The sequence below is a fragment of the Schistocerca cancellata genome, chromosome 5 (assembly GCF_023864275.1).
Source record: "Schistocerca cancellata isolate TAMUIC-IGC-003103 chromosome 5, iqSchCanc2.1, whole genome shotgun sequence".
In the NCBI taxonomy this organism is placed as follows: domain Eukaryota; kingdom Metazoa; phylum Arthropoda; class Insecta; order Orthoptera; family Acrididae; genus Schistocerca; species Schistocerca cancellata.
The window spans coordinates 661,919,846-662,208,203 of record NC_064630.1 but is presented as its reverse complement, the minus strand read 5'-3'; the positions used below and the strand labels follow the sequence as shown (position 1 = coordinate 662,208,203).

The following is a 288,358-nucleotide window of genomic DNA, read 5'->3' as shown; positions in this document are numbered from 1 at the left end:
TGCTTTATGGGAGGCCAGTGTATACAAGATTCCACAGCAGAATGACAAAACAACTTGCACCATCAAAGACTGATGCTGAGAATACCAGCAGCACACTTGATTAATGTTTCCTAACAAGCCAGCAGTCACAGGACAGATTTGGTCTGAGACCCATAAGACAGAATACAAATGTCGAAATACTGGGAAAGTGTCATTAGAGAATCCACCAAAATATGCACTAAGGACAATCTCATCAACCGTAACTGCAGCTACAATGTTAGTAAGGCTAGGGAGCCTTCTCTTGGTCTAATTAGGAAGATACCCAGCAAACACAATAAGCTGGTGGTAAGAGCAGGTGAGCAGGTGGAGTGCCTATATCTATGCTGTCACAGCAGGGGCACCCCTTGGAGCATCACCAGCCACAGAGGGCCTCTTACGCCACCAATGTGCTCCCTCAGCTGCAGAACACGAATGGAGCAGTCCACGGGGGGAGAGGGTGTAAGTCAACTGTGTGTCCCCAAGAGGACAGTTCACAAGTGCATCTGATAGTGGTGACATGTCTGATCACCAAAATATTATGCCCATTGAACACTATGAACCAAAAGCATGTCTGTGGCCTGTTTGATCAACAAATATGGTGGGACAAACTGAAAAATCACATTTTTTACTGTTGTTTGTATTGTGAAAGTTTGAATAGCTTCACAAGCAAGTTGTCTTATCATGACAACAGCTGAGCATAGACTACAGGGCTTCGAGTTCATAAACATGTAAATGACTAGTGCATCACTTGTATTTAGAGAACCAAAAAATACTTTCACAATTAATACAGTAATGAACCACATTACAGAATATGAGTATATTCACTTCTAGTCCACTATTATGTTAGTCATTAGAATCATTCTAATTTGAACACTTAAAATTTATCCTTGTTCATGCAGCGCCAGGGATCCATCATGCTGGTGATTTAAATTTGCCTGTCTGCTTGGGGGCTCTGATCAGCTACTAGCTTCTTGGCTGTTGAGCGACTGCCCTCTGTGGTGGACCACAGTTCACGGCTGAGACGAAGAACTGGGTGAAGACCCTGTGACTTGGTGCAAGTGGCACCTTCCTGTTAGTGGCAGGATGTTAATGGCCGGTGTCCGTGGTCACATTGCTGACTTGCAGTTTTTTGCACAGTGAATTCTGCATGACTTGTCTGAATTAGCAGTTTGACGGGATGGTATTACAATACTCACATGGTCATTGATGCAAAAAGCAGATATTCAGTCACTGAATGGAGACTGTTCGTTTATGTCGAGTTTGGTTGGTTTGTGCCGTACCTTAGGTTTGCTATTCAGTGTTCGAGTGTCACCGTAGTTGGTGGCCGTCTCATGTGGGTACACTCTGGTTGGCGTGCAGCCTGATTTGATCCATTGTTGTTGCTACTGCGCCTGCTTTGGCTTCACTGTTTTGATGAGGGTTCATCACCAGTTTAGAGAGAATCTCTTATGGTGAAAAGAGGTGCCACTGTGTGTATAAGGACCAGGATTGGAATTCTGAGGAAGCAGCTGGACAACAGACACTAAAAATTAACAGCAGACTTGTGGTGGGTCATGTGCATCATCTATGGGCGCGTAACAAGGCCTGTGTTGTCTCAGTCTAAAGTCACACATTAGCCCAGAGTATGGCCCCCGTTATTTGTTCCAACTTTGTCGCACGATATTGCTATTAGTATTACGTGCCTGTGTTCTCGCGAAATATATCAGAAGTGAATTTCTGTTTACCACATTCATTTTGAACAAAGAACTGATGACTTCATAATGTGTGACACAGCGCAATTGGCGCGGCCTTTTGATACTGATCCCGAGGTTTATACTTAATTTTTTGCGCCCAATAGGACTGCCCCCCAACTCTAAGTTAGATGTGGCACACCGCTCTCCCTTAGCATAATATAGTGATTACCGACATATTGTAAGTGGTACTTACGGATATCTAGCATCGATATGCTGGTCTGATTTACAATAAAGCCATCTTAAGGCACAGTAAGCTGTCAAGATCCGCTGTGTGCGAATTAACTAATTCATGCTGCTGATCCTTTGGATTACACGTTCATTCCTTTTATAACCTGTAAGCTCGCTGCTCTGCGAGAAGTAGGCAAGGCTTCTCTCAGCAGCCAATGTGCCACGAGCTGATCACAAGCTTCCACTCCCAACATCCTCCACTCAGGAGCCAAGTAAAAGTGTGCGGTCAGTAGAGAGCATAGCATGTAGCATCTTACTGTTAAGGTGGTGTGTTGGGCATTGAGAGCCTTGCACTGTGTTTTGTGTTCTGTGATGACGGGTGACGAGAGTTAATTACAGGGCTATTACAAATGATTGAAGCGATTTCATAAATCCACTGTAGCTCCATTCATTGACATATCGTCACGACACACTACAGATACTTAGAAAAACTCATAAAGTTTTGTTTGGCTGAAGCCACACTTCAGGTTTCTGCCGCCAGAGCGCTCGAGAGCGCAGTGAGACAAAATGGCGACAGGAGCCGAGAAAGCGTATGTCGTGCTTGAAATGCACTCACATCAGTCAGTCATAACAGTGCAACGACACTTCAGGACGAAGTTCAACAAAGATCCACCAACTGCTAACTCCATTCGGCGATGGTATGCGCAGTTTAAAGCTTCTGGATGCCTCTGTAAGGGGAAATCAACGGATCGGCCTGCAAACGGTTGAACGCGTGCGGGCAAGTTCCACGCGTAGCCCGCGGAAGTCGACGAATAAAGCAAGCAGGGAGCTAAACGTACCACAGCCGACGGTTTGGAAAATCTTACGGAAAAGGCTAAAGCAGAAGCCTTACCGTTTACAATTGCTACAAGCCCTGACACCCGATGACAAAGTCAAACGCTTTGAATTTTCGGCGCGGTTGCAACAGCTCATGGAAGAGGATGCGTTCAGTGCGAAACTTGTTTTCAGTGATGAAGCAACATTTTTTCTTAATGGTGAAGTGAACAAACACAATGTGCGAATCTGAGCGGTAGAGAATCCTCACGCATTCGTGCAGCAAATTCGCAATTCACCAAAAGTTAATGTGTTTTGTGCAATCTCACGGTTTAAAGTTTACGGCCCCTTTTTCTTCTGCGAAAAAAACGTTGCAGGACACGTGTATCTGGACATGCTGGAAAATTGGCTCATGCCACAACTGGAGACCGACAGCGCCGACTTCATCTTTCAACAGGATGGTGCTCCGCCGCACTTCCATCGTGATGTTCGGCATTTCTTAAACAGGAGATTGGAAAACCGATGGATCAGTCGTGGTGGAGATCATGATCAGCAATTCATGCCATGGCCTCCACGCTCTCCCGACTTAACCCCATGCGATTTCTTTCTGTGGGGTTATGTGAAAGATTCAGTGTTCAAACCTCCTCTACCAAGAAACGTGCCAGAACTGCGAGCTCGCATCAACGATGCTTTCGAATTCATTGATGGGGACATGCTGCGCCGAGTGTGGGAGGAACTTGATTATCGGCTTGATGTCAGCCGAATCACTAAAGGGGCACATATCGAACATTTGTGAATGCCTAAAAAAACTTTTTGAGTTTTTGTATGTGTGTGCAAAGCATTGTGAAAATATCTCAAATAATAAAGTTATTGTAGAGCTGTGAAATCGCTTCAATCATTTGTAATAACCCTGTAGATGTTATATGAACTGCAACCTGTATTGCGGAGTAATTGTCATCGATGAGGATAATGATGAATTCACTTGCATTTTTTAAATGTGCAAATCTGTTAAAAGAAAAACACAAGCATTGATATTTATCATCAAATCTGAGAGCGTATTACACGAGAACAAGGTTTAAACTCTCGAGTAATGTTCTGGCGTAAAGATAAGCAACGGTACGAAGATGGACGACGCAAGAGCAAAGAAGGCTGAGAGACGACGACAGCCAGTTGCCCGCTGACTAGGATCACACCACGACAGGAGCGCCCTCTAGCTGAACTGAATATAAGCGCCGCTTCTGCCAGCCTCTGCCGCACAGTACTAGATGGACATTAGTAGTACAGTACCATATGGGCGACAATAGACCCTGCACTAGCGTAGGCGTTAGAAGAGAGTGATCCATATCTATTGTTTACATGGGCATTGGATATAGCAGAGGACTGACTTATTTGCATGTCGCCCATCGCTTGTGACACGTTCTTATACAGGGTGTTACAAAAAGGTACGGCCAAACTTACAGGAAACATTCCTCACACACAAAGAAAGAAAATATGTCATGTGGACACGTGTCCGGAAACGCTTACTTTCCATGTTAGAGCTCATTTTATTACTTCTCTTCAAATCACATTAATCATGGAATGGAAACACACAGCAACAGAACGTACCAGCGTGACTTCAAACCATTTGTTACAGGAAATGTTCAAAATGTAATCCGTTAGCGAGGATACATGCATCCACCCTCCATCGCATGGAATCCCTGATCCGCTGATGCAGCCCTGGAGAATGGCGTATTGTATCACAGCCGTCCACAATACGGGCACGAAGAGTCTCTACATTCGGTACCGGGGTTGCGTAGACAAGAGCTTTCAAATGCCCCCATAAATGAAAGTCAAGAGGGTTGAGGTCAGGAGAGCGTGGAGGCCATGCAATTGGTCCGCCTCTACCAATCCATCGGTCACCGAATCTGTTGTTGACAAGCGTACGAACACTTCGACTGAAATGTGCAGGAGCTCCATCGTGCATGAACCACATGTTGAGTCGTACTTGTAAAGGCACATGTTCTAGCAGCACTGGTAGTCTATCCCGTATGAAATCATTGCGGTGAATCGAGGAAGTACAGTACATACTGACGAAACTAAAATGAGCTCTAACATGGAAATTAAGCGTTTCCGGACACATGTCCACATAACATCTTTTCTTTATTTGTGTGTGAGGAATGTTTCCTGAAAGTTTGGCCGTACCTTTTTGTAACACTCTGTATACACAAAGTTAAGTATTGTCAGTCTTCTTTCTTGTAATAAAAACTATTAATATGATTTGCTTGAATTGTCGAATAGCTATCTGAGAACGCAGCATCCTTTAGGCCCCTATAAGCGACGAGTGGGCAGGACCCCTCAAGTAATCGTAGCATTTGCAGACAATTTAAAATTTTTTAAAATTTTCAGTATTATATGATAATCTGTGGATTTTCGAGTTTTTAAAGGCTATATTGTTTCCTAATTTTTTATTTTAAACGAAAAATTCCTTCAGAATACCTTTGATACAAAGTTGTCTAACCTTCTAATATTTATCTCAAATATTGTGTTGTCTATCGTGCTTAAAGAGTGTTAATATTGTAAGTGGGCTGTGCTGCTTATATCGATTTCACTTGCAGGAAGCTGTCTGTGGCCTTTACTGGGAGTCGATGGCGCCTGACGTCGTCTTTCAAGTTGGTGGGCCTGCAGCCGAGACAGAAATTCCACTGGAGCCTCCGAGATTACTGTGCCTACCACAAATGAATCTTTCAATAAATGCTACTCAGCGCAACCTCGTCAGTCACTAAAATCCCAGTCCTTCATTTCCAATCACTGAAGACTCGGTTCAACGTCTAACATTCCTGCCTGCTGGATTTAGTTTCATGTTGATATTGTTACTGCACTGATGGGAAAAGACTCAACATCAAGAAGGAGATGTGCTACATAAACGAAAGTTGGTAGGTATGTTTCTACATCTGAAAGATAATGTCCATTCAAATTTCGCTCCAGTCATATAAGAGTGGAGCTAGTAGTGACACTATAAGACAGCAAATCAGGCTTGCTTCAAATAGGCGCTATAAAATTTGTGGGCGTTATTTATCTTCTGAGATTTGAAGTGGTGAGTTGATGTTAGTCAAGAATGCTTTTAAGGTGACAAAGACCTCACCGAATTTGAATGAGATCTTGTAATAGGGCTGTGACAAGCTGGATGTTCCTTCTGCGATATTGCAGAAAGACTTGGCAGGTCTGTAGTCAGTGTACATGATAGCTGGCATCGGCAGTAATGAGAATGTACAGTCACAAGAATACCAGCCTTCACACGGTCACTTGGCACTACCGACAGGAAGATTATCGGGTTCAGCCTACAGCTCTGGAACAATTTACTGCATCTACAGCAGCAATCTGAGCAGCGTTTAGCATCACAGTGACACAATGAACTGTTACAAATCGGTTACTTCAAGGGAAACTCTGAGCCATATGCCCAGTAGCGTGTATTCCATTGACTCCAAACCACCGATGTTTGCGATTCCAATGGTGTCAAGCGAGAAACCTTTGGAGGGTGGGGTGGATGAAGGTGTGTTGTGTTTTGTGATGAATACTGGTTCCAGCTCAGGACCAGTTATGACCGTGTGTTGGTTAGAAAGAGGCCAATTGAGAGTCTGAAACCAACCTGTCTGTGTGCTAGACAAACTGTTCCTACACCTGGAGTTATGATCTTTGGTGCGATTTTGTATGACAGCAGGCACATTCTCGTGGTTATCCCACACACCTTGAATGGAAATTTGTACGTCAGTCTGATGATTCTACCTGATCTGCTGCCATTTTTGAACAGCATTCCATGGGTTGTTTTCCTATAGGATAACGCTCACACACTGCTGTTGTAACCCAACATGCTCTACACACTGTCGACATGTTGTCTTGGTCTGCTCGGTCACTGGGCTGTCTCCAGTCGAGCACATATAGAACATCATCTGACGAACTCCATCGTCATCCAACAGTGTTAACTGTCCCTGGATTGACCAACCAAGAGCAACAGGCATGCAACTCCATCCCGCAAACTGACATCCAGCGCATGTACTATACAATGCATGCACGTTTGCATGCTTTCGTTCAACATTCTGGCAGTTACACTGGTTATTAATATACCAGAATTTCACATTTAGAATGGCTTATCTCGCGCTGACATTAACCGGTGAACTTTCAATGTTAATAAGTTAAATACGTTACCTACACAAATATATTTCCGAAATTTCATTACTTTACATTAATTCAGGTAGTGAAGGGAGACGAAAATTTAATAGTCATGGGGGACTGGAATTCGAGAGTAGGAAAAGGGTGAGAAGGAAACATAGTGGGTGAATATGGATTGGGGCTAAGAAATGAAAGAGGAAGCCGTCTGGTAGAATTCTGTACAGAGCATAACTTAATCATAGCTAACACTTGGTTCAAGAATCATAAAAGAAGGTTGTATACATGGAAGAATCCTGGAGATTCTAGAAGGTATCAGATAGATTATATAATGGTAAGACAGAGATTTAGGAACCAGGTTTTAAATTGTAAGACATTTCCAGGTGCAGATGTGGACTCTGGCCACAATCTATTGGTTATGAACTGTAGATTAAAACTGAAGAAACTGCAAAAAGGTGGGAATTTAAGGAGATGGGACCTGGATAAACTGACTAAACCAGAGGTTGTACAGAGTTTCAGGGAGAGCATAAGGAAACAATTGACAGGAATGGGGGAAAGAAATACAGTAGAAGAAGAATGGGGAGCTCTGAGGGATGAAGTAGTGAAAGCAGCAGAGGATCAAATAGGTAAAAAACGAGGGCTGGTAGAAATTATTGGATAACAGAAGAAATATTGAGCTTAATTGATGAAAGGAGAAAATATAAAAACGCAGTAAATGAAGCAGACAAAAAGGAATACAAACGTCTCAAAAATGAGATCGACAGGAAGTGCAAAATGGCTAAGCAGGCATGCTAGAGGACAAATGTAAGGATGTAGAGGCTTATCTCACTAGGGATAAGAAAGATACTGCCTACAGGAAAATTAAAGAGACCTTTGGAGAAAAGTGAGCCACTTGTATGAATATCAAGAGCTCAGATGGAAACCCAGTCCTAAGCAAAGAAGGGAAAGCATAAAGATGGAAGAAGTATATAGAGGGTCTATACAAGGGCGATGTACTTGAGGACAATATTATGGAAATAGAAGAGGATGTAGATGAAGATGAAATGGGAGATATGATACTGCGTGAAGAGTTTGACAGAGCACTAAAAGACATAAGTCGAAACAAGGCCCCAGGAGTAGACAACATACCATTGGAAATACTGACGGCCTTGGGAGAGCCAGTCCTGACAAAACTCTACCATCTGGTGAGCAACATGTATGAGACAGGCGAAATACCCTCAGACTTCAAGAAGAATATAATAATTCCAATCCCAAAGAAAGCAGGTGTTGACAGATGTGAAAACTACCGAATTATCAATTTAATAAGTCACGGTTGCAAAATACTAACGCGAATTCTTTACAGACGAATGGAAAAGCTGGTAGAAGCCGACCTCGGCGAAGATCAGTTTGGATTCCGCAGAAATGTTGGAACACGTGAGGCAATACTGACCCTACGACTTATCTTAGAAAATAGATGAAGGAAAGACAACCTACATTTCTAGCATTTGTAGACTTAGAGAAAGCTTTTGACAATGTTGACTGGAATACTCTCTTTCAAATTCTAAAGGTGGCAGGGGTAAAATACCCGGAGCGAAAGGCTACTTACAATTTGTACAGAAACCAGATGGCAGTTATAAGAGTTGAGGGGTGTGAAAGGGAAGCAGCGGTTGGGAAGGGAGTGAGACAGGGTTGTAGCCGGTCCCCGATGTTATTTAATCTGTATATTGAGCAAGCAGTAAAGGAAACAAAAGAAAAATTCGGTGTTGGTATTAAAGTCCATGGAAAAGAAATAAAAACGTTGAGATTCGCCGATGACATTGTAATTCTGTCAGAGACAGCTAAGGACTTGGAAGAGCGGAATGGACAGTATCTTGAAAGGAGATGAACATCAACAAAAGCAAAACCAGGATAATGGAATGTAGTCGAATTAAACCACTGGGCAAGTGAAAGTGTGTGCAACATATGAAGAAAGGCGATGTAGAAGAAATACAGACGCACACATGAGTAAAGACAATACGTCAATATGTGCAGAAATTAGATTAGGAAACGAGACACTTGAAGTAGTAAAGGAGTTTTGCTATTTGGGGAGCAAAATAACTGATGATGGTCGAAGTAGAGAGGATATAAAATGCAGACTGTCAATGGCAAGGAAAGCGTTTCTGAAGAAGCGAAATTTGTTAATATCGAGTATAGATTTAAGTGTCAGGAAGTCGTTTCTGGAAGTATTTGTATGGAGTGTAGTATGGAAGTGAAACTTGGACGATAAATAGTTAGGACAAGAAGAGAATAGAAGCTTTCGAAATGTGGTGCTACAGAAGAATGCTGAAGATTAGATGGGTAGATCACATAACTAATGAGGAGGTATTGAATAGAATTGGGGAGAAGAGGAGTTTGTGGCACAACTTGACAAGAAGAAGGGACCGGTTGGTAGGACATGTTCTGAGGCATCAAGGGATCACAAATTTAGGATTGGAGGGCAGCGTGGAGGGTAAAAATCGTAGAGGGAGACCAAGAGATGAATACACTAAGCAGATTCAGAAGGATGTAGGTTGCAGTAAGTACTGGGAGATGAAGAATCTTGCACAGGATAGAGTAGCATGGAGAGCTGCATCAAACCAGTCTCAGGACTGAAGACAACAATAACAACAACATTAATTATTTTTTGTTGTTGCGATTTTTTCCTTCAGTGTAATTAAGTAAGAGCATGACTGGAAAAGTAGGTGAGTAAATGAGAAAACATCTGCCAGATACAGAAAAGTACAGTTAATGAAACAGTGCTCCACAGCAGCTAATCCGAGGGTCTGGCGAACCACTGGGCAAGTGAAAGTGTGTGCAAAATATGAAGAAAGGCGATGTAGAAGAAATACAGACGCACACATGAGTAAAGACGATACGTCAATATGTGCAGAAATTATGTAGATTGAAACTCTGAGCCAGAGCAGCGTAGATATGAAACTTTCTGGCAGATTGAAACTTTTTGCCGGACAGGGACTCGAACCCGGAGCTTCGCAAGAATTCTGGAAACAGTCGCCTAGCCTGTAGCCACACAATTTTTTCTGGAAGATCATTTCTGCCAGACGTGGTAGTCCCACGAGGAATGCAGATGAACTTTTGGGAAGTTTGGAAGGTAGAAGATGAAGTGAACCTGTGAGGACGGCTCTGAGTCGTTCTCTAAGTCGCTCAGTCGGTGAATCAATTGGCCACGAAAGACAATGGTTCTGGGATCGAGTCACAGTCCGGCACGTGGGTTTAATCTGCTATGACGTTTCAAATCGACACGCACTGAGCTGCAGGGTAAAAATCATTCTCACAGCAGAGCGTTTCATTTATTTATCGTGTCAGAAGCAAACAATACGACACATATTTACACAGCTCTACAAAATACACACATCAAAAAAAGTTTTGCATCACCTCGGTTCCGACAGTTCCGGAACCTGAACAGAAAATTCGAATAGAGATCAAAATAAATATCATTTCCGTACTTTTTATTCCTCAGGAAAACCACACATTACATGATGTACCACCATACAGCGAGACCTTCAGAGGTGGTGGTCCAGAGTGTTGTACACACCGGTACCCCTAATACCCAGTAGAACGTTCTCTTGCATTGATGCACGGCTGTATTCGTCGTGGCATACTATCCACAAGTTCATGAAGGCACTGTTGGTCCATAATGTCACACTCCTCAACGGCGATTCGGTGTAGATCCATCAGAGTGGTTGGTGGGTCACGTCGTCCATAAACAGCCCTTTTCAATCTACCCCAGGCATGTTCGATACTGTTCATGTCTGGAGAACATGCTGTTGACTCTAGTCGAGGGATGTCGTTATCCTGAAAAAAGTCTTTCACAAGATGTGCACGATGGGGGCGCGAATTGTCGTCCATGAAGACGGATGCCTCGCCAATATGCTGCAAATATGGTTGCACTGTCATATATGAGGAAGGTGTTCACGTATCTTACAGCCGTCACGGCGCCTTCCACGACCACTTGGGGCGTATGTCGGCCCCACATAATGTCACCCCAAAACAGTAGAGAACCTCCACCTTACTGCACTCGCTGGACGGTGAGTCTAAGGCGTTCAGCCTGACAGGATTGCCTTCAAACACGTCCCCGACTGTCTGGTTAAGTCATATGAGACACTCATCGGTGAAGAGAACGTGACGCTAATCCTGAGAGGTCCATTGAGCATGTTATGTTGCTTGGCCCATCTGTACTGCGCTGCATGGTGTCGTGGTTGCAAAGATGGACCTCTCCATGGACGTCGGGAGTGAAGTTGCGCATCATGCAGCCTATTGTGCACAGTTTGAGTCGTAACACGACGTCCTGGGGCTGCACGAAAATCACTGTTCAACATAATCCGTAGGTAGCGGTTACCCACTGCAGTAGCCCTTGGGCGGCCCGAGTGAGACATGTCATCGACAGTTCCTCTCTCTCTTATCTCCTCCATGCCCGAACAACATTGCTTTGGTTCACTCCGAGACACCTGGGCAACTCCCTTGTTGAGAGCATTTCCTGGCACAAAGCAACAATGCGGGCGCGATCGAACCGTGGTGTTGACCTTCTAGGCATGGCTGAACTACAGACAACACGAGCCGTGTACCTCCTTCCTGGTGGAATGACTGGAACTGATGGGCTGTCCGACCCCCTCCGTCTAAAAGGCGCAGCTCATGCATGGTTGTTTACATCTTTGGGCGGTTTTAGTGACATATCTGATCAGTCAAAGGGACTGTGGCTGTGATACAATATCCACGGCCAACGTCTATTTTCAGGAGTTCTGGGAACCAGGGTGATGCAAAAATTTTTGACGTGTGTATAGATATTACAAATATTGGATGGCTGTAGCCTAGATCTAAGGAATCCCAGGTACATTCATAGCAGCTTTTACATTTTCCTTGGCAGGAAAGACTGGGCGTAGGTACCACTGCAGTAAGTGGTCTGAGATGTGCTCAGTCCGACATTCATTCATAGAATACGACTCCATCTCTGAAGATTAATCCTATCACAAAAACATGCTTACATCGGTTGCTGAATAACTGCGTCAAATCCTGTAAGAAGCCAAAAAATATGAAGGACAGCTAAGGTTAAAGCTGAATTGAAAACCGGCAAAGCTTGAAGTTCAAAAAGCTATCGGCTGATGTCCTTGTTACGCCACATTTACAAGTTGATGGAGGCTCTAATCTAGCAAAGATTCGTGGTAGAGACTGACCTGTACGTTATCTCTGAACAAGCGGGCTGCAGGGCAGGATAGCACAGCACATCTCAAATTCTCAGTCTGACCCAGGCTATCGAAGATCGTAAGGAAAGGAATCGTATTACAGGAGTCGTAATCATACACCTTATAGCAGCTTACGATACTACAGGGTTATTAAAAATGATTGAAGCGATTTCACAGCTCTACAATAACTTTATTATTTGAGATATTTTCAAAATGCTTTGCACACACCTACAAAAACTCAAAACGTTTTTTTAGGCATTCACAAATGTTCGATATGTGCCTCTTTAGTGATTCGGCAGACATCAAGCCGATAATCAAGTTCCTCCCACACTCGGCGCAGCATGTCCCCATCAATGAGTTCGAAAGCATCGTTGATGCGAGCTCGCAGTTCCGGCACGTTTCTTGGTAGAGGAGGTTTAAACACTGAATCTTTCACATAACCCCACAGAAAGAAATCTCATGGGGTTAAGTCGGGAGAGCGTGGAGACCATGACATGAATTGCTGATCATGATCTCCACCACGACCGATCCATCGGTTTTCCAATCTCCTGTTTAAGAAATGCCGAACATCATGATGGAAGTGCGGTGGAGCACCATCCTGTTGAAAGATGAAGTCGGCGCTGTCGGTCTCCAGTTGTGGCATGAGCCAATTTTCCGCGGGCTATGCGTGAAACTTGCCCGCACTCGTTCAACCGTTTCTTCGCTCACTGCAGGCCGTCCCGTTGATTTCCCCTTACAGAGGCATACAGAAGCTTTAAACTGCGCATACCATCGCCGAATGGAGTTAGCAGTTGGTGGATCTTTGTTGAACTTCGTCCTGAAGTGTCGTTGCACTGTTATGATTGACTGATGTGAGTGCATTTCAAGCACGACATACGCTTTCTCGGCTCCTGTCGCCATTTTGTCTCACTGCGCTCTCGAGCGCTCTGACGGCATAAACCTGAAGTGCGGCTTCAGCCGAATAAAACTTTATGAGTTTTTCTACGTATATGTAGTGTGTCGTGACCATATGTCAATGAATGGAGCTACAGTGAATTTATGAAATCGCTTCAATCATTTGTAATAGCCCTGTACTCACCGCCTTACTCTGTACGAAAATGTTTACATATGAAAAGATGTTCTTAGCCTGTATTATCAGCTCTCTCCTTCAGAACCGAATATTTTTTTGGAATTGCAGGCTAGAGATGTAAAAGGAGAATCAGGAGAACGGCATACTTCAAGGAAGTGTGTTAGTAGTATGTTTGTTTATCAGCCACATATTACAGGCACCCGAAGTATTATCTACAGTGACGATTATGTCATCACTGCACGATGTAAGTAATCTGGGACAGTAGAGGAGAAACCGTTCACAGATCTAGACACAAACTTTGTGTGCCACGACAGGAACCACCTGAAATCTAACGCACTGAGGAACGGGTAGACAGAAATCAGTTTCAACCTTCCTTGGCAAGGCAAAAGACTAGAATGCTGTGCAACTGCAAAACATCTAGGTGATACACTGGAAGGCACTTTGTTCTTTAAGCAGCAGTGTCTGTATCCCAGGCTTGTAACTGACAGAAATAATACTGTGTGCAAAATGATAGGAACAAGCTGGAGAGCAGACTCAGAAACTGTGAGGACCTCTGCGCTGGCTTTGTACTAATCTACAAACGAATATGAGTGCCCTGTATCTGGTAGGGAGTGTGTTTAATTCTGCAGTTTTTTCCAATAGGCGACAACTCCATGAGTTGCCATGTTTTAGAACTAAACATGTGGCTGTCTGGAATCATGCTGAACTAATCGGTGATTTTTGTAGTAACTGATTTTTGTAGTAGCTGAAAAAACAAGAAAACCAAAGAAAGGAATAATCCTGATAACTTTTTAGTACGCTATGCGTTTTTAATTTTGAAAAACACAACATGAAAACAGGTATGTTTTATTTTTATCATGAGGGCCAGGGTAAGAACGGTCCTGATGCAGAGTGCACCTGTCTGTACCACTGCATTGAGAACTTAGTCCCCAAAAACATAAGAGAATTTTATGTACACTCCTGGAAATGGAAAAAAAGAACACATTGACACCGGTGTGTCAGACCCACCATACTTGCTCCGGACACTGCGAGAGGGCTGTACAAGCAATGATCACACGCACGGCACAGCGGACACACCAGGAACCGCGGTGTTGGCCGTCGAATGGCGCTAGCTGCGCAGCATTTGTGCACCGCCGCCGTCAGTGTCAGCCAGTTTGCTGTGGCATACGGAGCTCCATCGCAGTCTTTAACACTGGTAGCACGCCGCGACAGCGTGGACGTGAACCGTATGTGCAGTTGACGGACTTTGAGCGAGGGCGTATAGTGGGCATGCGGGAGGCCAGGTGGACGTACCGCCGAATTGCTCAACACGTGGGGCGTGAGGTCTCCACAGTACATCGATGTTGTCGCCAGTGGTCGGCGGAAGGTGCACGTGCCCGTCGACCTGGGACCGGACCGCAGCGACGCACGGATGCACGCCAAGACCGTAGGATCCTACGCAGTGCCGTAGGGGACCGCACCGCCACTTCCCAGCAAATTAGGGACACTGTTGCTCCTGGGGTATCGGCGAGGACCATTCGCAACCGTCTCCATGAAGCTGGGCTACGGTCCCGCACACCGTTAGGCCGTCTTCCGCTCACGCCCCAACATCGTGCAGCCCGCCTCCAGTGGTGTCGCGACAGGCGTGAATGGAGGGACGAATGGAGACGTGTCGTCTTCAGCGATGAGAGTCGCTTCTGCCTTGGTGCCAATGATGGTCGTATGCGTGTTTGGCGCCGTGCAGGTGAGCGCCACAATCAGGACTGCATACGACCGAGGCACACAGGGCCAACACCCGGCATCATGGTGTGGGGAGCGATCTCCTACACTGGCCGTACACCACTGGTGATCGTCGAGGGGACACTGAATAGTGCACGGTACATCCAAACCGTCATCGAACCCATCGTTCTACCATTCCTAGACCGGCAAGGGAACTTGCTGTTCCAACAGGATAATGCACGTCCGCATGTATCCCGTGCCACCCAACGTGCTCTAGAAGGTGTAAGTCAACTACCCTGGCCAGCAAGATCTCCGGATCTGTCCCCCATTGAGCATGTTTGGGACTGGATGAAGGGTCGTCTCACGCGGTCTGCACGTCCAGCACGAACGCTGGTCCAACTGAGGCGCCAGGTGGAAATGGCATGGCAAGCCGTTCCACAGGACTACATCCAGCATCTCTACGATCGTCTCCATGGGAGAATAGCAGCCTGCATTGCTGCGAAAGGTGGATATACACTGTACTAGTGCCGACATTGTGCATGCTCTGTTGCCTGTGTCTATGTGCCTGTGGTTCTGTCAGTGTGATCATGTGATGTATCTGACCCCAGGAATGTGTCAATAAAGTTTCCCCTTCCTGGGACAATGAATTCACGGTGTTCTTATTTCAATTTCCAGGAGTGTATATAGACTGAACGACGAGTGAAAATTTTTACCAAGGCTGGAAATCGAACCCGGGTCTCCTGCTTTCTAGGCAGGCGCGTTAGCCACTAAGCCACCTTGACACAGAAGTTCACACGACTGCACGGATTATGCTGCCTGCCTCCTCGATCCAAATTCTCACTGAGGCCCCAGACTGCTTTAAATTCACCCTTACAAACGAAAAGAATTTTCACACGCCACTTCAGTCTATGTACATATAATCGAATCTATATGAGACCAGTAAAGTCTCCGAAATTATGTCATTGCATTTTTATAAGTACCATTTTTATAAGTAAGTGGATTTCGTGCTGGGTCCCTCATTTACGTTTGATGCTGAGGTGCTGTTCCAGAACATGGAGAGCCTCGGTAATTCTGTTTGTGTGTAAAGGGGAATTTTGTTGTGGACTGACAAGACAGCCAGTCCACATTGACGGGTAACCGAAAGGCACGCGTACACACACGCCGGCTGGCGTGAAGTCTGGAACAGGATACGTAATGAATTCTATAAAGAAAAGTACGCAGCTCCAGGAATACTTAACTTTAATTCATCCTTGTGGTACATCGCTCTTGACGATACAAATGAGACTTTTTAATTACAAGCACTGTTAGGCTAATGGCGCCTTGCTAGGTCGTAGCCATGGACTTAGCTGAAGGCTATTCTAACTGTCTCTCGGCAAATGAGAGAAAGGCTTCGTCAGTGTAGTCGCTAGCAAAGTCGTCGTACAACTGGACGAGTGCTAGTACACCTCTCTAGACCTGGCGTGTGGTGGCGCTCGGTCTGCAATTACTGACAGTGGCGACACGCGGGTCCGACATGTACTAATGGACCGCGGCCGATTTAAAGCTACCACCTAGCAAGTGTGGTGTTTGGCGGTGACACCACAAATTTAAAGTAGAGTGGGGGCGGCAGTGAGAATTTGGATCGAGGAGGGAGGTGTGTCAGGGTAATCCGTGCAGTTGTGTGAACCGCTATGCCAAGGATAATGCACCCGCCTTGTAACCAGGAGACCCGAGTTCGATTCCCGGTGTCGGTAAGTTTTCACTCGCCGCTTCAGTCTGTACACATAAAATCATATCTGTATGACACCAGTAAAGTCTCTGAAACTGTGGCACTTTATAACGTAAGAGAACTCCACTTGTTCAGCGATGCATACGGAGGACAAAATCGCAGTCATACGATTAGGAATGACACTGTTCTTAACAGGCAGTGGCAAATTTGACAAAATCTATCATATCCCATTAGATGGCACTTTTGTCCACCATCAGACCGCGACTTAGGTGCCGTGAAAAGAAAGTTACGACCGTGCGAGAGAATACTTATTAGAGAAAGGTATATATCACTTAGCCCGCCCAGTTAGCCGCGCGGTCTAACATACGGCTTTCCGGGCGGGAGGGAACGCCTGGTCCCCGGCACGAATCCGCTCGGCGGACTTGTGTCGAGATCCGGTGAGCCGGCCAGTCTGTGGATGGTTTTTAGGCGGTTTTCCATCTGCCTCGGCGAATGCGGGCTGGTTCCCCTTATTCCGCCTCAGCTACAATATGTCGCGATTGATGCACAAACAAGTTCTCCACGTACGCGTACAGCACCATTATTCTACCAAGCAAACATAGGGGCTACACTCGTCTGATGTGAGACGTTCCATGAAAGAATGGTTCGGTGTGGGGCAGCGGAGGAGTGAAGTGGACTGCGGTAGTCGTCGTGGGGTTGTGGACCATTGCGGCTGCGGCGGGGATGGAGCTTCTCCGTCGTTCCTGGGCCCCCGGTTAACATACAATACAATACAATATACCACTTATCACTGATTTCAGCTGCCTAGGTCAATTAAATGTTTATGCATCAACAACAATAAAATAATGAATTGTAAAATATGATGGGTCCCACTATAAAAAAATAAAAAGGTCGCTAACTCATCTGAAACAGTGGATAGAGGCATTAGGAAAGAGGACAAAGCATCATTTGCTCTCCAGCAGTATGTGTAACGTGAGTACCGCTGAGAAAAGAAAGAGCAAATTGTTGCTACGACCTATATGGGAGGACACGAAGTCTATATACTCTTACGTTAGTGAAAGCTAGTACATACTTTCGCAACAAGAACACTGGGGTACCTCAAACAAAAGCATGTGATAGGAAAGTTCTCATAAACAAGAAGAAGACAGAGATATTGATAAACTACTGAAGTATGTTGCAGATCCACCGTATCAAGTATTTTATAATCACCTGAAGACTTGGTCCACTACAGAAAATAATTGAACAGTAACTGGAACCACTCGTCTTCTGTAACATATTTTGTATAAACTTAAGACAGTTTTGTGAACAAGTGGCCAATCGTATTTTGTAACAAGACATGTATTGATTTCTGTATGAACTTAGGGGAGATTTTGAGTACTTTGAGTTATAAACACAATATTAAAATATTCAGTGATTTAGGTTCTAAGACTTTGAGAAACAGTAAGTTATTTGGTTATCTTTTAAATTTACTTCATAATATGGTTACATACAGTAATAATGCATTTTTCTGTGTGACACTCCACTCAGGGCAGACCTATTTAATTTATATTATATATTATAGAATATTACACGTTACAGAATATTATACACTATATTATATTTATCCAGTATATTCACTATGTTGAAAATTCTGTGATTCATGTATTATAATTTCTTACCTAAATTCGAATTTAATAAATGCCATAAAGTATATTTAATGCAACATTTTTTGTTCATTCCTCATTACTAGAAGAGCATTCTGTTAGCAAAAAGGTTATATTATACACTATATTATATTTATCCAGTATATTCACTATGTTGAAAATTCTGTGATTCATGTATTATAATTTCTTACCTAAATTCGAATTTAATAAATGCCATAAAGTATATTTAATGCAACATTTTTTGTTCATTCCTCATTACTAGAAGAGCATTCTGTTAGCAAAAAGGTTAATGGCCTTTCAGATCATGATGCGCAAATTTTAACTTTAAAAGATTTTTATGCTGCAACACGTGTTAAATATAGTCATCAGCTGTTCAGGAAAGCTGATCTAGTTGCTGTAGAGACCTTTGTAAACCTTATAAAGGAACAAGAGTGGCAAGATGTTTATAGCGGTGATACAGTAGACGATAAATATAATGCTTTTCTCAATACTTTTCTCATGCTCTTTGAAAGTTGCTTTCCGTTAGAACGTTTAAAACAGGGTACTAGCACAAACGGGCAGCCTGGGTGGCTGACTAGAGGGATAAGAATATCATGTAGAACAAAGTGGCAATTATATCAAAACGTTAGAAACAGTCAAAATCTAAATGCAGCAGCCCATTACAAACAGTATTGTAAGGTGCTTAAAAATGTTATTAGGAAGGCAAAAAGTATGTGGTATGCAGATAGAATAGCTAAGTCTCAGGATAAAATTAAAACCATATGGTCAGTCGTAAAGGAAGTTGCTGGTCTGCAGAGACAGGTCGAGGATATAGAATCAGTGCGTAGTGGGAATGTCCGTGTTACTGATAAGTCGCATATATGTACAGTATTTAATAATCACTTTCTGAATATAGCAGGTGAACTAAATAGAAACCTAGTCCCAACAGGGAACCATATAGCGCTCTTAGAAAAAAGTGTTCCGAGACTGTTACCTGAAATGCTTCTCCATGATACCGACAAGAGGGAGATTGAGTTAATAATTAAATCACTAAAGACCAAGAACTCTCGTGGATATGACGGGGTATCTAGCAGAATACTGAAGTATTGTTCTATGTATGTTAGCCCAGTTCTCAGCCATATCTGTAACCTTTCCTTTAGGAGAGGTCGGTTTCCTGTCCAATTAAAGTACTCGGTAGTGAAGCCACTTTGTAAAAAGGGAGACATTGATAATGTTGACAATTTTAGACTTATTTCTATGCCATCGGTGTTTGCTAAAGTTATCGAGAAGGTTGTATATACAAGGTTACTGGAGCATTTAAATTCACATAATTTGCTGTCAAATGTTCAGTTTGGTTCTAGAAATGGTTTAACAACTGAAAATGCTATATTCTCTTTTCTCTGTGAGGTTTTGGACGGATTAAATAAAAGGTTGCGAACGCTAGGTGTTTTCTTTGATTTAACGAAGGCTTTTGACTGTGTTGACCACAAAATATTACTGCAGAAGTTGGACCATTATGGAGTAAGGGGAGTAGCTTACAATTGGTTCGCCTCTTACTTTAAGAACAGAAAGCAGAGGGTAATTCTCCGCAATATTGAGAGTGGTAGTGATGTTCAGTCCCAATGGGGCACTGTTAAGTGGGGCGTTCCCCAAGGGTCGGTGCTGGGGCCACTGCTGTTTCTTATTTATATAAATGATATGCCTTCTAGTATTACAGGTGATTCAAAAATATTTCTGTTTGCTGATGACACCAGCTTGATAGTGAAGGATCTTGTGTGTAATATTGAAACAGTAACAAATAATGTAGTTCATGAAATAAGTTTGTGGCTTGTGGAAAATAATTTGATGCTAAATCACAGTAAGACTCAGTTTTTACAGTTTCTAACTCACAATTCAACAAGAACCGATATTTTGATCAGACAGAATGGGCATATTATAAACGAGACGGAACAGTTCAAATTCCTAGGCGTTCGGATAGATAGTAAGCTGTTGTGGAAAGCCCATGTCCAGGATCTTGTTCAGAAGCTAAATGCTGCTTTATTTACCATTAGAACAGTATCTGAAATAAGTGACACTTCAACACGAAAAGTAGTCTACTTCGCATATTTTCATACGCTTATGTCGTATGGTATTATTTTTTGGGGTAATTCTTCTGATTCAAAAAGAGTATTTTTGGCTCAAAAACGGGCTGTTCGAGCTATATGTGGTGTAAGTTCGAGAACCTCTTGTCGACCCCTATTCAAAAATCTGGGAATTCTGACATTGCCCTCACAGTATATATTTTCTTTAATGTCGTTTGTTGTTAGCAATATTAGCCTACTCCCAAGAGTTAGCAGCTTTCACTCAGTTAATACTAGGCAGAAATCAAATCTGCATGTAGAATGCACTTCCTTGACTCTTGTGCAGAAAGGAGTGTAGTATTCTGCTGCATCCATTTTCAATAAGCTACCACAAGAACTCAAAAATCTTAGCAGTAGCCCAAACTCTTTTAAGTCTAAACTGAAGAGTTTCCTCATGGCTCACTCCTTCTATTCTGTCGAGGAGCTCCTGGAAGAGCTAAAAAATTAAGCAAATTGCAGTGTTACATTGTTGATTGTCTTCATTTAAACTTAAGACTTGTCACCTGAATATGTTTTTTTATATTTCATTTTATCTGTTTCTAATATCGTGTTATAATTTCATGTATTGACTCGTTCCATGACCATGGAGACTTCTCCTTAATTTGGTCCCACGGAACAATAAATAAATAAATAAATTAAATAAATAAATAAATGCCCCATTTATTGCTTCAGGGAGGAAATTCAAATAATAAAAATCACCATAGCAGCTACGAATATTTTTCAAACTAGGTAATATATGCTTTACGCAGTCCGGAAAATGAATGACTTCACACAGCAGGAAGAAATTTGCCAATATATGATTAAACTCGATTTTGGAATGTTTTTCTTCCTCCTCACTAATTTATCAATGATGAGTTGTACCCTTTTAGGATAAGTGTTTCAGATGTCACGATAACAGAAGCGTCGAAGGACAGTGGAAAGGATGTTTTAGATCGTACAGCCGACGTAAAGAATGTCATACAGCTTGTTCGCACTGACTGATCCGTTACAAGTGGCGTGTACAACAGTCTGGAAGCTGCTTACAAAAGGATGTACGTCAACATTAAGGTCTACATGTCCTTTATTGTCCGTTTCACTTGTTTCACAAGTACCCTCATTACGGTAGGCTATCACGAGATTTGGTAATTCTAATTCTGACAAACTGCCTATTGGCTTTTGTCTATGGTTCTTCGGCCGACGTTCGTCTGATGATTTTACTGACGTTTCGCCAGCACGAGTGGCTGGCATTGTCAAAGGTTCACCCTCCATTGCTGGTGGTGAACTGGAGCCGAGCTCGCGGCCACAGACTATTTGTACCTCGTGCGCCTACGTCCGGGGGCTTCTCTGTGGTCATTTCCGGTGCGGTTCTCCTCTTGCTGTGTGCGACGGTAGTTCGCTGCAGCACGGGAAGCGAGGATCCGTTTATCTTAACGCTTCCTTCTTTCTTGTTGAAGCGGATGTCCGTCGCAAGTTGCAAGATGAGAACAGCACTGGAAACGACTGCGAAGAAGCCCTCGGACGTCGGCGCACCAGGTACACATAGTATGTGGCCGCGAGTTCGGCTCCAGTTGACCACCAGCAGTGGAGGATGAAGCTTTGACAATGCCAGCGACTCGTGCTGGCGAAACGTCAGTAAAATCATCAGGCGAACATCAGTCGAAGAACCCGAGACAGAAGCCAATAGGCAGTTTGTCAACAAGTGGCTACGAAAACCTTAACAATTTTGAGTTCAAGTTTTGGGTGCTGACGCCAGTTTTACGAATTAAACGAACAGTTTGTCTCTGTGTAACAACCTAAACCTCAGGAACGCTATTCACATTTTTGAAAAAAGTAAAATTATTTCGTACTTCCACTTTAGTTGGCAGCTGAAGAGACCCTAACTCAGATTAATTACTGGTAGCGGCGCGGGGTAGCCGCGCGGTCTCAGGCGCCTTCCCCCGTCGGAGGTTCGACATGTGTGTGTCTTGTCCTTAGCGTAACTTAGTTTAAGTTAGATTAAGTAGTGCGTAAGCTTAGGGACCAATGGCCTCAGCAGTATGGTCCCATAAGACCTTACCACAGCTTTCCAAAAAATACCTGGTTGCTGCATAAAGCACAAATGAGAACAACTCGACAGTCAAATGGATACTTGTACAAAAGATGAATTATTCCATAACGTGTACTTACTGACAACATACACTGCCTGGCAGAAAAGTAATCCATCCAGAAGGGGAAGAGGAATCGAAATGAAACCTCGTGGGTTGAGAGGGTACGAGATGTCATTTCAGTGAATTCAAAATAGAGTCAAATTTACAAACAACTTGGGAGTATTAGCTCTCTTATCAGTATGGTGTAGCACCCCATTTGACCTGGATGCATGCACTGGTTAGGTTGGGGATAGTGTCATAAAGCCGTTGTATCCTCTTCTGAGGCAGAATAGCTCAAAACTGTTGTAGCTGGTCCTTGATTTACTGGATACTGGCACTGCGACGGAGTTGTCGTCCAAGCTGGTCACACGCATGTTCTATCGAGAACAGATCTGGGGACCTTGCAGGCCGTGGGAGCACCTCAACATCACACAGCCAGTTCATAGAGATACGTGCCATGTGTGAACGAGCATTGTCCTGTTGAAAAATGGCACCATGATACTATAGCCTGTGAGGCAAAGCATGAGGACTCAAGGTGGTCCGTGACGTACCTTTATGCCGCCAGAGTTCGTTCGACCACTGCCAGCCGCGATCTAAAATCATATACGCTGTCTCCCCAAGCTATGACGCCAGGACTAACACCGCTGTCTCTCTCCAAAGCACTCCCCCTGGTCTCCTCTGTTCCTGTCGGTGATGGTCACCAGGGCAGTGGAGAACACTGATTCATCGCTGAACACAACGCGACGCCATTCATCAACAGTTCATGCGCACCGACCACAGCACCTCTCGAAACATATCTGTTTATGTTCTGGTGTTCACGGTAGCGTACATGTGGGACGGTGATTCCATTATCTGGCAGCTACCTAATCTCCGATCAATGTGTGGGATGGCACAGGATGTTGGAGAGAGTCCATTATCTCCGGATGGTAGCCACAGGTGAGAAGGTGTGTGTTTCACAGTACAGTGATCCTGCCTTGTGGTGGTCAGACGTGGTCGACTAGAATCTTGAGGAAGATCATGCTTGATCTCACTTTACTAAGTAATACTAGCCCTTAACTCACAAGGCGTGGTCTCTCAGACCGTGTGAAAATTTTCGAACTCGCTCTTTGAAGTGCACTTCCAGCGGAATGCTCCTATACCCCCCCCCCCCTTTCCTTCCGTATATCGCCAACCCTACGAAGTTTCGTTGTCGGTTGCATTATCTCCTCCTCTGTTCGCTGTTGACATGCGTTATTGACACGTGTTGTGGTCTCTTAGAGCGCGCCTCGTGAGTTATGTACCTGTTTTCTTCAATACAGCACAAAATGTGTTCGCAAAAAAATGGTTCAAATGCTTCTGATCAATATGGGACTTAACATCTGAGGTCATCAGTCCCCTAGAACTTAGAACTACTTAAACCTAACTAAATTAAGGACATCACACACATCCGTGCCCGAGGCAGGTTTCGAACCTGCGACCGTAGCGGTCGCGTGGTTCCTGATTGAAGCGCCTAGAACCGCTCGGCCACCACGGCCGGCAATGTGTTCGCAGGAACATGTCAGTTTTAGCTACCCTTAGCTTGATGAAATTGTTAATCGGTGAATGGATGAAGATGTCAGTGATACGCATCAAGAAATAGACGAGAAGGACGGTGATTCAGAGGAAGAACATCAGGACAATTATAATGGGGACGTCTTTTTTTCTCCACTAAAAATACTTACTTAAAATCAAATGTATTCTGAATAGTTTTTGTATCTATCGAGTGCAATTTTTAGGTGCATGTTTAAATCCTGGAATTTAGTTTTATGTGAAAATATACGTGCTACGGTGATACTAAAATGTTTCAGAGTGTATAATTCAGTTCTGTAACAGTTCGTTTATGTATACTATTAAAAAACGCAGAGAAGTATGTGATTTTCTGTAAAAAAAGTAAAATATTACGTCATTATTCAGTGCAAAAAATCAACAAGGAGTATTTTAAAAAAACATAAATAGTTATAACAATAATGGTTACACAAGGTAAATTAAAAGATTTGTGCCGTAATTCTCGAGTTAAATACAAGGGTCCCAGAGACCCTACCTCGTACTATACGTTACAGAAAAGTCACCTCGTGAGTTAAGGGCTAGAGACAACCGACCAGAACCGTTCAGCCTAAACTACCTTAACAGCTTCTATAAGCGGTTGCGCTTCTTTAAGCAGTTGCGTGACTGAACGCAACACGTCTTTAACTCTGCGTACTTACGGTAACGAGTTTCGGCTCACAGAGACACACAGAGATACCGGGGCGCCGCAGAGACCACCATAGAACATCCCAGAGTGCCCCAGAGAGCTTCAACACCAAGAAGAATAGCGTCTCGGCTCTTTACAAGATCGATGTGTAGTCTTTATATTCAAGATTAACACTTTATTTACGATAATACAGAGTTAAGTCACCAACAAGTGATAATCCTTCAGAGCAACCATGTCCTTTACACCAAAAATATACAGCCTCATCATCATCTACCGTCCTGCGACCAAGAGTACGTATAAACAAAGCTAGTGCAGGATCTAAATACTATTTACAACTTCACTAAAATGTAAAGTATGATAACAAATTGCATCTCGACGAGCAAAACTTTCAAGGCCACCGTACTCTCTTATCCATCCCCATCTAGCAAAGACAACAGTTAACCAACAGTTACGGTTACCAGGTGGAGTAAGACCAACCTGAGACACAGCAAAATCAAATCTACAATCTAAAACCACACACGATCCATCAATAATCGCACGCGAAGCAATGCCTCTAACTTTAACTTCATTCTTCGCTGTGATAACAGTAAGCCACTGTCACATCCAAATACCCCATACCCCACAAATCAAGATATTCCACAAACGACCAGCCAGCCAAATGGAGACCCACAATGTCACGCAAACTCTTGCTGATAACATTGTTTCACGCAAGTACGAAACATCTTCTACATCTCACGCTCTTCACAGCACTTACATACCCTAACAAGCCTGTTGAAAGAGAGCCACTTACATACCCTAACAAGCCTGGTAAACGAAAGCAGTCTCGTATGTTGCCTGCTATGCTGAACAATACTAACGCACTCTGGTAGCTGTTCTACCTGTAACAGAGAATTCCCACTCTAATGATTCATATACATGGCGAAGGTGTGTACGTGTGCTAAATCACGTTGAATCGGGCTATGTCTTCCGGATCTTTCACTTTTTTCATCAGGCATGGTATTTCGCACGGATTAGTGTTAAAGTTGTTAGGAAGGGCGTGCACCACTTCCTTGCCCTTCCAGTGACACGTGAGTACAGGGATGAAGGCCTACAGACGAACGGAGGAAGTGACTTTTTCATAAAGAGAAGTCTGTAACTGTATTGTTTGGCAGGACGCTGGTACAGCGCCCAACCGTAGCCTCAGTCTCTCCTTGAGCAGGCTCTGGACATGAGTACCGCAGGGAAAACTGGCCAGGGACCTCTTCCACGTAATTCCGTAGCTGTCGTCCGGCTTGCGTTAACAGTTTTACTGTAACAGGATCGAACAAGACTCCTCCGCTTTGCAGTCTCTTATGCTGACTACTTTGTCAATGATGCAAATTACCTTGTTTTGGGGAGCGGTCATCGCTTTTATGACTTAAATACGTGACCTGCCGTCTGTAGTAGGACAGTTTTCTTCTAGATACAAATTATACGTCTTTAATACCATGGGCTCCATTGCTTCCTGCATAATCACGTCGTTGTTTATTGTAAATTCTCCCCTCTTTTAGGGTAGTTTCTCACCCTGAGGGCAAGATAGCGGCCTTAAGTTATTTAATCTCCTCCGCTCTCTTTGGCAAGGCTGTTGGCAGAATAAGGATGGCTTCTGGGACCGGAGGTCTAGTTTCATAACATATAGTCAAAATCAAGAGAGGAAGGTTAGAATTTAATCTCTCTTTGCCAACAAAATGAGAACAGGTGAATATTAAGCGAGAAAAGGCTTGAGGGATTTTCGGCAATGTCCAAATGGTTCAAATGGCTCTAAGGACTATGGCACTTAAGGAGGGTAGGACGTCAAACGGGCCAACTTGGTGCAGGAGAGGCATCACAGGACATTTCAATTTCCAGTGTCTATACTTTTACAAATAAATTCATAAAACTTTGTCAGCATCACCAGGAAGGATTCAGGATTCACACTCATTGCAGTGGAAGTTCGGAAACATAGCAAAGTAATTTTTTTACGTGTGAAATTTCATCATTTTTTCAGTTACTAATGGCTGCATTTGTTGCTATAGGTACACTTTTCTTCATAAGTTAGAGAGATTCTTCAATGAATTTTGCACAGCATACATACCATACTTACAGGTGTATGAAACTCTAGAATTTATTTAATTTATGGAAAAACGAATGATTTGCCGTATTTTAAACTTCATGTTTAGAAAAAAACATAAATTTTGTAGTTAATTACCTCAATTTTTACCACAGTTTTTAATAGATTTGGAAAATTCTAGAGTTTCATACACCTTTAAGTATGGTTTGTATGCTGTGCAAAATTCATCGAACCACCTTTCTTACTTATGAAGAAAAGTGTATCTATAGCAATAAATGCTGCCATTAGTAAGTGAAAAAAATGATGAAATTTCACATGTAAAAAAAAAATTACTTCGTTACGTTTTCGAACTTCCACTGCTATGAGTGTGAATTCTGAATCCTTCCTGGTCATGCTGACAAAGTTTTATGAATTTATTTGTAAAAGTATAGACAGTGGAAATTAAAATGTCCTGTGGTGCCTCTCCTGCTCCAAGTCGGCCCGTTCGACGTCCTACCCCACTTAACATCTGAAGTCATCAGTCCCCTAGACTTAGAACTACTTAAATCTAACTAACCTAAGGACATCACACACATCCATTCCCGAGGCAGGATTCGAACCTGCGAACGTAACAGCAGCGCGGTTCCGGACTAAAGCGCCTAGAACCGCTCGGCCACAACGGCCGGCTCGGCAATGTTAAACTGTGAAAAGAAACCATGAAATCTCCCTCTATCATTGACATTAAACGTACATAATATTGTCTACGGCGCTTGTACGAATCGTTGTTAAAAGCGAGGAACACGTTGGTACGATTCTGGATATTATGTGGAGGTTAAAGACGCTGTGTGCACTATCGTGTCGGCAAGTTACGTAAAAACTATCTGGAGACTAGAATCACGAAGTTTCAGCCTAGATATCCAACACAGAATCAGTGGAGGAGTCAGTGTGCATTTCATAGCTTCAAATTTTACGAATGGTTGTACACAAATGCGAAATTTTAATCGACAATGGATGGAGAGATGACGTCAGAACACATTTCCACGGAAACCACGCTTAGCATTGTTATGCGTCTGTATAAGGAAAGACGCTGGGCAGTCTGAGCAGATTTCCACAGACAGGTCCCTGAGAATAGACACCAAGCTGCGGAAGAACGAACGCATTTGGACGAAGCCGCCGCCATGTACAAGTCCCTGAGAGCTCAGAAGCGGAGGGGATGGCGTCGTCTAAGCTGTTTGCGAACCACGTGGAGGTAAGCCGTGGTATCTGAGCACTTACAAGTTCTCAACGACTCGCAGTAAACTCTTTAACAATGCGCTCTCGTTCTCTCATCCCCTTTAGTGTCCGAGTACGAGCAGCCGCCGCTGCAACCGCCGCCCCCGCCGTCATGTACAAGTCGCTGGGAGCGCAAAAGCTGAGGAGGTGGCGTCGTCGAAGCTGTTTGCAAACGACACGAAAGTACACCGTGGGGTCTGACAACTTATGCAGTTACAAGACCCAAGGCAAGTGGAGGCGGCAGCGGAGCAATCTGACCGAGACGTACCTCATCAAAATAGAGGATGGAGCGTGGGCATTAAATTTCTGGAGTCTGTGGTTACAATATTAATGCACCTGTAATAAAATAAAGTGAAATAAAATGAAACTGAAATAAGCAAAATGATTTTGTTTGCTGCAGCGATAGACATATGGAAGATAAACTAAGGCTCATAATTTTCGCCTGAGACGCTAAAGCAATTCTCATCCTTTCAGATTCATAGAGCCCTTAAAAAAACTATTTTTAAGTTGAAATATAAGAACTGCATATGTTCTATCTGGAATAGCGTCAGACAAATTGCAAGTATACCAGTTTGAGGCTCATAATTTTCACCAGAGAAGCTAAAATAATGACAACTTGGGGTACAGCACCGCCTTGGCTCCGGCCCCGGACCTGCCTGCTCCGTAACCTTTGTCAGTTTCCAAAGGATGGTACCCCTTCTCTTGTTTATCGTCGGGCATTTGCTGCTCTCTGCGCACAAATGAAGGATGCCACATTTATTTACACTGATGGCTCAAAACGTCGTTTGGTGTTGGGAGTGCCTATATTGTTGGCGACACCCCAAATCGATTTCAGCTTCCCGACCAGTGTTCAGTTTATACTGCGGAGCTTTACGCTGTTCTCCAGGCTGTCCAATACATCCGTCGCCATCAACGGATACAGTATGTTATCTGCTCAGATTCTCTCAGCTCTTTCCTCAGCCTCCAAGCTGTCTACCCTGTCCACCCTCTGGTCCACCGGATTCAGGACTGCCTCCACCTGCTCCACTTGGGGGGCGTCTCTGTGGGCGTTCCTCCGGATCCCAGGACATGATGGTATCTCTGGAAATGAGGCGGCCGATATAGAGGCCAAGGCTGCAGTCTCTCTTCTTCGGCCAGCTATTCGCATGATTCCCTTCGCCGATCTACGGAGTGTTTTATGTCGTCGTGTTGCTCTTTTATGGCACGCACATTGGTCGACACTTCCCAATAATAAATTGCGGGACGTGAAAGCTCTTCCCTGTGCTTGGACCTCTTCCTCCCGAACTCGTCTCGGGAGGAGGTAATTTTAACTAGACTCCGGATAGGGCACTGTCTTTTTAGCCATCGACGTCTTTTAAGCGGCGATCCTCCCCCACTCTGTCTCCACTGCTCTCAATTGTGGACGGTGAGACACCTTTTACTTGAGTGCCCCTATTTTACTCCGTTACGCGCCCGTCTACAGCTTTCGCCTGATATATCTTCCATTTTAGCAGATGGCACGCGATCAGCCGATCGCGTTCTCGAGTTCATTAGTGCCAGTGAGATGACGTCAGTAATTTGAAGCCTTTTTGGAGACAACCCCCCCCCCCCCCACTTCTAGTGTTTTTTTATACTTTCCTTCTGTTTTTGGTTTCCTCACTTTGAGTTTTGCTCCCATTGCCGCTGGTTTCCAGTTTCGTCTTTTTAGCTTTTCCTAAGTCACAGACCGGGCACTAATGACCGTAGCAGTTTTGCTCCCTAAAACCATAACAAAAAAAAAATAATCCCCCTATTCTTCTAGCCCATAGAGAGGAATAGATTTTTTATGGACTTGATTTTATCTGCTTCACTAACTACGCCCCGTCCTAAAGTTTCCCTTAAGAGTATACAAACCTACATGTTGCTCAGAAGTATGTGTTGCCTATAAACAAGCGTCTGTAATTCTCGCTTAAGCTGTCTCACGTATAAACCCTGTGCCTTCCCCTGCAACACCCGTAGTCGCTGGGGCCACAACCAACTGTCCAAGGTGACATCGAGGTAACGTACAGTTGTACTTCATCGCAGTGAACGACAGCGCTCACTTAATTCAGAGAGAGTTGACAGCGCATGTAACGACGAAAACACAGACCACAGCGGACAGTCCCAACTTCCTAAGGAAGACTTTTAGCCTTCATTAACACTAGCTAGCAGAACGGACTGTAGAATTACACCTCCACAACAGAGTATTATCATGCCGTCACCGACATTGTGTTTATGTCATCTGCTCTGATTCCCTGAGCGCCATCCAGAGCCTCAGCGATCCGTATCCGGTTCACCCTTTCGTGCACCGGATCCAACGCTCTCTTCAGCAGCTAGCGGACGACGGTTCTCCGGTTACCTTTATGTGGGTTCCTGGCCATGTCGGTATCCCTGGGAACGAAGCTGCAGATGCCGCGGCCAAGGCTGCGGTCCTCCAGCCTCGGACAGCTTATTGTTGTGTGCCTTCATCTGATTTTAGCAGGGTGATTTGTCAGCGTATTTTATCGCTGTGGCATGCCGATTGGTCTACACTTACTGAAAACAGGTTTCGGGCCTTGAAACCTCTCCCCACGGCTTGGACAACCACTTGACGCCCTTCTCGGCGGGAGGAGGTCGTTTTGGCCCGGTTACGAATTGGGCACTGCCGATTCAGCCATTGCCATCTGCTGACGGCTGCGCCGGCCCCGTTCTGCCCATGTCGGCAATTGCTGACGGTACGCCACATTTTAGCGTCCTGTCCGAATTTTAATATACTGCGCATTGATCTTGGCGTGCCATGTACTCTGGATGAAATTTTAGCGGATGGCCCAGGAGCAACTGCTCGCGTTCTTCGTTTTATCCACTTGACACACCTGTCTAAGGACATTTGATTATGCTGTTTTCTTTTAATCCCTTGCCTGTTAACGTGCCTTTTATAGTGTTGTCCTTCTTAGTTGCTGTTTTAACCTTCTGCCTCGCAGTACATACATAACTTAGTCTGGGCGCTAATGACTACTGTAGTTGTGCGCCCTAAAACAAAAGAAAGAAACAAAATAAAATAAAACTATAGTATCAGAGGGAATGGAGAGGTTGACGCTCTCGCTAAGATAACTAATCACCGAAGGACAAAAACGTATTTTTTGAAGAAGTCTGAAGGTAAATAAAAAAAATGGTTCAAATGGCTCTGAGCACTATGGGACTTAACATCTGAGGTCATCAGTCCCCTAGAACTTAGAACTACTTAAACCTAACTAACCTAAGGACATCACACACATCCATGCCCGAGGCAGGATTCAAACCTGCGACCGTAGCAGTCGCGCGGTTCTGGACTGTAGCGCCTAAAACCGCATGGCCACCGCGGTCGGCGAAGGTAAATCAGCCACATGGAATAACAAATGGCACCTATTATACCAGACATAGTGTACAACATCATGCACAGCAACGGTACATCTTTACAATGCATCAGAGAAAACTGATCACAGCTTTTTTTCTCCGCTTGAATCACAGGACGTTTATGTAGCTCCTCTGTTGTCTACGAGGTGCATTCAAGTTCTAAGGCCTCCGATTTTTTTCTAATTAACTATTCACCCGAAATCGATGAAACTGGCGTTACTTCTCGACGTAATCGCCCTGCAGACGTACACATTTTTCACAACGCTGACGCCATGATTCCATGGCAGCGGCGAAGGCTTCTTTAGGAGTCTGTTTTGACCACTGGAAAGTCGCTGAGGCAATAGCAGCACGGCTGGTGAATGTGTGACCACGGAGAGTGTCTTTCATTGTTGGAAAAAGCCAAAAGTCACTAGGAGCCAGGCCAGGTGAGTAGGAAGCATGAGGAATCTCTTCAAAGTTGTTATCACGAAGAAACTGTTGCTTAATGTTAGCTCGATGTGCGGGTGCGTTGTCTTGTTGAAACAGCACATGCGCAGCTCTTCCCAGACGTTTTTGTTGCAGTGCAGGAAGGAATTTGTTCTTCAAAACATTTTCGTAGGATGCACCTGTTACCGTAGTGCCCTTTGGAACGCAATGGGTAAGGATTACGCCCTCGCTGTCCCAGAACATGGAAACCATCAGTTTTTCAGCACTGGTGGTTACCCGACATTTTTTTGGTGGCGGTGAATCTGTGTGCTTCCATTGAGCTGACTGGCGCTTTGTTTCTGGATTGAAAAATGGCATCCACATCTCATCCATTGTCACAACCGACGAAAAGAAAGTCCCATTCATGCTGTCGTTGCGCGTCAACATTGCTTGGCAACATGCCACACGGGCAGCCATGTGGTCGTCCGTCAGCATTCGTGGCACCCACCTGGATGACACTTTTCGCATTGTCAGGTCGTCATGCAGGATTGTGTGCACAGAACCCAAGAAATGCCACCTCTGGAGGCGATCTGTTCAACAGTCATTCGGCGATCCCCCAAAGCAATTCTCTCCACTTTCTCGATCATGTCGTCAGACCGGCTTGTGCGAGACTGAGGTTGTTTCGGTTTGTTGTCACATGATGTTCTGCCTTCATTAAACTGTCGCACCCACGAACGCACTTTCGACACATCCATAACTCCATCACCACATGTCTCCTTCAACTATCGGTGAATTTCAATTGGTTTCACACCACGCAAATTCAGAAAACGAATGATTGCACGCTGTTCAAGTAAGGATTGCACGCTGTTCAAGTACGGAAAACGTCGCCATTTTGAGTATTTAAAACAGCTCTCATTCTCGCCGCTGGCCGTAAAATTCCATCTGCCGTACGGTGCTGCCATCTCTGGCAAGTATTGACAATGAACGCGGCCTCATTTTAAAACAATGCGCATGTTTCTATCTCTTTCCAGCCCGGAGAAAAAAAATCGGAGGCCTTAGAACTTGAATGCAGCTCGTATAATGGGCTGAAACACCCCTGTGCGACGATGCTGCGGAGGAGAAAACCGAACACATCATATTCGGCTGCCACTGCGGTACCATGTTCTATCTTAATATTAAAGTTCTGACAGACACACACACACACACACACACACACACACACACACACACACACACATGTATGTGTATTTTCTCTCTCTCTCTCTTTCTCTCTTTACCTACACACATACACGCACACGCACACACCCAGATCAGAAGACTGTGTTGACTAAAAACGCAGATCAGAAGAGTGTGTTGCCTTCATACAGGCACTTTAGATCCTTTAATTACATCTGACTGACGTATTAGCCTGAGACTAGCAGTGCACTCTTCCCTCAAAATCATTCGATGTGATTTCTTGAGCATAGCGAGTTTGTAAATTATAGGAGCTGATGTCATATGATGACATATGCCTTCGTATTGAACTGAGAGCAGACAAATAGCTCTGCCCCACAATAATTGATAGCTATTATCTGCACATTACAAAATATTCTCCAAAAACCAAAATTTTTGATCTATCTTACGCTCTAACACGCATTTTAATCCATTACTTACTGAAAACTGCACTCTAAAGATCTTGGAAATCGATAACCTGCACAGGTGAGAGAGTTGCCTAATCACGGGCAATTACGTCCTCTGCTTTGCGCCTGGTTATGCGAAGTATGCAACAAATACTTCCCTTCCTCCCTCACCCTCTCATCCCTCTCACTCACTCTGTCTGTCTTCCTCTATCTCTCTCTCTCTCCTCCTCCTCTTCCTCCTCTTCTGTGTATCTTAGCATCTTAGTTGTTACTTCTTTTGCGTTTTTTTTTAAATTAAATCTTTAATCTATGGAGTCTTATTTTGTGAAAAATCTTGACACCTCAGAACGAAATGAATGTAAAATTCAGTATCGGCTCTGACTGCAGAACACATATTGCTGAGAAATAATGTGAGAAACATTTTCAAAATGCATGCTTGCGTATTCTGTTTAGTAGCTTACATGACAAATTGCTATGTACCATGACGGCACTTAAGCGGTCGACACACCGAAGCAACAGAGGTATTCTATACGTGAAAGGCATAATAAAGACATAACACATATTCTTGAACAAAATGGCAGACCACTGAAAAAATTATACGGTCGTTAGTGCTATAGGAATTACCGCTAGATGTTATGAATGAATCTGAACTCTTTCTTAAAAAACGATACTGCGGTGCGTTATGTTATTCCGAATTACGATGCAAAGTTCCTTTGGACACGCATGCATGTTCAAAGGAATAGACGCTGCGGCGACTACAGCCGTTATGAAATACATTAAATACATTCACAATTACTAAAATGGATGACCATCAGCTGTAGAATGGAATGACGACAATTTTCGTTGTCGTTATTCCACTCTACAGCTGATAAAGGTTCACATTCGCAGTTGCGAATACTTTTAATGTCTTAAAAGGTTCTAACGTTTTTATGTTACTTCATTTGTTCAGACAATGGATTGAATATTACACTATTGGCCATTAAAATTGCTACACAACGAAGATGACGTGCTACAGACGCGAAATTTAACCGACAAGAAGAAGATGCTGTGATATGCAAATGATTAGCTTTCCAGAGCATTCACTCAAGGTTGGCGCCGGTGGCGACACCTACAACGTGCTGTCATCGAGGAAGGTTTCCAACCGATTTCTCAAACACAAACAGCAGTTGACCGGCGTTGCCCGGTGAAACGTTGTTGTGGTGCCTCGTGTAAGGAGGAGAAATGCGTACCATCACGTTTCCGACTTTGATAAAGGTCGGATTGTAGCCTATCGCGACTGCGGTTTATCGTATCGCGACATTGCTGCTCGCGTTGGTCGAGCTCCAAAGACTGTTAGCAGAATATGGAATTTGTGGCTTCAGGAGGGTAATACGGAACGCCTTTCTTGATCCCAACGGCCTCGTATCACTAGCAGTCGAGATGACAGGCATCTTATCCGCATGCCTGTAGCGGATCGTGCAGCCACGTCTCGATCCCTGAGTCAACAGATGGGGACGTTTGCAAGACAACAAGCATCTGCACGAACAGTTCGACGACGTTTGCAGCAGCATGGACTATTAGCTCGGAGACCATGGCAGCGGTTACACTTGACGCTGCATCACAGATAGGAGCGCCTGCGATGGTGTACTCAACGACGAACCTGGATGCACGAATGGCAAAACGTCATTTTTTCGGACGAATCCAGGTTCTGTTTACAGCATCATGATGGTCGCATCCGTTTTTGGCGACGTCGCGGTGAACGCACACTGGAAGCGTGTATTCGTCATCGCCATACTGGCGTATCACCCGGCGTGATGGTATGGGGTGCCATTGGTTTCACGTCTTGGTCACCACTTGTTCGTACTGACGGCACTTTGAACAGTGGACGTTACATTTCAGATGTGTTACGACCCGTGGCTCTACCCTTTATTCGATCCCTGCGAAACCCTACATTTCAGTATGATAATGCACGACAGCATATTGCATGTCCTGTACGGGCTTTCTGGATACAGAAAATGTTCGACTGCTGCCCTGGGCAGCACATTCTCCAGATGTCTCACCCATTGAAAACGTCTGGTCAATGGTGGCCGAGCAACTGGCTCGTCACAACACGCCCGTCACTACCCTGGATGAACTGTGGTATTGTGTTGAAGCTGCATGGGTAGCTGTATCTGCACACGCCATCCAAGCTCTGTTTGACTCAATGGGTACTGGTTTCTCAGTATCTATGCACCCAAATTGCGTGAAAATGTAATCACATGTCAGTTCTAGTATAATATATTTGTCCAATGAATACCCGTTTATCATCTGCATTTCTTCTTGGTGTAGCAATTTTAATGGCCATTAGTGTATTTTATGTTGATACAGCATAATTGTCTGATACAAGACATTGATATGTACAGTATCAGATCAAAAGTATGTGGAAACCTAATAGTGACATTAATGCGGGGCGTATCTACCTTTCATCATTATGACTGCGTAAATTCCTCTGGTGGTTACTTTCATTTGGGCTTCTAGGCCGGCCGGCGTGGCCGAGCGGTTCTAGGCGCTTCAGTCTGGAACCTCACGACCGCTACGGTCGCAGGTTCGAATCCTGCCTCGGGCATGGATGTGTATGATGTCCTTAGGTTAGTTAGGTTGAAGTAGGTCTAAGTTCTAGGGGACTGATGACCTCCGCTGTTAAGTTCCATAGTGCTGAGAGACATTTTCTTTGAGCGTCTGAATGTCTGTAGACGAATTGCACCCCAACTTTCCTGATGATCCGAAATCAGAGAAATCAGTGATGTTGGACACTGGGGTCTGGAGCGAAGTCCACGTTGCAACTCATCCCAAAGGTGATCCAGTGGATTCAGGTCGGGACTCTGGGGCAGGCCAGTCCATTTTGGGAATGTTATTGTCCATCAACCATTGCTGCGCAGATGTTGCTGTACGACATGGTGCATTGTCATACTGATACAGTCATCGTCTCCGAACTGTCCCACTGATGTATGCACACACACAATGCATTAAAATCTGTCCATATCCTTCCACATTAAGCGCTTTGTTAAGCTCATTAAGGAGAGCACATATTAATCTCGAGAAACAGTCCCATACTGTACCATCACCTCCACCGCAAATCACTGTTGGCCTACGCATAACGGCAGGTAACGTTCTCCAGGCATTCGCCAAACCCAAATATTTACACCGCTTTGCCACTCATTATAGCGTGAGTCATCGCTCCAAATCACTCGATTCCAGTCACCCACTATCCAGTGGTGTTGCTGTTTGCACCACGTCAAGCGCCGCTTAGCACTGACTATATAAATGTTTGGCTTACGAGAATCTGCTCGACCAATGTACTGCATTGTCTGCCTGATCTTGGTTTAGCTGTTGTTGTTGTTTCACTCTTCCACTTCATAAACACATCACTGACAGCTGACTTGGGTAGCCTTTCAGGGTTTCAACTCTCCCAGATGGCGCGCGGAGTAGCCGTACGGTTTGAGGCGCCTTGTCGCGGTCCGCGTGGCTCTCCCCGACGGAGATTCGAGTCCTCCCTCGGCATCGGTGTGTGTATGTCCTTAGCGTAAGTTAGTTTAAGTTAGATTAAGTAGTGTGTAAGCCTAGGAACCGATGACCTCCGCGATCTGGTCCATAGGAACTTACCACCAGCACCACCGCCACACTACTCTTCCTGATGGACTTACTACTGAGGCAACTTAAGGACTGACTTTTTTAAGGTTCATGAACATTTATTTTTATCTGTTATTACGTTTATGTTGTATTGCATGTACTGACACGTTCCATGACCTTGGAGATTTGCTCCTCAATTTGGTCCTACGGAACTTGACGAGTAAATAAAAAAAAATAAAAAAATAAAAAAGTAACATCTAGTGACTAATCCACGTTCGAAGTCACAGGGCTTTCCTGACTGATCCCTCCTGCTGTTACTGCCTCTTTGCTGACAACACAATACTTCTCGCTACTTTTTGTAGTGGTGGGGACCACCTTTCGTGACATCTAGTGGTAAATTCCGCATTCGATACGGGTGTCCGGTTAGTAATGATCATGTAGTGTACAGCACTGTGAAACTAATTCCTATTTTTCGTCTCACGATTGTCAACTTCAGTTTTTATCTCGGAAGAGTCAATTTTATATTCTTTAAAAAATGTTCCCAAGTGATTACCCATTGGTAAATCAGTTTTTTTACACTTATTACCCGTATCTGTATTTTAAAAAAGCTACCCGAAAATTGGGCGGACCTCATGTACTGCCGAACAGAGACCGCCGAATTGCGGAGGGTGGTTGTAAAAAATTGCCTAAAATCTGAGGAAGTGATCACTTTTGAGACCCAAAGTGCTGCTAGTTATCCAGCTGGCACAATGACTGTGCATAGACAGTTGAAAAGAATGGGATACAGTGATCGAGCAGCTCCTCATAGTCCTTATTAAATGGCACTTGTATTCCTTCAGAAGAACGTGCCACTCTGCAACAGGGTTCACACATTTGCATAATAAGCACACAGTAATATTTTCAGCAGTATAGTAGCTCATTACCTTTCTTAAGACATAAGAGTACTTTTCCCATATTGAATGATAACCTAACCGCATTCTTAATTTCCCTGTGTCAGACGTTTGTTCAGTGCTATGCGTCCGTAATTCCTTGCAGTATTAATGGCAATCAGATGGATCCACAACCACTCCCGCTCTTGCTCTTCCTCGTCCGACTGAAACCGGCGTCCACGCCTGTCTTTCTTCACGTCGTATCACGGTATAAGTGTATATGAGTGTGTGGAACCACTTATTACGGGATAATTATATATTTTTTAATTGTACAATTATATTTTATATTCTGGTTGGGGTGGCTTTAAATATTGTGGGCTAGCATGAGACTTTTAATTAACTTATACCACGATAACACTCGTACGGACATCGGCTGCCCCGAAGTACGTATGATATTTTTTAACACAACACGCGGCTCACCGCCTTCTAATAAGTAGTTTGCACGAGCGCTGCTATTTAGAAAAGAAAATATGCGTATTCTTACGCAAACTGTAATTATTAATATGGGCCTCAGGCGCTACTGGTTATTTATGTACCAAACTACACAAAGATTAACTGAGATATTGCGGAACTTATTAAACGAAAATATTTTCAATATTTCTTGTTCATTATTTGTATATTTTACTAAATTACAACCAACCTACATTAAATATTATCCAGCGCTACAATGGCGGCCTATCTCTAGACGAAACAAAACAGGAGAGCTTTCAATAAAACAATAGTCTCTGGTCATGTTCATTTTCATTACACATATAAAAAGAACGTTCTTTTATTTTTATATCACATCGCTGTTTGTGATTTTTGGTGGTATTATTTAATTTTTTTAATCTTTCTTATACATCGCGCACACATACACAGTCTTGAAATAATTTATAAATACAAGTCGCACAACAAAAACTTCCTTTCCCTTTCTGCAAATGTTCATTTATGTGTCGTACAGTCACAGTCGCCAAAGATGAGAAAATCACTCAGTGAAAGATGAGGGGTGTGCAGAGGATATTGCAGTGTTTCCCAACCAAATCACAGACGCGTAGACTTCGTCCGATTGGCAGTTTGGGGGTGGGGGTGGGCATTATCGTGCAACAGGATGCTTCCAGCCGTCAGCATTCCTGGTCATTTTTGCCTTTACGGTGCGTTGCAGTTTCTGCAAAGTGTCTTCACAGCGCTGAGCATTGATGTGATTCGACGCTCGAAGAACTCGACGACAGAGGGATACTGAAGTCGAAGACGAAGGTCATCACAACCTCAACGGAACTTGTGTGAACGTCTTTGGGATTTATTTGGCGGGGGAGATGTGGGTTCTCTCCTCTGTTAGCTTTGCCGTTTGCCCTTGGACTGTCGGATGCAATCATCCTGTTGCACGACAAAGCCCGCCCCCCACGCTGCCAATCACACGAAGGCTACACTTTGGATGGGAAACACTGCAACAATCTCCGTACATTCGGCGTCTTTCATCGTATGATTTTCACATCTTTGTATGAATGCGTGGTGCTCGTTCCTTTGGAAATGTCCGAAAGAACAGACACCATGCGGAATCAGCTGCTCTGATACATTATATGTAAACTGAAGGTGAAGGCCGGGGGGGGGGGCGGGGGAGAATGGAAAGGAGAGGGAGGGGATAGCTGCTGTCAGCTGCATCGGGACATTACGCGGAATCAGCGGCGAGGAGTGAAGATTTATACTGGACCAGGATTCGAACAGAGGTTCTCCTGCTTGCTAGGCAGGTCTTTAACCACTGCGCCACCTGGAAACAAGTGTTACACAACTGTGCGGCCGACCCACATTCCAACCGAGTGCCTCCCATCCACAGGCCCTGTCCATTTCCTCCATGTTCGCTACTCTGAGATTTCCACAGAAGGTCGGTCACATTTCTGCATCCACACTGAAGAAAGCGGATCCAATGCCCATGTAGGCGAATCAGTTGTACGAATGCGTGGTGTATGTTCCTTCGGACATATCTGAAAGAAAGTGGCGCTTGGTGAGAATGATGGTCAGCTGTGGACTGGGCGTTGGTACCGTAAAGCAGCTGAATACGCTGTTGAGCAATAGAGCTGGGCCAGGGGGCAAAAAAGCAGCATTAACAGTTGAAAACATGCATAATCTCTTATTGAAGTAAAAGTCAATAAGTTATGACATTAGCAAAATAGCTTCTAAATACAAGTAAGACATTAAACAATTTTTCGAGTATTAATGAGGAAATGAGATCAGCAATTGGCGTTAGGATAAGAGCTTTTAAAAGTTAAGATACTAAGCAATTTGCCAAACATTAACAGGTATCTGAAGTCCGCCAGCTGCATATTAAAAAGCAAACCCTTAACATTTACAAAATTTTTCAATTCACTGCAGTTGATTTGGTAACAATAGTAGTAACATTAGCAATGCATAACGTCCGTTGGTGACATAAGTTCAGAACCAGGAGAAGCTCGGCAGATACAATTCAGCCGCGTGACAGGAGGGATAACCCGACAGACGGGGTGGGTGCTGTGAAATCGCCACCCACAAGTGTGCTGGAGGATGGGGCAGCGCCTGTACAACGTGGACTACAACAGACTAACAACTAATCTTCGAAAACTAGGAAAAATGCACTGATTTACGAAGGGTGGTACATATTTCATGATGTTACCATTTAAGAGACAAACATAAATAAGCAAGTTAAAAAAAAAAAGAAACATCCGCCCACTCAGCGAATATGGTGGTAAGCAACAAAGCAGTTATCAACTGGCTAGCACTCTGTTCACAGGAAAGGCTTATGTGCCCCCAAAATTAATTGGCAACCAGTTACTTGTACTAATAATGCAGCAGGAACAGACATTACACTCTATTTTGAAATGGAAGAACATTCAAACTCGCTGACTTCTAACATGTTTTGTAATAAAACACTTGCTGTAAGTAACGAAATGGGCAGCACTTACTAACATAAACTCCACTATTTCAAATAGCTAAGTAACAGGATCTCACATGTCAAACATTGTTTACCAGGCTGCCCGTAACAACTACAGTGAGAAAGCACATTCTTATTTTAGCACAATTTTGCATTTAAAATCTCAGGGCCGGTCAACTAACAACCCCACCAAAATGTTTTACAAATACTTAAACAAAATAATTACTGTGAAAAGGCACCCTGACTAAATTAGACTCACCCCACTAAAATGTCTTGCAAATGCTAAACTAAAATGATTGCAATGAAAGGCACTCTGATTAAGTTAGACTTCACTGTAGTTAAAAGGAAGAACAACATACAGTTCAGCCCTCAACATCGTCCACGGTAAGCTGCTCGAAATATTACTCGAAATATGACCAATTTAAATAGGCAGCTCTGATTAATGTACCTCCATTAGCTCTGTATCATAGAAATGTTACTTCTACGCATTTCACAAACAGTTGCGACTAACATCTGTAATGAAACGGGGTTGCTTCCATTAAGCTAAACTTCAGTTCTTTCGGAGCGAACCCGCATAAACAGCACACACAGCAGACCTTCCGGGAAGGAGAAACTAGTCGCAGCACTATTATTTTGACAAAACAAGGCGCAGAAGTCACAGGAAGAGTGTCACCAACATATCTGATGAATCGATAGCGAAGTGGCACTCAAAATCTCCACACGCTTGGCATAGGAAAATTTCCAGAGTCTCATCGTCGCCACAGCCAAACAAAAAAACCGTCTTCGCGAGAAGAGGTCTGTGCTCTGCAAAAGCCGCTTACTACCAGGTCCAGACAGCGGAGGTAAGCCGGCCTCGCGCTTCGCAATTACTCCTTACGATTCCGTCAGCCAGTTCTGTCAACCTTCGTACCGATCAAAGCTACTAGCGTCGAGAACCATTAAATATCGAGACCCGCTACCGCGATCTACCGATCGATTGATCGATACGAGTCGGCGTGGCTCAGGCTGTGAGGTGTGCCGAGATATCCGCGCAGTTGCGATAAGACTGCGTCCCAGGTGGCTCAGTGGTTAACGCACCTGCCTAGTAAGCAGGAGATCCTGGGCTCGAATCCCGGGCCGGGATACATATTCACTCCTCGCAGCTGATTCCACGTAATAGCCCGATGCAGCTGACATCAGTAATCCCTTTCCTTTCCTTTCTCCTCTCTCTCCCTCCCCCCCCCCCTCGCCTTTTAGCCATCAATTTACATACAATAATTTCACATCCTTAGCGACCTGAAGAAAGACATGCATGGACGTCGGTTTCAGTCGGACAAGGAAATGCAAGAGTGGGTGAGGTTATCGATTCGTCAGCAGTCGACCGTATACTACGAAACAGAAACCGGATGTGTCCTCTCACAGTGGGATAAATGTCTTAACACTTATCGTGATTACTATTGAATGGAACCTGTACATTGTGGCGGATGTTCGGTTTCCGTTTGACTGCCCCTCATTTCTCATTCACCATGATGCAGTTGCCTTTAAATCGTGTTTCTGCGTCTTATGTTGCCACAATCTGCAGTGAGTCAGCTTAGTAACATGATTACTGTTTCTATATCTAGCTTTACTTTTACATCCGTACTGCGCAACCTATTGTGAAAGGTGTGTCTTGGGGCACATCCCATAGTACCATTACTAGGGCTTCTTCTGCTTCCATTCACGCTTGGAGCGCGGGAAAAACAACTGCTTAAACATCCCTGTGTGCACTGTAATTAATCTAATCTTGTCTTAATGATCCCTGCGGGAGCGATACGTCGCGAGTCGTAGTATAATCTTGAGTTGCTTACTTAAAGCTTGTTCTTAAACTTCGTCAGTATGCCTTCCCGGGACAGCTGGTATCTATCTTCAAATGTCAGCCGATTCAAGATTTTCAGTATGGCCGTGACGCTTCCCGTGGGTCAAACAAACCTGTTCGCTTTCTCTGCATATCTTCAATAACCCCTGTTAGTCCTATTTGGTACAGGTCCCACACTATGGTACAGTGTTCTAGTATGATTTGCGCGACTGTTTTGTAAGCAATCGCTTTTGTAGACTGATTGCACTTGCCTAGTATTATGCCAATAGACAGACGTCTGCCACCTTCATTACTTACATATAAGCCTATGTTCCATTTCATATCTCTACAGACTGTTACACCAAGATATTTGTATGAGTTGAATGATCCTAGTTGTGAATTTTTGATGTCGCAGCCAAGGGGTACTACATTTTTTTCGATTTTTGAAGGACGCAGCTTTACATTTCCAAACATACAGTAAACTGCCAATCTTTACACCACTCTGAAACGTTATCAAGAGCTGACTGAAAATTTGAGCAGCTTATTTTATACACTACTTCATTATATGTAACTAAATCGTCTGCGAGAGATCTCATGAGTGTCAATATTGCAGCCAGGTCAGTAACATACGATATGAACAACGAAGGTCCGTACACACTTCCATGTTTGTAGTGATGTATAGGGGTGGACAAGAATATGGAAAAACCAAAAACACAACACATTCCCATGTCTAATACGTTGTATTATAACCGTTCACACTTAAAAGAGCTTCTATGTGTCGAAATCGATAAATACGGGTCCTAGATGATTTGCAAGGCAATCTTAGACCATTCTTCCTGCAAAATAGTGGCAAGTTTCGGTAACAGTGATGGAAGTGGATAGCGACCATGCACCCTTCTCTCCAAAGCAGACCACAAAGGCTCAATAATATTGAGCTCTAGTGATTGCAGTGGCCAGCGGAGATGCGACAATTCAACCTGGTGCTCCCAAAATCAGGTCTAGACGACGTGAACAGCGACGTGAACAGCGTTCATACCGTTTTGGAACACAGTATCACTGCTGGGGAACGAGCATTCCACTCTGGGTTTGGCCTGATCACGGAAAATGATAGGTAATTGTAGGCAGTACTGCGACCTTGGATGGTAACCATGGCACTGAAGGAATAACACGATATTGTTGCCCAAATTGCCGGACGATGTGTCCGTGCGGTTCTAGGCGCTACAGCCTGGAGCCGAGCGACTGCTACGGTCGCAGGTTCGAATCCTGCCTCGGGCATGGATGTGTGTGATGTCCTTAGGTTAGTTAGGTTTAATTAGTACTAAGTTCTAGGCGACTGATGACCTCAGAAATTAAGTCGCATAGTGCTCAGAGCCATTTTTTGTTGCCCAAGTTGGAAACAGTGTGAAACAAGACTCATCCTGTAATAGAACATTACAAAATAACACTGACAGCGTCCAAACCCAAAGGTAATGTCATTAAATACGCTACTGGCCATTAAAATTGCTACACCAAGAAGATATGCAGATGATAAACGGGTATTCATTGGACAAATATATTATACTAGAACTGACAGGTGATTACATTTTCACGCAATTTTGGGGCATAAATCCTGAGAAATCAGTACCCAGAACAACCACCTCTGGTCGTAATAACGGCCTTGATATGCCTAGGCATTGAGTCAAACACAGCTTGGATGGCGTGTACAGGTACAGCTGCCCATGCAGCTTCAACACGATACCACAGTTCATCAAGAGTAGTGACTGGCGTATTGTGACGAGCCATTTGCTCGGCCACCATTAACCAGACGTTTTAAATTGGTGAGGGATCTGGAGAACGTGCTGGACAGGGTAGCAGTCGAACATTTTCTGTATCCAGAAAGGCCTGTACAGGAATTACAACATGCGGTCGTGCATTATCCTGCTGAAATGTAGGGTTTCGCAGGGATCGAATGAAGGGTAGAGCCACGGGTCGTAACACATCTGAAATGTAGCGTCCACTGTTCAAAGTGCCGTCAATGCGAACAAGAGGTGACCGAGACGTATAACCAATGGCACCCCATACTATCACGCCGGGTGATACGCAGTATGGCTTCCAATGTGCGTTCAGCGCGATGTCACCAAACGCGGATGCGACTATCATGATGTTGTAAACAGAACCTGGACTCATCCGAAAAAACGACGTTTTGCCATTCGTGCACCCAGGTTCGTAGTTGATACACCATCGCAGGCGCTCCCGTCTGTGATGCAGCGTCGAGGGTAACCACTGCCATTGTCTCCGAGCTGATAGTCCATGCTGCTGCAAACGTCATCGAACTGTTCGTGCAGATGGTTGTTGTTTTGCAAACTGTTTCTGTTGACTCAGGGATCGAGACGTGGCTGCACGATCCGTTACAGCCATGCGGATAAGATGCCTGTCATATCGACTGCTAGTGATACGAGGCCGTAGGGATCCAGCACGGTGTTCCATATTACCCTCATGAACCCACCGATTCCACATTCTGCTAACAGTCATTGGATCTCGACCAACGCGAGCAGCAATCGTGATAGGCTACAATACGACCTTTATGAAAGTCGGAAATGTGATGGTACACATTTCTCCTCGTTACTCGAGGCATCACAACAACGTTTCACCAGGCAACGTTGGTCAACTGCTGTTTGTGTATGAGAAATCGGCTGGAGACTTTCCTCATGTAAGCACGTTGTAGGTGCCGCCACCGGCGCCAACTTTGTGTGAATGCTCTGAAAAGCTAATCATTTGCATAACACAGCATCTTCTTCCCTGTCGGTTAAGTTTCGCGTCTGTAGCATGTCATCTTCGTGGTGTAGCAATTTTAATGGCCAATAGTGTAATACTCAATCCATTGTCTGAATAAATGAAGGAACATAAAAACGTTAGAACCTTTTAAGACATTAAAAGTATTCGCAACTGCGAATGTGAACCTTTATCAGCTGTAGAGTGGAATAACGACAACGAAAATTGTCGTCATTCCATTCTACAGCTGATGGTCGTCCATATTCGTAATTGTGAATATATTTAATGTATTTCATAACGGCTGTAGTCGCCGCAGCGTCTATTCCTTTGAACATGCATGTGTGTCCAAAGGAACTTTGCATCGTAATTCGGAATAACATAACGCACCGCAGTATCGTTTTTTAGGAAAGAGTTCAGATTCATTCATAACATCTAGCGGTAATTCCTATAGCACTAACGACCGTATAATTTTTTCAGTGGTCTGCCATTTTGTTCAAGAATATGTGTTATGTCTTTATTATGCCTTTCACGTATAGAATACCTCTGTTGCTTCGGTGTGTCGACCGCTTAAGCGCCGTCATGGTACATAGCAATTTGTCATGTAAGCTACTAAACAGAATACGCCAGCATACATTTTGAAAATCTTCGTGGCTTAGCAATTTTAATGGCCAGTAGTGTACGTATATGTAGTATGAAAGTACTCAACGTTCTCTCTCCAGCTGTTTTCTGTTTAAACAACTACTACTACTGTCTTTCTTCTCCTGGCGCTCCCCATGACTGCACATTAGGCAAAAGCTAGTCTCATTTTTTATTGAATATCTTTTGAAAATTACAATCATACTGAGATGCATATTGCTATTACTTACTACTTTTAAACATTCCTTATTCTAAACTGTTTTCTAAATATATTTTCAGCAATTCTTCGGAGAGCTTGAATCAAGTCATTCGTCCTCATACGGTGGTGCCACTGACTAGCCGCCACTGTAGCAGCCTTAAACGCATATCGCATGATCAATGCAAGAACCTGACTTCACTTTAAATTTACATTACGAAGTCCGCAGTCATTTTCGAAATATCAGTTTGTTACAAAGCAAAGACGGGCCTTAATTTTTTTTTCTAATTTTCTTCTAAAGGTCCTGAATCATCTTATTAACAACAGACCGGCAATCACTAGTTAAGCCGATTCCATTACAATTCCGTCCGCCCCGCACGGTAGCTCAGCGTGTTCGGTCAGACGGTTAGACGCCCTCTTTAACAAAAAACTGAGTAAATAGATCAACGACGAACTTGAAAGGGTGTCATGGGACGTCAGCCCCCAAAAAAAAGACATTGCTGAGTGGTCAGCGTAAGTGATTGCCGTCCTAGGGCCCGGGTTCGATTCCTGGCTGGGTCGGAGATTTTCGTCCCCATCCGCCGCACAGGTCGCCCAATCTGGCGTCGAATGTAATAAGACGTGCACGCCAAATGCTTATTCCCATTACAGTTCCCATCATTTATATAATGGTACTTTCCGTATTTGCTTACTTTATCCTGTACGATTAATATTTAAAATCAGATACCATAGGCTAAGAGTGATTATAGTCCCACTAAATGACATTCTTCCATTAGTCCATAATCCAGGTTTTATGACTTTGTTACCGCGTTTCCCTGTTACCGGATTTTAAATCACTTGTGAGTGGTTTTGAAATTCCAGTCCACCCTGCAATTGCCTGCTTATGGAGCTCCCTTTGGTGCTGACAGAGTTCGCGAGTTCGATATTCCTGCATTGACTTTGGTAGCTGCCAGGTTAGCCGCGATTGCTAAGTCGCTGCTTCCTGGACGCGGGTAAGAGCGCCGGCCCCGGATCGAATCCACCTGGCGGCTTAACGACGGAGGCCGGTGTGCTGGCCAGTCTGGATGTGGTTTTTAGGCGGTTTTCCGCATCCCAGTATGTGAATACTGGGCTGGTTCCCACGTCCCACGTCAGTTACATGGCTCACAGACATCTGAACACATTCGCACTATTCCATGGATTACACTGGGCACAGACAGTTAGGGGTACACTAATTCCATCCAAGGGGGTAAGGGTTGGCGGAAGGAAGGGCATCCGGCCACCCCTTAAATTAACCTTGCCAAATCCGATTAACCATGCCGACCCTGCGTCCTTGCGGGAAAAGGCACCAGCAGAAGAAATATTGACTTCGGTAGCTGTCGTCATTTTTTTCAACACAATCCTCTTCAATGAGAGTCGGTCACGATCAATCAACACACACTTTCGTCCACATTGTGTGTTAGCGGATGTTGTTTTTCAGTTTTCCCTGCATCCTGTTGAAATACCAAAAAATTCGACTACAGAATGAGATTTTCACTCTGCAGCGGAGTGTGCGCTGATATGAACCTCCCTGGCACATTAAAACTGTGTGCCGGACCGAGACTCGAACTCAGGACCTTTGCCTATCGCGGGCAAGTGCTCTACCAACTGAGCTACCCAAGCACGACTCATGCCCGGTAATCACAGCTTTACTTCTGCCAGTATCTCGTCTCCTACCTTCCAAACTTTACAGAAACTCTCCTGCGAACGTTGCAGGACTAGCACTCCTGAAAGAAAGGATATTGCGGAGACATGGCTTAGCCACAGCCTGGGGGATGTTTCCAGAATGAGATTTTCACCCTGCAGCGGAGTGTGCGCTGACATGAAACTTCTTAGTAGATTAAAACTGTGTGCCGGACCGAGACTTGAACTCGGGACCCGAGGTCCCGTATTCGAGTCTCGGTCCGGCACACAGTTTTAATCTGCCAGGAAGTTACAATTCGGCTACCTTCGTTACGGAAGCATCCACCACAAGAGCATCAAAAATTTGTCCATATTCGAATTCACTTAGCTTCGACATACGCACTCACAATCGCACAGAAACATAGCTCTGACCACGACTGCCATTGCAACGTGTTGAGGGCACTGCACAGCTGCCTTTCATGATCATATACAATATAGCAACTTGCAGGCTTGACTAGCATCTGTATTTACGTGCGGGCAAGCATTTCTAACGTTGTTTCCATGGTTTTGTCCAAACCCTGTATATCACCATGGCATAAAGATCTGCCACGCGAGTAACATGCAGAATGAACAGCGAAGGTCCCAAACACTCCCCCGGTTATGGTGACGTACCAAAGCTGTTTCACAGAGGAAGACCGCACTGCAGTTCCTTCTCTAAATCCTCGCACAAACGAAAAAATGGCTGACATCGAAATAAGTGTCCAAGGAATAGAAAAGCAACTGGAATCACTCAACAGAGGAAAGTCCACTGGACCTGACGGGATACCAGTTCGATTCTACATAGAGTACGCGAAAGAACTTGCCCCTCCCCCCCCCCCCCCTTTTAACAGCCGTGTACCGCAAGTCTCCAGAGGAACGGAAGGTTCCAAAAGATTGGAAAAGAGCACAGGTGGTACCGTCTTCAAGAAGGGTCGTCGAGCAGATGCGCAAAACTATAGACCTATATCTCTGACGTCGATCTGTTGTAGAATTTTAGAACATGTTTTTTGCTGTCGTATCATGTCGTTTTTGGAAACCCAGAATCTACTCTGTAGGAATCAACATGGATTCCGGAAACAGCGATCGTGTGAGACCCAACTCGCTTTATTTGTTCATGAGACCCAGAAAATATTAGATATAGGCTCCCAGGTAAATGCTATTTTCCTTGACTTCAGGAAGGCGTTCGATACAGTTCCGCACTGTTGCCTGATAAACAAAGTAAGAGCCTACGGAATATCAGACCAGCTGTGTGGCTGGATTGAAGAATTTTTAGCAAACAGAAGACAGCATGTTGTTATCAATGGAGAGACACCTACAGACGTTAAAGTAACCTCTGGAGTGCCACATGGGAGTGTTATGGGACCACTGCTTTTCACAATATATATATAAATGACCTAGTAGATAGTGTCGGTAGTTCCAAGCGGCTTTTCGCGGATGGTGCTGTAGTATACACAGAAGTTGTAGCATTAGAAAATTGTAGCGAAATGCAGGAAGATCTGCAGCGGATAGGCACTTGGTGCAGGGAGTGGCAACTGACCCTTAACATAGACAAACGTAATGTATTGCGAATACATAGAAAGAAGGATCCTTTATTGTATGATTATATGATAGCGGAACAAACACTGGTAGCAGTTACTTCTGTAAAATATTGGGAGAGTCCTTAGAAAATGTAGTCCATCAACAAAGGAGGTGGCTTACAAAACACTCGTTCGACCTATACTTGAGTATTGCTCATCAGTGTGGGATCCGTATCAGATCGGGTTGACGGAGGAGATAGAGAAGATCCAAAAGAAGAGCGGCGCGTTTCGTCACAGGGTTATTTGGTAAGCATGATAGCGTTACGGAGATGTTTAGCAAACTCAAGTGGCAGACTCTGCAAGAGAGGCGCTCTGCATCGCGGTGTAACTTGCTCGCCAGGTTTCGAGAGGGTGCGTTTCTGGATGAGGTATCTAATATATTGCTTCCCCCTACTTATACCTCCCGAGCAGATCACGAATGTAAAATTAGAGAGATTCGAGGGCGCACGGAGGCTTTCCGGCAGTCGTTCTTCCCGCGAACCATACGCGACTGGAACAGGAAAGGGAGGTAATGACAGTGGCACGTAAAGTGCCCTCCGCCACACACCGTTGGGTTGCTTGCGGAGTATAAATGTAGATGTAGATGTAGTGAGGCTGCCATCCGCTGTTTGCCGCCGGCCCGCTCCGCACGTGCTCCCGCGCAGCGAGGTGGACGTACAGCGCGGCGCGGCGCGGCGCGGCGCCTGTCACGTGTCCCGCGACACTGGCGCGGCGTCTGCGTCTGCGTCAGCGTCGCCAGGTGTCGGGCCGGCAGGCCGCAGTCTGCACAACACCTCCGCAGCCTCCGCCACACCGCAGCGGCGCTCACCACACGCCTCCGCGCCATGAAGATCGACACCAAGAGGGGCACCTTCGATGTCACCGTCTCACCTAAAGGTCGGCACGAGGCAGCCCGTATTATGTCATACATTTATTTTCTGTTTTCTTTTAGTCTCTAACCTAGATACAAGAAAAGACAAAATGTTGCACAGGAATTCCTATTCAGGACGTCCGGAAATTCCCGTTACAAACTTCTAGTACTTCTGAGGGGAGTGACTACTTCTTATTTTGAACAGGGACCCACGTTCGGAAACGGCGTCCGACGACGCTACAAAGCGTCAGTGCTATAGGCGCCGGTTTCTGTAGGTGTATGTATACAGGGTGTTACAAAAAGGTACGGCCAAACTTTCAAGAAACATTCCTCACACACAAAGAAAGAAAATCTGTTATGTGAACATGTGTCCGGAAACGCCTACTTTCCATGTTAGAGCTCATTTTATTACTTCTCTTCAAATCACATTAATCATGGAATGGAAACACACAGCAACAGAACGTACCATCGTGACTTCACTTTGTTACAGGAAATGTTCAAAATGTCCTCCGTTAGCGGAGATACATGCATCCACCCTCCGTGGCATGAATCCCTGATGCGCTGATGCAGTCCTGGAGAATGGCGTATTGTATCACAGCCGTCCACAATACGAGCACGAAGAGTCTCTACATTTGGTACCGGGGTTGCGTAGACAAGAGCTTTCAAATGCCCCCATAAATGAAAGTCAAGAGGGTTGAGGTCAGGAGAGCGTGGAGGCCATGGAATTGGTCCGCCTGTACCAATCCATCGGTCACCGAATCTGTTGTTGAGAAGCGTACGAACACTTCGACTGAAATGTGCAGGAGCTCCATCGTGCATGAACCACATGTTGTGTCGTACTTGTAAAGGCACGTGTCCTAGCAGCACAGGTTGAGTATCCCGTATGAAATCATGATAACGTGCTCCATTGAGCGTAGGTGGACGAAACTAAAATGAGCTCTAACATGGAAATTAAGCGTTTGCGGACACATGTCCACATAACACCTTTTCTTTATTTGTGTGTGAGGAATGTTTCCTGAAAGTTTGGCCGTACCTTTTTGTAACACCCTGTATACAGGGTGAATCCGTGATGACGTTACAAACTTTCAGTAATGATGGAGAAGGGTAAACGAATTAACTTAAGATGAACTCCTTGGTTAGGAAACGAACGAGTCCGAAATCATGAGCGAAAAACGGTCTGATACCTCCGACAGTGGAATACATGTGCCTGTACTGTCGTTACCAAGAATACAGGATAGGCAACTTTCAGTGGTGGTAGCAAGGACCAAGACAAGAAAAAATGTCTAGTGAACATGGGTTCTAAAATACATACATTAAGAACTACGTATTGTAAATAGCCTTTCGCTCCCTGTATTTTACCCCTGCAAAATCAGAATTGGAAAAACAGTATTCCAGTCAACTTTGTCAAAAGCTTTTTGTAGCGTTTGTAGACTTAGAGAAAGCTTTTGACAATGTTGACTGGAATGCTCTCTTTCAAATTCTGAAGGTGGCAGGGGTACAATACAGGGAGCGAAAGGCTATTTACAATTGTACAGAAACCAGATGGCAGTTATAAGAGTCGAGGGACATGAAAGGGAAGCAGTGGTTAGGAAGGGAGTGAGACAGGGTTGTAGCCTATTCCCGATGTTATTCAATCTGTATATTGAGCAAGCAGTGAAGGAAACAAAAGAAAAGTTCGGAGTAGGTATTAAAATCCATGGAGAAGAAATAAAAACTTTGAGGTCCGCCGATGACATTGTAATTCTGTCAGAGACAGCAGAGGACTTGGAAGAGCAGTTGAATGGAATGGACAGTGGCTTGAAAGGATGATTTAAGATGAACATCAACAAAAGCAAAACTAGGATAATGGAATGTAGTCGAATTAAATCGGGTGATGCTGAGGGAATTAGATTAGGAAATGAGACTCTTAAAGTAGTAAAGGGGTTTTGCTATTTGAGGAGCAAAATAACTGATGACGGACGAAGTAGAGAGTATATGAAATGTAGACTGGAAATGGCAGGGAAAGCGTTTCATAAAAACAGAAATTTGTTAACATCGAGTATAATTTTAAGTGTCAGGAACTCGTTTCTGAAAGTATTTGTATGGAGTGTAGCCATGTATGGAAGTGAAACATGGACGATAAATAGTTTGGACAAGAAGAGGATAGAAGCTTTCGAAATGTGCTGCTACAGAAGAATCCTGAAGATTAGATGGGTAGATCACATAACTAATGAGGAGGTAGTGAATAGGATTGGGGAGAAGAGGAGTTTGGGGCACAACTTGACTAGAAGAAGGGATCGGTTGGTAGGACGCGTTCTGAGGCATCAAGGATCACCTATTTAGAATTGGAGGGCACCGTGGTGGGTAAAAATCGTAGAGGGAGACCAAGAGATGAATACACTAAGCAGATTCAGAAGGATGTAGGTTGCAGTAGGTACTGGGAGATGAAGAAGCTTGCACAGGATAGAGTAGCATGGAGAGCTGCATGAAACCAGTTTCAGGATTGAAGACCACATCAACAACAAGAACTACGAGCACTTGTTCAATATAGGAGAAGTTTTTCACACTGGAGGAGATGAAGAAGTGCTCATAGCTACCCAGGTATACGATTTAGAGCCCATGTTTGCTAGATAGGTTTTCTCGTTTTTGTCCAAACTACCACCTCTGAAAGTCGCCTTCCTACATTCTCAGTAACACCATTACTGGTACACGTATTACAATTCCAGAGGTATCACAATGATTTTCGTTGTAACTGTAGACCTGTTCGTTTCCGAACAAAGGGCGCTTACCACAATTTGATACTTTTATCCTTTTCCATCGTCCTTCAAAGTCGTAACATCAACACTGGATCGCCCTGTAGATGCATACATTTACAGGGTCTGGCGCCTATAACTCTGACGCTCAGTAATGTTGTTTGATGATATTTCCGAACATAGCTTCCTGTTAAAAATATTATGTACTCACTCCCATCTACAAGACCTAGAAGTTTCTAACAGGAATTTCCGAACACCTTGTGTACGAAAATAACACATATCATTTTAACATAATTTCAAATGTACAGTACCCCTAAGCATTATGTTGGTTAAGGAGAAAGAGCTACATTAAATATCTGCTTTAAAAATAGTATAAATAGCTATAATAATGTACATGTCACCCTTTGGCCATCTGGAGCACAGATATGTTTTCATTCGGAATCCAGATGCCACATGCTACTGATCTATTGTAGTATGCTACATTTTTATATCACAAATTTGTAATTTATTCGAGGGTTGGAACTTTAATAGTGGCAACTATCTATTTACAGCTGGTACAAAATATTTACGTTTTTCAAAGTTTTAGTGATCTTCAGAGTAGTCACCAGCATTGTGTATAACCCGTTGACAGCGGTGTGGAAGTCGTAGGATACTCTTAGCAGTGGCAGTAATGTTCACAGTTCGAGCGGCGCGGTCTATCGCCCGACGAATTTGTAGCAGTTATGAAGCGAATGCCGTGAAGTGTTTCCTTCAGTTTAGAAACCCAGTTGAACTTACGAGGACTTAAGTCAGGGAGTGCCGTAGATGGTATAGCACTTAGCAGCCCTATCAGTCAAACAAATCAGAAACAACTTGCCCTGTACGTGCTTCAGCATTATCTTGCAAAATTATGGTCAGTTCCTACAGAAAGTGTCATCACGTATGTCTCTAAGCTGGTCGTAGGTTGTGGAAAAGCATAGAGACAGAAGCGATGACACTTTCTGTAGGATCTGACCATCATTTTGCAGGACAATGCTGAAGAACGTACAGTGCAGGCTGTTACTGATTTGTTTGGCTGATGGGGCTGCTAAGTGCTATACCATCTACTGCACTCCCCTGACTTAAGTCCTCGTAAGTTCAACCGAATTCCTAAACTGAAGGAAACACTTCACCCGATTCGCTTCAGAACTGCTACAAATTCGTCGGGCAATCGACCGCGCCGCTCGAACTGTGAACATTACTGCCACTGCTAAGAGTATCCTACGACTTCCACACCGCTGGCAACGGGTTATACACAATGCTGGTGACTACTTTGATACATGTATCCGTTTTGTACGAGCTGTAAATAGATAGTTGCCACTATTGAAGTGCCAACGCTCCTACTTCTAGACTACACTGTGCTAACCAGCAGTACAGATCACAGAAGTATACATCTACATCTACATCTACATCTACATTTATACTCCGCAAGCCACCCAACGGTGTGGGGCGGAGGGCATTTTACGTGCCACTGTTATTACCTCCCATTCCTGTCCCAGTCGCGTATGGTTCGCGGGAAGAACGACTGCCGGAAAGCCTCCGTGCGCGCTCTAATCTCTCTAATTTTACATTCGTGATCTCCTCGGGAGATATAAGTAGGGGGAAGCAATATATTCGATACCTCATCCAGAAACGCACCCTCTCGAAACCTGGCGAGCAAGCTACACAGCGATGCAGAGCACCTCTCTTGCAGAGTCTGCCACTTGAGTTTGTTAAACATCTCCGTAACGCTATCACGGTTACCAAATAACCCTGTGACGAAACGCGCCGCTCTTCTTTGGATCTTCTCTATCTCCTCCGTCAACCCGATCTGGTACGGATCCCACACTGATGAGCAATACTCAAGTATAGGTCGAACGAGTGTTTTGTAAGCCACCTCCTTTGTTGATGGACTCTCCCAATGAATCTCAACCTGGTACCCGCCTTACCAACAATTCATTTTATATGATCATTCCACTTCAAATCGTTCCGCACGCATACTCCCAGATACTTTACAGAAGTAACTGCTACCAGTGTTTGTTCCGCTATCATATAATCATACACTAAAGGATCCTTCTTTCTATGTATTCTCAATACATTACATTTGTCTATGTTAAGAGTCAGTTGCCACTCACTGCACCAACTGCCTGTCCGCTGCAGATCTTCCTGCATTTCGCTACAATTTTCTAATGCTGCAACTTCTCTGTATACTACAACATCATCCGCGAAAAGCCGCATGGAACTTCCGACACTATCTACTAGGTCATTTATATATATTGTGAAAAGCAATGGTCGCATAACAGTCCCCTGTGGCACGCCAGAGGTTACTTTAACGTCTGTAGACGTTTCTCCGTTGATAACAACATGCTGTGTTCTGTTTGCTAAAAACTCTTCAATCCAGCCACACAGCTGGTCTGATATTTCGTAGGCTCTTACTTTGTTTATCAGGCGACAGTGCGGAACTGTATCGAACGCCTTCCGGAAGTCAAGAACAATAGCATCTACCTGGGAGCCTGTATCTAATATTTTCTGGGTCTCATGAACAAATAAAGCGAGTTGGGTCTCACACGATCGCTGTTTCCGGAATCCATGTTGATTCCTACAGAGTAGATTCTGAGTTTCCAAAAACGACATGATACTTGAGCATACTGTACTATATTACTGTGCTTGATAAGAAAAAGAATCCAGATTTCCTCATTTGTCCCGCTAGTTAGCTGCTGGGGCGCTGAGTCAAAACTCGAGATTCACAGCGGTTGTTCTGCTGTGCTACCCAATGTATAAAGACTGAGAGATGGCTGTAAGGATCTCAGGAAATCAATCCTGGTTCTCCCTGCCGTTCCTCGCTGCTCCTGGACGGTTGTTATAAGTGTATATTCTGCTGTTCTGCATCTCGTTGTCGTGATCTATACCCTTTTCTTGGTTGTCCCTTGGATATGTGGGTTTGTATTTAGTAAGCAGATAACTTGGTTGCCAACAAAATTAGCGTGCCCCACACTGCTGATTCCACATTACATTACAGATTCGTGTATTACCAAAAACGTTCCTATCCTGGTCTGAAACATCTTGTCTAATGGCACACTCCTAGACGATGTGACCCGGGGTGCTGATTGCTCCTCTTCCATAAGTGTCTGCAGTGCGTTGCCGTATTTTCAGTGAGTAGCTGAGATGTGAACCGTGTCCCGATAGGTAGCCTACAGCTCGATACCTCGTGGCAAATTAAAACTGACTCCGGGACTCGAACCGGGATCTTTGCCTTTTGCAGACAAGTTTCCTACCGACTGAGTCGTTCAAGTACGACTCATGATCCTATCCCTGAGCTTAACTTCCGGCATTGCCTCATTTTCTACCTACCAAACTTCGCAGTTCTCCTACATACCTTGTGGAACTAGTTCTCCTGGGAGAAAGAATATTGCGGAGGCATGGCTTAGCGACAGATTGGGGGATTCTTCCCAGGACACTTAATCTGCCAAGAAGCTCCACTTAGGAGCGAAAATTCATTCTGGAAGCAGTCCCGCTGGCTGTCTAAACAATATCTACAATTTCCTTAGGAAATGGCATACTGGCAAAGGTAAAATTCTGGTGGCTTTAACATCTCACTCGATAGAGCCGTTGCCCGCGAAAGGCGAAGATCCCAGGCCTGAGACCTAAGTTTGAAATCAGCGCTCACTCCGCTGTAGAGTGAATATTCATTCTGGAGTGTGTAGCTCTCCTGGTCGGAACCAGGTATGATACTTTGATCTTTCTTTTATGTTAGGGGTTGGGTTGGGTTGTTTGGGGGAAGGGACCAAACTACGAGGTCATGGGTCTCACCGGGTTAGGGAAGGACGGGGAAGGAAGTCGGCCGTGCCCTTTCAAAGGATCCATCCCGGCATTTGTCTGGAGCGATTTAGGGAAATCACAGAAAACCTAAATCGGGATGGCCGGACGCGGGATTGAACCGTCGTCCTCCCGAATGTGAGTCCAGTGTGCTAACCACTGCGCCACCTCCCTCGGTTTTATGTTAGGAAGCAACTGGTAAGCTCTATTCCCTGTTTCTACCCCGTATCAGATTTCTTGCCTTTCTCTGTCAGTAACGCCTTCGTCCTACTTAGATGTGGCTGTTGTGCTCGGCATCTCCTTTACTTAAACATATTCACGCTTTTTGAGCCAAAAGTGTGCATCTGTCTCTCTTACGGCCATGTCTCGTCGTAGTAAGCTTATTATCGCCAAGAACACCTCAACCGTCGTTGTTCTATACACACGTGTCAAGCACAACAATACACTTCTATGTGCTCGCTGAAGAGCCCTTGCTGTCTTTACCTTTCTGGCTCTATAGGTCCATATGTTCGACCGGTGACCCACAATAGCTCTTAAGAAAGCGTTACGTTTTTTGTTGCTCTTACAGTCAGCTGAAAACTTCATTTACCAATTGTGCAAAAAATGTTCAAATATGTGCGAGTTCTTAAGGGACCAAACTGCAGAGGTCATCGGTCCCTAGGCTTACACACTACTTTAACTAACTTAAACTAACCTATGCTAAGAACAACACACACATCCATGCCCAAGGGAGGTTTCGAACCTCCGGCGAGAGGGCCAATTGTTGCTCTTTCGTTCATGATTTTTATGGCTGCGTGCAAGAACGTTTCAATTTTCGTCTTTGTTTGTACCGGGCTACCTATACACTTGTTTTCTCTTCATCATTCATCCATTTATTCTGATTTTGGGATTTCTCAACCTTCATAATGTACCTTTTAATAACACATAAAACTTTTTGTGCGATTGACCTGAGAAATAATATGACAAGTAGTATTAAAAAAGATTTGAGTGTCTACAGATACATTGAGAGTAAATAATACTGATTATGAACTAATAAAGTTAATGCTGACAGTACTTCTACTACTGCCGAATCTGACATTAATGGTAATAATGACACTAATAATAATAACAATAACAATAAATAACAGTAATAATAATAATAATAATAATAATAATGACTAATAATTAAAATAATAAAATAATGATAATGGGGGATATTACAATAATTTCTAGTTGTACAAAATAAATATTTTCTGACATAGCTAGTTTTGGAGAATGGAAATTTAAGGAGACTGCAACAGCTAAGAATACTGGGAAATGAGGAAGATCTGGTTGGAAATAAGGATGTACGAGGGCGAATCCGTACAGGGACAATGGTAACCTTATGACTGGTTTAGTAGATATTTAATTACCTGTTCTCTAAAGCAAGATATGTTATTCAGTTCTCTAATATAATGAGGGAAGTTATTGTAGAGTCGGGTTCCTGTTACTAGGAAGCACTTCGAGGAAGTGGCTGGAAGATGGAGCAGGACAGAAAGTATTTTGGTCTGATAGGAACGGATCTTACCGCCATGTTGTTCAGACGAGAGCGTTAAGGTCGAGGACAAATGTGAGAGGCATTTTATGTTGATAAGACAGCAGAGAAGACAGAGGTATGGAAATCTCTGTGCTTGTCAGCACGCAGCACGCAGACGTGTAAATAAAATGGAATGCAAGCAGGGGAAAAGTCCGGTAATCTAATTCCATCTCCTACAGAGTTTTTTGGATTGATAACTGGGCAGTTGCCTAGGTAGTATCAAATCACACCAGGTTTTCCACCAGTGTCCTGGATTAAAAACCAATTCCTCCACAATGTCTCATTAGAATTGCGACATTGAGATCACCAGCCGCCTTTTTGCTGTTAGAAAGGCGTGTGATACATACCAGCACAGATTTTCTACTTCTCTCTTGTCGTTACTAACATCACAAGCACAACACTAAAACTCCACACTCATTCTTCACAGACATTTATAGTTAACAGATACATCAAGGCACCATTGTACGCGAAGAAAGAAGGTCTGTCAGCAAACAATGTCATATGACGTTACTTTTAATGAAAAGGAGCGGCGATGCTCCTTGTTTGTTTCACAGTACTCCGCGTAAATGGATATAAGAGGCACACTCTTCAGGTCTATGACGGAACTCGTATGGTCACAGGAAATCTGTGGTAATGAACAGCTCAGTACAAAATCAGTCCTCAATAAACAAGAAACTCACTCAGATTCACTGTCTGACAAAGAAAACCCGAAGCTCCCAGAAGACATGGTCAGGTGTGAATGTAACTCCGTGCACGTACACACAACCGGCGGATATGTAAATGACCTTCTGTGTGAGGTAGAACGGCCGACAGAGTGCATTAGCGCTATTCGTATTTAGTGATTTTTCCAGGCCCGGTAGGCTATGTAAGTGCCGTAGACAGTGTCAGATGTTAAGTGACCCCTAGGAAGGACGCGGCGATGCTGCGTATTCATGTGAAACAATGTCATCAGCAAGGGTTTGAAAGAGGAATCATTGTGGGTCTCCCTTTGGAAGGCGAGATCCCCAGATCTATCCCAGATAGAACACGTGTGGGACCATCTCGGGCATCCAATCCGACCCAGTGCCAGGATCCACAACATCAAGGAAAAGTTGCAACAGCTGTGAAAAAACTAAAAGATAACAGGGAGAGGACCAATTTGAGACACTGCTCTATTCCTAGCAGTGATTGACAGCATTCCAGATACGTTTTACCATACCGTTAACACTGCCTCAGCACCGAGATAAAAGCGTCAGCTCGAATAACACCAATCGGAAACTCACTGGCAGTAACCTGCAAGTACTGCCTCAAGTCACCAGTCAGGTTTAAATCTAAATTAAAATAATTTTTTGGGGACAACTTCTTATATTTCACGGGCGAATTTCTATTTAAAACTGGTAGCCTGTAAAAAAAAAATAAAAAAGAATAATTAAGTTTTAAGTATAATCGCATGAACGGGAGTAAAATGAAAAAAAAATGTTCATTAGTCTGTATACATTGATGAGCCAAGACATTATGATCGTCAGCTTAATGGGTTTTTTGTCCACCTGTGCAACGAAATACGTCACTGATTCTGCGTATTAGGGATCCGACAGTTTGTTGGTATGTTTGTGGTGGTATGTAGCATTAGATGTCTACGCACAGGTTATGTAATTCGGTAAATAACGGCCCGCTGATTTACGTACGCGGTGACGGAACCCGAAAGCGACCCAGATTGTTTCCATTGGATGTACATCAGACGCCGAAAGATAACATCGTCGTCGGGGAAGCCATCAAGCATGAAGGGATGCAGGTGCTTCGCAGCTGTCAGCGTGTCTTCGATTACTGCCACAGGTCCCATACAAGAGCAGGAGAATGTTTCCCGTAGCATAATACTGCTCCTACCAGCCTACGTACGTGGCGCGATGCACTTTTAGAGACGCCGTTCATCTCGATGAGCCGACACGTTTCCACTGATGGTAGGTCGAATCTCGATGGTCCCGTGCCCACTGCAACCGTAACTGACGATGTCGTTCGGTCCACTTGTCAACACGTAGGGGTAGTCTGCTGCGGAGCTCCACGTTCAACAATGTACGATGAATGATGTGATCCGAAACATTTGAACACTAACCAGCGCTGTGCTATTTCGGCAGAGATGATACAGATCACCAACTGTCCTACTTATCAGAGCGGACAAGGCTCCGAACCCCATGTTTTGGGATGAATCGTGGACGTCCCAACTATTTAGCGCCTAGTGGTAGTTTCACTGTCCTTCTACCTCATTCTGTAGATGCTCACGACAGTAGCACGTGAACATTCAGCCAGCTTCGCCGCTTTCGAGATACTCGTTCACAGGCTCTGCGTAATAATAATTTGCCAACTGTCAAAGTCGCTTATCTCAAAAGATCTCTCCATTTGCAACCCATATCTTCGCTAGGGTGATCCCTCGTCCGTGTCTGCTCCGCTTACATACTTTTGCTATTGCGTCACGTGCCCGCAACGCCACCAAGCGGCATCCAGCGTGGACTGTGGTCAGAATGTTTTGGCTCATCAGTGGACATATCTTGTAAATGACGCGTTACACACCACTTCGATAAAAGAACCGCTCAAATGTTCTTTGGAAGATGTGATTAACGAACTAAAGAGTCGCAGGTTCGAATCCTGCCTCGGACATGGATGTGTGTGTTGTCCTTAGGTTAGTTAGGTTTAAGTTGTTCTAAGTTCTAGGGGACTGATGACCTCAGAAGTTAAGTCCCATAGTGCTCAGAGCCATTTGAGCCATTTGAACTAAAGAACGCCGTCATGGCAATCTGTTTGTTTGCATGGCAGTATGCGTGTCCTCTATGGTACAGCTGTACCAAGGCAAATCAGGTGTTCGTCGCACTGAATGAAACTGCACGAGTAGCAACTGGTTGTATGAAACCGAAATGTACAGAGACAGTTTATTTCTTGGCAGGTATTGTACTACCTGATATACGCCGTAAAGTAGCTGCAGACGCCGGAAGGAAAAAGATTGAACTAAATCATTTACTTCCTCTCCATGGCCATCAGCTAGAAAGATCTGATTTGAAATCCAGAAGAAATTTCTTTAGGGTAATGTGAACACTATGTCTCCACGTGAGGAAACGATGTGACACTGTACTGTATGGGAAAGTCTTCGTTGAATACCTGCAGAAGGGCACAATATGGCTTAGAAAGCATTTCTATTTGGTGTATTGAATGGCAGCGTACCATTGTATTTGGAGCAAATGAGTAGGAAACACAATCCTTCTGTGTTCGAGTACAATATTCCTGGTTTGCTGCTAGACACACTCACACGATTACATATCTGGGGGTAACGTCGCAAAGCGATATGAAATGGGACGAATTTGTAAGGGCGGTATAGGGTAGCGAATTTTCGACCTAGTTTTCTTGTCAAAATTCTAGGAAATTGTGGATAACCTGTCAAGGTGACAACATACAGAACACTCGTGCGACCCCTTCTTAAGTACTGCCCAAGTGTGTGGAATCGTCACCAGGTGGGATTATAGGAAAACAAGGAAGCAATCCAGAGGCGTGCCTCTAGATTTGTTGCCGGTAGGTTCGATCATCATGCGAGGGTGTTACGAAGGTGGTTCTTGCACTCAAATGGGAGCCCCTGAAGAAAAGGTGACGCTCTTTTCGCCAAGCAATATTGAGAAAATTTAGAGAATAATCATTTGACGCTGACCGCAGAACGATTCTGCTACTGCTAAGGTGCATTTCGGGTAAGGACGGCGAGAATTACTTGATCTCTTAGTAGCAAATAGTCCTGGGCAATTAGGAAGCTCCATGACAGATACAGGGATTAGTGATCACAAAGTCGTTGTAGCGAGAATGAACACCGTTACATCCAAATCCACCAACATTAAACGCAATACACCTATTTAAAAAACAGATAGAAATTAACTTGACGCATTGCAAAGAGACAGCCTGCACACTTCCAAATTGACTACGTAAGTGTGGACAACATGTGGCTTAAGGGTATACGGAACGCCCTATGCTTACAATGTTAAATTGAGCTAAAAGTTAGGAACATTTTCTCATTTGTTATTTTGACGATACTCTTGATTTTTTCACAGAACGCAGAGATATGTTCTGCTTTTATGCTGAATTATTAATTTTGGAAAAATAATGTATAGTCTTTCAGATATTTTATTTTTTGTAAATGTTAAAAAAAGTTATACATTTTAACAAGTATTTTAAAATTTACATCCATTAATACAAAATAATTCCATATATCTTTTAATTCAGATATATTAGAAGGTCTTAAGGAACAACTACAGAAAATTTCATCTTTCTACTATAAATAGGGCCTGAGAAAATGTACCTTATACGCAAAAAAAACTAAAGTTACGGGAAATTAGCTTCAAAGTTTTTACTTCAGTACAAGCCTGCTCCATAGCTTGTATCATCAGAATCGTGCAACAGCTTCCTCTTGATGGCTCTGCTACGCTGCCTAGCCATCTTTGAATATACTTTTATGGCATTATCTGAAGACCTGAGCCGTTCCTTGTCCAAACAAATCATAGCTGCGGTAGTTCGTAGTCCAAAACAGAGCCCCAACTTCTGCAGAACTTTGCACTTTGTTATATTGCCCTGATTGAATGATGAAACAGTATCATAAACGCCAAAGTGAAGTGTGTTTATACCCACAAACACAGTTTTAGGTAGTCTATTCCATATCACATGGTTCACACACTCATTTGGATTTTGAGTCCGGCCATGAAGACATTTCTTTAGTAGACTAATATCTGCAAGGTCTCGGAATATTGGATTTATTTCATCCATTATGGCAGGTGGTAGGTGATGAGGGTGATTGTATTGTTTCTTAGTTACCTTGCCTCTGTTGTATTTGCACCAACTATCGTCTCCTTTTGGACATAGCCCATGTTGGGGATTCTCATTGTTTGAAGCTGTATGAAAAAACAGAGCCCAGACTGCTCTTCTCATTAATTCTGCATCTGCTGTATTCTGTCTTATTGCTAGACCATAGAACTTCTGAATATGATCTATTGTAGCATCTGTCAGTCTATTTTTCCCATCTAAAGTTTTTCCATCGCTCAATTTCTTGCCTTTCATGCTAGCCTTGAGCCGTCGAAGTCTTGATCCCATCCTTTTCTGAACATGGCCAACACACTCCACTTTGGAAATTTTCACATCGTTACCATAGGGTCTCAGTTCCTCAATTTCTTTGAAAGCCTTTGAGTCACCATCTCCAAGATAATTTATGTATCTAACGTTGTACCATTTTACTGAGCGTTGATAAATACTTCTTACACCAGCAACTTCCATACCACCACTTGACCCATAGTAATTTGCCATGCACTCATCTTCATGTTTAGTTTGCATTTTCTCCTTGCATCTGCAGTACTTGGAAAGTATTGCCACATCAACTACCTTACCAGTGTCCACACTTGTAGCTGTTACTACACCATTCATAGATGTGTGGCCTCTCTTCTGCCAGCTTCCATCAAAAGCTATGGACAAGTCTCTGCTATTATTATTTTCAACAACTGCTTCCTCAACAGCATCTTTCATGTTTTCCTGTGCCACATCTTCTACAGCAGACACTATTGCAATTATGTGTTTGTGAAATTTTGAAGGTGGAGGAGGGAGGTTCATCACACCACGCAACATGGCACCTGCAGCCCTGCCCTTTCCTATACACCGTAATCCATAAACCAGTCTAATGTTTATATCGTATAGTTTACCTGTATCTGCAGTAACATGTGAGGAATTGAAGAAAGTAACACTGTGTTTGCAATAACTGCACATCAACTCTAATTCACAAGCAAGTCCTACATGTAAGTTTGTTTTCAATGAAACACCACATTTTCCACACTGTTTGCAGCACACATTGTTCTCCAAAACGTCTGATAATAAAAAGACGTTAATTACCTCATATTTTGTAGTCCCAGCATTTAGTTTCTTGTATTCTTCTTCAATTCCAGCTAGTTTTCTTCTTGAAGCACTTTCCGGTATAGTGGCAGCAGCATCACTCAATGTATCACTACCAGTGTTGAGGTTAGTCGCTACTGGGACATCAGATACTGATGAAGATGAATCAGACGAATTTTTAGTACACTTTACTTTCTTGCGCCAATGTACACGCTTTCTACATACCTTCAGACTAGGTCTTGGCATGTTGAAGGAAAGAAAACTCAATGACTTCTCCACATACGACGTTCACAACAATGACATGGATGTACTCACAAAGGAAACAATACAAATGGTGCAGAATCTATTGTCAACTGTCTAGCAGTGTAGCCAACAGAGAAGCTAACTCTCTTGTGCTCAATTATATCTCTGGCAAGGCTGTCTATATCAGGTATATTTCGCGTCTCATATACAAGGTGCGGAACATCGTGTGTCGAAATTATTTTAAAAAATTATTTAAAATAGTTTTATTCACGTCGTCCAAATATTTTATACATGGTATTAAACGGGAGAGTCTAAATTCTTCGAAAATGCATTTACCCAAAACTCGATTTTTTCATCGAAAAACTCATTCCGTATACTCTTAAATAGAAACAACTAGTATCTGCGGCAGTTGAGAGATTTATGCCGAATAAATTAATAAAAGATGGTACTGATTCCACATGGTACACAAAACAGGTCAGAACACTGTTGCAAAAATAACGAAAAAAACATGCTAAATTTAAAAGCATGCAAAATATCCTAGATTGGTTATGTTTTACTGAAGCTAGAAACGAAGCCTGGGTTTCAATGCGAGATGCTTTTATTGCTTTCCATAACGGAGCTCGTGTCTCGATATCTGACACAAAAACCAAAGAGATTCTGGTCGTATGTAAAGTACACCAGCAGCAAGACACATCAATGCCATCACTATGCGTTACCAATGGTAATATTACCGTTGACAGTCCCAGCGGAGTCAGTAAACACTGTTTCCCGAAATGTCTTCGCCAAAGAAGACGCAATAAATATCCTAGAATTTGGATCAAGAACAGCTACCATCGTGAGTAGCTTAGAAGTAGATATACTCGGCGTAGCGAAGCAGCTTAAATCACTTAATAAAGACTGGTCTTCGGATGAAGATTATGAACCAACTAGATTTGTTTCAGAGTATGCTGACACATCAACTCCGTACCTACGAATCATTTACAATCACCTGCGCTATGAAAGATCCGTACCTAAGGAGTGGAAAGTTGAACAGGTCACACCAGTATTCAAGAAAGGAGTAATCCGATGAATTACAGGCGCTTATCAACGACGTCGAACATATACTGTTTTGAACACCATGAATTACCTCGAAGAAAACGGTCTGGTGACGCAAGGCAGCACGGCTTTAGAAAATATCGTTCCTGTGAAACACAACTAGATCTTAATTTGAACGAAGTAATGATGCTATCAAGAGGGGATCCCAAACTGTTTCCGCATTTCCAGATTACCACGAGGCTTTTGACCCCGTTCCTTACAAGAGACTTCTAATCAAATTGCGCGCATATGGAGTATTGTCTCAGTTGTGCGATTGGATTTGTGCTTTCCTGCCAGGAAGGTCACAATCCGTAGTAACTGCCGGAAAGTCATCGAGTAAAACGGACGTAATATGTAGCGTTTCCCAAGCAAGTGTTATAGGCCCTCTGTTGTACCTGATCTGTATAAACAATTTAGGAGCCAATCTGAACAGCCCTTTTAGATTGTTTGCAAATGATTTAGCCATTTACCATCTAGTAAAGTCATCAGAAGAGCAAAGTCAATTGCAAAATGACTGAGACACGATATCTGTACGTTTCAGAAAGTGGCAGTTGAGTCTAAATAATGAAAAGTGTGAGATCATCCACATGACTACTAAAAGAAATCCGTTAAATTTCGATAAACGATCAACCACACAATTCTTTCAATCTGCTAAGTCAACCAAGTATCTGGGAATTACAACTACGAACAACTTAAATTAGAGCGATCACATAGAGAGTGCTGTGAGGAAGGAAAACCAAAGACGACGTTTTATTAGCAAAATACTTAGAAAGTGCAACAGGTTTACTAAAGAGTCTGCCTACACTACACTTGTCCTTCCTCTGCTAGAATAATGCTGTGCGGTATGGAATCATTACCAGGTAGGACTGACACAGGACATCGAACAAGTCCAAAGAAGGGCAGTTCGTTTTGTATCAACGCGAAATAGGGGTGAAAATGTCACAGATATGTTAAGTCAGTTGAGGTGCCAATCATAAAAACATAGGCATTTTTCGTTGTGGCGAGATGTCTTCACGAAATTTAAATCACAAGCGTTCTCTTCTGATTGCGTGAACATTTTAATGACCTCAACCTACATAAGAAAGTGACCAAGGCTATAAAATAAGAGAAATCAGAAGCTCATACGGAAAGATTTAAGTGTTCATTTTTTACTCGTGCTTTTCGGGAAAGGGATGGTAAGGTAGTAGTCCTACGGTGGTTCGGTATATACAGGGTGATTAAAAAGTCTGTATAAATTTGAAAACTTAATAATCCACGGACTAATGTAGATAGAGTGGTAAAAATTGACACACATGCTAGGAATGACATGGGGTTTTATTAGAACAAAAAAACAAAGATCACAAAATATCCGATGGATGGTGCTGGACAGCAAAACGTCAGTGACTGCGCATGACAATCGTGTATAAAAGGAGCTGTAATGAGAGAAATCAGATGCGCCAGTAGTCGCAGAACGTTGACGTTACCTGAAAAGGTGCTTTTAGTGAAGCTGTATTATCAGGATGGAGAATGTGCTAGTTCAGCGTTACGATCCTATCGCCATAGGAAGGGGACTCGAACGGGTAAAGGTCCGTTGTCAAATGCAGTTCGAAGCCACGGCTTATTTAGACGATAGACCCTGTAGTGGCCGACCGAGCACAAGGTGTAATGCTGCTGAGACAGTTCAGGAAGAAATAGAGACTGTAGCGGGTTCATCTGTGCACGGGGAAGTCAGCGATCGTGCAGTCGCACGTCGCACCGGCATTCCATACATTACTGTTTGATTGGCACGTAGGCGTACCCTACGATGCTATCCGTACAAAATCCATCGGCATCATGAACTGTTACCTGGCGATTTAGTGAAGCGGAGGGCATGTGCGGTGTGGGCGTTTCAAAAGATGGCGGAAGATGACGACCTTTTTTCTTCGAGGAAATGCGTGATTCTGGTTTTGTAACTGCTACCGTGACGGGTGAGAGGTACGCCGACATGTTACAGAATCGCATCATCCCCAGCCTGGCTGACAAACACCTGCTGGAACGTACGATGTTTATGCAGGATGGCGCTCCACCCCATATTGCTAGACGCGTGGAAGATCTCTTCCGCACGAGACAACCTCCATCGCCAATGCCTCACCATAACTCAGGACATGTTTTACAGTGCTGTTCACAACATTATTCCTCGACTACAGCTATTGTTGAGGAAAGATGGTGGACATAGTGAGCATTTCCTGTAAAGAACATCATCTTTGCTTTGTCTTACTTTGTTACGCTAATTATTGCTATTCTGATCAGATTAAGCGCCATCTGTGGGACATTTTTTGAACTTTTGTATTTTTTTGGTTCTAATAAAAACCCATGTCATTCCAAGCATGTGTGTCAATTTGTACCTCTCTATCTACATTATTCCGTGATTTATTCAGTTTTCAAATTTATACTCTACAAATTTAAACTCTACCATCTGGTGAGCAAGATGTATGAAAGAGGCGAAATACCCTCAGACTTCAAGAAGAATATAATAATTTCAATCCCAAAGAAAGCAGGTGTTGACAGATGTGAAAATTACCGAACAATTACAGACGAATGGAAAAACTAGTAGAAGCCGGCCTCGGGGAAGATCAGTTTGGATTCCGTAGAAATATTGGAACACGTGAGGCAATACTGACCTTACGACATATCTTAGAAGAAAGATTAAGGAAAGGCAAACCTACGTTTCTAGCATTTGTAGACTTAGAGAAAGCTTTTGACAATGTTGACTGGAATACTCTCTTTCAAATTATAAAGGTGGCAGGGGTAAAATACAGGGAGGGAAAGGCTATTTACAATTTGTACAGAAACCAGATGGCAGTTATAAGAGTCGAGGGACATGAAAGGGAAGCAGTGGTTGGGAAGGGAGTAAGACAGGGTTGTAGCCTATTCCCGATGTTATTCAATCTGTATATTGAGCAAGTAGTGAAGGAAACAAAAGAAAAATTCGGAGTAGGTATTAAAATCCATGGAGAAGAAATAAAAACTTTGAGGTTCGCCGATGACATTGTAATTCTGTCAGAGACAGCAAAGCACTTGGAAGAGCAGTTGAACGGAATGGACAGTGTCTTGAAAGGAGGATATAAGATGAACATCAACAAAAGCAAAACGAGGATAATGGAATGTAGTCGAATTAAGTCGGGTGATGCTGAGGGAATTAGATTAGGAAATGAGACACTTAAAGTAGTAAAGGAGTTTTGCTATTTGGGGAGCAAAATAACTGATGATGGTCGAAGTAGAGAGGATATAAAATGTAGACTGGAAATGGCAAGGAAAGCGTTTCTGAAGAAGAGAAATTTGTTAACATCGAGTATAGATTTAAGTGTCAGGAAGTCATTTCTGAAAGTATTTGTATGGAGTGTAGCCATGTATGGAAGTGAAACATGGACGATAAATAGTTTGGACAAGAAGAGAATAGAAGCTTTCGAAATGTGGTGCTACAGAAGAATGCTGAAGATTAGATGGGTAGATCACATAACTAATGAGGAAGTATTGAATAGGATTGGGGAGAAGAGAAGTTTGTGGCACAACTTGACCAGAAGAAGGGATCGGTTGGTAGGACATGTTCTGAGGCATCAAGGGATCACCAATTTAGTATTGGAGGGCAGCGTGGAGGGTAAAAATCGTAGAGGGAGACCAAGAGATGAATACACTAAGCAGCTTCAGAAGGATGTAGGTTGCAATAGGTACTGGGAGATGAAGAAGCTTGCACAGGATAGAGTAGCATGGAGAGCTGCATGAAACCAGTCTCAGGACTGAAGAACACAACAACAACAACAACAACAACAACACTGACTTTGTGATCTACCGGTATATAAAATGGACAAAAATATGGAAAGACGAAAAATACATTAAAAAAGCCTAATATAGTGTAGGAAAACCCTTGGCATTCAAGACAGCTTCCAGTTGTCTCAGAATGGACAAATACAGGTTCTGATGGTTTTCAAGAGAATCTTATACCATTATTCTTGCAAAATAGTGTCTAGTTCAGGTAACGACGGTGGAGGTGAATAGCGATCACGCACTCTTTTCTCGAAAGTAGACTACAAAGGGTAAATAGCATTCGTTCTCGTGCTCTCAAAATAAATCCTGAACAATGCGAGCTATGTGAACAGGGGCCCTGTCTTTCTGGAATACGGTATCACCATTGGGCAAAAACTTTGTACCATTGGATGGACGTGATCATTAAAAATGGTCATATAATCCTTTGCAGTAGTGCGACCTTGCAAAGAAACCACGTGGCCCACGGAATAGCACGATATGGTTGTCAAGACGTATAAAGGTGACAACGTACAGAACAATAGAGCTACCCATTCTTGAGTACTGCTCGAATGTTTGGGATACCCATCAGAGTCGGATTAAAATAAGACAACGAAGCAATTCAAAGGTGTGCTGCTAGATTTATTACTGGTAGGTTCGATCAACACCCGAGTGTTACGGAAATTCTTCTAGAACTCAAAAGGAAATCCCTGGTGGGAAGGCGCCGTTCTTTTCCCGAAGCCCTATGAAAAAATTTAGAGTACAGGCACTAGCAGCTGACTGGAGAAAGATTCTGCTGCCGCCAATGCACCAAGAAGATAAGAGAAATTCCTGCCCGCATGGAGGCATGCAGACAATCATATTTTCCTCGCTCCATTTGCAAGTGGAATAGTAGTGGTATGTGGTATTGAACGCCATACACCATACGGTGGCTTACGGGTTATTTATGTAGATGTAGATGTTAGTCAATAGTGAAGCTTATCTCCACTCTGCACGTGTAAGCGACTATGTTACAATGAAGCTTTTTTTTTTTTATGACAGTTTCTCGGGTCTCCAGCCGGGTGGTAGCTTTGATACCTCGCGACGTTTCGGGAAGTGTCATACTACCCATCTTCTAGCGAAGTTTTTTTTTTCTCTTCAGTGTTCCATCTGGCAAATTTGACTTCCATTTTTACAACCATTTAATCCCACAGAGGAACTTGACGACGTGGTTAAGACAGTGATTTATATTCAGAAAGAGGAGAATTGCAAGCCATGCCTACAATTATAACTGGTAGTTTCTTTAATATGCTTAACGCGGAAGTCTGGATCGTTCTTTTCAAATAACTGCGCCTCATTTCTTACCCAAACTTTTTCCAACTTATCTATAACTTCGTCTCTAATGACCTGGACCTCGATTGCACATTGAACTATATCCTTTCTTGAAAGCAATAAACTATTTGCATTATTTGAGCACTAGAACTGCTACAATCCGACGTACAAAAGGTTATTTGAGAACTGAGTGACACTCCTGACCTAGACTCAGATGAAGTGTGCAAAACGCTTCATGAAAGGATGTGAGCTAGCCAGTTAGTTAGATGTATGTTCTATAAATCTTTTGAACAATTCTTTCATCGAAATGTATTGGAACGAATCAGTTTGAACTTTTTTATTTTATTGGATATTACTTTTAAGTAGAAATCCGTCAGTGGGATACAAAGTGTTGTCCAGGAGAAATTATTTTAGACTGAAAGCTTGACTCGTCGCTTATAAGACATTTCATGTTATTGGCCAAATATTTTAAAAGAATTTTTTGTTGCATACTGAATTCCTTTTTGAGCCACTGACAGCTTTAACACTGGATAATAAAGGTCATTTTTCCCTCTAGCTGACAGGATAGGGAAACTTTAGAAATAGCCACAAGGGATCGCCAATACCACACGGCTGATTGAGCGAAATAAATATAGTGATCAAGACGTTGTTTCTTTGTTTATATCAACAGTGGGTACAATTTTCCCAAGATGTCTTCAACTACGAAAATCTTGAAAGCCTTTACCAACGTAATACGATAATTCACAATTAGAACGTTTGAGACAAAAAATAGCTTGAATCGTACTAGCGATCGATGCGTATTCTTTTAAGCCCTGAACAGTAGACCATAAGACATTACAGGATTTCTTGCAAATACATTTATTTTAAAGATACATAAAAAAGAAAGTGAGCCTTTAATTTTTTTCGGTGGAGACCACAATGTTCTATAGTAATCTGTTGCAGTCATTGTGAGGTGGAGGAAGATATATTATTCCAGCTATACCGTCGTAAAGGCAATGTTGGACATTTCCAGGCGAGTGAGTAAGATCGTTATTACCTTGGTAATGCAATCGCCAGCTGAAAGAAATTCCTCTGCCATCGAACCTATCCCCTTGAACTAAAGTGCGACATGGTTTCATATACCTTGTCAGTTTGTTTTATTTTTATCAGAGCCTAAATCTTACTGAAAATGACACTAAGACTATTCAGACTGTTGCAATACACTGTCGCGATTCGTAGCTGCGGAGAGACAGTTAAGACACTAAGCTTCATCTGTCGTTCTGCATACCTAAACATGACATAAGGCATGACACTGCTTAAAAATTGACTCAACGGAACACCTTACAGGTTCGCACTGATCGGCATTCCAGATTTAGCACGCATACTATTAAGAAATTACGGTCGCCAGTCCTATGGACAATTACTATAGTAACTGAAAAAGAAAGGTTATTACACATATAATTAGCACTAGAAGCGTGGCAACTGAAGGTTGACACGTGTAGTGTGAAAACTGAAAGTTTGTGAGAAGTAATAAATTCCGCCACACTCTGACTTAATTTAGCAAAAGAATTAATAAAACCGGAAAATTGAAAGTTAATTTAGTGACTGAAGTTAATAGTGAGCTTTCTTTCTGAAGCACATCGAAATTCAGTAAAATACGGTTAGTCTTGGACTACCTCAACAATCATTTCAAAAGCTACTTGAATCTACGCAATTTAGAAATAAGAGATTTAACTTTGCACTTGAATTAAACGATTCTGAGCAATTAACAATAGTAAAATTTAGTACGTACCAAGCTGAGCTATTAACGTGGGTTACACCGTGTAGAAAGTCTGCGATATGACTCCAAAACAATGTTGTGACCAGACACACACATGCTGCGACCATAACTGGCTCCCAGTCAAAACAAAGACATAAAAGTTGCCGAACGAATAGATAAACTAACTTACAGAAGTTTACTGACAACAGCTCTACCAAGAATGTTTTGTATACACACTTCACGTTGAAATGTTTTCGTATACGCTGTGTTCTGTGGCCGCGTTTTAAGCACAGCAGTCAGCTTAGTGGCAGTGGTACTTAGTTCTTTAACAGACGTTATGGCTTCTTCTCTGTCCAATCGCGTGTGGAACGCTAGAAGAATTACCTCTTAAATACCTCTGTTCACGCTGTAGCCTAATTAGTCTAATCATGTTTTTACTGTCGCTACGGAAACGATACGTAGATGGGTGGATTTTGTTTCTGGATCCTTCACTTAATTCTAGCGGTAAAAGTCCTCTTTAATGCTAACCTATCAAGGCTTTCTTACACTACTGTATTTAGTAAATAACGTTTTGACCAGAACAGTGCATGGAATCCTTGGCTCGAGATGCAAGGATTAAGCGATAACTGAATATTTTCGCTTGTTTGAGGTATGCGAAGTCCGACTTGGCGATCGGTTCACCACCACACCAATCACAAAGTGCTGACAGGTATGAACAGTTTCAACACAATAAGAACAAACGATAACGTCACTGATTTCGAGATAGACCTGGAATTGCTGTGTTCGCCATCACATTATTACTATTTCGCCAAGCGCTTGCACATGTAAGTGAGCGAATTGTTACAAGCCTTACGCTGAAGTGATAAAAATCATGGGACACCTCCTAGCAACGTGTCGGATATTCTTTTGCCCAGCGCAGTGCATCAGCTCCACGCGGGGTGGACTCAACAAGTCGTTAGAAGTCTCCTGCATAAATATTGAGCCATGCTGCCTCTATAGCTGACCAGAACTGCGAGAGTGTTGCTGGTGCAGAATTCTGTGCATTAACTAAAGCTTCGGCTATGTCACATAAATGGGATTCATGCCGGCCTGTCTGTGTGGCAAACAATTTGCTCGAATTGTCCCGAATGGTCTTCAAACCAATCACGAACTATTGTGGGTCGGTGACATGGCGCATTGTTATCTATAAAAATTCCATCGTTGTTTAGGAACATGACGTCGCTGAATAGGTGCAAACGGTCTCCAAGTAGCCGAACACCACCAGAGGACCCAGTCCATTCCATGTAAACACAGCCGACACCATTATGGAACCACAACCAGCTTCCACTGTGCCTTGTTGACAACTTGGGTCCATGTCTTCGTGGATTTTGCGCCACATTAGAACCGTACCATCATCTCTTACCAACTGGAATAGGACTTACCTGGCCAGGCCAGGGTTTTCCAGCCGTTTAGGTTCTCCCCGATATGGTCACGAGTCCAGGAGAGGCACTGCAGGCGATGTCGTCTTGCTAGCAAAGGCATTCGCGTCGGTCGTATGGTGCCATAGCCTATCAACACAAATTTTCTCCGCACTGTCCAGATGGATACATTCGTCGTATGTTTCACATTGTTTTCTGCGGTTATCTCACGCAGTGTTGCTTGTCTATTAGCACTGACAACTCTATGCAAATGTCGCTGCTCTCGGTCATTATGTGAAGGCCGTCGATCACTGCGTTGTCCGTAGTGAGAGGTAATGCTTGAAATTTCTCTTGGCACGGTGTATCTCTGACTATTGAATTATCTAATCATTTCCGAAATGGAACGTTCAATGCATCTACCTCCTGCTACCACAACGCGTTCAAAGACTGTTAACTCCCGTCATGCAGCCAGAGTCACGTCATCACGCCGGGAATCTTTCCACATGGATCACCTGAGAACAAATGACTGCTCCGCCACTGAACTGTCATTTTATGCCTCGTGTACACAGTACTATAGCCATCTGTATATGTCTATATCGCTACCCCATAACTTTCGTCATCTCAGTGTATTTTGCCTGTGTGGATCTTGCTCAGGATTCGTAGATTCGTCAATAAAACCGGTTTTCTGAACTTCATGAACAAGTCTTAGGTGCAGGTCAAACTTGGCGTGTGACCATTCATACGTTCATTCATTCAGTCATCGTGTTCTGCAGATCACGACAAGAAGGAGGAGCTTCAGCGATGAGGAACGAGACAAAGTATGCATTAACAAAAGATTAGCAAACCATGCAAAATTTATGTGTACATATTATAAACAGCAGATTTTCACTATATTTGTTATGAATTAAGCAACTGAATGCTACTATTAATTCAGCCCAAACATCCACAGTAGTAGAAAATTTTATCCCCGCCGTGGTTTTTAGTGATCTGATGACTGATTTGCACTCGTGGCAATAAACACTTGTTCGGTAGGTCGGCACTGCAACAAAGATGGACGATACAACAAGAAATAACACATAACATTTATTAAAAATTGCTACAAAATGGTCTTTACTTTGGTACAGTTTGATGGGTGCTTTGATGTCCTATGCCTAATACAATGTTATCGAGATATCTTTGCTTTCTCTCGGCAGTCTATGATTTGTCACTATAACTGAATGTAATATTGCAGACACTCTGTTAAGGACTCAAGTACTCCTTAAAAAGCGACTGCTAAGTCGGAAGGTAGTGTTCAGTACTGTACTCAGCTGACTGCAGGCAATGAACAGTACTGTCCAATTCTGGCGCGGAACTTCTCTTCGTCTCCGTGGCGCACTGTATTTAGTTGGATGTCAGTGGTAGGATGGATTCCCATGTCCGCCAGTACAAACAGAGAGTGATGTAGTCCATAGTTGGCAACCTTCGCTATTAGCTATTGTGCGCGCTATCGCTGGACGTACACGACGCGCCGCTGGTAGTTGTACAGAAGCATACCTCTTGCTTGATTCATAACAACATTACTTTATGATACCCATGCTTTCGACAGTAAATTAGAAAGGAAGCTGCAACGCTTGAAGAAAGCTTCAGCTTCCGCAGTTATAAGTATAACGGGTCCCAGTTTTCTGTGTGCATGCGACTGCACGCGTACCCAAACGCCGCGCATAAAAACAGGATTTTCTGGTGCTCATACCTCGGGTTCTGCCACCCGGTGTGGCCGAGCGGTTCTAGGCGCTTCAGTCTGGAACCGCACGACCGCTACGGTCGCAGGTTCGAATCCTGCCTCGGGCATGGATGTGTGTGATGTCCTTAGGTTAGTTAGGTTTAAGTAGTTCTAAGTTCTAGGGGACTGATGACCTCAGATGTTAAGTCCCATAGCGCTCAGAGCCATTTGAACCATTTTTGAACCTCGGGTTCTATTGGTGGTAAAAAGATAGGGTCAAGTATTTTGGATAGAACTTGGGTTTGGGATCATTTGTATACCGAACAGAAGGATCGTCTTAGTGTCATTATCCTACAGTACAAGGTCAAAGTGTGAATATCACACACTTCCTCTTGCTTACCTAAACGAAGCAAATCGATTGGTTCTTTTTGTCTTTGATGTAGTCTACGATGGGCTTGGCCTTGATGGCACTGATGGAGGCACCATTAGTTCATGGGCGCTTCCTCGGAAAACATCACAAAAAGGTAGGAGACGAGGTACTGGCAGAAATAAAGCTGTGAGGACTGGGCGTCAGTCGTGCTTGAGTAGCTCAGCTCGTAGAGCACTTTCCCGAGATAGGCAAAGGTCCTGAGTTCCAGTCTCGGTGTGACCCACCGTTTTAATCCGCCAGGAAGTTTCACCACAGAAAGGTTTTTTACTATACTTTTGCTGTTACCATCGAACCAGAACCCAGCCGAGAATTCCAAGATGGTTATGCACAGTAAATGGCTGAAATATTTCCGGTGTGTTCCTAAGATTCCGATCTCGTACAACTCTGGAAATTTTCTTTATATTTTTATCCGTTTTCAAGATAAATGCTTCAAAGCTACCCCACTTCTATACGTAAAATCTGGTATGAGACGGAAACTAAATAATAAATAACCGCAGCGAATTACTAAAATTTTAATGGTTTATTCTCTAGACATTTATCTAGAACCAATTCCCCGTTTTCAAACTGGGAGCGGATGGATATGAACGACTTACAGCGATGGACTAATGGGTGTGAGTTGCAGTTAGGGGAGCGTGTGAGAGGTGAGTTGTCTCTCAAAGAAAGTGCGAGTATGGTCACATCCTAATATTTTTGGGACAATTTGTAAAGGAGCTGAGGAAGGTAGAATGAGGCAGCTGGTACCCCACTTTTCAGTCAGAGTCTTTAAATAAACAGGGACATAGTCGCTTTTTTTGTTCCCCGATAGGAGAAATTTTCCGCCTGTCTTAATATGCTCCAGGGGTTCGCTTTTCGATAAATGTTGAAGAATTCCGCTAAATTTCTCTCACACCAAAATGGCGTACCATCGAATTTCAACCTGCAAGTCCCAAATGTGCTTAACGAACAGTTTAGCTGCCAGAGAATTAGCACCAGTAAATTCACAGAATGGCTACCTCGCAAACCTAACTCACACTTCTAACCAAATTCATTTAGTTGACCATGTGTCAATGGTTGGTTGTTTGTTGAAGGTTCGCCATTGAAACTGCTCCTTCGAAACGATAGCGGAACGTGGTGCTACATTCTCTCTCTACATAATTCAGAGAATGTAGATGTAATCAGAATGTCGCTTAGGTATTCGGTGTTCACACCAAAGTTTGCTTACAAAAAGTACAAAAACCTACATCAATAATTTTAAGGTATCTTCAAAACTATAGTTCTTATGAACAATGATTAGATATTACTGCATCATTCACGGTTCAATGACATTAACGAGACTAACGCCTACGTTTGATATCGATGAGAAATAACCACTCACAGATGGCAGGTGCTTGTGCTGACAGAAGAGGGTATATAAAGCGTGTCAGGTGAACGTGGGAAAGAGTGCAGTAATTGTCGTAATGCAAAAACCAAGCGATGTATCTAATTTTCAGAAGGGTATAATCATTGGTTTTCAGGCTGAAGGTGGAAGCGTTTCCTAAATGTCGAGCTTGATAAACTGTTCGTGTGCCGCCGTGGTTAAGGTACGCCATGCTAGGAAAAGTGGTGTTACCCAAAACCACGGACCATAGATGGCAGGAGAGAACGACGCCTCCGGAGATGTCTACGGGCCAACAGAAGTGCAACTGTTGAGCAATTGACAGCCCATGTAAACCAAGGGGCTACCAAGAGTGTCTTCTCAACAACCATTCACCAAACTTTGCTACCACACCCAGTGGGCCTCTGGTTCGTGCACGTATCCTGACTGCTGTTCATCGGCGAAGAAGACTGGAATTTGCACGCCAATACCACAAATGTACGCTCACTGAATGGTGACAGGTGACCTTTTCAGATAAAATGTAAGATGGCAAGAACTATGCCCCTTACATGAAGTCATTAAAGATCACCTAACTCACGTTGAGCGAACAGTAGGGCTGAACAAAATGACTGACAAGGCACAATGCATCTCGTAGAGGGTATAGTATGGACATAGTGGAATAATTAATGTCAGGTGATGGTTTTAAAGTAATTCACATGACATGAAAACTTTGTGGAAACGAATCGATTTACTGGACGCTAGTTTACCCCAGGGAAGCATTTAGAGTTGAGCGTGGCCGGCTGGGAGAGCGGCTAAGGGAAGCGACAATAGGCAGCTTAGGGCGGCACAAGCTCTGAGAAAGCGGTAACGGTGCGCGGCCTCCAGCCGCCTTAAGATGAGTGACAGTGAGTCGGTGGTTGACCCCGACTCCATGCTGGTGTACCGGGAAACAAAAAAATGGCTCTGAGCACTACGGGACTCAACTGCTGAGGTTATTAGTCCCCTAGAACTTAGAAATAGTTAAACCTAACTAACCTAAGGACATCACAAACATCCATGCCCGAGGCAGGATTCGAACCTGCGACCGTAGCGGCCTTGCAGTTCCAGACTGCAGCGCCTTTAACCGCACGGCCACTTCGGCCAGCACCAGGAAACAGACAGAGAACTTGTACACCTGTTGATAAATATCCGTCGTCCCGTTTTCTCTGAAACATGCGAGAAAGCCGCGCAAAGCTACAGTGGAGCGGTCAACAGAGGTCAAAATATGCATGTTCGTGACTATAGCAACTTCACACTGAATTCACGGTCCGCAGAGCCTGAAGTAAATCAGGTGAAGAGCGACAGCATGAAATATGCTGGCCTCCAATGGGAACGTAGGACCAAGGAATTTGAAGTACTCTCCTGGGAATCAGAATTCCGGAAAACTTGGTGTTTGTGCAGACGCTAACCTTGATGGGTGGCCTGGGGGGAGCTAAATAAAAGAAGTTGAGAGGAAGGGAAATTTTGTGGGAATTTGTTCACTTCCCAGAGCAGGCATTGGTCGGCGCTGGGAAGCGACGCATAATTAACGCGACTTGCGCTGCAATTGGCGTAAGTGATTTTGCTGGAGGGGAAACCGAAGCGAAGAGCGGACTGGCAGAAGTGTCAGTAGAGGTCTTCCGTTCCCAGCTTGCCTAGATTGCGGACGTGGCTTTCTTTACTCAGCTGGCCTGAGCAAGAGTGATCATCTCTGCAGTTTAGGACTTAGCAAATGGAACGATTGAGCTTGGAGATAGAAAGTTTTGGTTCAGCTATGTACTGAGCAAGATAGCTGAGTGCAGCCTCGCAGCACCACGAGGTCGGCCGACGTCCACACAACGACGCCGCTCCGCCACGCTGTATTCAGTGATATTGCGCCTGCTCTGGCCACTGATTAATTTGTGGGATCACGTCGGCGAAGTTTCCACGAGGGTTTCATGGGCCGTGTACTGTAGAATTCTTCTCGCACTTTGCATTACGCCTGGGTCAGTCACTTCGATAGGGCTCTTCGCGCACTGGATCATCAACTAAGAAATCTAACGCAGCTGGCCACGGCATGGTGTGGGTCCACATCCCATTCAATACTTTCCAGAACCGCGTCGACTCTCTTCCTACACGTCCGTGCCGCAAAAGACGGTTCTGCAGGCGTTTGATAGGTTCTCATATTAATGTGGCTGGACCATGTAACTGGAGTCTAGTTTCTATATGAATTGCAAATAACCTTTCAGTCCCTGTATTTTACCCCTGATACCTTTACTTTTACTTTTGAGTTATCGAGCTTTACTCCATGCAAACGCAATTTATTACCACTGCCTGGTAGGAGAGTCATGTAATGTTATGATTGAAGGTCGTGAGTTAAAATAAATTTGTGCTAATCGGCTGCATCTGTTTTCAATCAAGTAGTTGAAATCCCAAGTCTCTTTCTTAATTAATTTTATGTTCAACATTTGCATCTGGTGTTCAATAGCTGAATATAAGATCAATGTGTACCCCTTTTTAATTAAAAGTGATCAATTTTGAATAAATTAATGTCAACACTGCCACCGCAGTCCAATCAGGAGTCACAGGGCCATATTACTTTTTTGCGTTATCCGATATTGCGGCAGTTTTGCACTCTCTGTTGACCTGTTAGTCAATTAGTTGGGGTGAACACACGCCAAAACCAGCTAAGTGACAGGTGGGGAGTTACAAAATCACGTTTTATGCTCCGTCGGACAGATGGCCGCTGACGTGTACGGCGTGAAACATCTGAAAGCAAGTGGTGCAGGCCCGAGGAGTTCGGCGCTATGGGCTGGGGAATATTTTCTTGGCATTCCCTGGGTGATCTCGCCTTTCTGGAAGGAACAGTTGATCAACATAAGTATGCATCTGTGCTTGAGAACCTTCTCTGCTCCTGCCGGCAGTTTGCTTTTTCTTCGGCACGATGGCATTTACCAGCAAGACAACGTGAGGTGTTACGCAGGTCACAGCGTACGTACGTGGTTGGAAGAGCACCAGGATGTGTTCACCGTACTTCCTAAGCCACAAAACCCTCCAGATTAAAATCCAGACGAGAATCTGTCGGACCACTTCGATAGGGCTCTTCGCGCACTGGATCATCAACTAAGAAATCTAACGCAGCTGGCCACGGCATGGTGTGGGTCCACATCCCATTCAATACTTTCCAGAACCTCGTCGACTCTCTTCCTACACGTCCGTGCCGCAAAAGACGGTTCTACAGGCGTTTGATAGGTTCTCGTATTAATGTGGCTGGACCATGTAACTGGAGTCTAGTTTCTATATGAATTGCAAATAACCTTTCAGTCCCTGTATTTTACCCCTGATACCTCCAAAATTTGAAGTAGTGTAGTCCAGTCACCATTGTCAAACGTTTACTCTAGATCTACAAATCCTATAAATGTAAGTCCGCCTTTCTTCAACCTATCTTCTAAGATAGGATCTAGAGTGAATATTGCCTCGCATGCTCATACATTTCTCTGGAACCAAAACTGATATTCCCCAAGGTCAGACCTAACAGTTTTTCCATTCTTCTGTCAATAATTCGTGTCATTATTTTGTAATTATGACTTATTTAAGCTGATGTTGAAAATGCAACTGGTATACCAATGAACTGGGAATGAAATTAAAGCTGACAGTGTTCGTGGCGTTTTTTATGTATATACCGGCCGTTGCCCAGCAATCAGTAAAGCACGAATGGATTCACGTAAGTTATTAAACGCATGGTTCGGAAGTATACACACTTGTCAGCACTTTCTTTCTTTGGAAATGGTAATATTATATTCTTTCTGAAGTCTGAGGACATTTCCCCTGTCTTTTACATCCTGCACACCAAGTGAAAATGTTTTGTAATGGTGGTTCTTCCAAGAAGCTCAATAATTCTGAGGAAATGTTGTCTATTCGACGGATCTCTCCCGACGTACGACTGTCAGTGCTCTGACAAATTCTTCTCGCAGCGTCATATCTCCCAACTCATCTTCATCTACTTCCCCTTCTTTTTCCATACTGTCGTTTTCAGATTTGTTTCCTTCGCAAGGATGCCATTATTTTTCCTCCGCCTTCCAGCTTTTCCTTCTTTGCGTAGTACTGGTTTGCTTCCTGAGCTCTTTATATTCAGACAGCTACTTCCTTTCTTTCAAAAGCCTCTTCAATTTTCCTACTGGCGGCATATACTTTTCCCCAACCATGCATGTTTCTACAGTCTTGAAATTGTCCTCTAGTCATTCCTGTCCACCCATTTTGCATCTTATGACAATGTCATTTTTTAGACGTGTGTACTCCCTTTCTCCTGCTGCATTTTTATATTTTCGGCTTTCATCAATTAAATTCAGTAACTCCTGTGCTATCGAAGGATTTCTAGTAGCTATTGTCTTTTTAGTCCGCCTGCGTATGTGGCTGAGTGGTCAGTGCTGCTAGTGACTGCCTTGCGAGAACTCGAGTTTGATTCCCAGTAATGCCAGGGATTTTTCCTTGGTGGGAGGACTAGAAAGGGTTGCATTCAGCCAAGTGGGCCAACTGAGAAACTACTCGACCGTCCAAGCCCAAGGATCTCGACAAAGACCAGGAGAGCGATGTGCTGATTACATGCCCCACTACATTCAATGACACGATTGACAGAGGACGACACGGCGCTGGGTGAAGCCCGATTGGTCCGTCAGGGATCAGAACGTGGAACTTTATCCTTTCTTACCTTGTCTTTTCAACGACAAGATCCCGTACCGCCTTCACTACTTCACCTCCGAATGCTATCCATTTGTCTTCTGTTGTCTTCCTTTTCCCTGTTTCAGTCCAAAATTGACTAACACTTCCTCTGAAACCTTCAACGACCTCTGGGTCTTTCAATTTATGTAAGTCTCACCTTCTTAAATTTCTACCTTTTTGCAATTTCTTCAGTTTTAAACTGCAGTTCATGACCAATAAATTACAGTCAGAGTCCACATCTGCACGTGGAAATGTCTTACAGTTTAAAATCTGGTTTCGAAATCTCTTTGTTACAATTTTATTGTCTATATGAAACGTTCCAGTAACCCCAGATATCTTCCACATATACAACTTTCTTTCATGATTCTTAAATCAAATGTCTGCAATGATTATATTATGTTTATGCAAAATTCTACCAGACGGCTTCCTCTTTCTTTTGGGATATTTGCTTTCTCTTCTTTTTCCTACTACCGAATTCCAGTCACCCATTTTCAATGTTTGTTTCGCTTAAGCATCTGAATAATTTCCTTTATCTTATCATGTAATCCTTCAATCTCTTATTCATCTGCGGAGTTGTTCAGCATGTAAATTTGTTCGGTGGTGAGTGTTGGCTTCGTGTATATTCTGACTACGCTAATTCGTTCCCTATTCTGTTCATGCTACCTTACCCGCGCCCAAATCTTCTTCATTATTTGGCCTACTCCCATGTGAACCCCGGTTGATTTTGTGTTGATTGGACGTCCTGTTCTTCCTGCCACCGCACTCCAGTAATTTGCACTTCAACCTGTCCATTTCCCGTTTTGAATTCTCTAACACAGCTACCTGTTTAATGGATCTAACATACCGCGCTCTGACCCGTAACATGCCAGTTTTGTTTCTCAAGATGACGACAGCCTCCTAAGTCGCGTTGGGAAATCCGAATGCGGGACTATTTTACCTCTGGAATAATTGACATGTGAGGATGCCATCATCATTATGCCACAAAGTAGAGTTGCATACCCTTAGGAAAAAGATAACGGCTATAATTTCCCCTTGCTTTCAGCCGTACAGGAACAGCAAAGCAATGTGGCTAATGTTGCAAAGCCAGATCAGTCAATCAACTAGGCTGCTGTTGAAAGGGCTGTTACTCTCTTCATGATCCTCGGGTTAGTCTGGCCTCTCCACAGATACTACCTCTGTTGTCGTTGCACTACTGTACGGCTTGCTGCATCACTGAGACACGCAAGCCACCCCACTTCGGCAGGGCCCATGGTTCATGATGGATGCGATCCATGCTATATGCAACGTCCAGCAGACAACGCTAAAGTATAGCAAGGAAGTAACCATCTCGGTTTATTTTTTTTATTATTATTATTTTTAACATCAGTTCTTTGTCTGGTTTGATGCAGCCCGCCACACAGATTCGTATCCTGTGCCAACCTCTTCGTCTCACAGCAGCGCTTGCAACCTACGTCCTCAATTAATTGCTGGATGTGTTCCAATCTCTGTCGTCCTCTACAATTTTTACCTTTCTACCGTTCCCTCTAGTACCATGGGAGTTATTCCATGGTGTCTTAACAGATGTTCTATCACCCTGTCTCTTCTTCTTGTCAGTGTTTTTCACATATTCCTTTCCTCTCAAATTCTGCGCAGAACCTCCACATTCATTACTTTATCAGTCCACCTAATTTTCAACATTCGTCTGTAGCACCACATCTCAAATGCTTCAATTCCCTTCTGTTCCGGTTTTCCCACATGTTTATCTACCACTGAATGCTGTGCTCCAAACATACATTTTCAGATGTTTTTTCCTCAAACTAAGGGCTATGTTTGACACTAGTAGACTGCTCTTACCCAGGAATGCCCTTTTTGTCAGTGCTAGTCTCCTTTTGATGTCCTTGCTCCGCCAGTCATGGCTTATTTGGCTGCCTAGTTAGCAGAATTCCTTAAGTTCATCTACTTCGTGACCATCATTCCTGATGTTAAGTTTCCCGCTATTCTCATTTTTGCTACTTTTCATTACTTTCGTCTTTCAACCCTCAGTCCATATTCTGTACTCATCAGACTGTTCATTCCATTCAGCAGATCCTGTAATTCTTCTTCACTTTCACTGAGGGTAGCAATGTCTTGAGAAAATCTTATCTTTGATACCCTTTCACCTTGAATTTTAATCGCACTATTGAACCTTTTTTTAAAATTCCCCTCATTTCTTCTTTGATGTATAGACTGAACAGTAGGACTGAAAGACTACAAGCCTGTCTTACACCTTTTTTAATCCGGGATCTTCGTTCTTGGTCGTCCACTCTTATTTTTCCCTCTAGTTCTTGTACATATTGTATATTACGCGTATTTCTCTCTAGCTTACTTCTATTTTGTTCAGAATTTCTAACATCTTGCACCATTTGACACTTTCGAACGCTTTTCTAGCTCGACAAATATCATCACTGCCTCTCTGGTGACTTTACCTTTCCTAAAGCCAAACTGACCGTCATCTAACAAATCCTCAATTTTCTTTTCCAATTTTCTGTATATTATTCTTGCCAACAACTTGGCTGCGTGAGCTGTTAAGCTGACTATACGTCATTTCTCGTACTTGTCAGCTCTTTCAGTAATCTGATTTGAGTGGATGATATTTTTCCGAAAGTCAGATCGTACATCGCCAGACACATACACTCTACACACCAATGTAAATAGTCGTTACGTTGCCACTTTCTCCAAGAATCTTAGAAATTCTGATGGAATGTTATCTATCTTTTCTGCCTTATTTGATATTAAGTTTTCCAAAGCTCTTTTAAATTCTGAGTCTTCTATTGGCTCCCCTATCTCTTGTATATCGACTCCTGTTTCTTCTTCTATTACATCAGACAAGTCTTCCCCTTCATAGATGCCTTAAGTGTACTCTTTCCGTATGTCGGCTCTCTCCTCTGCATTTAACATTGGAATTCCCATTGCATTCTTGATGCTACCACCCTTGTTTTAATTACACCGAAGGTTGTTTTGAATTTTCTATATGCTGAGCCCGTCCTTCCTACAATCAATTCTGTTTCGATTTCTTCACATTTTTAGTGCAACCATTTCGCGTAAGCTTCCCTGTACTTCCTATTTATTTCATTTCTAAGGACGTTTGTTTCTGTATTCCTGAATTTCTCAGAACACTATTCCTTCTTTCATCGATCAATTGAAGTACGTATTTCTTCTGCTACCTACAGTTTCTTGGCAGCAACCTTCTTTGTACCTATGTTTTCTTCCCAAATTCTGTGATTTTTAGAGCTGTCCATTCCTCTTCAACTTAACTGCCTACTGAGCTATTGCTTATTGCTGCATCTATTGTCTTAGAGAACCTAAAGTGTATCTTGTCATTCCTTAGTACTTCTGCATCCCAATGAAACTTCTTAAATTGTTTTTTACTTAAACCCGCAGAGTGAAATTGCTTATACTGTCTCTTTGCTAGTCTTTATCATTTCATATCTGACCTACAGAATCTGCCCTGACTAATAGAACTCAAACTTTTCCTTTTCATTAATTACTCACAATATTCAACGGTAACGTGATCTGACGGCTTTAAAATGAACTCAGAAGAATGGTCCTGAATTAGAAGAAATCCTAACAATAACCCATACATTTCATATGTCACTTACCTCACAGAAAATCTTCATTACACGAGCTGCAGCAATGCACTGCCAATACTGTCAGCTAAATAAGAGATTCTAACCAGTGAAGGCTCTAGCTACTAATAGGCATGTGGTTAGCAAAGGAAAGATTTTTTTCAGAGCAAACAATGTATTCAGCAGATTTTACCTTAATCAAGTGACAAACAGTTCAAAAAAATTATATATTCATCAGTAATAATCTCCATGACGGATACACATTCAGACCGTCCGCTCGCGCTAATACTGCAAACCTCCAACACTGCTCATTATTAACCTCTAACCTCCATCACTGCTGACTACTCACACCCAACTCCCATCACTGCTGGCTGTCACCTCCATCTGCGAGTCCGGTCAGCCACAGAGTCTCTTACAGAGTGTTAGCCGGCCGGTGTGGCCGTGCGGTTAAAGGCGCTTCAGTCTGGAACCGCGTGACCGCTACGGTCGCAGGTTCGAATCCTGCCTCGGGCATGGATGTGTGTGATGTCCTTAGGTTAGTTAGGTTTAATTAGTTCTAAGTTCTAGGCGACTGATGACCTCAGAAGTTAAGTCCCATAGTGCTCAGAACCATTTGAACCATTTTTTTTTTCTTACAGAGTGCGCACAGCGCTGTCAGAGTTATTCATGCAGAGCGCTGCATAGCGCTGCCAACATACAAACACATAAACAGCCTACTTACACCATTTGTATGCATATTGATTCTTCCTGACTCCTCTCTTAAACTTCAGCCTATTCTTCATCACTACTAAACTGTGATCTGAGTCTACACTGATAAGGCAAATCAGTATGACCACTGAACGTACCGAGGTTTGATGCTGCCTGGTGGCGTTGCAGGCACCTGACACAGTAACGAAAGTATGTAAGCAGAACAGACACGGAAGGGGGATCTAGTGAAGAAATGGGCTGCAAATTTGGGATTCCATTGAGATAAGCGACTTTGACAAGGGACTGAGTATTGTTACATGGAGCATATGAATGAGTATCTCGAAAACGGCGAAGCTGGCCGAATGTTCACGTGCTACTATCGTAAGCACCTACAGAAAGAGGTTGAAGGATACTGAAACTACCACTAGGCACCAAATGATTGGACGTCCACGACTCTTCACAGAACGTGGGATTCGCAGGCTTGTCTTCTCTGTAAAGTAGGAGAGATGGTGATCTGTGGCATCTCTGGCGAAAGAGCACAATGGTGGTGTATGTACAAGTGTTTTGGAGCTCACCGTTCATCCCACGTTGTTGAGCATGGAACTCCACAGCAGACCAGCCCTATGTGTTCACATGTTGACCCAACGACATCGTCAGTCACTACTACAGTGGGCACGGAACCATAAGGATTCGACCGTCGATCTATGGAAACTTGACGGTTCTTCGGGTGAACCACATTTTTGATACACTAGGTCGCTGCTCGTCTCCACAAACAACGTCATCAAGTTTAACGGACGTAGGCTGGTGGGAGCAGTATTATGATATGGGAGCCATTCTCCTGCGCTTACATGGGGTCTGTGGTAGTTTTCGAAGACCCGCTGACAGTTGCGAGCCAATTGCATCCCTTCGTGCTTGATGTCTTCCCCGTCGGCGATGCCATCTTTCAGCAGTATAACTGTCTGTGTCTTGGAGCCGACACCAAGCTACAGTGGTTTGAGGAGCATTATAGTAAACTCACGCTGATGTCTCGCCGATCAATTCGCCTGATGTAAATCCCATGGAACCAGTTGGGTCGCTATCGGGTACCATCACTGCGTACGCCAATCAACGGCTCGTTATTTAAGCGCATTATATGACCTGTGCATAGACATATAATGCCACATACCTCCACAAACCTACCAACGAACTGTGGGATCCCTGATACCCAGAATTAGTAATGTACACTCCTGGAAATTGAAATAAGAACACCGTGAATTCATTGTCCGAGGAAGGGGAAACTTTATTGACGCATTCCTGGGGTCAGATACATCACATGATCACACTGACAGAACCACAGGCACATAGACACAGGCAACAGAGCATGCACAATGTCGGCACTAGTACAGTGTATATCCACCTTTCGCAGCAATGCACGCTGCTATTCTCCCATGGAGACGATCGTAGAGATGCTGGATGTAGTCCTGTGGAACGGCTTGCCATGCCATTTCCACCTGGCGCCTCAGTTGGACCAGCGTTCGTGCTGGACGTGCAGACCGCGTGAGACGACGCTTCATCCAGTCCCAAACATGCTCAATGGGGGACAGATCCGGAGATCTTGCTGGCCAGGGTAGTTGACTTACACCTTCTAGAGCACGTTGGGTGGCACGGGATACATGCGGACGTGCATTGTCCTGTTGGAACAGCAAGTTCCCTTGCCGGTCTAGGAATGGTAGAACGATGGGTTCGATGACGGTTTGGATGTACCGTGCACTATTCAGTGTCCCCTCGACGATCACCAGTGGTGTACGGCCAGTGTAGGAGATCGCTCCCCACACCATGATGCCGGCTGTTGGCCCTGTGTGCCTCGGTCGTATGCAGTCCTGATTGTGGCGCTCACCTGCACGGCGCCAAACGCGCATACGACCATCATTGGCACCAAGGCAGAAGCGACTCTCATCGCTGAAGACGACACGTCTCCATTCGTCCCTCCATTCACGCCTGTCGCGACACCACTGGAGGCGGGCTGCACGATGTTGGGGTGTGAGCGGAAGACGGCCTAACGGTGTGCGGGACCGTAACCCAGCTTCATGGAGATGGTTGCGAATGGTCCTCGCCGATACCCCAGGAGCAACAGTGTCCCTAATTTGCTGGGAAGTGGCGGTGCGGTCCCCTACGGCACTGCGTAGAATCCTACGGTCTTGGCGTGCATCCGTGCGTCGCTGCGGTCCGGTCCCAGGTCGACGGGCACATGCACCTTCCGCCGACCACTGGCGACAACATCGATGTACTGTGGAGACCTCACGCCCCACGTGTTGAGCAATTCGGCGGTACGTCCACCCGGCCTCCCGCATGCCCACTATACGCCATCGCTCAAAGTCCGTCAACTGCACATACGGTTCACGTCCACGCTGTCGCGGCATGCTACCAGTGTTAAAGACTGCGATGGAGCTCCGTATGCCACGGCAAACTGGCTGACACTGACGGCGGCGGTGCACAAATGCTGCGCAGCTAGCGCCATTCGACGGCCAACACCGCGGTTCCTGGTGTGTCCGCTGTGCCGTGCGTGTGATCATTGCTTGTACAGCCCTCTCGCAGTGTCCGGAGCAAGTACGGTGGGTCTGACACACCGGTGTCAATGTGTTCTTTTTTCCATTTCCAGGAGTGTATTTCGGTTCAAAGACGAAGAAACAAGCTATTGAGCAGATGGTCGTAATGTTTTATCTCATCAGTGTGTTTCTGCTCCTGGGTATGCCTTACAATCAAGTATCTGATTTCGGATACTCTGTCTGACCATGATGTAATGTAACGGAAATCTTCCGGTATCTCCCGCCTCTTTCCAGGTATACCTCATTTGCATTTCCTTTTTTAGTTGTAACTTCCATATCGCGTTCAAAGTTCTGACACTCCACATCCTGATTCGCAGAACGTTATCCTTTCGTTGGTTATTCAATCTTTTTCTCATAGTTACCTCCCCCATGCCGTCGATCACTGCTGATTCTTCCGCCTTCAGGGGCAGTTTTCCACCCCAAGGCAAGAGACTGTCTTGGACCTCTGTCTGCACCTCCGTCCTCTTTGACAAGACCGTTGGGAGAATGAGGGTAGCTTCTTATGGCAAAAGTTTTCAGCAGACAACGCTGATAACTTTTTTTTTCAAAATTTAGGTGGCAGTGATGTTTGAACACGCGGTCGAGGAGGTGTCGTTTATTGCTCAGGGACGCTACCCTTTTTTTCTTTTATTATTCGTTGCAGTTTTTCAGGGCAGATGTCCCATGACACCCGTTGAAGTTGATCGCTCATCCATTCACCCAGTTTTTTCTTTTTTTTTTTATTACAGAGGGAAGCTAATCCTCTGACCGAACGCACTAAGCTACCATGCCGGCTGCCCCTAGACCACAGGTGCTTATCAATTGCAATTAGTCAGTGACAACAAGTGGCTCGATCCATCTCTACATGCAAACAATTTGTGTACCAAGCAATACGGTGTGGTACACTGTTTACAAATTGGCAGATACAGAAGACGTACAGTCAGGCACATCTGTGGTTGTCAAGAAGGGAGGTTCATTTACATTGAAACGCAAACATTTTGCAAGACGTCAAGAAAACTTATTGTTTTTCGAATTTCTCTTTTCATGCTAATGTTGCTCTCTTCTTAGTGCACATAACTGCACAGTTCAGTTTCCCCGAGAATTTCCATCAAGGCATGTTTTTCCCATGTTAAACGGTATTGTTATTGTTTGAATTTGTGACAATTTTGCTTTTCCTTAATCGGGTGACATGCAAAAACAGTTTCTAGAGATACTTTCTGCCTTTGGGTTTCGGTAAGTTCTTTCTGTACGATTTTAGCACGTCTGTCCATTTGTCCGAAGTAACACACACATTTATATATTCTTGCTCCTTCGAAACTATGTCTGGTTGTTCTAAAGATCCATATTAGAATGTTACCAACGTTGTCTGTGGTTTTTAAGACTTTTAAGCCGCATATGGCACCATATTTGCAAACCTTGGTGCTAAGATACCTTTCTGTGGGAAAAATGAGATATTTTAAATATTGATTGGCATTTTCCTTAAGTGGGCCAACAGGGTTCAGAATGTGGGCTACTATTTAGATCTATGTATTAAGTCAATAACAGCGAAATGAAACCCGTTTTTGATCACAGGGTATCGTAAGGTGTTTAGTTTTTCCAGTTTAAACAAGACTTTAGCAGTTTGCTGAACATTGCCTGAAAGGAGGACATTTTATGCTACACCGGGCGACCTGAATTATTACATGTAATAATATCGGTTGAGATAGGTTTGTGATAGACACCGAAAGGATGATTTTGACTATATTTTGTAATAGACAGATCTAAAGAGTCAATTGACATATCTTGTTGATGTTCAGCCACAAACTGTTGTGTTGTAATTTATTCATCTCGGTAGTCGACGGTTTAATCCCTTGACTAAATCTCCAATATAGGAACAGAACGTCATCTACACCCTCCTTTAACACATCTCTTGTTGGTAACCATCAAAGAATTTGTTTTCCTGATAATCTGTGCATACATCTGGAATAGTGCCAGTAAGCGCAATGAACGTCAAAAATCCTTTGTGTTGATATGTGATGTTATTGAACGAAAGGTGCTGAAACGTAATACTAACTGTCATAATTCAATAAGTTCAGGTTTCTATCGTTATTCATATGATAGCCACAACTGAATTCAAGGATATTTAAAAATGAAATGTTTCACTTTACTGTACGTTTCCTTTAACAGCCAGCGCACGGCAAATACACTCGTTCTTCGGACATAGCACAGTATGTCGCACCTTGTGGAACATGATCGACCGATATCGTACAGGCGACTGACATCTGTCAAAAGCCTCCGCATTAGTCTGTTAACCTCCTAAGGTGGTCTTACTCTCCATTCCACCACAGATACACTCGTTAATTACGTCGTTAACCGTCTAAAATTCAAGCTACACTCTTATTACAAAATCAGTATGTCTCGTTTCTGTACTAAGTACTTGATTCGAGTTGTGATCTCCTGAAACATGTTGTCAGTTTATGGAATATACTTGAACTGTTGCCGGCCGTTGTGACTGAGCGGTTCTAGCCGCTTCAGTTTGGAACTGCGCGACCGCTACTGTCGCAGGTTCGAATCCTGCCTCGGGCATGGATGTGTGTGATGTCCGTAGGTTAGTTAGGTTTAAGTAGTTCTAAGTTATAGGGGACTGATGACCTCAGATGTTAAGTCCCATAGTGCTCAGAGCCATTTTGAACTTAAATTGTTTGCGTGTGACATGGTTCGTATTGGTGACATCTGAATGTAATCGTCGGCTGATTTACGAATATAGCCCATATTTTTTAATTAATGTGTTACTGAACGGTGGCAACTTAAATTAATATTTAAGTACAATGAAATTTGGTGTCTGAAACATACGTACACACCTATTCAAAGATTTATCTTTGAAATACTATTTCCAAGCAAACATGATTTACAAGGGTTGCCCAGAATGTAATGCACCGCATTTTTTTTCTCGGCCGAAAAAAATGCTACAAACGCGAAACATTACGTACGTATTATTTGCAGTCCTCTGAGTGAGCGCGCCAAGGTCCCGTCACTTCCGACAGATAGGGACAGTTTCAAAATGGCGTCTGTACGTGATGTATGTACGTTACAAGCGACGTGCCGTCTTGAATTTCTCATTGCAGAGAAAGAAAGTCACAAACGCTTATGCAAAGTCTATGGAGCATCTGCTGTCGACAGAAGTACAGTTAGTCACTATGCACGGAGGGTGAGCTCATCAGAAGGCGGTTCGGCGAAGCTCCTCGGTTTGCAGCGGTCGGGGGGACCATCCACCGCTGTCACACCTGACCTAGCCCCCTCTGACTTCCACTTGTTTGGGCCGTTAAAGGATGCCATTCGTGGAAGACATTTTGAGAACGATGAGGAGGTGATTCACACAGTGAAGCACTGGCTTCGCCACCAGGACAGGGACTGGTACCGACAGGGTATACATGCCCTTGTTTCACTCTGGAGGAAAGCCATGGAACGGGATGGAGACTACATGGAAAAATAGGGAGTGTAGGTAAAACACGATTCTTTCGCCGGCCGGTGTGGCTGAGCGGTTCTACGCACTGCAGTCCAGAACCGCGCTGCTGCTACGGTCGCAGGTTCGAATCCTGACTTGGGCATTGAGCGCTAAAGCAGCGCTCCTGGGAAGGGGAGGCGGTCCAGCCTTAGATCTAAACTGCCCAGTGAATTAATGACGAAGGTCGGGACGCCGGCCACTGTGGATGTAGTTTTTAGGCAGTTTCCCACATCCTACCAGGTGAATACTGGGCTAGTACCCAACTCCTGCCTCAGTTACACGATTCATAATAAATTAGGCTTTTTTTACTTGCCTTTGCATGCATAAACTAAATGCATGTAGCAGGGGTACACATTTCCCTCCCAGTAGCAACAGGAAACAACATCTGGCAACCAAGCAAAATCCATTGCCAACCATATCGACACTGTGCTGACGTGGTACAAAGGGACAAAAAAAAAAGAGGAGTATGTTATGAAATGGTATCTATCTCTGATATAGTTTCCGTGATATCTAAATAATTTCGCTGTCTGCTGGCGAATATGATATCTTACTATAACTGAATGTAACATTGCATACATCCTGGTTGGTTCAGGTTCTCCATAAACAGTGACTAGTATGTAAGAAGGTAATCTTCGGAGCACTGTACTGAACTAACTGCAGATGCTTAACTATACTATATAACTGCTCTTGTGTAACTGACTGTCTGTGGCAAGTCGCGTGTTGGTTCCTGTAGGGAGAAGAATTTCCAGGTCTACCAGTATGAGGCAGAAGCAATGTAGTCCATGGTTGGCAGCGTTTCCTATTGGCTGACCACGCTACCTGCGGACGTTCACGACACACTGGAGGAAGGAATGCGGAAGCAGGAAGATGCCCGGGTTTCTGAGTGACATTTGGGCCTGCTGTTCAGGCTTGAAAGGTGCTCGGCGAGTGGTTGTGCCTGTATGTTGCGACCTCTCGTGGTATTTGTCCTGTGCCTCTCGCTTTGTACACGGCAACTGGTTATTGGATGATAATGTGTGGTACAAAGAGTTGAGCTGGCCATAAGACAGCAAGAAAAGACATTCAGTATTTCAGCAGGACAATGCACCACTGCATTGGGACCTGCGTGTAAGAGCAGTTCTCAACAATGTGCTGCCTCTGGGTTGGCTCGGCATTAACGGTCGCCTCATATCAGGGAAAGTAATTTCTTTTGTAGGGGTTGGTGAAAGGTTCCGTCCGTGTGTCTCCTCTTTGGATGAAGTGAACGCCACTTAGTAACTGTAGTGAATGTACGAACTACAAACACATTGGCTGGGGCATCGAGCGGCCTGCGGACCGGACTTGGCTCGTGATTGGTTTAAATCCCCGCCCCCCCCCCCCCCCAAGTCCCCTAGGAAATCCGTGGGAGAGAGGAGTAAGAGCCTGCATTGCACTCCGCTTGGGTAGCATTTTTTGGATATTTCCACTGACCCTCGGATTGCCTCGAGTTTGCAGCTCATGTCACAGAAAAGTGTAAGTTTTGCTTACTCTGTGCATGCGCCATGCTGTTTCGGTGCCCCTGGATTTGAACAACGCACTTAATTTCAGACACTTTAATGACCTGTCTGTGGACAAAATGGCGAAGTTACTCCTCGTTGCTTGTCGACTGCAATTGCATATCGAATTGATGTATTTTGTGTTGCTATTCATTCTCTTGTCAAAATTAGTGAATAATTATTGCTCATTGTGGACATATTATATTGGTCAAGTGCAAATGTGGCACTTGGCAGGTAAATTGCTACCCCATAATCACTAACATCACGGACACTACAGTTTTGACTTTCTGCGTTAGAAACGCTGCTGTTGCGTCACTGGCGACACGGCCAGCACCGGCCGGGTAGTTAAAATTTTCTCCCAGGCATTTATCTTTATTCATAAAGATGAAATATTTCTTTCCTCAAGCGTTTATCACGTCTAGTATGGAAATTTGTGGCTGGATGTGCTTCCTGACACCAACGAAGTCGAGGAAACCCATGGCAGCTGGCTTAATCTGGATACGAGATACATGCACAACTTCTTGGACTCATATCCTAACCGCATCCAGGCAGCTATTAAGCCCAGGGGCAGAGTTACACGGTATAAAATGATGCTTGTAATGATTTCCTAGGGCTGACTAATTTTTTGTCCAGTGAGCTTATATCAGAAGGGCTGAAATCTTCAAAATGAGGATAAATTTTATAACACTCCCTCAAGAAAAGGGGGCACATTGGGCCAACAAATTTATTAAAAATATTCAAACGAGCGACATTGCGAGAGTGACACACAACCCATATACACTGACTAATGAACAAGAACGGAACGGTCAACCGGTGGAAGTAAAGGGATTGCACATAATCAGGAAGAATGTCTACGACAAATTGCTAGAAACCGACATAATATCAGTCTGGTACAAAACAGTTAATGAAACAATACCAATTAAATTAAAACATCAGAAAATGCATTGACAGAAAAGAAGTCGCCAAACCAAAAAATGTTTAACGTAGAGTAATGAAACTTCTGCGACTACATTTGTCTAGGTAACGTAATTAAGTGATTAACATTGCAATATCACAGGTTAATGTAAGCGCGAGATAACCCATTGCCTATGTGAAACGCTGGTACATTAATAACCGCCGTAACCGCCAGAATTAGATGCAATCGTGCAAACGTGGATGCATTGTGTTGCACAAGTGTCGGATGTCAGTTTTTGGGATGGAGTTCGAAGCCTGTTGCACTTGTGCAGTCAGTACAGGGACGGTTAATGTTGGTTGTGGGTGACGCTGCGGTTGTCGTCCGATGATGTCCCATAAGTGATCGATTGGAGGAAGATGTGGTGATGGAGGAGGCCGTGGCAACGTCCCGACACACTGTAGAACATGTTGAGTTACAACAGCAGTATGTGGACGAGCGGTATCCTGTTGGAAAACATTCCCTGGAATGCTGTTCGCGAAAGGCATCACAACGGGTCGAATCACGAGAGTGACGCACAAATTTGTGGTCGGGGTGCGTGGGATAACCACGGGAGTTCTCCTGCTGCCATATGAAATCGCACCGCCGACCGCAACTCGAGGGGTAGGTCCAGTGTGCCTAGCACAAAGACATGTTGGTTGCCAGCCCCCAGCAGGCCTCCTTCTAACCAATACACAGCCATGACCGGCACCGACGCAGAACAAGCTTTCATCAGAAAACACAGTAGACCCCTACCCCACCCTCCAATGGGCTCTAGCTCGATAAGACAAGTCGCATATGGTGGTGGTTCGGAGGCAATGGAACGCACGCTATAGGGCGTATGGCTCGGAGCTGCCGTTGAAGTAACCGGTTTCTAACAGTTCGTTGTGGCACTGTGGTGCCAGCTGCTGCTCAGACTGTTACTGAAGATGCAGTACGATGCCCCAGTGCCATACGTCGGACACGATTGTCTTCTCTCTCGGTAGTGGTACGTGGCCGTCCGGAGCCCGGTCTTCTTGCGACCGTACATTCCCGTGACCACCGCTGTCAACAATCACGTACAGTGGATACGTTCCTGCCAAGTCTTTCTTCACTATCGCAGTACGAACATCCATTTCTCGTAGACCTGTTATACAACCTCGTTCAAACTCAGTGAGATGTTCATAATGTCGTCTTTGTCACCTTAATGGCATTCTTGACTAACATCAGCTCACCAATTGCAATCTCAAAGGTAACTAACGTTCACGGCTGTTACAGCATGTATTTAAATTAAACCTGATTTTTATTCTCATAGTGGCGCTACTGGCGTCATTGTTATGGGACTGGCGAGGAACCTGCACAGACATCATCTTTCAGACGTGGAAACATACCTACCGATTTCGTTTACGTCGCCGCTTGGTGTTGTGATTTCTTTCCGCTCAGTGTATATATACTGGAAACTGACAAATGTAGAGAGAACAATCTTATCACCACCCTGTGTAGCGTCCCTTTTGCAATATTCACCCTTATCAAGGTGAAACATAAATAAAACCGACAGTATGTGACGCAAAATTAATTGCAAACATTGATTTATCATTGATTTAACTGTAGAAATATACAATATATATATCGATAAATGCAGAAAAGACATTATTTTTATTGTATGAGATTATAATCTGATTATCTTTGTAAGAGTATAAAATACAATGCAATGCTCATTCTTCTGTCTAGTCTGTTTTGTTCTGTTCGTTCTGGTGTGAGCTGGAATAAGGTACGCAAGCTATTGTGCTGCGCTAGCATTTGTTTCTGTCGTAACGTAATTGCAAATATTTAATGGTGTAAACTGTGTCCTAGTAAGAATATATTAGTATAAAGTGATCTCCGTGTGTTATTTCAAGAACCTACGCCACATTTATTTTATGAAAAGAATATTTAATGAAAATTATTTAGCATGTTTCCAGCTGCTGCGGAGCGAGTAACAGTAATCTCTGACTGTTAACAATTAGCAGCCATTACGCGGTACATTTAAAAATATTTTTTCACAGCACTATGTCTAATAGCCGGAGCGGAAGAAATTAAGTAAAAATAGTCTGTGAGATTAATTGAAGTAATCCAGTGAAATAATTTTATTAAAACTTGTCTATTTTCTGTGATAGTAATAATTTCAGAGCTGAGTACTACTACGCTATTGCATTTACAGTAATTTGTAGGGAGCCTGGCGCTCGATAAAACCAGATATAATACGTAATTGGCAACCTACGAAATTCATTATTTTGCTTATTATATCTCTTTTGTATTTTTTTTTTGAAAGCTAAAAGTAAAAACTAACTCCACTAAAAATCAGTAACACATCACGATAAATCAAAGGACAAACGAATTTACTAGGAGAGTGTTTCCGCTAACTAAATAAACAACATAACATTATATTTCTTTTAAGAGATATAATACCTGCCGCACACATATGTCTGTGGCGAGAGCGACGTCGTATGAGAATAGTGTACAAAGAAGTTGGCTTTGATACGCACGACACCAAGACTAAGGCTTACTAACATTCGTGCTACAGCCAGACGAATATTACTTTCACACAATCTGGAAATGGTCTGTAGGACACACCATGCATTACGTATCTAGTGACCAGGAAAAGCAATCATATCTGGGCTTGGAGTAAACATCACTACCCAAGCACATTTGCTAATGGAAGACGCTAAATATGGGTACAGGTATGCAAAATACACAAAGGTGACTAAAGTAGTGGAATACCTCATAATATCGTATCGCACCTCCTTTTTGCAATTTTGTCATATGATGACATTGTTGGAGACCGTGGCTGCTATTTGAAGAAAAATGTTGATGGTATTGAGACAGCAACCAGCCACAAATTATTCAAAAGGTACCGTTACCGGTTTCGAATCAGTACGATTCATCTTCAGACGGTTTTCATGCTTGCATTACAACATGTGGTGCGTTTTTTTGCAGAGTAACTGTCGTGAAATGTCGGTTTGGAGTGTTTGTTTTCATAATTTTCGTGCAACAGATGTGAATACATTCAGTGACAAAAATTTACATGTGCAACGATAAGAATGCAGTGGGAATGTATTCACATCTGTTGGACGAAAACTATGAAAACAAACACTCCAAACCGACATTTCACGACAATTAATCTGTAACAAAAAAACGCACCACATGTTATAATGAAAGCATGAAACCCGTCTAAAGATGACTCGTAATGATTCGAAAATGGTAATGGTACCTTTTGAATAAAGGAACTGAAAATAAATTTGTGGCTGGTTGCTGTCTCAACAGCATCAACATTTGTACCTCCTTTTTCCCGGCATATAGTGCAGGAGCTCGACGTGTCATGGACACAACAGGTCTTTGACGTCCTCTGTATTGATTCACGTTGCCTCTATAGCCGTCCATAATGGTGGAGGTGTTGCCAGCGCATGGTTTTGTGCACGAAACGAGCTCTCCATTGTGTCCCGGTGAAACGGTGCATTGTCATCCATAAAAATTCCATCGTTGTTTGGGAACATGAAGTCCGTGAATGGTTGCAAATGGTTTCCAACTACCCGAACAAAAACATTTCCTGGCCTGGAGGAACCTGTCCGTTCCAGGGAAACAAAGCCGACACCATTATGGAGCCACTACAAGCTCCTACAGTGCCTTATTGACAACTTGGGTCCATATACTCGTGGGGCCTGAGCCACACTAGAACCCTACGATCAGCTCTTAACAACTGATAGGGGGACTCATCCGACCAGGCCACAGTTTCCAGGTGCCTAGGGTCAAACCAGTGTGGTATCGACCCCCAGAAAGGCGCTGCAGGCGATGTTGTGCAGTACGCAAAGGCACTCCGGTCGGTCGTCTGCCACAGCCCATTAACGTCAAATTTCGCAGCACTATCCTGGAGGATACGCTCGTCGTACATCCCACACTGATTTCTGCGGTTTCGAAATGTTGCTTGTCTGTTAGCACTGACAACTCTACGCAAACGCCGCTGATCTCGGTCGTTATGTGAAGGCAGTCAGTCACAGCGTCGAGACTGTGGATCTCGGAATATTGAATCCCTAACGCTTTGCGAAATAGGATGTCTCGTGTGCTTAGCTCTACGTAACATTCCGCGTTCAGAGTCTGTTAATTTCCGTCGCAAAACCATAATTGCGTTGGACACCTTTTATGTGAATCACCTGAGTACAAATGACAGTTCCACCAATTCATTGCCGTTTTGTACATTGAATGCGCAATACTACCACCATCTGTGTATGTGCATATCGGTATCCCACGACTTTGGTCGCCTCATTGTATGTCAGCACTAGACCTAAACACGAGGTGAAAAAAGGGAAAAAAAGAAGAAGAAAAGGAGGGATAGTAATAAGAGCACTGCTATTGCACTTTCGCTGGGACTGGGGCTGATGCAGCCTCCTCCAATAAATTTGGTGCTCATGCCCTTTTCATACAGACACAGTTTTTACAAAAACAGGCTGCGCGAGAAAACAAATGAAGCGCCTGAGGTGGACGACGTAGCTGTGTTTGGTTACTTTCCTAAGTTGATGCATTATTAGTACTTTATTCACCCTTTAGTGAAAGTTTCGAGCAGCCATTCTCTGAAGTGGAGAAGAGCGCCAGCGATCATGTTTTTAAACATTGCATACTGAACCGAGAATAGTCAGAAGCGATTACTGAGTAAGAAAGTGATGACATAAACACATCAGGTCAGTGGAGAAGCCAAGGACGAAATGCTAACGCTCACTCAAAACTAGCAGTGCACAAGTGCTAACGTCAGTTGCGGCAAGTGACAGCAGGAAAGTACCGGAGGAAAAGGTCACAGTTATGTGTATCAGTGACTGTCAGCAATTTATGTGACTGAGTTATGCTGTAATTTTGGAGATTACGCATGTTTTTCGAGCCGATAAATAGCTTTTGTTAGTGTAACACTAGCAATCGCCAAGGTTGTTTTCAAATGATGAATCTCAGCACAGGAGGTCAAGAAGAAGTAATGCAGTAACTCGTTATTGAGTCATGGTTTCAAATTATTGAAAACGGCGTATTCAGTCTTCTCAGTTTCTTTTCTGTAAGAAATTACGATATGGTGGCAGACTATACTCAAATGAACGAACGGTGAGGTAACACCGACAGTTGTTCTGCAGTAATATATTTTAGCATCATATGTTAAGTTTTATCCGCTTTCCCAGTAGATTCATATCCCAGGCTTTCATTGCCAATCGTATACCCGAACCCTCCTTTCACTTTTTTAAGAACGTAGTATACCTTTTACCAGATTCGGGTGTTCGTGCTAGTGTCCCGGGACAGAGTTGCTGACCATTAAAGCGTAGGGCACGGGATCGCACCCTGCTTCAGACATGGCTGCGACTTTAAACTACACTTCTGGCCATTAAAATTGCTACACAACGAAGATGATCTGCTACAGACGCGAAATTTGCCCGACAGCCAGAACATGCTGCGATATGCAAATGATTAGCTTTCCGGAGCATTCACACAAGCTTGGCGCCGGTGGCGACACCTACAACGTGTGACATGAGGAAAGTTTCCAACCGATTTCTCATACACAAACAGCAGTTGACCGGCGTTGCCTGGTGAAACGTTGCTGTGATGCCACGCGTAAGGAGGAGAAATGCGTATCACCACGTTTTCGACTTTGATAAAGGTCGGATTGTAGCCTATCGCAATTGCGGTTTATCGTATCGCGACATTGCTGCTCAAGTTGGTCGAGATCCAATGACTGTTAGCAGAATATAGAATCGGTGGGTTCAGGAGGGTAATACGGAACGCCGTATTGGATCCCAACGCCCTCGTATCACTAGCAGTCGAGATGACAGGCATCTTATCCACATGGCTGGCAACGGATCGTGCAGCCACGTCTCGATCCCTGAGTCAACAGATGGGGACGTTTGCAAGACAACAACCATCTGCACGAACAGTTCGACGACGTTTGCAGCAGCTTGGACTATCAGCTCGGAGACGATGACTGCGGTTACCCTTGACGCTGCATCACAGACAGGAGCGCCTGCGATGGTGTACTCGACGACGAACCTGGATGCACGAATGGCAAAAGGTCATTTTTTCGGATGAATCCAGGTTCTGTGTACAGCATCATGATGGTCACATCCGTGTTTGGCGACATCGCGGTGAACGCACATTGGAAGCGTGTATTGGTCATCGCCTTTCTGGCGTATCTCCCTGCGTGATGGTATTGTGTGCCATTGGTTACACGTCTCGGTCTCCTCTTGTTCTCATTGACGTCACTTTGAGCAGTGGACGTTACGTTTCAGATGTGTTACGACCCGTGGCTCTACCCTTCATTCGATCATTGCGAAACCCTACATTTCAGCAGGATAATGCACGACCGCATGTTGCAGGTCCTGTACGGCCCTTTCTGGATACAGAAAATGTTCGACTGCTGCCCTGGTCAGCACATTCTCCAGAACTCACACCAATTGAAAACGTCTGGTCAATGGTGGCCGAGCAACTGGCTCGTCACAATACGCCAGTCACTACTCTTGATGAACTGTGGTATCGTGTTGAAGCTGCATGGGCAGCTGTACCTGTACACGCCATCCAAGCTCTGTTTGACTCAAAGGCCAGGCGTATCAAGGCCGTTATTACGGCCAGAGGTGGTTGTTCTGGGTACTGATTTCTCAGGATCTGTGCACCCAAATTGCGTGAAAATGTAATCACATGTCAGTTCTAGTATAATATATTTGTCCAATGAATGCCCGTTTATCATCTGCATTTGTTCTTGGTGTAGTACTTTTAATGGCCAGTTGTGTACTAATGGAAGACGCTAAATAAAGGTAAGGGTATGCAAAATACACAGAGGTGACAAAAGTCGTGGAATACCTCCTAATATCGTGTCGTACCTCCTTTTTACCGGCATATAGAGCAGCAGCTCTATGTGGCATGGACACAACAAGCCTTTGACGTCCCCTGTATTGATTCACGTTGCCTCTATAACAGTCCATAATTGTGAAAGCTTTGCCGGTGCATGACTTTGTGCACGAAACGAGCTCTCGATTGTGTCCCGGTGACACGGCACATTGTCATGCATAAAAATTACATCGTTGTTTAGGAACATGAAGTCCGTGAGTGGGCGCAAATGGTCTCCATGTAGCCGAACAAAAACATTTCCAGTCAAGATCGTTTCAGCTGGCCTAGAGGAACCTGTCCGTTCCAGGGAAACACAGCCGACACCATTATGGAGCCGCTACCAGCATGCACAGCGCCTTGTTGACAACATGGGTCCATATACTCGTGGAGTCTGAGCCACACTAGAACACTACGATCAGCTCTTAACAACTGATAGCGTGACTCATCCGACCAGGCCACAGTTTTCAGGTGTCTAGGGTCCAACCAGTATGGTAACGACCCCGGGAAAGGCGCTTCAGGCAATGTTGTGCAGTACGCAAAGGCACTCCAGTCGGTCGTCTGTCACAACCCATCAACCTCAAATTTCGCCGCACTATCCTAAAGGATATGCTCTTCGTACATCCCACATCGATTTCTGCGGTTATTTTACTCAATGTTGCTTGTCTGTTAGCACTGACAACTCTACGCAAACGCCGCTGATCTCGGCCGTTAAGTGAAGGCAGCCGGCCACAGCGTCGTCCATGGTGAGAGGTTATGCCTGAAATATGGTGTTCCCGGCGCACTCTTGAGACTGTGGGTCTGGGAATATTGAATTCCCTAACGCTTTGTGAAACAGGATGTCCCATGCTCATAGCTCCAACTATCATTCCGCGTTCAGAGTCTGTTAATTTCCGTCACGAAGCTATAATTTTTTGGACACCTTTCACATGAATCACCTGAGTACAAATGACAGTTCCACCAATGTATTGCCGTTTTATACCTTGAACACGCAATACTACCACCATGTGTATATGTGCATATCGCTATCCCATCACTTCTGTCATCTCTGTGTATGTGTCTGCACTAGAACTAAGTACGAGGTAGAAAAAGGAAAAAAAAGGGAAAAAAATGGATAGTAACACGGGAACTGCTATTGAACTTTCTGTGTGCTGATGGCAGCCTCCTCCAATGGTTCAAAAATGGTTCAAATGGCTCTGAGCACTATGGGACTTAACGTCTAAGGTCATCAGTCCCCTAGAACTTAGAACTACTTAAACCTAACTAACCTAAGGACATCACACACATCCATGCCCGAGGCAGGATTCTAACCTGCGACCGTGGCGGTCGCGCGGTTCCAGACTGTAGCGCCTAGAACCGCTCGGCCACCCCGGCCGGCCCTCCTCCAATGAATTCAGTGTTCATCCCCTTTCTTACAGAGAAAGTTCTTACAAAAACATGCTCCGCGAGAAAACAAATGAAGCCTCTGAGGTGGACGACGTAGCTATGTTTGGTCATTTTCCTTAGTTGATGCATTATTAGCACGTTATTCACTCTTTATTGATAGTTTTGAGCACCCATTCTCTGAAGTGGAAAAGAGCGCCAGCGGCTACGTTTTTAAGCATTGCATACTGAACCGAGAATAGTCAGAAGCGATTACTGAGAAAGAAAGTGATGACATAAACACAACAGGTCACTCAATCAGCCAAGAACGAAATGCTAACGCTCACTTAGAACTAGCAGTGCACAAGTGCTAACTTCAGTTGGGGCACGCAACAGCAGGACAGTAGAGGAGAAAAAGGTCACAGTTACGAGCTGTGAGTAATTTATGTGACTGAGTTATGCTGTAATTTTTTGATTAGGCATTTTTTTTCGAGCCAATATACAGGGTGTTACAAAAAGGTACGGCCAAACTTTCAGGAAACATTCCTCACACACAAAGACAGAAAATATGTTATGTGGACATGTGTCCAGAAACCCTTACTGTCCGCAGCTCGTGGTCGTGCGGTAGCGTTCTCGCTTCCCACGCCTGGGTTCCCGGGTTCGATTCCCGGCGGGGTCAGGGATTTTCTCTGCCTCGTGATGACTGGGTGTTGTGTGATGTCCGTAAGTTAGTTAGGTTTAAGTAGTTCTAAGTTCTAGGGGACTGATGACCATAGATGTTAAGTCCCATAGTGCTCAGAGCCATTTTTTAAACCCTTACTTTCCATATTAGAGCTTATTTTATTACTTCTCTTCAAATCACATTAATCATGGAACGGAAACACACAGCAACAGAACGTACCAGCGTGACTTCAAACACTTTGTTACAGGAAATGTTCAAAATGTCCTCCGTTAGCGAGGATACATGCATCCACCCACCGTCGCATGGAATCCCTGATGCGCTGATGCAGCCCTGGAGAATGGCGTATTGTATCACAGCCGTCCACAATACGAGCACGAAGAGTCTCTACATTTGGTACCGGGGTTGCGTAGACAAGATCTTTCAAATGCCCCCATAAATGAAAGTCAAGAGGGTTGAGGTCAGGAGAGCGTGGAGGCCATGGAATTGGTCCGCCTCTACCAATCCATCGGTCACCGAATCTGTTGTTGAGAATCGTACGACCACTTCGACTGAAATGTGCAGGAGCTCCATCGTGCATGAACCACATGTTGTGTCGTACTTGTAAAGGCACATGTTCTAGCAGCACAGGTAGAGTATCCCGTATGAAATCATGATAACGTGCTCCATTGAGCGTAGGTGGAAGAACATGGGGCCCAATCAAGACATCACCAACAATGCCTGCCCAAACGTTCACAGAAAATCTATGTTGATGACGTGATTGCACAATTGCGTGAGGATTCTCGTCAGCCCACACATGTTGATTGTGAAAATTTACGATTTGATCACGTTGGAATGAAGCCTCATCCGTAAAGAGAACATTTGCACTGAAATGTGGATTGACACATTGTTGGATGGACCATTCGCAGAAGTGTACCCGTGGAGGCCAATCAGCTGCTGATAGTGCCTGCACACTCTGTACATGGTACGGAAACAACTGGTTCTCCCGTAGCACTCTCCATACAGTCACGTGTCCTTGTACAGCAGCAACTTCTCTGACGCTGACATTAGGGTTATCGTCAACTGCACGAAGAATTGCCTCGTCCTTTGCAGGTGTCCTCGTCGTTCTAGGTCTTCCCCAGTCGTGAGTCATAGGCTGGAATGTTCCGTCCTCCCTAAGACGCCGATCAATTGCTTCGAACGTCTGCCTGTCGGGACACCTTCGTTCTGGAAATCTGTCTCGATACAAACGAACCGCGCCACGGCTATTGCTCCATGCTAATCCATACATCAAATGGGCATCTGCCAACTCCGCATTTGTAAACATTGCACTGACTGCAAAACCACGTTCGTGATGAACACTAACCTGTTTATGCTACGTACTGATGTGCTTGATGCTAGTACTGTAGAGCAAAGAGTCGCATGTCAACACAAGCACCGAAGTCAACATTACCTTCCTTCAATTGGGCCAACTGGCGGTGAATCGAGGAAGTACAGTACATACTGACGAAACTAAAATGAGCTCTAACATGGAAATTAAGCGTTTCCGGACACATGTCCACATAATATCTTTTCTTTATTTGTGTGTGAGGAATGTTTCCTGAAAGTTTGGCCGCACCTTTTTGTAACACCCTGTGTAGCTGTTGTAATCGTAACACTTGCAATCAAATGGTTCAAATGGTTCCGAGCACTATGGGACTTAACATCTGAGGTCATCAGCCCCCTAGAACTTAGAACTACTGAAACGTCCCCTAAGAAAAATTATAAATGACTGTGCTTAAACTGACACTCAATATTTTTATCGCAACGCAATCTGACTTTCAAAAATCCCTACCTACAAAAGAATGGCTTTGACTAAGAATAACCTATACCTTTCATGAAATCTTCGTTAGCCGAACTACTGTAATGCAGCGAGCGCCACTACTGCCAGCTAAATAAAAGATTCTAACTACTGAAGGCACTAACAACTGATAGGCATAGTTAGCAAATGAAAGATTTTGATAGATAACAAACAATGTATTTACCTTAATAGTGTTCAAAAGTCATAATATATATATCAGTTCGTGACAGTCTTACAAATTTCAAAACTCCGCCATCTCTCTCCCCACATCGACCACTGCTGGCGGTTCACCTCCAACTGCGCAACGCTACGCGCTGTTAACAGCCAACTGCCCAGCACTACAATAGCATATATTACAACAATGACAACCAGCCACAGACTGCACACAGCACAGCCAGTGATTTTCATACAGAGCGCTACGTGCCGTTACCAATATAAAAACCTAAACAGCCTACTTACACTACTTAAGCCTAACTAACATAAGGACACCACGCACATCCATGCCCGAGACAGGATTCGAACCTGCGACCGTAGTGGTCGCGCGGTTCCAGACTGAAGCGTCTAGAACCGCTCGGTCAGACCGGCCGACCACTTCCAATTGTCAAGGTTGTTTTCAAATGGTGCATCTCAGCACAGGAGCTCAAGAAGAAGTAATGCTGTAGCCCGTTATTGAGTCATGGTTTCAAATTATTGAAAGCGGCGTATGCAGTCTGCTCAGTTCTTTTCTGTAACAAATTACGATGTGGTGGGAGAGTATCCAGAACTGAGCTAACGGTGAGGTAACACAGATAGTTGTTTTGCTGTAATATATTTTAGCATCCTATGTTACGTTTTATCCTCTTCCCCAATAAATTCATATCCCGGGCTTTCATTGCCAATCGTATACTCGAGCCCTTCTTTCACTTTTTTGAGAACGTAGAACACCCTTTCCCAGATTCAGGTGTTGGTGCTAGTGCCCCAGGACAGAGTTTCTGACCATTAAAGCGAAGGTCACGGGATCGCACCCTGCCTCAGACATGGATGCGACTTTAAACTATATTACTCTGAATATCTCGCATACAGAGCATACTTCAAAAAATGAAAGTCACTCCTATTGGGTGTGTTTAGTGATGACAATGCTGAGTTGCTGAATCTTGGGGTTGACAAGACATAGACACGAAATTAAAAAAAAAGTTTTGGTTGTCGTTCGTTTTTAGACAGCAGAAAACGAAGAAGTATCACGACATTCCTGTCATTTTAGGTGTCTTCCCAAGACTTTTTTACATGCAGCCGTTACTGCTTCATACTGGACTATTTGGTATACAGAAGTCTGTTAGGTAACGAACAAAGCCGAGCTCTTGATTACTGGGAGGCCGCTATCAGCTGTTTACAAAAGCATGACGAAGAGTTATGGGTGGGTAACAGCTGAGGCACCCGTCAAGCAGCGTCACGTTCTTCTCGTACAATGCTTGGACGAAAATATGAACAGCGCAAGAAATGCGTGCTTCATCATCAATTCACATGCTAGTCAAATCTGCAGGTTGAAATGTTATATTAAATTGGCGCTTAAGTTCGTTGCGTTTTTGTTTTGCATGTTTTTATTCCGGTTGCTATGGCTTTATTTATCGATTGTCAGCTGTCATTTATAGTTCTCTGTTGCTATGTGAGTTAACATATTGTCATTTTGTCACTTGGAGATAACGAGTGGAGCCGAGGATGCTAGAAAATGGAGTGCCAAGTGGCGTTATCGCAACATTACCGACATAATCTTCTGCTGAGTTCAGTGGAGGGGTGACAACAGCAGAGACAGCCAGAAACATTTGCGCCGTGTATGGGGATAATGCCATTGCACAGAACACGGCAAGAAAATGCTTTTCTCGTTTTAAGGAGGATCTTTGTGACATTAGTGACTCTCCATGTTGAGGAAGACCTTCGGGGTCTGATGAAGATGGTTTAAATGCATTAATCCACAATGATCCGCATCAGTGTTCTCGAGAACAGTGGCACGTGTAACGAACTGTGATCATTCCACGATCGTGCGACATTTGCATGCAATGGTATGCATGTTCTAAGCCAAAGTCACAAAAATCAGCGGGTGGCCAGATGTGCATCTCTGCGTGAACAACGCCGATCATTGCTATCCTGTATCGTTACTGGTGACGAGAAATGGTGTTTTTTATGCTAAAATAAGGAAATGAAAGGAATAGCTGAACACAAACAAAGCTGCGACTACCCGTCCAAAGACCTGCATGGATACACAAAAGCTAATGTAATGTATCTGGTGGATCGGCGACGCTTTGGACTACTACGAATTGCTTCCCCGAAGTGTCACCATCACTGCTAACATTTATTGTCAACAACTGAGACGTCTTGCCCACGCAATCCTAGAACAGCGACCAGACAGACTGCGTGAAGAGATCCTACTCCACGATAACGCCCACCAGCTTTCTGCTAGACTGACAAAAAACTCTGTACAGGACCTGAGGAATCATTCCACACACACCTTATACGAGGTCTGTTCAAAAGATTACGGAACATTCGTAATTTCGTGCGAGCAGTGTGCTGGAGCGAAATGCGATTGGCATCCCTGCATACGCCTGAGATTAATGTGTAACTGCCGATAGTTTCACTGTTGTATGTCTGTTATTTATTGTTCAGTGCTGTATTCAGTAGAACATGGTGTCGCATAGTGCGTAATTTCGAGATGACAGATTTAGAGAAGCAACACGTCTGCATTGAATTTTGCGTGAGACTCAAGAAAACCTGTACAAATGATGCAGAAGGCCTACAGTGATGGTGCATAAGCCGTACTCGGTGTTACGGATGGTTCACACCGTTTAAAAATGGCCGGACAGAAGTTAAAGATTACCTTCGTTTGGGACACTCTTCGACGTCTACTGTCAGGGACGGCAACGAAACTGTGCGTGCCAATCGAAGCTGACTGTCCAAGTGATAGCAGAAGAATGTAACACTTCAGTTGGATCATAATATGAAATTCTAAGACAGCATCTTGGAATGCATCGTGTTGCCGCCATGTTCGTCCTACCGTTCTTGAGTGATGCGGTACTATTGCACAAAAAACGAAATCACTTTGCTGCCTCGTCCTCCGTACTCTGCAGATCTGGCCCTGCGGACTTCTTTTTGTTTCCAAAGTTGAAAGCCCCGTTGAAAGGACGAAGATTTGCAACGGTAGACGAGATAAAAGAAAATTCGCAGACGGCGCTTCGTGCTATCTAGCAAGAAGCGTACCAAGATTGCTTCCGTAAGTGGTAACGACGTTTGGAGCTGTGTATCAATTACGGAGGAAAATGTTTCGAAGGAGACTATCCACAATAACTGTAAACATTTTGTGGACAAAGTTACGTAAGTTTTGAGGAGATCTTGTAGGTTCTATCTTGCGCGCTCTTTCAACTTTTCCGCTCTCTATGGCTCTATGGAAAAACCTTCAAGAAACTTGCCTTTCGGATGAAAATGCGCAGTGAACTAGGCTCGAAGATTTCATCGACTCAAAACCAAGGAGAATATATTATCGATGACTAAAGTCTCATATGTAGCTGTTCTCTTTGTTGAACTTATGGAAAAACACTACGAACTTACGCACCAACCCAATATTTGACCACGACAGGCATCTGTGCGATGACCTCAGTACTGTGTGTCAGTCGTAGTCACGACAGTGTTTTGTGTAATTGTGAGTGCATTATGTCGTAGGTTAGTGAATCTGAACGTGGGAAAATTGTTGGTGCTTGTGTGGTGGGTGCCACCGTAACCAAGACATTCGATGTGTTTGGTGTTCCAAGAGGCGCCATATCGAAGACGTACACTGTGGTGTCACCGCCAGACACCACACTTGCTAGGTGGTAGCTTTAAACCGGCCGCGGTCCATTAGTACATGTCGGACCCGCGTGTCGCCACTGTCGGTAATTGCAGACCGAGCGGCACCACACGGCAGGTCTAGAGAGACGTACTAGGACTCGTCCCAGTTGTACGACGACTTTGCTAGCGACTACACTGACGAAGCCTTTCTCTCATTTGCCGAGAGACAGTTAGAATAGCCTTCAGCTAAGTCCATGGCTACGACCTAGCAAGGCGCCATTAACCATATCTAGAGAGAGTCTCACTTGTATCATCCAGAATGCTGTATACAAATGATGGATTAAAGTTAAGTATTCCAGCAGCTACGTACTTTTCTTTATAGCATTCATTACGTATCCTGTTTCAGACCTAAAGCAAGCCTGCGTGTGTAAACGCGTGCCTTTCGGTTACCCGTCACTGTGGACTGGCTGTCTTGTCAGTCCACAACATACACCACATACAGGGAAAGCGGAGAAACATCATCTGCAAAGTCACAACGCGGACGAAAGTGTGATTGAGTCATTGAAGATGACTGTGACGAAACATAAGAGGACTACAGCTGCAAACGTCACTGCATAACTGAATGTCGCACTCACAAAGACTGTCAGCACCAAAACAGTACGGAGTGAACTCCATAAGCTGGCAACTGCAGGGTGAGCTCGAATTCCAAAAATACTCATCAGTGATGCAAAGGTCCTTAACAGGTAAACGTAGTGCCGAAGACATAAGACTTGGATTATGAGGCAATAGAAGAAAAACGTTTGCTCAAATGAGTCTTGTTTCACATTGTTTCTATCTTTCGGCTGAGTTTGCGTCCCAAGAGTGAAACATGGCAGGGGTTCGGTGACGATTTGGGCAGCCATACCGCGGTATTCCAGGGACCCTCTAGTTATTCTGCAACGTGGCATTATTGCCGAGAATTAAGTGACAATTTTGGCTGATCGGGTCCATTCCCTGGTACAATGTTCATTGCCCAGTGATGATGCCGTGTTCCAAGACGAGGGAGTCCCTGTTCACACAGCTCTCATCGTCCAGGACCGGTTTTGTGAGCACCAGGATCAGTTGTCGAATTTCCCCTGGACATTACAGTCGCAAGATTTCCATATTACTGAGCTTTTGTTGTCTACTTTTGAGAGGGGGTTCCGTGAACGCTATCCACCACAGTTATGGTTACCTGAACTTGGCAATATCTGGTAGATGATGACGATGATGTTTGGTTTGTGGGGCGCTCAACTGCGTGGTTATCAGCGCCCGTACAATTACCCAATCTTTGCTCAGTCCAATTTCGCCACTTTCCTGGATGATGATGAAATGATGAGGGCAACACAAACACCCAGTCATCTCGAGGCAGGTGAAAATCCCTGACCCCGCCGGGAATCGAACCCGGGACTCCGTGCTCGGGAAATATCTGGTAGCGAAAATGGTGTAACATACCCTTCAAAACCATACACGATCTTTATTTTTCCGTTCCGACACGACTGGGAACTGTTCTGAACGTCAACGGCTTTCTTACAACGTATTAGGCATCGCAATGTGTTGTGTGTTTGCCCGCATCTCGTGGTCGTGCGGTAGCGTTCTCGCTTCCCACGCACGGGTTCCCGGGTTCGATTCCCGGCGGGGTCGGGGATTTTCTCTGCCTCGTGATGGCTGGGTGTTGTGTGCTGTCCTTAGGTTAGTTAGGTTTAAGTAGTTCTAAGTTCTAGGGGACTGATGACCGCAGCAGTTAAGTCCCATAGTGCTCAGAGCCATTTGAACCATTTTTTTGTTGTGTTTTTGGTGTTACCAATATTTTTGTCCATCCCCTGCACTCATAACACAGTAGCAACTTTTACCTTATGAAGTGCGATTGCAGCAGTCACAGCTGTAACAGTACATCGTAGGCGGGAGTCAGTGCACTTTTACTGTTAGATTTTTCCCAGATGATGTTCTAATCAAGGAGCAGCTCAGCATATACTGTAGCAAGTGCGGACAGAACAATATGGTTAGGAATAAGTTATTGGTAAAAGGAGCTGTGTACAAAGAAAAAAAGAGCCAAAACTTAAATAAGAAAACTGCACTGAAGAAGCTAGGATACTAAAACGGCATACATAAAAAATATTGTTGTTGTTTTCTGGCTTGGGTACATAATTGCATGGCGATTGTGCCTCGAGTAATAAATAAAAGTTCATGCGAAGAATATGCACACCAGTTCTATGAAAATACTAAAACTTTGGAAAATAAGCGTGCAAGAACATGAGTAAGAATGGGTACAAAGCCGAGCAACAATGAGTACACAGCCGGAAAATGGTAGTTTCCAAAAATTTTAGCTTATTGGGACAGGCTGGAGGATAGGAAAAACAAATAGATGCTTTCCGAAAGCATTAGATAGGTGGTCGCACGCCACACAAAACCTCTTATGGCTTGTCGAACGTACATTCTCATCTACTGAGAGTGGGCCCAGACACAGGTGTTCATGGATGGGCCTCAATCTCGAGACTGATTCACGCTGTGTCTATCTGGACACGCTGCGTTTTAACCGTTGGACGGACAAATGTAGGTAGAGAGAAGATAAATACGAAGAGAGCATGAGTAAGAAAAGCAATGAGTCAAATGATCGACGAAAGAATGGAATGCAAAATATCCCTAAAAAGAAAGGGTACAGCGTACAAGTCTCTTATGTATGAAATAAGAGAATCTAAAGCAAAATTGCTGTAGGAAAAAATGCGAAGAAATTGGGAAGGACATGGTCATCAAAACAGCTAATAGTGAAAACATGTTCTGAAAGTAAAAGTGTTACATTGAGAGTGCAAATGGGATTTCACCATTACCGTAGAGGAGTTGATGTATGCATGTCCGAAAGAACGTTGCACCGTATTTCTTAACTACACACGCACTGAAAATCGGTTTTATCCGCCGATACCAGGCAGCGGCTTGCAATTAAAATGTCCCCGCCCCCTCCCTGTACAAGAATTACATAATGTGTACGAGTGCAAGCCGTGACGCATGAACGACGACATATGGAAGTTTGCCTCTGGCCGTGAGTCTTGCACTGATAGCCAAAGCGGTTAAGGCGACCACTCGCGTAAGGCGGTAAATCCGCTCTCGAGTCCCGGTCCGGCACATATTTTCATTGCCATCATTCCATTATACAGCCGATGGTTGTCCATATTCGCAACTACGAATGCATTTCATGTATATGAAAAATGATCCTATTGTTTTTTTCAGCCCAGTCCGATCTACAGTACGTGTCAGCAGGAAACTATACTGATGGACGGTAGTTTTAAATATGCAGCGAAACATTTTCTCCACTTATTCACGATCCACAGTTACTCAGGGGTCCTTACATACCATTAGTGTTCAACCTTATAAAATGTAAGAAGAAGGAAACATATTTGAAAATTACACAGCAAAAAGCAAAAGCGAAAGCAAAGAGAGCTTCACTGCAAGTTTAAACGCAGCCAAAACCTCTCAGACAAACGAAGCTAAGCGATGTCAAAGTTAGCGTAAGGAGGGCTATGCGTGAAGCATTCAGTGAATTCGAAAGTAAAACTCTATGTACCGACTTGACAGAAAATCCTAGGAAGTTCTGGTCTTACGTTAAATTAGTAAGTGGCTCGAAACAGCATATCCAGACACTCCGGGATGATGATGGCATTGAAACAGGGGATGACACGTGTAAAGCTGAAATACTAAACACCTTTTTCCAAAGCTGTTTCACAGAGGAAGACCGCACTGCAGTTCGTTCTCTAAATCCTCGCACAAACGAAAAAATGGCTGACATCGAAATAAGTGTCCAAGGATTAGAAAAGCAACTGGAATCACTCAACAGAGGAAAGTCCACTGGACCTGACGGGATACCAATTCGATTCTACACACAGTACGCGAAAGAACTTGCTCCCCTTCTAACAGCCGTGTACCACAAGTCTCTAGAGGAACGGAAGGTTCCAAATGATTGGAAAAGAGCACAAGTTGTCCCAGTCTTCAAGAAGGGTCGTCGAGCAGATGCGCAATACTATAGACCTATATCTCTGACGTCGATCTGTTGTAGAATTTTACAACATATTTTTTGCTCGCATAATGTCGTTTTTGGAAACCCAGAATCTACTCTGTAGGAATCAACATGGATTCCGGAAACAGCGATCGTGTGAGACCCAACTCGCTTTATTTGTTCATGAGACCCAGAAAATATTAGATACAGGCTCCCAGGTAGATGCTATTTTCCTTGACTTCCGGAAGGCGTTCGATACAGTTCCGCACTGTCGCCTGATAAACAAAGTAAGAGCCTATGGAATATCAGACCAGCTGTGTGGCTGGATTGAAGAGTTTTTAGCAAACAGAAGACAGCATGTTGTTATCAATGGAGAGACGACTACAGACGTTAAAGTAACCTCTGGCGTGCCACAGGGGAGTGTTATGGGACCATTGCTTTTCACAATAAATATAAATGACCTAGTAAATAGTGTCGGAAGTTCCAAGCGGCTTTTCGCGGATGGTGCTGTAGTATACAGAGAAGTTGTAGCATTAGAAAATTGTAGCGAAATGCAGGAAGATCTGCAGCGGATAGGCACTTGGTGCAGGGAGTGGCAAGTGACCCTTAACATAGACAAATGTAATGTATTGCGAATACATAGAAAGAAGGATCCTTTATTGTATGATTATATGATAGCGGAACAAACACTGGTAGCAGTTACTTCTGTAAAATATCTGGGAGTATGCGTGCGGAACGATTTAAAGTGGAATGATCATATAAAATTAATTGTTGGTAAGGCGGGTACCAGGTTGAGATTCATTAGGAGAGTCCTTAGAAAATGTAGTCCATCAACAAAGGAGGTGGCTTACAAAATACTCGTTCGACCTATACTTGAGTATTGCTCATCAGTGTGGGATCCGTACCAGATCGGGTTGACGGAGGAGATAGAGAAGATCCAAAGAAGAGCGGCGCGTTTCGTCACAGGGTTATTTGGTAACTGTGATAGCGTTACGGAGATGTTTAGCAAACTCAAGTGGCAGACTCTGCAAGAGAGGCGCTCTGCATCGCGGTGTAGCTTGCTCGCCAGGTTTCGAGAGGGTGCGTTTCTGGATGAGGTATCGAATATATTGCTTCCCCCTACTTATACCTCCCGAGCAGATCACGAATGTAAAATTAGAGAGATTCGATAGCGCACGGAGGCTTTCAGACAGTCGTTCTTCCCGCGAACCATACGCGACTGGAACAGAAAAGGGAGGTAATGACAGTGGCACGTAAAGTGCCCTCCGCCACACACCGTTGGGTGGCTTGCGGAGTATAAATGTAGATGTAGATGTTCAAAAAGAATGTAGGAAAACGCAACTGCCATGTAATCCAAAAACAGTGGTAACCGATTTTGAACAGTCCAGCCATGAGAGTATTAGGGTAGTCTTCCGATCAGTCCAGATTAATGTCTGTCAGCTTCACCTGTCTGAAATTGTATTACTATTGAACAATAAACGGACAAAATTAGTATAGAACACTATTTGTCTTTTTTTAAAACAGTGGATTTAGTTATTCCTAAAATTACGTTATTCGTAAAATTAGCTATACATAATTCACGGTACCGAAGGTTGTGTACATTGCTCAAGTCGGGGACTTTAAAAAATTGTTGCCTTTTAAATTTCCACAATCACTGTTGTTTTCTACATATGTCAGGTGGCGAAAAATGCTGACACTTGGTCTGGCGTCTAAGTAGAAAGACCAGAACAGTGGAAAGGGCCAGTGGCTGCGTAACATCTTTAGACTTAATTACTTAAATCGTCAAGATGTTCGTGATGTCTTCGCTGAGCTGGTCAGCATACAGCCAACATGTCAAAACTCACTAGATTTGCTGACTATGTGACTGAAAATTACATTGATGAAGAATATTTGATGCTATTTCCTCCTCACGCTTGGGCAGGAGATTGCGCTTCTTTATGGAGAACGAGTAAAGTTTGCGAAAGCTTTCATTCCCGTTTCAGTGCTTCGCGTGAACCTCCTCACCCAAACATCTCCAAGTCTGTGAACAAACTGATACCTCGGAAGTACTGACTCTGCATAAAATGGCCACATCATCAAAACGGATCCAAAAACCAGGAAGAGGAAAGGCTTTCCTACAACAGAAATTAGATTTACTCAGAAATGGTCTGATTGGTATATTAGAATTTGTGAAGTGCGTTTCGTAGAAAGCAGCCGTGAGCAGAACATAAGATAAAAGAAATTGAGTTCTTTTCAGTAAATATTTTTGTATGTGAAGTTAGTAATAATATTTTGCGGAAGAGGAACAATTTCCCAACGGCAGAGAGAGCGGAAGAGCTAACTCCAGGGCTTACTACCTTGGTTTTAATTTCGGATTCGGGGCAACCCGATCCCCCAATTTATTATCCAACAATTACTGCAAAGCATGATGGGAACGTCGTCAAAGATAGACACTACTCCAAGAGGTAGACCGAATGGCAAATCCTCCGTTGTTCGTAGAAACAATGCAAAGGGGTCAAAGGATTTTGGAGGACCCCAACCAACATGTATGCAGCCCTCAACACTGAAATTTAAGAAAGCAACTATGTTTGCAACCCTAAATGTAAACTCTCTAATTAAAGTAGGAAAACTGAAATTATTGATTGAAAAGCTGAACCAGAAAGAAATTTTAATATGTGCATTGCAAGAAACAAGGTTTTTAGATGAAACTGCTTTAGATTTTGAAAACTATCGTTTATTTAAAGGAAAACCAGGTAAAATCTTAATGAAACAAATGCCATACCTGGGAACAGCATTTCTGGTACATCACTCAATTTTAGATTCAGTTACTAACTTCTACTCGAGTTCTGAGAGACTATCCATTCTTGAGATTAAATGTAAAAACAAAGGATACTCTATAATCAACTGCCATGCACCCATAAACCAGGACAACAAAAATAACCCAGAGAAAGTTGAAGAACTTTGGGAGATACTTGAAATGGAACTGGATAGATGCTCAAAGAAGAACATAAAAATGTTAGTAGGCGATTTTAACGCACAAATAGGAAGGGAGAAAAAATACCATGGAACAGTAGGCCTCTTCCCAGGTCACAAAAGAACTTCAAAAAATGGAGAAAGGCTTATAGAGGTATGTAGGCATTTCAACTTGAAAATAATGACAACACATTTCAAAAAGCTGAGCCGAAAAACTAAAACATGGAGATCACCAAATCCACTTCTCGGAGAATTCCAAATTGACCATGTGGCTATCTCACTTCATTGTCAAGAAGAAATTCAAAACACTAAAGTGCTGAAAAGCCTTGATGTTGATTCAGACCACTATTTGACTACGATTAAATTCAGACCACTCCCATTTCGAAAAGAGAAGAAAACCTTTTACAAAATTCCAAAATATAACACAGAAACTTTAAAAAATGAAGAAATTAAACAACGGTTTCAAAGAGCATTGCACAAAGATAGCGATGGCATATCCACAATAAATAAGGAAGCGGGATGGGAGGAGATCAAAAACGAAATAGTTGAAATAGCAAAAGAAAATTGTCTCGTGAAAAGAGTAAGAAGACATCCATGGTGGGACAATGAATGTGATGAGAACCTGGAGAAGAGACAGAAATTGTGGCAGAAATGGAACTCCACAAAAGATCCTCAAGATCTTGACAATTTTAAAATCCAGAGAAGAGAAACAGCTAAGCTTTTCCGTAATAAAAAAAGAAGACAATTTCAGGATAACCTAGAACAGATTGAGGAAGACTTTAAAAGAAATAATTCTAGAGATTTCTACAAAACTTTTAGAAAACAGCTAACCAAATACCAATCCCCAAATTTATGTTTTAAAGATGAAGAGAACAAGCTAGGTTTGACAAACAAGACTAATTGTGAAATATTAGCAAAATATTTCGAGAATCTACTAAATTGTGAACCACCCAAAGATAAAATGAGTTTTGAAAACCACCGAAATACTAATACCGAGTCAAAACCTCCAGACGCTGAAGAAATAAAACACATAATACACAGTCTAAAAAACAATAAAGCCCCAGGTGAAGACTCCATAGTACCAGAAATCCTAAAAATAATGGATACCAACCTCCCACAAGTTTTGGAACATATGTTTAAGAAGATCTGGGACGAAGAAAGAATTCCTGAAGACTGGCAGTGTGCCCTGATACACCCACTACACAAAAAGGGGGATAAGATGAATGTTAATAATTATAGAGGGATCTCGCTACTACCAGTAGGATACAAAATTTTGTCAAGGAAATTACTTCAAATCGTGGAGCCAGTTCTGGATAAAAAAATAGGTGAATATCAAGCAGGTTTTAGACAAGGTAGATCCTGTGTTGAACAAATATTTAACCTGAAAACACTAATTCGTTACAGAATCTCAAGAGGCCAGAGATTTGCAATAGTATTTGTAGATTTCAAAAAAGCATACGACTCGGTAGATAGAGAAACATTACTGAAAGTATTGGAAGAATTTGGGGTCGATGAGAAAACAATTCAAATTATCAAACAGACGCTAACAAACAGTAAGGCCAAAGTTAAATTTATGGGTGAAATTTCAAGGAAGTTCGAAATTAAAACAGGTGTTAGACAAGGTGATGGTTTATCCCCAATCCTCTTCAACTGCGTACTGGAAAAGATATTGAGAATATGGAAAGAAGAACTCAAAGGCACCAAGAATGACATCAGAATTGGAACAAAAAAAGAAAAAATAGAAGTGGACTGTTTAGCTTTTGCAGACGATCTGGCAATAATTACAGAAAACGAAGAAATAGCTCAGAACTACTTGGAGAAACTACAAGAAGTTTCGGCCAGAGCTGGACTGCAGATTTCATTTGAAAAAACCGTGTATATGTCTAATCATAGAAATAACAAGAAAAATCTTATTACTAAATACGGCAATATTAAGAGAGTAGAAAAATTTAAGTATTTAGGTGAAATAATTCAAGTGAATGGTTTAGACAAGAGTGCAAACCAGGCGAGAGCAAGGAAAATGGAATTTGCTTTTCAAAAAACCAAAGACATATATAACAAAAAAAACATTTCGATTCAAGCTAAATTAAGACATTATAAAACTGTCATTAGACCAGAATGCCTGTATGCATCGGAGTGCCTAACTCTTAACAAAAAGGGGGAAATAGAAAACATGGAAAAGAAAGAAAGGAAAATTTTGAGAAAAATATTAGGACCGAGAAAGATTAGAGAAGAGTACAAGCTAAAGAGTAATAAGGAAATATACAAAACTATTGAGAAAGTGAGTGAGGCAATGCGTAAACGCAGACTAACGTTTTATGGTCACCTGTCGAGGATGGATGGAAACAGACTAACAAGAAAAGTGTTTGAACATAGTAACAGGAACGAAAAAACCAACAATAAATGGATACAGATGGTGAAAAAGGATTTGGCCTATTTTAATGTCACCCGTGAGTCAATCAGGGACAGGGAAAAGTTTAGACAAATAGTGAACGAAATTAAGTGTTTTCCAGAAGAAACGAAACTAAAGAATAATAACAGGAAATGGTCGGAAGAGCGGAGGAGGAACCACTCGAAAATGATGAGGAAATATTGGGAAGAGAGAAAAAAAGATCAAAAAGCCGGGCAAGTGAATTGTTGAACGTGGTCCAAAGATGGCCGAAATCGAAAGAAGAAGAATAATATTTTGTGTTATGTATAAATTGTTTTCTTTTTTACCTTGCTCTTTGATCTAGTATTTACAATATTCTTTGAGAGTGTTATAAATAGGGGCGAAGGTCCTACACTTTCTCCGTTCAGATTTCGAAGACCGGGTTTGGTTGGTTGATTCGGGGGAGAGGACTATTGGATTACGAAGGAAGTCGGCCGTGCCCTTTCAAGAAACCATCCCGGCATTGGCCTGGAGCGCGATTTAGGGAAATCACGGGAAATCTTATTCAGGTTGGCCGGCGCAGGCTTGAACCGTCGTCCTCCCTAATGCGAATCCAGTGTGCTAACCACTGCGCCAGCTCGCTCGGTACTGAGTTTGTGCAGCTGGGCTGCCATGAGCAAGTGGAAGTTGCCCAGCTCGTGCGTGCCGGTAGGAACGACGTAAAAAGAAGACTAACACTGGACAAGGGGTCACTACTTGCCAGAGAAAAGTCTTCTAATGTCAAACAATGGCCTCGATTTCAGGAAGAACTTTCTGAGGATGTGCGTTTGGGGAACACTATAGTACGGAAGTACATCATGGAGTCCGGGAAACCAGAAAGAAAAGAGAGTCGAAGAGTCTGAAATGTTGCGCTATAGAAGGACGTTGAAAATTATGTGAGCTGGTTAGGTAAGAAATAAGGAGATAAGAAATATGTAGGAAGCACTCACAAGAAGAAAGTATAGGATGATAGGAGACGTGTTAAGACAAAAATTGTAGCGGAAGATTAAAAATAATGTTTATACTCGTCAACATCTCTTAACCTGTGCGTGGAGTCGATCCGTGCAAAGCAACCTATAGAATACCGAACTACAGAAGAAAAATGGACGTATGTAAAAATAAGAAGCGGAATAACGCGTTGGAACTGTGAAGTAAGTGTTGATGATGTAACGATCTGTGCTACGTCACCAGAAGACTGTTCAGGAAAATCACTTTCATGAGTAGAATAGTTTGCCCTTCATCATTTGATCTGTTGATAGAACTTGTGCTTACTAAATAACGTTCGGAGGAAGTAGTTGATCTGTATCAACAGGTCACGAGACCGAGTACTTAATGATCCTCACTTTCATTGGAACAATCCACTGGATACGTTCATCTTGTAGGATACTCATATTGTCGAACAATTAACGCTGTATATTTTGTGCTCTAAACACCTTCTGCCGTGGGGTATTTATTGAGTGGCAGGGCCACCCTTCAAGATAGTGTTTAAAATCCTGCTGCGTAATTAGTACACTGACAGATGATTAGCCTTAGTGTGCATACCTCGAAACTGCACAGTAGAGAGGAATGAAATTACACACATGACAAAGCAAACGACTGGAGAATCGTTGGGTGAAAATAGAGGAAATGTGTTGTGACTTCGTAAATGGTGACCTCTTTGGTACTACTGTGGGCTACGGAAAGTAAACACATCAGAAATACGGTCATAGTTGCAAAAGGTTATGTCTGCCCAGGGATGCTGTCATTACGAGCTCATATGTTTCGTCTACTGCAGTAATAACAAGACACGTTACTACTTTAACCTCACTACTGTGTTGGCCTTGGATATGTTTGTTGGCTATGCTATTGAATTTGGTCGTGTTTAAGTAAATTACTGAAGCAGTTTTTTATCCACTTAGTAATCGAAACAACAGAACCAAATTAATACCTCCAACGTGCATATCACTAAAATCGCGACTTTCTAGTCAGCAGTGACGCATTTATCAAAGTAGTTAAGTATCCCGTTAAAGATATCATGAATCAAAACCTAATCATTCAGAAACTTGTATCAGTATATGTTACTGCAAATCTTTTCATGAGCAAAATTCACGAAATTATATCACAAAAATTCATCATCAAATCGCCACTCACTTGTATCAAGCATAAAACATTACTTCAGGTTACATAAAGGGAAAACAAATAATTGAGGATAACTCAGCGTTAGACAATTTAAATTAACTAGCTGGTTAGAAGTTTTATGAAGGTTGTAGATTCAGAAAAAAATCCTGTATTAGTCAATATCACAAATATATTTCAATTATTCGAAGCAAGCTGCATATAGTTTAATTAGTAGTGCTTCTTTCTTACTACAAGCTACTTTCTGCTATAGCACCCTTCTTAAGTAAACCGTAGATGTTACAGTTGGTGAGTCTACTTACGTTTATAAAAGTTGTACATAAGGGTCAGTTTTCATATATGCTTTGTCTAGTTGCAATAGCGTCCTTACAACGTCATTTAGTAAGCTGTCGACTGTCTATTTATTGCTAGGCTGTTATAATTCACGTAATTTCTATTTGTGTATTTTTTTTCGTGTAATGTTTTTGACAGCTAGATTGACCGCTTACCCTCGTTGATGCTTTATGTTTACAGTTTAATCTTTGCTGTCCAGTGATGTTAGGTGTACTTCATTGATATAATTTTGTTATGATTTGTATCTGTAATTAACTTTAGTTTCCATTTACTGTGTGTTTTTATCCTTTTTTGATTTCCAATATGCTGTGGACCCGACCGAAAATAAAGTCTTTCTTTTATTGATCACTAGTTTCGGCTCCATTTTTTTCGAAACCACAATCTTCAATAAACACAGATCGCTTATCTCCAACTTGACTACGTCAAATAACAACATAAATCTACCACGTCAGGGGAACGATGAGTATAAAAAACTTTGTATGATATGAAGATTGCTAATTAATCAGACCGAAACTAGGAATAACAAAAGATTTTTGCGATATTGATTAATAAAGGATTTTTTTATGAACCTACCACCTTCTCTAAACACAGATCGCTTATCTCTAATTTGACTATGTCAAATAACAACATGAAAGATTAATGCTGCTTTGTCCTCAATACATACTCGTAGTTTAAAATTGAATTTAGAAACAACAGGATTAAGGCTGTTATGAAGAAAGATCCGTTGTTTATAGTCAAACAGAAACTCCTCCAATTAAGTTTCGAATTTACATGAAGGGTTTGGGCTTGTACAATCTAATATGGACTCATATGAAAGGCAGATGAATTTGTAACGCTTTTACGAAAGTAAAGGTACTGTAGTTGTAACACAGCGTCTCTCGTCGTGCCACTATCGATAATTTTGGACTTCTTGAAGTACCATTGAGCTTAGGACTATACCCATCACAGCTTGTCCTCCTAACCTGCAACTTTTGTCCAAACAATTTGGTGGATAGCAGAAAACTCTCTCGTGTCCTGCGAGTGATTATATTTGGTCGATTATAGCTATGTTCTTCGTTTCCCTTGACGTAGAACCTATTACACCCCTCATTTGAAACAGATTTTATACAGTTTTTCTTGCAATTCGAGTTCTTTGCGTTCATGAGTTTGTTGTAAACAGTTCCACAATATTTGCAGTTATAATTTCAAATATTACACATTCATTTGTAAGATCATAAATTTGGCTGCAAAGGTCACGGAAACTGCTGCATATTGCATCATATGAGGTATATTTAATATGTAATTATACTTATTAGTTTCTGAGTGAGAAATAGAGTATGAGAAATCCTTAAGTACGCTGTCAGTAGTAAAAGTGGATGAATAAAAAGTAGAGAAATAGTAGGACGCCTGTTTTAATTCTTCAGGTGTTTTCACAGTCTCCCCCCCCTCCCTCCCTCTTCCTTCCCTCCCCCTTGAGGACACGAAGCCTTGTCACCCGTGATGATCTTTTTCCAGAAAAGAATGGTCCGGGTACTAGAATGGTGAAATTTTTAAATAGTCACATTCTTTCCGACTCGTAATAACTAAAGTATTTTTACATCTAATGTATATGTTACGAGCTTCAACTTTTCATTGATTCTGGGCAGCAGAGTTATTGTTCTTAGCTTCTGCACCCAGACAGAGCCAGGATTATCTAAAAAGGTGTAATACACTCCTGGAAATTGAAATAAGAACACCGTGAATACATTGTCCCAGGAAGGGGAAACTTTATTGACACATTCCTGGGGTCAGATACATCACATGATCACACTGACAGAACCACAGGCACATAGACACAGGCAACAGAGCATGCACAATGTCGGCACTAGTACAGTGTATATCCACCTTTCGCAGCAATGCAGGCTGCTATTCTCCCATGGAGACGATCGTAGAGATGCTGGATGTAGTCCTGTGGAACGGCTTGCCATGCCATTTCCACCTGGCGCCTCAGTTGGACCAGCGTTCGTGCTGGACGTGCAGACCGCGTGAGACGACGCTTCATTCAGTCCCAAACATGCTCAATGGGGGACGGATCCGGAGATCTTGCTGGCCAGGGTAGTTGACTTACACCTTCTAGAGCACGTTGGGTGGCACGGGATACATGCGGACGTGCATTGTCCTGTTGGAACAGCAAGTTCCCTTGCCGGTCTAGGAATGGTAGAACGGTGGGTTCGATGACGGTTTGGATGTACCGTGCACTATTCAGTGTCCCCTCGACGATCACCAGTGGTGTACGGCCAGTGTAGCAGATCGCTCCCCACACCATGATGCCGGGTGTTGGCCCTGTGTGCCTCGGTCGTATGCAGTCCTGATTGTGGCGCTCACCTGCACGGCGCCAAACACGCATACGACCATCATTGGCACCAAGGCAGAAGCGACTCTCATCGCTGAAGACGACACGTCTCCATTCGTCCCTCCATTCACGCCTGTCGCGACACCACTGGAGGCGGGCTGCACGATGTTGGGGCGTGAGCGGAAGACGGCCTAACGGTGTGCGGGACCGTAGCCCAGCTTCATGGAGACGGTTGCGAATGGTCCTCGCCGATACCCCAGGAGCAACAGTGTCCCTAATTTGCTGGGAAGTGGCGGTGCGGTCCCCTACGGCACTGCGTAGGATCCTACGGTCTTGGCGTGCTTCCGTGCGTCGCTGCGGTCCGGTCCCAGGTCGACGGGCACGTGCACCTTCCGCCGACCACTGGCGACAACATCGATGTACTGTGGAGACCTCACGCCCCACGTGTTGAGCAATTCGGCGGTACGTCCACCCGGCCTCCCGCATGCCCACTATACGCCCTCGCTCAAAGTCCGTCAATTGCACATACGGTTCACGTCCACGCTGTCGTGGCATGCTACCAGTGTTAAAGACTGCGATGGAGCTCCGTATGCCACGGCAAACTGGCTGACACTGACGGCGGCGGTGCACAAATGCTGCGCAGCTAGCGCCATTCGACGGCCAACACCGCGGTTCCTGGTGTGTCCGCTGTGCCGTGCGTGTGATCATTGCTTGTACAGCCCTCTCGCAGTGTCCGGAGCAAGTATGGTGGGTCTGACACATCGGTGTCAATGTGTTCTTTTTTCCATTTCCAGGAGTGTATTTCTGGAACAACTCGTCTTGTTGTACTTGTCTTTCCTTAAATGACTGCTAAAGGCCAAACTAGTCAAGTATGTGTGCCTCAAACCGTGATATTATTGCTAAAAGCCTGACTCAGAACCGAGGGAAAAATATACCAAAAGAAAATCATAACAAATCACTGCGTGGTATCAGGTAACGAACATCGTAAGAAAAAGTATCTCAATGAGCGTCATTCGTAAAAAAAAAAAAAAAAAAAAAAAACAAAAAAAAAAAAAAAAAAACTGAAAAATAGGTAGAATTTACTCATTTGTCGTTTGTGATAATTACACCTCCAAGAAACAGATCCGCTACCTGAAATTTACACCGTATGTAAGTGACACTGAGATTTATGAGATGAGTACAGCGACAGTGTTACAGCTCGTGAGGTTACATACCGCCGACCTCTGAGCTGTGAAGAGAGGGCCCATAAATAGCAGCTGACTACAGAAGATAAAGTTTGTGCGAATCCTCTCTCATACAGGACAGCCTCTGCTTGCGTCGTATTGCAGTCACAGGAGTTTACTGTCAACCGACTATGGAATTTGCAGATCTGGAATGCGACTTGCTCATTCGTGCTACCGAAAGTACGGGTTGGTGCGCCCATAAAGCCATGTGGATGTGTAACCATGGTTGCATGAAATGACGTACAATACGTAGCAGTTCAGTCGCTGAGACTGTCGACATACAGTTCATGGACAGACCACCGACCTCCACTGAATTGGCTCAGCAGAAAAATACACGTATCCGCTGGTTATTCCGTTCTTCAGTTTTCCTTATCTTCTGTAGAGAGACTTGCATGGTTGTTGTCTTCTGTTACTCGTATTTCCACTGTTAACAATCACCCCCGTAACTACAGAAGTAAGTAGTGTGCCGAGTGGAAACAAATTATGTCATCTGATTTTATTGCTGAAATACGATAATGAAATACATATGCTACGACTTACGATCAACAAACCAAGGGGGTTATTGAAGTCTGATATTGGCTTAACATCCGGGTTCGACGTTCATGGGCTTTGACTGAACAATAAGTCAACATTATTCTTATGGCAGTACTAGTCTCCCCGAAATGCTGCTCTGGTGTGCGGTTAGGATGACAGTTACCGCTGAAACAACCGGTTTTCGGTTATATCATATCTTTTTTTCCCTCGTCAGTTTAACCTGACTGTTAAAATCGCTCAAAATAACCAGTTTCTGAAGTAACTGTTTTTCGGTTTTTTATTCCTATTATTTCCTGTAAGAACGTAAAAATCTAACAAAGACTGAAAAATTTTGACTCTCTCAGTTTCAAGATATATGGAATCAAAATATTAAACTAAATAGATAAATACAAGAAAACTTAGTCCATCCACCGTTCAATGTTTTTCTCTAAAAGTGATAAGTGGTTAAATACCACAAAAGAATGACCAGTATTCTCCTGTAGATTCTAATTTTTTGACACTGCTCTATTTGGGCATTACGAATAGTCAGTGATAAAGAGTGAAAACTGAGGTTGAACAACTCTGTTTCTCGTGTTAATTTGCCCGTTATCAAGGGCTGCAAACAGATAGAGGCATATTATGTAAACGCAGACAACAGATCAGTTACTTTCTATTTTTATTGTATACTATGAGTGAACTGTTCTTCAGATTTTAATTTCTTACTGTTACCAAATGTCCTCCATCTTTTATTATTTTATAAAAATCGTGGACAAATCTTTAATTCTTAAACGCAAATGGAGCATTCTACTTCATTACTATATCCTGACTAGGGACGATGCCTTTCCGCGCAACAACAGATGTTCGTCGACTACAGCGAGAAATTGTTGTGTAGAAAAAGTGGGGGCAAGTCTTGCACACTGCTCTTAACGCGCGTGCCTTAAGCCACGATACACGGCAACAGAGACAGTATTGTCTCAGCAGTGCTGTACCGTATCTTATGCCATGTGTTTGTTACTCGTTTTTGTCGACATTGCTGTAAAATAGCACTCATCATTTCTCCCATTTTCAGTAATAACGCAATATTTCAGACCAATGCAGTTTTTACGAGTAAAAACTAATCCCCCTTTTTTAAAAAAAAAAGTTTAACTTAAAAACGAAAAATTTTAACACTGGTGCTGTTGCTAATTGATAATTCGATTGTTTTACTCGGTTATTATAGGAAATAAAAAAAACACCAGTTATGACCAAGACCAAATACCGAAAAATACCCGTTACTCAGGGCTAAAATAACGGTATCGGTTTTAGTCGGTCAGTTTTTCCCATCATTAGTGTACAATGTGTGGCGTGCGGTACTGCTGGAACAACTATCATTTCGCCCTTTTATGTCGCATTTACGATTAGTACTTGGCAAAGACGAGTCAGGAAGGCTTCGTATGAGCTCTGTTTTATTATTATAATTATTTTGACGTCATCATTTCGCGAGAAGTAACTTGTCCCTTGCCTCTTCTTGGAATGTACGGCCTCGGAATTTGCAAAAGACTTCTCCCTGACAAGCAACTTCTCTCCCTGCCACTGGAGTTTGATCATCGACGCCATAACGTTCTCGTACTAACTAAGAGAACCCGCTACGAAACACTCAACTCTTCTTTGAATCTGATACATTTGGTTTATTACGCCTACCTGTAGCGTACTTCGAAAAGTTCTCGGAATCATCGCCAGATGTCAGTGGTAGCGCAACAAGGTTCTCGCGTAATAATAGGTCATCCTGTGACGCGTCAGTGCTTTTGATAGAGATCTGTGGTACGGACGTCTCTGTTGTTCTCGCGTAGTGATTTATGAAGACGAAAAAAAGAATGATATTCGGGCAGTGATTAAGTACTTCATAAAGAAACGTACGAAAGCAAAGAAAATTCAAGCCCATTTTCAGAGCACATGGGGGACTATGCTCCTTCATATTCAACTATCGTCACATGAACAAACGGATTTAAATTTGGTCGGACAGCTTAGTTGATGATCCGCGTAGTGGTCAGCCAGATGTGCACGTGCCCCAGAAAAAATCAGAAAAGTGCATAAAATGGCGATGTAGATCGTCGACTGAAAGAACGAGAAATTGCTGAAGATGTAGTGATGTCATATGAACGGGCATATCACATTTTAACAGTGGAATTGGATATGAGAAAATTCTGTATTCCCGCGACTCTTAACGCAGGATCAGAAACGATCACAATGTAAATGTTCGAACAACGTTTGACCTAGTTTCAGAGCAACCAACAAGATTTTTGCGCCATTCCGTGACCACAGATGAAGCTTGTGTTCCCTGCTACACTCTCAGACAAATCAATAGCCAGAGGAGTGGAAACATGTTGATTCACCGCCACCAAAGAAAGCACACGTAATAGGATCTGCCGGAAGTGGCATGGCATGAGTGTTCTGGGCTGGAGTGCGAAGGATTCTATAGATAGATTATCTTCCCACTTGTCAAACGATTACTGGACAATACCACGCTAACCTGGAAGCCTACAGTAAAAGATACGCGAGAAAAGGCCAGGTTTGGCAATGAAGAAAGTGATCTTTCGTGAGGATAATGCGCGCCTACATACAAGTGTAATTGCCACGGCAAAAATACATGAACTAACACAAGAACTGTTGTCACAACTTCCTTATTCATCTGATTTGACTCTATCATATTTACATCTCTTCCCCAAGCTACAAGTTTTCCTCAGTGGACGAAGATTCTCTTCAAACGAAGAACCAACTTTCGAAGTTGATGTGCTTTTCGCAGGCCTGGAGGAATCTACTTTTCGACATGGGATCAAGCTACTAGAACATCGCTGGACCAAGTTCATTGGTGTACAGGGAGACAAATCGTTTCTTTCTATTCCATTCGGAGAACTTCTCAAACTACCCTAGTGGTAAGCGCCCAGCAATGACGATCAGCACTCGAGAATCGTTTAAACGATTGTATTGTAAGCCACTTCCTTCGTGAATGAATTTCTTAGAATTCTTCCAGTGAACTTCCGCCTGGCATCTGATTTTATTATAAATGATTTTAAGGCCTTTTTGAACTTGAGGCCGCGATGATTATCTGCCAGTGATTTGTCATCAATAGTGTAATCGAACAATAACGGATCACTCCGCCAGTTTATCGGCAATACATTACATGTATTTGTGCATTATTTTATCCATGCAGGATCTGATGAACTCCGCATCAGTGAACGATTGATAATGAACAACGCAACCAGCCACAAATACTATTTACAATTGTCCTAGACAACCCCCCCCCCCACCCCACCACAGTTCATCCCAACACATTCTAAATGAGCAACTGGTACTACATAACGAACCATTTCTACATATTTTCATTGGGATGTTCACATAAATTAAAGATAACATGGTCCTCACCACCCTCCCCAACATTTAGGTACGTGAACGAGAATGTGTGCACTGCAATAGAAAACAAATGCACTACATGACGTTCCAAAATCTGCTATAGAAGAAAAGGATCAGAGATCAAACTCAAAACTCTACATGGACACTCACAGTAGCCTAACAACAAATAATATTATTTTTAACATGCTATAATTATAACTTTTTGATGCTGTAACTTACCCATCTACAAGTGCATCATCTGCAGGCAATATAATGGAGTTCCCGCCACCAGGCTAATCACAGTATGTACAAGGAGAGTCTTGCTTTTTTCTACATTCGCCTGCTACGCTGCCAGTTGGACATTTGGGGAAGTTATTTACTTGAAAACTATGGGCCAGAGGAGACAGTGCAGTGGTGAGACACTGGAGTCACATTCGGTTAGCCAGTTCTTCAAATTCTCCTCTGGCCGCGTGAGACCAGACGGTTACATAAATGTCTACTGCAGTTTTTATTGTAACATTATTTGTACACTACTGGCCATCAAAATTACTACACCAAGAAGAAATGTAGATGATAAACGGGTATTGATTGGACAAATATATTATACTAGAACTGACATGTGATTACATTTTCACTCAATTTGGGTGCATAGATCCTGAGAAATCAGTACCCAGAACAACCACCTCTGGCCGTAATAACGGCCTTGATACGCCTGGGCAAGGAGTCAAACAGAGCTTGGATGGCTTGTACAGGTACAGCTGCCATGCAGCTTCAACACGATACCACAGTTCGTCAAGAGTAGTGACTGGCGTATTGTGACGAGCAAGTTGCTCGGCCACCATTGACCAGACGTTTTCAGTTCGTGAGAGATCTGGAGAATATGCTGGCCAGGGCAGCAGTCGAACATTTTCTGTAACCAGGAAGGCCCGTACAGGACCTGCAACATGCGTTCGTGCATTATACTGCTGAAATGTAGGGTTTCGCAGGGATCAAATGAAGGGTAGAGCCACAGGTCGCAACACATCTAAATGTAACGTCCACTGTTCAAAGTGCCGTCAATGAGAACAAGAGGTGACCGAGACGAGTAACCAATGGCACCACATACCGTCATGGAGGTGATACGCCAGGATGTCGATGACGGATACACGCTTCCAATGTGCGTTCACCGCGATGTTGCCAGACACGGATGCGACCATCAAGATGCTGTAAACAGAACCTGGATTCATCCGAAAAAATGACCTTTTGCCATTCGTGCACCCAGGTTCGTCGTTGAGTACACCATCGCAGGGCTCCTGTCTGTGACGCAGCGTCAAGGGTAACCGCAGCCATGGTCCGAGCTAATAGTCCATGCTGTTCCATACGTCGTCGAACTGTTCGTGCAGATAGTTGTTGTCTTGCAAACGGCGCCATCTGTTGACTCAGGGATCGAGACGTGGCTGCACGATCCGTTACAGCCATGCGGATAAGACGCCTGTCATCTCGACTGCTAGCGATACGAGGACGTTGGCCTCCAGCACGGCGTTCCGTATTATCCTCCTGAACCCGCCGATTCCATATTCGGCTAACAGTCATTGGGTTTCGACCAACGCGAGCAGCAATGTCGCGATACGATAAATCGCCATCGCGATAGGCTACAATCCCACCTTTATCAAAGTCGGAAACGTGATGGTACGCATTTCTCCTCCTTACACTAGGTATCACAACAACATTTCACCAGGCAACGCCAGCTAACTGCTGTTTGTGTACGAGAAATTGGTTGGAAATTTTACTCATGTCAGCACGTTGTAGGTGTCGCCACCGGTGCCAACCTTGTGTGAATGCTCTGAAAAGCTAATCATTTGCGTATCACAGCATCTTCTGGGCGTCGGTTAAATTTCGCGTCTGTAGCACGTCATCTTCGTGGTGTAGCAATTTTAATGGCCAGTGGTGTAGCAGCGTTGAAACAACAATGGGCATGAAACAAATGCGTCAACGCGGATACGGAACCACGTAACAATACCTACTCTTGTACACTAGTGGAAATGCAGTTTTTCGTATTTTCGTGTCAATATGCAGTGGGTAGACTTACGTTGTAGGGAATCCCGCCAACTTGGACAAAAAATTTGGGAAGTCGAGCTTTGCTTGTCACAAGCCAGTACAAAGTGGGGAGTGACAGAGGAATTCATTACTAAAACTTTTGAATGGTTTCGTCACACAACTGCGCGTTTTTCCGAATTGCTTCACAAAAAGGGCTTTTAATTTATAAGTAGTACTCCTTGTTTATCGTTCGACCTTGTGGAAGTCGCAATGCACTATGGTGTTGAAATCGAAGAACGCATCAAATATAACTTTCAGATGTGAAGGCTCTTGTCGAGCTTTCTCTGCTTTTAGCGATTCAGGATGCTTCCAGTGGGACAAATGAGACTTTGTTTCGAAGTCATACCCGTGAACCTATGTTGCGTCAACATTTAGGAGCATACTGACTTCATCCAGCGATCCCTGAGCAGTTTGCACTTGCCGCTGTTTTTGTCCGCAGTTCTGCAATTATCAGACTGTTCACTGATGAAGTTGTTATCTACAGAAAAGTACCGCCGTTGGATCATCGTAAGGAAGTGTAGGAAGATTTGGGCCAAATTTGCGCGAGATGTAATGAAAGACTTTTCCTTCTAAATGCGAGTAAATATATGATAATGGGTATATAATAAAAGAGGGAGAACAAGATAGTATCCCATTACAAGATTATTTTCAAAGATCTGGAGGACACCAGGTCGTTTAAGCATTCAGCAGTAAAATTATGAACAGAAACGAAATAGTACAAACACGAGAAATCAGTTTAGAACAATCGAATGGATGACTTATGTCTATTATAAGGTTTCTGGAAAAGAGCAACGCTTTTGTAAAGGAAATTTCCTGTAAGACGATAGTTCGAAAGTCTTATTATTTCAGTGTTTGTAGTCTGAAACGGTTCGGGCGGTATAAAGATATGAAATTTCTGTTATGTCTTCCTTCATCAAAATGAAATAAACTGTCAGTCTTCTAATGTAAATCTTTTTCGAACTGTATATCGCACAGATGCTAAGCTCACACTAACTTCAGATTATACAAGATTTTCAACGTAAACATTACAGGCATTATCGACTTGAGATTTCATGGGTGACTCTTGCAGAGTATTCCAAGGCCATCCTTGGCAGCCTGTGCGGTGTTAGTAGGTGCAGGAACATCCGTTGGCGAACTCCGCCAATGGAGTACCTCAAACAAACAATAAAATACAAAATAAATATCTGAACTATTACAGAATAGCATATACATAGAAAAGGTACATTTCTGTGATATTTAAACATATAACCTTTGTAACAAAGTTAATTATAGACACGCTTATTCATTTATAGACGATGGCGGTACAGAAAAAATGACACCTCTACAGCTTATGTGAAAAAAAAACTGAAGGAAATTCCACCGTCACAAGTTCTTATCAAGGACGCATTGCAGCAGACATCAAAGGAATTTAGTGGTTCGCTGTTGGGGTCGTAACAGATTAGCATAGCCCGTGTGGAAGTGCAGTGTAATTGAGAATCTTTGGAAGAAAGGCGATTTGTTTCTTACTGAATCCAACTGGTTAATTTTAGAGAATCTGTTGTAGAGGAAAGCGACGGTTCTGTTGATTTTATCGTGCATCTCGCATAGAAATCACGAGAAGAGAATGATCGAGATTAGAGAACTCACAGATGAAACGGATTCTAACGAGGAAATGAAGCTTGTCGATCTCATTTCCATGTGATGTACTTCCTTCTTCTACGTAAGAAGCATAAGTAATGAAATTTGGGCCGTCTGTTTTTTTTACACTCCGTGTATTTGTAATATTTGAGACAGTATACGTGTGGTTGCCAGACACCTCCTCTAGGAGGAGTCAATACCTATCTCTGCGAGTGCTCTTCGAATTGCACTTTTCCAGCGTTTTCCCTAATTTGCTATTTTTCCGGATATTCTCCTCCTAGTCACACAGGGCTGGGAAGATAGAATGGAAAGGAAGCGATGGAGAGAGATAACGGATAGTGAATAATCTCGTGTAGTAAATGAAATTTTCACAACTCTGCAGTTAATGGGGTCGTGTGTAATTGTTAGAGAGTCTGCGTGGATATCAGGAGGGAAGCTGAAAAATAATGATATGTAAAAAATCTTTATGTTGTTGATGGTCAAATGGCTCGACTTCGAGAGCATTGTAGACGATCGGTGGTGATGCAGAGTGGAACTCTGGTGCGATACGTTTCTTGCATGCATATATTTATTTTTTGTAAGCGTCTAGTTTAAATATAAACTTAACCAATATTTTTATAAATTAACTGCTGAAGAATTAATCGTTTTCTAATAGAATAATGTGTCTTTTCGACTCCTTGTTATTTTAATTGATGGCATACCTACAGATTAGTTTCAGAGTATGTACAAAACAACACACATTATTTAAAAAAGAATTTTTTTTTCCGCAGGGACCCAGACGGTGATAGATGAACCAGTCGACTTCGAAACTGCAATAGCGCAAACGGGTGAGTGATTCGTACTTTAGTGTCACTGGTCTGTACTACAGATTGTTGTCTGAACTGATCCATCAGCATGCTTCATAAAAGTCGATTGGATGCAAAAATACATTGTAAATATTGGCTCATGGGTAACTGAATTAGAGACAGGTTGTGCGTACCTTCCACGCTCCAGTTGAGAGTGGTGCGAGACTCGACTTGGTACGTACTCCTTGAGACGCTGAAAGCATTTAGAGGCCATCTGGATCCACGGTCCTTCAACCGCCGCCCAGAACCACGGAGACTCGTCGGAATTGGCTTCATAGCTGGTACGTCTCACCCGATGGTGTTCGAAATGTGCTCAGCGCGATTGAGTCCAGGTGACACAAGCCTCTTCGTTTCTATGGAGTGGTTCTCAACAGAATTCAGGAGCGGCAGGTCAACGTATCGTTAAAGTTATTCATCGCTTGTGGGTTGCAGTTGAGGAAAAAATGCACGACCGTGATCCAGAAACAGGTATTTGTATCGTTCACTGTGGAGAGACAATATAAGACGTGTTCCGATCCTCCATTTCATCACATATAAACCTCTACCTGAGAATATCTCCAATACGTGCCTGAGAGATGCCCTCTGGCAAAAGGGATGGCTTCTGTATCCCATAGTGAAGCGGTAAGTCTAATTGGTGTGGCTATTCACCAGCTGGCACTGAACTGGGACATAACCAGCTGCCCTGTAGCCCGTCCAGCAGTTGTTACATTCCGCAACAGTCGATGGTGATCCAATCGACCAAACGTTATTGCCCATGGTAGTTAATTCGGGTGGCCATCGGTGTCTCCAAACCGAAGTACCCTTCACAGTGTTACATCTACATCCATCCACACTCTGCGAATCACTGAGAAGTACATGACAGAGGGTACATACAGTCACGTTTACGTAAGGAGTGCGAAAACAATGCGTGTTTAAATGCCCCTGTGCGTGCTGTAATTATCCCTACGAGAGCGATAAATAGGGGTTTGTAGTACATTCCTAGAGTCATCGCTCAAAGACGGTTCCTGAAACTTTGTAAGTAGCTTTCTCGGGACAGTTTACGTCTATCTTCAAGATGATGATGATGATCTACATCTACATCTACATTTATACTCCGCAAGCCACCCAACGGTGTGTGGCGGAGGGCACTTTACGTGCCACTGTCATTATCTCCCTTTCCTGTTCCAGTCGCGTATGGTTTGCGGGAAGAACGACTGTCTGAAAGCCTCTGTGCGCGCTCTAATCTCTCTAATTTTACATTCGTGATCTCCTCGGGAGGTATAAGCAGGGGGAAGCAATATATTCGATACCTCATCCAGAAACGCACCCTCTCGAAACCTGGCGAGCAAGCTACACCGCGATGCAGAGCGCCTCTCTTGCAGAGTCTGCCACTTGAGTTTGTTAAACATCTCCGTAACGCTATCACGGTTACCAAATAACCCTGTGACGAAACGCGCTGCTCTTCTTTGGATCTTCTCTATCTCCTCCGTCAACCCGATCTGGTACGGATCCCACACTGATGAGCAATACTCAAGTATAGGTCGAACGAGTGTTTTGTAAGCCACCTCCTTTGTTGATGGACTACATTTTCTAAGGACTCTCCCAATGAATCTCAACCTGGTACCCGTCTTACCAACAATTAATTTTATATGATCATTCCACTTCAAATCGTTCCGCACGCATACTCCCAGATATTTTACAGAAGTAACTGCTACCAGTGTTTGTTCCGCTATCATATAATCATACAATAAAGGATCCTTCTTTCTATGTATTCGCAATACATTACATTTGTCTATGTTAAGGGTCAGTTGCCACTCCCTGCACCAAGTGCCTATCCGCTGCAGATCTTCCTGCATTTCGCTACAATTTTCTAATGCTGCAACTTCTCTGTATACTACAGCATCATCCGCGAAAAGCCGCATGGAACTTCCGACACTATCTACTAGGTCATTTATATATATTGTGAAAAGCAATGGTCCCATAACACTCCCCTGTGGCACGCCAGAGGTTACTTTAACGTCTGTAGATGTCTCTCCATTGAGAACAACATGCTGTGTTCTGTTTGCTAAAAACTCTTCAATCCAGCCACACAGCTGGTCTGATATTCCGTAGGCTCTTACTTTGTTTATCAGGCGACAGTGCGGAACTGTATCGAACGCCTTCCGGAAGTCAAGGAAAATGGCATCTACCTGGGAGCCTGTATCTAATATTTTCTGGGTCTCATGAACAAATAAAGCGAGTTGGGTTTCACACGATCGCTGTTTCCGGAATCCATGTTGATTCCTACATAGTAGATTCTGAGTTTCCAAAAACGACATGATACTCGAGCAAAAGACATGTTCTAAAATTCTACAACAGATCGACGTCAGAGAGATAGGTCTATAGTTTTGCGCATCTGCTCGACGACCCTTCTTGAAGACTGGGACTACCTGTGCTCTTTTCCAATCATTTGGAACCTTCCGTTCCTCTAGAGACTTGCGGTACACGGCTGTTAGAAGGGGGGCAAGTTCTTTCGCGTACTCTGTGTAGAATCGATGATGATGTTTGATTTGTGGGGCACTGTACTGCGCGGTCATCAGCACCCGTACACATTCCCAATTTGTACACAGTCCAGTCTAGCCCCTTTCATGAAAGATGATGGAATGGTGAGGACAACAGAAACACCCAGTCTCCGGGAATCGAACCCGGCACCTAGTGATCCAGAGGTAGCAACGCTAGCCACTAGACCACGAGATGCGGACCTATCTTAATGAGTCTGAAAGTTTAGTTTATTCAGCAACTGTGTGACATTCTCCCATGGACAAACAAACCTGTGACCATTCGTGCTGTCCTTCTCTGTAAACATTCAATGTCTCCTGCTAGTCTTATCTGGTGCTGCTCCCACACACTTGAGCAATATTCCAGAACAGGTCGCACAAATGATTTGTAAGCAATCTCCTTTGTAGAATGATTACAGTATCAGCTGTGTTCTACTGCAGGCTCGAATGATGAGTTTTTTTCCATCAAAAGGGTGTTGCTCCACATTGTAGACATACATTTTACGATTTTACTGGCCACAGATTTCTAGATCACTGAATGTGCAGTGTGGGATCATTCTGCCGGACTTCACAGACCACACATTTAACAGCTAGTGATATCTTTTAATGAAGTCTTGTGAAAGAGCATGTCTATAACCCTAATGTTCACAATGACAAAATGAAAGGCACAATACAAATTACAATATCACCTGTGCCCAGGAAATGGGTGATTGAGCTTTGAACAGCATCGTTGATTTTTGCGTGTAATCCAGGATTTTAAACTAACCACTCGGTGTATTCTGTTGTGCAAACGGTGTATGTTGTGCCACGGTCTTAATGATTTGTTTATCTCTTATGTGTTGACAAAATGATCGAAATCTGTATATATTAATCTTTATGTCGTGGACATTAGTTGCACGACTTTTTTATTTTTTCTGGGTGAAGCACGTGACCTAAATGGCTTGTGGAAGATTAACGACAAACAACTGCACGAACATACCCCGTCAGTCGAAAAAGTTTCGAGACTGATTTCATACAAATAGAGGAAAATCAAGATGTTGGTTCTAATGTTTCAGGTTTTTACATAGTCTTCTCCTACTTGAGAAAAATACACAGCACGTTCATACAACCATGAAGGACAGTTAGAAAAGTCCTTCTTTTGGATGTTGTTCAACTCGCGCGTCCCATTGACTTGAGTGTCGGTTACACCTCCAAAGCGTTTATCTTCGTGTGAATTTCTACACTTCGTCGTTTTTGGGTAGAGTCGTTTTGATAACACCACGTCTTTTCACCGGTAACAATATATTTTTTCTTTTCTCTTTTTCTGAAAAGGAATCGTTCTCGTTTTGCATTTCAATCAAGCCAGGCGTCCACGCATCATTCGTCCTGTTAAGTTTTACATACACTTTTCTATTCTTAAAAGCATTCTGGAGCATGTCTTGAAGACTTGATTACCGATTTCTTTAGTAAACATTAAACAGACACGGAGATGACCAACCAACTGCAGTGGCAGACGCTACAAGAAAGGATTCTGCATTACAGTGTTGTTTTCTGTTAAAGTTCCAAGGGCATACGTTTCTAGAAGAGTCAACAAATACACATATCAAAAAAAGATTTTTATCACCCTTGTTCCCAGAACTCCTGAAGATAGAGGTAGATTATGGATATTGTATCACAGACACAGTCCCTTTGACTGTTCAGAGATGTCACTAAACCCGCCTAAGGATGTAAACAACCATGCATGAGCAGCGCTGATTAGACGGAGGGGGCCCGACACCCGATCAGTTCCAGTCATTCCACCAGGAAGGAGGTACATGGCTCGTGTTGTCTGTAGTTCAACCATGCCTAGATGGTCAATACTGCGGTTCGATCGCGTCTGCATTGTTACTTTGTGCCAAGAAGGGCTCTCAACAAGGGAAGTGTCCAGGCGTCTCTGAGTGAATCAAAGCGATGATGTTCGGACATGGAGGAAATACAGAGAGATAGGAACTGTCGATGACATGCCTCGCTCAGGACGCCAAAGGGCTACTATGGCAATGGATGACCGCTACCTAAGGTTTATTGCTCGGAGGAACCCTGACAGCAACGCCACCATGTTGAATAATGCTTTTCACGCAGCCACAGGACGTCGTGTTACGACTCAAACTGTGCTCAATAGGCTGAATGATGCGCAACTTCACTCCTGACGTCGATGGGGTGGTCCATCATTGCAACCAAGATACCATGCAGCGCGCTACTGATGGGCCGAACAACATGCCGAATGGACCGCTCAGGACTGGCATCACGTTTTCTTCACAGATGAGTGTCGCATATGCCTTCAACCAGACAATCGTTGGAGACGTGTTTGGAGGTATCCCTGTCAGTCTGAACGCCTTAGGCACACTGTCCAGCGAGTGCAGCAGGGTTGGAAGTTTCGCCGGCCGCTGAGGCAGAGCGGTTCTAGGAGCTTCAGTCCGGAACCACGCGGCTGCTACGGTCGCAGGTTCGAATCCTGCGTCAGGGCATGGATGTGTGTGATGTCCTTAGGTTAGTTAGGTTTACGTAGTTCTAAGTCTCGGGGCTGATGACCTCAGATGTTATGTCCCATAGTGCTTAGAGCTATTTGATTTTGGACGTTTCCTGGTGTTTTGGGGTGACATTATGTGGGGCCGACGTACGCCGCTGGTGGTCATAGAAGGTGTCGTAACTGATGTACGGTACGTGAATGCCATAGTGGAACATATCGGCAGCATATTGGCGTTCGTCTTCACGGACGACAATTCACGCCCCCATCGTGCACATCTTGTGAATCACTACCTTCAGGATAACGACATCGCTCGACTACAGTGGCCATCATGTTCTCCAGACATGAACCCTATCGAACACGCCTGGGATGGATTGAAAAGGGCTGTTTACGGACGACGTACCCAGCAACCACTCTGAGGGATCTACGCTGAACCGCCGTTGAGGAGTGGGACAATCTGGACCAACAATACCTTCATGAACTTGTGGATAGTGTGCCACGACGAATACAGGCACGCATCTATGCCAGAGAACGTGCTATTGGGTATTTGAGGTACCGGTGTGTACAGCAATCTGGACCATGTAACATTATGTGATTGCCTTATCATTTTAAATCATTGACTAATCGAGCAGTCGCTGGGTAATAGCTACAGTTAGCAAATAATGTTGCGAGGATGTAAAAGGTGAACGACCTGTGACGTAACTTGTTTATTGTCGAAGCGCCGTCAGAGATGCAGTGAGTTATTGACTTTGAAAACCGCGGCGCGAAAAACGGACAGAAGAAGAACACTTTTACACATTTTTTTTTATGTACGAGATATTCTCGATGAACAGATACTCATTCTTCTCTTGTCTCTTGTAATTTGTGTCGGACGCGTATGTCTTGCCGCCGTATTATTATCGTTAAAAATAATATTGTTTTAGTGTAAAGTAAATGTGTAATACTAAAAGTGCCTAGCAGTAGATTTATTGTGCGACGTGTATGTGAAAACGTCAAAGGAATTGTTTTCATTACGAGAAGTGCCAGTCAAAACGGCATCCATGTTAAATCCTTCATTGCAGTGTAAGTTCGTGTATTAATTGCCATAAATTCAGAGTTAAATGGAACTGGTGTATGGACTATTTATTTAATATAGAATCTATGTCTCTCTCCTTCATGAAGTTATTTAATTTTCTTTATGTTTCTGCCAAATAGAAAGTTCACAGTCACGAATTCTTTCGTCGAGTTCGGACGGAAGTTGCATGCGACGAAATATTTTCTCCGCGCCATATTATACTGGTAAATGCATGAAAACTACGGTCCCTTAGGAAATTCATGTTGAGCTATCCCAAAATAATTATATTTTGAATAGGCATTTCTCTCCTCTGCAATGCAACTTCCGACTGATCAGACGATCAAACAAGAAACAGCCGCACACGGTCGGCGTTCGCAAATATGTTTCCACCGCTGATTATAGCTATATGTTACAGCACAAAAGTAAACATATTGTTATAATTAGCGACTACGAACGGGGACATTTATAACTGTATGTTTATGTATACACATTACGTAAACTTATCTTTATAACCACCACCTCTGAAGGTCTTGTTGTATGGTGGTACAACGTGCAATGTGTGGTTTTCATGAGCAATAAAAAGGGCGGAATTGATGTTTATGTTGATGCCTATTCCAATTTTCTGTACAGGTTCCAGAACTTTCGAAACCGGTGGTGCAAAACTTTTTTTGATGTGTGCATATTGGTTCCTCCTACGTGTATCTCGCGAAGAGACCATGAAGATAAAATTAGACATATTCGAGCTAACACAGAGGCTTACCAGCAATCGTTCTTCAAAGCGAACCATAAACGAATGGAGCAGGAAAAGGGAGAAGTGATACAGGTACACAGGGAACACCGCCATACACCACAAGGTGGCGTTTGGAGTACAGATGTGGACGTAGGCGTAGAGACACAGCAACGTTGACACACTACGGACACGCTTCTACTACTTAACACTCACAAGACACTGACCGAATGCACATTTCTTGTTTACAGTTCTTAGTTCAAGCTGCTTTCGTAGTTACTGAACTGTCGTCACTTGGACGCCAGGAATAAAATCTGTCTCGGGACTTTCTGGACGGAAGGTCTATTGTGCGAAGAAGCTTTATTACTTTCAAGCAACAGAGACAAATGCACCGGACTTTGGTTTTACTTTAATCAGCTACCCATCCACCGAAGAGAGAGCGGAAGATTAGCGTTTAGTGTTCCGTCAGCATCGCTGTTAATTAAGAGACGGAGCGCAGGCTCGGAAAGTTTCAAGGACGGGGAAGGAAGTCGGCTGCACCCTTTCAAATAGCCATCCTGATAACTGCCATAAGCGATGAAGGGAAATCACTGAAAACCTAAACCTGAATGGCCAGTGTGCCAACCACTGCGACTTACCACTTGGTCCATTCATCGGTATATTGCACAACCAAAGCTATAAATCAAGAAAACTGTCGTGTCACATAGCAAACAGCTTTGTTGGGTTCTCTTTCGGTATCAACCACTCGCGCAAATCGAGCGCACAAAGGAACACTAATGGACATTCTACACGCATCGGAAGAAGCAGTCGAATGACTCAGGGAACGAGATCTGGAGATGCAAGATTGTGTGAACGTGTGATGGTGCACATCTGCCCAGGGACGTCGTGTACTTTTATTTGACTTCATCACACGATAAATAAGTAACTACTTACTTGTAAGCAACTGAATTAGATGTGAAACAGTTATTTGTAGTTCTGTCGAAGTTGCAGTGGGAAATATTATTTTTCTTGCGGACTTGAAGTCTACTATCAAATCATCGCCTCCATCGACAGAATTGAAACGTAATACAACCAGTGTATTTCCCAGTAGCCACAATCGGCAGTAATGTGTAACATGCACAAAATCATCTACTAAGTATTATTAGCACTTCTTCCCAAACAGCATCAGTCCTGTTTGATAATTGACGTCATATCCGAAACTATACACTACAAGTAATGGATATTACTCACTGCAGCTGCGACAGAATTACAAATAGCAGTTTTAGTAAAAATTAGTTGCTGACCTATTTGTCGTTTATCATGCTGGGTATTTACGAATTAGATGTAGCTGTGAGAGAGGTCTCCGTGAATATAATAAGTTAGCACAGTGGTGGGCAATATGATTCCTACCGCCCGCTAGTGAGCGTTCCATCTTTCGTGGTAAGCAGTAGGCGGTAATGGCATTAAAACAATTTTAGTTACGTTTTCATAAAATTTTGAAATAAACTATTTAGTATGTAATCCTTTTTTTGTGTTTTAATTTGCTGTAACTTTGCTTCATAAATTTTCTAAAGTAAAGTTACTTCCCTACATCATAAATGACCGTTATTGAGGAATCAATGGCCAGTTTGAAAATTTTACTGGCACAGAGATGCAAAAGTGGGCGGTAAGCATAAAATGTTAGCGCCTTGCGCCATTATGACGTAGTCTGTCTGAAAGTCGAGTTCAAGAGAAGAAAGACATGCGTTTGTTCGTAGTCAGATCTTAGATGACTGATGGATGGCGCATTTCATCTCTGGACACATCTTCAGAATTGGCCCTACTTTCGGATGCAAGAGGTGTACCGCACCCAGACGATAGCTGCAGGCAGATATCCATGCCTGGACGTACCATCGATCAATAACATTATTACTAATTTTTACTCAAAGTTACTGTACTACTATTTTCATACTACATATAAACATGGGCAACAGATCCGACTTATGTGAGCGACAGGCTTCAAAACACTTGTGACGCCCATGTTTGATTTGACCTTCATTGTAGTTAAACTGAAATTACCGAAATTATGAAAAGATATTGCGAATACTAAAGCCTAGAACGCAGATTTTCCTTAAACATTTTTGTTATTTTTAAAATTGAATGACTGATTAAATATTTTATTGTCGTAATTGTGTTAATAAATGAAGATTCTACAAAACGTGTTTTTGTGAATATTATGAAACAAAATTTATATCCCAAAAATTTTTTGAATAACAAGGCCAGATCAATTAGTCAACTTGACTTTAACATCAGCTGGAGGAGCCAAAGTAATGCTCGAACCTCGGTAACGAACAGGTTGTATCTGCAAGGCTTTGTACACGCACTAAGCTTTCCTCATTTAATTCTCAAACCACTGCAAAGATAAATGATAAAGATGTTGCTGTCAGTGATATTGAGAAACAGTTGAGATCCCTAAAACTGAAAAAGCTCCAGGGCCCGATGGAATCCCTGTCAGATTCTACACCGAATTTGCAGCTGAGTTAGCTCTTCTTTTAACTACAATTTTCCGTAGATCCCAGAAACAAAAATTACAGGACAAATACGTCTACACGAAGAGCACCAGAAGTGATCCACGAAGCTACTGTCCAGTATCTTTGATATTCGTTCGTTGCAGAATCTTATAACATATTCTGAGCTCATTCATAGGATTTGTCGACGTGGAAAAGGCATTCGACAGTGTAAAATGGTGCAACATGTTCGAAATTGTGAGAAAAATAGCGATAAGCTGTAGGGAAAGGCAGGTAATGTACCATACCCAAAAGAGCCAAGAGGAAACAGAAAGCTGGAGGGCTAAGAACGAAGTGCTCGGATTAAAAAGGGTATAAGATGGGAACGTAGTCTTTCGCGCCTTTGGTTCAGTCTGTTCATCGAAGAAGCAACGATGGAAATAAAAGAAAGTTTCTGGAGTGGAATTAAAATTTAAGGTGAAAGTATATCAATGACAAGATTCGCTGATGACATTGCTATACTCACTGAAAGTGAAGAAGAATTACAGGATGTGTTCTTGCGATTATTAGTACATCTTTAGACCACCCTTCGAATGTATACAAGGGCATGTCCCGCAGTAAAAACTGTTAGTGGAGTTCTATGGTACCTAAACTCAATTCTGATTGTCTTATATTACAACATTAGAAGCGAACACGAGTGAAGTGTAAGTGGAATTAACAAATAAAAACGGGTAGCTTCTGCGCGAGTAGATATAAATGCCAAAAGACCAGTATATAAACTATTGAAATACAGGCGATTGAGACCAGATTTGTATGGCTAGTACTAAGTATCTACTGTCTGTAATTTTATTAATGAGCCAACGCACAGAGCTACGATGTAAATTCGGAGACCGACGTTAAGTAACTGACAATCATCACTCCCACATAACTTAGACGATGTTAGCAGCACAAGTTAGTTTTCCCATATTTAACCGGCTTTCGAGAGGAAATGATGGGAACCGTGAGCTCTCGCGCCGCCGTTTCTTTCGACTACAATCAGCACCATCGGGACTACTAAAAGGCATTGCAACAGTGCCAGTTCGTGTCAGCTACGTGATACTGGTAGCTCCCGCTTGCCTTCTGGTAGCACTAGATTGTGCCAGCCAGGAGCTGCAATAGAGTGGCCCTACATCTATTTCTTGTGGTTAAAAACCTCCTCGTGAATTTTGTCTACTGTTGGTGAAAACTGTATCAAAATCACTACAGTAATTCCTGCGATTAGCCTGAACATACAGGCAGAAACAACGGTTGATGGTTGATGGTTTTAATATATATATATATATATATATATATATATATATATATATATATATATATATATATACTACCGGAAAGAAAACGGCAGCATCCTCAAAGACAAGACCATTTTATTGACAAGTGATGTGACAGGTAGTTTATCATTATAGGAGTATGTGATAAGAAATTCAAATCAAATTGAACACACATGTAACAGTAAAGGCTGGCCAAACAGTCGCATCAGTACACGTCTGGCAGCAATGCAAGCCTGTATTCTTGCATGCCAGTAATTGAAAAGGTGCTAAATGATTCCTGCGATAGATTGTCTCAAGCATCTTGTACCTTCCGTTGCAACTCGCCAACGGTTCTTGCAGACTTTTGAGAACGATCAAGTTCTCACTTCACCATGTCCCATACGTATTCAACTGGCGAGTGATCTGGTGATTTTGCTGGCCCGGACAGTTGTTGTATACCAAGTTGCGCCACAGCAGCTGTAAGTGGATGTACAGTATCCTGCTGGAAAAGTACATCACATCTGTCGAAGAAATGGCAGTAGTACGGGGATAGCAACTTGTGCACTGAAGTGGCATCGGTTACTTTGCTCTGCAAAAGCCCAAAATGAGAGTGTGAGTAGTAACTGACGGTCCTCCACACCATGATGCTTGAGGTGGGACACCAAATGTAACCGTAAGCTGTAACTGAAGGCCTCCACACCATGAAGCTCGAGCTGAAATAAATGAAATGATCGTATGGCATTTATTAGCCGGCATATCCCCTTGGGGGTTCGGCCGCCGTATTGCAAGTCTTTTTAGTTGACGCCACTTCGGCGACTTGTGTGTCACTGATGATGAAAATGAAGATCACACAATACTCAGTCCCCTGCCGGGAATCGAACCCGCCCCCCTTGTGTGGTAAGCGGTAACGCTACCGCTGCTCTACGGAGGCGGACTAGCTCGAGGTGGGGCCTGTCCATCATGGGCGAATGCACTCCGGAATAGGCCACTCACCAGGTCTACGACAGGGTGTACTTCCAACACTAGCATACCGAAAGGACCTACTCTTATCACTGAGAACGACAGAACGTCATTCGAATCTCCAGCCGACTCTGTCACTACACCAGAGAAGCCGTGGTTAGTGATGTCGTGGTGTCATTGGTAGCCTGGCCAGAGGCATGCGCGATCTCCTGTAAGAAGAACGTTCCCAATGGTCCTTGGTGACACACCAGGTGCAAAATTTGCCCATACTTCAGTAATGGATTATATTCGGTCGGCCACCGTGACATTACGTCGACCCGGCCGTGCGTCGGTACTAGGAGGACGTCCAGAACCTGCTGTACGGGCTATGAATATTCCACAGACCACTGCTGAAAGCCGGCCGGTGTGGCCGAGCGCTTCAAGGTGCTTCAGTCTGGAAGCGCGTGACCGCTACGTTCGCAGGTTCGAATCCTGCCTTGGGCATGGATGTGTGTGATGTCCTCAGGTTAGTTAGGTTTAAATAGTTCTACGTTCTAGGGGACTGATGACCTCAGATGTTAAGTCCCATAGTGCTCAGAGCCGTTTGAACCATTTGAACCACTGCTGAAAGCAGCGACACATCACCTATGCACTGTACATAACATGTGCAGCAACCCGTCGATACGTCCATCCAACATCCCGCAGGCCCGTAATGCGATCCTACACAAATAGAAAGTTGTTCAGCAGGAGTATACACTCACCAGTGTGGCGTGGCTATACCCTACAATGAATGCTGCGAACGCTGTTCACCTTGAACCTCAGCTCAGTTACTGTCTGCATAGTAAAAAAAAAAAAAAAAAAAAAAAAGAGTGCACAGACAGGCTTCCTAGGCACCATCTGAACGCTGATGACCGTGACAAATGGATCACTGACGCTGCAACTTCTCATTATGCACATATTATACTCTGGTTCCACTGAACACAGTTCTTGAGGGAGTGTCATTTTCTTCTGGCAGTATAGATAGCTAAAAGACATATTTTTACAAATCTTGTATACAAGGTGTTTCAGAAGTGGTGGTCAATATTCAGGGATAACACAGGAATGATCATTCGAAACAAAAATGTCAATTAAACATGGGCTCTAAAACGCATACTTTAAGAGCTAGCCGGCCGGAGTGGCCGAGCGGTTCTAGGCGCTACAGTCTGGAACCTTACGACCACTACAGTCGCAGGTTCGAATCCTGCCTCGGGCATGGATGTGTGTGATGTCCTTAGTTAGGTTTAAGTAGTTGTATGTTCTAGGGGACTGATGACCTCAGAAGTTAAGTCCCATAGTGCTCAGAGCCATTTGAACCATTTTTTAAAAGGGCTATGAACAATTCTTGACCTTCGATTCTATGAAACAGATCTCTTCTACGGCAACCTCTTGGTTTTTCCTATTTTGGGAGGTGGTAGTATGGACCAAAACAAGAATAAAACAGTAAACATGTTCTCACATTAAACACCTATCATCATTCCACAACCGCAATACCAGATCGGATACGTCTAGCATCTTGGCTGTACCTTTACATAACACAAAATCTTTCTCTGTGTCATTCTCCATCTCAGCCATACGACTATGGAACGCGCTCCCCTGTGATCTGCGTCTTATCCAGAACCACTTAACATTCAAGAGGGAACTCAAGACTTACATATTAGGGACGGTATAGCCACCATTGTCGTGCCTCTCTCATCTTTTTCTTTCTCCTCTCCATCATAGCTTCGAATTTTACCATTCTATTTCTCTTCCTCTAACCTATCTACCTCTTCTATATCTCTTTCACACCATTCTATCGTCTCATGTCTCTGCTTGATGAGAATAACTCACAAGCTGCAAGAATATAACGAGAAAATTCCCAACTAGCAATAGGACTGACATTGATAAAAGAAAAAATATGTTTACTTTCCTATACATAGTCATTACTATTATTATTATTCTTGATTATTATAATTATTTTTTGATTGTTATAATTATCATTGTACTACTTTTATAATCTCTAATTTTTTTTTTCTGTAACATTAATACTGTATAACATGTTATATGTCCTTAATGTTCTGTAGAAACTGAAATTTGTTGAATCTGAGTATGCCTGGTTAGGTGTAAGAGAGGGCCTGAAGGCCCTAATCTTGCCAGGTAAAATAAATGCATAAATAAATAAACATGTGCTCTAAAATGCATAACTTAAAACTTATGAGCACTTGTTCATTAGAAGAGTTGTATTTCAAAGTAGAAAAGATAAACAAGTGCTCTTAGGACTTAAGGTATATGTTTCAGTCAAAATCCACTTTTAGTTAGAATGCGTTCTTACTAGTTAAATCTATTTTATACTGAGCCACTTCGTCAAAACGCGTTTTGCCTTGTTACGACTAGTTTTAACTGGGTTTCGCTTTTGACCAACAGTAAATTCTAGTTGTAGCTAAGGCTATCAGCATCAACTAGTTTCAACTAGAGCGCGTTCTAACTGAAGTAGACAGAACTAGTTTTCACTAAATTTATTTAGGGGCAAATATTAAAATTAAGAGCAGCTAGGTGTTGATTGAAATAAAAAATAGTATTTTTGTATTGCGCAATGCAATATTTATTGAGAATATTGATCATACATCTAAGTCATTAATATTAACTACACCAATGCAAAAATAACCATACACTGAAGAAAAATGGTAAGGAACATTACAGAGCCATATTAACAGTACTAGTTACGAAAGTGGAAACAAAATAATCATACAGTAGAAGTGTATTAATTACTCATACATTTGACAAAAGTTGCTACAGTCTTAATAAAAGAGAAACATAAGAGAAAAGTAACAAGTAAATTGTGATTATTTGTTATTGCAAGACAAACTGGCGTGACATTTTGAGTTAACAAGGTCTCCCTTTTTCTTACAAAAGCACCTTTTTGAAATACATACCTTCTTACACACACAGCGAACAAATCCTTGTACTGATCCTAAGGCTGCCATCTTGGCAGCAGTTCTTAATGATACCTTTGTTTCTGGCACGTCTTCCAGCAGCAAGAATTTCTGTTTGCACTCGTCGAATTCGGATCTGGAAGAGAACTTTTAATTAGCTTGTTTGACAGGCGATTAGGTACTTAATACATATTATAAAATATATTACAATGTAAATATTAAACCTTAAAATATTAATTAATTACTTGAATAGTTAGCAACATTTTCAGAGCATTAAATCAATGAAGTAATGAATATGTCTGACATTTGACCTTAATTATTGAAATCAATTCAGAAATACATACCTGCAATACAATTTGTTGAGTATCATACCTGTTTTTAGCTAGAACGCGTTCTTACTAGTTGAAACTAAAAACTTAAAATATTAATTAATTACTTGAATAGTTAGCAACATTTTCAGAGCATTAAATCAATGAAGTAATGAATATGTCTGACATTTGACCTTAATTATTGAAATCAATTCAGAAATACATACCTGCAATACAATTTCTTGAGTATCCCACCCGTTTTTAGTTAGAACGCGTTCTTACTAATTGAAACTTGTTGACACTGATAGCGGTAGTTACAACCAGAATTTACTGCTGGGCAGAAGCGAAACTCAGTTAAAACTAGTTTTAACTAGGCAAAACGAGTTTTGATGAAGTGGCTCAGTAAAAACAAGTTTTAACTAGTAAGAACGCGTTATAACTAAAAAGGGGTTTTGACTGTAACATATAAATTTTAGAGCATATGTTTTCTGGACATTTTTTTCTTGTTTTGGTCCTCACTACCACATCATAAAATATAGGTAAACGAAAGAGCTTGTTGTAGAAGAGATTTGTTTCATAGTATCGAAGATGAAGAATAATTGCTCATAGCTCTTAAGGTGTGCGTTTTAGAGCCCATATTTACTTGACTTTTTTGTTCCGAATGAAATCAAATCGCTGAATATTGACCACCACTTCTGAAACGCCCTGTATATGCCTTACATGCCACTGCAGATATTTTATAAATAAAAAAAGGTGCAAAAGGTCAACACTTATCAGCTTTTTGCTTGGTTCTAGACACTGATATATACAATAAAACGAAATCACAAGTGCTGCACTTTGAGCGATGCATCTTTCTGTGATTGTGTAATTACGCCAGATTTATGTTATCTTACCCTTGCGTTACGAAGAGATCACATTTAAAGTCGCCCTGTGATTTTGTGGCCTTTGTTTGCTTTACAGGTTTCGGCAGATTCAACTACATGCTGATGGCTGCGGGATTTTTCTCCACGATCGTGTGCCTGATGGACACGACCACCATGTCCTACATTCTGCCTCTGGCACAGTGCGACCTGGGCCTCACGGACCTCAGCAAGGGAGCTCTCAATGCCATTACCTATGCGGGTAAGTGACTGCCGTTTTGGACGCATTTCTAGCACTTTATCTAGCATGATTAGTGTTGTGAAGTTCTCATAAGAAAGAGAACCTAAGATATAGACTTTCGGGCACTAGAATTTCCAATGATCGCAGTACTAAACGTTTGGCATACTCAAGTCGATTCGAGTAAACCACGGCTGTCAGAGCGATTTACTATTGTTAACATTGTGTCACGTCGTCTATTGTGTCAGAGCAGACAGTGCAACAAACAGCTTTGCAATTAAAGTCGAAATGTAACAAAAGAGAAGCTGCACTATTCGCAACCATACAGTCAGTAGGGGATATTACACAACGTATTTCACAGAGCTCAGAGATTAGTGTGGCCTCATGAATATCAGCATTAGATTCTAGAAATACGAAAAGTAAGTTGGCTTGCATTCGTGAGCAAAGTGCTCATCAGTGAGATTCTGCCGAAAAGCACACGCGGCGACGGTATGTTAGGCGAGTGATAGTAGTATCAATGTACAGGGAATGTTTACATGAGATGAACTGGATCCAGATACGTCTTTCATCATCCGTCACTGGTAAAATACATTGAAATCAAGTGATAAATCATGTGCACTCATATGTTTTCCACACTGGAGCATAATCTTATGTTATACAGGAATGAGATAGGAAACCCACTTTGCCTTTTTCAGACGAGTCATTCTGAAATTTACCTTTAGGAACTGGAGAAAACACGGGAAACCTAGGACTGAATGGTTGGATGGGGATTCGAACCTCACTCATCCAGTAATGATTGGGAAGATCAGAAAGAACCGTGGCATAGAAATTACAGTTGTAATTAATAGTTGTGGAACAGTAAACAGTTTGTACTAGCCACCATAAGCGAAGTCGGTAACACACGCTTCCACATTTGCATCTACACTCCTGGAAATGGAAAAAAGAACACATTGACACCGGTGTGTCAGACCCACCATACTTGCTCAGGATTCTGCGAGAGGGCTGTACAAGCAATGATCACACGCACGGCACAGCGGACACACCAGGAACCGCGGTGTTGGCCGTCGAATGGCGCTAGCTGCGCAGCATTTGTGCACCGCCGCCGTCAGTGTCAGCCAGTTTGCCGTGGCATACGGGGCTCCATCGCAGTCTTTAACACTGGTAGCATGCCGCGGCAGCGTGGACGTGAACCGTATGTGCAGTTGACGGACTTTGAGCGAGGGCGTATAGTGGGCATGCGGGAGGCGGGGTGGACGTACCGCCGAATTGCTCAACACGTGGGGCGTGAGGTCTCCACAGTACATCGATGTTGTCGCCAGTGGTCGGCGGAAGGTGCACGTGCCCGTCGACCTGGGACCGGACCGCAGCGACGCACGGATGCACGCCAAGACCGTAGGATCCTACGCAGTGCCGTAGGGGACCGCACCGCCACTTCCCAGCAAATTAGAGACACTGATGCTCCTGGGGTATCGGCGAGGACCATTCGCAACCGTCTCCATGAAGCTGGGCTACGGTCCCGCACACCGTTAGGCCGTCTTCCGCTCACGCCCCAACATCGTGCAGCCCGCCTCCAGTGGTGTCGCGACAGGCGTGAATGGAGGGACGAATGGAGACGTGTCGTCTTCAGCGATGAGAGTCGCTTCTGCCTTGGTGCCAATGATGGTCGTATGCGTGTTTGGCGCCGTGCAGGTGAGCGCCACAATCAGGACTGCATACGACCGAGGCACACAGGGCCAACACCCGGCATCATGGTGTGGGGAGCGATCTCCTACACTGGCCGTATACCACTGGTGATCGTCGAGGGGACACTGAATAGTGCACGGTACATCCAAACCGTCATCGAACCCATCGTTCTACCATTCCTAGACCGGCAAGGGAACTTGCTGTTCCAACAGGACAATGCACGTCCGCATGTATCCCGTGCCACCCAACGTGCTCTAGAAGGTGTAAGTCAACTACCCTGGCCAGCAAGATCTCCGGATCTGTCCCCCATTGAGCATGTTTGGGACTGGATGAAGCGTCGTCTCACGCGGTCTGCACGTCCAGCACGAACGCTGGTCCAACTGAGGCGCCAGGTGGAAATGGCATGGCAAGCCGTTCCACAGGACTACATCCAGCATCTCTACGATCGTCTCCATGGGAGAATAGCAGCCTGCATTGCTGCGAAAGGTGGATATACACTGTACTAGTGCCGACATTGTGCATGCTCTGTTGCCTGTGTCTATGTGCCTGTGGTTCTGTCAGTGTGATCATGTGATGTATCTGACCCCAGGAATGTGTCAACAAAGTTTCCCCTTCCTGGGACAATGAATTCACGGTGTTCTTACTTCAATTTCCAGGATTGTACATCTACATCTGCATAAGTTACATACTCCGCAGGCCACCGTATGGTGTATGGCGGAGAGTACCATGTACCGCCACTAGTCATTTCCTTTTCTATTCCAATCGCATACGGAGCAAGGAAAAACCGACTGTGTACATGCCTCCCGTAGGAGCCCTAATTTCTCATATCTTCACTATTCTCTCGCGAAATGTACTTTTTCTCAATATTTCAGAAAAAGAACTTCGGCTTCTCTTCAGGTATCCCCATTTGAGTTCACGAAGCATTTACATAACTCTCACCTGTTGATCGAACCTGCTGGTAAGAAATCTAGCAGCACTCCTCTGAATGGCCTCGAAGTCTTGTTTTAATCCGATCTGGTGAGAATCGCAAATACTCGAGTAGTACTCAAGTATGGATTGCACTAGTGTTCGTTGCAGATGAGCTACTCGCACCTAAAAATTCTACCAATAAACTGAAGTCGACCATTCGCTTCCCTACTACTGACCTCACGTGTTCGCTCCATTTCATATCGCTTTGCAGCGTTACACCTAGGTATTTAATCGACCTGACTGTCACTCATCAACCGTACTTTCGCGTATAGTGAAGTGTCATCGGCAAACAGTAGCAGATTACTGCACGTCTTGCCATTCAAATCATTTATGTTTATAGAGAACAAGAGCGCTCCTATCACACTCCCTCGGGCACTTTTGACGATGCCCTTGTCTTTTAGGAACACTCGCGATTGATAACATACAGGATTCTATGGCTTGAGATGTTTTTAAAACAGTCGCATACCTGGGAAGATATTCTGTATGCTGAGACCTCTGTTCACCGTCTGCAGTGGGGCACTGTGCCAAGCGCTTTGGGGAAGTCTGGGAACATGTAGTCTTCCTCTTTTCTTCATCTATGATTAGCTGTAGATCGTGCAAGAAAAGGGCAAGCTAAGTTTCGCACGAGCCATGCTTTCTAAATCCGTGAGCTTGGTTGGTAGCCCTCCACTCGGTATCAATTCTGGTGATGAAAAATTTTTCATCACCAGTGTTTCACATCTAAACGGAAGAGAGATGGTGGTGTACGGTTTTTGATGGCCAGGCTCCACAACAAAGTCCAGGGCTAAATTCCAAGTCTCACTGCACTGCCTTGTAAGTAAGTGCTTGTGACACTGTTGTTGGTAACCGTCTGGAAGATGGAAACCTCAAGGCCGGTGGTCCCCTTGGTTCTATTCGAGAGGAGTAGTCTATATTCTGGCACAGGATATCACCTTCTTCTTTCTCTCATTACCATGAAAAAAAGAAGAAAGAACACTACATTGTACACACAATTAATACAGTCAGTTATATTAGACAGTTGCTCTTATGACATGTGACATGCAACGCAGCCAAATGCCGCCAATAAGAAAAGACATGTACCAAACCGTGATCTCTTGTATCAACTCAGGGCAGCCCTAATGATATGTACCCTATGGTCGCCATAGATACCGTATGCATATCCACGCATACTGGTATTACCTCTTTCGTTTTCCAGGATTGCAGCAGGCTTATGAAACTGTCGCAGCCAGCCTTGGTAAATATCCGGGCATCACGTCAGGAAGATCACATCTCTGTCCTTGACATAGATTGTGACTCCACGCCAAGTCTGCCAGTAGCGAATCTTGTTGTGTATATGGATATCTCATTGGACTGTCTTCGGTAACACACCACAACGTTGGCATTCTCCCACATTCTTTGAAAACTCGAGTTCAGGCTAGGTTCTAGTTATACTGAGTGTGGTGTCACCGCAAGGCAACAAACTGGCTAGGTTGTAGGCTTCAAATCGGCCGCGGTCCGTCAGCACACATCGGAGCCGCGAGTCGCCACTATCGACGCTAGCAGACCGAGCGCCGCCATTCGGCTGGTCTTAAGATACAAGCTAGCGCACTGCCCAGTTCTACAGCCGACTTTAATAGGAATGGTCCACTCATTATAGCTTCAGAGATCTCATTTGCAGAGACGCTAGTTAGCATAGCCTTCAGCTAAGTCAGTAGCTACGACCTAGTCAGGCGCCACATACCGTTTATGCATTGACAATTGATCTATATGTGTGAAGCAATCAGAATTGTAAAGAAGTATTCTCAGTTCAGTCTATAACTGCACTTGCAAATGTTATTGTACAAAGTCAAGATCGACGTTCACCGCTGATGCTGAATTAAAGCAAAATATTTAATTGTATTCTTGTCTACTAACTTTCGAATCACCTAAAATGTTCCAGATGCATCCCGTCAAGTATAGTTAATTGATCCTCACGTCAGCCTACGTGATCATCGCGTGCAATTAATGGCCACACCTCTTGATCAGGCTAAGAGTCAAATTGCGTGACTCAGCCGGGTCACCCTTTTCCCATGAGGCCCATAGTTCCACCTCATACACAACACTGTGCTCTCATATGTTATTCACTACGCTCAGTGTTTGCGTATACCTCGCAGAAATACACATTCTTCAGTTACATTAATGTGGCCACCTCTCAAAACTCTAAATGGGCACCTTTTGCAGTGCGGAGTGATGTGAGAAGTGCAGAAAGAGTCGATGAGGTTCTGGAAGGTACTGACAGGGAGGTGGAGCCATTCCAGCTCCAGTGCTGTGGCCAGGTGCACTAGGTTTCCGAGTCGAGGATCCATCGTGCGAAAAGCTCGAGCGAGGTGGTCCCATAGACTCTCGATTGGGTTTAAATCCCGGGAAGTTTGGTGTCCAGAGCAGTGCAGTATACTCATACTGGTGCTCTTCGAACCACGCATGTGCACTGCGAGCTATGTGGCTTGCTGCAGTGTGCCATTGCTAGGCTGTACTTAGTGGTGTACATGGTTCCCAAGGATGGACACATACACTCCTGGAAATGGAAAAAAGAACACATTGACACCGGTGTGTCAGACCCACCATACTTGCTCCGGACACTGCGAGAGGGCTGTACAAGCAATGATCACACGCACGGCACAGCGGACACACCAGGAACCGCGGTGTTGGCCGTCGAATGGCGCTAGCTGCGCAGCACTTGTGCACCGCCGCCGTCAGTGTCAGCCAGTTTGCCGTGGCATACGGAGCTCCATCGCAGTCTTTAACACTGGTAGCATGCCGCGACAGCGTGGACGTGAACCGTATGTGCAGTTGACGGACTTTGAGCGAGGGCGTATAGTGGGCATGCGGGAGGCCGGGTGGACGTACCGCCGAATTGCTCAACACGTGGGGCGTGAGGTCTCCACAGTACATCGATGTTGTCGCCAGTGGTCGGCGGAAGGTGCACGTGCCCGTCGACCTGGGACCGGACCGCAGCGACGCACGGATGCACGCCAAGACCGTAGGATCCTACGCAGTGCCGTAGGGGACCGCACCGCCACTTCCCAGCAAATTAGGGACACTGTTGCTCCTGGGGTATCGGCGAGGACCATTCGCAACCGTCTCCATGAAGCTGGGCTACGATCCCGCACACCGTTAGGCCGTCTTCCGCGCACGCCCCAACATCGTGCAGCCCGCCTCCAGTGGTGTCGCGACAGGCGTGAATGGAGGGACGAATGGATACGTGTCGTCTTCAGCGATGAGAGTCGCTTCTGCCTTGGTGCCAATGATGGTCGTATGCGTGTTTGGCGCCGTGCAGGTGAGCGCCACAATCAGGACTGCATACGACCGAGGCACACAGGGCCAACACCCGGCATCATGGTGTGGGGAGCGATCTCCTACACTGGCCGTACACCACTGGTGATCGTCGAGGGGACACTGAACAGTGCACGGTACATCCAAACCGTCATCGAACCCATCGTTCTACCATTCCTAGACCGGCAATGTCCTGTTCCAACAGGACAATGCACGTCCGCATGTATCCCGTGCCACCCAACGTGCTCTAGAAGGTGTAAGTCAACTACCCTGGCCAGCAAGATCTCCGGATCTGTCCCCCATTGAGCATGTTTGGGACTGGATGAAGCGTCGTCTCACGTGGTCTGCACGTCCAGCACGAACGCTGGTCCAACTGAGGCGCCAGGTGGAAATGGCATGGCAAGCCGTTCCATCCAGCATCTCTACGATCGTCTCCATGGGAGAATAGCAGCCTGCATTGCTGCGAAAGGTGGATATACACTGTACTAGTGCCGACATTGTGCATGCTCTGTTGCCTGTGTCTATGTGCCTGTGGTTCTGTCAGTGTGATCATGTGATGTATCTGACCCCAGGAATGTGTCAATAAAGTTTCCCCTTCCTGGGACAATGAATTCACGGTGTTCTTATTTCAATTTCCAGGAGTGTACTTGTGTTGATCCAAATGGCTCTGAGCACTATGGGACTTAACTTCTGAGGTCATCAGTCCCCTAGAACTTAGAACTACTTAAGCCTAACTAACCTAAGGACATCACACACATCCATGCCCGAGGCAGGATTCGAACCTGCAACCGTTGCGGTCGCGCTGTTCCAGACTGTAGCGCCTAGAACCGCTCGGCCACCACGGCCGGCTTTGTGTTGATCCATTGTGCGTTCTAGAGTAGTGAGATCACCTGGGAAATGCCCTCCGACCTGGACTCTACTGACGATTGTTGCAGGATGATTGATTTCAGACTTTTCACCCCACAGACGCCAACGGCCATCTGCCGATGGTGCATTAAGTTGATTCATCTGCAAAGTGGGCGTCCAGTTGTGGTAGTGGCGTACAAATTCCAGCCTTCCTCGCAGATAATCAGCAGTGAGCATGGTTGCGTGAATCTGGCACCTACTGCGGAGGCTCATACGCAGCATTTGCTGAACGACTATTGGTATGCCCTTGGTTCGTGTGGACGGTCAGCTGCTCAACAGTTGCACGTCTATTCGCCTGTTCACACCTCCACAGCCGTCTCATGTACGGCCTGTGATGCAGCACAATTGCCTCGGCGCCAATGTAGGATAGCGCTATTTTACCATCCGAGGTGTGCTTTAACCGCGTTGGCACGCGGACGCTTTACAGACTTAGCCATTTTCATAATGCTTCCAACCTTGCCCCGAAAGCCAATGATCGTGCCCTTTTGGATGTCAGATAAATCGTTCCCTTTTCGCATTACGACAACGACTGCGGTGCTTTCCGCGTCACCGCTATACACTTTGCATACCCCCCCCCCCTCCACTGCTAGTACTGCCACCTGCCATCTGTGAGTGGTTGACGTCGAACGTAGCCGGTGGTCAAATTACTGTGACTGGACCGTGTAAAATGAGCCACGCGAGTTCGTTCAGTACACTGTTTATGTTTTTTTTTAAAAAAAATTCTTTATTTAAGATAACCATTATAATTATACAAGTTAACCCACTTCCTTAGCTCATTAGTGGGTCCTAACAGTTATGCATTTATATTAAATTGTGCAGCTAGTTTTTAGTTTTATAGTGAGCTACAGCTATTAACAACAATGGGCATTTAATATCTACATCTACTGTTTATACCTAATTCCTATAACTAATTGAATTTATATATATTCTGCAGCGTCACATGTGTGCCAGTAAGAATATAAACCTACTATAATATGCCTTGTTCTTCGAGCTAATCCCGAAGAGCATGCCCCTGGCACTGGGCAGGCCTCGACGTTATAATTCGCTGCAGTACCTATCCTAATTTCCTATAACTAAGTCCTACAAACTAACTTATCCTACGTCATGTCTGTTGTGTGTCATAATCGGTGGCTGATCCCTACTCCCCCTAGTCCTGCACATGGCGGATTCCAACTCGGATGAAGTCGGCCAGTCCACGCACAGGCGGCATGGGAATAGGGCTCTTGGTCGCAATCGGTGATTATTGTCCTTGTTATTTAGTGTATCTCTCTTAAATATTCAATTAGAACTTTTCGAGATACCTCGTTTGCCAAGGTGTTTAGGGTCTGAAAAGTTTCCTCTCGTCTGAGCAGCTGATACGTGTCATGGTTGGGAAGTCTGTCTCGTAGTGTGTTTGCGATATCATTGAAGAGGTGACATTCGTAAACAACATGCTCGGGTGTACCCTCCGGATCGCCACAGTCACACGCTGGTGTCGCCCTTTTCCCAAATCGACATAAGTACGTCGGGTAGGGTCCATGGCCAGTGAGAAGTACTTCATTCCCAGGCGTTCCCTCACATCAGGTAGAAACTGCAAGGTTCGTCGTCCAGCCTCTTCTACCTCCCAAGTCTCCTGCCAGAGCTCCTCCCCTCTTTTCCTTATTTCTCTTTTATCCCCCACCCTAATACCCATAACATCTACAATCTTCTCGTAATTACCCTTTTTGGCCCAACACCAGGCCGCCTGTTCCCTTATCTTTATGTCCAGAGGGCAGAGCCCCATTATGACTAATAGGGCCCCCCCTGGAGATGTTCTATAGGCACCCACAGCTCTTAGTACCATGCTTCTCTGGACCCTTCTCACTGCCATGGCGGGCACCACCCTCGTGAGCCTGTGCGCCCAGACTCCCGAGCCGTAGCCCGCAACTGAGGTTAGGATACTGTTGTGATGAAGTCTAATTAGGTGTGGAGGAAGATGGAATCTTTTATGGCCTATTGAGATGAGGTTGTTTAGTATCTGAAGGGCTCTCTGGGTGACGGTATCAATGTGTTTTCCGAAACTCCACCTCTCATCAATGATGACTCCTAGGTAGCGTGTCTCACGTCGTCTGAGAACTGGTGAACCGTCTATTCTGACAGTCGGATTTCTAATGAGATGTCCTTTTAGCAGGAGGTAAGTAGATTTGCTGGGCGATATCGTCATTTTAGTCGTGTGGCACCACTGTTGGAGTTTGTCTAATGCTGTCTCTATTTTCGGTTCAATGTCTTCGCGGCTGCGGCCGCCAACCAACAGAAGGAGGTCATCCGCATAGGCTATCACCTCTAGTACCTCTTCACTCTGTTGTAAACTAACAAAGGCTCCATATGGATGTCCCAGAAGAGGGGTCCTAAGACGGAACCTTGGGGACATCCTTTGGTAATTGTCTTTCCAACTCTTTCGCTAGAGGATGATAGCCAGACCTCCCGATCCTCGCAATAGCTGCTCAGGCAACCGTATAGCGGCCCTGGACACTCTTTCTCCTGCAAGAAGGAGAAGAGCGAAGGCCACCACAGGTTGTCGAAGGCGCCACTGATGTCAACCATGACGCCAACCACGTATTTGTGCGGGGTCGAGCCACAGACACTGTTTATGTTTATCTCCAAACATAAAAATACTCTAAACAGTGGAATTCATCCAGACTGACTGCTTGACCATCCCAGCAGCGCTTGTCCTGGCTATGGCGGCTGTAGCTGTGGTGCTTTTCGGACGTGTGCGCAGGCCTGATCAGCGGCTCGTTCGTGTGGGGCTTCCTATCGGACACGCTGGGCCGGCACCGCCTGCTCGTCATCAGCCTGCTGCTGGACGGCACCATCGCCCTCTGCTCCGCCTTCTCCACCTCGCTCTGGCTGATGCTGCTGCTCAGATACCTCAACGGCTGCATGTGAGTGCCACAGTTCAGCGTTCTGTGCGTAGTTCAGAAATAACACAGTAATTTTAGATAACTTTATTGGGGTACAGTGATGTGTCAGTTTAGTAAATTAGTATAAAACAGTCCCAATCGCAGAATCATTTATTAAAAATATGAACGGATTCGGCCTCCAGTAATACGCCATCTGCAGATAATGCACCATCCGGCTGACGATGATGACGCTTGGAACAGCTGTGCTGATCCCAGTCACATTATCAGAAGATGGCGTAGTACTGGAGGCCGATACAGGTCACATTTTAAACAACTCTATAGTTGAGATTGTTTTTTACTAATTTTAAATACCTCACAAGTGTTCGTGACATATGAAGGCTGAGATGAAACTCACAGTACAATGGAAAAAAAGGAAATAAAATTTTTAGACTTGTTCTGCAGTGACCTTCGAGGAACAGTTAGGCATTTGCAAATAAATGATTGTATTGTATGAACTGCGGACCTAGAAACGACGGAGAGGCTTTGTCTCCGCCGTAGCCCTCAGTGGTTCACAACCCCACAACAGGCTACAGCAGTCCACTCACCCCACCGCCGCCGCACACCGAACCCAGTGTTATTGTGCGGTTCGGCCCCCAGTGGGCTCCCCCCGAGAATGTCTCACACCAGACGAGTGTAACCCTAATGGTTGCTTGGTACAGTAATTATGGTGTACTCGTACGTGGAGAAAGTGTTTGCGCAGTAATCGTCGACATAGTGTTACTGAGGCGAAATAAGGGGAACCAGCCCGCATTCACCGAGGAAGATGGAAAACCGCCTTAAAAACCATCCACAGACTGGCAAGCACGCCGAACATTTACACTAATCCGCCGGGCGGATTCATGCTGGGGACCGGCACGCCTTCCCGCCCGGAAAACAGTGCGTTAGACAGCACGGCTAACCGGGCGCGCAAAAATAAATGGTTACAGTGTTGTGTGTCGATCTGATAGCGGTAGCTAGAACTCTACCATCGTCGAAATGAAAGTACCTCGTACTAGACGTATGGGCGATGTCGCCTGCAGAGCTTTTCTGGATGTGGTTTGTTGCGTGGAGTTTCCTGAGTGGGAAGTTTTTCTTCCTGTAGTTATTACTTCGGTGTTGCGTATGAGGGGCGATCAATAACTAATGCAATACTTTTTTTCTGAAAGCTAGTTCGATTAATTCAGGCTTCCACTATGCATTTTTATTCCCGCTCTTTTGGCTACAAAACCCAATTTTTCAGCTGACGTCAGTTCAAATCGAGCACCTTACGCCACCTTACTGGTAGGGTCTGTAAGCTCATATGGTAGCACTCTTACTGGCCGACGTCGGAGCTAAGCCCCCTGCTTCCCGCAGAGTGCATCATCCATTGCTCCGAAGACATGGAAGTCGGAAGGTGCGACATCCAGGTTGTAGGATGGGTGAGGAAGAACAGTCCAGCGAAGTTTTGTGAGCTCCTCTCGCGTGCGCAAATTTGTGTGAGGCTTTGTGTTGTCATGGAGAAGAAGATGTTCGTTCCCATCGCATCGAACGAGAGTGTCCGTACGTTCCAACGTTGCAGGAGTCACAGCTGTGTGCGCCCGGTCGGCATGTGGGAGATCGGACTGGTTTGTAAGATCTTATTGTAATAATGACAGAGGCCTCATCCAACGACTCGTCGTGCTTTTGTTCACTGCCAGGTCGTCGTAGACATTCTACCATGCCCTGGTTTTTCGCCGAAAGTATCTCAATGACAGCTCTCTGCTTGGATCGTACTCTAGTTTGAAAGCTATGTACAACGCCGCCACCTACCGGAACGGCTTTACACTGTAGGTGGTGAATCTGGAACAGTCCACTACGTTCCACAACGAATTCCCGTTTTTTAACCGAAATAGGCTCAGAAAAAAATGTTGCATTACTTATTGAACGTTCCTCCTATAATTGAAGCAATCGTTGCAAGGTTAGAAGTGTGAGATGAATGACAATGAAGATAGCGTCACCCAATTGGAATAGATAATGGGAGGGGTTGGTTATGGAACGTTAGATTAATGGACAAAATTAAGGAGTGCTGAAAGAATGAGCCATTGGGACACGCCGATTTGATTTGAAAATTATGTAGTGAACAGGGTTCTTTGTAGGATGGACAGAATATAAATAGTTTGGTAGGTGTAGTTAACTTTATAGTAGTGGAACTTCAACGATGAATCATCGAAAGAGGCCAGTTCGACGCTAGTTTGTCTTGCTGAATGTAGACTGAGTTTAGGGGTTGATCAGCAGTGTTGAAGCCAAACTGGATGATGGGGAGAGGGAGATGAAATGATGCATTTCAGTCTATACATAGTAGAGGTTCAAACAGCTATCTCTTGATAGCGGTAAACTTATTGCAACGTTTGTCAGGTTTAAGGAGAATAAGGATCCCTGATGAAACCAGTGTAAGGGGTGATGTTATATTTTGTTTCAAGGGTTGCACACTACAATAATTTTCACATACTATTTTGTAATTAGCACAGCCACAGCCAAAAAAAGTACATAATGACTATTTAGTAATTTTAAAACTGCTTTTTTCCTAAAAAAAATTCTTATAAATAAATTGGATTCACAGTAAATGGAGACTTTTAAGTTGCTTTAGCTGTTTTGTTGACGCAATGTCCATGAAATGCATCTTTTTAGTTCACAATCGAGCACTCAGCCCAGTGTAGCACATTCTGAACTTGTATAACGGACAGTTGTCTTGCTGGAAGATGCTATCGGTGACGACATCAAGCGTAGAGCAATGCAGGTGGTCCACGATAATTTTCACACAGTTCACAGCTGTCCTGGCCCCTTTGATTACTACTACAGGTCCCATGAAAGTCCAGGTGAATGTCTGCCACAGCGTACCACTGTCCCACCGACCTGCGTCCCTGCCGTGGTGCGTGTTTTGAGCAGTCATTCTCTTGCCTGACGTCTATCCGTACACGACAGTCGATCAGGTGTAGCATGAAAGGTGAGTCATCCGCCCCGGCGACGAATTTCCCGTGGTTCACTGTCCAATCTCGGTGATCACGTATTAACTACAATCGTAATTGACGATGTCGTAGGGTCAGCAAGGGGCACGTAGGGGTGCTCTGCTGCAGAGTCCTATGTTCAACAATACGTGCTGGACGGTGTGGTGCGAAACATTTGTGCTTGCACCAGCACTGTCCTCTGTGTCGTCAGATACGCCACAGGCCGCAGCCTGTCCTGCTTTACTGAGCTGCCAAACCTCCGTTCTCCACGTTCTGTGACGACGAGTCGACGTCGAAAACCTCGTCGCTATTAACTATCCATCAATCAGTTTCAATGGATGCTCACGGCAGGAGCATGCCAACAGCCGAGAAACTACGCCGTTCCCAGACGCTAGGCCGTAAAAATTGGCCTTCTCGCAAAGTCGCTTAAGGGGCTCCGGAACGCCCTATACTTGCAATGTTGAAATAACGCTTATAAATTACATCTTTCCTCACAAAGTATTTGAGGTAGGAAGTTGAACTTTTTACAGATTATTTATTGGAATATGGGCTACAACTTAACACAGGGATTTTACAAAATTTTAGTTCAGTTATTAAAGATGATTTTTTTTCAATTGTAATGAAAATTCACAACATTTTTTTGCAATTTTTTATTTATATGGAAGATCCTTAGAAAACATGTAATTAGTATGACAAAATAAAAGTTTTGGGAATCGAGCGACAAAGATTGGATTAACTTTTTAGTGCATTCCAGGTCCATAGGATGGATTATCTTCATCCTCTGCAAACTCCTCCTCCAGCTTCCTCTTGTTCCTCCTCCTTTTTACTCTTGCTTGTATTTCTAGACTCTTTACAGCCCTGTCTGCAGCCCGAAGGCATTCCTTGTCTAAAGCAAGCATCGCTCGTACCATGTTAGAACCTATCTTCATTCCCATATTTCTAAATACCTTGCACCTTACAATGTTGCCATCATTGAAAGTCGCAACAGCATCATACACACCAAAGTGAAGTGTTTCTATTCCAACAAATACAGTATTGGGGATTCTCGACCATATAACACTATTTACACTTTCATTGGGGTTTTGAGTTTTTCCGTGAATACACTTTTTCAACAGTTCAGGTGCTGCTAAGTCTCTGAAAATAGGTTTTATCACCTCCATTATTGCATGAGGCAGACTATGCTTATGAGTGTACACTTCACCAGTTAGCAATCCTTTGTTATATTTACACCAACTGTCTTCTTCTTTGGGACACAAGCTATGTTGGGGATTTTCATCGGTTGAAGAAGTATGAAAAACAAAGAGCCCAAACAGCCTTCTTCATTTCGTCGACACTTTGTGTATTTTGCCTAATAGCCATTCCATAATAGTTCTGTATTTTGTCAATTACAGAATTAATTACGAATATTTTCGAGATAACGACAGAGTAAATAAACATGAAACAATCGACAATCACACCAGCGATATATATTGAACCATCACAGGTTAGCCACAACACATACTTTATCTGACATCACTAAAATGTACCTGATGAACACGGACGTTAATAATAACACCATTTGACAGCAGTTTAACAGCGCCACAGTGGGTCACGCCCATGTAGAACACATTTCAAAAAAAATTTAAAAATAGTTGTAGTCTTCGGAATTGAATAAATTATATATCTATTAAAAGGTAATAGTCTTCAGATTCAGAAAACGCAAAAAAGTAAAAATTGAACTTTTCATGATTTTGAGCCTTTCCGGAGCCCCTTAAGTCAGCAGATTTCGTAGTTTCCTGCCCGAATTGTCGCTAGAAGTATTAAAAAAATGGCTGTGAGCACTATGGGACTCAACTTCTGAAGTCATTAGTCCCCTAGGACTTAGAACTAGTTAAACCTAACTAGCCTAAGGACATCACACACATCCATGCCCGAGGCAGGATTCGAACCTGCGACCGTAGCGGTCTCGCGGTTCCAGACTGCGTTAGAAGTATTACCCTTTGGTCTCTGCTACACTTGCACAGGGTGAAGAAAAAATGCTGCACTTGGCGATCGACATGCGATTCCTCATCCCACTTCATGACAAAAGTGTGTCTAGTAAAACCTTGTCCCATCAAGAGGTTTAACAGAAATGCGATTTAAAAAACAAGGCTCTAGCAACACTGTAACTGTGTGCAGAGTGGCAAAGAACAGGCAGCCTGAACTCTGCGCTGTGTCGGAGATGTCCATCTAGCTTAGTCCCGTAGAGAACGATATCCAAACTCACCGATGTCCGAGTCGCGTTCGCGCCAAACATTTTGTTTGAACTGTATCCAATTCAGACATCCACAATGAGATATCTCGTGTATTTTTTTCTGTTACTGTTACCACTGTTTAAACATTAAGACATAATGTTAACTTCTTAAAGACGTAAACTATCACTTCGTTTCGTCCATGACACAAATTATGCCAATAGACAATTATAGTGGATTCAGTAACATCGTCTGTATCCAGTGACGTACAAAATAGCCCAATAGGTAGGCTACAGTAGATTGCTCAGTACGCTACGCACAACAAGTTCATTCTGTACGTTTGACGTCCAGGCTTATTTCCGCAGAGTCGATTCAAGGCGACCACTCGCTGGATCGTGCTCTGCTGGACCTTACGCAAGACATCTGCATCCATCACGGAAGAAATGGCTTGCACTCGACCTATTAGCCGTGTGCGTGCATGAGTGCTATAGACTTGTTCATTTATAAGTCCCCACAAATAAAAATCTAGTGGATTAAGGTGCGGGGAACATGGAGGCCAGAACATCGGACCTCCACGACCAATCCATTTCCCTGGAAACGCTTCGTTTAAATAGTTACGCACATTCATTCCAAAGCGCGACCGTAACAGTGCCGAACACAAAGTGGAACGTTTTCTAACGCGTCAGGCAAAGTATTGGAAAGAAACTTCGTTAAAGGGGAGCATCCAACTTGTCCGGCTATATTCGTCAGTCCATATCACGTTATTAATAAAATCTTCCACTTGTTGCAAAAGGCAGTCATATAACTGTACTCTTCTGGCCACTCGTATTGAGTTAACGTGTAATGACATAGATGCAGTTCTTCATCGTGCTACACTTCAACAATCAGTCTTCGAGTCTGCCTTTCAGTATCACTAAGGTGGTTCGCTAAGGTGATTGGAGACGGCTTCAACAATAACGGCCTCTGTTTATGGGTACGTGTAGTCCTTGGACGACCTCTGTCCATTACTGTGGACGAAGATTACCGGTTTCCCGATGGCGTTGCTCCAGGGGACAAAAAACTTTCTGATCGGGATGGCATCTTTGAGGGTACCGTGCGCATACGCACGAGCAACAGCAGTAGCACCCACCACCAAATGCATAGTGACGTATTCATTGTTCGTCCATCAGGAAGCCGCCTTACATGAACCTAACAGGACCAGTTATGGTTGTCTAATGGACGCTTAGTAGAGACATGCATGTAGTTTAATGGATCCCACTGTAAGTGGTAGGCTATTTTCATATGACAAAATGATGTCCTCCTTATAAACGACGAGAACTAGGAAACGGACGTCTAAAAAATAAAAAAGGAACACTGATGAGGATTCTAACCACAACTTAATAGTGAACTGGGTTTGATGATCCAGCAATCTATTTTTTCCCTTCTTAACTTCGTTAGTTGTTCGTTGCATTTGGTCGGGGAGAACGTCACGTGATACCTGCCAAGTTAATCGTCGATCCCTTCTCTAAAAAAAAATGGCTCTGAGCACTATGGGACTTAACATCTATGGTCATCAGTCCCCTAGAACTGCTTAAACCTAACTAACCTAAGGACATCACACAACACCCAGTCATCACGAGGCAGAGAAAATCCCTGACCCCGCCGGGAATGATCCCTTCTCTCAACCCTTTCTATAACAGAGGGCAGCCAGCCCTTTGACCGAGATCGCTGAGCTACCGTGCCCGGTATTCAGTGGGCTATAACGTCTGGTACGGTAGTGCTAGTGCGGGGCCATACGCGTTCCTCTGTACAATCCGATGCGTTGCACGATATGACTGATGCCAGCTCCTTGTTTTCATACATTTATTTTCAAAACGCATCCCATCTGATTTTTCTAGATAAAATTTTGTCATGAATCTAGGTGAGGAATCTCATACCGATCACCAAGTGCTGCAGTTTTTTTCTTCGACCTGTATAATTTCTTTACCGCGTCACGTGCCCACTGTGTCACCAGACGACGTTCAATTTTATGGCGGGCAGTGTCCATAATCATCTGGCTCCAGAAGATAAAGTAGCTTTACCCCTGTTTGAGGACAGTTTTGGTCTCAGGGTGCCTGTATTACATAACACCTCTGGTCAGTGCGGAAGTAGCTATATCAGTCAGTCGATCCGTACTGTATCCGAAGCGGTCTCCAGAACACCAATGGCAATTTAAAAATCATGGTTTGGGAAAAAAAATATCAACGGTTGCGGACAATAGCCTCACGAATAAACATAAAATTATGTTTGATTAAGTATAGCTTTTGCCCACGCAACTATTCAATTTGTAAACAAAAAGGTGGTAGTGTTCAGAAGGTGCCTTGATACAACGACAGAAAAAAAATCGCAGCACCAAAGAGGAGTTGTGCGACGTAAACGAAAGTTGGTAGGCGTGTTTCTACACCTGAAAGATGGTTTGTATTGAAATTTCGTGCCACTCGATAAGAGTGGGCCTAATACTGGCACTATGAGGATGCGAGCCAGGTTTGCTTTAAATACGGTGGTGAGCGTTAGTTAGTGTGGATGTGGTGAGCTGATGTTTGCCAAGAATGCCTTTATGGGCGACAAAGGAGCCATTATCAGCACACTCTGAGTTTTAATGAGGTCGTCTAATAGGGCTATGAGGAGTTGGAACTTCCTTCTGCGATACTGCAGAGAGACTTGGCAGGAATGTAGCCACCGTGCACTGTATATGTTTTTCTGGCAGCGGTGGTCACGAGTAGGTGCAGTCTCAAGAAGACCGGACTCTGGGCGGCCACGTGACACTACCGAGAGGAGGGACCATCTTGTTCGGCGTATGACTCTGGCGTATCATACGGCATCTGCAGCAGCATTTTGAGCAGCTGTTGTCACCACAGTTGACACTGCGAACTGTAACAAGTCGGTTGCTTCAAGGACAGCTGGGAGCTAGACGCCCTGTGGCGTACTTTTCACTGACCCCAAAGCACCGCCATTTGCAATTTCAGTGGTGTCAAGCGAGAGCTCCCTGGAGGACAGCGTGGAGGTCTGTTGTATTTCCTGATGAAAGCTGGTTCTGCTTCGGTGCCAGTGATGGCCCTCTGTTGTTTAGAAGAAGACCAGTTGTGGGCCTGTAACCAACCTGTCTGCATGCTAGACTCACTGCAAGCGCAGGAGAATGTCTGCCATGGTAAAACACTTCTCCCACCAGCTTGCGTCCGTTGCGCGCTGCACGTTTAGAGTCGCCGTTCACCTCAATGGCGGTGTTTGTGGAGACGAACAGAGAACTAGTATAGCAAAAATACGATTCACCCGAAGAACCTGCACGTTTCCGTAGATCGACGGTCGAATCCCGATGTTACCCTGTCCACTGTAATCATAATTGACGACGTCTTTGGGTAAACATGTGAACACGTAGGGTTGGTCTGCTGTGGAGCTCCTTGCTCAACAACGTATGATGAACGATGTGCTCCGAAATATTTGTGCTTGCACTGGCATTGTGCTCTTTCATCAGAGATGCCACAGATACTTTACAGAGCAGACAAGCTTCCCAAACCTATTTTCTGTGAAGAGTCATGGACGTCCAACCATCTACCGCCTAGTGCTAGATTATACATCTACATATCTATATATATACTCCGCTAGCCACCATGCGGTGTGTGGCGGAGGGCACAATTCACACCAAAGTCATAGTCCCCCCCCCCTCTCTGTTCCATTTGTGGATCGCGCGAGGGAAAAACGACTGTACTGTCTGAACGCCTCAATACGAGCTCTTATTTCCCTTATCTTTGAATGGTGATCACTGCGCCATTTGAAAGTTAGTGGTAATAATATATGCTCAACATCCTAGTTGCAGATCGGGTTTCGGAATTTAGTGAGCAGCCCCTTCTGTTTAGCGCGCTGTCTATCTGCAAGTGTGTCCCACTTCAAACTTTCTATGAGTTTTGTAACGCTCTCGCGATGGCTAAATGTACCAGTCACGAATCTTGCCGCTCTTCTTTGGACCTTCTCAATCTCTTGAATCAGATCCAACTGGTGACGGTCCCAGACAGACGAACAGTACTCCATGACTGGACGAACTAACATATTGTAAGCTATTTTCTTTGTTGAAGGACTGCATCGCTTCAGGATTCTACCAATAAACCGCAATCTAGAGTTCGCCTTACCTGTTACTTGTGTAATCTGAACGGCTCTGAGCACTATGGGACTTAACAGCTATGGTCATCAGTCCCCTAGAACTTGGTACTACGTAAACCTAACTAACCTAAGGACAGCACACAGCACACAACACCCAGTCATCACGAGGCAGAGAAAATCCCTGACCCCGCCGGGAATCGAACCCGGGAACCCGAGCGTGGGAAGCGAGAACGCTACCGCACGACCACGAGCTGCGGACACTTGTGTAATCTGATCATTCCATTTGAGATCATTTCGAATAGTCACACCCAGATACTTGACGGACGTTACCGCTTCCAAAGACTGGATATTTATATTGTACTCGTACATTAATCGGGATTTTCGCCTTGTTATACGCAGTAGGTTACACTTACTAATATTGAGAGATAACTACCAGTCATTACACCACGCATTTATTTTCTGCAAATCCTCATTGATTTGTTCACAACTTTCGTGTTATACTACTTTCCTGTAGACTAGAGCATCATCAGGAAACAGTCTCAGGCCGCTGTCAATACCATCAACCAGGTCGTTTATGTAAATCGTAAAAAGCAGAGGACCTATTACGCTGCCCTTCTACCTCTTTCCGTAGATGATCACGGCAGTAGCACGTCAACATTCGACCAGTTTCGCCATTATCGAAATGCTCGATCACAAGCTCTGCGTAATAATCATTTTCCCTGTCAAAATAGCTTATCTCAAAGGATTTCTCCATTTGCAGCATATATCTTCGCTAGAGTTATCCTCTGTCCTTGTTTTCTGCGCTTATATACCTTTGTTACCTCGTTCCGTGCTTACAACGCAAGCATACGGCATCCAACGTTGCGGTGGGCGGTGGTCATAATGTTTTGGCTTATCAGTGTAAGTTATCATATTACAGGATACTCTACGCGCATTCTCGTACAAAACCACTAAAACAAATAGATATTACCTTTACTTCTGAAAGCCATACTGGCGTTGTGATGAACAACTTTATTTATGCTGCTGATGAAAACTACTGGGAGCTTTCAGAAGCCAAAGTAAGTGATGCACAGAAAGCACGTGGAGTCAGTTATATGCTACGATCGTGCACAGCAAGGTTAATTAACTCCAGGAACCAGAAAAAGATAAAAGTAGTGTGTAGCATATACTACATAAGAACTGGGAAGGATAATGCCATCACAGCAGAAATTACGACGGACATTTGTTCCTGACAAAACTATTGAAATTAAACGTTGAAACCTTAGGTTACATTCCAATTTGACATGGAAAAAAACCGAGAATACTTTCCAAGACAAAAAAAAGGTACACCACGAAGCAATTGTCCAAAGGAGACAGGGAAAATTGATAGATGTGATGTAGATGTAAAGACAAACAAATTATTACAATTTCAATAACAAATTGGGAGTCAGTAATGGGTTGGTCCACCACCAGTACCTAAGCAAGCAGTCTTTCGGCTTGACATTGATTGATAAGTTGTTGGACGTCGTTCTGAGGGACATCGTGCCAAAATCTGTCCAGTTGGCACGTTAGATGCTACAAATCCCAAGCCTGTTTGAGGGCCCTGCCCATAAACCTTCAAATGTTCTCAATTGGGGAGACATCCGACGAACTTGCTGGCCAAGGTAGGGTTTAGCAAGGTTGAAGACAAGCAGTAGAAACTCTCGCCGTGTGAGGGCGAGCTGCTGAAATGTAAGCCCAGAATGGCTTGCCATGAGGGTCAAGAAAACGAGACACGGAATATCGTCGAGATTCCGCTGTGCTGTAAGGGTGCTGCAGAAGACAACGAAAGGTGTCCTGGTATGAAAAGAAACGTCACTCAAATCCATCACTCCTGGTTGTCGGGCCGTATGTCTGGGGTGCCATTTCATTTCAAAACAGGACTCCATTGGTTGTCACCCACGACATCTTTAGAGCCGAACAATACGTTGACGATATTCTACGCCCCGTTTTGTTATGCTTCATGGCAAGCCGTCCTGGGCTTACATTTCAGGAAGAGAATGCCCGTCAGCACACGGCTACACGGCTAGAGTTTCTGCTGCTTGTTATCACACTTGCCGAACCCTACCTTGGCCAGCAAGGCCACCGGATCTCTCCCAGTTGAGTACGTTTGGAACATTATGGGCAAGGCTCCCCAAGCAGGTCGGGATTTTGATGACGTAACGCGCCAGTTCGACAGAATTTGGCTCGATCTCTCTCAGGAGGACATTTAACAACTCTGCCAATCAATGCCAAGCCGAATAAATGCTTGCGTAAGTGCCGGAGGTGGACTAACGCATTCTTGACTAGCCTAATTTGTGATGCTGTTCTTTTTCAATAAATCATCCGATTTTTCTGAAATTGTAATTATTTGTTTGTCTGTACAAATACATCACATCTATCCATTTCCTTCCCATTTGGATAATCCCTTGGTCATACATTTTTTGGTCGTACAGTGTATTTTGAACAAGTATGCAGTCACGAGAATCTTCGTTCCCAGACGACTAGACGACTTTCTTTGTATACGACAACTCAGCCTGGCGCAAAATGCGTTCCATCTTTTACAGAGTTCTGTATCCGTAGCTGCCAGCGCTGCATGGTCCTCGTGTTGCAGGTCGTGCGGCGCCCTGTGTATAAACTTCTCGTTCCTGGCGGAGTTTCACGGCGCGCAGTACCGCAACCGCTGTGTCATGACCACCGGCATCTACGTCGGCATCGCTCAGGTCGCCTTACCAGGTGAGCTGCTCAAATTGCTTTGCGTTCGTTCGCTGTCTCACGCATTTAGCTTAAGAGCAACAAAAAAAGTTTTAGCAATGGTGGTTTGAATCATCGTCCTCAAATGTATCATACACGGCCTTCACTGAACTGTAAAATTGATTCAATTGCTTATGACTAGATGACATTAGCTTTACAAGTTTCCAATGTCAATATTGTTGAGAGTAAGTGAGCTGGAGTATCCGTCCCCTTATACCCATCATCGGTTCCATGTGTCAATTCCGTACTATGCACACTACGTTGAAGAAAACGCGCTTCACGTTGAAAAGCGTTGTAAGCGTTCTCGATTAATTCAAGAACGTGACTGTTGATGAGCAACGACAGTGATGTCGATTAAAACACGGCTGGCGCTAACGTAGCATCAGAATATAGCGTAGGAAATAGCAGACAGGTATGTGAATGTAGACTTTCCCGGCGTGTACAGTTGGCGGAAAGCTTTGGGGTTTCCAGCCGCGTGGCAGTATTATAAAACCGCGTCGTTTCCACAATGGATCCTGGAGGCTGTGTAGGGGTAAGCTGGCGGGCGGGGTAAGGGGTGAAGTCGCAGTGGTGGGGTCCGGACGCGCCGTTCGCTTCTCTGTCGGAGCATTCCCGGCCTGTCACCGGCGACGTTCCTAAAACCCTTTGTGGGATACTTTTGTCATCACTTGAAGAACTACGCAGAATTCGCGAGAGTGCTTAAGGACATGCGGCTACAGAGAGACGACCTTCTAGAGCTTCGACGTTACCTCGCTCTTCACGAAAGTACCTCTGTAAGATTCCTTGGCTCTGCTCTACTGAATCAAGCCTCAAACAGTGAAACTTCTTGAGCATGTTCAAACGACCACCTGCACTCGAGAGTTTTATGAGTAGACAGATGGGGTGGACCTGGTATCCCCTCTTGCTCAAGGGATCGAAAATCTATACATGGAACTCTTTAAAGAGATGGTCCCCCAAACTGCTCGCCAAAAACCCAAGCACTTCTGCCGCTATGTGAAGGATACTTCTGTGGTTTGGGAGCATGGCAGACAGGCACTGGATGAGTATCTAAACCACCTTAACAGCATCAATGACAACATCGCCTTCACTATGGAAATAGAGGAGGAGGGCTGTCTCCCATTTCTGAATATACTAATAACAAACAAGGCAGATGGCACACTAGACCATTCAGTACACAGGGTGTTACAAAAAGGTACGGCCAAACTTTCAGGAAACATTCTTCACACACAAAGACAGAAAATATGTTATGCGGATATGTCTCCGGAAACGCTTACTTTCCATGTTAGAGCTCATTTTATTACTTCTCTTCAAATCACATTAATCATGGAATGGAAACACACAGCAACAGAACGTACCAGCGTGACTTCAAACACTTTGTTACAGGAAATGTTCAAAATGTCCTCCGTTAGCGAGGATACATGCATCCACCCTCCGTCGCATCGAATCCCTGATGCGCTGATGCAGCCCTGGAGAATGGCGTATTGTATCACAGCCGTCCACAATACGAGCACGAAGAGTCTCTACATTTGGTACCGGGGTTGCGTAGACAAGAGCTTTCAAATGCCCCCATAAATGAAAGTGAAGAGGGCTGAGGTCAGGAGAGCGTGGAGGCCATGGAGTTGGTCCGCCTCTACCAATCCATCGGTCACCGAATCTGTTGTTGAGAATCGTACGACCACTTCGACTGAAATGCGCGGGAGCTCCACCGTGCATGAACCACATGTTGTGTCGTACCTGTAAAGGCACATGTTCTAGCAGCACAGGTTGAGTACCCCGTATGAAATCATGATATCGTGCTCCACTGAGCGTAGGTGGAAGAACATGGGGCCCAATCAAGACATCACCAACAATGCCTTCCCAAACGTCCACAGAAAATCTGTGTTGATGACGTGATTGCACAATTGCGTGCGGATTCTCGTCAGCCCACACAAGTTGATTGTGAAAATTTACAATTTGATCACGTTGGAATGAAGCCTCATCCGTAAAGAGAACATTTGCACTGAAATGAGGATTGACACGTTGTTGGATGGACCATTCGCAGAAGTGTACCCGTGGAGGCCAATCAGCTGCTGACAGTGCCTGCACACGCTGTACATGGTACGGAAACAACTGGTTCTCCCGTAGCACTCTCCATACAGTGACGTGGTCAACGTTACCTTGTACAGCAGCAACTTCTCTGACGCTGTATCGTCAACTGCACGAAGAATTGCCTCGTCCACTTCAGGTGTCGTCGTCGTTCTAGGTCTTCCCCAGTCGCGAGTCATAGGCTGGAATGTTCCGTGCTCCCTAAGACGCCGATCAATTGCTTCGAACGTCTTCCTGTCGGGACACCTTCGTTCTGGAAATCTGTCTCTATACAAACGTACCGCGCCACGGCTATTGCCCAGTGCTACTCCATACATCAAATGGGCATCTGCCAACTCCGCATTTGTAAACATCGCACTGACTGCAAAACCACGTTCGTAATGAACACTAACCTGTTGATGCTACGTACTGATGTGCTTGAGCCTAGTACTGTAGAGCAATGAGTCGCATGTCAGCACAAGCACCGAAGTCAACATTACCTTCCTTCAATTGGGCCAACTGGCGGTGAATCGAGGAAGTACAGTACATACTGACGAAACTGAAATGAGCTCTAACATGGAAATTAAGCATTTCCGGACACATGTCCACATAACATCTTTTCTTTATTTGTGTGTGAGGAATGTTTCCTGAAAGTTTGGCCGTACCTTTATGTAACACCCTGTATAGGAAGAAGAGTGAAAAAGACCTGTATCTGCATATAACAAGCTACCCCACCATCCAGCGCAGTGGCGAACAGCACCGTTCACCTTGGTACACAGAGCGCACGTCACCTGTGTTGAAGAAAGCCTCTCAGACGAACTGCAGCACTCGAAGGAGGTATTTTGCAAAAATGGGTACAGAAAAGCGCGGATTAGGAGGGCGTTCAAGCTAGACAGGTCGCGGAAATTCGGCAAGAAGGAGAAGACAAGAAACTGGCTTTTCTTCCGTATTTGAGACCGTGTCGGCCAAAACTGGGATGCTTCGGGAAAAAAAGAACACGAAAGCTGTCTTCAGACCACCGGTAAAGACGAAACAGTGGCTTGGCTCTGCCAAAGACCCATTTAAACTCAGCGTATCAGGAATTTACAGCACCCCATGCGAATGCCGTCGACGATGTATCGGACAAACGCAGCGATGTATTTTTAAACGCCGAGAGGAACTTAGCACGCATGTGCGGCTGGGACAGACGGAGAAATCGGCGATAGCAGAACACAGCAACAAGGGAGACCACATATCTGACTTCGAGAAGAACAAGTTGCTCTACCGAGCCGCCAGCTATCGGAATAGCGTCATAAAAGAGTCCATCGAAATTGGGATTCACGGGTATATTGTAAACAGAGACGAAGGATACCAATTGAGTGCGGCATGGTATCCAGCGATAGCGGCAACTCGACGAGAGCGCGCCCGCTACCGTCTTCCTCAGGAGACAGGGTCGGAATGCTCTGACAGAGATGCGAACGACACGTCCGCTGTCCCCACCACCGCGGCTTCACCCCCTACCCCGCCCGCCGACCTATGTGTACCCAGCCGACCGGAGCCAGGTGGAAAGGCGTACACAGCAGGTAGAAGTAGGACGACATCTGCAAAATCTCGGCACTTCGACTCAATATGGCATAAAGGGCTACTAAAGAAGTTATACACACAAGGGTTTCCCGGGAGCATAGTCAGGTTAATCCAAAGCTATCTCAGGAATAGAACATTCTCTGTCAAGGTAGAAACAGCCACCTCAACCAAAAGGCGTATTCGTGCTGGGGTGCCACAGTGATCGGTCCTGGGGCCCGTTTAGTACTGTCTGCACACACTGGACACTCCAACGCCCCCCCCCTCCCCCCACCGGTGCACACCGCACAGTACGCTGACGACACCACCTTTTACACTCGTAATGCGAATAAGGACCTGGTCACTCACGGGTTACAGAGGGTTTTAGATAACACAGAAACCTGGGCCCGTCGCTGGCGCACCACCATCAATCCTGGAAGACACAGGCTATGCTGATCACCCGGAGACTCGGGAGACCTGGACCCCCTCAAGGCCCCACCCTCCCCCTTCAACTGCACCTACATGGACCTCGACTCCCCTGGCGCAGACCCGCCAAGTACCTCAGCGTAACCTTGGACTCGAGACTAACGTGGAAACCCCATATAGACGAGATCCACAGAAAAGTCTGCGCCAGAATGTCCATCGTATACCCAGTCCTCAACACAACCAGCTCCCTTCCCTGCTCTGTAGGACTAAACGTCTATCAGGCCCTCATACGGCCAGTACTGGAGTATGAGTGCCCTGTCTGGGGATACGCGGCAAAGCAGCACCTGGACAAACTCCAGAGGCTGCAGAACCGCACCCTCAGGAGGGCACTGCACCTACCCATACGAATCCCCATCGACGATCTGCACGCCGCTGCCGAAATCCCTCTCCTCAAAGAAAGATTCCAAGATCTGGCAAGAGCTTTCTATGAGAGCTCTTCCAGATCTGGAAATAACCTCATCCACTCCTTAGGTCGGTATGACATGTCCCGCGACAAGCACAAACTCCCCATGACGATCTTCGACGACTAAGTCGAAGAGAAACATCCCAAAAATGTCCAAATTCTAAGACCAATCCTTAATCCTTAAAATACCCAACATCTCGCCAACATCAGGCAAGTACTAGGCACCACCAGAACACCAACACAACACACAGACAGCCAAAACAGTCAAAGACAATCACACGCTCACAACACACATTGTGGAGTAAAAGCCAACAGGCTACAAACTCCTCTATACACTTCCCCAAGGAGGGGAAAGTAAAAGGTGAGAGAGAGAAAATTTCGGCAATTCGGCAGAAGAACGTGTATGCCACTGGTTGGAACGTCGCGGTTTTATAATACTACCACCCAGCTGGAAAGCCGAGAGCTTCTCATCAACAGATGAGTAGACAATAGGATAATGTCCCACCAATTGGCTAATCTGCCATGTTGGGAGTAGAGCACACGCCAGAATATCCGAAGTTGTCCTGTTCTGCCTTCGGCGAACTTCCATCATACTCACACAGCTGCTATGTTCGAGGTCTGTCGTAACGCCATCAGTCGATGACATACAACCTCCCTAACATTATTTGTTGCTCGGAAAGTATGCTGACCAAGCATTAATAAAGACCCACTTAAAAGGAAGGAATATTACGCTTAATGTGTGGTCGAGGACAAAGTGAATTGCGAAGGATCGGAAAGCCAATCGGATGTGTTGTTTTTTTCAAAGAGAGCATTGCGGCACCAGTCATGATCTGTTGAGGAAAACCGCGAAAATACAAAATCTGGATGGCGAGTCTAGCGGCTTATAATTTCGGTATTTGCCTCGGTAAAACGTGAAAAAAAAATCAGCGACCAGGCTACTGTCCTGACTGTGGGTAGAATACAGCTTTCCCGCGCCGCGGCACTGGGAAGGGGAGGGTGGCGGGCCCATCACCCCGACCGCCTTTTACCTCTTGGAAGATACGCAGTACTCTTCGGACTACAGTACGATTGGACCAGGGGCCGTTCTGGAAGGACTGGAACAAGCGAAAATCGCTGCCCCTATCCGGAATTGAATTCGAGGCATCCAGGAGTGCAGAGTAGGATGTCCAGATGCAGACGTATAGAAAAGAGGACCGACAGCTTCTGAAAGAAGGACAAAGAAAACAGAGGATACGCGGAAAGAAAAGTTCAAATTTAATAAATGAATTAATTAATAGACATAGCATAAATTCCTTAATTTTTATTGGTACTTCTCTGAAGATAAAATTTTCTGTAGAAATGTGAAATTGCTTAGCAGATAGATGTAAAAAGACAGACAGGCAAATTCTTTTAAATTGTCATGGACAGATTCAGGGTTCATCCTATTCCTGTCATCAGTCCACTGTGTATTAATGAGCGAAAATACTCTTTCTGCATTCGCATTGTGCCCTGATAGATAGAAAAAGTCTTCTGCAAGTTTTAACAATTCTGAATGACAATCAACAACCTTACTTTCACAAAAATACTTGGCCCATTTTTTACTACAAGAGAAACCACTAGATTCACGATAATTACTGTTCTGATTCATAAATTGCCTAGAATTACAGAACTAGTCAAAACATTGTACACCTGCCATATCAAAAGTTTTACATTTATCTTGCAAACACAAAAGGCTTTTTCCAACATCACTGTAGTTAACATCTTTTTTAAAAGACATCCATATGAAACAGGAAAAGTCGTCAAACGAAATGGTTCAAATGGCTCTGAGCACTATGGGACTTAACATCTGAGGTCATCAGTCCCCTAGAACTTAGAACTACTTAAACCTAACTAACCTAAGGGCATCACACACATCCACGCTCGAGGCAGGATTCGAACCTGCGACTCTAGCGGTCGCACGGTTCCAGACTGAAGCGCCTAGAAACTTTCAGCCACACCGGCCGGCAGTCGTCAAATATACAGAGCCATCCTTTAAATATTTATGGCACGACTGATACAGCAACGCGGGTTCATGTAAAAAGTTTTACTTCTTGCTCAAAGCCACTATCCACATCAACAGAAAAAATACCAATAAACAGTGCTAAGTACATGACATGAAACCTACAACGCCAAGCCAAGACAATCTTCATCTGGAACTGAAAATATGGAACGGAAATTGTAAACAATCTACATTTGCACACGCTTATTCATCAATTTATGATCAGTAGTGAAAAATCGATAAAATCGACGATCCTGCCACAATCTGTAGATAAGGCATTTAAGAAAAGAGCAATAGAACGGGAATAATTGCAAATATAATTGTAATACGATCATCTTTGTTAAAAGGTGGACAATGTAAAAATCTGCCCGGACTGCGGACAAACAGGTAAAAAGGAGAACATTTCCGGTTTTATCGGGATGTCTAGTCACCCTAGCATAGTGCTCTACAGGCTAGACCACCAAGGTCGCCTCGCTCCGTAAGTCCTTCTAAACAGAAAACTGCTTCGTGCATTGACCTATGTGGGCACTGTACCCGGAATCTGTACTACCCAGTTATTAGCAAACTGAGAACTTCGAATAACTTCATGGCCGTACACTTAAACAGCCTACCAATTTGTGCAACAAGTGGAGCCCTAAGAGAGATTTCATTGTCTGTATCCTAGGAGGCATCGTACTCGATTCTTACTTCAGGCACTGACTAAGCCTTGGAACATTGACCAAGCAAGGTTATTCAGACGGATGCAGGCAATCAGGAACGGTCATACAGGGAAGAGAGCCTTTTTTTACACGGCAGTATTCCCCTTCCTTCATGAAATGGTTTCGCCTGTTCCGGTAAACAAGATCCAGCCATCCCTTCCGTCGTGTTCCCCTCTGTCCTGTCCCTCTAGGTTTATGGTCAAGAACTTATTTTCGAAGTCTATAATGCATTTAGTCCACATGTTCCTACCACCTGTTTCTATTTGAATCTTTTTTGGTTGGATGGTTGATTTGAGGAAGGGGACCAAACAGCAAGGCCATCGGTCCCATCGGATAAGGGAAGGAAGAGGAAGGAAGTCGGCCGTGCCATTTCAAAGGAACCAGCTCTGCATTTGCCTGCAGCGATTTATAGAAATCACGGAAAACTTAAATCAGAATGGCCCGATGCAGGTTTGACCCGTCGTCGTCCCGAATACGAGCCCATTGTGCTAACCCCTGCGCGACCTTGCTCGGTAGATCTTTTTTCCTTTGCTCTGTTTCAGCCTGTAATTCATCTCTAATATTTTCATTTCTGAAGCGATCTTCTTGTGTGCACCCTTTAACACCAGCGATAAATCATTTCCGCAGCCTGAATTCCAGTCGTATTCTTTTGACACGATATTTCAAATGTAACGTGCACCGAAGACTGTCGAACTTAAAAATTATCTTTTTACACTTAAACTGAAGAAAGTGTGCACTAATATTGTTCATTGGGTTTCAGCTGCTTCGCGCTCACAATTACATTGCTCTTGTTCACAGTTTCATCGCAGATAGGTTGTGCGAGCGTTTCACGACTACTTCCGCCGATCGGCGCTAGCGTGTTGGAAATCTAGAAGTTCCTAACCGAGAGTAAAAAAGATCTAGTATATCACTACATTTATTCAAACATTCCCATCACATTCGTTAGAACTCCGCAGATATTTCTTCATTCACACGTTCTCGCTTTATTCCTCAACCCGTTGTGCATGCCCTGACGAACACAATGCTATTCTGCTGCGAGTGTTTTATTATTTTCTTGTGTATTTTATTTGTTCGTATACCCAACCATCGTGGCAGTACGCTGCGGAGGACAGTCTCACATCTGTTTCTGTCTTTCCATCACATTTCCCTGCAACCCCCTTGCACCACCGCTACAATCTCCACTCACACAAAAAGAAGCACACATACAAACACACACACAGATATGCACACAAAATCATTGCTCTCAGCCTGCGCGTCCGAGCTGAATTTCAGGGTACAGCTTCTGGGCTACAAGGAATAAGTGGCCTTCCTCTTGTCGTGATATACACAATCCCAAGAGAAGTAAGTGGAAAATAGCAGTAAATGAATTTCTTTCTTACTACTGCAGTTGTTATTTCACTTAGGTGTGCAAAGCAGCATGATAATTAGTGATAAAAACTGCTGTGTCGAAAGCAGATTACCCAATTTTTGGAGTGCAAATAAGGCCATACCTGAATAAGTATCGAACGAAATAATACGGTCCAGTGTCACAAGTCCTTTGTTTTTATACCAGTCCCTAGCCCGCAATGACGTTCTGGCTGCGGTACATCGCCGCTCTTCAGTCTGCAGAATTTTCAAAACAAACGCACATAAGTTCTTAAAATTTTAAAAATGATTGTATATATTGAATATAAATACAGCTGTGGTATTTTAAAATATCGATCATTGATTTTATACATTTTCTTTTAATTACTAAGTAGAAAGTTGTATACTGAATATTTTAAGATTAAAAACAGTGTCGGTAGTCTGTATAAACAAATGGAACCATAAACTGCACTACGTTGCAAAAAATATGGATGAGAACGTTTTTGTTGGAAGGGTGTTTTGTTAGTTATGTGGGATGGAAAAGACAGGGAGGAAGTTCCCGAACCAAGCCTTTGGAAAGGAAAGAAGGAAAGAGTGGAGAGGGAAGTAACAACATGGAGAATAAGAAGAGTATTCTGTTCAAGGAGGGAAGGTGGGTAAGTCTCTGGGTAGATTTCGTGGCGTGATAGAGGTAAGTGGTTAAAGTTTTGTTGGGATAGGATAGCGAGAGTGTGTGGGTGTGAATTTGGGAGAAATGAGGCAGACTACGATGACTAGTAATCGGGGACGAAAACGGTTGGATGGTAGGTGTCACGTCTGTGAGATGCGTAAGATATGCAGAGGTGGTCGAATGTGAGCACTCTACTGAAAGTTGCAGCTGGTGACACTCGTGACGTCCGGCTGAGTGGCCTGCCTTTGTCTTCCGCAGCGATAGGGCTGGCGCTGCTGACGCAGACGTGGGAGTACGAGACGGGCGTGCTGACGCTGCGGCCGTGGAACGTGTTCGTCATGATGTGCACCGTCCCCTCGCTCGCCGGCGGCCTGCTCATCTCCTTCTTCCCCGAGACGCCCAAGTTCCTCATGGCGCACGGCCGCAACGAGGAGGCGCTCGCCGTCATGCGCAAGATATACGCACTCAACACCGGCAACAGTGCGGACACTTTCCCGGTGAGGCTTGTGCTGCAATTGCATCAATCTGTGACACTTTCCAACGCTGCGATCTGTAAGCGCACTGTATATACCGAGGTGAAGTCTGGTAGACTGCCGTTGGCCATTGTAGCGTGAACGATGTGAGGATTTCCGAGAGCGCGTGTATCTTTAAGTCAGAGAGTAGCTAGACTGCAATGTAAAATCCAAGTTAGGGCATTGGCGTTTAGTGGAGCAGCAGTCAATATAGAATAGGTGACTACCATGAGGAGTAAAACAGGGAAACGTGATGAGAGGAAATAATACAGTGTTGCTAATAAGTCTGAGTGCGGATACTGAGGATCAGGATGGGCTGTTTGGAGGGAAGAGACCAGACAGAAAGGTCTCATCGGATTAGGGAAGGACAGGGAAGGAAGTCGGCCGTGGCCTTTCAAAGGAACCATCCCGGCATTTGCCTGGAGCGATTTAGGAAATCACGGAAAACCTAAATCAGGATGGCCGGACACGGTATTGAACCGTCGTTCTCCCGAATGCGAGTCGAGTGTGCTAACAACTGCACTACCTCGCTCGGTGTTAATAAGTACCTCTGGCGTTTCAGAGGACCAATATGCGAAAACTAGGAGACATGCAGAAAAATGATACATAGCAAAGCATGAACGGAATGGACAGTGTCTTGAAAGGAAGATATAAAAGCAAAACGAGGATAATGCAATATAGTCGATCAGGTGATACTGAGGGAATTAGATTAGGAAATGAGACACTTAATGTGGAAATGGATAGGTTAAAGTTAGATATAGTGGGAATTAGTGAAGTTCGGTGGCAGGAGGAACAAGACTTCTGGTCAGGCGAATACAGGATTATAAATACAAAATCAAATAGGGGTAATGCAGGAGTAGGTTTAATAATGAACAAAAAAATAGGAGTGCTGGTAAGCTACTACAAACAGCGTAGTGAACATATTATTATAGTGGCCAAGATAGACACGAAGCCCATGCCTGCTACAGTAGTACAAGTTTATATGCCAACTACCTCTGCAGATGACGAAGAAATTGAAGAAATGTATGATGAGATAAAAGAAATTATTCAGTTAGTGAAGGGAGACGAAAATTTAATAGTCATGGGTGACTGGAATTCGACATTTGGAAAAGGGAGAGAAGGAAACATAGTAGGTGAATATGGATTGGGGCTAAGAAATGAAAGAGGAAGCCGTCTTGTAGAATTTTGTACAGAGCATAACTTAATCACAGCTAACACTTGGTTCAAGAATCATAAAAGAAGGTTGTATACATGGAAAAATCCTGGAGATACTACAAGGTATCAGATAGATTATCTAATGGTAAGACAGATATTTAGGAACCAGGTTTTAAATTGTAGGACATTTCCAGGGGCAGATGTGAACTCTGACCACAATCTATTGGTTATGAACTGTCGATTAAAACTGAAGAAACTGCAAAAAGGTGGGAATTTAAGGAGATGGGACCTGGATAAACTGAAAGAACCAGGGAGTGCATAAGGGAACAATTGACAGGAATGGGGGAAAGAAATACAGTAGAAAACGAATGGGTAGCTCTGAGGGATGAAGTAGTGAAGGCAGCAGAGGATCAAGTAGGTAAAAAGACGAGGGCTAGTAGAAATCCTTGGGTAACAGAAGAAATATTGAATTTAATTGATGAAAGGAGAAAATATAAAAATGCAGTAAATGAAGCAGGCAAAAAGGAATACAAACATCTCAAAAATGAGATCGACAGGAAGTGCAAAATAGCTAAGCAGGCACGGCCAGAGGGAAAATGTAAGGATGTAGAGGCTTATCTCACTAGGGGTAAGATAGATACTGCCTACAGGAAAATTAAAGAGACCTTTGGAGAAAAGAGAGCCACTTGTATGAACATCAAGAGCTCAGATGGAAACCCAGTTCTAAGCAAAGAATGGAAAGCAGAAAGGTGGAAGGAGTATATAGAGAGTCTATACAAGGGCGATGTACTTGAGGACAATATTATGGAAATGGAAGAGGATGTAGATGAAGATGAAATGGGAGATACGATACTGCGTGAAGAGTTTGACAGAGCACTGAAAGACCTGAGTGGAAACAAGGCCCCTGGAGTAGACAAAATTCCATTAGAACTACTGACGGCCTTGGGAGAGCCAGTCCTGACAAACCTCTACCATGTGGTGAGCAAGATGTACGAGACAGGCGAAATACCCTCAGACTTCAAGAAGAATATAATAATTCCAATCCCAAAGAAAGCAGATGTGAAAATTACCGAACTATCAGTTTAATGAGTCACAGATGCAAAATACTAACGCGAATTATTTACAGACGAATGGAAAAACTGGTAGAAGCCGACCTTTCGGGAAGATCAGTTTGGATTCCGTAGAAATTTTGTAACACGTGAGGCAATACTGACTTTACGACTTATCTTAGAAGGAAGATTAAGGAAAGGCAAACCTACGTTTCTAGTATTTGTAGACTTAGAGAAAGCTTTTGACAACGTTGACTGGAATACTCTCTTTCAAATTCTAAAGGTGGCAGGGGTAAAATACAGGGAGCGAAAGGCTATTTACAATTTGTACAGAAACCAGATGGCAGTTATAAGAGTCGAGGGGCATGAAAGGGAAGCAGTGGTTGGGAAGGGAGTGAGACAGAGTTATAGCCTCTCCTCGATGATATTCAATCTGTATATTGAGCAAGCAGTAAAGGAAACAAAAGAAAAATTTGGAGTAGGTATTAAAATCCAGGGAGAAGAAATAAAAACTTTGAGGTTCGCCGATGACATTGTAATTCTGTCAGAGACAGCAAAGGACTTGGAAGAGCAGTTGAACGGAATGGACATTGTCTTGAAAGGAGGATATAAGATTAACATCAGCAAAAGCAAAACGAGGATAATGGAATGTAGTCGATTTAAGTCGGGTGATGCTGAGGGAATTAGATTAGGAAAGGAGACACTTAAAGTAGTAAAGGAGTTTTGCTATTTGGGGAGCAAAATAACTGATGATGGTCGAAGTAGAGAGGATATAACATGTAGACTGGCAATGGCAAGGAAAGCGTTTCTGAAGAAGAGAAATTTGTTAACATCGAGTATAGATTTAAGTATCAGGAAGTCGTTTCTGAAAGTATTTGTATGGAGTGTAGCCATGTATGGAAGTGAAGCATGGACAATAAATAGTTTGGACAAGAAGAGAATAGAAGCTTTCGAAATGTGGTGCTACAGAAGAATGTTGAAGATTAGGTGGGTAGATCACGTAACTAATGAGGAGGTATTGAATAGGATTGGGGAGAAGTTTGTGGCACTACTTGACTAGAAGAGGGGATCGGTTGGTAGGACATGTCCTGAGGCATCAAGGGATCACAAATTTAGCATTGGAGGGCAGTGTGGAGGGTAAAAATCTTAGAGGGGGACGAAGAGAAGAATACACTAAGCAGATTGAGAAGGATGTAGGTTGCAGTAGGTACTGGGAGATGTAGGAGCTTGCACAGGATAGAGTAGCATGGAGAGCTGCATCAAACCAGTCTCATGACTGAAGACCACAACAACAACAGTGCGTAGATCACGTAGCTACTGAGGAGATACTGAACAGAATTGGGGAGAAGAGGAATTTGTGACAAAACTTGACTAGAAGCAGGGATCGTTTGCTTGGACATATTTTGAGGCATCAACGGACCACCAATTTAGTACTGGAGGGCTGCGTGGAGGGTAAAAATCGTAGCGGGAGAGCAAGAGATGAATACACCAAGCAGATTCAGAAGGATGTAGCTTGCAGTAGGTACTTGGAGATGAGAAGCTTGTACAGGATAGAGAAGCATGGAGAGCTGCATAAGATCAGTCTCTGGAATGAAGACCGCAACAACAACAACAACCACAACAAAGCACAGAGCTCTCCAATTTCGCCATGCAGTAGTTGTACTAGGGGGCAGGCAGGTCAGAACACTTATTGTCGCATAGAATTAGTTCGCGCCTGCAGATAGGTAACCCACTGAATAGCTTTCCAAAGCGAGCTTTCTGTTGCGCCGCCGCGGGCAATTCCTGTTAGTGACTTCAATCAATTACACGCACATTTTGGTGGTTGCCGCGTTACATGTGGTGTCCTTATCGAGCACATATAATTTGAGTTAGAAACTTGCTAAGATGCGGCATTCACAGTTATATTTTTGCTTTCTTTGATTTGTAATATCAAGGAGTTGTCTTCTGAACCCCTGGAGGTACAAGGGGCAGTCATATAAAAACAAGACAGTCGGAAGAAAGTAAGCAAATTCTTCATAATTTCAAAAGTAATCGCTATAACTGTTAATCGGTTTATCCCACTGGCTTCATCTACATCTACATCTGCTTGATTGTTCTGAAATTTATTATGTGACAGAGGATTCACGGGATCATCTCCAAGATATTTCTTTACCGTTCCCCTCTCGAACAGCGCGCAAGAAAAACAAACACCTAATTTGTTTCTTTTGAGCTCTGATTTCTCTTATTTTTTATGATAATAACCCCTCCATAATTAGGTGAGCGTCAACAGAATATTTTAACACTGTGAGTACAGAGTTGATGGTTGAAATTTTATGAGAAGATCCTGCCGCAACAAGAAACGCCTTTGTTTTAATGATTGTCATCCCAACTCTCGTATCATATCCGTTACGCTCTCCCCCCTATTTCGCGACGGTACAAAACGTGATGCCCCTTTTTGGACTTTTTCGATGTCCTCCGTCAATCCTATCTGAAGCAGATCCAACACCGCACATCAATACTCCAGAAAATGGCGGACAAACGCAATGTAATCAGTCTCTTTAGTAGGCCTGCTGGGTTTTCTAAGTGATGTAAACCGCAGTTTTTGGTTTGTTCTTCCCACAGCATTATCTATGCCATCGTTCCAACTGAAATTATTGTAATTCTGAAACCCTAAATATTTAGTGGAATTCATAGCCTTTGTATCTGTGTGTTTTATCCCGTAACCGAAATTTAGTGGATATCTTTTAGTACTCACGTGGATGACTTCACGTCTTTCACTATTTACTGTGAATTTCCATTTTTCACATCATGCAGATATCTTGCCTAAATCGTTTAGCAACTTGTTTTGATCATCTGATGACTTAAGAAGACGATAAAATGTTTGCGGTTGGCTAGGAATCACCTTCTTCGTTCAAAGCAAATCGACGACCGCGAGTATCTTTCTTCAAGGCTCCAAAGATATGGAAGTCGCATAGGGAGAGATCGGAACGGTGTGGAAGATGTATAAGGGTTTCCCAGCGAAGCTTTTGCTGTGTAGTCGAAACAATCTTGGCAATATGTGGGCGGCGGGCATCTCTTCGCCCGAACGAAATCGACGGCGACGACTGGAAAGCGCTTGAGGAGAGATCGGGACTGTTTGGAGGATATGTAAGGACTTCCCAGAGAAACTTCTGCAAGATAGTCGGAACAACCTTGACAATATTCATTAGATTGCAGGGCAATGCCCGGCCACATATTGCCAAGATTGTTTCGACTACACAGCAAAAGCTTCGCTGGGAAACCTTTAGACATCTTCCACACCGTTCCGATCTCTCCCTATGCGACTTCCATATCTTTGGAGCCTTGAAGAAAGACACTAGCGGTCGTCGATTTGCTTTGAACGAAGAAGTGCACGCCTGCGTACAATCATTGTTCCGCAAGCAACCGCATACATGTTTCCGTGAAGACATTGACCGTCTTGTCTCAGGGTGGTATAAATGTACGAGCAGTTATGGCGATCGCTTTTGAAATAATCAAGAGTTTACCTACTTTTTTTCCATCTGTCTCGAATTCATTTGACTGCCCCTTATAGTTATTAATATTCCACTTAATATTTTGCAGTGTAAGTGAAGAGACTGACAGGGAGTTATTTCAGAAATAGTATTCCAGTAAAGCGCCATTTAAGTGGATAATAGGAAACAATGATTGCTATATATTAAATATAGAGCTCAGTGGAGATGGAAACTTACAAAACGTGTGTTTAGAATCCAAATGCGCAAAATGCTCTTTAGAGTGAAAGATTATTTCTGGATACAGCGGCAGGTTGTGGCTATACCATTTCTCAGTGACATCTACATGATTACTCTGCAATTCACATTTAAGTGCTTGGCAGAGGGTTCATTGAACCACAACCATACTATCTATCTACCATTCCACTCCCGAATAGCGCGCGGGAAAGACGAACACCTAAACCTTTCTGTTCGAGCTCTGATTTCTCTTATTTTATTTTGATGATCATTCCTACCTATGTAGGTTGGGCTCAACAAAATATTTTCGCATTCGGAAGAGAAAGTTAGTGACTGAAATTTCGTAAATAGATCTCGCCGTGACGAAAAACGTCTTTGCTTTAATGACTTCCATCCCAACTCGCGTATCATATCTACCACACTCTCTCCCCTATTACGTGATAATACGAAACGAGCTGCCCTTTTTTGCACCCTTTCGATGTCCTCCGTCAATCCCACCTGGTAAGGATCTCACGCCACGCAGCAATATTCTAACAGACGACGAACGAGTGTAGTGTAAGCTGTCTCTTTAGTGGACTTGTTGCATTTTCTAAGTGTCCTGCCAATGAAACGCAACCTTTGGCTCGCCTTCCCCACAATATTATCTATGTGGTCTTTCCAACTGAAGTTGTTCGTAATTTTAACACCCAGGTACTTAGTTGAATTGACAGCTTTGAGAATTGTGCTATTTATCGAGTAATCGAATTCCAACGGATTTCTTTTGGAACTTATGTGGATCACCTCACACTTTTAGTTATTTAGCGTCAACTGCCACCTGCCACACCATATAGCAATCTTTTCTAAATCACTTTGCAACTGATACTGGTCTTCGGATGACCTTACTAGACGGTAAATTACAGCATCATCTGCGAACAACCTAAGAGAACTGCTCAGATTGTCATCCAGGTCATTTATATAGATCAGGAACAGCAGAGGTCCCATGACGCTTCCCTGGGGAACACCTGATATCACTTCAGTTTTACTCGATGATTTGCCGTCTATTACTAAGAACTGCGGCCTTCCTGACAGGAAATCACGAATCCAGTATCACAACTGAGACGATACCCCATAGGCCCGCAGCTTGATTAGAAGTCGCTTGTGAGGAACGGTGTCAAAAGCTTTCCGGAAATCTAGAAATACGGAATCAAATTGAGATCCCCTGTCAATAGCGGCCATTACTTCGTGCGAATAAAGAGCTAGCTGCGTTGCACAAGAACGATGTTTTCTGAAACCATGCTGATTACGTATCAATAGATCGTTCCCTTCGAGGTGATTCATAATGTTAGAATATAGTATATGCTCCAAAGCCCTGCTGCAAATCGACGTCAACGATATAGGTTTGGATTACTCCTACTACCCTTCTTAAACACTGGTGCGACCTGCGCAATTTTCCAATCTGTAGGTACAGATCTATCAGTGAGCGAGCGGTTGTATATGATTGCTAAGTAGGGAGCTATTGTATCAGCGTAATCTGAAAGGAACCTAATCGGTATACAATCTGGATCTGAAGACTTGCCCGTATCAAGCGATTTGAGTTGCTTCGCAACCCATAAGGTATCTACTTCTAAGAAACTCATGCTAGCAGCTGTTCGTGTTTCAAATTCTGGAATATTCCATTCGTCTTCCCTGGTGAAGGAATTTCGGAAAACTGCGCTCAATAACTTCGCTTTAGCGGCACAGTCGTCGGTAACAGTACCATCGGCACTGCGCAGCGAAGGTATTGACTGCGTCTTGCCGCTTGTGTACTTCACATACGACCAGAATTTCTTCGGATTTTCTACCAAATTTCGAGACAACGTTTCGTTGTGGAACCTATTAAAGGCATCTCGCATTGAAGTCCGTGCCAAATTTCGCGCCTCTGTAAATTTTAGCCAATCTTCGGGATTTCGCGTTCTTCTGAACTTCGCATGCTTTTTCCGTTGCCTCTGCAACAGCGTTCGGACCTGTTTTGTGTACCATGGGGGATCAGTTCCATCTCTTACCAATTTATGAGGTATGAATCTCTCAATTGCTGTTGCTACTATATCATTAAATTTGAGCCACATCTCGTCTACATTTGCCTAGTCATTCGGAGGGAATGGAGGCTTCAACACACCAGTTTAGCCAAGGGTGCTAACGTTCTGCTTCCTGGACTCTGGTAGGCACGCCGGCCCCAGATTGAATCCGCCCTGCGGATTAACGATGCGGGCCGGAGTGCTGGCTAGCCGGATGTGGTTTTCCACATCTCACTAGGTGAATACCAGGCTGGTCCCCATGTCCCGCCTCAGTTACACGACTCGCAGACATTGAAAGACGTTCGCACTATTTTATGGCTTACACTGGACGCAAACAGCCGGGGTACACTAATTCCGTCCTGGGGTATACAGGGTGGCGACAGGAAGGGAATCCGGCCACCCTCCGACACTAACATCGCCAAATCCATACTAACATACGACCCCCGTTGAAGTGGGACAAAGGCGCGAAGAGTGCATAGGAGCTTCTACGAAGCTTTGAAAGTAGGAGAAAGGATAGACAGAAATCAAACTGTGAAGGTAGGCCGCGAGTCTCGATAACTCAGTCAGTAAGAGCAATCCCCACAGAGATGAGGATGCGCTTATGAGCCCCCTGTATCGGAAACAGCTTTCATCTGTTAGAAAGTTCCAGAAAAACAATTTACTTTAGTATACATACAATCGCATTTTTATTCTCTCTACAGACTACTGGTTTCAGCAGCAAGTGCCATCATCAGGTCATCCCGTGGTGCAGTGTCGTCAAGAATGCTTACCCAAATTAGATGTGTCGTACACCCTCAGTATGTCGGGAATATGTAGAAAGTTTCAAAATGCACGAACGCTAGAAACCTCAAGTGTAGTTAGTAGGTGCACCTGATAACTCAAAAACTGCTGAATATCTGCACATTCAGAACAGCTTCACTTGGCCATTTTTACGTACTAATGTACTACAATCGTGACTAAGAAGTTAAGTTGCGTCTTTTAATGTATGTGGTAATGGTGTTCTTACAGTGACTTTCCACTAAGCCAGAGCTCTGCTTATGTGTGGGTCGGCAGGTGCGCCGGCTGGTGGACGAGATAGCGCAGCGCAAGACGTCGCTGTCCAGCGCCGCCTCCAGCCCCAAGAGTGTGCTGGAGGGCGCGCGCGCCGGCTGGAGGCAGATCCGGCCGCTCTTCTCCATGCCGCACCTGCCCTACGCGCTGCTCGTCTTCAGCGTGCAGGCCTGCTGTCTGCTCAGGTAACACCGACACCTCGCGGCGCTGTGCGCTAAAACCTGTCTACCTGGATCTCTTTATTTACATTAGGGATTGAAAACTCACGAAGTCAAGATCGCAAATGAAATCTTCTTTATTTGGACTGATTACTATTTCTGGCTAACAGTCTAGCCATTTTCAGATCTAAGATAAAAAAACAGATTTCTCCTCGTGTTATCAACATACAACTTAGAGAAATGCATACAGTATTGTAGGGGGTTCAATAGTATACTGTATACCTTTTATTACTTACACAATCCATACTATAAAACATTCATGAGTAGTGTTGGTGCCATTACGGGTTCATACAGCGATAAAATCTTCCTTAAAACGACAACACTCATATACGATGTAACTAAAAACAGTTACTCACCGTAAATGGCCAGTGTAATTGAACGATGCTCATAAAACTGAAAATTTACAGTAATATAAAGAAGAGGCATTGACAGTAAAACAGTATTTGAATAAGGAACTATCAAATAAAATGACTAAATGTAAAATATATCGTCTTACCAAAGCCGTTAAGAGGTTACAGCTTAGTAACTGACAATCAGTATTTACATCATTTCGTAACAGATGTCATGGCTCTGAGCACTACGGGACTGTGATTTCCCTAAATCACTCCAGGCAAATGCCGGGATGGTTCCTCTGAAAGGGCACGGCCGACTTCCTTCCCAATCCTTCCCTAACCCGAGCTTGCGCTCCGTCTCTAATGACCTCGTTGTCGACGGGACGTTAAACACTAACCACCACCACCACTACGGGACTTTGCTTCTGAGGCCATCAGTCCCCTAGAACTTAGAACTACTTAAACCTAACTAACCTAAGGACAGCACACACATCCATGCCCGAGGCACGTTTCGAACCTGCCACCATAGCGGTCGCGTGGTTCCAGACTGTAGCGCCTAGAACCGCTCGGCCACCCTAGTAGGCTAACAGAGGTCATCATACGTATGTTGCTATGACGTGCTACATGTGAATGGTATGGCGGCTGATGTCCATTACAACGTTCAAGAAACCCAACATTCGACATATACATCTTACACAAATGCATGGCCTGTACTGTGGCAGCCGCCCGAAGTGGCCGTGCGGTTAAAGGCGCTGCAGTCTGGAACCGCAAGACCGCTACGGTCGCAGGTTCGAATCCTGCCTCGGGCATGGATGTTTGTGATGTCCTTAGGTTAGTTAGGTTTAACTAATTCTAAGTTGTAGGGGACTAATGACCTCAGAAGTTGAGTCCCATAGTGCTCAGAGCCATTTGTACTGTGGCAAAATTGGGGATGCCAGCCATTGGGTTTTGACACATTGCTTGAGATTAAGATCGCTAGATGGCGTTAGCAGATGGCTATATAGCATATATAAAAAGATGTAAATGCAATAAAAATTAAATAGTTGCCAGCAATACAGCTCGACTAATATTAAAAAAAAAGAAAAGAAAACAGGACTTTAGAGATAATGACTAGCAAGACAGGTATCTGCTGATGTTATATAAACCAAGCAATTTAATTTTATGTAATGCTTTATCGTACTGATACTTCACAATTTTTATTAGTTACTGACTAATAACATTTCTACTTTTATTTTTGATAAATGTCTATACAACAAACGAAAATATAAGGGACATCAGCAACACATAACACTATGGTCCGCAGTTGAGGTAGAGCTAGTGCCAGACAATTTTTCCATCATTGTGACGGTAATGGTAATAGCAACAGATTATAAAACTATTAAACTGAAAAGGATGTAAAATATATGCACAAGATGAGAGAACGGCATTTCTTAAAACATATTACGTTTCATGTCTTAATAAGAAAACATGGTTTAAGGAGCTTCACTCTTATGCAACTTTTTGGTGACGAAGTCAACAGACTTGACTATCTACTGGGTTGGTGAAGAACTTCGTTGGGTTTTTCCATAAGTTTAATAAACACAACAGATACACATAACATAGAACTTCAGTCATCATTAGCACTTTCTCCTTCACTGTTTACCTCTTGGATTCCGCGACAGTAGAAGTCAGGTGGTTATGAGGTGAAGAACTCGTCGAGTCATGTTCGGAGCGCATTTTAGTCCTGAGGGAAAGTTCTTGAATGTTGTTCGATACAGAGGAGGAAAGGTGAAAATTCGGAGGCGCAGGATCAGGTGAATAACGTGGGTGTGGAATGACTTCCCAACCTAACTCCTGTATAGCGTTTTTTGTCAGTTTACCAGGATGCGGGCAGGCATTATCATGGAGTAGCATCACTTTACGCAGTTTTCTTGGTCGTTGTTCTTGGATTACGTTTGCAAGACGTCTCATTTGTTAACAAATGTCAGAATTGGTGATAACACATCGAGGAAGCAATTAATAGTACACCACACGGTATCTGCTCCACCTGATGCATAATATTATCTTTTGAAGGTGTGTGCAGGCTTTTTATGGAGAATTGCTGCTTTCTTAAGATCAATCATTTCTTTCTGTTCCCTACGTTAGCATAAATATACCATTTATCGTCACCAATAACGGTACGGGATAGTGAACTACAAAAAAATAAAAAATAAAAAAAAAATCGCTTAATAAAACCATAGATACTGGAATACCAACGCGTAAAACAAAAGCGCTAAGAACTTATGCACCAACCTAATATATGGTCTGGCCAGCAATGATGGCAAAACACAGCCACAAAACGTGTCACGAAATCGTATATTCTGTAGTGACCACATAACGTGGACACGATCGATAGCCGTAATTGAATGGCCGGGAGACAGTGATATCAGTGGATGCCATTCCCCCCCCCCCCCCCACATTGCCACTCCCCCCCGCCCCCAACTCCTAACGCTCGTCCATGTCTTCTCACAGTGGCTGTTGGCGACGACACATAAAGTTGCACTGCCCTGTGGGACAGTTGGGTTAAGGGTGTTAAAACTGGCCATGACGGCGATGGATCAATGAGTCTACCAGTACTTGAGTCGACTTTTGCGCGTGGCCCCTTTGATGCTAAGGTGTACGCAAGCAGATATGGTACGGAAGACTGACAATATTTATTTTCGCGAATGTAGGTTGCGGTGCAGCCTGAACTGTAACGGAGACTGAGGGTTACGTTAAACTGAAAAGCGACTGTTTGGTTGTGAGGTGCCGAAGTCAACGAATACAAATATTAATTGATAGCTGTGGTGAAAAATGTTGTATGTCCACACGATTGTTTTGCAATTCACACTTATGAATTGGCATAGGTTTCATACATTCACTTTCAGACTATTTCTTGACCGTTGCAGAACACAACAGCTAGGGGGAAAGGCGAACAGGTGGATCTTTCCGTGCGAGTGGGATTTCTTTTACTTTACCATGACGGCCGTTCCTCCCTGTGTAGGTGGGATTCAGAAGAGTATTTCTTCGTTCGTAGGTGAATGTTGATGACTGAAATTATGTCTGAAATTTCGTGAAAAGATCTTATCGCAGCGAAAAGAGCCTTTATTTTAAAGAGAGAGAGAGAGAGACTATATGTTTTTCCCAGGTATCAATACCAGAGAGTTGCAGCCACCTGTATCAAAGAGTTGCTGCCAGGTGATGCTTTGTCCGACTGGACGTAGCTGGAGGGGTGTGGGGAGGAGAGGAGGGAATTGGATGGAGGAGGACTGGGAGGGTTGCTTCTCCCAGTGTCCTCTGCTGGTTGTATTGTGGACCAACTCAGTCAGGGCGAGCACATAGAGTAGTTGTTTCCAATGACCTGCTATGAAAGCTGTGTGTTTGGGAGCAGACTGTGCAGGTCCTGCAGCCAGAAGCGGCCACTCAAGGTGGCAAAGGACACCGCTGCAAAGAAGACAGCACTTGCAGGGCTGACTTGGCTGCTGGACAGTAACAAAGAAATGAATGCAGTATTCTGCGACACTATGGTTTGCTGGTTTGGACAGGTTGGTCATAATTCCCAAGCAGTGGCACATCACAAGATGTGGATACTTGAGAGAGAGAGAGAGAGAGAGAGAGAGAGAGAGAGAGAGAGAGAAAGAGAGAGCGAGAGAGAGACAGAGAGAGAAAGAGAGAGAGGGAGGGAGGGAGGGAGGGAGAGCAAGTGTTTTAACATGAATTTCTTAGGTATCAACATCTAAGGATTGCTACAATATAACACTTTGTGCAGGGATTAGCGTGACTTACGGTCTGCATTCTGCACGAGCCAGCTGGTGGAGCAGCAGCCGACAGCAGTCACAGGGTCCGAGCAGACATAGCATCGTCTGTTGGACACAGGCACATGTAGCAGCCTGGCAAAGCGTTAGGTGCAAAAGATGTTTAACAGTGTAATCAGGTGCAGCGAGTTATTCTGATTTCAATTTCGTGATGGTATTCCTTGTGCAATCGGAAAAAGCGATCTATTTAATTATTTATTTTTCATGAATTTCACAAGACCTGCATCGCCCAATGCACGTGAGAATGATGAGCAAAAGAGATCCAACCCTTGAGAACTGAATTTTATAGATAGACAGTATATCTTTTGCTACATAATTGAATTTCCTGTCTTGAGATTTCTCCTCTCCAGCACATACTGAGTTCTTTTCCTGCCAATTTCCAAATGGGGGAATGTAATGGGAGGGGAAGGGGAGGTGAGACCTGGGGTGATTTCCCAGGAGGGGGAGGGGATAATTAATTTTTCGATTTATTTAATTAGTCAATTAATTTGATACCAAACATGTGCTTGTAGCAGTAAGGGGAGCTCCCAGAGGGGAAGGGGAGGAAGAGGGGGAGAGGGAGGTGTGAGGGATTTATCAGAAGGACACAGTGTCGTAAACCACTTAGCACACCAGTAGGTTAAGGGAGGAGGAGGGGCTCATAAATCAATCAAGTTTGTCCCTGAGTGTATGATTGCCCCTAAACGTTTGCAACCTGCACTAACAAAACACTCTGATACCTACTTTGTCCTACTACCCCACTATACACTGTGAACTCGTCACAAACGACGAACGCTGTGTATACTTCAACACAAGGAGGAGACTTACAGTCATCTCGAAGACGATATGTGGGGCAGATTGTATAGTGTTGGGTCACGTATGTATGGAAGGATGCAGAGAATACAGCAAGAGCAGAAGTGATGAATGAAGACATCAGATTAGTCGTAAGAAAATCAGCAGATTCTCTTTTTCTTTTTGGTCGCTGGTTGATTGATAAGCTTAAGTATTAATGCAGCCGATAATAAAAATTGAATTAAAATGGAAACCCAGCTACAGATGAAATTCAGTGCCTAAGCTACCAACCCTTGCTATTATTGCTCGCAGAATGTATGCACGAAAGACTCCCAAGGCATTTTTGCACTGGTTCCAACATTATCACAATAAAGAAATTAACAAATGTGATAAATTACACGCAATAATCCAGTTTCTAGGTAGGTGTGTCTCCTGTTAGTCCTTTAAGTCACCTGAAGTCTGCTACTGATAAGAATATTTGCATATACAGTGTTAATGAACTTGAGTAAGGTACCCATGTTATGTAACAGATGATATGCAGAGTGAAACGTTCCTACAAACAGTATGTTATTTATAGCAACACCAATATGAATCCCAGCTGTTAAGTATTGTGTTCTCGAAAATATATAAATATTCTGTGAATTACTTTCGATGAGTACTTTATCTCATGATTACTCAGGCAATTTATTCTGTTCTTCAGCTGGTTTGTCATTGATCTTGTTACGTACAGAAAAATGTGTAAATTCATATCGTATACTGAAATACCTGTAGTTCAGTATAGCCTTCTAATTTTAAAGCAATACTCGCGGTTAACTTCTGTCTGTATCGTGGGAAACGTTATCAGTTTTACCGTGCTGCTTAGATGCTAATCCCTATCTGGCGTGTGGTGTTTCTCTTCTTGTTGTTTGCTTCTGTTATTCACCTCATGGCCTGCTCCTTTGTGAAGCGAATCGGCAGTGCTCTTTTAGTGGCGATGTGGGTCGCTAACACCATTATCCCTTCTTCAGTACTTTTTGACTTGGTTCATATTTTCCTACGGCCATCCAGATTTTAAGATCTGAGTGATGTGTTTTAAGGGGAACGCCTGGATGGCCTGCCACGGCCAAATTTTCTGTTTTATCATCGTCTCAGTCGAGCCCCGTTCCTTGTGATCGACATCTACATATGCTCCTACATACATACTCCGCAAGCCACTACCCTATGCGTGTGTGGAAGGTACACTGTACCATTATTCATTTCCTTTCCTGTTCCACTGGCAAACAGACGAAGGGAAGAACGAGTGTCTACATGCTTCCGTACGAGACCTGATTTCTTTCACCTTGTCTTCACGGTCCTTACGCGAAATATATGTTGACGGCAGTAGAATCGATGTATAGTCAGCATCTAGTACCGTTCTCTAAATTTTCTCTGTAGTGTTCCTCGAAATGAACGTCCCTTACCTCCAGGAGTTCCCATTTGAGCTCCCGAAGCGTTTCTGTAACAGGGGGTTGATGACTGAACCCTTAGGTAACAAACCTAGCATCACGCCACTGAATTGCTTCGATGACTTCTTTCAATCCGACTTTGTTGGGATTTCAAGCACTCGAGCAGCACTGAAGAATGTGTAGCATTAATATCTACACGCGATTTTCTTTACGGATAAGCCACAATTCCTTACAATTCCCTCAATAAATCGACGTGACTATGTCAAGCAGCACACCACTAATACTGTATTCGAACGTTAAAATATTGTTCTCCCAACTCATCTGCTTTAAATTAAATATTTGTATATTTAGGCATTTAGAGAAAACTGCCAATCATCACGCAATACAGAAATGCTGTCTGAGTCATCCCGTATCCTTGTACAGCCACTCAGCGACGATACTTTTCCGTACACTACAGCGTCATCAGCAAACAATTGCAAATTGCTACTATATATACATGCTTACTCCGCAAGCCACGGTTCGGTGCGTGGCGGAGGCTACCCTGTACCACTGCTAGTCATTCCTTTCCTGTTCCAATCGTAAACAGAGCGAGAGGAAAAACATTATCTGTATCTATCAAATCTGGCAGCCTGCCTCTGAATTGCTTCGATTTCTTCCTTTAGCCTGACTTGGTGCGGATCTCAAACTCTGGAGCAATACTCAAGGAAAGGTGGCACTAGCGTCCAATATGCGATCTCCTTTACAGAAGAACCACATTTACCCAAAATTCCCTCAACAAACCGAAGTGGACCGTTCGTCTTCCCTACGACAATCCTCACATGCTCTTTTCCATTTCATATCGCTTTGCAACGTTACGCCCAGATATTTAAACGACGTGACTGTGTCAAGCAGGACACTATTACTGTATTCGAACATTACGTGTTGGTTTTTCCTACTCATCTGCATTAACTTACCTTTTTTTCTACATTTAGAAGTATCTGCCACTCATCACACCAATTAGAAATCTTGTAACCTCCTACAGTCACCCAACGACGGCACCTTCCCGTATCACCACAGCATCATCAGCAAACAACAACAGATTGCTGCCCACCCTGTCCACTGGATCATATACACTCCTGGAAATGGAAAAAAGAACACATTGACACCGGTGTGTCACACCCACCATACTTGCTCCGGACACTGCGAGAGGGCTGTACAAGCAATGATCACACGCACGGCACAGCGGACACACCAGGAACCGCGGTGTTGGCCGTCGAATGGCGCTAGCTGCGCAGCATTTGTGCACCGCCGCCGTCAGTGTCAGCCAGTTTGCCGTGGCATACGGAGCTCCATCGCAGTCTTTAACACTGGTAGCATGCCGCGACAGCGTGGACGTGAACCGTATGTGCAGTTGACGGACTTTGAGCGAGGGCGTATAGTGGGCATGCGGGAGGCCGGGTGGACGTACCGCCGAATTGCTCAACACGTGGGGCGTGAGGTCTCCACAGTACATCGATGTTGTCGCCAGTGGTCGGCGGAAGGTGCACGTGCTCGTCGACCTGGGACCGGACCGCAGCGACGCACGGATGCACGCCAAGACCGTAGGATCCTACGCAGTGCCGTAGGGGACCGCAGCGCCACTTCCCAGCAAATTAGGGACACTGTTGCTCCTGGGGTATCGGCGAGGACCATTCGCAACCGTCTCCATGAAGCTGGGCTACGGTCCCGCACACCGTTAGGCCGTCTTCCGCTCACGCCCCAACATCGTGCAGCCCGCCTCCAGTGGTGTCGCGACAGGCGTGAATGGAGGGACGAATGGAGACGTGTCGTCTTCAGCGATGAGAGTCGCTTCTGCCTTGGTGCCAATGATGGTCGTATGCGTGTTTGGCGCCGTGCAGGTGAGCGCCACAATCAGGACTGCATACGACCGAGGCACACAGGGCCAACACCCGGCATCATGGTGTGGGGAGCGATCTCGTACACTGGCCGTATACCACTGGTGATCGTCGAGGGGACACTGAATAGTGCACGGTACATCCAAACCGTCATCGTACCCATCGTTCTACCATTCCTAGACCGGCAAGGGAACTTGCTGTTCCAACAGGACAATGCACGTCCGCATGTATCCCGTGCCACCCAACGTGCTCTAGAAGGTGTAAGTCAACTACCCTGGCCAGCAAGATCTCCGGATCTGTCCCCCATTGAGCATGTTTGGGACTGGATGAAGCGTCGTCTCACGCGGCCTGCACGTCCAGCACGAACGCTGGTCCAACTGAGGCGCCAGGTGGAAATGGCATGGCAAGCCGTTCCACAGGACTACATCCAGCATCTCTATGATCGTCTCCATGGGAGAATAGCAGCCTGCATTGCTGCGAAAGGTGGATATACACTGTACTAGTGCCGACATTGTGCATGCTCTGTTGCCTGTGTCTATGTGCCTGTGGTTCTGTCAGTGTGATCATGTGATGTATCTGACCCCAGGAATGTGTCAATAAAGTTTCCCCTTCCTGGGACAATGAATTCACGGTGTTCTTATTTCAGTTTCCAGGAGTGTACGTATACAGCGGTCCCGACGCACTTCCCTGGGGCACTACTGGCGATATCCTTGTCTCTGATGAACACGCGCCGTAGAAAAGAACGCATTGGGCTCTAATACTTAAGAAGTCTTCAAGCCACTCACATATCTCGGAATCTATTCTATACTTTCGTACCATAGTTAACATCTGCAGTGGCGCACAGTGTCTAACGTTTCTCGGAAATCTAGAAATATGGAACCTGCCTCTTACCCTTCATGCATAGCCCCATAGTTCGCAGTTATGTAATGTGAGAAAAATGGAAGCTGAGTTTCTAAAACCGTGCTGATTCGTGCAAAGAAGGTTGTCGGTCTCAAGGAAATTTATTATATTCGAACTAAGAAAATATTCAAGAATTCTGCAGCAAACTGATGTTAAGGATAGCGGTGTGTAAGTTCGCGGGGCCATTCTTTTCCCCATCTTATATACAGGAGTCATCTTCGCTTTTTTGCAGTCAGTTGGGACGAGAGATTTACGATAAATAGAAGCTACAATGCCAAATTTGGATTCCATCCGGGAATGGCGACGTATTTGTTTTCAACTCTTTCAGCTGTTTCTCTACACCAAGGATGCCGATTACTACGTCGTCCATACGCTCGATCCGTCAGATCGTTTGTGTATATAGAAAACAAGACCGGTTTTGTCACACTTCTCTGGGGGCAGTCCTGACAATATCCTTGTCTACGATGTACATTCAGCGTCCAGGACAATATAATGGGTTCTATTAATTAAAAAGTCTTCTTGCCACTGAGATATCCGGGAACCTATTCCATATACTATGACCTTTGTTTGTTATCAGTCTGCAATGGGACACTGTGCCAATTACTTTCCGGAAATATTGGAGTATTGGCATTCGACCGTAGTTTGCAGGAAATTCTTCCAGAAAAATGCAAGCTGATTTTCGCAAGAGAGACATTTTCTAAATCCTTGCTAATTTGTGGACAGAAGCTCTTCTGTCTCAAGGAAATTCATTACACTCGGACTCACGATATCCTCAAAATTATGCAGTAAACCATTGTTATGGCTACAGATCTTTCATTTTGCGGGGCCTTTCTTTTACCCTTCTTATTTAAAGGGGCCTTTTTCCAGTCACTTGGGACTTTACACTTGGCGAGAGATTCCTGGTAAATGTATTGTTCAAGTTCCGAAGAGTAATCTCTATAAAACTGAATTTGTATTCCATCCAGATCTGTCGACTTCTTGTTTTTCTTCAACTCTTTTAGTTGCTTCTCAAAGACAGCGACGCCTATTTCTGTCTCCTCGATACGAGACTCTCGACGTGAACGGAATGTTAAGCTCTAAACTTCACAGGTATTGAACAATTACCAACAGTACAAGGAAGGTACAACATTAGGTATAAGTCGCTGAATAATAAAATTTCAAAAAGGTTTTACTGCGTGAATCTAAGTTATCTTATTTTAAAATGGAGTAACTTCCTATCAACTTACAAATAGGGAGTCTCAACGTTCGTGGTCCGGTAACATTTTTAAAACATTTAAACTTCCGTCCGAAGATTGGTTTGATGCAGCTCTCAAAGCCACTCTCTCTTGTTCAAGTCCTGACGCATCCACCGTCCGGTATTATGGACTCTTCTGTCAGCAAAATGTTATCTACAGAGAACTATAGTGTGTCCATAAAGTACTCTCGGTGGCATCTAGTTCCGCCATGTATGGTGGCGTGTATGGCGAAGGGGAGAGGGGGGTGTGATTTCGACGCCCCCGCTGGACGCCATCAACAACAAGCGTCGGCTCAGCGGCTACATCAAGACGCAGATCCTTTTCCAGCTGCTCCAAGAACTATTTCGGACGCGACGTTGGGTATTATGAGTCACTCATTGGCGGTGAGTCTGGAATACACTCTGGCGAAGAGGAGATGGAGTTGTCAGTACAGGATTCCAACGCAAGAAATTTCACGTTCTGATCCCAACCAACCAAATGTCTTGTGTCTCTAGCACTTGGTGCAAACTCCATTATAACACAGCTCCGAGACGTCAATTAGTTATGCATCACTCGAATTGTAGGAAACAAGATCTACTGACCGTAAAGTGCTACATAAGTAATCGCATACCAACTGCAAATGGTCCGACCATTGCAGCTAAACGATTATCCTCTGCATTACGCTTTCTGACAATGGCTACCTGAAAAAGCGCCTGTTTTCAGATGAATGAACAGTTATCATTTCTGGACATTTGAATGCCCACAAAATTACTATTTGGGCTCCGAAAACCCACACTACACACGTTAACACATTCGTGATAACTCTCTCAAAGACTCATGTGGCATTACAGGATGTTAGGCCAATTTTTCTTCGCAGAGAACTGGACATGCTAGAAGAGTTCCTGCTGCAACAAATAGAAGAAATATAGCCGTCTATCATCTACCAGCATGATGGTACACCCTCATGCTGGAGTTTTAATGTTCGGGGTTTTCTGAATGAAACATTTCCTAAGAGATGGATGGGCCCTGATGGTCCCATCGCATGCCCTCCCCCCCCCCCCCCCCCCCCCCCGCCGCCGCCTCTCCCTCCTGCTCTTCTTTACACTTCTTTTTTGGGGTTAAGACAAGCATTACATGTACATAACATCAGTAATTGATACTGCTACCCTTCGTGGACGAATCAATGAATCAGCGTAGTCTATAGCGCCATCTCCCTTCCTTTTTTTACCTCCATGACCATCTCCCTGCCTTTTTTACCTCTGTGATAAACGTATGTTTACCTGATCGATGTAATCAATATCCTTGACCAAACAGTTATAGTTCGATTAATATTTCTTGAAGGTGGTCTTCTACTGATTTCGTTTTTTTGTACAGTTATGGATAACAATATGTATGATTACTGGGCTGGAGCATAAATTCGTAGCGTTTTTCCATAAGTTAATAAACACAACAAATACACATGACAGAAATTTTAGTCATCAATAATATATCCACCTTCAGTGTTTAGAACAGACTGGCAGTAGTGGGCTAGCTTTTCGATTCTGCGGCTATAGAAATCACGTGATTTTTAGGCGAAGAACTCATCGAGTCATGTTCGGATAGCATTTTCATCCGGAAAGGAAGTTCCTTGAAGGTGTTCGATGGAGAGCGGAAAAGGTGAAAATCTGAGGGCACAAGATTATGTGAATAAGGTTGGTGAGGAATAACTTCCCAACTCAGCTCCTGTATAGCGTTTTTTGGCAGTCTAGCAGAATGCGGGTGTTCGTTATCGTGGAGTAGCATAACTTCACGCAGTCTTCCTGGTCGTTGATCTCCGATTGCGTCTACAAGACGCCTCAGTTGTTGACAATAAATGACAGTAGTGACGCTTACATCACGGGGAAGCAATTCGCAGTTCCCGCACCGTCGATGTTCCACCAGAGGCATATGTATGGGGTATATATGTATACCCCTGGCTCTTGTGTGGATGCGCATAGGATTTCATACGAGGAGTTCTTGCTTTTTTTTGGGCTCACCCATTTATTTCCTTACCTTACGTTAGCATGTTGTTGTTGTGGTCTTCAGTTCAGAGACTGGTTTGATGCAGCCCTCAATGATACTCTACCCTGTGCAAGCCTCTTCATCTCTGAACAACTACTGCAACCTACATCCCTGTGAATCTGCTTACTGTATTCATCTCTTGGTCTCCTTCTACGATTTTCTATTAGGTACCTTCCCATTAGTTACGTGATATACCCATCTAATCTTCAACATTCTTCTGTAGCACCACATTTGAAAAGCTTCTATTCCCTTCTTGCCTAAGTACTTATCGTCCATGTTTGACTTCCATACACGCCTACACCCCATACAAATACTTTCAGAAAAGACTACCTGACACTTAAATCTATACTTGAAGTTAACAAATTTCTCTTCTTCAGAAACGCTTTCCTTGCCACTGGCACTATACATTTTATATCCTTTCTAATTCGACCATCATCAGTTATTTTGCTCTCCAAACAGCAAAACTGATGAACTACTTTAAGTGTCTCATTTCCTTATCTAATTCCCTCAGCATCACATGATTTAATTCGACTGCATTCCATTATCGTCGTTTTCCTTTTGTTGATGTTCATCTCATATCCTTCTTTGAAAACACTGTTCATTCCGTTCAACTGCTCTTCCAGCTCCTTTGCTGTCTCTGGCAGTGTTACAGCGTCATCGGCAAATTTTTCTTTTGTTTCCTTTACTGCTTGCTCAATGTACAGGTTGAATGATATCGAGGATAGGCTACAACCCTGTCTCACTCCCCTCTCAGCCACTGCTTCCCCTTCGTGCCCCTCAACACTACCATCTCGTTTCTGTACAAATTATAAATAGCCTTTCGCTCCCTACATTGTCAAAAGTTTTCTCTATGTCTACAAAAACTAGAAATGTAGGTTTGCCTTTCCTTAATCTATCTTCAAAGATAAATCGTAGGGTCAGTATTACTTCACATGTTCCAACATTTCTACTAAATCCAAACTGATCTACCCAGAGGTCGGTTTCTACAAGTCTTTCCATTCGTCTGTAAAGAATTCAGGTTAGTATTTTACAGCCATGACTTATTAAACTGATAGTTCGGTAATTTTCACACCTGTCAACACTTGCTTTCTTTGAGATTGGAATTATATTCTTCTTGAAGTCTGAGGCTATTTCGCCGGTCTCATACATCTTGCTCACCATATGGTAGAGTTATGTCAAGGCTGGCTCTCCCAAAGCTATCAGTAGTTCTAATAGAATATTGTCTACTCCCGGGGCCTTGTTTCGATTTAGGTCTTTCAGTGCTCTGTCAAACTCTTCATGCGCTATCATATCTCCGATTTCATCTTCACCGACGTCCTCTTCCATTTCCATAATATTCTCCTCAAGTACAGCGCCCTTGTATCGACGCTGTATATAACCTTTCCACCTTTCTGCCTTCCCTTCTATGCTTAGAACTGGTTTTCCATCTGAGCTCTTGATGTTCATACAAGTGGTTCTCTTTTCTCTAAAGGTCTTTTTAATTTTCATATAGGCAGTATCTATCTTACCCCTAATGAGATAAGCCTCTGCATCCTTACATTTGTCCTCTAGCCATGCCTGCTTAGCCATTTTGCACTTCCTGTCGATCTCATTTTTGAGACGTTTGTATTCCTTTTTGCCTGCTTCATTTACTTTCTACCAGGCGGCTTCCTCTTTCATTCTTTACCCCCATTCCATATTCACCTACTTCTTTTTCCTACTATCGATTTCCAGTCAGCCATGACTATTCAATTTTCGTCTCCCTTCAATATCTGAATAATTTCTTTTTATCTCATCACACATTTCTTCAGTCACTTCTTCATCTGCACAGATAGTTGGCATACAAACTTGTACATCTGTGGTAAGCGGGGCTTCTTGTCTATCTTGGCTACAATAATGCGTTCACTATGCTACTCATAGTAGCTTACACACGATCCAACACATAAAGGCACAATTTCTAGTCATCAGTAACGATGCGGGACACGAATGGTCAGTGTTGTTCATGAGACAATTTATGATGAGCAAGTAGAGATGCACATATGGCCAACCACTGCTTTTTGTGATTTTGACTTAGAGCATGCGGTATCCATACACCTGATATCTGAACCTTCCCCATTGCATGCAAACTTCGCTAGTCGGTGGAATGGTCACAGATCGTCACATTTGCCGTAGTTCTTGAGGACACTGATGTGGATCATTGTTGATGAGTGCGTTTAGACGATTTTTATCAAACCGCGAAGGTCTTCCTGATCGTGAAGAGTCACTAATGTCAAAACGATTCTCCACAAGACGAGAAAACCATTTTATTGCCATGCTCTGTCTAATGGTACACTACTGGCCATTAAAATTGCTACACCAAAAAGAAATGCAGATGATAAAAGGGTATTCATTGGACAAATATATTATACTAGAACTGGCATGTCATTACATTTTCATGCAATTTGGGTGCATATATCCTGAGAAATCTTTACCGAGAACAACCACCACTGGCCGTAATAACGGCCTTGATACGTCTGGGCATTGAGTTAAACAGAGCTTGGATGGCGGGTACAGGTACAGCTGCCCATGCAACTTCAACACGATACCACAGTTCATCAAGAGTAGTGACTGGCGTATTGTGACGAGCCAGTTGCTCGGCCACCATTGACCAGACGTTTTCAATTGGTGAGAGATCTGGAGAATGTGCTGGCCAGGGAAGCAGTCGAACATCTGTATCCAGAAAGGCACGCACAGGACCTGCAACATGCGGTCGTGCATTATCCTGCTGAAATGTATGGTTTCGTAGGAATCAAATGAAGGGTAGAGCCAAGAGTCGAAACACATGTGAAACGTAACGTCCACTGTTCAAAGTGCCATCAATGCGAACAAGAGGTGACCGAGACGTGTAACCAACGGCACCCCATAGCATCACGCCGGGATATACGCCAACATGGCGATGACGAATACACGCTTCCAATGTGCGTTCACCGCGATGTCACCATACACAGATGCGACCATCATGATGCTGTAAACAGAATCTGGATTCATCCGAAAAAATGACGTTTTCCATTCGTGCACCCAGGTTCGTCGTTGAGTACACCATCGCAGGCGCTCCTATCTGTGATGCAGCGTCGAGGGTAACCACAGCCATTGTCTCCGAGGTTATAGACCATGCTGCTGCAAACGTCGTCGAACTGTTCGTGCAGAAGGTTGTTGTCTTTCAAACGTCCCCATCTGTTGACTCAGGGATGGAGACGTGGCTGCACGATCCGTTACAGCCATGCGGATAAGATGCCTGTCGTCTCAACTTCTAGTGATACGAGGCCGTTAGGATCCAGCACGGCGTTCCGTTTTACCCTTCTAAACCCACCGATTTGATATTCTGCTAACAGTCATTGGATCTTGACCAACGCGAACAGCAATGTCGCGATACGATAAACCGCAATCGCGATAGGCTACAATCCGACCTTTATCGAAGTCGGAACCGTGATGGTACGCATTTCTCCTCCTTACACGGGGCATCACAACAACGTTTCACCAGGCAACGCCGGTCAACTGCTGTTTGTGTATCAGAAATCGGTTAGAAACTTTCGTCATTTCAGCACGTTGTAGGTGTCCCCACCGGTGCCAACCTTGTGTGAATGCTGTGAAAAGCTAATCATTTGCATATCACAGTATGTACTTGCTGTCGGTTAAATTTCGCGTCTGTAGCACGTCATCTTCGTGGTGTAGCAATTTCAATGGCCAGTAGTGTATTATCCCCATACATGACCCGTATGTTTCTGGCTGCCTCCGCTGCTGTCGCCCCTCTATTGAACTCAAACAGATGAATATGTTGGAAATTTTCTGGCATCCATAGTTCAACACACTATCTCCAAATGACGATATGTTCCACAGACTACAAATGACGATAATATGTAAACTCAAATAACAACAGAAAATTACAAATAAAAAATGTCAATCGATAAACAAACGCCCGCATCTCGTGGTCGTGCGGTAGCGTTCTCGCTTCCCACGCCCGGGTTCCCGGGTTCGATTCCCGGCGGGGTCAGGGATTTTCTCTGCCTCGTGATGGTTAGTTAGGTTTAAGTAGTTCTAAGTTCTAGGGGACTGATGACCATAGATGTTAAGTCCCATAGTGCTCAGAGCCATTTTGATAAACAAACCGACAGCAACCGGAATACCAACGTGCAAAATAAAAACGTTATGAACTTATGGTCTGCATGCACTGTCAGGCCCTTATCAGCAGTACGTGGCCGGCCTGGTGTTGCAGTCTGAACACGGTGCGGCTGTGGCTGCCGCAGATCTTCACGACGATGGAGGAGTTCTACGAGGCGCAGCGGCTGCTCGGGCTGGAGGGGCAGGACGCCTACATGTGCGAGGCGCTCACCTTCCGCGAGCGCAACGCCACGCTGGCCGCAGCCGTCGCCTCCGCGGCCTTCGACACCGCCAGCGGCAATGGCACTGCAGTCGCTTCCGCAGGGGCCGCCGACTGCGTGCCCGTGAGTTGTTGTTGTTGTTGTTGTTGTTGTGGTCTTCAGTCCTGAGACTGGTTTGATGCAGCTCTCCATGCTACTCTATCCTGCGCAACCTTCTTCATCTCCCAGTACCTACTGCAGCCTATATCCTTCTGAATCTGCTTGGTGTATTCATCTCTTGGTCTCCCTCTACGATTTTTACCCTCCACGCTGCCCTCCAATGCTAAATTTGTGATCCCTTGATGCCTGAGAACATGTCCTACCAATCGATCCCTTCTTCTACTCAAGTTGTGCCACAAACTCCTCTTCTCCCCAATTCTATTCAATAACTCCTCATTAGTTACGTGATCTACCCATCTAATCTTCAGCATTCTTCTGTAGCACCACATTTCGAAAGCTTCTATTCTCTTCTTGTCCAAACTATTTATCGTCCATGTTTCACTTCCATACATGGCTACACTCCATACAAATACTTTCAGAAACGACTTCCTGACACTTAAATCTATACTCGATGTTAACAAATTTCCCTTCTTCAGAAACGCTTTCCTTGCCATTGCCAGTCTACATTTTATATCCTCTCTACTTCGACTATCATCAGTTATTTTGCTCCCCAAATAGCAAAACTCCTTTACTATTGTAAGTGTCTCATTTCCTAATATAATACCCTCAGCATCTCCCGACTTAATTCGACTACATTCCATTATCCTCGTTTTCCTTTTGTTGATGTTCATCTTATATCCTCCTTTCAAGACACTATCCATTCCGTTCAACTGCTCTTCCAAGCCCTTAGCTGTCGCCGGCCGCGGTGGTCTCGCGGTTCTAGGCGCTCAGTCCGGAACCGCGCGACTGTTACGATCGCAGTTTCGAATACTGCCTCGGGCATGGATGTGTGTGATGTCCTTAGGTTAGTTAGGTTTAAGTAGTTCTAAGTTCTAGGGGACTGATGACCACAGATGTTAAGTCCCATAGTGCTCAGAGCCATTTGAACCATTTGAACCTTAGCTGTCTCTGACAGAATTACATTGTACCACAGTGCTTAGCACGCTGCCGACGAGACAACCACCACTCTGCTACTGATTTCCAGTGACACAAGACTATCTATATCCGAATCCCGCTCCAGCTACTGCCGGATCTGGGTGTAGACGAGTCCTCTCCATTTGGCTCGGTCCTCCCACCACTTTTCTTCCTCCACTTGCTGCCAGGCCACACCTCTTCCTTTCTACAGATATTCTCACTCCCATTTTCCACCGTGTTCTTGGGCGCCCTCTAGGTCTTTTCCCATCCATCTTTAGCTCTTCCATAATTTTGGGGAGTCTCTGCCCATGCATCCTCTTAACATGCTCATACCATCTTAATTTCTTTCTTTCAATTTCTTCCCTCATACTTTCTTGTTGAAGGTCCTTTCTAATCTCTACATTCCTTACTCTGTCCATTCTTGTTTTTCCCTTAACTGCTCTGAGAAATTTCATTTCCCCTGCTTGCAGTCTGCTCCAGTCCCTTTCTGTCATTGTCCATGTTTCTCCACCATAGGTGACAATAGGGATGTAATAATTCTTATACATAAGGAGTTTTGCTCTTTCTGAAACTTCATTATTCCAAATCAGGTGTTATATTGTTTGGTAGAAATTGCCTCCCTTCTGTAACCTCCTATTAATTTCGTTAGTTATTCTTCCATCCCTAGATATTTCACTCCCTAAATAAGTGAAACTTTCTACCACTTTGAGGGGTTCTCCATTCAAGGTAATATTTCCGTTGATCCCTTTCTCTCTTCCAAATACCATTACTTCACTCTTTATTTATTTTTAATCCATACCTTTTCATTATTTCCTTCCACGCATCAAGCTGTAACAGTACATCTACCTCTTTATCGCCCCATATTACCACATCATTTGCAAAAGTCATATTTTTGTCTTTTTCTTTTATCATATCTTTAACTGCCCTATTCATTCCCTCCATCACAACATTAAAAAGGTGCAGGAGATAGAATACTTCCTTGCTTAAGACCTTGTCTTATTTCGAAATATTCAGAGTTCCCCAATGGTGTTCTAATTCTACAATTGTGTCCTCTGTACATTGTCTTTATAACATTAGTATATCCATCTTCTATATCTATCTTCTTCATTTCTTCCCAGAGTCTTTCCCTGTCAACTGAGTCATATGCCTTTTCTATGTCTGTACAAACCATTATCACCCTTTTGTTATACTCCCAACTTTTTTCCATCAGTTGGCGGATAGAAAATATCAGGTCGATCGTGCTTCTTCCTTTCCTAAACCCATGCTGTTCTTCACTCAGCTCCTATTCTATCTTCTCACTTATTCGATTTAGTAAAATTCTTTCAAAAATCTTGGCTGTATGACTCATAAGGGTTATTCCTCTGTAGCTTTTACAAAGCCTTTTATTGCCTTTCTTGAAGATGGCAACAATGTTTCCTGTTCTCCAGTCGTCAGGTACTGACACAAGACTACGTTGTAATAATAATAATAATAATAATAATAATAATAATAATAATAATAACTGTATAAATAAAAAATGTAAATGTCGTTTCTTCAGACTCTCGAATCTCCAAATGTTCTTCATTGGTTGCTTTGAAACTGAGACACAAAAATTTGCCTTCGAATACTCAACTGTTTTTATGTACCTACCTGAAGGTCATCTTTTATATGCGCTGAGGGAAAAAATCGCAACACCAAAAAGCAATGAAGAGTACTCAAGTGGCTCAAGTGGCTCTGAGCACTTATGGACTTAACATCTGAGCTCATCAGTCCCCTAGACTTAGAACTACTTAAACCTAACTAACCTAAGGACATCACACACAACCGTGCCCGAGACAGGATTCGAACCTGCGACCGTAGCAGTCGCGCGGTTCCGGACTGAAGCGCCTAGAACCACTCGGCCACCGCGGCCGGCGAAGAGTACTGAAATTTAGGGAATACAGTTGTCTAGCTAACATATTTAAACATTGCAAGATTACAGGTTAATGTAAGCAAGACGTAAGCCACTGCCAATGCGAAATGATGGTGCATTAAGAACTGGTTTAATGCCAGAATGTTGAATTCAAGCGCCGCGCGGGGTAGCCATGTGGTGTGAGGCGCCTTGCCATGGTTAGCGCGGCTTCCCCCGTCGGAGGTTCGAGTCCTCCCTTAGGCATGGTTGTGTGTGTTGTCCTTAGCGTAAGTTAGTTTAAGTCGGATCAAGTAGTGTGTAAGCGTAGAGACCGATGACCACACCAGTTAGGTCCTATAGTACTTACCACAAATTTCCAATTTTGAATTCAAGCCTGCAAACGTGCGTGCATTGTGTTAAGCCGTCGGCACACGGACCGTGCTGTCGAACGTTAACGTTGAGCGTGCCAAGTTCAACGTGCTACTGAACGCTCAGGAACGATGCGACTTTTGCATACGGTACGTGGGCCCCAACGTGGTATACGCGATCGCAACGCACTCCAGCGGCAGTTGAGGGATGTTTCTAGTTCGTAAATCACACTGTTTACTCAACGGGCGCGAGTAAAATTCCCACGTTAGCTCTATTAAAACGCACATTTCTTCCATCGCACACGAAAAGGAAAGTACCATGTCCAATCAATAAGGACACACGCTTATAAAAGTTACATTACAAACAGTGCGGTACAAATTTGGAATACTTCTCCGCATAAGATAAACATTATTTCATCATTCCCACATTTTAGTAAAACCCCAAGGTCAGTCTTACTTGATCACTGTTCCTACCTAGTAGCAGAATCATTGCAACATGGAACTACGAAGCGTAAAAGAAAAAGGAGCAAAACATCTTTACACAAGTAGCGCAAGCTGTCCTGTAATTAATCCAATCGGTCAAAGTCACCCCTCAAAGAAAGGTGAACTTATATTTACATAACATCAAATATTATAGCATATACTTATATTAAACTAATAATAAAGTATCAGAACTAAATAAAAACGCGAATGTTAGAGGAAAAAAAGGTTGGGAGTGTTGGGATGCGAACCAGCGCCCCAACGAAGACTTGATACCGGACAGAGACGCTACTCATTACACTTTTTTTCCTTTTTTTTTCTTATTGTTCATTATTGATCGTTGTGTTTGGTCGTTGCGGACGTCGCAGGACATCCTGTTAAAGTTCGGTGGTTGATCTTTCCACTCAGTTTTTTTATTACAGAGGCCAACCGGCTCTCTGACCGAACACGCTGAGCTACCGTGCCGGCTGAAATTTTCAGTGTGTCGCTGCTTTCAAACAGCCTACTCTCATAATACGCTCGTTACAATAATTCTTTTGCCATGAATATGATGTTTCTCATTAATTTATTGGAACGAATCACACAACCAACAACGGGTTTTCCAGTGATTCTCATTTTGCTGGTGCTCAGAATCGGCATATATACATATAGGCTTGAAATGAATGCCAATATGGCGTCTCACAACTCTGTACTGAAGGGAGTCGGCTTGCGTGTGACGTAGGTGGCGTCGCGCCATCTCATTGGTCAACGCTCAGACGCACGCTCAGAATATCTGACATGCCAGATATTGCTCTGCACGTTCGGAAAAACTCCCGAACGTGCTATTCCACGCTGTGAAGTCAGAAACTCGGCACGCTCAACGCTCAACGTTCGGATGCACGGTCCGTGTGCCGACGGCTTTATACAGGTGCCGGATGTCAGTTTATGGTATGGAGTCTATGATTGCTGCATTTGGTCGGTGAATACAGAGACGGTTAATGCTGTCTGTGGATGACGCCATAGTTGTCGTCCGATGATGTCTCATATGTGCTCGACTGGAGAAAAATCTGATGATCGAACACGCCATGGCAACATGTAGACACAATTTAGAGCATGTTACGTTACAACAGCGGTATGTGGGTGAACGTTATCCTGTTGGAAACACCCCCTGGGAAGCTGTTTATGGCCGGTCGGAGTGGCCGAGCGGTACTAGGCGCTACAGTCTGGAACCGCGCGACCGCTACGGTCCCGGGTTCGAATCCTGCCTCGGGCATGGATGTGTGTGATGTCCTTAGGTTAGTTAGGTTTAAGTAGTTCTATGTTCTAGGGGACTGATGACCTCAGACGTTAAATCCCATAGTGCTCAGAGCCATTTGAACCATTTGAAAGCTGTTTATGAATGGCTGCAAAACAGGTTGAATCACCAGATAGACAGCACGTGTACTGGATAACCAAGAGAGTGCTCCTCCTTCTTCAGGTATTACAACTCCGGAGTCTAACTCCAGGTGTCGGTCCAGTGTGTCAAGCACACAGACAGGTTGGATGCAGCCTCTCAACTGCCCTCCTTCTAACCAACATACACCCATCGCTGGCACCCAGGCAGAAATGGGTTTCATCAGAAAGCACAATAGACCTCCACGCTGCCCTCCAATGATCAGTCGTTTGACAGCATTGAAGTCAGAAATGGTGGTGGTTTGAGACACATGCTATAGGCCGTCTGTCTCGGAACTGTCCTTCAAATAACCGATTTGTAATGGTTCATTGGGTCACCGTAGTGTCAACTGCTGCTCAAATTGCTGCTGCAGATGTAGTACGGCACGCCAGAGCCAGATACTGAACACGATGGTCTTCGCTCACGGTAGCACCACGTGGCCGTCCGGAGCCCGGTCTCCTTGCAACTGTACATTCTCATGATCATCGCTGCCAGCAGTCGTGTACGGTGGCAACATTTCTGTCAAGTCTTTCTGCAATATCGCAAATGGAATATCTAGCTTCTCTTAACCCTATTACATGACCTCGTTGAAACTCAGGGAGGTGTTGATAATGGCGTCTTTGTAGCATTAAAGGTATTCCTGACTAACGTCAACTCACCACGACCAATCTCAAAGACAACTAACATTCACGACCGTTACAGCGTACGTTTAAAGCAAACCTGATTTGCATTCTGATAGTGGCGCTACCAGCACCACCTTTATGTGACTGGCGCGAAGTTTATGTTGATATCTTTCAGATGTAAAAACACGCCTATCAACGTACCTTTACGGCACACAAATTATTGGTGTTGTGATAAAAGGGGAAATATATTTGTAATAAAAGGGGAAACGTTATAATATGTAAATGCTGCCTTGTTCAGAATCGTTAATATCCGGAAGTTCTTGACTGAATGCTCCGAAATTGCACGTTACTGTAATAAACGATTAGACACGTGTAGACTATATGCTTCTTAATATACAAAATATAAATAGTGAAACGTTGCTAGCACACTGGGAAGTTGTATTTAGGGCGTATACGATTACGATTAGAATACTAGTACGGAATCTGAATTTGGAATAACAATTAACAAGGCTCAATGTCAGAGAGAGGGATGGAGAGGAGAAGGACAGAGGTGTGGGAGGAAATGGACATAGAAAACGTGTAGGAGGAGGTCGACACAGAGTTGGGGTAGGAATAGATGTAGAGAGAGGTAAGGAGGAGAAGCTGCACAGAGAAAGGGATGGATAGAGGCGGGGAAAGAAATAGGAGATGCCGCTCCATCGGGCATGCGTGTGTGTTTTTGTCCTTAGGATAATTTAGGTTAAGTAGTGTGTAAGCTTAGGGACTGACGACCTTAGCAGTTAAGTCCCATAAGATTTCACACATATTTGAACATTTAATTTTTTGAATGAGGAGATGGACAAGCAAAGAGGAGGGGGAGACAGACACAGACAGGGGAGTGAAGGAGATTAGAACGTATATCCAACTCCCATACATGTTAGAAACGTGTACTTTTTCTTTTTTTCCATTTAAAAAAATGGTTCAAGTGGCTCTGAGCACTATGGGGCTTAACATCTATGGTCATCAGTCCCCTAGAACTTAGAACTACTTAAACCTAACTAAGCTAAGGACATCACACACATCCATGCCCGAGGCGGGATTCGAACCTGCACCATAGCGGTCACGCGGTTCCAGACTGAAGCGCCTAGAACAGCACGGACACACCGGCCGGCTTTTCCATTTAAGCAGACAGACACAGCAGAGGGTGGTCGGGTTAATAATAATAATAATAATAATAATAATAATAACAATACGATGACAAGTAAAAGTGTGAAATCAATTAAATTTTTTTTATTAGGAAACAACTATTGCAAGTATCATTACACTGATGAGGCTAAACACTGTGCCCACCTGTTTAATAATGTATTGCTCCACCTTTGGGTGCAATAAAGCAGAGATTCAGCGTGGCTTGATTTCATCAAGTGCTTGGTAGGTTTCTGAAGGTATGTGGCGACCCATGTCTCCGCACAGGTCACGCAGTTAACCTACGTTATGGGCCGTACTTTGTGGGCCCCGTGCTGGCGCCCGATAACGTAGAGATCAGGTGAATTTGGAGGCCAAGACACTGAAATGAGTCCACGATCAGATTCTTCAATTGCGATATGGTTGTCCAGCTGAAAGATGGCATCGCCTTCGGGAAAGACAAGCACGGAGGGATGCAGATGGACCGCAGTATTGTTTATGTAGCCCACAGTTGTCATGGAGCCTTCCATTACTACCACAGCTTCCATGGAAATCCAGGTGAATGTATCCCATAGCGTTAAACTGGCCTGTGACCATGGCACCGGTCACGTTTCGAGCAGCTGTCTGCTTGAACCTGTAAGGTATCCGGACACGGTCACCGGCCCGGTGTAGTAAGAACGTGATCCATCCGATCAGGGGACACTTTCCCTTTGATACATGGGCCAATCGCGACGATCCAGTCTCCACTGCAATAGTAATGGACGATATTGATGTGCCAACAGGGGCCAGTCCCCTGCGGAACCACTCGTTTAACAGTTTGCTCCGAAACACTAGTTGTTCCTGAGCCAGCACTGTACTCTGCCACAGATCGCTGTCCATCCTGTTCTACAGCGCTGACAAGTCTCCGACATCCGCGTTCGTTGATGTGGCATATACGTTGAACACTTTGTCGCCTACTGTTGTGTCCTCTGTTCTTCAACCACTTTCGTTGGACGTAATTTGAAAGTGCAGCAGCCTGATGTGAACACGGGTCAAATGGCATAATGGAACCAATCAGAACGCTTTTTGAGATGTGGGTAAGTACACTGAAAGATGCCTACATTCCAGGATGGTGCATGACCGTGGATGAACAATTAGTTACATTTTGACATTGCTGTCCACTTTGACAATACGTGCCATCAAAACCTGGTACATATGCAGTTTTTCACACTGCACCAAGCTACTGCTAGAAGATGAAAGTGTGTTTGGGTAAGGAGGAAGAAACCAGAGCCGCGCGACTTGGAGAGAATGTTGTGAAAACTCTGGTGACTGAACTTGAAAAGTCTGGACATAATATCACCTGTGACAATTTTTTTTTTACGTCTCTGGATTTAGCTCATTATTTGTTGTAAGGAGGCCTCACGTTTGTCTGTACCACGCGAAGAAACAAATGTTAACTACCTGCCGATTTTATTACATCTAAAGGACGTCAAATACACTCCATTTTATTTGGTTTTCAACCAGCTGTGGTGATAGCCTTTTATGTGCCTCGGAAGAACAATACTGACCAGATGCCCGTTGGCTTGTGTCTCGGGTTCTTCGGCCGACGTTTGTTTGATAATTTTTCTGACGTTCCGCCAGAACGAGCGGCTGGTGTTGACAAAGCTCCACCCTAAATTGCTGGCGGTAGACTGGAGTCGAGCTCGCGGCGGCAGATTGTATGAAGCCGGTGCGCTAACGTCCGAGGGCTTTTCCGTGATCATTTCCACTGCGGGTCCCCTCTAGCTACCTGCAACGGCCTTTCGCTGCTGTCATGTTTGTGTATTCCTATAGCTTCTCTGAACAAGGAGGTGTGATAGCTCTTCCCTACAGCGAGAACTTCCGTATCGGCGAAATTTACTGTGTTCGGTCTCGCACAGCGCGTGCTCCGCCACGGCCGATTTCTCCAAATGCCCCAACCTGCAATGCCACTTACGCTCGTTGTTCTGGTGCTGATTGATCGTTCAGTCATTCCAAAATTGAATTTTCCTCATGAAACACCTGGAAGGGGTACTGAGGAGCAATAGGTACTCCACTAGTCACGTAAGAAGTGCCACAGAATCAAACACTCGGTAAAGTGACACATCGGAAAAAAGAGAAATGTTGTGCACAGCATTTCTGCCTTACATTCCCAGAGTGACGTAGAGAGTCGTCCGTATATTGCGCAAACACGGCGTAAATACTATTTACAAACTGACCAAGAAGGTCAAAGACTGTCTCTGATCGGCAAAGGAGAAAAGCGACCACTTGCGATGTCGGGAATACGCCGTATACTACCTACATGCAGGATAGCCTATGTCGGAATGACTGGACGATCAGTCAACACCAGGACCACCGACCATAAATGGCATTGAAGGTTGGAGCAGATGGAGAAATCGACCGTGGTGGAGCAGCGGCTGAGAACACTGACCACACACTAGAATTCACCGACGCTTAAGTTCTCGGTGTAGAGAAGAGCTATCACATCTGCTTGTTCAGAGAAGCTACAGAAATACACAAACATGACAGCAGCGAATGACCGTTGCAGGTAGGAAGACGGAAACCACAGTTCGATTCCAGTTCCGCGCCAGCAATTCAAGGTGAAGCTTGTAATGGTCACCTGGTCGTAGATATTGCTAATTGCTATAATCGCACTATTTCACTCCCATTTACGGAGCTTGTTAGCACTTGATGTTAGGTTGGCGCCATTACAATGCATTGTAGTAATCACTGCTGCTTGCTGGATCGCTGCTGTGTCTCGATGTTGATGCTGGCTCTAAATCTGGTTGTCTAGGGTTGAAAACATGAGGTCCCGTGTTTTTTATGTGCTTTTGATGATAAAGAATGAACGAAACCAACAAATATGTAAACTTAAAATATTTATTTCTCTGGTGGCCATCTTAATTCCACTGCCCACCAAAGACTATGACACAACACAACTTCCTTTACATGTTCTTTGCATTGTTTGTCCACCTCAAACAATAACACACTAACACACTGTACCAAAGTGACATTCCAACTGCCTCTTTCGACCCTTCTTGCTGCTCGTATTTATAACATTGTCAAAGAACTACTAAAAAGAGATATAGTTTACAAGTCATATGTACATCTGTTATCCTAATTTGTGCAGAAAAGTTATTAATTTGCATCGAGTGACATAATTTAACATGTTATTAAAATGACAGACAGATTTGTTGACTTGACAGAATAATTCTTTGTTACAAAAAGTCCGTTTTCTAGAAGTTTGTCAATTGACTTCTCTAATTTGCATAAATAAGTAATTAACATGAATTATTAAGAAATACATTGGTTTTCGTCTAAAACAGGATTGATTTCGTGAATACTAAGTGAAACCGCTCCTAGTGAACAAATAGGTTTCACTGGGTGATTTTTATTTAAGGAGATCCAAAATACCTAAGTTGTACACTATTTTTCGTACTTCATATTAATTATTTAAGATGAACTCAGTGTTTTTACATGATGACATTTGCTGTATCAGTGATCAAGTGATATTAACTTTTGTGTGGGTTAGTTATTCAGTATAATTTAATGGGTTGACTGTTTATGGAGACATGTTACGCAATCATTGTTAACATACACAATAACTTTTCTATAATCATAAATACTCGTTAAACTGGTTGAATTTGGAGGGTATCGCATACTTCGGTACAGTAAAGCCTTTAATATGTTCCGTTACAACACCCCCCTCGGGTGATATCATTTACAGAATGTTAATGATATTAGCCGACTAGGACAAATGTGTCAAATTGTTAAAATTTGGAAAAGTACTACTTTAATAATTTTTTTTGTTTTACTATGCATAATGTGTATGTATGCAATGACCGTTACACCGTTTCAAAATGACTTTTTCCTGCAAATATTTTAGTTGTGTTGTTTCAAAAGCACTTTGTGTTATGTCATTCAGTATGACAGCATAATAAAAATAATTAGTAATATATGAAAGTAAAAAAAATGTTAATCTTTGCGCCCAGTGAGCCACATGGAAAATGATTAAAAACAGACACAAATATATCACATGCGATTTTAAGATATATCAAAAATATATGTAAATTATTTCAAAGTCAGTTCTCATTGAGTCACAGATTAATCAAGATAATAGAAGGAACATAACTATATTACATAGATGGACAGGTCATATGTCCATAGGAAAATATTGCAACTGTCTGCTCTTTTTGAGCCACATAAAAGAAATGAAAACAAAGAACATAAATATAAGTATGGACATGATATATAAACACAAACACTAGAGAAGTCACATGTATGAATATAATATGCACTTGCAAAAAAAGGAAATATTTAAAAAACTTGTCTCCCATTGAGACGCATAGTCAAGACAGTACAAGAACATATTAATACTAAAATTGGACACTTAAATTGGTCACAACATAACACAAACATCAAACTTGGTGAACATCTGATTAACTGTAGAAAATTGTACACAAATCTTATGCCTAAGAACACAATAGTCACAAAATGATGGGTCTTGCACAACAATTTTTTCATTGTCTTTTATTTGGTGCAAGTATGTCCCATATTCAACAATACAAAAGGAAAGTAATAAATGTTTGTCACCTTCTTGCCCATTGCAAGTAAAGAAGATGTCTCAAAATTTACTATTCAATAGTGACAATATAAATATAAAAACATTCTCTCAGAGATCTGGAACTTCTCCAGGGTCTGTAGGATGAGTGGTAGTTGCTATTAGACACACCCTGTAAAAAACTTTGCTGATAACATGCTTTATGGAAAATGGGTAAGTAACTGTATTCAAACAGGGAAATGTGCTTAATCATGTTTATATGGTTTCAATTCAGTGATGTTTCTTAATCCAAATAACCTTCTTGATCTGGGAAAGATAAGTCTATACGCATTAGGATGTGGGCTTTCTTTTATTTCAAATGGATAAATGTCAATGTTTACTTTAACATATGGACAACCTAGCTCAACATCTTTGTCTATTTCAGTATTTTCAAACAATAGATCATTTTCAATTTCTTTAGTTCCTAAGTCTAATGTCTCTTTCCTACACTTAGACACATCCCTCTCTGTTTGCAAAGCATTGACATTTAAACATAAACCTTTATTTTCATCTGTTCCTTTTAACACTGTGTTGTCACTTAAACTACTGTTTTCACCCCCTTTTTTATGAAGTCCACTACGGATTCTTGTCCACCATGTAGGATACAAGGTTGCACTTACCTTTGCTAATTCTTTCCAAAAGGCATCTTTGTTTATACATTTTCCATAATTGTTCCACAAAACTTCTAAAAACTTTTCCCCTTTCTCTTGAAAACACACATTTACATTCCATCCCTTTATATTTTCGTTAATATTATTATTATTATTACCATTCTCATAGATTAGTGTTTCATAGTTCCCAATAGGCAACAGCTTGTCCTCAGATACACATTCCCTAGTCTGCATTTCACTTACATTAACCTCATTATGACCCATGTTTGTCACACCACTTACCTCTACCTCATCATCACTTTTCAATTCTACAAATACTTTTATTTCTTCCTCCACACTCTCATCAACAACATCACTTGAATTAGGATCATTATTTGAATGTCCCTCTATTACTTCTTCCTCCTCCTCCACAACAACCCCATCTTCAGTTTCCCCCCTATGTATCTGAATCTCAGCAATTGAGTCTTTGGCTCCATTAAACACTTCATCATCCCCCCTTCTTATCAAATAAACCCCCCAAAATAGATTCTATTTGTGGTGTGTCTGACTTGATATTAACACCAGTATCCTTTTCAGCCCAACTATGGAACTCTGCAATACCTTCAACTTCTGCGCTTTCACTAACTACCTGTGCTTGAACACTGTTTTTATTAACTGTATCACTTTTACTCATAGTATCCCAAAATCTTTTATTAAATTCTAATTTATTCATTCTAACAACATCAGAGTTTTCATGGTACTTACTCTTTACATTGTATCCTCTCCTTTTCCAGTTTCGGTTATGTGTTGTCCTATCATAATATTGTCTAGCCCCAAAACTACGGACATCTAGTGGGACTGTCCACCGTTTCCCGGCTGGTTCCCTCGGTCTGTCCGTTTGTAGTTGTCGTTTTGTTCACTAGTTTCAGCAAACCCCCTTCTATCTTGTTCTCTTCCCCAATACCTACTTCTATCATTCCTGTTATCTCTCCTCCATCCTCCCTCCTGTGTATTGTTTCTGAAATCATTTTCATATCTCCTATCTCCCCTATTTGGAGCATTATTTCCAGAATTTTCAAAGTCTCTCCTCCCATAATAATCTCTATTTACATTCCTGTTCCACCCCCCATACTGGTTGTTGCCAGAGCCAAAACTTTGGTTATTTTCTCTTTCCAAGGCCCTATCTAATCTATCTACAAATTTCAGGAACTCTTCCATTGAATCATCTGGTCCATGGACCAATTCCCACTGCAGTCTCTCTGGTAACCTTCTTTTTAAAACATCAATTTGTGTCATAATATCAAAAGAGTTATTCAAGTGAGCAAGCTTTTTCAATTGATCTCTGTAAAATTTTTGCATTCCCCCTACTTTCCCTCTATACACTAGTCCATTTAGAAATTCTGACTTTAATCTGGCTTGTATGGATTGTGACCAAAATTTGCAAATAAATTTAGCTTCAAACTCTTCAAAAGTATTCCAAGAATCATTATTCTCATTTGCCCAGGATAGGGCCTCCCCTTCTAGAAACCGTTTTACTAACTTAATTTTTATGTTATCTGACATTCCTACCACAAACATATCCTTACATTGGTGAATAAAGTCAATAGGGTGCAGATTTTCACCAGGAAAGCATTTCACTTGGATGTGCCCATACATTGTATTTTGATTGTAAATCGTTTGTTTGGACATCAATGCGTCCTCCAATTGTGTACATTTAGTGTGCATATTTTCTACTTTTGTATCTACATTAGTGGTATACAGGTTGTATTCTTGTTTAAGGTTTTCTGAAGTTTTGTCTATTCTCTGATCTAATCTTTCAACTTCAGTATCTACTCTGTTGTAGATGACAGCAACGCTGTCTGTGTTAGCTTGTATGTTTTCATTTAAACTTTCAACTTTAACTTGAAATTCTTTTCTGAAGTGTATCAACTGTTCTCTAGTGTCCTTACTGAGGGTAGTTTTAATTTCCTCACACTTCTCATTGAGATGAGTACTTAATACATCAAAATTGAAACTTAACTTATCCAGTCTATCTGTGTTTTCTTTCAGTTTCACACTTATTTCTTCACTGGATTGTTTAAGTTGCGAGCTTATTTGAGTTGCAAACCCTGCTAGCCACCCTGTTAAGTTTAATTGTTCACCATCCCCTGGTTCAATTTTTACATTTCCTACGATCTCATCACTCTCAGGTAGAGACATGTTAACTATTAATTATTTTAAATGACAACAACAACAAAATACCTTTCTTTATGCTATGATGTCGTGATCGGTGTTCCTGTTGGTTTCTTCACTTCTATTCAGTTTTATTGAAGCTGAGGTCTTGATTGATGAATTCCGTTGACATAATCCAGACGTTAATCTTCCGAGCGGTGTGATTATGGTTTTTGGTAGTCGCACAAACACACTTTATTTATTTATTTATTTTTGACATATTTTCACTGTTGCCACACTGCACAAATAAACTTTTTTTTGGAATGCTAAGCACTTACGAAATTTATCGCTGCACTATTATCATCGATGCACTTAAAGATCCCGAACGAGCCCCCACTTTTGTAATGGTCGCCTGGTCGTAGATATTGCTAATTGCTATAATCGCACTATTTCACTCCCATTTACGGAGCTTGTTAGCACTTGATGTTAGGTTGGCGCCATTACAATGCATTGTAGTAATCACTGCTGCTTGCTGGATCGCTGCTGTGTCTCGATGTTGATGCTGGCTCTAAATCTGGTTGTCTAGGGTTGAAAACATGAGGTCCCGTGTTTTTTATGTGCTTTTGATGATAAAGAATGAACAAAACCAACAAATATGTAAACTTAAAATATTTATTTCTCTGGTGGCCATCTTAATTCCACTGCCCACCAAAGACTATGACACAACACAACTTCCTTTACATGTTCTTTGCATTGTTTGTCCACCTCAAACAATAACACACTAACACACTGTACCAAAGTGACATTCCGACTGCCTCTTTCGACCCTTCTTGCTGCTCGTATTTATAACATTGTCAAAGAACTACTAAAAAGAGATATAGTTTACAAGTCATATGTACATCTGTTATCCTAATTTGTGCAGAAAAGTTATTAATTTGCATCGAGTGACATAATTTAACATGTTATTAAAATGACAGACAGATTTGTTGACTTGACAGAATAATTCTTTGTTACAAAAAGTCCGTTTTCTAGAAGTTTGTCAATTGACTTCTCTAATTTGCATAAATAAGTAATTAACATGAATTATTAAGAAATACATTGGTTTTCGTCTAAAACAGGATTGATTTCGTGAATACTAAGTGAAACCGCTCCTAGTGAACAAATAGGTTTCACTGGGTGATTTTTATTTAAGTAGATCCAAAATACCTAAGTTGTACACTATTTTTCGTACTTCATATTAATTATTTAAGATGAACTCAGTGTTTTTACATGATGACATTTGCTGTATCAGTGATCAAGTGATATTAACTTTTGTGTGGGTTAGTTATTCAGTATAATTTAATGGAGACATGTTACGCAATCATTGTTAACATACACAATAACTTTTCTATAATCATAAATACTCATTAAACTGGTTGAATTTGGAGGGTATCGCATACTTCGGTACAGTAAAGCCTTTAATATGTTCCGTTACAAGCTTTGACAACGTCAGCCACTCGTGCAGGTGAAACGTCAACAAAATCATCAATCAAACGTCGGCGGAAGGACCCGAGACAGAAGCCTAAGCGCAGTTTGTCAACAGCCGGCCGGAATGGCTGAGCGGTTCTGGGCGGTACAGTCTGGAACCGAGCGACCGCTACGGTCGCAGGTTCGAATCCTGCCTCGGGCATGGATGTGTGTGATGTCCTTAGGTTAGTTAGGTTTAATTAGTTCTAAGTTTTAGGGGACTGATGACTAAAGAAGTTAAGTCCCATAGTGCTCAGACCCATTTTAACCATTTTTTTTGAATTTCGTCAACAGTTGGCCACGAAAGCCTTAACAACTTTGTAAGCACAAAGTCGTTACCGACGCTTAGCTCTTTCCATGTGTAACCAAAGTTGTTATGACGATGTTACAAGTACATCAGACCTGTGTGCTTGGAACATTCTGCTATTGTCTGTGGACCCTGCTGAAATTTCCTGTAAGTACTTCGTGTAGAATGATCATAAACTATATATCCTCAAAAAGCTACCAGTAAAAACAAAAATTCTGTCTTAAAATTTACCCTTTTAAACAATAAAATGATCTTAAAAGTATTTATAACTCAAACGTGCTTTACGTCATAAATGGTCAAAATTGCGAAACTTCCTGATTAATTAAAACTGTGTACCGGACTGAGACTCGAACGCGGGACCGAAAGACAACAGTTCAGAGTGCCAGTCTCGGTACAGCACACAGGTTTAACCTACTAGGAAGTTCCATACCAGCGCACACTTCACTGCAGAATGAAAATTTCTTTCTATTCAAAACAGATTCAATTTATGTCAATTTAAACAAGATGTTCCCGAGAAGCCCGACTGGTAGGTAAGGTTATACAGATTTTCCGGTAAGCAGAGAGTTAAGGTGGAAATTTGCGTTTTGTCTATTTTATGCAACACCTGCATTTGCGCTACTGTTGTCAGATATTGTCTCATAAATAGACAAACTCAAGTTTACATTTCTTATTAACACCCTTTTAGATAGTGTAGCGACAGATTTTTACAACCATTTGAACACTTATTACAGTGACATTAATGGTGCTCGGTAGAAAGCGGAAAGCTAATGATGTAGGAGACGAAGAGAGACGAGGGGGCAAACACATAAAGATGCTGCATATGCGTTCGTCTGATTGTGTTACATTCCACTATATCGGCATACAGTTTGATGGTGATTGATTCCTAATATTGACACTGTTATTTCTTAGAATCTCCTCCTTTTAAGAGACCAGTTTGATTGTTATCTCTGATAATTTTTACTTTCGTTTTCTACGTCTTTGAATATGTGGTTTTGTTGCGTCTGTGTCTCTATTTTGAGTTTCAAACATACTGAGGCTGACCCTGACCCTATATACTGATATTCCTGACTTCATAAATTTATCAGCTCCGTTTTTTGATACGTACTGTAGTATGCTTATTTACATTCTCACCTATAATGTAACAGACACAGAGACCAAGATTTTGAACATATTTTCCTTTAGAGTTGTTATTTTTATAATTAACTCATTACTTACTATTTGAAAAGTGTAGTGATAAGTATATGATTTGCATGTGAGTATCCTATAATGCACACTGCTTGTGATTTTCTGTAATCGTGAAGTACAATAGGCGTTAGGTTTAATTCCCTACGGATGTTTCCTGCAGTAGTATTTTAATTTTATTATACGGTCAGTGCAGTGTCGTCATGCTACAGATGCTGCATTTTCCCTGCATCTTTCTTTTTTTTGTACGTCGCAATGCAGCTAGTTTAGGATTGTCTGAATTTTCACCATACATTAAATCTGTCGCTTGTAGATACTGGTAAATGCTGAAAGTAACATTATTTTCCCCTGTTACCACAAAGTCTGTATGAGTTACTCGATTTTCTTTCGTTTTCTCGTAAATCTCTATTTATCAGTTTATAAATAAATTGCTCTGAGCACTATGGGACTTAACATCTATGGTCATCAGTCCCCTAGAACTGAGAACTACTTAAACCTAACTAACCTAAGGACATCACACAACACCCAGCCATTACGAGGCAGAGAAAATCCCTGACCCCGCCGGGAATCGAACCCGGGAACCCGGGCGTGGGAAGCGAGAACGCTACCGCACGACCACGAGATGCGGGCTATCAGTTTATAAAATCTCTATTTATCTCACTTTTAAATCTGTCAGATTATAATATTTAACTTTACTTTGAAACGTCGTTATTAGATTATGCTCCAAGAAAATTGCAGGGTGGGAGGAATCAAACGCTAAAGATTCATCTGTAGTTATTTTTCCTACTGCAATAAATTATTTGGGATTTGGTTAATACAAATGAAGAATGCGAAAGTCGGTATTTACTGAGACTTCATTTATTTATTCAGAGATAAAGTTCAGAATATAGCAGCGCCTCTAAAAATATGTAAAGTATCCTTCTCTAAGGCGTATGGAAGTTTTCTTCTGTTATGATGGGTACTGAGATCACTGGTGATTTACTGACCTGACAACTGAAAACCAGACAGGATAAACCATACCGCAGTTTTATTTACTACTCATTTAAAGAAACGATGAAAAAGTAACATATTAATAAATTGATTTGTTGAGATTTTTTTAAAAGAAGATTTCACACTATAAAATTAAAGAACTAAGATATGTTTGCGTATGATATGAACGTATTAATTTACACTACTGGCCATTAAAATTGCTACACCACGAAGAAGACGTGCTACAGACTCGAAATTTGACCGACAGGAAGAAGATGCTGTGATATGCAAATGATTAGCTTTTCAGAGCATTCACACAAGGTTGGCGCCGTTGGCGACACCTACAACGCGCTGACATGAGGAACGTTTCCAACCGATTTCTCATACAAAGAGAGCAGTTGATCGGCGTTGCCTGGTGAAACGTTGTTGTGATGCCTCGTTTGAGGAGGAGAAATGCGTACCACCGCGTTTCCGAGCTTGATAAAGGTCGGATTGTAGCCTATCGCGATTGCGGTTTATCGTTCGTGACAATGCTGCTCGCGTTGGTCGAGATCCAATGACTGTTAGCAGAATATCAAATCGGTGGGTTCAGGAGGGTAATACGGAACGCCGTGCTGGATCCCAACGGCGTCGTATCACTAGCAGTCGAGACGACAGGCATCTTATCCGCATGGCTGTAACGGATCGTGCAGCCACGTCTCGATCCCCGAGTCAACAGATGGGGGCGTTTGCAAGACAACCACCATCTGCACGAAGAGTTCGACGACGTTTGCAGCAGCATGGACTATCAGCTCGGAGACCACGGCTGCGGTTATTCTTGACGCTGCATCACTGACAGGAGCGCCTCCGATGGTGTACTCAACGACGAACCTGGGTGCACGAATGGCAAAACGTCATTTTTTCGGATGAATCCAGGTTCTGTTTACAGCATCATGATGGTCACATCCGTGTTTGGGGACATCGCGGTGAACGCGCATTGGAAGCGTGTATTCGCCATCGCCATACTGGCGTATCACCCGGCGTGATGGTATGGGGTGCCGTTGGTTACACGTCTCGGTCACCTCTTGTTCGAATTGACGGCACTTTGAACAGTGGACGTACGTTTCAGATGTGTTTCGACTCTTGGCTCTACCCTTCATTTGATTCCTACGAAACCATACATTTCAGCAGGATAATGCACGACCGCATGTTTCAGGTCCTGTACGGGCCTTTCTGGATACAGAAAATGTTCGACTGCTGCCCTGGCCAGCACATTCTCCAGATCTCTCACCAATTGAAAACGTCTGGTCAATGGTGGCCGAGCATCTGGCTCGTCACAATACGCCAGTTACTAGTCTTGATGAACTGTGGTACCGTGTTGAAGCTGCATGGGCAGCTGTACTTGTACACGCCATCCAAGCTCTGTTTGACTCAATGCTCAGGCGTATCAAGGCCGTTATTACGGCCTGAGATGGTTGTTCTGGGTACTGATTTCTCCGGATCTATGCACCCAAATTGCGTGAAAATGTAATGACATGTCAGTTCTAGTATAATATATTTGTCCAATGAATACCCTTTTATCATCTGCATTTCTTCTTGGTGTAGCAATTTTAATGGCCAGTTGTGTATATTTATCACTGTATAGTTTTAATTCGTATCATTACAATAACATAGAAAACAATTAAAAAGGATGAAAAATCTTGTAGAATGTGAACTTGGTGGAAGACTAACATGTGTACGGTTCCAGGCCCTGACTAGCCCCAATATCTACACGAATTCGATGATCGTCTGCGCCTCTGCAACTTTCGCCATCTTTATCAGCACAACCCTCGTGAACATCATCGGTTACCGGCTTCTGATCAGTGAGTACCAGCTAGTGCATCCACTGTTGCATGACGGCAGCATTTTAATAATAATTTCACAGGCTTGTAATTTTGTTCTTACTTATAAATGTTCATTACCACATAGTCATTATTTCCATTCTATTAACGTAAAGCTTGATCAGAAATAGATACCGGATGATACAAAATATTGAGGATTTAACTGTTTGTCTTGCTTTGAGATACAACGTACAGCAAATGAGAACGTTTTAATAGTACAACATATCTGTTTAACTGTATGAAAACTGTTAATTTCACCCTACCGCTTAAAAACACTAGTTACAAAGATGTAGACTCCTGAACAGAAGGCCGGCCGAGTTGGCCGAGCGGTTCTATAGTCCGTGAGACGAGTGATTGGTACTGACAGTTCCGGCGGGCAGACGGCGCTGTTGCCGAACGTGGCTCACAGCACGCGGCGCCCTGTCTGCAGAAATAAAAGCGAGACAAAAGACAAGTCGTATTGGTACGCGTGGATTTATTTAAAGTTGATGCTTGAAATATATTAACTCGAAAACTGATAAGAGCTATTTAGTACAAGTATCTGAGATGCTGAAACATAATAAAGTTATTTGTTAAACTTCACGACTGAAATGAAAACTATTTTCGCAAGTTGTTGAACATTAGCAGTTTTGGTTTCCATTGTTAAGTATTAGCATTATTAATTTGTTCTACTACAAGCTACAGAATAATTGGTCAGTGTATTAAGAGTTATAATCTGAAGAAAGTACTCACATATGATGATTTGGTTGTAGATCGATAGCAAACTCCCTCCTTACACTCCTGAATACGTTGTAGTTACTGTAATGGAAAAACACCACTCACATCACTGTCAGAATCTGATTTGACATTGTCTTCCTCAGCACTACTCGAACTATCACTGCTCTCTCCCAGATGTATAATTAAATTTTCGATGCATTCTTCCACAACCCCTTCGGTTTTGGCCGCCTCTCTGATGGCACTTGCAGTGCTGTTTACAATTTTAGCCCACGTCTCGCTTATCACTTTATTGATAGCTGCTGGAAGGACAGTTTCCACTTCAGAGATCGTGAATTTTTATTGTTTGCAGCAATGTAATTTTTTATCTGCGCCCACACTCCTTCAATTGCATTGAAGTGACAGTGGTACGGAGGAAGCCGAACGATTTCATGCCCGTGCCTTTTAGCAATCTCGTCAATTACATATGTTGGAAATTGGGGTTTCTTTTGTGCAAAAATTTCGAGCAGTTCCGCCTTCCTTAAATCTTCTCTGAAATCTACTTTTCGCCGTTTCAACCACTGAATGATATCGTCTTTTTTTGTTGCCAATGTTGGTGCCTTATCGTGAACAACGGAATGATAAGGCGCATTGTCCATAACAATCACTGATGGACTTGTCAGATTCGTCATAAGCGATGTCTCGCACCATTCTTGAAATACTACACTGTTCATTTCTTCATGGTAATCTCCCGTCTTTTTTGACCGAAACATTTTCAAGCAGTTTGGCACAAAACCTTTCGATGTTCCTGCATGTAAGACAATAATACGCCCTCCTTTGCCAACAAGCACTGCCATTGTCCCCTCGGGCGTTCCATCATTCCAGCCACTACGTAAAGAATGGCTGGCATTGACCCAAGTTTCATCTAACCACACTATACTTTCGAATTCCACACCCATGATCCTGCGCAGAAATCTGCACCGCCATGCAACTACATCTGTCCTTTCCATTAATATTTTGCGTCCGTTAAATAGTGAATAGCTGAAGCCTATGTCTTTCAACACTGTACGCAATGAAAATTTGCTCCCTTTAAAAAGATCGTCTTCCTGAAGCGACACCAGTAATTTAGATGGAGTGGGATGTTCCCTTCTCTTATAATAGCTGTATATATGACGACGAATAGCGTCTTTCTGAAAATCGTCCAAAGCTGTCACCTGCTTATTTCTCGGTCGCTTCTTTCCTGGTGTGTGCAGCTTTGTTGTGCCACTCTCGTCACAATCTACGCTATACTGTTCTTTCCCTATCTTTACAACAGTTTTCTTACTTATTTTCAATGCTGCTGCAGTTCTCTTCACAACCTGAACAACAGGAATTAAGGGCCCACCTTTGTCCTTTTCTTTCTCAAAGTAATCCCTCACAGAGCACACGAATTCACGGGCCTGGGTGTGTAGCGCACTTTTCTTCCTCCGTTTCACTTCTTGTGTTGGGCTGGTACTACCCGCCGCACTAGACATTGTTTACAACGAAACATTAACAAAGAAACACTAAAAACAACAAAAACGAAAGAAAATGCGAATTCAACTTCAGACAAACGACGAACGACCGCACCGCCTGCACGCGAGACACTGGTAAGTTTCATAAGCGCGCGCGACCGGGTTTCAGAGCGGCGACGTGGCCCTTGCTACCCGCTCAAAGTCAGGCCGTCATTGGCTGCCTGCCTGCGGTCGCTAGGCAACGGAAAGACGCTACCGAGCTGTCAATACCAAATGATGATGATGATGTTTGGTTTGTGGGGCGCTCAACTGCGTGGTTATCAGCGCCCGTACAATTTCCCAACCTTTGCTCAGTCCAATTTCGCCACTTTCCTGGATGATGATGAAATGATGAGGACAACACAAACACCCAGTCATTTCGAGGCAGGGGAAAATCCCTGACCCCGCCGGGAATCGAACCCGGGACCCCGTGCTCGGGAAGCGAGAACGCTACCGCGAGACCACGAGCGGTGGACGTCAATAGCAAAGACTCGTCTCCCAGACTATAGGCGCTACAGTCTGGATCCGCGTGACCGCTACGGTCGCAGGTTCGAATCTGCCTTCGGCATGGATGTGTGTGATGTCCTTAGGTTAGTTAGGTTTAAGTAGTCCTAAGTTCTAAGGAACTGATGACCTCAGATGTTTAGTCCCATAGTGCTCAGAGCCATTTGAACCTGAACAGATAGGCTTTTGGGTTTTTCAGTTTATCAAGACTTATTATATAATTACATTTTAACGTGCTTTCTGCATCAAGTTCGACAGTCATATTTTGAACGGTAACTTCTGTAAATACTGTAAAATTTGGAGACACTGGCTATGGCAATAAAGGGGAGAATACACAACAATCAAGTATGTATGCAATGAATGCTGAATTTGTGAGTACATTTCACGCCTAACAACTAAACTTCTGTTAAGAAGACTAGCAGTGAGTAATTCCAGTGATGTTCTTGTAGAAGGTGTGCAAGGAGACAAATATACTGCCCCGTAGATTTTTGTGTTTTCTACAACTCTTAACGTCTTCCGACGGTTTCGCGTAATAGGTTCGCAAACGAAGTATTGCTACATGAAGGATTTTGTGATAATGGCATAGTCAGTGTGTAAAGACACCGGTATTGATTCTCCTAAACGTACGTAATCGAACACGTCAGCCGCTCGCACACGGGTTCGGAAGGAACGGAAGGAATGTCGATCTAAACTGGTAACAGGCTGCCCATAGACCGTCCACACAGTTCCACACACTGCGCAACTCTAAAATGAGAGTTGCGGTTGCCGTGTGTGAGCATGAAGGAGGGGGCATACTGTTCGTTGGACCTAACCATGTCTCTATTACACTCGGCATGTCGAGCACAAGTTCATGCCCAGAGAAATACAGGGTGTTCATTTTAATTGAAGACATTGAAATATCTCGAAAACTACACGTTGGATCAAAAAAGGTTATAATTCCAATCAGCTTGTCTTTGATGATGATGATGATGACGATGATGATGATGACGATGATGACGATGATGACGATGATGATCACGATGATGATCACGATGACGATGATGATGACGATGACGATGATGATGACGATGATGATGATGATGATGATATGACGATGTTTGGATTGTGGGGCACTCAACTGCGCGGTTATCAGTGCCCATACAAATTTCCAACCCTTTCTCAGTCCAATCTTCCCACTTGCATGAATGATGATGAAATGATGAGGACAACACAAACATCCAGTCACCTCGAGGCAGGTGAAAATCTCTGACTCCACCGGGAATCGAACCCGGGACCCCGAGACCACGAGCTGCGGACGCTTGTCTCGGAGCTGGACATCCAATGATGCCACACTCGTCTTCCTACCCACCCTGCACGTGCGTGGCTAGGGGGTACCCCGCTTTTTATTGCAGATTCTACGGCAAAATCTACATAGGTTTTGTCTGGAGGAACAGGAATGGGTACACGACATGCTTGCTGCTCAATGGCCCTTGAATGTCCAAAGGCATATGGGACCCCACCTCCATGCTGCGAGAGCAGGACACGCTACTATTTCGTAACTTCTAATTGGAAACCCCATTCGCAACGTTGTATTCCTCCGACATATCTAACAGGGGAGTACTCGACAAGCCACTGTGGCTGTGTAGCGAACTACGACGTATCGATATAGGCAGCACACAGCGACGGAACTCACGTATCGTGCAGACGTAGAACAGATAGCGGCTCTAAACACTGAGATACTTGCGCAGTATTTATCGCCTGAACACCTACCTAGCACTTTGAAAACACTTCGCAAGTGGCCGATGAATTTTGCAATCACAGCAGAAAAAACTGAAACGATCCTGATTTATGGAGAATGTAGCAAAAATATTGAGGCTACTGTTTCCTTGTACGCAGAGCGTTTGTCAGAGAAAGCTCGCTCTCTTCGTTCTATTACAAGGTTGTGAACGCCTTTGTGTCTCTTGGCAGCGCACAGACCGGCGAGAGGAAACGAAGCAAACGTGTTACAGGAGAAACTAATGAAGTAGCTGTACTAGCGCCAATGCGTCACACCCCACGGATAAGCGACTGTCAATTACACTGCGATTCTGGTATGTCACAGTACTGCATCGTCGTATCAGCCACACCACGTGACATAGCATCAAGAACTTCATGGTGCCGATTTCTACAGCCGGGTAGTATTTTGTGAATGGGCACTTCAACAAATGGAAACGACCCCCACTTTCTTTGCCGAGGTACTATTTTCCGATGAGTGTACATCTCATTGATACGTATTTATCGCCGGCCGCGGTGACCGAGCGGTTCTAGGCGCTTCAGTCCGCAACCGCGCTGCTGCTACAGTCGCAGGTTCGAATCCTGCTTCGGGCATGGATGTGTGTGATGTCCTTAGGTTAGTAGGTTAGTTAGATGTTTTTGTAACAAGAATTACCGCTACTACTGCAGGATGCTACCCTGGACCTTCGACAACGTTTGTGGTTTCAGCATGACGGTTGCGCAGCGCATTACGCAGATGAAGCACAAAATGAACCGGGTGATTGAAAACTGAATAAATCACGGAATAATGCAGATAGAGAGGTACAAATTGACACACATGCTTGGAATGGCATGAGGTTTTATTAGAACAAAAAAAAAAAAAAATACAAAAGTTCACAATTCACAAAATGTCCGACAGATGGCGCTCCATAGCAATAATTAGCATAACAAAGTAAGACAAAGCAATGATGATGTTCTTTACAGGAAATGCTCAATATGTTCACCATCATTCCTCAACAATAGCTGTAGTCGAGGAATAATGTTGTGAACAGCACTGTAAAGCATGTCCGGAGTTATGGTGAGGCATTGGGGTCGGATGATGTCTTTCAGCATCCCTAGAGATGTCTGTCGATCACGATACACTTGCGACGTCAGGTAACCCCAAAGCCAATAATCGCACGGACTGAGGTCTGGGGCCCTGGGAGGCCAAGCATGATGAAAGTGGCGGCTGAGCACACGATCATCACCTAACGACGCGCGCAAGAGATCTTTCACGCGTCTAGCAATTCTTTTTGGTTCTAATAAAACCCCATGTCATTCCAAGCATGTGTGTCAATTTTTACCTATCTATCTACATTATTCCGTGGTTAATTAAGTTTTCAAATTTATAATGACTTTTTGATCACCCGGTATTAGACGGTGTTCTCATCGGCCGGTGAGAAAGGCAGAGGTGGCCCTATTAATTGGCCCGCTAGGTCGTCGGATCCGAGGTCGCCGTATTTGTTTCTGTGGGGACATTTAAAAGATTAGATGTACTAGCAAGTGCTAGCAGGCCGTGAAGACAGAGTCGACCGCACCTGAAGCGCCAGTGCTGACATTCCCACAGATATCCTTCCGTCCTGTGTACTTCATTTGAAAAGCGGATCACTAAGTGTATTGAAGTTGACGATACTACGTTTGAACAGTAGAAAAGTAGTGTAGCGTTCGCTGCAAGCCACAGCCAAAATGGCGCGTCTAGTTGTCCCTTCTTCGATGTGTCGGAGGAATACGACGATGAGAATGAGATTTCCAGTTATAAGTTATGAAATGCTGGCCTGTCTTATCCTCGCAGCAAGAAGGTGGTGTTTCACTTGGCATTGGATATTCAATGGCCGTTGAGTAGCATGTCATAAATTAAGACTGTTTACCCTTTTCTATTCCTCCGATTACAGCGCCATCTGTGGCGAATCGAAGAAAATGCTTCAGATAAAAAGTATGTTGATTTGATTTTGCTTACAATCCTTATCTGCAATAAAATGGAGGGTTCCCATTGAATATTTCAAAAATGCCCCCCCACCCCCGCCACCTACGCATATGGTGAGATGGGGGTCGAATGTGGTATCATTGGACGTCCCCCTGCGAGAGAAATTGGAACTACTTTTTTTGATTAGACTTGTAGTTTTCCAGATATTTCTATGCCTTCAGCTAAAATGAACGATCAGTTTATGGATGTTATTGTTACGCACGAGCGAGAAAACGAAAAGAAATTTGGATTCATCCTTACATCCACAGGAAACACGCTGCAGGCTCTTTGCAGCTGCCAAGGAGCTGTAACAGACAAATTCCAAATTCATCACTTTTTATAGAATCGTCTGTGTGTTGTCTTTACACTTATCAGAAGTTCATGTTTCTCCAGTCACCCCACCCCTTCCCCCACGTTTAAATTGTCTCTTTGTAGACGATAAGGTAATTTATTTTATAGAACGACGCGGGCATTGGTATTCACACTAAAGAATTGTATTGATATGGGCTGCTTTTTCCTGTACATTTACTCCACCTGACATTATTCTTTTCAAACAATAGATCTACAGCACACTAATAACCTCTCACCTGAACTTCTTTTTCCGTTTCGTCACGCTTTCTCTTTTAAATCTCCCCTGCTCTTCCTGCTCTTATAGTTGTAGGAAACTAAATATTTCTCCACTTCCCACACACAGCTAATGTTCAAAATCTGGCCCTTCATTTTCAAAATAAAACAGACACTGAGTTGTGTTCAAGGAGACGAAGCAACACGAATAGCTTGGCAACACGTATCCCAAGTCACTAGCAACTGATTGATAACATGATGCGAACGAGTTACTAGCGCGTCACTGCAGTCACGTCGTCTGCTCGGACCTATTCAACTAAACAGGAAACGATTCGCAAGCAATCAGGCATTAAGTCGCGTCGTCAGCTACTTTCATTTGAGTTGCTCTGTGTGCGGAGGCGTTAAATAATCTTTTCAGGGGATTTGAAAACGCAAATGGACAAAGAGCTGCCGACGTCACAGCGCGGAATTCCACGTTCCACTGCACTGTACAGCCGGTCGCGGTGGTCTCGCGGTTCTAGGCGCTCAGTTCGGAGCCGCGCGACTGCTACGGTCGCAGGTTCGAATCCTGCCTCGGGCATGGATGTGTGTGATGTCCTTAGGTTAGTTAGGTTTAATTAGTTCTAAGTTCTAGGGGACTGATGACCACAGATGTTAAGTCCCATAGTACTCAGAGCCACTTGAACCATTTTTTTGTACTGTGCATTTTCATATTAAATATCAAATAATGACATGTGCAGACACAATCTTTAAACAATGTCAACCACATACGGAGATAGTTGTTATATCGAAGCTATAACGCAATTTATACTATCGTGTGCTCAGTAGTGGTCCACTTCCTTCTAATTTTGGCATTTTAGATAATAATCTGGGTCTGTATTATTCATTTAGTAGAACTATCTCAAAAGTCGATGTATGTAATGTGTTTGATGCAGTTCTTTTTGCAAAGACCAACGACTTTAATGTTTCTCCAGTGACTAGAAATCTTAATGTGACTACCAATCTATGTCTGAAAGTAAACACAAGTTACACATTGGAAATTTCTGCTATTAAGAAACTTTCTGCAAAATATATAGACCCACCTCTGGGTTAATGGACTGGTTCATGTTTGTATATTTCCGATAAATACCTTTTACAACGATGGTGAGCAATTTCGAAACAAATCTCTTCTTCCATTCGAATGAAATTACGAGACGTACCTCGATCTTGAAATGTGTGTTGTAGTTCGTTATTTCAGTGTTGTTAGTCAATGCGACATCGAGAATAAGGACATTATGTATACGCAAACTGAAATTAGACACTACACCTTAACAATATTTAGTTTAAAACAGAATTTGGGATGTAAAATCAATCTAATTAACGAATAACTTCTACTAGTACATGCTGAGCTCCAGTAAGCCAAGTTAACAGTAATTAGAGTAAGGGCTAGGCTTCAGATAATGACAACATTCATTATTTGCCAAGTGACACACATTTATTAAACATTATAAAGCAACTGTAGTAAAACACAATTAAATAATATTTTAGAAACCGGCAGTTCTTAAAACAGTGAGTGGAATGCTTTAAATTCAAAAGAGAACAATGGCTTCTCCAATTTAACAACGAAAGCGCGACCAATTTATAGCAAATCTTTTGAAGGTCAAATGTAACAACGAATAGCGCAAACTCAGTAACAAGTAAAATGTTTAAAAAATTAAACTGTCCAAGCTAACAGTTGTTTTAAATTGCAGCCAAAAAGTTAATCCGATCTCTTAAGAGATCTGACAAGTTTAAAACAGGATTTTTAAAAGTCAAATGTAACAATGACTTGCACAAACTGAGAAAAATGTTTAAACAAATTGAAATGTCCTGAGATAACAGGATGGTTTTAAATTACAGACCAGCATCTAAAATGTTCCTTTGAGAAAGGTGACAAATTTAAGCAAATACAAGGGCCAGCAAATGTTCCGACTGACCAGAGAAAACTTGATACAGAATGGGTACGGCACCAAAAGGAAGCCAGGCAAAAACATACGTGAACTCTGAAAAGATTTAGACCCAGAATCCCAAATGCTGGCCGATAATGTCGTGCCACCGGAGGGCTCACCCTAGTCAGGCAGGGCCAATTACACGCATAGACCGCAGAAACAGTAGCTGATCCATCAGGCGACAGCAGGGCGCTCGTAAAATAAGCGTCATGCGACAGGAAGATGCCTAGAAATACCAACAAGTCAATTAGTACGATAACACACTTTCAGCAAATAGCTGCCTGAACAAACAAGCCGGCCGCGGTGGTCTAGCGGTTCTAGGCGCTCAGTCCGGAGCCGCGCGACTGCTACGGTCGCAGGTTCGAATCCTGCCTCGGGCCTGGATGTGTGTGATGTCCTTAGGTTAGTTAGGTTTAAGTAGTTCTAAGTTCTAGGGGACTGATGACCTCAGATGTTAAATCCCATAGTGCTCAGAGCCATTTAAACCATTTGAAAAAGCAATCCAAAATAAGGTAAAATAGACTGAACTAAAAATTTCAAGAACAGTACAATTTAAACACTGACGAAAATCATGAACAAGTATATTGATACGACCAAGCCACAAAAATAGTTTCAAAAATTGTTCAAATGGCTCTGAGCACTATGGGACTCAACTGCTGAGGTCATTAGTCCCCTAGAACTTAGAACTAGTTAAACCTAACTAACCTAAGGACATCACAAATATCCATGCCCGAGGCAGGATTCGAACCTGCGACGTAGCGGTCTTGCGGTTCCAGACTGCAGCGCCTTTAACCGCACGGCCACTTCGGCCGGCCAAAGATAGTTTAAGTAGAGTTTAATAAACAGTGCTGAACTTCTCTTCCGGGCTGAAAACCTGTTTCTATTAATAATATAGCGATCAGATACCAGTACAAGACGGCTCGCAAACCCAATCAGGCTCCAGGAAATAAGGAATCTCGCCTTCCAACATATAGGAGTGCCAACACAGAACTTGTCTCGTAGCGCATCCGGTACTAATGGATCTGTCCGTATTCGAATCTAAAACATAATTAAAAGAGCGCATTAATCGAATGTTGATCACAGCACCAGTAGCACATGCGACCGGCGCGTCACTTTCCCACCGCTTGCACAGACGGTGACAGTAATAATGGTAGGCAACATTTGGAAGGAGGAACACTATTAGGGGAGAAGGTTAGCCACGGCGAAAGTAACTCCGCTATCGGAGGTATCTTAAAACCAAACTGTTACTGTTCGGGAAAGCAACACAAGACGCTCAGCGAACACTGCGGAGGGGAGGATGAAACAGTTTCTACAAGCGATAAAGACCACACTAACGGAGGAACCAAACTTCCCGGAAAGCACAAATTCACAACTCATGGAAGAATCACACAGTCTTCTCCAGATTCACATCTGACAAGTTACTGAGCATTTCTCCTCTCTCCTGCAGTGTTCATGTTTCAGCACCCTATGCGGAAACACTCCCTACACGACACTTCACTAATCATTTCCTTAACTGTTTATTTAACGTTTTATTCAAAATACTCCTCCTCTTGTGAAACATTTCTTTTACATAGCTATACTTGTTCTTATTTCTTAATTACGTGTTACGTTACTGGTAATTATGCATCCCAGTTACCTGAAGTTGTCAACTCGTTCCACTACCACTTCATGGATTTTCATTTTTACCTTCCTCGATTTCTTTACAAAGTTCGTTGTCTTAATGATCTTCAAAGTTTTCGTCATTCTATATTCCTCGCAAATGTTTCTCGGTTCTTTTAATGTATTATTAATTGTCTTTTCATTTTAACTCAGTAACATAAAATCATTAGCAAATTTTATACACTTTATTGATCTTCCTCCTTTTCTCACAGCACATTTTTTGTGGAAACAGTCTCTAACTAAATCATCTAAATAGATATTAAACAGAGTAGGCGATACACAACAGACTTGTCTAATCCCTGTCTAGTAGCGTAGCTAGGTAGTCCGGCCCCCGGTGCGGAGTTTTAACTTGTCATCCCCCCCTCCCCCCTTTCCCCACCCAGCGCCCCAACTCTAAAAAATCATCAATTTTTTTTTTGGGGGGGGGGGAGGGAGAGGGGAAGCTGGTTTTGGTACATGTGGGTAAGTTCTAACGTTCTAACGACTTAAAGTGTGATTGTGAATCTGGGTTATATCATTTTATTCCCCCAAACCACCTTCCTCTTCTTTACGAGGTAACTTACTTGGAACTTGCAGCCACTCTTCTTTACTGGCTAGCCGGCCGCTGGGAACTCTCTCGACTTCTTCTCCGTCGAATAACGCTAGGTACAGGAACTTTTAGACTCATTCTACCTATGAAATAAACAGACATACAAACTTTACTTTTCGTCATTTAAAGATGTATTTGCCCTCCATACACAATAAAACTCTCACTTTCCACATAAATACGTAATTTCCTGTAAGTCTCACGCACAGCTGAACGTCAGAAACCAATTGAGTTACAGTTAAAAGAAAAGTGGCTTAGATACCACAACTTTTCTTAACTTGAATCAGAAAATAAGTCTTGCCTATAGTAAGCTTACGTCAACAGTTTCCAAGAGTTCTTTTTCAACTGTCCTTGTTTTAATAACAATAGTCAATGACACTATAAGCACAGAGCAGCATATAAACTCCATGGTTCTTCCTTACACACTCACTAAAACATCTATGGATTGACCGACAAGTACTTGTCGCTGCAGTTCGTCCGCCGCGTCTCCTTTCTTCCCGCTGCTGATTTTAAACCTGTACACACAAATATGTGACGCGCAGTAGGTAGGATTCTACCATCCCACACTCATATCCAGAATATCGTGTGTTCGAGACGGTAGAAGGTTGAGTGGTTCTAGAATTTACACAGAAATTCTCGAATCACTACAAAGTAAGCGAAGTATAATGTTAATAATTTTGCAAAAAGTGTTTACGATTGAAAACACGTAAGGGAATTTTTATAGCTAATATAGTTTAATTGATTGTTAATGAAGCAGCAAAAATAACAGTGAAAGGTGGCGTTAACAAGTAGTTTGGAATCTGCATCTCCCAACTTTTTCTGTTACATGCCGGCCGTGGTGGCCGAACGGTTCTAGACGCTTAAGTCCGGAACCGCGCGACTGCTACGGTCGCAGGTTCGAATCCTGCTCGGGCATGGATGTGTGTGATGTCCTTAGCTTAGTTAGATTTAAGTAGTTCTAAGTTCTAGGGGACTGATGACCTCAGATGTTAACTCCCATAGTGCTCAGAGCCATTTGAACCACTTTTTCTGTTACATATTTTAAATTGAGTCATCAAAATTGATGCCTTTAGCCACACTTTTTTTCGAGCGACAAAATCGCCAAACTAGAGAGCCGTGCTTGACTCATAGTGGACGTAAGGTAACTCTTCATCACTTTGAGTTTTGAAAAACTGCTGTCACATGATGCTATCGAAACACACAAAGTTAGGAAAAATCTCAGCGCCAAAATAAGTTTGTGAACTAATGCGAAAAATTCATATTCATCCACGAACTATAAGTATCTTAAAGATGTCTAGCAAAGAGATTCTTCCCTTGGAATTTTGGCAGCTTGGAGAAAACACCCGGAAAATTCATATTCATCCATGACCTGCAAAAATCTTAAAGATATCCAGCCAAAAGATTTTTCTCTTTGAATTTTGGTAGTTTTCAGAAACCTTCTCTGTCGCTGTCTCATCATAACTGTCAACTAACCTTTATAGAGTTGCGGGAAGTTCCATTCTGAGGTTTTAATAAATTTGTTGGACTCTAAAGCAGCAAAACGATCCGATATACGTCTCACGATTACGCAACGTGTATCGCTTTCTCACAGAAACCTGTCGATGCACTCTAACACTGACTTTTTTAGTTCCTGAAGCAAAATCAGCGTCTCATCTGCAGCCTTCTTACCAGACATCATTTTCTCTTTCTGATGGTTCTACTTTTCCCACGGGAATGCTCATCTAGTACTTCGCAAACCGATGTGCTTCATCACAAACATAGTTTCTCTTGTCTTTCAGAAAGAGATTTAGACTTATTATCTTCCTAATGTACATTCGGAAGCTGGTCCAAACGATATGTAAATAAAAATTCTCCCAATCCATATGTGGCATACAGCAAACCAGTGCTTAACAGTATTGGTTAAAAACAGTCTTGGTTGCAATTTTACTTTTTTATTTTTCAAGGACCCGTTTCGCCTTATTTAGGCAAATTTGACGACGCCCTTTGGCTACACTGACTAAAGGATTCTTCTAAGAAATACCAAATTAAGATAACCTGATGATGCCTAAATAAGGAGAAACGTTTCGTTGAAAAATAAAAAACTGAAATTGCAACCAAGACTGTTTTTAACCAATATGTAAATAGACAAACAACACAAAAACGAGAAATCACACAATGCAAACAATAGAGTTTGAGCAGCTCCTCTGGTTTTTATGATTTCTGAAGAATCAGACAGTTCCTCAGTGGCATCGGCAGTCTTTCAAAAGCCTTGAAAAGCGGGCTCAAAAGCCTCGTAGTGTACCTGAAAGTCTCTTAATTGCAACTCAAACGTCTTTCTGAAGAGTCGTGCTTCTGTGGGTAGGAGCTGAGTTACACACATAGAACAAACTTTTCAAGAAGCCAAAAAAAACTACACACAATAGAACTGAAGCTAAAGTGTGTAAACCGCATAGCTTGAGGGAGTGGTATGCACAGCGTACGAAACAATGCCCTAGGATTAAGTTCGCAAATTGATTTCGTAGAGGGCACAGACATCAGTCCGAAATAATGTTTATTGTAGTATTCCTTACTGCTTGAAATACATACAGCTGCTAGGCACATCTGCTTCCACATGTAATCCAACCTGGTAACTGGGTTAGCAATAATCATCATTTGCGATTAACTGCTGTACGCTTTACTACGTTGTACAAACTTCCCTACCTTTTACTATGTATCTTTCCCCAATTAGTGGCAACAGTATAATTGTATCTCTAATACCTTTCCCCTCCCGAAGCCTAACTGTTCTTAATCTAATAATCTCTGAACTTTTGATAACAATCGAATACTCATTCTTCTTACACGGGAATATCTCCTCAGATTTAGTGCTAAGATAGCCCATTGTTATGTCGTGGGGTGGTATCGATAAGTGATACCGAAATTTCAATGCCAGCAAGTAAATAAAGTGAGAAATAGCTGATGTGTCAATTTAAAACAATGGGATTACGTGGAGTGGTTGTGAGCGGAACGGCGGGACGTGTTGCAGTAATCAGCGCCCTGGTGAGCGCGGCGTTCAGCGTGCTGGTGCTGTGGTCGGTCGGTTCGGCGGCGACGCTGGCCCTGCTGACGCTCTACCTGGCCACCGTCAACGTGTACGGCGCCTGCATGATCGGCGTCGTCGTCGCCATCTTCCCCACCACGCTCAGGTAAGTTGCCTTAGTCGGAGAAAAACATAATGCATACGAGAGCTCAGACGACAGTATATAACACTTACACTGCACCGTTTAGTATTCTGATACTGTATTTATAACCAATTACGGTACTTAGATGCAGTATATTGTTACCCTCTGTAAGGATTTTTGTAGATTTGACCATGGAATGCCTAAAGGGTTTTTGCCTATCGGACATGAAATTAAATTTACGAAAACACTCAGAAAGGAACATATCTGGGTGTTGTGTGCTGTCCTTAGGTTAGTTAGGTTTAACTAGTTCTAAGTTCTAGGGGACTTATGACCACAGCAGTTGAGTCCCATAGTGCTCAGAGCCATTTGAACCATTTTTTGAACATATCTAATTTAGAAACTGTTTTAACTACTCAGACTTACTCCAATGAAACACAATACGTCCGCCAGCCTAATTAGGCATAGAAATATGAAATATTTCTTTCAAAGAAAAGGCAGCCAGTTTTAGCGGAAAAACTCAGCCTGTACTTCTTTCCTACGAAAGTGCAATGAACACAGTCACAAAAAAAAGCTATAGTGGGTAAAAGCAGTAGCAGAAAGATATTCACATTCTCACGAACACAAAAGACACTGTTACACTCATCAATATTAAATACTTTACCAAAACTGAATAACTTCACCAACACTACAAATGCAAGTCACTGCTAAACTGGAGATTGGGCACGGGCCTAGTCTTATTTCATCAGGTATTTTCTACACAGTAGAAATTTGAATAAAATTCAACTGCAGTACGATTCACACTATTCTTTAAAATCAAAGAAGTAATTGTTTTCATGCATAATGACATTCATAGTAACTTTACCTTCAGTGACAATAAAACAGAAAGTGGGTGCTCATAAACTGACATTACACCTTTTAACACACAATGTGCACAAAACTTAACACAAATTTCAAGAGCAGTTGGAACTTTCTATAATCATGTAACTTTGTGCATTTTGAGCAACTTTCAATGGGGGGGGGGGGGTCCCTAATCTTGACTACTATAGTAAAGCAAATTAAACACACTTTCATCAACAATTTACAGAATTCCAACTTAGGAAAACAGTTGTTTGTAGATTGACTCACCTTGTGTGCATCTTTAACAGATTCTACAGTCAATATGTTCACTAGATATTGCTTCTCAAACAAATCATTAAGAACATTTACTTTAAACAGACCTCAAAATGGTTTGTTGTCTATTTGTTATCGTCTGAGTTGTTTACTTTTGAAACCAGAAGTTAAGCAAGTAATTTGAAGGGATCACAGAACTTGAAAATGAAGAAGTTCAATTACTGGGAGGCTTTCACAAAAGCTACATTTACTTCCTCCCTAGACTTCACCAAAATCCACAATAATTTTAGATAAACTATTTCACTCAACTTTGAACAAATTTAATCAGACAATTGTCTTTCTTGTTTTGATAATCATTTCTCACAATCTAGACAGTCGGAAATTATAGTTCAAAAGGAGAGGATCCTGATTATGTTATGACGTGTTCGGTCAGAGGATTTAGCTCTCCTCTGTAATAAAAAAACTGAGTGAACGGATGAACGAACAACCAGAACAAGTATCATAGGGCGTCCGTCACGAACAAAGTCAACGAACAATATACACTCCTGGAAATGGAAAAAAGAACACATTGACACCGGTGTGTCAGACCCACCATACTTGCTCCGGACACTGCGAGAGGGCTGTACAAGCAATGATCACACGCACGGCACAGCGGACACACCAGGAACCGCGGTGTTGGCCGTCGAATGGCGCTAGTTGCGCAGCATTTGTGCACCGCCGCCGTCAGTGTCAGCCAGTTTGCCGTGGCATACGGAGCTCCATCGCAGTCTTTAACACTGGTAGCATGCCGCGACAGCGTGGACGTGAACCGTATGTGCAGTTGACGGACTTTGAGCGAGGGCGTATAGTGGGCATGCGGGAGGCCGGGTGGACGTACCGCCGAATTGCTCAGCACGTGGGGCGTGAGGTCTCCACAGTACATCGATGTTGTCGCCAGTGGTCGGCGGAAGGTGCACGTGCCCGTCGACCTGGGACCGGACCGCAGCGACGCACGGATGCACGCCAAGACCGTAGGATCCTACGCAGTGCCGTAGGGGACCGCACCGCCACTTCCCAGCAAATTAGGGACACTGTTGCTCCTGGGGTATCGGCGAGGACCATTCGCAACCGTCTCCATGATGCCGGGCTACGGTCCCGCACACCGTTAGGCCGTCTTCCGCTCACGCCGCAACATCGTGCAGCCCGCCTCCAGTGGTGTCGCGACAGGCGTGAATGGAGGGACGAATGGAGACGTGTCGTCTTCAGCAATGAGAGTCGCTTCTGCCTTGGTGCCAATGATGGTCGTATGCGTGTTTGGCGCCGTGCAGGTGAGCGCCACAATCAGGACTGCATACGACCGAGGCACACAGGGCCAACACCCGGCATCATGGTGTGGGGAACGATCTCCTACACTGGCCGTACACCACTGGTGATCGTCGAGGAGACACTGAATAGTGCACGGTACATCCAAACCGTCATCGAACCCATCGTTCTACCATTCCTAGACCGGCAAGGGAACTTGCTGTTCCAACAGGACAATGCACGTCCGCATGTATCCCGTGCCACCCAACGTGCTCTAGAAGGTGTAAGTCAACTACCCTGGCCAGCAAGAGGAAGGAATCGTGTCGGCCACCTGCCTGTGATTTTGTAGACTCAGTTTTGTGTGTAAACGTATTTTTAATTGTTTGCACGGCGTATTATCTAAAATGGAAATTGCGAACTAACCCAGCAATTGCCAATAGGAGAGTTAGAAACTACCAAAAGATCACACTAGGCTGGCTGACATAGCAGCCATGAATAGTAATCCATGGCGCGGATTCGATCCCGACCTGGCTCTCATTCCTGTCTCGCACCCTGTAGCGCCCTGCAAGTAAAGCCGTCGGCACACGGACCGTTCATTCGAACGTCAACGTTGAGCGTGCAGAGTCCAACGACTTGCTGAACGCTCAGAAACGATACGGCCTGTGCATAAGGTACGCGTGTCTCAAGTGCTGTACTCGATCGCAGCTCGCAGTTGTCGGCTGTACAAAATGCACAGCTGTAAAATTCTAACGTTAGCTGCATCAAAACGCACATTTCCTCCCTTGTCCGCGTGATAATCACGTTGTTCAGTTTGTAGTATACAAAAATAAAAACGTCAGTATCCAAGCAAAAAGAAATGCACCATTCCCAATCAATAAGGATATTGGCTTATAAAAGTTTCATTACAAATAGTGAGATACAAATTTACAGGAGTTCCCTACGTAAGATAAAAATTATTTCTTTCATTCTCACTTTCCAGTAAACTCTAAACTCATTTATATTTTACTACTATTCTACACTACTGGCCATTAAAATTGCTACACCACGAAGAAGACGTGCTACAGACGCGAAATTTAACCGACAGCCAGAAGATGCTGTGATATGCAAATGATTAGATTTTCAAAGCATTCACACAAGGTTGGCGCCGGTGGCGACACCTACACCGTGCTGACATGAGGAAAGTTTCAACCGAGATCTCATGCACAAACAGCAGTTGACCGGCGTTGCCTGGTGAAACTTTGTTATGATGCCTCGTGTACGGATGACAAATGCGTAACATCTCGTTTCCGATTTTGATAAAGGTCGGATTGTAGCCTATCGCGATTGCGGTTTATAGTATCGCGACATTCCTGCTAGCGTTGGTCGAGATCCAATGACTGTTAGCAGAATATGGAATCGGTGGGTTCAGGAGGGTAATACGGAACGCCGTGCTGGATCCCAACGGCCTCGTATCACTAGCAGTCGAGATGACAGGCATATTATCCGGATGGCTGTAACGGATCGTGCAGTTACGTCTCGATCCCTGAGTCAACAATGAGGACGTTTGCAAGACAACGGCCATCTGCACGAACAGTTCGACGACGTTTGCAGCAGCATGGACTATGAGCTCGGAGACCATGGCTGCGGTTACACTTGACGCTGCATCACAGATAGGAGCGCCTGCGATGGTGTACTCAACGATGAAACTGGGTGCACAAATGGCAAAACGTCATTTTTTCGGATGAATCCAGGTTCTGTTTACAGCATCATGATGGTCGCATCCGTGTTTGACGACATCGCAGTGAACGCACATTGGAAGCGTGTATTCGTCATCGTCATACAGGCGTATCACCCGGCGTGATGGTATGCGGTGCCATTGGTTACACGTCTCGGTAACCTCTTGTTCACATTGACGGCATTTTGAACAGTGGACGTTACATTTCAGATGTGTTACGACCCGTGGCTCTACCCTTCATTCGATCCCTGCGAAACCCTACATTTGAGCAGGATAATGCACGACTGCATGTTGCAGGTCCTGTATGGGCCTTTCTGGATACACAAAATGTTCGACTACTGCCCTGGCCAGCACATTCTCCAGATCTCTCACCAATTGAAAACGTCTGGTCAATGGTGGCCTAGCAAATGGCTCGTCACGATACGCCAGTCACTACTCTTGATGAACTCTGATATCGTGTTGAAGCTGCATGGGCAGCTGTACCTGTACACGACATCTGAGGTCTGTTTGACTCAATGCCCAGGCGTATCAAGGCCGTTATTACGGCCTGAGGTGGTTGTTCTGGGTACTGATTTCTCAGGATCTATGTACCCAAATTGCTTGAAAATGTAATCACATGTCAGTCCTAGTATAATACACTCCTGGAAATTGAAATAAGAACACCGTGAATTCATTGTCCCAGGAAGGGGAAACTTTATTGACACATTCCTGGGTCAGATACATCACATGATCAAACTGACAGAACCACAGGCACATAGACACAGGCAACAGAGCATGCACAATGTCGGCACAAGTACAGTGTATATCCACCTTTCGCAGCAATGCAGGCTGCTATTCTCCCATGGAGACGATCGTAGAGATGCTGGATGTAGTCCTGTGGAACGGCTTGTTATGCCATTTCCACCTGGCGCCTCAGTTGGACCAGCGTTCGTGCTGGACGTGCAGACCGCGTGAGACGACGCTTCAACCAGTCCCAAACATGCTCAATGGGGGACAGATCCGGAGATCTTGCTGGCCAGGGTAGTTGACTTACACCTTCTAGAGCACGTTGGGTGGCAGGGGATACATGCGGACGTGCATTGTCCTGTTGGAACAGCAAGTTCCCTTGCCGGTCTAGGAATGGTAGAACGATGGGTTCGATGACGGTTTGGATGTACCGTGCTCTATTCAGTGTCCCCTCGACGATCACCAGTGGTGTACGGCCAGTGTAGGAGATCGCTCCCCACACCATGATGCCGGGTGTTGGCCCTGTGTGCCTCGGTCGTATGCAGTCCTGATTGTTGCGCTCACCTGCACGGCGCCAAACACGCATACGACCATCATTGGCACCAAGGCAGAAGCGACTCTCATCGCTGAAGACGACACGTCTCCATTCGTCCCTCCATTCACGCCTGTCGCGACACCACTGGAGGCGGGCTGCACGATGTTGCGGCGTGAGCGGAAGACGGCCTAACGGTGTGCGGGACCGTAGCCCAGCTTCATGGAGACGGTTGCGAATGGTCCTCGCCGATACCCCAGGAGCAACGGTGTCCCTAATTTGCTGGGAAGTGGCGGTGCGGTCCCCTACGGCACTGCGTAGGATCCTACGGTCTTGGCGTGCTTCCGTGCGTCGCTGCGGTCCGGTCCCAGGTCGACGGGCACGTGCACCTTCCGCCGACCACTGGCGACAACATCGATGTCCTGTGGAGACCTCACGCCCCACGTGTTGAGCAATTCGACGGTACGTCCACCCGGCCTCCCGCATGCCCACTATACGCCCTCGCTCAAAGTCCGTCAACTGCACATACGGTTCACGTCCACGCTGTCGCGGCATGCTACCAGTGTTAAAGACTGCGATGGAGCTCCGTATGCCACGGCAAACTGGCTGACACTGACGGCGGCGGTGCACAAATGCTGCGCAGCTAGCGCCATTCGACGGCCAACACCGCGGTTCCTGGTGTGTCCGCTGTGCCGTGCGTGTGATCATTGCTTGTACAGCCCTCTCGCAGTGTCCGGAGCAAGTATGGTGGGTCTGACACACCGGTGTCAATGTGTTCTTTTTTCCATTTCCAGGAGTGTATATTTGTCCAGGGAATACCTGTTTATTATCTGCATATCTTCTTGGTGTAGCAATTTTAATGGCCAGTAGTGTAGTAGCAGAATCCTTAAAACATGTTTCCAGAATGAGATTTTCATTCTGTAGCCGAGTTTGCTCTGATAGGAAGCTTCCTGGCAGATTAAAACTATGTGCCGGACCGAGACTCGAACTCGGGACCCTTGCCTTTCGCGTGCAAGTGCTCTGCCATATTTTTTTCTTCTTTCTTTTCTTGTTCTAAATTGTTCGTTATGTATGTTCGGGGCGGACGTTCCAGGACGCCCATTCAGGTTATTCGCTGAGCTATTCACTCAGTTTTTTTTGTTACAGATGGTAGCTAACGCTCTGACCGAACACGCTGAGCTACCATCCCGGCGACCATCTGAGCTTTCCAAGCACGACGCACGACCAGTCCTCATAGCTTTACTTCCACCAGTACCTCGTCTCCTAACTTCCAAACTTCACAGAAGCTCTCCTGCAGACCTTGCAGAACAAGCGCTCCTGGAAAAAAGGATATTGTGGAGACATGGCTTAGCCATAGACTGGGGGATATTTCCAGAACGAAATTTTGACTCTGCACCGGAGTGTGCGCTGGTATGAAACTTCCTGGCAGATTAAAACTGCAGGGTGAAAATTTCATTCTGGAAACATCCCCCAGGCTGTGGCTAAGCTATGTCTCCACAATATCCTTTCTTCCAAGAATGCTAGCTCTGCAAGGTCTGCAGAAGTTTGGAAGGTAGGAGACGAGGTAATGCCGTAAGTAAAACTGCGAGGTCGGGTCGCGGGTCATGCTTGGGTAGCTCAGATGGTAGAGCACTTGCCCTCAGAAGGCAAAGGTCCCGAGTTTGAGTCTTGGTGCGGCACACAGTTTTAATCTGTCAGGAAGTTTTACAACATGTTATATACAAGAATTGAGATAAGAAAGTGCAAAATATCTAATTTCAAGCAGCGAAAGCTGTCTTGTAGACAAAGCCAATCGAACAAACTCCTCAGGATGGGCCCACTTATGTTTAAAGAAAAATTGAATATAATAGAATGTACTTCTACTAAACTAGTAAGAAACTCTCAGAAACTATTATAAAAAGTGAAGGTTAGTAAAAAGTATTTGGATCCATTGAGACGCGAACCAGCTACATATCTCCAGCCACCTTGCAATACTGCGCCATTTCTCATTATGCTACACCGAACACGGACGAGGTCCGTCCATACTTTGCATTGATGGATGCTGCAGGTTCCGTTGCCTTGAAACGACATATTTTCACTAGACGCAAGTTACAATAATTTTTAACCACAAATATGACGTTTCCAGTCATTTTATTACAACAAATCAACGACGAGTTTTCTAGGGATCCTCAATTTTGTGGTGTTTAGAAACGGCATATGTACATTTAAGCTTCAATATGGTCTCTCGCGACTGTGTATCTGAAGAGAGAGAGCGTCGAGGGCTACGAGAAAGACAGGGCGCGGCGTATACGTCCCAGCACGTGACACTGCAGGTCTTAAGAATGCCAACAGCCGTATTTGGCGGGGTGCTGGTAACTACTTCAGACGAGTCTAATAATGCTTAACTGTGCATTTTAAGGCGCGCAAGCTCTTGATAGCAAACGATGTTAACGTCTTTAGTGGGCAGCTTTTCATGGACATAATAATTTCCCGTGGGCCCTTCACGGAGCCGAGCATTCGTGAAGTATGGTGAAAAGACGACTACCGTGACGTCATAAGTTCGTTGCAAATCCTATATTTCTCGTTGGCCCTGGATGGCGTCATGTGACGAAGGTAGTGTTCTTCCATCTCGTTGGTCAACGTTCAAACGTACGTTCTGAATATCTGAAGTACTGGATATTGCCCTGTACGTTCAGAAAGACTCCCCAACATCTTTTTCCGCGCTATGATGCCAGAAACTCGGTACGTTCAACGTTAGAGTGCACGGCCCATGTGTAGCACGTAATATCGCGGTGTGTATGGTAACTATGTCGGTGCATGAGATAATGCGACACTTAATCGAGTTTCTGGCCACAGAAAACCTGCATTCATAGAAGAATAAAAGCCATAGACACGGACGATTGCATCGACATCAGTAACGTAGGACATAGTGTTGTTCGTACTTGTGAAGAAAACTGCTGTGCTAATCCCAATACGTGGGACAGACCGTGAAACCATCACGCCAAAGAAGTTGAAGAGCACGCCATCATCAACCGGAGTCATTCTCTGTATTCTGAGATGCTCCAGGTGTGGTGCTTTTGGAATTCATATCTAAAGACACCATCATATACTGCACAAGGTACTACGAGACCCTCAGAAAACTTAAACAACGAATTGCAAGAGTCTGTCAACACATAGAGCACCTTCTTCTTCAGCATGACAGTGCCAGACCGCACAGCTGTGACATCTGCAGCAATCAGACGCCTTGTGTTCACTGCCAACGGTCATCTTTCATACAGCCCACCCAGCTAGCCGCGCGGTCTAACGCGCTGCTTCTCGAGCGGGAAGGCGTGCCGGTCCCTGGCACGAAACCGCCCAGCGGATTAATGTCGAGATCCGGTGTGCTGGCCAGCTTGTGGATGGTTTTTAAGGCGTTTTCCATCTGCCTCAGCGAATGCGGGCTGGTTCCCCTTATTCCGCCTCAGTTACACTGTGTCGGCGATTGCTGCGCAAACACTGTCTCCACGTGCGTGTACACCATAATTTCTCTAGCACGCAAAAATAATGTGGGGTTACACCCGTCTGGTATGAGACGTTCCCGGGGGAGGGGAGGAGGAGGGGGGGGGGTCCACTGAGGCCGAACTGCACATCAACCCTGGTTTCGGTGTGGGGTGGCGGTGGGGTAGGTGGACTGCTGTAGCCTGTTGTGGGGTTGTGAACCACTGAGTGCTACGGCGAGACGAAGGCTCTCCGTCGTTTCTAGGTCCTCGGTTCAATACACACAATATACAATCTTCCACAGAGCCTCAACTTGGTGGTCTCCATTCTCATTTGTTTCCTTAAAGAACACCTTAGAGGACTTCACTTTGAGAGTGATGAAGCGGTACAATCGGAGGTGAGGTTGTGGCTCTGTCCACAAAATCAGACATTCTATAGTAACGGCATCAACAGACTGGTGTATCGTTGGGAGAAATGTTCGTCGCCAGGGTGACTATGTTCAGAAATAAATAGGTAAAATAAATATGAAGAATACAGATGTGGAATGTTAACAGCGTGTGTTTTGTTTAAAAAGCATGTTGTGTTTCCACATAAAAAATTCGGAGGAATTACTTTTCGGCACCCGCTCTCATTTTTCGGCGCAATCACCCTTCAGAGTTAAGCATTTGCTGCAAAGCTTCACAATCTTTTCTAAGCCTTCTACATACCGAGTTGCCGTCAGGTTGTCAAACCAATCACTAAAGTCTTCTTCCATCTTATTGTTAAATTCACAGTACTTTCCGCCTCAAAAACTCCTCAAATTTGAGAAAAAGATAGTAATCACATAGGGTCAACTCCAGGCTATAAGGCGGATGTTCAAAAACCTCCCATTTAAGCTGCTGAAGCAAATCTTTTGTCAACGGAGCGGAACATGAGCGAGCCTTGTCGTGAAGAAGTTCAGTGCTGCTGGACATCGCCGTTAGCTTTGAACGGCACGACTCGACGTTGTCGGTGAACGATTTGATAGAAGGCTGCTGTATTTGTGATCTCTCTCCTCTGGGCATAGGACGCCCTTGAGATCTCTATACACTGCGACCACAACCATTCTGGTGCTCAATATTAGTTAAAAAAACAAAATGTAATAAACTCCGTTATCTGAAGACTGCGTGGTATCAACTGGCCTCGGTGTCATGCGGATGTGGTACGGAGGAGCTTAGGGTCAGCACACCGCTCTTACGGCCGTTGTAGACTTTTCAGACCTAGCAGCTGCTACCACTCAGTCAAGTAGCTCCTCCGCTGGCATTACGAAACTGAGGGCACCTCATTCACGTCGTCCCATTAGGGAAAAATCCCTGACAGTAACAGGAATTGAACCTGTATCCTCAGCATGAGTGTCATACACGTCGACTTCTCCATAAGGAGGCCAAACAGAATTTTAACATTTTTGTTCGGGAGGGGGCGGGGTGGATTGTGAATGATGCCATTCCATTGACTGACACTTACTTTTGAGACTTTTATTGGAAACAAAAGTCTGGTCGACAGTAAAAATGAGTTTATTGCTCAGTACTTGATTTGAGTTCGTCAGTCGGCTTGGTCCTTCATTGTCATGAATGTTGGTTCGTCCACCATTAAAAATGATGGACTATTTCCGAAATGAAGCTTCATTGATCATATTTCCATAAACTTTGGTTATATCGCTGTAAGTTTCAGTAGGGCAAACATTTTTGTATTAAACAACGAATCTCAAACTTTGCAGAATCGTTAATTTCATCACATATTTTACACGCCCACGAATAAACAGTAAGCGACCGCTGTTAGTGACATACTGCCATCAACAATTAGTAAGATCTAAGGCACTTCAGTGGAGGGATCAAAACATTCTTTGCTTTTAGAAAGACCCTCGTGCAATAATGGTTACCATGTAGCTTTAAGAAATGAACTAGTGAAGGCAGCTGAGGAACAACTGGGCAAAAATGACAAGTGGGAATACTTGGATAACGAACAAGACATTAAATTCAATTGAAGAAAGCAGAAATACAAAAATTCAGCATACGAAGCAACCGAAGGAAAATACAGGTATCTAAAAGAGGAGGTTGTTTAAGTACAAAATTGCTAAGCAGGAATAGTTAGAGAGAAGAAAGGGAAAGCTGTAGGAGCATGCATGACTATAGGAAATATTTATGATGTCATCTGTAAAAAAATTAAATAAATTTTTGCATAAAGTTGGAGTAGCTCTGTGAATATCAATAGCTCCGATTATAAGTCAATACGTAGCAAAGAAGAGAGGGTTGAAGGGTGGATGTACTTCATAGACGACAAATACAAAGAAAGAAGTTAGAAGACAACTTTATGGAAAGGGAAGAGGAAGTGGACGAAGATAACATCAGGGAACAATTATTAAGAACCTTGGGAGAACCTATCAGGATAAAACTGTTCCTCCTGATATGTAGGATACGTAACACAGGCGTGATACCCTCGTGGTTCAAGACGAATATAATCAATCCCGTACCAAAGAAGTCTACCGATAGCATACTTGAATACCAACGAACCATCAACATTAATAACTCGTGAATGTAAAATACTAACACTAATCATCTACATAAGAATGGAACTAATGGTAAAAGCCAATCAGTTTAGGTTTCGCAGAAAGTTAGGAACGCACAAAGCATCAATGAATCTATGTCTTCTCTGAGAAAATAAGTTCGAGAAACGCAAAACCACTTCTACAGTGATTGTAGATATAGAGAAAAAAATTGTCACTTTTGTCTAAAGTCAATTTTCCAAAAGGAACAGGGATGAAATACGGAAAACGATAAGTTGTCTGCAACTAATGCAGAAACCAGAATGTAGTTTTAAGAATCGAAGCATAAGAAAGGAAGATAGCAGCTGAGAAGGGAGTGAGACAATGTTGCAGCCACATCCCATCTCATCCAAGACCGTGCAGTACAGGAAGCTGAGGAGGATCTCCTAAAGGAATTAGGGAGATGAAACAAAAACACTCTAGTTCGATCAGACGCAGCAAAAGACTTGGAAGAACAGCTAAACGGAACAGATAGTGTGCTGGAAAGAGGTTATAAGATGAACACCAACAAAAGTAAAACGAGAGTAATAGAACATAGTCGAATGAAATTAGACGATGCTGAAGGAAATGAATTACGAAATAAGATGTTAAAGATGCAGACGAGTTTTTCTGCTTGCGCAGCAAATTAACTGATCATGACAGAAGTAGGAATTATATAAAATGAGTCTCGGAACGTCAAGAAAAGTTTTATGGAGAAGAGGAACATGTTAACATGTAATATAAATTTAAGCGTTACGAAGTCGTTTCTGAAAGCATTTGTATGGAGTATATACACTGGCGTGCAAAACTTAAGGGCGAAAGTAATTTTCGCATGATGTGTCTCTGCCAAGCAACATACAATATCTGATCAAAAGTATCCGAACACCTGGATGAAAATGATTTACAAGTTCGTGGCGCCCTCCATAGGTAATGCTGGAATTCTATATGGTGTTGGCCCACCCTTAGCCTTGATGACAGCTTCTACTCTCACAGGTTATGTTCAGTCAGGTGCTGGAAGGTTTTCTGGGGAAAGGCAGCCCATTCTTCTCAGAGTGCTGCACTGAGGAGAGGTATCAATGTCTGTCCGTGAGGCTTGGCACGAAGTCGTCGTTCCAAAACATCCCAAAGGTGCACTATAGGATTCAGGTCAGGACTCTGTGCAAGGCAGTCCATTACAGGGATGTTGTCGTGTAAGCACTCCGCCACAGGCCGTGCATTATGCACAGGTGCTCGAACGTGCTGAAAGATACAGTCGCCATCCCTGAACTGCTCTTCAACAGTGGGAAGCAAGAAGGTGCTTAAAACAGCAATGTAGGCCTGTGCTGTGATGGTGCCACGGGTTCGATTCCCGGCGGGGTCAGGGATTTTCTCTGCCTCGTGATGACTGGGTGTTGCTTCATCATCATTTCATCATCATTGACTCGCAAGTCGCCGAAGTGGCGTCAACTCAAAAGGACTTAAATATGGCGGCCGAACTTCCCCGCATGGGGCCTCCCGGCCAAAAAGGCCATACGATCATTTCATTTCATTACTCTGAAGTCACCACGATTTACGATGGTACCTTAGATATTACAAAAGGAGGGATATGGTCTTTAATGCTGTGTGCGATTGCCACGGACGGCAGTGCATGCTCAGTAACGTGTCCCCATGCTAGCCACAAGGTTTCCAAGGAGTTCTTGGTGGTGAGGCGCCCCATTCCTCCACTTGCGCGGGTGACAACCGCTAAATGGTCGTTGGTGCATGTGGACGTGCTGCAGTGCGTCTTCCCAACGCATCCCACACGTCCTCGGGGGAATTTAAGTCGGGAGAATGGGCAGGACATATCATTCGACTAATATCCTCTCGTTCTAAGAACTTCACTAGTGTCACGGAATGCGATAACGCAAGGTCAACCATAAAAGTGAAGTAAGGGCCGAATTTACCCCGAAAAAGCACATGACGAAGGACTACAGTGTCACAATAACGTTGACTGGTGTTGTACCGTGTTCAAAGATCGGGACGTGAGTCGTCCATGTAAGATTATGATTACCCACACCATAATACATATACCACCAAAACGATCATGTTCGACATTGGACCATGGTCCATTACATCTTCCCGCCCGTGTCCATATGAGGGCACGTTCATAATCATGTCGAACGTGATGGTTCTGGTGCTTCTGGTGTTATGGTGTGGCGAGGTGTGATGATGGATTGGTTTGCTTAACTGCAGATCTTTGAAAAAGTTAGACTCACTGGTTAACGTTATTGCGAGACAGTATTCCTTCCCTTGTGCACCTTTTCAGGGGTTCATTTGGCCCTAACTTTATTTTTATGGAAGACAATGCGCGATCGCATTGAAGAGCGCAGGTAGAGACAGTCTTGGAACATGAGGATAGTCAGCTAATGGAGTGATATGAATATTCCCTTCAAGCACGTGTGAGATACTTTAGGAAGACGTATTGCAACACATCCACGTGTTCCAACGACCATCGAGCAATTATCAACCGCGCTGGTGGAGCAATGGAACGCTCAACCACAAGAATCCCTTACCAACCTAGTGGCCAGCATGAGAGTGCCTCCCCGAGTATCCATTACCAACTGTGGCCATCACACATCCCATTATGAACCATGCCTCGCCTTTTGTATTGTGCAGGTGACCATCATAAAGGGAGGTGACTTCAGTGTAATTATTGTCTTTGAACAAAAGTGTCATATCTGTTCATCTCATTGCGTATTGCCTTTAGTCACATTCTGAATTGCATTGCAGCAGTTTTTCTATGTGTGGTCCAAGTTTGGTCTAGGTGTGTTACTTGGCAGTGCCACATCATGCGAAAGTTACTTTCGCTGTCAACTTTTGCATACTGCTGAAGTATAAATACCGTAGGGGGAGGTAACACGTTTGTCTTTGATCGACGGCAGACAGTGAACCTGCATTGTAATTCACTTCTGTACACTGTATTGGACTGTATGTTAACCAGGGGCCTAGAAACGACGGAGAGGCTCGGTCCCCACCGCAGCCGCAGTGGTCCACAACCCCTCGACGACTACCGCAGTCCACTTCATCCCTCCGCCGCCCCACACCGAACCAGTCTTTCAATGTTATTTTGCGGTTCGGTCTCCGGTGGACCCCCCCCCCCCCCTACTCTCCCCCAGGGAACGTCTCACACCAGACGAGTATAACTCCTATGTTAGCGTGGTAGAGTAGTGGTGGTGTACGCGTATGTAGAGAACTTGTTTGCACAGCAATCGCCGACATAGTGTAGCTGAGGCGGAATAAGGGGAACCAACCTGCATTCGCCGAGGCAGATGGGAAACCGCCTAAAAACCATCCACAGACTGGCGGGCTCACCGGACCTCGATACAAGTCTGCCGGGTGGATGCGTGCCAGTCCGGAAAGCCTTGCGTTAGCTCGCACGGCCAACCGGGCGGGCGGTAATTTGTCGTAGTTGGATATGTGCTCTGTCCCTGATAAAAGTTTTCTGTTTCAGGACGATGGCGATGTCTCTGACCATGATGTGCGGCTTCATAGCAGCGCTTTTAGGGAATCTCATCTATCCTGTCCTCATGGCGATCGGTTGCGAGACTCCTTTCTATGTCGTCACCGCTTGCAACTTAGGTAAGGAAGGCAAAGTCCAGTAGACTACAAAACTTTTTAGCTGTCTCAAGATCTATTAGTAGCCCAGCAGGAATACTTTATGTATTACCAGATACATGCATTTTACTGCACACGGTGAACATAGTCCAGCTCGTAATAGGATCCGTTATACATGGTGTTTAAAAAAATACAGTCACATGTTCCTGCGACAGGTAGTATTGATGAAAACTAAAATAAAAGTTTCTGTAATGATGTGTACTGGAACCAATACTCAAATTATGTGTCAGTGTGTAATCTCATTCCCATTTGTTTGTTGCGTAGAAATGATCACTATATACAGTGGTCCGTGTGGTCACCACACAATTTGAAACATCCTTCAGCCCTTCTTCTCAGTGAACGATGTACTCTTTCAAATACACCTAGCCGCATTCAGATCGAGTCATACGCATTGGTCACACGCTCCTGTAACGTTTGCTCACAGTTGACGTGTTGGGCACACATGAATCCTTTTAAATGTCCCCATAGAGAAAAACATGACGAATTTACGTCCGGTGAACAGAAATCTCACGCTACCGGACCTCCTCGACCAATCCAACACCCATGAAACGTTGCTGTCAGGTACTATAGCACAATCAGTAGAAAATGGGGTGGTGTCCCGTCATGCATAAACCACAGTCGTCGTCTTTCTGCAAGAGTAACGTTCTTTAACAGAGCTGGTTATTCTTCGCCTAGAAATATACGACATTCAGCAAATATAAATCTGTTTGGTTAAGTGTTTGGCCGTACGGGTCTGGCACAAGCAATTCCTACCCATACACCGATACTGAAGCTATCCTGATGCCTCACCTCCGTGAATTCTCGGGTCTTTCATCTGCCCACATGTGCGAATTGTGGTAATTCGCTGTTCCATATCCTGTGAATCCTGCCTTATCTACAAATAAGATGCAGGCTGTGACCTACAGGTCTTCAGTGGTCCATATCCCAACAGTATTGGTTTCCAGACATATCTTTTTAGGAACTTTTCTTTTATTTCTGACCAATACTATCTCCTCTGAACACGTGTGACACTTCTTTAAATACCCAGTGTACATTACCGTATCCGTTTACCGTGTAAAGTGCCCGAAACAGTTTTGTGGAATCCTTATTATATATTTATTTATCGTATGATGATACAGAGCTTCGATCAAATACATAATTTTAAGAGTGTACAGTGTAAGAGATGACAAGCGTAATATAGGTACAGAATCAAATGTCCAAAGTATTATACTAAATTATGTACACATTACACAAGTTCTTAGATTTCTAAGTCCAATCTATTGATACAGTTGTGTCCTTCAGGTGATGCATGGTGGATGTCATTTATTGATCCCCCGAAGGCTCATTTCGGGCATTCATCAACAATGTGATTTATTGTTTGCAGGGCAGCTCCGCAGTCACAATTTGGAGATGTTGCCCAGCCCCATTTGTGCTTTAGATATCCGCAGTTCCCCTGTCCTGTTCGGATGCGGTTGATGGTTCTCCACTGGCGTCTGGGGAATGTGAAACCTGGAACTCGCATGAACGGCTTTTCAACCAGATGACCGTTGAACACTGACGATTCTTCCCATTGACTTCTACATACCTAAGTCACACATGCCTCCTGGGTGGTGCTAAATGAATAACAACAATTGGATGAGACCGAACTGCCCAGAAAGGCCTCCCGCTCATGCAGAGCAAACTGGAATCATTATTGTTTGAGTAGTTGGTGACATTTTTATCAGAAACATCTTTGTAAGGAGATAAGTCAACCTGCTTTCTCATTTCACTTTGGTGGTGTACTTTCACCTCCAATCATAAGCGGGACAGTGCAATTTGTGAAGTCCTCAACATGTGGACCTACCTCAGAAGTTCACTTCCAGCTTAGCTTGAGAGCGCATTTTTAGCCAGTACAGAGAATTCGCCGCCAAGCATGCGTGCACCATATCGATGACATTTGAATATCCAGCCGCTTTCTTGAGAGAAAAGACATCAATACTCCGCCTCGTAGTGGTCACCCATCGTCAGCACCACCAGCTGTTTACGAATTATGTCTCCTAGGTACCCGAGGAGAATGAAACAGAACTATTAGCTGTTCTTCTGAAGGCGATTGGAAGGACCTTGTCGCCTCTAGGCGACCGCCAACAGTACGAAGTCACAGCATTGTGGATCGCGATAAAGCTGGGAAAGGGAACATTTGGAATGGAGGCTGAATGTAAGGAGTGAGGTTGTTTTCACTGAGGAGTGCAGGATTTGCTTGACGCGTGATGATCGTCATACAGGAGTGTTGAGACAGCGTATTAGCAGTACATGTCCAGACACGCAGTCCCATGGGTTTAGCAGGGACTTCAATCATCCTTGTTGTGGGCCCATATCATGAAAAGATCTTGGTCGCTTCTGATGCTATAGAGGGTAACTTGATGGCTGCGTGGTATCAGGACAGGATCCTCCAATTTACTGTCCAGCTATACGGACAACATGTAGGAGACATGTTCACCTTTCATGAGAATAACGCAGAAACACACGAGTCCCAGCTCGTGTACACCTTCCTCCAGAAGTCGGAAGAAACCAGACAGAAAGACATGCATTGCCCACTACCATGAACCCGGCCGAGTGGTTTGGGGACCCCCTGACACTTTCAGTGTGCCGTCAGAGGAACACTATTCACACGCTTGGCGATCTGAGGAGAGCCAGCGACCAAGACTGGGGCAGGTTTCAGCAGCGACACTTCGACCACCTTGTGGGCAGCAAGCCAGGGGAGAGACAAGCATGTTAACAGTGAACCTATAGGTTGATTCATATGCTTTCTTGAGCTCATGGGCCGCTTCCTCACGTGGCCCGACAGCAACGCTTTTAGCCCGTAAAATCAAAACTATAGCGTCCGTGCGCCCGCTGGAGTAGCCGAGCGGTCTGGAACCGCGCGACCGCTACGGTCGCAGGTTCGAATCCTTCCTCGGGCACGGATGTGTGTGATGCCCTTAGGTTAGTTAGCTTTAAGTAGTTCTAAGTTCTAGGGGACTGATGACCTCAGAAGTTAAGTCCCATAGTGCTCAGAGCCATTTGAACCATAGCGTCCGTGTATTTGTCATAACACGCATCCAAGTTGCCTACATGCATGGCCAGGTTGGAACCATTTTCCCAATGCGCCACGCTAACAAATTATGACTCAGTACATGCTTTTATGAGAGTACATTCAATTTGTGTTCACACCATCTTCACGCTTTTATATTTATATACGCGTCATGAACATTCTTTCTCTACTTACGACGTTTTATAATAGCCGCATACGAACATCCATTGCAAAATTCTGCAACGCCATGAGCAAAGAAGGAATGTTCACGGAGTGGAGATAAATGTAAACATATGAAGATCGGATGCCAGGCATCCTGAAATGTAGCCGGCCGTTGTGACCGAGCGGCTCTAGGCGCTTCAGTCTGGAACCACGCAACCGCTACGGTAGCAGGTTCGAATCCTGCCTCGTGCAGGGATGTGTGTAATGTCCTTAGGTTAGTTAGGTTTAAGTAGTTCTACGTTCTAGGGGAATTATGACCTCAGATGTTAAGTCCCATGGTGCTCAGAGCCATTTTTGAATAAAATGAAGTGAAGTAGTAAAGAAACACAAAGTTTCAGTGATGCCCCACAATAAAGATTTCTAAGAAACGCGTAATTTTAGTATGTTTATTGTGTTGGTGTTGGGAAATGTGATGTCAGTGGATAAAAGTATCAAACATCTTATCTTGGAGTTAGCTCTTCGTATTACACTCCTGGAAATTGAAATAAGAACACCGTGAATTCATTGTCCCAGGAAGGGGAAACTTTATTGACACATTCCTGGGGTCAGATACATCACATGATCACACTGACAGAACCACAGGCACATAGACACAGGAAACAGAGCATGCACAATGTCGGCACTAGTACAGTGTATATCCACCTTTCGCAGCAATGCAGGCTGCTATTCTCCCATGGAGACGATCGTAGAGATGCTGGATGTAGTCCTGTGGAACGGCTTGCCATGCCATTTCCACCTGGCGCCTCAGTTGGACCAACGTTCGTGCTGGACGTGCAGACCGCGTGAGACGACGCTTCATCCAGTCCCAAACATGCTCAATGGGGGACAGATCCGGAGATCTTGCTGGCCAGGGTAGTTGACTTACACCTTCTAGAGCACGTTGGGTGGCACGGGATACATGCGGACGTGCATTGTCCTGTTGGAACAGCAAGTTCCCTTGCCGGTCTAGGAATGGTAGAACGATGGGTTCGATGACGGTTTGGATGTACCGTGCACTATTCAGTGTCCCCTCGACGATCACCAGTGGTGTACGGCCAGTGTAGGAGATCGCTCCCCACACCATGATGCCGGGTGTTGGCCCTGTGTGCCTCGGTCGTATGCAGTCCTGATTGTGGCGCTCACCTGCACGGCGCCAAACACGCATACGACTATCATTGGCACCAAGGCAGAAGCGACTCTCATCGCTGAAGACGACACGTCTCCATTCGTCCCTCCACCACGCCTGTCGCGACACCACTGGAGGCGGGCTGCACGATGTTGGGGCGTGAGCGGAAGACGGCCTAACGGTGTGCGGGACCGTAGCCCAGCTTCATGGAGACGGTTGCGAATGGTCCTCGCCGATACCCCAGGAGCAACAGTGTCCCTAATTTGCTGGGAAGTGGCGGTGCGGTTCCCCTACGGCACTGCGTAGGATCCTACGGTCTTGGCGTGCATCCGTGCGTCGCTGCGGTCCGGTCCCAGGTCGACGGGCACGTGCACCTTCCGCCGACCACTGGCGACAACATCGATGTACTGTGGAGACCTCACGCCCCACGTGTTGAGCAATTCGGCGGTACGTCCACCCGGCCTCCCGCATGCCCACTATACGCCCTCGCTCAAAGTCCGTCAACTGCACATACGGTTCACGTCCACGCTGTCGCGGCATGCTACCAGTGTTAAAGACTGCGATGGAGCTCCGTATGCCACGGCAAACTGGCTGACACTGACGGCGGCGGTGCACAAATGCTGCGCAGCTAGCGCCATTCGACGGCCAACACCGCGGTTCCTGGTGTGTCCGCTGTGCCGTGCGTGTGATCATTGCTTGTACAGCCCTCTCGCAGTGTCCGGAGCAAGTATGGTGGGTCTGACACACCGGTGTCAATGTGTTCTTTTTTTCATTTCCAGGAGTGTATTTTGTAGCTGATTACTATCAGGAAACGTTTTAGTGAACTCTAGCTCCATAGTTCCGATTGGTAAATGTTGCAGCGTTCCTATCTCTGTACCACCAGTAACATAACCTCAAGTGGTCCTAAGACTGATAGCAATGAAAATCTGTATTATCCGGTCAATAATGTCATATATTCTTTTCTAGCTTAGAATATGATGAATTGTCTTTATCCACCCAAAATGAGGCCTGGTGAGGGGAAGCACTACATAAATATTTCAGGTTACGAAAGTTAATTTATTGAACCATCAGTGGAACATACCCTCAAGCAGGCCTATGATTGAAAGTTGGTTGGTTGATTTGGGGGAGCAGACAAAACAGCGAGGTAATCAGTCCCATCGGATTAGGGAAGGAAAGGAAAGGAAGTCGGCCGAACCATCCGGGCATGTGCCCAGAGCGATTTAAAGAAATCACGGAAAACCTAAGCTAGGATGGCTGGAAGCGAGTTTGAACCGTCGTCCTCCCGAATGTCCAGTGTGCGAACCACTGCGCCACCTTGAAAGTATTAAGCAGCTATATATATTAGCTGGTTAGTAACGTCCTCTCTCTGGCCTTTCCCGTCACCACCCAAATTGCCCCTGCAAGTAGGCAATGAGGTCGTGTGGTGTCTAAAGTACATATAACGTGAGCCTCCTGCTCCGTAGATACCTGTTGTACATAATTAAAGTTCCAGTTTTAAAACGCTTTAGAAAGAGAACCACTGCTCAAAATGGTGAGAACTTTGGTTCCAAATGGCCCTGAGCACTGTGGGACTTAACATCTATGGTCATCAGTCCCCTAGAACTTAGAACTTAGAACTACTTAAACCTAACTAACCTAAGGACATCACACAACACCCAGTCATCACGAGGTAGAGAAAATCCCTGACCCCGCCAGGAATCGAACCCGAGAACCCGGGCTTGGGAAGCGAGAACGCTACCGCACGACCACGAGCTGCGGACGGCGAGAACTTTGAATAGAGCGTTATTGACGCAGGAGGAAACGTCGCAGACCAAAAAAATCTAACTAAAATCTTACCAATAGATGGCGCTGTAAGCGTCTTAACGTAAACTGGGTCGGCTACAACTGGTAGATGAACCGCAGTACCACAGCTATGGTTTGAGCTGCACATTACGCCATTCGTACTGTTCAATGTGCATGGCTGTACAAGTTCGCCAGTCAATAGCTGTGTTAATTAGGTAAGTCCATCCACCGCGGCGATGTCGTACTACATCGGATGGGAAAAGTCGGTTTTTAATTTCCAGGGGCCAAAAACTGCATAAAAAGCAAAATGACACCAGTTTCTAATTGTCGTGAGAGGGGCGCAAGACATGTTCAATATGCTGTCCACCGTTTCCCTCCACAAGCTGAAATCGAGAAAGAGGAGCGCCTTCTTGCATAAAAATGATCCCACGCACACATCCATGCTGTTGAAGGCATGGAATGACTTTGGCGCGCAAAAGATCCTCACAGCGTTTACTAGTGACAGTACAGATAACAAGACCCGCAGATCTTATCTCCTCGAAAAAATGCGGACCTACGGTGAACGAGGCCGTCAGTCCGCATCATACAATCAGCTTTGGAGAATGAAGCTGTACCGTCTGATGTGCGTGCGGATTTTCCGTTACTATATTCTACAATTCTGCGTATTGATATGTCCTTGGAGATGGAAAATGGACTACGTCCGTCCAAAGAATGTCCTATGGCCATTCATTGTGCACTTATGCGTGAAAGAAATTCCAGAGCGAACGTTTGTCTTACTGGCAGGTCGGCAAGAAGCAACTCTTGAGAATGGGTGCTTTTGTATGGATAGCAATCCAGAATGTTTCGTGGGGTTTTGCGCACTGTGCTCACAGGGATGTCCAACGTTCGTACTGTTCTCCGTGCAGTGCATATTTGCACACCGCCACTTGACCCCTTCTGCAATGCTGTGGTCACATCTTCCACAGACGTCAGATCAACTGTTTTCCTTCCTGTGCTACACAGCACGTCAAAAGAATCTGTCTTTGCCAATTTTATACTCATTTTCTCCATACCCTTAGCAGACATCGGACAGCGCCTTACCAATGAGTGACCAGAACTACTGCAGGGCTATTGGCATACAGTCGACGTTCTTGTAAAAGAGCTTTACCAGCAGGGGTCGATACTTCATGGAGACCGCCATGTTGGGCGTCTCGAACGCAAACTGAGGAACAACTATGTGCCGCGCGTCCATTGTTGTGCATATTCTGACTTTTGCAGCGCCATCTAATGATCAAGTTTTCGTTAAGTTTTTTGTTCTATTACGTTTCCCCTGTGTCAATAAGAAGCTGTTCAAATTTGATGTCATTCTGGGTAGTGATTCTCTTTCTACAGCGTTTTTGAAACTGTAACTTTAATTATAGACACCCTGTATACTGCCAAACATCAACAGTAAAATGACAAAATCTACGGTCCAACAAATGAGCTGGTTAGTTCAGGTGAGGTAATGTCTCTACTTTGATTGATTTTTCCCCGTTATGAAATTCTTTGAACACAGCAGTGTCCATATTGTTAATGTACTCCGTGTGCAGGAAATATCGTTTTAGCCGTATTATTTAAGGTTCAGACTAGCGTTGTGAGCAACAAGCGAAAGGGGACTATCTTCAATCCAACTTTGCCTGTAGGCACGTCAGGCTATTCACCAGCTTACACCTTTGAAAAATGGACTATCTGGCGCGCAATTATAAAACAGCGTTCTAGTCTGTAAATTGTCGTTTACCTACCAACAGCCTAATCTTTCTTCAGTGGACCTAAACAGCTGAGACAGTGGTTCACCATTTTTTATTGCCCAACTTAGCAAGTAACCCACAAAAATCGTGCCGTCACAGTAGATACGAGGCCTGGCTTAAAAGTGTCCGACCTTTGGCCAGAAAAAATATTTCGAATACCTGACGGTGTTGGGACCCTAATCCCCTTCAGAGTAGGCCCCTTGTACTGGCACACACTTAGCCCACCGATCCTTCCACTGCTGGAAACACCTCAGGAAGCCTTCTTTTGGAGTGGTGTTCAGCTTTGTCGTCGTGTCCCGTATTATCTCTTCTCTATTCACAAAACGGGATCCTTTCAGTGGCGTCTTCAATGTTGGAAACAACCAGAAGTCGCAATGAGCCATGTCTGGAGAGTAGGGAGGTTGGCGAACGGCTGTAATTCCATTTTTGGCCAAGAAATTTTGGATCAAGTGAGGTGAATGTGCAGGAGAAGTTACTCCTTTGTTACTGTTTGTTCTGCCGGTGCGTATTTGTGATGCACAGACATCGCGCCTGCCGCACTTTCTTCGGCCTTGGAGAATCGAGATGCTTCCATTGCGAGGACTGTCTTTCTGTTTCTGGGTCGTAACCGTACACCCACGGCCCATCACGGTGCTCAGAAACCCACGATCAGTATTGGTGGTGTCCAAAAGGTAATGTGCAACTTCAAAACGGAGGTCTTTTTGTTCCAGCACAGCAACTTGGGCACGAATTTCGCAGCCACTCGGTGCATGTTCAGATCATCACGCAAAATTGTATGTGCAAAATCTTTGCTCATTCCAACCTCTTGGGAAATCACCCTCACGGCCAAACGACGATCTGCCATCACCAAATTTTGCACCCTCTCAGCAACAGCTGCACTCCAAGCAGTTTGGGGCCTGCCAGAACGCTGGTCACTCTCCGCTGATGTGCGGCCATTTTTGAATCGGTTGAACCACTCCTTAATTTGTGTTACACCCATCGCATCTTCTCCAAACACCTGCTGAATCTTACGAATTGTTTCGCTTTGAGAAGAACCTCCTCTCTATTTTGCTCGGGAAAATCAAAGGTCGCATACTTTTCAAGCAGTTATTATATTCTCTTTTTAATGAAATTTCAAATTAGAATGCTTGTACTTTAATATGGCCTATTTTTCCTCTACAGGAGCTGGACTGCTGAGTATACTGTTGCCGTCTACCAAGGGTCGAGCCTTGGCCTAAGGACTGCAGCGGATGTAGTGCAACGTCCCCTTGATGTCGCTGCTTTGAAATACTCCTCGAGTATTAAATGTCGTCGACACGTAATTTATTGTGAAACTGGAATATTCAAAAATGCAGCTACATGTCCAAGAAGTGGAAACACGCCGAAAACCACAGATCGTCCTTATTGATTTTCCATTTCTCTGATGGACTCGATATGATTCAAAACTTTAAATTACACTTACATCAAAAGTCAAGCCTTACATCTGTCTTTGTCTGAGAAATAACTTCGCTCAGAAGGAATGGAAATACTCTTTCCTCAAAGGTGAACACTGTACTGAAATGTGAATAAAATGTGGTATAGGTATTACGTGACCGTTCTAGGAAACTAATAATTTACTGATAGTTATAACAATCGACTAAAAGCGTCAGAAAATCTAAATCTTATCAAATGAGAAGCTGATAGGATAATGTGAAATTCTGGGTTGAATAAAAACATTGGAATGAGCTAACATATTTACTAACGGTAAAACATTAAGATGTCAAACAGCGTATTGGCTGATAAACTCCTTCTGCTAGGCAATATAGCATACTAACTGTAAGATGTGCTCTGAACAAATGCGCAAATTAGAAATCTGTCCTACGAAGTTCAATTTGTTTACAAAAAGATAAGCAAAAAGTTAAAATTGTCAAAAGTAATAAAAATGAAAGGCAACTTTAACTTCTTAGGTCAAATTTCAAACTTAGGCTCTTATTCAGGGCATGTATACTTACATCACTACGAGTTCCACACCATGATAGTTGACGTACCTGGAGGTAATCCTTCCCTTCCAGCGGTCCATCACCGCAGACATTCCACCTGTTTTGACACGTGACAAACGAGACGGGTATGTCGATCTGCCACCTCCGTCGATTATCTCAAATACCAGTCTACAGCCCTGACTAATTTCCACCCGCTATATTTCGTTCCATCTCAAATGCAGTCTCCTGAACTTAATATGAAGTTCCAAATATTTTGTCCAATATGCTTAATGTTCAACAATACAAGAACAGTATTGGATTTTCAGTTATTACATCTGATACGCTACCTCTTACATTAAAGAAATATTTACTTAACCTTTTAATTACGTCAGTTATATGAAGAGACGTTGTTTCTTTTCGTCAGAAAGCATTTCCTTTCTGCACGGTCTGTGAGTCAAATATAAGACACCTGAGCACTCGATGATGTCCATCTACTCTACATCCCTACCTCCACATGTCATAACATATCAACACCAGTGTCTCTGAATGTGCACCTGCTTACCTAACAGTTACTCTCGATATCTATTTTCATAACTGAATGACGATTTAATTTATATGTTATGGCTTCTTCGAATAACATTTGCAATCTACACAAAACATTTTTATAACATCTTTATACCATCTATATTTATACCATTTATCATAGTATAAACTATGATTTCACTGTCACCCTACACATCAATTATCTTTATACCATCTATCTTTATACCATCTATCTTTATACAATCAATTATAACACACGATTATTTGAAGTTATGCAAAGGAATAAAGGCTACATAAAGTTAAAATCAGGTCATATATTTTACTACAGAGGAAGCGAGCAGAGAGGAAATTCTTTTGTAGACTTGAACGTCAACAAGAAAATTAAAACCAGTATTACCACTACAGATTTAATATCGGGCAAAATAGTAAGACTAGTTTCAAAATAAATGAATGATATTCCGTGGGAACCATTCAGAAACATGTACCAACACAGCCACTTTCTGATGACGAGGTAGAAAACCTCTACAAAGAATTATAGAAATGATAAGTGGTAGAAAGTTTTGCCATAAGATGATAATTTAGTGCTTTAATGCCAAATTTGGACAAAAAAGGAAGAACAGTACCTTAGTGGGAAACTATTGCCAAATCTCATATTCACCAGGAAAATGAAAAGACATTTTATTTCAATCTGTACATAACTTATCTGTATTCAGAAAAAAAATTTGAGGCGGTGTTCTGAAACCATAGAATTATGATGCTCACCTCATCATTGAAAACAAAAAGACACTGAGTCAATTTAGAAAATAAGTAATTTATTAAGAAAGCACCAGGTACCAAACCAAGAAACTAGCTTGTTGTGTCACAAAAATATTTTTTGGTTCAAGTGAAATTAATACTGCAGTATTATATTTTATTTATAATAATACAAGTATCTTGTATGCACTGGACTTATATGGACTGGTTTCATACCTTTAGCTGATTCAACAATCTTGTTTAAAGCTTTACAAACAAAGGCAATGCTAACTTTTCTTATCTTCTCTACAATTGCAAAATGCCTAGAACAGCTTTACAGACACATAATTAAAATCACAACCACTCTACTTTTATTTATTTCCTGTTTTCATAATATATCTCATACTTGCGTTGTCTTGACTGTTCGTTTCTTCAACTTTGTTTACTAGTTTTTATATCCAAATTTTCTTCTTTCATCATAAATATGTTTTATTGACATAATAAAAGCTTACCATACATACTGTACATCAACTAAGAGTAAAAGACCTAGACACATGGCACTTAGTGCTTCAGAGGGAAGCACTGTTTTGTAGAAGACCCTCATAACCCATCTAGTGATGAATGTTTGAAACATTTTCTTCATGTAACAAGTCAAGGGACATGCAACAGAATACTGAGAACGCAGTACCACTTAAAAACGCTTTTTTTGAAAAAATAGCACTTACACTATTAGACATGTACACTACTAGAATTTTCGAAAACAGCGCGTTCGCCTTCAACACACTCTTTAAGAAGAAAATAAGTGAATAAAAGTTTCCAACAGCCATATGGAGCTAAGAGTGAAACTTTGCACATCATCTATCGTAAAAAATGTACATGACTGAAAAAGCTTTCGAGCTGCAAGTGGTCATACACTTGTAAGTTGCAGAGTGGAAGAAGAAGATGCATCAAGCAAAAAATTAGGACTGTATTTATAAAAAAATATTTAAGAATAGGAAGATACACCAAATTAAATGAAGTTATTAGGTAAGAATCTTGTAAAATAGCGTTATAGATCTGTGCCTGAAAAAGAGGAACTCATTAATAAACGTACTCAGAAAAAATTACAATATGTTGTGAGGTACGAAGGAAGAAAGACAAAATAAATCTAAAATGGAGCAAAGCATTTATTATGCAAGGGTTTCAAGCTAGCGATGGTAAAATGAGCTGAATTAAACAAAACTATTCAAAAACTTCTTTAAGAGGATGTGAGAAGATACAATGGAAATTTGATAAGAAAAACAACAGAGATGAATAAGAGATGAAAGAAAACAAAACAGCACATTTTGTTAGGAAATTACAACACTAAATCAGTTAAGATAACAGATAGCACAGTAACTAATAGTAGAGAGAAAATTCTGCAACAGTTTCAAAACTAGTGTAGAGCAGGACATGAAAGAGAGATACAAATAGCTAATAATGAAGTTGATTACATTTCGGAAGTATTGGTATAATATATCAATCTGTTCGAGATACGTAGAAAGGAAAGGCACTTGGAGATGTGCTTTGGAGCTAGCGTAATGGTCGCAAAGTCCTCTTCAAACACTGGGACTCTCAATTTACCGAAAAGGGGTTTCGCGAGAACTAAGTCGTCTTTCTTCCAAGGACTTCTATGAAAGTTCCTGGAGCATTGCTGTTCCACTTTAGTGTGAGCTACACCGACCTACTGCTATCCCAGAATCATTTCTCTCAATTCGTTCTATGGCTTTGGAATAAGATATAGTAAAATAGTTTACATGTTGTGAACAAATTTGTAGAATGGACACAAAAAAAATTGCAACATCCATTCATTTTGGTATATCTTTGGAGTCATTTTTCATGCATACCATGCTTACATATACTGAGAAATAATGCACTGGATAAGTTATGTCAGTATACGGCGAATATATACGTTAATGCTACAGCTCGATTAGGATAGTGAGTCATTCCATATGTAAAGAGGATACCATATACCAGAACTGCTACCCAGCCATCCTAGAAGAAATTTTTAGCTCATTAAATTGGGAAGTTGAAGTTTAAATTCGTATTAATGAAACGTATCTCAATATATTTTATTTTACATTGTACAATTTGTCTCTAGAAGACATGAGTTTCGAGAACAAGAGGGAGAACAGAATAGTGAAAGTTAGGAAGTACGCCAGAAAATTGAGTAAAATAAGAATGAAGTGCTGTTTGAGCAACACAGCGGAAAGACAATAAGACGGATTAACAGCAGAGGTGTCGAACCATCTGATGTGGTTTTGCATTTGGAGGTGTCAAGGACGATGTCTGGATGGACAGCAAAAGCTATTCTAAGCTCAAACAATTTGTAGTTCCTGTCGAAAATAAGCTCCTATGAAAGAATCAGCAAGGATTCAGAGTAAAAACCCTTGTAAAGTATTGCTAACTTTATTCGGTGTAGATCACACGAAAGTATGAGAGTAATGGTGCAGGAACTTACATAGAAACCTTCAAACGAAAGGCTGTGTAGCACTGCTTATCTAAAAATGGGAGGTGGAAGTGAAGAGGCAGACATCAGAAAAGCATTCCACGCAGAACCATATTGTCGACTACTAACCAAAATAGATAATTCGGAACAGCTTTTCAAATATGCGATTGATTTGGTGAATATTTGACTGACAGGACCCAGTAAGTTGCCCTAGATGGCGAATGGTCAACAGAAACGAAACTAATAGCAGATGTGCCCCAGGGCAGCGCAGTAAAGCCTATAATACTGGTAATATGTATAAACGATTTACCAATTGTGATCAGGAGCATATCAGACTGTTCACTAACGATGTTGTCGTCACCAAGAAAGTGTCATCGTTGGACGATTTAAAGGGAACCAGAAAGAGTTTGATAATATTTTCTCTTCGTATTATGAATGCTCTCTTCTGGATAAATGCAAGATAATACCGTTAACAAAGGTAAAGAGCCATATAGGATTCGATTACAAGACTAGTGGAGAATATCTTGAGCATATCACAATAAACATGCACTTTGGGGCCAACAGAAAGGATTCATGAAATGAAATGTAAGCTAAAATTACAGGAGACGAATGGGAGACTTAGATTAGTTGTATGGGTTTTAGGAAAGTTCAGTTGGTCTATAAAAGAAAACAGATACTAAATGCAAGTGCGATCAGTTCTAGAGTACTATTCTAGAATTTTAATCCTTGTCATGTAGGCCATGACATAGATGAAAATAATTTTGACAACGTAGAAAAAGTGTCCCAAAATGTAAAATAGTGCAAGATGTTCGCAGCTGTCCGAAAAACTGGTGTAAGCTAAAGGAAAATAGAGTAATATCCAGTATATACAATGCCCAAGAGTGGATAAATAAGAAGGCCAAGAAAGAAGTGATTCAATTGAAAAAAGGGTAAGACAGCGGAACAGTCTTTCGCCCCTTTTGATCAATTTACACCACGAAGGTGGAGTGAGTGAAATAGAAGACAGATTCAGGAGTAGGATAAAAATATTGCATGAGAGGACAACAATGATGTAATGTAAAAGGCTATTTGTTACAATCTCATATAAGAATTCTGATGTATTTGACAATTTGTTACAATTTTGTTTGATGCTTGGGACACTATTAGAGATTCAATACCTGACACTCAGTGTTAGATTATAGCATATACACTATCAGCTTCTGGTGTTACAATACTGTTTTAAGATCCAGTAGGTGATACCCACTGTCAGTTTATGGCATTTACACACTGTTAGCTCCTGGTGTTAGCTTATAATTTGAGATCCAGTTGTGGACATGCATTATCAGCATATAACTGTTCAACAAAACCTTGCATTTGGCTTAACGGTAATCACTGACCATCAATACCACACCGATTTTTATCCAGTGTAATGACAGTCACCCTCTCAATCGACCAAAATTGCCCCAATAGTATCCAGGGTAATGGCACTCATCATATGTCAGCTGACCACTATTGCCTCAAACTGATATCTAGAGTAACAGTGTTCACCATAACTGAGGGATAACTGCAGTCAATATGTCAACTGACCATGATTGACCCATCCAATAGTATTTAGGAGACACTGCTATTCATCATGGTTGGGGCAATAGTGACTGCCAGGATGTCAATAATATCCAATCTGCATTCTCAATATGTAGGACAACTTGTTACATTTTCATGTAATGATGCCAATGAGTGGGTAAATATGCTACAATTCTGTTGTAACATGGCAATGAGTGGGGCAAATTGTCACAATGTCACAATTGTAATGTAACATAGGGATGTGTGGAGCAATTTATTTAAACTTTGTTGTAATTTTATGATGTACAGGGACAGCTTGTTAAAAATTTGCTATAAGAAGTGAATGTATGGGGCTGTTTGTTACAATTTTCCTGTAACATGGTAATGTATGGGAGGCAATTTTGCTGTAATGTTATGATGTATGGGAGCAAAGTGCGATGTTTCCACTATGCAATAATGTAATTTTGCATTATCAGCAGAAGATCAAGTTAATACTCTAGAAGGAGTTACTATTATGTTTAGGTAACTTCGGAAAAGTAGTTGAAAGCTGATAGATGGAAGTATAGCAACCATCATTTCTTATCTATATGAATCTGTATTATACTGGTGTGTAAATCATTTCATTTATGTGTCATATAGTCTCCACTGTGTGACACTAAAAGTTATCATTATCAGCAGAGGATGTCAAACACTTTGTACTGCAAGATAAACTTAATATCCTACCATAATGTTTGACTTTGATGTCTCTTTTTGCCTAACTGAAACGAAATTATGACGAATCCGCATCGACAAGTGTAGTTTAAGCCCTAAGTCAGATAAGCACTAGTGCTATGTGTGCTTTGTGATGTTACAGAACAAATTTATTTGTCTTTTGAGAAATTATATTAACAATTTTTAGTTTCTTTAATGTGTGGTACAAAGACCAAACTAAGCTTGTCCATGAGGACTTCTTAACCTGCAAGTTATATCAGTAGTATTTATATATGCGCCTTCTACATATTTTTTACTGTTGTAGAACAATTAAGTTACGATAGTAGTGTCATGTGTGTTTTGTACTCAAGATATTGTGAATTTTGATAAATAAAACAGATAATAGAGATCTGCAGTCTGGAGACTGAAAAATCTCTTCTGTAAGAATCAACGTATGTTCCGAAAAGAACGATCGTGTGAAAGCAGGGTGCTTTGTTCATCCACGAGACCCAGAAAGCAGTAGATACAGATGCGCAGGTAGATGCTATGTTGAGGAAGGCATTTGATACAATTCTGCAATGCAGTGTAATGAATAAAAGACGAACATAAGGCATAGCAGACCAACTGTGTGATTAGATTGGAGAGTTCCTAGCAAATAGAACACAGCACATCCGTTATAGTACCATTACTTTTCACAATATACATAAACGATCTAGCAAAGGTTCCATGAGGCTTATCGTGGATGATGTCTCTGTATACAGAGAAAATTATAGCAAAGAACAGGAAGATTTTCAGCGTATCGAAGCTTGATGCAGGTAGTGGCAACTGACCCTAACACAGACGAATGTGACATACTGCATGTACATAGACAGAATGACCCATTACTGTATGATTACAAAATTGCAGAACAATCTCTGAAAGCAGTTACTTCTATAAAATATCTATGAATATGAGTACAGAGCGATTTAAAATGGAACGGCTACATGAAATTAATCTCAGGTAAAGTAGATGCCAGAGTGAGATTCACTGGAAGAATGCTTAGCAAATGAAGGCTATCAACAAAGGAAGTAGCATACAAAATCCTTGTTTGAGCAATATTTGGATACTGCTTATCATTCTGGCATCATTGCCAAATGGGATTCTTAGAGGAAATAGAAAAGATGCAAAGAAAAGGACGGTATTTCATTACAGTTTCCTTAGCTAGTGCAAAATCATTATGGAGATGCTCAGTCAGCTGCAGTGGCAGACAGTGCAACAGAGGTGTGGTTTACTGGTAAAGTTCTGAGTATACTTTCGTGGAAGAGTCAACCAATATGTTGCTCCAATATATATCTCGCAAAAAGAATATGAAGATAAAATTAGAGAGATTTAAGCCCACAGGGAGGTTTGACAGCATTCGTTTTTCTTGCCACACACTGTGCATCTTCAGCTGAGGCAGCTTCTGTTCACCAATGGTTCCACACCGTGTATCCTCAAACAGATTATCACAGGAGGAAGAATAGCGGCATGAGGGACGTTTGCTTTGGCATTCCAGTAGGTAAAAACGGTGGATAGTTTTGTAACTTACATACGTTTTTATGCTATCCGATGTTGTCTGGGGGTGTGAGTACCGTCTGGAAACCCTCCCAGGTAAACACAGTTGCCACTGTGAGGTATCTGGACACCATCACGTCTTACTCCTTGTTTGTAACTCATTGGGTGTGCAGGTGGAAAGTACAAGCTACAAACCTCGCTACGTCTGACTTATGGCACTTCAACCTGTAGAAATGAGTTTCCTGAGAGCTTCTTCCAACTTCTTCTTCACTTTTGCAAGTTTGAAGGCTAAGATACTGATTCGCCGATAAATCTCACAACTCATTCTGATGGTTCGGCAGCAATGAACAAGTGAAACAGAGATATTCGCCAGATTTTCACCTATTTTCGTCACTAGTGTATATCTGAAGGTGACGACAGGACTTTAAACCTACATTTACTTAAACGGAATTGCGAAATTAGAAACTTTTATTAGGGAGTAAAGCCGAACATAGGCTTTCTTGTGCATCAGACATGGGAACTGAATGTAGGAGAGGGCATAAGTGTTTCAAGCAGCACCATTCAATACCTGCCTAAATCAAGTTTATTTTTTGCAAAAGAAAGGAAAGAAGATATTTTTATGTCTCGTCACCAGCGAAGTTTATATATATGGAACACAAGATGATATTGAGGTCGCATGGGGGAGAAAATCACCAGTGTTATTGTCAGAGGAACCATCCCAGCATTTAAGTGAACTGGAAACCTCAGTGTGAACAGTAAGACAGGGATTTGAACCTCTGTCCTTCTGTACGGTACTCTAATGGCTTACTACTTCTCCACACCTCACAGTAGACATTTTACATGTGTTTATCCAGGCAAAGTTTGCGACTGTACAATTAGATGATCCCTCGGCACATCAGGATGTACTCGTCTTGTATCAACAGAGCAGTTTGTTTGTCAATTTGTCAAGATGTATCACAAATGTCCTTTTTCTACGCTTACATTCATAGCTCCTCATTACTTATTCGATCTATCCATCCAACCTTCAACATTCTTCTATAACATCACACTCCAAAAGCTTCTGTTATCTTTTTGTTTCACAGCTTAACGTTTACATTTCACTTCCATACAAGGCTACACTCCCCGTGAATAGCTACAGAGGAGGTCATGTTAACACTTATATTTACACACTCTTTAACATGGCAGGCATTAAGCCACTGTATTTAAGTATAAAAACAGCTAACCAGTTGCGCAAATTTTGTTGCATTCACCTGGTTTCGATATCAACTAAGAGTATCATCATCAGAATAAGTTACAGTACCCTATAATATTTTTTTAATCAACCGAAAAGAATACTAACTATATCATAAACTTTAAATAGCACTAGAATTATGCGAATTACAAGAAGTTAGTTACATAAAATTATAGTGCATGGGGAGATAATAAAAACAAGTGAGCTTAAGCACTCAAGTCAATTATGCAAAAGATATCTTGTAAAGGCAACTTTAAAATCACGTGTATACCAAATCACTTGCAATGATATCAGACTTGAAGGTTTATCAGCTAATTTCGTAACTATGTGGAGACAGTGCAGTGCTTGCCACCAGAGAGGCGAGGCAAACATTATGCAGATAGTTCTATTTTAAATAAAATTAGTCATAACTAAGCTTAATAACAAAATTATAAATACAGATAATAAATGAAATATGAAACAACAATTCTGTGTGCCATCTGTTCAGTGCAGATAGCATTAAAGTGCTTAAAACAAAGAGAATTAACATAGTAGCAGCAATAGCTCTGGAATACAATAGTAACAATCAAAAGAGGAGGAAAATGATATTTGAGCACTGTGTGAAAAGACCTCCAGCCGAAGAACGACAGTATTTTAAACAGTTAAGAGTAACCGTTTTTATTTCGTAATTACAGCTGTTCATTGAGACCATCATTAATAGACTTATAGTCACAAATTTACTGTTCTTCAAGAACAAGCCTATAACCTTTCATTTCTTTGTGGAGGATAATAACTTAGTCGACTTCCTCACATCGTGGCTTGTAATTAGATACAATCCGTAAAGGGCAAATTATGCAAGTTAATACATTTTCTTCCTAATAAATGTTATTTAATTCTGATACTGATGGATCTTCCTGTCTGTTCTATGTAATAAAGTGGACAGATGTCACAGATGATTTATACCCCCGTATTCCGCAAAGGAGTAATAGAAGATTTCCAATTGTAGGTTAGATTTTTCCGCAAACTGTTGTTAGTGGAAATGACAACTTTGCACCGACATCTTTCCTCTAGTAGATGCCGAATTATGTAGGACATGGTCCCTGTATGGTATCGAGAAATTTTTTTTTGCTTTTGTTACTGTCATTTTTTGCAATATTGATTAAAGGAAAGACTACTGTTAGTTTTTGCTTTGTAAGTATTATCGACTAAGGAAAGTTCTTAAGCATTGTTAACCACTACAGTTTTTACTCAATTTATTTCAACTTTAAGTTTTTCAGGTGACAAACGTGTTGAAAAAACCCAATGAATGGCTGAATGGAAAATTTTTTTTTATGAGATTGAGATGGAGGGTAAAATCTAGTCATTACTAGTTTCTTGTCGAAAAATTTCAAAAGACATCATATCGTTAATTATAGTTACATTAAAATGACAATTTTAATGTTCTAGTACACAAGTGAAGTTAATTTTCCATCAAGTTCTTTAAAAATCATAAATAAACGAATAATTCCGCTATTTGGTCCGCTGTAAGAACCATCAGAATATCATCTCCATATCTAGAATAGCAATATTTGAAGCTGAATCATTTTTGAGAAATTTTTCCTCCAATGAATTACTGAAGATGTCTGATATAATGCCTGTCAAGGGCTTGCCCATTACCAGGCTGTCTGGTTGTTGGCACATGGCTTCAAAATAGCTGTACTTCACTACTGTTGAAACAAACTGATGAGGTTGGTAATCTGTTCATTTGAAATATCTATTTTAAAGACAATGTGGCATGCTGTATCATGGTTTGATTGCATGTTGTACAATTTCAGCAAGATTACAATAAAACAATTACTTATTATTGATGTAACATGAGGTTTAATTAATCACTGCTTTTCTCGATGTGACGTTACGTCACATAAATTGACATTTGGAGAAAGGGAAAGGAAGTTTTTGTTATGAGACATGTGATTTATAAATTATTTCAAGACTGTGTACGTGTGTGCAATGTATGACAAATAGTGATGAATGTAAGTTATTATTATCAAAACACAAGTATCGATGTAATTAACAAAACACAGTATTTTGGGTATAATCTCTGTGTAACATATGCCATGAAGATCAGAAAGAATGCTTTGATTGAACTATCTCTCCTGTTTTGTTTTGTCTAGTGGTCGGCAGCCTTTGTAGTACTGTCTGATAATTAACGTAAGTTTTATCAGTATTTTGGAAAAGTATAATAGAAACTGTTATTAGAAAGTGTGTATTATTGACTTAGTTGTCACCTCTCATGATTTCAACCATTAATTGTAATTAACAAAATTTTTACAGAACGTCTTAGTGCAGGGAGTTCATCTCCCATAGCAGGATTTAATCTCCATTACGCTGATTGTATTATTTAGTTAAAACTTCAAGTCATAATATTAAATGTAAATGCGAGAGACTTCTCAGTTTCGATCTTTCATTAATTTCAAAGTTAAAATTAATTTTAGTTACCAAAATTCACATAACTGAATGAATTCAATATGTTTCATTTTGGCAGCCTAACGGCAGACGACATTCTCGCCAGTTTTGCCTTGCAAATAATGAACAAGAAATATTGAAAATCATTACATTCCGTAATATCTCAGTTAATCTTTACGTAATTTGGTACATAAATAACCAGTAGTCCTTGAGACCCATATTAATAATTACAGTTTGCATAAGAATACGCGTATTTTCTTTTATAAATAGCAGCACCCACGAATACTATTTATTAGAAGGCGGTGATTCGCACTCTGTGTTTAAAAAATATTATATTGTACGTACTTCAGGGCAGCCGATGTCCATACAAGTGTTATCACAGTATATGTTAATTAAAAGTCTCATGCTAGTCCACAATATTTAAAGCCACCCCAACCATAATCATAAAATATATAATTATAAAATAAAAATATACACTTATTCTGTGATACTGGCTAATGATCGTTATTTTGTTAAAGAAATTCCACCTGGGAACATGTAGCGATGTTGTCTGTCAAGTAGTGAAAATGGCAATAAATACATGCACAAAACTAATCGTATATAACCAGTAAACAAGCTAAATGTATGATAATTAATCTGAGCTAAGCAAGATTAATGATTTTTAGTAATTTTCAGTGCTGTTTTATAATAGACTCTTTACTAGTTGCAGATCGTTCATTGAATTTAACGCTATTGTTATTCGATTTAGCAGCATTTTTCTGTAAGCAAAATGAACAGTTTTGTCACACAATACCACACGCACACAACAACAGTGTATTTTTTCCTGTCAAAATGTTTCATGAAAGTTGTTACGAAATAACCAGGCTTCATATATCAGCATATAAGAATTTGTATCATGTAAGATTCTCTTTGCATTCATAGAAGTTCACTATGTTTAGAGATTATTCACAGTGTAACTGGAATTTGTTACCTCAGAGTGGGTGTCGGACCACCAATACACCATTATTATCGATGTTACAACCAACTACATTTATGTCCATATAGAAAATCAATTTAAAGCTGCCGCTGCAATATTTCACTAAGGTGGCAGCTAACATAAGACAATCACTTATCGATTCTCCTCCAGGCACTGTTTTACTACTAACAAATAATATATATTAAATCTTTTCGTACCTTCACAATAAGAATTATTATTTGAAAATATTTCTCAATGTTAATCATTTATTATTCAGAATTGTCCAACAAACCGTGCTGTAGATCACTAGTGATAATGGCTCCATTCCTCTGTACCTGATCAGAAAACTTAACATTTATATATGTCAAGAACCACAACAAAATAAAGCTCCAAACAAAGTAGACTCATTTCAGTGACACTTAAGTTCTATTTTTCAAATAGTAAATTAGCAACATAAAACAGTTTTTTACAGACATCTGTGTTATGAGACATTAATCATATCCTATCAGTACAACAGTTTGAACAACAAGAACGATTGTTCTAGAAGAATCATAGATAAGAAAAGAGTGAGATTTTCATTATCTTTTCCCATGGGTATTGTCTGAGATATAATTTTTTTATGAAATATTAAATTATGTGATTGACAGTGATTATTTATTATTTTATTAACGATAAAGTCCTTGTCATTAATATCATGGGAATGTTCATTCACATTCCACACACAATTTTGTCATGAGTATTATTCTAAATAAAATATAGGTGTATATATTACGACAAGTAGGTTATTTTCTATGACATTGATGTTTGGACTGGTAAAAGGGTGTATAACTTGGAAATATTGAATGACAATAATTTTGTGTCTTGACTGTATTCTAAGTCTTTAATTTTATGTGTTAGATTCTGTCTTGTTCATGTGTAATTATTCTGAAAAACGAATGGCTTTTCTAATTTATTGTGAAGAGATTTTGTCAAATCATGACATGTGCTGTTTATACTAGTTCACATTTGGACAAACTGGATCATGTAATTAATACAAACTGAAGTGTGAGCACAATTTTGGAGCCTAAGGATTCATATTAATTACTTCTTCTTTATCGAACAGTTTGAGCAAGTGCTTAATGTCACTATCAGCAAATCTAATTCGTTTATGCAATGCCGGGGTAGGATCTTCACTCGGTTATAAAACATAGTTTTCCTCAAAAACTGTTGAGGCAATAACTAAAGCATTATCCTTGTCTGAGTTGGTTTTTAGGTCTTCATTTATGTTTAGAATTAACATTTTAGTCAATTTTTCGTCATTAATGGGCTATTGTTGTCTGACGAGAATTTTCTATTTTAATATTGTTAAGTCCAGTCTTAAGAGCAGCAATCACATTTTGAACCACAGTTTGGTCTGATAAGTTTGGTATTAATTGTTTTTTAATCCTATTTCTAAAAGAGGTTCTTCTTCCTGATTAAAATCTATTTCAGTTGTATGTAAAATTCTGTTAAGAGATCTATAGTCCGACTTTTGAAGCTATTGGTAACAAAAGGTTTTTTCAAAGTTGATGCACATCTAAGCTTAGCCAGTTTCTCTTCATGCATAGCGTAAATAAGAATTTTACAATTATTTAATCTGTCATAAAAATATTCCAAATCATATGAATGTGGTGACTGAAATGCACCAGAAAAACTTTTGTAAGATTTGAGTATAGGATAGTAGGGTTCTTGACTTAATCTGTTAATCTTTTTGTAAAGAGCATTGATTTTTTTCAGAAATTATGTGTTACACAGGCCATCTGAAAGCTTTTGGTTCTTTCAAAAATACTGTGTGACACTGAGGAAGGCTTTTGTATAATTAGTTGACAATACCATTTCTTCATAATACTTGTTATAATTAATTTTTATACCTGTGTTTAATAATTTTCTTCTTATTGTTTGTATTCTGTCACAGCCTTAGATATTTGGGCTGATAAAATTCTAACAATCTTGAACATGGTTGACATTCAGAAACCATATTTAAGTTTTAGTTATAAGTGAGCTTTCAGATGATGAGGGACAATTTCTCATTCTTTATGATGTTAATCTGTTTAAAAAACAATCTCCTAATTGGAAGTTCAAAAGAATAATGAACAAAGAAGCAAAAAATCTTTCAACCATAGGTAGCAGCAAATGGATTGATCTTCAGTATGTAGCCATGACAGCATTGATACTAAATTTAACTCTTTTATAAATTAATTCTGTGCTCTTTCTGAAGAAATGTTTCCAAAGAATTGGGTCAGAAACAGCGCTTTCAATTCTGTAAGTTAGCCTTGGATTACAAAAGGTATAAACAGTCATATAAAACCAAAAGGGAAACTTATGCTGCAATAAGGTTATCTAAAGATGTAGAAAAACAGGAACACTATAGATTATATTGTAAAATTTTAAAGAAACTAATATAGATATCAAAAGCCCTTTATTATGAGAAGAAAAAAGGTAACCCTAATAATAAAATAAAAACAATTTGGAGAATTGTAAAAAAGAAACAGGAAGAGATACAACAAGCAAAGAATGTAAATAAAATCAGATACGAAGATACCCTAGTAGATAACTCAAAAAATGTTACAGAGATTTAAAAAAAAAACACTTCCTATCAGAAACTCAACAGATTGGTTGCAAGCCCAATGTTGATGAAGCCATAACTCTTTGTCAAGCTGTATATTCAAACATAATTCCAGAAATGCACCTTAATCCTGTCGCTGTAGATGAAATTGAAAAAATCGTCATGTCTCTAAAAAGTAAGAAATCAGCAGGGGTTGATAATATTTCTAATAATTTATTGAAATATTCTTGTGTGTGGCTAAGGGACATTTTCTGTCATATTTTAATGCTTCCCTTCAAAAAAGTGTTGTTCATAGTAGACTTAAGTATGCCATTGTGAAGTCCCTGTAAAAAAAAGGGTGATAAAGCTGGATGAACTAACTATTGACCAATCTCTTTGCTGACACCTTTCTCTAAAATTCTAGAAGAGCTACTAGATGTAAGAATTATTGATCATCACATGAAGAATATAGTTCTCAGCAAGAGCCAGTTTGGCTTTCAAAAGCGCCCTTCAATAGAAGATGCAATCTATACATTTCAAAATGAACTCCTAGAAACCTTTAATGACGAAACGTTAGCACTTTGTGTCTTCTGTGATTTGTCTAAAGAATTTGACTGTGTTGATTACCAGATTCTCATACAAAAAGCAAAATTAATAGCAATAAGTGGTGTTGCTGGTAATTGGCTACAGCCGTGCCTCCAAAACAGAACACAAAAAGTTGTCTTGAATAGCTGAGGTTTCTGCACGTTCTGGATGAAGTTCCATTACATGTGGAGTGCCTCAGGGCTCAGTTTTTGGGCTACCATTATTCTTGATTTTTATAAATGATCTACCATCATGTAGAATCCTGCTGTGTGAATTTACTTTATTTGCTGATGATACCACAATTTTTATGAGTTGTAGAACAGATAGTAATCTTGAGTAATGTATTTATCACATACTCTTAGATGTGGTTAATTGGATCAAGGTGAATTATCTCTCATTAAATTCCAGTAAGACCAGTTCTATTCATTTCTGTACAAAAACAGAAAGAGAGAGAGAGAGAGAGAGATAAATGTGACATGTGGTAGTCAGGCAATAGAAAGAATGGAAACAACAAATTGTCTTGGAGTGCACATTGACAAGAAAATGAATTGGTCTTTCCATATTATACATCTCTGTAAGAGGCTTAGCTCTGCTTCGTATGCTTTACAAGTTGTGACTATACTTGTTGAATCCAACACTGCAAAAGTGGCGTACTATGCTATTTTTACTCACTCTTTGAATATGGCATTATTTCTTGGTGCAACCAGCCATTAGCAAGGAAAGTGTTAATAGCTCAGAATCGAGCTGTAACAGTTATATGTGGATTGCGAGCAACAGACTCATGTAGAAATAGTTTTCGAAAAGCCAATATGTTTCTTCTCTCATGTGTTTTGGCTGTAAAAATATAGAGATGTTTCAACCAAACACATAATTATCATGAGCATAACACACAGACAAAGAATGACATATACAGTGAGCTTAGAAATCTGAGCATAGTGCAAAAACATGTCCACTACACTGGAACAAACTTCAATGCTGTTCCTCCTGAAATAAAGACAGAGAATCATCACAAGAGTATGTTTAAGAAAGCATTTCAAATATTTCTGCTAGAAAAAGGTTGTTGCAGTCTAGATGAATTTTTAAATAAATAAATTGTAAGATTTTAGTATTATGTAATACAAGTTGACATAATGCCACTAGGAATGTTACTTAACTTGAGCTCTGTATCCATTTGCGCTCTGTATCTGTTTTTCCACAGTGTTTTAATGACTCTAAGAAAATATGTATCGTCTTTTTTCTCTTTTGCTGCTCCAAGAAATTACTGTATAAATTTTTATGTAATTATGTTCTCAAATGTCTGTATATGCTATAAAATTACATATAGTACTTGTAAAACACTGACTCATTCTATGATCTTGTGAACCCAACACAATTGGACCAATGGAACACGAAATAAAATCAATCAGTCAATCAAAAGGATGAAAGCAGCCAACAGGTTGCACAGATTTTACACTCACAACATCACATGTCATATTTATCAACACATACGAAAATTAAAACAATGATAATAAGATTCAGTATCAATACAATGTGGTTTAATCTATGGTAAGTGATACACTGCAGTGTAATTACCCATATTTAATAGTTTGAGTTTAAATGTCGAACTCATTATTCTTTAGCATCATCGCAGAAATCTCTGAGTGTAGCATCTCAATGCGCACAGTAGAGTAGAAAAAATTCATCGAAAAAACAAGAGGAAAAGTTGTGAATAATTTACCACAAAAACTATTTACAGATTAATCGTTATCGCCTCTAAAATTGCTCTGAGCACGAGAGAGATGTAGTATTGTGCCAATACAATGTGTACGGAAAATTACTGAAAAAATTACCATAAAAGTCGTTTACAGCTTAATCTTTATTCACATAAAAATTGCTCTGTACACCACAGTACGTTTTGTACGAAAAATGTATTACTCTTTCTGCAGTACTGCATGTTCACAACTGGCAGGATCAGCTGATGCTCATGACAGATGAAACCTGAAGCACATTTAAAGGCAAACTGTAGCACATGAATAGTTTAGGAAATAGAACTTCATGTAGAATGGAAAAATACGGCAGTGATTCCTGGGGATTATGGTGAACTACGTGGTTGATGACTGTAACCGTGAGATGCGAGCAGTTTGAGTTTAAAAAGTGAGAGAGAATTCCTTCCCTTGAAGCTTCCTGCACTTCCAAGTTACCTTAAACATAAAATACAACCCAAATGACTTCCCCATAGTATAAGAGGGCGGTTACTGATAAGGGATAAACCTACTGCTTTTGTTGTGACACTTGTTATTTAAATGGCATGGTAGCGATTAACATTCGGTCATTTCAACTGATTGAATTTAACAAGGTTCACTACAACATGTATGAAAATTTAAGGGCAAGTCAAGCCTCTGATATTGCCATGCATGCATGCGTATAGAAATACAGTGTCTACAAGGGAAATTTTGTATTCATCGTTGAATGGCCAAATAGTAGATTCCACTTATCAATTCATCAGTTGTAACGTACGAGTGTTGACCCTCAAGGATTTTACTCTACTCCAAGTTGATTTTTTGAAGGTGTAGTCCTCTTCTGACTTTGATATCAGAGCAGATAGGTAAAGACAATTCTTAGATGTGTGGAATATGCAAGGTTTCACCAGAAAAATTATCATAATTACTCGATCCACCTATCATATCGGAAGTTCTATTACAAAGTTTAATAAATCTTTAAGCTGCATGTCATAACTAAATAAGATGCAAATGTAAACTCGAACATTAATAGTTTGTTGTTGAACATGATTCTTATTTTTATAAACGACATTTTTCAGCTTATTCTTACAAGGAGCACATTATTTTCTAACCTGGGTGCTGCAGACAGAAATTATGAAAGCCTCTAATCTCTCCTTTTATTTTTCTAGTGAGGGGCCTGACATTATTTTAAATGTAATCATGTGGACACATGCACACACACACACACACACACACACACACACACACACACACACACACACACACACACACGCACACACACATGCAACAGATGATGCTGACAACTCAAATATTGTAGATAACTGGCCTATTTCTCTATAAAATGGATGGCAAATGTGGTTCCTTGCAGCTAGCTGGAAATACAACTGTCATTTTGAGTAAGGCCAAAAAAATATTTTTCTCATAGATGCTGTAATGAACAATCTTAATTTTTGTGAGAGCTTCTTTCTTTCTAATGCAGTTACTTCTTTTATCAAACTGACAGAATTTAGTCGAAACAATTGAGAAACTGAGGTTAATGTAGTCAGATCTTCCAGATATTGCTAGCAGCCAGCATTGGGCTTTTCGTGATGGGCAGCAGCACTTAGATAGAGGATTATCACCTGTCTTTGTTATTTAATTTGTTTATTTATTTACTCAGGGATTGTACATAATGACACAGGATTTGTCTTCATAATACAATGAAAAAAATAGTAATAATGGATGAAATTGCCAAGAAATTCCACAACTGTTTAATCTTTTTAAAAATAATTATTATAACAGCCTCAGTTGCAAATAGTCACACTTAATAACAAGTTTTGATTACATTTAATGATCATTTTCAAAGCTTACAATAAAGCACTACTGTAGATGATATGGAACATATTTTAATTTTTTCATTTTTAAAATTGTACCTGAATAAGCAGACAACGTATATGTACAAAATTAAAATTTTTTAAAAAGTGTACCTGGTTCGTAATTAGCTGTGGAAAGTCTCAACTCCTAAAAAACAGCATAAGTTGTGAAATAAAGGGAACAGCACTATAGCACACATGTGAGGCCATTCCATGATATTTGCCATTTTACTAAGCCCACTAGGCATCATACAAACCCATGTCTTAAGTACGATAGGTAGAGGGTAGAGGGAGGTGGGAAGGGGAGAGGAAAAGTACTAATATTCCATGGTATTAAAATGCAACACTGAACTGTCTAAAGGCTGTAATAGAGTTAATTTAGAACTAAGAAGCGTTTTCGATGACAGACCTGATATTAATACATAAACTAACTCATTAAACTTTATAATTAAATTAAAACAATGACTTAAAACAATAAGTGCAAGCACTTTTTGGACTACCCTCTGGTGAAAACCACATATACTCAATGTTTTACATCAGTGTTTTACTTTAATTAGAAATTTTTACAATGTGTATCATATATTAATGTTAGGTGCATTCTCGAAATTGATTCTTACTTTTTATTTAATTGCATTACGTCCATGAGACTGTTCTTCGTTAAATGTTAATGCTGCACACCGTGGTACAACAACAAAGTTAGGAAACTACTGCGAAAGCAAAGAGAGCTTCACTGCAAGTTTAAACTCAGCCAAAACCTCTCAGACAAACAGAAGCTAAACGATGTCAAAGTTAGCGTAAGGAGGGCTATGCGTGAAGCGTTCAGTGAATTCGAAAGTAAAATTCTATGTACCGACTTGACAGAAAATCCTAGGAAGTTCTGGTTTTACGTTAAATCAGTAAGTGGCTCGAAACAGCATATCCAGACACTCCGGGATGATGATGGCATTGAAACAGAGGATGACAAGCGTAAAGCTGAAATACTAAACACCTTTTTCCAAAGCTGTTTCACAGAGGAAGACCGCACTGCAGTTCCTTCTCTAAATCCTCGCACAAACGAAAAAATGGCTGACATCGAAATAAGTGTCCAAGGAATAGAAAAGCAACTGGAATCACTCAACAGAGGAAAGTCCACTGGACCTGACGGGATACCAAATCGATTATACACAGAGCACGCGAAAGAACTTGCCCCCCTTCTAACAGCCGTGTACCGCAAGCCTCTAGAGGAACGGGAGGTTCCAAATGATTGGAAAAGAGCACACGTAGTCCCAGTCTTCAAGAAGGGTCGTCGAGCAGATGCGCAAAACTATAGACCTATATCTCCGACGTCGATCTGTTGTAGAATTTTAGAACATGTTTTTTGCTCGAATATCATGTCGTTTTTGGAAACTCAGAATCTACTATGTAGGAATCAACATGGATTCCGGAAACAGCGATCGTGTGAGACTCAACTCGCTTTATTTGTTCATGAGACTCAGAAAATATTAGATACAGGCTCCCAGGTAGATGCTACTTTTCTTGACTTCCGGAAGGCGTTCGATACAGTTCCGCACTGTCACCTGATAAACAAAGTAAGAGCCTACGGAATATCAGACCAGCTGTGTGGCTGGATTGAAGAGTTTTTAGCAAACAGAACACAGCATGTTGTTATCAACGGAGAGACGTCTACAGACGTTAAAGTAACCTCTGGTGTGCCACAGGGGAGTGTTATGGGACCATTGCTTTTCACAATATATATAAATGACCTAGTTGATAGTGTCGGAAGTTCCATGCGGCTTTTCGCGGATGATGCTGTAGTATACAGAGAAGTTGCAGCATTAGTAAATTGTAGTGAAATGCAGGAAGATCTGCAGCGGATAGGCACTTGGTGCAGGGAGTGGCAACTGACTCTTAACATAGACAAATGTAATGTATTGCTAATACATAGAAAGAAGGATTCTTTATTGTATGATTATATGATAGCGGAACAAACACTGGTAGCAGTTACTTCTGTAAAATATCTGGGAGTATGCGTGCGGAACGATTTGAAGTGGAATGATCATATAAAATTAATTGTTGGTAAGGCGGGTACCAGGTTGAGATTCATTGGCAGAGTCCTTAGAAAATGTAGTCCATCAACAAAGGAGGTGGCTTACAAAACACTCGTTCGACCTATACTTGAGTATTGCTCATCAGTGTGGGATCCGTACCAGATCGGGTTGACGGAGGAGATAGAGAAGATTCAAAGAAGGGCGGCGCGTTTCGTCACAGGGTTATTTGGTAACCGTGATAGCGTTACGGAGATGTTTAACAAACTCAAGTGGCAGACTCTGCAAGAGAGGCGCTCTGCATCGCGGTGTAGCTTGCTCGCCAGGTTTCGAGAGGGTGCGTTTCTGGATGAGGTATCGAATATATTGCTTCCCCCTACTTATACCTCCCGAGGAGATCACGAATGTAAAATCAGAGAGATTAGAGCGCGCACAGAGGCCTTCAGACAGTCGTTCTTCCCGCGAACCATACGCGACTGGAACAGGAAAGGGAGGTAATGACAGTGGCACGTAAAGTGCCCTCCGCCACACACCGTTGGGTGGCTTGCGGAGTATAAATGTAGATGTAGATCTGTGCTTTCCCTCTCCCCCTCCCACCTTCCTCTGCTTCTACCCATCATCCATGAGTCATGGGCCTTTATGATGCACAGTGGCTTTAGTAAAACTATATGTGCCATGGAATGTTGTCACAAGTGCGCTGTTCCTTTTATGTCATGGATTTACTTGTATTTCATTTTAAGGAATTGTGTAATTCCACAAATTTTGATGAAGCAGAACAATTTTTAGAATCTGAAATTTAAAATACTGACAACATGTTAACAGCTTATCACATACAGCTTTAAAAATGTTTAAAAAATTTTAAGTTTTAAATATTTTCAGTCTGCTTCCTACAGAAATAACTTTTTATTAATGTTTTTTATTTACATTTTAGATGAGAACATGATCATTAAATGTGCTCGAAACTAGATGTCAAATGTGAGTACCTGCCACTGAGAGTGTTGCAATAAATGCTTTAAAAAAGACAGTAAATAGTTCAAAATACACATACACACAGAATATGTAAGTATGTTTTTACGACGATAGGAGTGGTGGTAGGCTGCGGCCTTGATGAAGGTACTATCCTAAAATTTGCCTGAAATGATTTAGGAAAACTGCGGCAAACCTAAATCAGGATGGCTGGACAGAACATACTCCAATCTCCCAAATATTAAGTCAGTGCCTTAGAACTGCACTGCCATGTTTAGTTGGTTTTATTGTACAACGTTTTCTGATTTGCACATAGTTTCCTTTAGATAACTTACATTGAAAACATTCTTTTGCAATTCATCGCTGCACACACTAGACACCCGCTAGTGACTCCAGGACCACGAACATGCTGCGATGCCCCTTTCTCTAACTCCAGTTCGCCCCAAAATCTGACTCCTCGACCCTAAAAATGGAATTATATGCTACACACATAGTCATGTCTTCCCCTCAGTCCACCGAAAAACCGGAGTTAGCGTCCCTCTATGATGTGTGAGATTTGAGCTCAGAAGAACAACAATGTATTACAACCATGCAGTACAGATCCTGTCTCACGATTTTCTTGCAGAAGCATAGGATTTTGATTGTACATTATAATGTTACCCGGTATTGTAATTTTTGATTGTGTGGTTTGCACTACTTACGAAGAATGTGTTAACTGCCTTTTGAACAGGTAATAAACGGTATGTCACCTCACCTCGTTGGCTGATTTCTTATACAATTTTACTCACTGATATAAAATAGTTGTTAGAGCTTTTTGTTTTTCATTGATAAATGTAAATCCAATTGCCTCTTGTTCCATGGTTATGTGTAGAATTTTTAGTGAAATAGTTAATAATGGTTTGCCTGATAAGCTCAGCACATTCATAGCCATACTCACTTAGTGCAGTAA

At 43.1% G+C, this 288,358-nt stretch overlaps 1 protein-coding gene across 1 annotated transcript; it reads left to right on the top strand.

The window, feature by feature from the left end:
* Nucleotides 1-50,152: 50,152 nt before the first annotated feature.
* On the top strand, nt 50,153-265,169 carry LOC126188083 (synaptic vesicle glycoprotein 2A-like). Its single transcript, XM_049929538.1, has 12 exons — nt 50,153-50,240; nt 132,864-132,920; nt 148,627-148,788; nt 158,351-158,513; nt 170,408-170,529; nt 180,027-180,265; nt 189,275-189,456; nt 206,088-206,316; nt 226,248-226,362; nt 240,620-240,779; nt 255,583-255,710; nt 264,811-265,169. Exons 1-12 carry the CDS (start codon nt 50,189-50,191, stop codon nt 264,864-264,866), a joined length of 1,665 nt encoding a protein of 554 aa, XP_049785495.1. The 5' UTR covers nt 50,153-50,188; the 3' UTR covers nt 264,867-265,169.
* Nucleotides 265,170-288,358: the final 23,189 nt, after the last annotated feature.

Excerpts from the sequence above, each read along its gene's own strand:
- LOC126188083 (XM_049929538.1), top strand. The coding sequence starts at position 50,189 with ATGAAGATCGACACCAAGAGGGGCACCTTCGATGTCACCGTCTCACCT. Across the intron at positions 50,241-132,863 it reads TGTCACCGTCTCACCTAAAG|GGACCCAGACGGTGATAGAT; the intron begins GTCGGCACGAGG and ends TTTTTTCCGCAG. Across the intron at positions 226,363-240,619 it reads CGGTTACCGGCTTCTGATCA|TAATCAGCGCCCTGGTGAGC; the intron begins GTGAGTACCAGC and ends GACGTGTTGCAG.